Source organism: Pimephales promelas, chromosome 17 (genome assembly GCF_988280905.1).
Source record: "Pimephales promelas chromosome 17, fPimPro1.hap1.1, whole genome shotgun sequence".
NCBI lineage: Eukaryota > Metazoa > Chordata > Actinopteri > Cypriniformes > Leuciscidae > Pimephales > Pimephales promelas.
In genome coordinates this window covers 21,596,020-21,809,042 of record NC_142785.1, presented here as the reverse complement: position 1 = coordinate 21,809,042, position 213,023 = coordinate 21,596,020, and the positions used below count along the sequence as shown (strand labels likewise).

Below are 213,023 nucleotides of genomic sequence, written 5' to 3'. Positions count from 1 at the left end.
CATTCCCCTTAAATGCCAACTCCGCTGGCGCCATGGTGGATTCTTTAATTACATGATGGAATTTGATATTATTGCGTCTCCTGAGCGCAAACGGATCTGCTCGTGCGAGGTTAAGGCTACCTCCGCATTAATCAGAGCCCATCTTTGCACTTTAAACTTTCGTCATCGTTTTCAAATACTTCCAGCTTCACAGTCCACACTACAACGTAAAAATGGTGTTTTCAAATTTATCCGCTTTGGAGAGCGTCATCAATGCATCTGAACACACCTCTTTTTCAGACCAGCATGCCCATTGGTGCACAAATGCATTTTGCTACATCAACAACGTGGTGCAAGACGTGAAAATGATAACTGCGTCAGGCTGAAACAAGCAAAAAACACTTGTTGCATCCAGTGTATGATAGGGCCCAATGTCTGTCCAGCAGCACAGCAAGTAGTTAAGCTGTGTACATATTCTTCTTTAAAAGAGGTCTGATTTTCTGTTTGACATTGAGAAGAGTGACTGGAACTCTCACAACGTGGCTTACTGGGCATACTTTAAACTGCTGAAGTATAAACTGTAAATAATCTTGATTCCTTTTCAGGAGCAATATGTCTTCATTATGGAGGTCTGTCAACTGCTTCTCAAAGTAAGAACTACGAAAAAGACTTATATCAGAAGAATATCAACAAAACCACCTAATGTATAGAATAAAATAGTCTGTTTTTTAGCATTTACAGTAGATCCCATTAAAATAAACTGTGTAATTGATTTACATGTACTGATTAAGATGTAATTCATGGATACCCAATTTACACAATAAAATATTACAATATACAAAATGGTACTGGTAAGAGTAAACAATAGGTATAAAATGCTGCAAAGTTAGAGAAATATTGTAATCAGAAAAGGGAAAAACAACAAACGCACAATGTAGAACTATTGTGTTTAGTGAATCGTTTTGAATTAAGAATTTTGTGAAAGTCAAAGCTAGAAATGTGAGCCATTCAATATTCTGATCAATATTACTGTAGCAATACTCAGTTCCAAATATTCCTGTAAGAAATACAGAGGGTAAGTGACCAATGTAAATGACTGAAATAAGAAGTAGGACATAATCTTTTTACATGTCCTCCCTGAAAACATGCTCTTCATTGCTCTATATTTAGACCTGAAAGTGTCTGCAAGAAAAGTATCTCCTCACCATCAGCTCTGTCCCTGTACTGAACTAAACCCCCTCCCCACTCCCCAAAGACCTCCTGTCCCAAACACTACTATAGGATTTCACTCTCCCTGGGATGTAGAAGAGAGCAGTAGTTGGTGGAAGCCAACCCTAAGGATCTGGATTAACCGTAAAACAGCGCTCCTGGGAACCTTTGATTCAAACTGTGAATTGATTTGTTTTCTGAAACATTGAATCTTTGGTCTCAGGTAAGAGGAATCATTGTGATGTTTGATCGCAACAGTATTAATATCATATACTGAGGGGGTTAGAGTTTGCCGAGATGATTTATTATTGTTTGCAAATGGTAAAAATACATGTTGATCTTAGATAGATCTGCCTCCTGCTGCATTTCATAACTCAAATAGATCTAATAAACACTGACACGCTGGATCTTCTTAACAGATATGTACAAACAAGATTTTACATAAACACACAAATGAAAATAAATAACACTCCAACACTCTCCTATTTAAATATATATGTTATTGGTAATGATTAAACGGATTAAACTTTATGGTACTTACTGAATTATTATTATTATTAGTTTAAATGGAGAAATGTTTCTCACAGCTCCTCAGAAATGTGTTTAATAGGGCATTCAGACTACTCAGGCTTACCATCGCAACGCTTCAGTTGGACATTTGAGGAATTTGCTGACCAGTTACCCATGGTGGATTTATTTAGTGTGCTAAAACAAAAATACCCCTCTTTGCAACAAGAGAATGGTGTCAGTTATGGAATTGAAAGTTTTACTAATTGACCGTAACATAAATATACTTTATATTTATATGTTGCTAATATTAGTGTTAATCGGACACTTTAAATATTCATGCAAACAGTCATCAAAAACAGAAAGCCATATACAGATACAAAACTTACTGTTAATCTCACAAGATTTACTTAATGCATGTCAAAAACATTGGGGTTTGAAACTGTAAGATTTAATATGACTCTTGACCACATAATATCTAATATATTTAAAATAATTGTTTGTCTGCAAATAATATTGTTATTTTATGGGTATGCTACTTTATTTTGAAGTGAAGGGAGCATCAATAATCCCCTCAGAATTTGGGCCCTTTGTGGCATGTTGCAGAGATAGCTTTTGCTTTTATTTTATCTTTTTTTTTTCTTATAATATTATTTTGGGCATGCATGATCATGCTAAAATCATACCTAAATAAATACATTTCAATTCTTTTCTCATCTTCCCCTAAAAGTTTATTCAGATTTCATTCCCCCCTCAGATTGCAGCGATGCCTGTCTCTCGAACACCTGCTCCAAGCAACAAGACGAAGAATCCTTCGAAAATCATCACAGACTTCTCAAACATCTCACAATATGGTCAGTGGTGTTTGTTTGTGTCACATATACATATGTAGTAGAAACACACAGACTTTAATTCTGATTGAACACTCGTTTGTGATATCCTCTGATGACCGGATGAGTGTTGTAAATGTCTCACTTAATTACCAAACGCCCTCACCGGTGTCCTGTGTCAACGTGAAGAGACAGAGCCAGAAATGCCAAACAACCCCCAGGCTCTCTGTAAATTTCTCACTGTGTAAATCTCCACTGAGAACACTTAATTTATTGGTCCCGAGCCTCAAAAAGAGAGAACACTTGGCATAAACACACATATACATAGTATTGCGACCAACTTTAATGAGGGGCTTGTGACATTTTCTAATAATAGTAACAGTTTGAATTGTTTTTTAATGCATCATTAGATTCACCGAAATGTCACATTTGAACTAGAACAGCATGTTCTAATGTTCCTGTTTTTGCTGGAGTCATGGGCTATCAATTCCCACAGTTTGATGAGCTGTTGCGATGCAATTACTCATCCCAGCTTTGACATAAAAAAAATGCCTCCATCATACTATAAAGACCAGTGTAATGAGCGGTTAGCCTATGCAGTGTGTAGCAGGCCAATTATTCCTCTCAAGAGAGTTAATCTCAAAGACATTGTCAAACTGTGTGACTTCACAGCTCTCCTCTAATGAGCAGCTCAGTTATTAGATGCTTTGGGTTTGTGTGTGAGTGGAGGCCGTTTAGTGTACTAGATTCTCTCACTTCATCTGCTTGGCAGTGTGCTCATAATGGGCAGTTTGTTTACAGGACAACATTCTTGCGGCTAGCGTTTCAGAGCCAAATAAATTAACAGCAAAATGACTGCCAAAAAGAGGAGCTGTTCGGCAGAGATTTCAAGCCGCTTAACTTCAAATTATTTCACTTCAGTCTGTTTCAGCAGATTGTCATGCATACACACATTGGGACAAATATTGCATGTGTGATTCATGCTCTGTTTATACAAACAGTTTTATTCAAATGAATTTGATTTTTTTTTTTGTTCAAATGAATTTGATTTTTTTTTTGTTTTTAACACTGAGCATGTTTGTGCATTCTAGACAGGCATTTATTGTCTGTGAATCTGCACTCTTTTTGAAAATTACATTGGTATGCTAGTAGGTGCTGGTAAGAGTCATTGAATTTATTCAACCAATTCATTCAAAACATAGATTTATTCAGGATTGAAATACCGTATGTGACTCCCTGCATCCAAATAAGCCTACTATATAATAGAAAACAGTTTGCAAAAAATGCAGTATCTTCAAAGTCATAAGCTGCATTTGAATATGCATACTTCCCTAAAATAGGAATGATAATAGTAAACGAAAAGTACACAGAATCACACTACTTCCGGCTAAATTCTGAAGTGCGCATTCTGTAAAAGCATGTTGTTGGTTTAACTTAAAAAATTAAGTAACCTGGTTGCCTTAAAAATTTAAGTTGATTGAAATGGAAAAAGTGAGTTAATACAATGAAGGAGATTGATTTAATCATCAGAAACTCAAAATAGTATGTTATCTGAACTAAAGAAATTATTTAAGTTGATTTGACAAAAGAAAAAATGTTGTGATATCAAATCTTGAAAATATTTTTTTTTATAGTGAGGTTAGAGGAGTTGGGACGGAACTGACATTGTAAGTCACATGACAATGACAAAATGGCGAGTGTAGTTCGTCCAGATCACATTCACACACATATAAAGTAATTACTTCTTCGAAATAAGAACCTTTTCAGTGATGGAATTTCAGATGCAAACAGACTTTATGAGTCATTTGTTATAAAAAAAAACACTGATAAATTCAGGAACGAGACGCTAATATTGTGTGGCGATAATGTTATTGTTATTGCCTTTGGATGTGGCTTGACTCCAGGTTTAATGGCTAATGGCTATGATTTGAAAGTGGCATTCTGACTGAATTTACCTTTTTTCCTTCCCCACGTCACTGATCTTGACCAGACCAGCAAGATGAGAATGCTGAAGCCAATGAACTGGACTTGGGGACCAAAATCAAGGCCCCTAGAGATGTGATGTTGGAGGAGCTGTCTCTCATGAAAAACAAGGGCTCCAAAATGTTCAAGATGCGACAGAAAAGGGTGGAGAAATTCATCGTCAGTGACGAGAACCTGGTCAGCAAAACAGGCATGAGAAAAGCAATAGCTTTGATAGGAAATAGAGGTTTATAGTGTTATTGCATAGTATCGGGATCACAAAATAAACCCTGACAGCTGGATCAGGATCAAGTTGTCTTTCTATAACAAATATAACATTGGCATTATGATGGCTCATCATGTAAACAATTTAAAGGCTATTTTAACCATTGGAGACATGAATATGTAATAAAAGAGGGTCATATATGTGGTAAAATTATCATAAATTTCTAATTTGGGTCCGTCTTGGCCGATAAAAGGCAGAAAATGACTTTTTAGTGCTTGTGGATTGTAGACAACAATCCCCATAGTGCATTGCAATGCTCAGCTTCACAGGCCACACCCACTACTCCGCCCATCAATGTAGACTAGAGTTGAGGTCCACTCTACGCTACCGCCTGGAAATCATTTCACACAACGAAATCAGATAATGCGCACTAATATAATATGACGACGTAAGAGCGTCAAGGCGGCGCCCGCGTCATCGGCACACTTACTCTGATGCGTAATTTTACACGTGAAATGTAGCCAAATCTTGGAGTGTTTTGTCTTTGGCATCGTGTTTCGGTACCCAACCCTATCCATAATGCATCCATCTGCGTATTCAGTACCTTCGTCCATATTTCCAAAAAAGCTTCTGCCGGTGAAATCAAAGACACTGGCGCTGATCTGTGATAGGTCGGTTTGCGCATTAGGTCCAACCCCCTATGGGTGGGTTTAAAAGAGTGGGAACTAGTGCTTGTAGTCTTTACAGAAATCCCCCCCACACTTCCTCCTAAATAGATGTGAAATGATGATTTTTGCGTCATTGTAGGAGGAAGTGAAAAAGGTAAATAGCAGATTTCTCTTGTCTCAGGTTTTTTTTTTTTTTTTTTTTTTTTTTTTTTTAATTGTATATCCAAATTTGTATATGTCTGTATATATATATGCAGTGTCTTTTTGTATACTTCTAGTTTTATGACTGTTGTATTGCTGTAATTTTTAACTCTCTCTTTTTTTTATAGTTAAGAGCCTAATAACATCTGGCAAAGGGACTACCAATGAAAACTAGCCTTTGGGCTAATTTGGGTACATTTACATTTAAGAATGTTTATTAATGTACACTGTCCCTTTTCTAAATAAATAAATAAATAAATAAATAAATAAATAAGATGTGAGAGTGTTGCACGACCATTTAATAGTAGGCTATGACTGGATTTCTAACAATGGAAATCTTAATGGAAATGGGTGGAGTGTCCCTTTAAGAAATTAGTAATAAGACCACAGTGTAATTAAATTCACATTTACTCTGAACATTCTGGTGTTCACTTATCTCTACACACTATTTAAGTTAATGAAACTTTAAATGCACAGTATACAGCATAACAGGATGATCTTCTTTTTGTTCCTCATGCCTTTGTAGCGAAACCTCCAGAACTCGGTTCCTTCTCTGCAATGTGAGATGACCGCTCCACCTGAACCATCTCCCAAACCAGAGCCACCTCAAGGTTTAATCTCACCTTGTTACATTATTTATTTATTTTCCAACAGCAAACTTATAAGTCCGTGGAATTAATATTTAGATTTTTGTTTTTCTGTTCTACTAATGGCAGAAGAAGTAAATGCTGAGGCAGAGAAGGAAAAGAGACGTGTGGAACATGCTATGAAAGATGATGAGAAACTTAAAGAAACCATGAAGTGGAAAATGCCAGGGCCTCATGTTCACAAGGAACTTCCCAAGTACAAGAGTTTTAATAGGTACTATGCTATTTTATCATTTATAAAACAGACGCCATACCTTTTGATAGCGGTTATTCAACTGACACATCTACATGTTGTTCTTGTCCACAAGAGTGGCTCTGCCCTTTGGAGGATTTGACAAGGCCTCTCGTCTTGTCACCTTTGAAGCCCCTGAAATCAAGGCGAGCGACGAGGAGCCGCAGCCAGCGCCCGAGTTTAACCTTTCCTGCCGGCCTTCTTTCAACCGCACTCCGATCGGCTGGACATGCAATGAGGAGCACAGCCACATCCACATGGAGCTGGACAACATCCCCTTTGATGGAGAGACTGACGACCTCTAAGAAACCTGCCCATCTCATGTGAACACAGAGGTGTATATACACAGCAACATAACGTAACGGCCAAATACAGATGAGTACAGAGATACACAGACCAGCAAAGAGGGACCTTGTGCACTCACATCGGAAAACAACAACTGATACGTATTTGCATGAGAAAGGAATGATCCTTGCCTTTTCTCCCATTGTTTTGTGTGCTGTTTACAATGGAAACACGTCATTGCATGTTGTGATTTGCTGGTTCAGTTGGAAGACACATTATGCACTGCAATGATCCATGATAGACATATAAAGAACCTAAAATGATCTAGCATTAAAATAAACTTCTGTCCCTAAACGGAATATGGTCTGATTTCTTATTTAAAGAAGCAATCTGTCAGTGTACTGTATTAATAATGTTTTGATCTTGATTTTGATGTTTAGCAGGTTCACCTCCTGTTCAAAGTATGTCACATTTCTTTAAAATTAGATAAAGTAATACATAAAGAATTAATTATCTAAAAAAACACATGCACAAAACCAATCAAAGCATGAATAGTTGCTTGTTTAAAACTGATAACAGTAGGTATGCTATTCTGCACTGACCCTTTTAAATGGTGTGTGTGTTTTTTTGTCTGTGCCAACTTTTGGTATTTCTTGCTCATATAGCATTTAGAATCAACTTCATATTATTTTAAGCTGTTATCCAATTTGTAGTAGAAAAAAAAATGTTTTTTATCAACTTAAGTTAATTTTCAGCCCTGTCCCTCATTTTACATGCAAAATCTATAACACTTAGCCTCGTTTTTGCCCCTAAAGAAGTGATGATGGCTCTTATTACTTACTCCTCAGCATAATTTAGGCTAAATTCAATTAAATTACATCCACATGCATTTGTGTAGCGCTTTTTCACAAAACAGTCCACATTACAATTTAGAGTGATTTCTGAAATGTACATGCAAATCACAGTTAGATAAAAATGTAAATTTAAACAATTTGTGATTTAAGGCAGGAAAATAGCTTGTTGAAGTAATAAATACTCATTTGTTAACAAATGATTATGACATAGACTATAGAAAAATGTTGAATAGTACATGTTGATTCTTGCGTCATCTGAAGTTCTCTCAGGAGTTGGCAGTGTCCTCAGAATGGGCATCCCGAGATAAAACAGAGAAGCAAATAAAAAATAATTAGTGTAGCTGCTGTTCATAACGTTAAGCATGGATAATAATGTGCATTTGATCTGATTTGGTAAATGAGATGCATTATATTAATGTATGGCTAAAGAAATTGGTCTTTAATCTAGATTTAAACTGAGGTGAGTTTGAGCCCCGAACATTATCAGGACGGCTATTCCAGAGTTTAGGAGGCAAATGTGAAAACGCTCTCCCTCCTTTAGTGGAATTAGATAAAGCCCAGAGTTTGGTGAGCTTAAAGATCATGATGTATTGTAAGCCGATAGAAGATCAGTTAAATACACAGAAGCTAAATCATTTAGGGCCTTATATTATGGGTCAGTAGCAATACTTTGTAATTGATATGTAGCCTAACTTAATAGGTGATGCAATTGGTGTTATGATCATATCTTGTGTCGTAGGAACTCTAGCAGCTGCATTTTGCACTAACTGTAGCTTGTTTATTGAGGATGAAGGACAACCAGCTCGTAATGCATTACCTACTGTAATCTAGAGGTCATTACTTGTCATAAACTAACTTTTCTGCATCAGAAACGTCATGTTCCGTATAGCTTAACAATGTTTCTGAGGAGGAAGAAGGCTGTTTTTCGTGTACCATTTGAAATATGATTTTCGAAAGACAAGTTTCTGTCTAATATAACACCAAGGTCATTAGGATGAATGAAAATGTACATATTTTAGATGCAAATTGTATTCTAAGAGATTCTGTGTACAGGTTTCTAACAACCTGTAGCTTATAATCTGTTACCCATTATTGCTATAATTAACATTTATGGTATTTGATGTAATAAAATAGATTATATAATGTTTAATATGTCCTTCTGAAGTAGATAAATAGCATGTTCTGACAGTTAAGCACTTTCACTTATTTATAGCCTACTTTGTTGAAAATGCTATACAGGATTCAGGAATATGCACCTATTTGTCTTACTTATACTCAGTTCGTAGAAAGTGCAAGTTATAGACCATTAGCGACTATGTTGTTACTGTTACACAATGTTGCACTGCTAGGAACACGCTAAGAAGCTTTATTCAGAATTCACACCTCTCTCTCTTTGTCTACACAAAACCAAAATTGGTTACGTAATGGCATTCTGACGTACAATACCAACCAGCTCCAGCAGATGGTAGCAGATCGGTCCTCAATCCAAAGGGAAGCCTTTATCGCGAGAACTGAACATGTAAAGAACGTCGTTATCGCGAGATCTTCATGTATTGACTGCGGCGCTGGATGGCGCTGGTGGAAATTAGGGAATGCTGCGCGGTCAAGATTTCTCCCGGGTTGAGCTGAGCTCGGACAGGACGCTAGACTGACTGCATCTGTGTGCGAGCTGTAAGGTGAGTAAGCACTCTTTAAACTTAATTAACGGTGCTCTCCTCAAGCGAAATTGGATATATGTGTAAATCCGACCATGTAAACATCCATCATGCATAAGTGTAACTTGAATTCCAGCAAGCTTGCACTCCAGATGTGTAATGTGATGGGGAAATTGCTTAACATCAGCGCGTGCGGATGCGTCTCCCTGTCTGAAGTCAAGGATGCTCTGAGCTTGGAGTCTGGGACCACCCAAAAACATTGTCACCTTTTTAGGGACATATTTATCACGTTGCATCTGGCGTGCATGGCAGTGCACATGTAATACTTTATTTGACAGTTCTTATACATTTTTTATAGCTCATTATTGTCATTTAAGATTTTACTTTGTCTTCTTTAGTTATGTGTTGATAAATCTCAAATGATTTTATCATGCAGTTGCATTGACTCACTGAAGTGGACAGCACATGGTCGATATTAATTTAGTTTTGTGGTTGCGTTTAAGTGATTAAAGGGACAGTTAATCTAAAAATGAAAATTCTTTCATCATTTAGGCTACTTACCCTGATTTTGTATCAAACTCCTATGACTTTCTTTCTTCTGTGGAGCACAAAAGGAGATAACGACAACCTGTATGGACAAAGATTCAACAGGAGTGCAATTCTGCCTAACAAATTATTCTTCCAAGGAAGAAAAATAATCTTACAGTACATATCTAAAGTAGCCTAATACAGGCCTAAATAAATGATGAAACAATTCAAATTTATTGGGGTGAAATATTCATTTAAATAAATCTCATCCCTGCATAAGTGCAGTGGACCTATTAGACAGGCTTTTTGGCAATCATTTTGCATGTGCAGATTTCAAGAGCACAAATTCAGCTGACTCAGAACACACCTATGATGTCCAAAAATACTGCACGTGTCTGTGACTTTTGAGCCTCGGTGTCGGCCAGCACATGTTTACAAATGGTGCAGAAGAACAACTGCGCCAGGTTTTCTGTTCAGTTTGCAACATTAGTTTATTGTGTTATTTTTTCTCTTTCTTTTAATGCTGTCCTGGTTTAACTGCATAAATCCTGTGAGATGATGTCATTCTAGAGAATGTTATTCTGTAAATGATCATTATGATTAATTTAGTAAAGCCAATTTAGTAAAGCCCATCTCATCATAACATGCCCATTGCACTTTTGGGTTCAGTGTAGGGTTGATTTCCTGAGATTTAGATTAAATGCAGTAAAAATTGCGTGTTCTTTTTGTGTGAATTGCTGAAAAACATTGTGAAATACATTAGTTTGTTTTGTAATGTTCTAGTTAGATACATGTTGCATGCACCATTTAAATGTGTGTAAATTTGTCAATGATGGCCATCCATGAGAGGAGCTTCTCAGGTCCATTAAGGTCCATCCCTGTGCTTTTATGCTCCACATGAGTAGCCCTCATGGGGTCATCAGTCAACAGGCGCTCCACACTCCTTGAAGAGAAAAGCGTGTGCGGCGTGTTGGTAAAAGCCTGGGAAAATCAAATGAGGGACTCTCTGTGGCGGTGTAACCTTTCTGATTTCATCATGCGGCTCAGGTTGTAGTTCTTACACAACAAAGCTGTTTTAAACCCCCACTCTGAGAACGTCACTCCGTGCTTTTACAGCTGGGGGCGGGGGTTTGGAAAAGATTGGATTTTTATCAGCTTGTGCGATTATATTTCTTGTCTGAGGCTGAGTGGAAATGCTGGGTGGTGTTTGGCTTGGTTGTCAATGGGAGAAGTGTACAGGATGGTCATAGAGACACTTTGTGATTGTCCTCACGATTGTAATATGTAGAGAGCTGTAGTACTTCAACAAATCATTAAATGCTGGATAAAAGAGTATAAATATATATATATATATATATATATATTTATTGAAATGCTATATATATATATATATATATATATAAATATATTTATTTATTTATTTATTGAAATGCTGTCTTATGTACTAATGTACTTGTGCAAGATGTATGCTAGTTCAAGTTTTTTAAATCGGCTAAACTTTTTAAAGGAAACATTTAAAAAATAATCATAAAAAATAATAATAATAATATATAAATAAAATAACATTATGTAAATATATTTAGAATTTTTTTAAATTACTGAAGTAAACTGTCACACAATTTAAAAAACAGAAATTAATGTCAAGAATGTTGTCACCCCTGACATAACAGTTTGTAAATAAGGCTGTAGTGGATGTAATTAATTTCAGGAGATGCTCTTGAATGTGCATTCAAATTTCTCCTGGCTTGCTTTAAATGCATGCCATTCTCATTCCCTTCTTTCATATGGCATATACTCTGTGTCAAAGTGAGAAAACAGCACTAAATCTAGACAGGGAGATGAGATTGTGAAAGTGAGATGGTGACACAGCGTCTTGAGTGCTCTATCTTTCTGTTTATTTTTCCTCCGCTTGTCCTTGACACCTTGCATTCTCTCTACCTTTGTTTACTAATGACACATTTAGCTTGAAATGCTGTGATGCCAATGCATTTAATTGCCAAGTAGTGCTGTGTGGGTATAGGCCTGTCATTATAACTGCTTTTTGTTTGTGCAGTAGATTGTCCCAGAAATTACTGTGATTAAACAATATTGTCCCTTTAAGACCATTTAATTTTTGTAGGCATACACACTTTCAAGTGAAAATGAACTTCATTTTTAAGAATATTTATTAGATACTGGAATTGAAGTGTCAAACATTTAATATCCTTAGGGTTGAGCACTATTGCTGAAAAACACCAAACCCTAGTTAACAGTCAGATGTCCATATGAACAAAGGCTAGATGCCTGCTAAATCTATTTTTCTATAGGCATGATTTTTTTAAAAGTTGAACTTTCTTTTAACTTGAGCGTTTACATAGAAAATCAATTGAAAAACAGCGCAGTGGATTGCAAAAATGTGACAAACACTGCTAGTGTTGCGGAGCGGGCGTGTTACGGTTACGTGGTGTACATTTTTTAATAGCCTAATCAAAAAGCATGTCTAATTAATTGAAACCATGTTTTATGAATAATTAAAATTATACCACATAAAAATATTAAAAAACACTATGAAAAATAATGTCACTATTTCTGTGGGTTTTTTTTCTGGTAATAAAATGAAGACATAGAACACAAATTTTATAATTCATCATCAATTTTAATCATGAAATTAAATAAACTTTTTGTAAAATAAAGTGCTGCATGAGCTTTACTGTTAAAATTAAAACATGGAAGAAAAAAATATTATTCCTTAAATTAAGTTTTGATGATAATTTATTTGGTTTAGGGTTAGTATTATTACATTGGGACATATCTAAATTCTACTGTGCAACAGAAATATATTTCTGTCAAGTTAAACCAAACTTTTATTTTGACGGGTTGCTGTGAAAACCTTTTAGGATTTTGTGTGTTTGTCATGATAGTTTTTCCTCAAATAAAGTGGTTAAATGATCACGATGTGACTTTCTGAGTGGATCTAGAGTCTGGAGAGGAAGTTCATGCATTTGTGTCTTCATATAGGCCAAAATACAGTGCAAGGCGTCACTCATGCGTCAGTGTGTGGTAAATAAAAACTGTGCGTCGGCTGCACCATTCATACACAGAACATGCAGGATTAGTATTTTTATAGTCTTTGTAGTTTAATATTCACACACACACTAGTCTACATCGCGATTTGAAGTGTACTGAACTGCTTTCTATTTATTCCTCAAAAAATGTATAAATGTCGTGAAATTCCATGTTATCCAGTAAATTCCGTGTTTATGACTGGATATTATCGTCAGCATTTTATTATTATCGGGGAGTCGTTTTGGTGCCTGTTGCATGGCCTAAACGGGTTGTTCCTATTCTATTAAAGGGATGGTTCACTTTGAAATTAATTTTTGATATGTTTTAGTTTACCTCAAGGGCATCCAAGATGTAGGTGTCTTTGTTTCCACAGTATTTTCAATTTTGACATTTTTCGGTCAAACCGGTGTTGTCTGTCAGTCCTATAATGCAGTTTTAGGGGGTCCACCTCAAAGAGCATGCACAGCGAAGTCAAAATTAAACATGATTGAATGACTCTAGAGAGTCTGGAGAGGAAGAATGTATGTACACACTGATGGCCTAAGACACGAAACGAGCGGTTTGTGTGAGAAAACGAACAGCATTTATATAGTTTTTACCTTTTTGTTAACAGCCGTCGAACTGATCTGAATCAGATGTCCAACTGAACCAAACTGAACCGTCTCCAGACGTTACGCCGGAAGTGATCTCTCGCGCGTCTACGTCACGCATTGTTTACACGGAGATTTCGGAAGTTTTACCTTTCACTAAAAATATGTTGAATGGTACTATTCAAAAATTCATTAATTTAAATTCATTTTCAGTTAGTATGGCATTATAAAACTATTGGGTATGTCCTTATAGCACTATCACCATCATGTGCTCTGTGTGCAAATTTGACAAACAGACTAGAATCGTTTCTGGCCAAATGTGAGCTCGAAGCAGTTTCAGGGGAGAGTTTTAATGCATTGTCAGGAGGGGCCGTTTGAGAAACAATGGGAGCCACCTCTTCACAAGACATGTAATTGAACCAGTGTCTACGAGAGCTAAATTACTTTGGTTATATTCATGAAGTAATAATGGTGTTCTCATAGTTTGCCATGACATGCTTGCATTTCAGAGAAGTTTGAAGACAGCGGGGAGAATGAACTTAGGTCTTCCCCATTGTCGGCTATGTCTATTTGGAGCTACACATAACCCACTTACTGGGAAACCACATTCTGCCCCCTGCATTAGGTTTTGAAGGAGGGAGTGATATATATATATATATATATATATATATATGTGTGTGTGTGTGTGTGTGTGTGTGTGTGTAGAGAGAGAGAGAGAGAGAGAGAGAGAGAGAGAGAGAAAGGGACAAGATGAGTACTCTCACACACTGTGTTGTGTAAGATGTGTCCTCATCATCTCTCTTGTTGAGCCTGGGGTGGATCATGTTTTTACCACAGCATTCTGTCTTGTGCTTTGGCTTGTGGTTCACTACAGGACACCAGAGATGGTGTGACTTGACTGGATGTGGTTTGGATGCTAACCATAAGCCCCATGAGCTTTAGCTATTTATCTACTAGGGGACATACATGAATATCTGTTTAGCTTGGTGTTTATCTCCACACTTTTTCAGTTCCGAATTTTACAGACAGCTTTGTTAGTACCAAAATGTTTATTTATATATATATATATATATATTTTTTCCCATTTCAGAAAGTTTGTGTACATCTCATTGAATTGAATTATGTATGTATTGGTTATCAGCAAATGTTAAAGATTTTTTAGTAACACTTTACAATAAGATTTCATTTGTTTAACAATAGTTAATAACATTAGTTCTCATAACCAATAACAAATAATACTACCACAGAGTTTATTAATCTTAGTTAATGTTAATTTCAATTGGTAACATTTGGTAAGGAATTGTGAACTAACATGCATGGGCAAAGAATGAACAACCATTGCTTTTTTTTAGCTATCATTATCAAGGATTAGTAAATGCTGTAAAAAAATATTGCCCACTGTAAGTTTGACAATATTGCAAAGTGTTGCCGATTATTTTTTTATTTTTAATTCATGGTTACACTTTATTTCAAGGTGTCTTCGTTATACATTTAAGTAATAAGTAATATACATTTTTTTTAGTCTTCTCTCGTGAAATTTGGCCGCATATGTGAGTGATTTACTCGCATTGTAGAGGGTTGTTTTTTCAGGCTAGATTGAATATTTTATTCTTCAAGCTTATTTTATCTGTTTTTACACACATTTATCCCCCGTTTCACACAAGACTTAAGCTACTCCCAGACTAAAATGCATGTTTGAGCAGTTTTAACTGAAAGCAACTTGCACTGACATGTCTTAAAATTGGTCAGTGCGATTGTTTCGTCTCAAGATACACACCAGTAATGATTTTTCTGGGCATACCGAAACTGGGCCTTAGATATTTAGAAATAAGCCAAAAGTGCCTATTACCCAAATGTGCACAGTACACAAAATGACCAAAATAGCCATCCCTAGTACCCACTGCAGAGTCTCCATTTGTGTCTTCTTCTCACTGCAGCTGGAGTGATTTTCTGTGGAGCTGAGTAAAGATGCAGTGAGCTCAATGAGAGGTGATGTTGAATGTGTCATTCTGCTGAAGGTGTAGATGCCACCCGCTGAGACTGCCTTTCTAATGGCTCTCTCTCTCACAATCACTTGCGTTGACATGGTAACCTGTGTCACTTCAGGGGGTGCGACCTCCCCACTCAATCCATATTCTTTTCCTCATGGGCAGATGCTGCTGGCTTCAAGACACTGTTCACTGCAGATGAGGTATGGCCAAATTGGATGCCGTCATCATTTCACATCGCAATATATGATGTTGTATCGAAGTTCAGAGCAAGTCTCCTGTCTGATAGTGTGTGCGACCGCACAGAGCCGGCTCCCGCCTCTACAGGGATTTCGTTCGAAAATAAAGTGACAACTGACTTGATGATGTTGAGCCAATAAAAAGTTCATGTTTTTGTCCTTCGAAAGACTTTAATAGTTAAAAGTCATCGCTGACAGCGAGACTGTGTTTCATGCTGTATTCTGTTTGTTACAGATGTGTTAGCAGTTGAACGTTTACCCTCTTCAACTTAAAGGGATACTCCACTTTTTTTGGAAATAGGCTCATTTTAACACTCCCCCAGAGTTAAACAGTTTGGTTTTACCGTTTTTTAACTGTCTGGTTACTGATTCTTATAAATATCAGAAGATCGGCTGAATGGATTTGAAAACGGTAAAACTCAACTGTTTAATTCTGGGGGAGTGATAATATGAGCCAGTAATATGAAAAAGAGTATCCCTTTAATGCTGTTAAACTGAATATGAACTTGAAGCAAAGAAAACTTTTCTGAAATATCAACATTGCAGCAAATAAAAGCACATGGTTTATCTGTCGACGTCTGGCTCTGGAGGTGGCCTATGCTGTGTGAATTCACAGATCACGCAACCGCAATATCTAAATGAGCAATATTTGGGGCATATTTAAATAAATGCTTTGTTTATAATGAGCAGGACGTTTTAAGTAATGAAACTTGAATGATGTTTTAATGATTGTATGTCAAAAGATCATCAAGGCAACTTAGATTTCTCATAGCATGCCCATGATTGATAGCCAGGTGAATAGACTTCATATTGAGCATTTCTCGATTGACCAGTCATTTTTATATGGCCAAAAACAGATACATGTCAGAAATTAAAATTCAATACTAATGGGCTTCAATAAATTAAAAATAAAATACTAAAAAAACAAAACAAAATCTAATAATAAATCTAATAATCTTTTTAATTTTTTTCAAATTATTCTATAATAATATATAAAATACATTTAATTATATAATTCTATAAAATACATTTTAATATGTATATATTTAAATATATATTTAAAATGTATTATTAAGTTATTTGTTTCTGATTCATTGAATATTGAAAAGACCTTTTATATTCTGTACAGAATGAACTTATGCCTCCTTTTTGCCTGAGATGAACTGTAATTCCCTCATGATAAAGCTTTATTAACCACTCCGGTTTGTGAGAATGAGCTAACTCAGCGCATGACTCGTCAGTTTGATCAGGCATTCCTGAAGATGATGAAGTCATTGAAAACTGAAGGATCACACATTTTCCCTTCTGTGTGTCACTGATGGCATTATGTGTGAAGTTAATTGTCTTAATTTCTCTCCGTATGCAGTTATTAAGCTGAATCAGAGTGCAGTCAGCTATTCGCTGGTCTTCTTTCTGCTACAGTGAGCATTTTATTAAAAAGCGTCTCTTTCTTCCTTCATCTCCTTCGTATGCGCACTGGATGGTGGGCTCCCCAGTCCCCTGTGAAGTCAGTGAGGGTCAATGGTCATGTAACTGCAGTGCAGTGCAATCGCTTCGGTCGGGAACATCTCGCTAATGGGCAAAATGAAGGAAGAGAGGAAAATTACACAGTGGGAACATTTGCACTTTAATGAATTTCTTCTCATTCTGTGCATGGCATGGGTAGAGTATTGATTCAGTGCAGGTGGGATGTATGAACTCACAGAAACAGCAAACATATTGACTGGATCACTTTAGACAAAATCAATTTGTGTTAAATGACAAGAAAATGAGCAGTGTGTCAGACAGGCCACAAAGTGAACGCAAAATGTAGCCGACATGAGCTCCTTTTTAAATGTTATCAGCTACACAGTTGGATGCTTGGAAATGGTTCCAGTTGAAAAAAAAAATCCATTTATTCTTTAATATCAATGTGAAATAATTCCTTCCTGGAAAATTCCTGGTCTTTTGTTTTTGTAATATTTCATGAGAAATTTAGATTTTTATTTTAATCAATTTCAGTATTGATTGACAGTAGATATTTCATTGCACATTTGTTTCCCGTTTCTACCTTTAGATTGCCTTTACTATCTTTTAAAGGGTTAGTTCACCCAAAAATGAAAATTCTGTCTGTATTTACTCTCCCTCAAGTTGTTCCAAACCTCTTTGTGTTTATTTGTTCTGCTGAACACAAAGGAAGATATTTGGAAGAATGTTTTAATCAAACAGATCTCAATCCCCATTGACTTCCATAGTAGGATACTATGGTAGTCAATGGGGAATGAGATCTGTTTGATTAAAACATTCTTCCAAATATATTCCTTTGTGTTCAGTAATAAAAATAAATGCAGAGGTTTGGAACAACATGAGGGTGAGTAAATACTGACAGAATTTTCATTTTTGGGTGAACTAACCCTTCAAGTTATTTAATCTTTAAAAACGCCAATAATCTTTAGCGGATTTCATAATGAATATCCATTTTACATAATGTAAATGTAAATGCCATTTGTGGCATTTAAAAGAATTGATTTTAGTTTTTAATGTTAACATTGTTAATTCATAGTAAATTAATTAACAAAATAATAGGGATGCACCGATGTGAACATTTTGGCAGATACCGATAACCGATAATTCTTTATATTTGAAAGCCGATGACCGATATATCGGTCGATAAATCTAAATCCAATTTTTTATATAATTTTTGAGAGCCTGATTGCACAAAAGTCTCACAGTTAAAGTCCATTTCCCAATCACACAATTATAATGTTCTGATTATAATTTCATGTAGCCGATATGACCAACCCGGTCTCATCCCAAGACGTCATATAACTGACGTTTTGGGACGTCTTTTGACCATACGTCAATATTCACCTTTTTAGGGCCCCCTTAAACGTCGGTAGATGAGGTTATGGGATCCTAACTCTACCCCAGACCTAAACCTAACCCTAAACCTAACCCGTCACCTAACTGACGTTAAAGGTAAAGCGTCAGTTGTATGACGGCCCGGGATCGCCATCTACCGACGTTTAAGGGGGCCCTAAAAAGGCGGATATTGACGTATGGTCAAAAGACGTCCCAAAACGTCAGTTATATGACTTTTTGGGATGAGACTGTGTTGATATGACAGCACAGTTTGCACTTAACTATATTTTCCTTTTTGATTCCAATCATATTTCAAGCAATTAAGATCAATCGTGTTGAACAGTGCGCATCTCAAGTGTCAAGTGTTGAAGGAAATAATTAATTATTTATCAGATTTAATATATCAGCCAAATTTTATTATCGGGCCGATAACAATAACATAAAAAATGAACAAATATTGTCCGATACAATATGGTGACCGATATATCGTGCATCCCTACAAAATAAGATTTTTAATGTTAGCCATAACATGAAAACACAGCCCATTCTCACTCCCAAGGCGTCACCTAACTGACGCCTTGGGAAGCATTTGGACATGCTTCAATATCTGACGCTTTAGGCGCCCTTTAGCGTCAGTTAGATGACGCCCTAGGATCGCGTGTACCCTACCCCCACCCCACACCTAAACCTAACCGCGTCCTCTCACTGACGCTTTCCTTTAGCGTCAGTTAGATGACGCCGTAGGATCGCGTCATGTAAGTGACGCTAAAGGGCGCCTAAAACGTCAAATATTGAAGCATGGTCAAAGGTGACGCCTTGGGGTGAGAATGCGTTGGAAAACAATCAACTTATCCGTGTTGGACAGAATTATATTATCTCTGCATTCATAACTGTATGAATGCAGAGATAATATTATACTTGAAAGCACCATGCTCTGTGGTTTGATATAAATAAAAGTCAAATTTGCTTAATTAGAGATGCAGCCTACATGTTTTTCTTCCTTTCATCTGCCTCTTTCTTTTCATTCTGAAATATTTCACAATGCAGAAACAATATGTTGCGAAAAGCAATTTAGATAAAAACAAGCTCAAAGAAAATAAAACCGCCTGAATAATGTCTCATATTCACGTTGTTGTTTTTTTTTGTTGGTTTAGTTGAATTCTTGAGTCTCTGAGTCTTGAAACGACATGATAAGGCTGTGCCCTTGAGAACTTCACTTTTTTTTAAAAAGCAAAATCTTGCTGTTCAAGACCACTGATTCTATTGAACTCCCGATGGTGTTGCCTTTAGACACAAACATAATGTGTTTGTAATCAGAATCATAGCAACTGTGATGGTATGAATATTGTTGCAAGAGATTAGCGGAGGCTTACGAAAGACAACAGCTGAATAAACACACAATAGGATAGGGCCTGTCAAAATGACCAACAATATTAATGCTCATGTCACCTCTCTTCACCCCTGCTATGCTAACATGTGATATCAAGGAGATAACCCCTGCCCCCATGTGAATGTACAGAGGAATATTGAACCTTTCAATTTAAAAGGCACATCAAAGTGACAGATACAGATTTTGGGTGATTTGAAGTATAAATGTCAGGGGGAATGCTGAAATGAGTGACTGAATAATCTTTACTGATGCATGTTTGTTGTATGTCACCTTTTGCTTCACATTTTTTTGCAGTTTATTGAGCAAAATATACTAAAACACTTTTTTTAATGAAATACCCCAAATAAATCTATGCTAATAGATACCAGTACAGAAAACACTAGCTTGTGGAATGCATCACACATCTAAAGTGTGTGTACCGCCGTCTGTGGACCAATGTGAAATGGAGGCATGGAGTAGACAATAAATAAACATGATCTGTTGTGTTGCATGTGCTGGTTTTTCTGCAAAGCAAGCAATAGAAAGAGACGGCAAGAAGTTCAGAAAGTGCTGGCTGGCGCAGAGCTGTGGAAGGCTTGCATGAGGTGATGGCAGCGTGCCGGGCAGGAAGAGGAGATGAATTTGGCAAGCCAGAGGGTTTATTGGAGGGAGGTGTATATATGCAGAGAGGGGAGTTCTGCTAGTGTGGCAGGACAGTGAAAAATGAAGGATCATGTGAAGTAAAATTCATGCAACACATTTCGCAGCTTATAGGGTGTTTTTTGTAATAATAATAATAATAATATTTTATATATACACGCATATCTGTTCATTCTGGTTCTCAAATCTGATTGGCTGAGAGCTTTTTCCAGCCATGTCATGTGATATTCTACTAGTATCACTATCACCACCGTTTCACTATTTCTATCACTCTGCTTGCAGCATTTTGAGACAGGTATAGCAGCAGGCCAGTAATGGCCATGCCTAAACAAGGCGTTGCCAAATTGAAGTTGTATTGATACGTTTTACAAAAACAGAAACTACCCCCGTACCCTACCCCACACCATTCAGCACGCCCCAACCTTTCGTCATGCCCATTACTCTTCAACTTGCAGATACCCAAACTTGGAGATGGAGATTTCACACGTGTCGCTATAGAGGGGTCTGAATACTCGCTAAATATAGAGACAAAGCTAGAGTATTTATCTGTCATGTTATCATAAGAGTCCTATTCATTTTAGAAACACAAAAGAGGATTTTTAAAGACACTCCGTTGTTGTTTCTTATTTATGTACACACTTGTGTAGACTGCTAAAAATTCAACTAAAACTATTATTAATATTTACAATAATAATATTACAAATCTCTCTGTTACAAACCACAAATCACTCAATGATTTTAACTCGTTTTAAGTCGGATAAAACAGCCTTAAAATTCCCAACACTACCGATGAGGTAAATAGCAGAAACATGAACAAAGTTAGAAGACTATAAATCCCATAATCACCACCCTTACAAACATTTACCATGAATGTAATAATTTACCATGGTTTGGGCAGAAATGTGGAATATTTATATTATTGAATAGCCTACTATGTTATTGTGAAGACATGACCAGAGCAAAGGCAGGAGACACTGCTTGCAGTCAGGGAAATCTTTATTGACTTCCAAATAAAGAATAGCCTATCAAATAAAAAAAATAACTTAACATAACATAAACAAAACTCACTCAAGGTGACCCTCTTCACCAGAACTGCTTTCACAGACAAACATACATTCCTTTATACTGAAACTAAGGGTCATCCATTTTACAGTAATAGGGAAATTAAATAATGTTCACACATAATTCATAACTACACTTAAAATGAAATAATATTCAAAATACATCAACCTTACAAGGAAAATAATACAAATAATAAACAAATACATTTCTACATACAATGAATATAAACACAATGCAACATGAAACAATAACCCCCTGCTCCCATTGAGAAATGGACTATGCCTACACTACCCAGAATTCTTTGGACTATGCCTACACTACCCAGAATTCTTTGGGATGGTATAAAATGAGGAACAGGAAGGCCGCCCGTCCTCTTAACACCCACCTCTGGAAACCATGCTGCAGACATGAACCCAGAAGGTTAGTTTTGCAAATGTGGATAAAACTAAGGATTTATTTAAATACCAAAATAAAAGAAATAAAGAAATAAATCTCTTGGTGTTTTCAGTCTAATGTGCACCTCAGACTACAAAAAGTCACCAAATAATGAGAAACAAACGAATATAAAGCAAACAGACACAGGGCATACACTGCCATCAGGGGTAACTTAGGACTTTGTCACAGTTATAGTCATTTATATTGCATTAGATTTATTAGGGGGGTAGAATAATATATAATTCTTTGTGTGTTTTTACCTGTTTAGGCTTTTTTTTTTTTAAGGCATTTTTTATGGTTCAAGTCTCACTGTCAGGATATTTTAATTTAAGCCTATAATAATTATTAATAAAATGATTCCTACCAATAGCCATGATATTGTATAATTCATATATTTGGAGCTGTAAATAAGTTATTTATTATGGTCTGCATACTGTTGGGTACCACATTGCAAGTAAATGCAATACTTTTTTTGGTTTACTTTAGCTTATTGATACTGTTATGTTTAAATAAATAAGCTAAACCCACCGGCCCACCTCAACATTTCGATTTAATAAACTGGCCCTGAAATGAAACTAATTGAATAGCCCTGCAGCATTTGGATCCTCAACCTTCGTGTCTCAAAGCAGTTTGTGACAGTAATAATAGTATATTATTATTTAAAACAATTTTTTGTTTTGTTGTGTGTGTGTGTGTGTGTGTGTGTGTGTATGAAGCTGTATGTCTGTAAAGCTGTAAAGGCATTAGACAGGTCTTCATCTCATGGTTCTGTGATCCGGGTCATCTGCTAGACATGCTTCAGCAGTACCACAGGCCACCGCCACACTCCGATGCTCACAGCTCTGTAATGCTAGGCAGACTTGCGTGGCCTAGATATAAACTCATGGCTGAATTAGTGCTTTTGTTACATAAGGGAGGAGGAATTAAAAGCTAGTTGTTTCATCTTGGCCTAACCTTGGACTAAAGCGATACCAAGACCAATGTGTCCCATCAGGGAAATAAGAAGCACATGACGTGAAGGAACATTGTTTGTGTTATGTGTGTAATAATCCCTGTAATAGTGTGTTGAATTCACATTTAAATGTCTGAGTTGCACAGATTTTTGTGATTGCACATTTCACAGTAAAAACATCCTTGGAGCATGGCTATCTTAATAAGACTGGACATGATATTCTCATCCTTGGTGCTGTCAGCATAATATTTATGCTGTCTCTGTCTCTCTATTCCATCCTCTTTTCCTCTGTTTCTTTTGCTTTACTCTGACTGTGTCTCATTTCAGTCTTCCTTAGTTTTTTTATGATGTGAATCAGTATTTCATACACTGTTGCACTAATTTGGGAGCTAGCAAGGGTCTTAATCCACTAAACAATGGGACACTTATGACTCGATTATCTGTGACATGATGATTACAAGGTCAGGCTTTAAAACATAGAAGGTATTTATTAACAACATCGCTGTACATCACGTCGTCTTGTATCTTCGTTGTTGCTGTAGTGTAACTGCTGTAGAAATAGAGTGCCATTATGAAACGTGCTTGTCAGTGCATTTTTTTATATTAAGGAAAATATATATATTTGACATGTGAAGTTCAAAATACCTACAGTATTGTTATTAATATTAGTTTGGATTGTTTGCTTTTTTTGTGCACATTTGACATTAAAGGGGCCCTATATTTAACATTTTACTTTAAAATATACAAAAACAACTAGAACAAGGAACAATTATGTATTATAACCAGTTTTCCAGCAGTCACCATTGCGTCATGGTGGAATCACATACATCACATACTGTACCTCAGTGTTGGGAAAGTTCACTTTCTACATGAACTAGTTCATAGTTCTTTTTTTCCATATGTTGCGAGCTTATTATTTTTTTTATTATTGCCACAGCCCATATACAACCACAGACAACAATTATTTTATAGATGGGCAAAGTTTGCACAGAAATGTAAGATTTTTCCCATCTTCTCCCCATCATAAAACCCGTTTAAATGATAATATGATTCCGCCTCGCTCACTGCTTTGTCGACGGCGGCCGCAGTGCTATACAGTGGTGGCTGGTGTTGTCAGATTGGGTGTTTTTTCGCTACATATTAAGGCCTGTTTACGTGTGGTTTAGCCGTGTTTTCGCCTGGAGGGCTCTATAGAAATCTGGCACCCTATTGTACGAAGTTAAACCAGAGAATGTCTAATTGAAGAGAATTGGCTCTGGCTGGTTACTTCCGGGTTCTGGACTGACTGCAGTAACACATCTCTTTCCATGCGGGGGCGCTCGCGGTCGAGTGCAGAATGAATGTCAATGGGGTTTCACCCCCAGAAATCCACTTTTCTCAGGATGTAATTTTTTGTCAAGTAATTTGAACGTTGCATTCAAAAAAGGGAGGACTAAGATAATACACTCAGCTGAAAATTGCATTTTTAAGTTCACTTATCTGTTCTAAAAATCCGTTCAAAAATGTGATGACGTCACACAATAGCAGAATGCTAGCATGTTCCGGCCAACAACGGCCTAACCTGTAAGAAATCAAAAGGACATAAGTACTCGTTCATTCGACTTTTGGCCTATAATCTATATTGAACTTGCGGAATCAACAAAAAAATCTATGTTAATTTAACGACAAGCAGGTGAAAGACGCATTTAGCCGTTTAGCCCCATAGACTCCCATTCATTCTGCTCTCGCCCGCGATCACCTCCAGTGGAATTCTAATGGAACTGCAACCAAGATGATACACAACGGGGCTAATAGGAAGTGCCAAGGCTCTCCTGAGCGAGCGTGTGTTCACAGACACCAGAATGAACGAGTTCACAGTAACGTTCATCAGGCAGTAATACAATACGTTCAGTTCACATTCACCCAAAATACACTGCTGTACCTTTAACAATGTGATGACATTTCCATTAAATGGATATATTTAACAGATGTGGCAGATGTTTCAGTAGAGACGAGTGATTTTGACAGTGGGGGAAGTCCTGAAAATGTCACAATACACCTTCTGACCTCATTGATTATTTCTAAGTACTTCAGATCTAATATTTTTTGCATCACAAATTGTAGCTGTGTTTCACCATTACGCATTGCAGCACAAGCGGTTCTCTATCTTAGTGCTCTTTTTCTTGTCCAATCAGAGGCTCAGAGCTGAATGGCAGCTGACGGGTGACTGGCAACTACTGTGTGCTTGTATGAGCTGCGCTGCTGTCTGTGAAAATCATGTCAAGGGGGTTGCCACTGCGTCCAAATGCGTCAGCGATGACATGCTTGGCCATGTATGATGGGGCAGAGCGGATCATTGTGGTGTTGGGGCTGTGAGGGTTGGACTGGGTAGACGTTGTGGGGGACACGTTGTGGGGGAAGAGCGCGGTCAGAGAGACGTTCTCATCAGAGAATTACCAGTGTTCATTCTCACACCCCCGTCCCTACTCTGACCTTTCCCACTCTAATCCTGTCTGACATTTTGGGCACACGGCTGTGTGTAATTGAGGCAAAAAGGGAAAAGTGGGACATAAAATGCCAGCTGTTTTGAGTTTGACTGTGTCAGGCATATCCTGCTGATAAAACAGGTGTTTACTCGCTCATTTATCTGTTGGTATTTCATCGAATCTATGATGCCATGATGTCCAGGGCCTCAGGCAGAAAATTAGGCCCACAGCATTAAAGATACTGCAGAGTATTTCATTTTACACATGGCATACTTTTTATCCCTGTGTGCACCAAACCCATCTTGAGTGTTTGCTGCCAAAAAGCTTTTTTGTTTTAGTTTTGTTTCATCTGACCATATTTATAAAAATGTGAAGCACAAGAATGAACCTCATTGGTTTCCGCTGGTCAAGCGAACATTTTTGAGCTTCCGTTTACCACAACTGATAAGTGTGTGTTGGTGAAATTTTATATGAATAAAAGCCTAAATTCAATCTGTTCGTCATATAAAGCAATCATGTCTCTTCAGAACATTTTGAACTAAACCACTCAGTTCATATGGATTAGTTTTATGATGTACTTTTTGAAGCATCAAAGTTTCAGTTGCGTAACTGTCAGTTGAGGCACAGAAAGATTTCATCAAAAAGATCTTCATTTGTGTTCCAAAGATTAACAAAAGTCTTACGGGTTTGGAACGACATCAGGGTGAGTAAATTATGACAGAATTTAAATGTCTGGGTCAACAACCCCTTAAGTTTAATAAAATAAAAAGAAATAATACATTTGAACACGTTTTACAGCATTTTATTATAAATGCAATTTTAGATATAGTTTAACAACAATAATAAATCATTTGTTTTTTTAAGCATTGATTAACTAAATGTACATAGGGAGAATGAGCATAATTATTGAATATCTAATATTATACCAATATAAATGTACAGTGCATCCCCTTTTCCCTTTGTCATTAGATACAGGTTTGCCTTTTCACCTCATTCCATTTTTAACACACAGGTCATGTATTGAAACACATTATCTGCTGTCATGACCCTGGGAATTCCCAGAGTGCAGTTTTTTTTGTCTATTTCCCAAAGCTTGTACATATTTAACGGCTAATTGTTCATGTGGGTGCCCGGCAAAAGAGGAACATTGATGGATCAACCAACCAAAATGTTTTGGACATCGTTTGTCTCCGCTAATTTAGCCATTAAATTATTTGTGCATGCGTATCGCACATTAAGACCCTGAGTGCTGGAAGGAGGCCAGAAACCAGCCGAATGGAGACAGCAGGTTGGGAGGGACGGGTGTTTGTCAGAGACAGTGAGATAGAAATCAGGAGAGTGCTCCCAGAAGGGCATTCTGCAGTGCAGTGCTTAGTGATGGATGAAAGGAGCGTTTGGAGGGATAGATGGCCTCCTAAGATTTGGATCTGCTTCAAATGCTCTCAGAAGATGCATTTTTCTTGTGGTGCCTTACATTTTAACAGGAAATACAAATTGAATCTGTACATTCTTAAGGAGCTCAAAAGCATTGCAACTCAACTAAATCACTCGCTTATGCCAACAAATTTCACGCTAGGTGACTAAAAAAATGTCTGTACTTAGCCACTGGCTAGTAAATTGTTAGATTTCACTTGCCAGTGATTGAGATAAAGGCTAAGACTAAGTTTAGCACAGATATAATGTATTTTTACTTACCTACACTTGAACGCTTTTGACTGTTTGAGAGTTTCACTCATTCCTATTGATTTCAATTGAAGAGAGAGAGTCTTGTATACATTTTGAAGACTATATAAAGTTTAAAAAACCTCAAGCAGGTTATAACTGGTGTGTTTTATGTCATAGATCCAAACGTGAAAATATTTAGAGGCGTTAACCAGAGACCTTATTTCAGGCAAAAACCCATTGACCCATAGATTTTAGGGCGAGGGAACCGGAAGTGGTAAGATACTAACTCACTTCTTCGTTTTGGGCTACAAAGTGACGTCATATCTTCGGCACTTATTACCGTCCACGTTTTGATTTCATCAAATCAGTTTTAGAAACGTAATTAATATTCTGCAGCTTGTCAGACATTATCATGTTTTATATTTTATTGGTAGAATTATTGTTTTAGCAGTTTTATTGTACATTTTTTGAAGAAACGCTAAATAATGTGTCAATGTCAAGCATCACTACCAGCCCATAAGTTCTGTCATAAAAAATTCTTAATTTGACTGATTTTTTTTTGTGCGTTCAAATCATCTCACATATCTTTTGTAAAAATTACAAATTGTTAAATATTAAAATAAAAATGTAAAAAATAAATTCAAAAACATAAAAAGTCTTCCCAACTATATATTCTAGTAGGCAGTCAGAAATATATTTTTTATATTTACAGTACATAATATCAACGTAATACAACATGACAGGCTGTAAATCCCCTATTGAAACACGAAAAACTACAGTAATTTCTTTCTTTTTCTTTTCTTTTTTTTTTTTTTTAGTATCAACGTTGACATCCCTAAAAACTACCCACAAATTTGACTTGGCTGTCACAGACATTAAGCCAAGAGGCTTTAGTTGAAAGGTACCAGGAGACTGCAAATCTCCCTGAATTTGTTCTTTAATTTCTCACTGTCTGTCCTCATGTGGTCTGGCATGAAGTATTCATTCTATTGTGAGCAAGACCCAGTGTGGTCTTCAGGGAGATCTTTGTTTCTCATCACTTACTTGTTGTTTCACACCATGAATCACACATTGTGCTGGTCTCGGCGGTCTCACTGACCCGTACCAAACCGATTTATCGTCAGCCATTGTTTCTCTTTTTCCATCCTCCATCAGAAAACAGAGGAATTGGCTTGAGTAAACAGGATTGCATGACAAAGAGACTGATTTTGATGTTTAGAAGGGCCTTTGTGTTGTGCACAAAGCCGTAAAAGCACTTGAAAGAGTCCACGTGCACGGTCTGTCATATTTTCAGATGACGAGGGCCAATAACCTTGGCTTTGAGTGTTTCACTGGCTGTTCCATCTACAGTATATTTGTGAGGGATAGCCTGTTATCTTTTTCTCTTCCTCTCTGATGACTTGATAGTATGTGCCAACGCCTCTCGAGGAGTGTTTAGTTTAATTAGTACTGACTGTTAGATAAATGTTTGGATCAGAGACTGGTGCTTATGAAAAAAAAAAATGATCAAAGGGCCTTGCTAGTAATATGAGTCTCCTTTTATATTAGTTCCATAGATTTTTATTTTGATAATGCAGACATTTACATAAAGTGGAAATTGTGATCTAAGATCTTTTTGGTTCAAAGACCCGAGTTCAAATCAGGTCCCTTTGAGAAGATTATAAGTGGGAGGGATGGACCATTATCAACTAAAGTGAGCTTTTAATATGTCGTGTCATTTAGTCAGAGGAATCCATGCAGGGATGAGGGGTTTATTCTCTGATTGCTCAAGCCCAATCTTGCTGAGATCCCTTGCTCCGCTTTCTCATATCTCTCACAGTAAGCTAGTGCGATATGCTTAAATTTATGCAGCGTTGTTAAATAGTGATAGGCTCTTTACTCCTCCGCTTGTGATATTTTATTATTAGGCTGGAATTTCTTACCAATGATTTAGGGCATTTATATTAAAATTTATGGGGAAATGACTAGCTTTGTGGTGTAGATAAAAAAAATATTGAAAAATATATTTTACTAAAAGTAACTGTTTCACCTAGCCTGACTTCGTCATACTCATATTCAAGAGAGAATATGAGTCTAAAAACCGCTCTATTAGGCTTTGATTATGAGGCATGTCTTAACCGAACCAGGAAAATAAAAAAACTTCTGCACTCAATTGGATAGTCGGTAGACCTACAGCCAATCAGCGCAATGCAGTAAGTCAACTCCTTTGCATAGCGCAGTTTTCAAATACAGAACTAATAGCCTAACTTTTTTTATTTTAGAAGTTAAATAACGAGTGTTGCTTCTTTTACTTACTTCTCCATGAGTGCCACCAAAGGAGAAACCACAACGACCACAGGCTTTTCATTACGTCCCATCTTCTTAACGACCATCAGAGACAGCTGATAAGTTACACTTTTCCCGAATCATGTAGGAAGGACGCCAAAAATATCTTTCCGATCGACAAATGCCTTGATTTGCAGTTCTCTGTTTGTCTATTAAAATGAATGCGCTGTCGTTTTATTTACAACAGACAAGACAGCGGAATCTATACATCTCAATTCTCCAGCTGCAGTCATCTTTGACAAGCTTCTTTGATAACATGATAATTACGTCCCTGCAGATCATCTGTCCATCATCGTATAAAGCCCGCCCTGGCAATTTGATTTGCCCGTTCATTTTTTGCCTGATCATAATTACTCCTCAATGGATCGAGTCCAGACCGAACTTCCCGACCAAAAAATGTTGTTGGCGGAGTTCGGGCTGGCATCCAGGCTATGTTTCACCAGCCAAGCACATGGAAATAATTTTAGGAATAAACCAGTGAAAATCTAGTTTAATTAATCAAGAGAGGTAAATTATTTATATATATATATATATATATATATTTTTTTTTAAATATGCACTAGCAGTGTTGGGGAAAGCCAGGTATTTTTTTTATAAGTATATAATATTGCATTGCGCTATAAAAAAGTAGCTAATAGTTTTAGTTCCTTTTTATGGAAAGTAATGCATTACATTACTTTTGTTTTACTTTTTCTCCAAAGGCCTTTTCACTTTAAAAGATGCAATGACACTCTTCAGCAATAAAAACACAAAGGTGATGTTTAACTAAAGTCACTTTGCTGATTAGTATGGTAAAATTGGAACATTGAAGTTCAGCAGCAAAGTCATTATGCAGTAGTATGCAGTATTAAAACATATTTAAGTATATTTATGTATATATTTACCTACATATTTTTAATATTTGTAATATGTAGGTAAATATTGCCTTCTAAATGATAAATATTTTTATATTTCCTGTGGAATACTTTGGATATGCATTACACCATGTAGCTGTCGAAGGCTGTTCCATTATCAAGGCATTATTTGATTTGCCATATAGGGGTAGCCCTATACAGGCCACCTCATTCAGAGCTCTTTGCTGGATCTCTCCAAGGCTTTCATGAACCCAGCCCAGCAGTAAATCTTCCTTTGCCCAGCTCCGCCACACTCTCCCAATCAATAAAAGATTACTTCTCATCCTCTCGCAGTGAAAATGCATTAGCTGGTCCCTCTTAAAAATAATTCTTCTTACATTTCGCCACTGCCTTTATATCATTACCGAATCAAATTCAGAACTAATAGAGAATGTACTTAGATATTATGCGGATGGATATGTGAAATGATGAAAATAAGGGGCAGAGAATCAGAGTGTTATTATTATTTATTTATTTAGCCAATGTTGCTCCAGGCATATTAATTGTTTTCATTACGTATGTAGTAATGAATCCAAATTTATTATCTACAATCATCCATATTAGACCTCATTATTGGTGCCAGTGTCCCATATGTTAAATAAGAGAGAGAGTATTATGTTCTGCCTTGATGTCATTATCAGCTCTAATAATGAATGTGAAAGGGCCTTCTGTGTGTGTTCTTGGTGACGACACACTATTGGTCCATCTGAATTGTCAGTTTAATTTAAGCGCATGCTCTCTTTGTGAGTCATGGGCTGAGTCACTTTGGTCCTCCGGGACCTACAGTCATCAATATGCATTAGCAGCACCTTGGCGATCTGCTCCCTCTTCCATGCTGAATCTGCGAATTTAGCCCTCACAGCCTAGACACTGGCAGATAAACAGAACAATCCACAGTTTTCTTCATTACACAAGCAAACTGGATCCCATGTATAAGCAAGATCTTTAAGTCATGATCATGTAAATCTGGTAAAGCCAGAAAGTCTTGAATGATATCTGTGCAGGACATGAGAAGTAATTGTCCTTAAAGGGCTTTTTACATTGACATGCATGACCAGAAGTTCATTCTTTTTAAAAGTAACTCACTCACCTCATTGGGTGATTTAGGGTGCGTTCACACTTCAGTTCTCTTGGTTTTTTTGGACGGCGATTCCGACGCCTGTACTGAGGTGTAGTGTGCAACATATAGTGCCTGTGACGATAACCAGGTATCCTTGAGCATTCTGTCCTAAGGGTTTTATCTTGTGTTATCATGTTCCTTATTTGGTTTATTTAAATGTCGTTGGTCTGTGTTGCCAGTTGAACCGGACTTGAGTTCGTTTGGGAGCAGTGGGTCTCGGTTAGGACTGCGCGATTAATTGAAATAAAACCGAAATGGCGATTAGGCTTAGTGCGACAAAGACTGCATTTTTTTCCCCATCTAAATATGCACAGTTCACTCCAAACTTAATTCATACCATCAGTCGATTGTTTGAAATAACTTCCTTTGTAGTTTTTTTTTTCACAGTGGATGCATAAGAGGCTCATATTTCATATTAAATACATGGACTTCGTTTTTGATGCTGCATACCTCCTGACAAAAATTAAGTAATTATTATCACTGAATTTTTTAATCATAAATAATTATGATTATTATTTTTAGTCATATTAGTATATAAGCGAAACATTTTGGGACGAATTGTGCAACACTACTAAAAAGCACAACAAACCCTGGTGTCCTTTATCATTTTTAACCAGAAAAATCGCAATTCGATTTTTGCCCCAAATTATCCAGTCTCGGTCCATTCTACATGGAATTTACATGGAATTTACTGCAGAACAACTTAAAACTTAGTAAATTGATTCCTTTAAGTGTTTTTAAGTTGAGAATGTCATGTGAGGGAGTCCAACTCAAAACTTCTCAATGTTTTCATTGAGATTTCATTTGTAAGTGCATAATCGGCTTTTATTTGTGTGTCTTTGTACGTATGTAATGATGTGATGTAATTTTGCTGCCTATCTTGGCCAGGTCTCCCTTGCAAAAGAGATTTTTAATCTCAATGGGTTTTTACCTGGTTAAATAAAGGATAAATAAAATTTAAAAAAAATTGTATGGTGCACACTAAGGCTCAGATGGCAGTATTCACACTTATTCAAATGAACTGCACTACCAGAGCAATCACACTAGAGTTTGTTTTAATCAAACCAAAACAGCCAAGTGTGAACAGACCCTTAGACTTCTTTAGAGATCAAATACTAAACATTTTACTGAATTTAAGTTCTGTTTACATTGATTTTACCCAATTGACACCTGTTGTATATTTCCATTTATGCATTTGCTCGACGCTCGATGCAAAACAACAGCATTGCATTCATCAATACATTTTATAAGTTGATGCATTCTCTGGGATTCAAACTTGACATCGATCACAGAGCTGCTTTGAGTTACAGGAATTGCAGCTGCATTACTGTAAATTGCTTTTTTTGTGTACAAACGTACAGATGAATCGACAACTTTACCACAAATGAGACTCTCTTTGTGGAAAATAAGGATCTGGAACAATTTGGGTGCTCCTTATTGTCAAAAGCTCAGGTCTGTTGACACCATTTCGCTATTCAAAGGCTCAACATGTGGTGGTTGTTCAAGATGCTCTGGCTCTTTGTGGCATTGCATGCTTTATAGAGCTTCACTTGACTAAGGCAGAGGTTGTTTCATGTTGTTTTTAGTTGTGCGGAAGCCTCAAGAAACTTGTTTGGACAATTTTTTTTTCTGAACAGCTAAATCTCAGCTTTTCCATCCTCCACAATGACAGTCTTCTAGCTTCATTCACATACATGCTTAGCTCATTTGCAGTGCAACCTAACTACTGTATGTAGATGTACTGGATATCGACCACACTGTCAGATTTCATCACTTACTGACAGGCAGTCTAAAGATTTGGTTTGAATAAATGATGGGAACGTCGGGAATGTGAACAGAGCCTTGGTGTCTAAAGCTCAAATGCATGACTACGGTTTCTTTCATTCTCCTTTATTATCCTCATATTGCCATGTGAATAATTTCTTAAATAACATAGATGCCTTCCTCGTGATGACAAACCAGATCAAGCTACCGAGCAATACAGAATATTGTGCAGTGCCTGGTTGTGGAAGAAGACAGTCGCTGCATATGCTTCCTCTGGATTCCAATAGGACTGCATGGATAAACTTTATTTTTAATGACGTTTCAGCTGATGAGGTAAAACATCGTCCATCTGTTCGCTTCATTTCACTGAGGATTGTTTTGTAAACAAGACTGGATTTGCAGACTGATTAAGATTAAAGAGCGGTGATGTGCCGTCTATATTGGATCTGACAGGAATGGTGCAACACACAGACTCTGGGTCGAACATGTTTGGGCGAATCATTCCGGTTGCCATTTTACAACATTGGACGTTTTCAGAACCATTTCCCCCATGTGCACCGATGAGTGAGTTGAAACTCATTATAATATGAAAAACTGTTATCCAGTAACAGCAGTGGGCGTTTACTTCCAAATGTTCAGTGCGAGATGCCCATAAAAAACTAGCGTTTTTGGGCTAGGCTCAAAACTAGGGTAGAAAATAGCCTATTACTTATTCATTTTGATGTTTTTGAATGCAAAAACCAAGTGAACGTCATAAGTTGACCTTAGACAACAATATAAAAAAATTCATGACCCCTTTAAATTAATGCATCTGTGTTAAATAAAAGTATTTTTTCAATCAAATTTTTTTTTTTTTTTACTGCTTTTACTAACCCCAAACCTTTGAGTGGTGTGTGTTTGTACGGAATAGAAAAAAAAGGTGGGGGAAAAACAAAACAAAACATGTAATATAAAAATAGACATTTTGTGGATTTTTTTCTCTTCAGACAATTCTGATATTTTCATAACTATATTTGATTTGATTTCAAAGTCAACTGATCACGGTTATCTTGAATAATCAGATCGGGTGATTATGTAATAATAACAAGAGCCTATAGTGTGTCTGTTTGTGTAGGATTACTAAAGACTTTCTTGTGTGTGATGTAACTCTACTCTTTTGAAAAGCCCTTTTGAGATTCAGGACATCTCCTTCAAGAGAAAACTTTATGTGCAAAGGCATCAATTGAGGAGTTTTGTCATAATCGCTTGCTACAAATATAATTGTCATCAAAGAAGATAATGACTTGGATTAGCTCAGGCTTTTGTTTGGATAAGAATAATCATGGGCATTTATACACTAATGCCAACCATTACACTCCATCTGTCCTTTAAGAAAAAGATCAGATTTCCGAGTCCGTACTGCACTGGCATGAACTCGGAAAGCTTCGTATGTACCATCAGTGGAATCCACAGCATAAGACGTCATCACTTTGAATTTCGTGACTGCTTCATTGTGGCGTGTTCCTACTTAAACGTGGCTTTCTCCATCTCTCTGGCTCAGATTCAGGTCACTCCCTATAACACAGATGGTGCCGAGCCTCAGTGATGGATGCTGGTTCCGCAGAGCAGAGAGATGCATGTGGAAGTCTTTATCGTACCAGCCGATTGGCAGTTCATCAGAGCACTGCAGCCTCTTGCAGTTACATAGCCGGGCATTTCATCCTTATTCTCCTACAGCTGCTCTCTTGTCTGATACAGCTTTAAAGCAGACGCAATGTTCTCCAGTTTGCCTGTGGGGGTTAGGCCTACAGAGAGAGAGATGGTTCATGGGAAAATAATCTTTCCTGAGTGTGATAAATTCATGCTGCTTTTTTGTCTATTCAGTGATATTTTTGTTACTCAAAGTTTTTGCCAGATGGAGACCTTGAATTTCAAAACTTTTATTATTTTATAAATTAGAAATAAATCATTTGAAAATGTATTAACAGTAAGTGAATCTGTAAAATAAACTTTTATTCTCAGCATTACTTTGGATCAAAATCACAACTTTAACCAACACACACTCTAGGCATTTACAAGTGCTGTCAACAAAGACTGAGAGCTATCCATAAACTTAGACACTTGTCTGTTTGTCCTCATCTTCTCAAAAAATGTGCCTTCTGGCCATAGGTATAGGTTACCGATGTGTAGAAAGGCCAGTTATAGTAAGAGTTTTGTTCCTAACCGAGCTCTAAATACATAGGGAATCGGCCATTTAAATGGCTCTTATGTACGCATCTATGGTGGAAATAAATTTCCTCTGGAGGACCAATCAAAAAACGCCTGTTCACCCCAAGCACAATAACTATAAAATATAATTCTAAAAACCGTTCTCCATATTAAAGAATAACAGAGTTCACACCAAAACTATAACAATAAAGATATGAGGAACGATATCATTGGGATCACTTTCAGAACGTATGGTTGGAATGTTTGAGTGCACTAGAAATCATATTTTTTCAAATACAGCACACTGTAAAAATGACACAAGTATGACGCATTGGTTTTAACTTAATATAACACAGAATATATCGGAATTGGCGATATATGGGTTGACCAATAATTTGTACACCTTTATTATATGTACATTTAATCCTGATCAATTATTCAGTATCGGTGAAAAATAAAAAAACAAAGTTAGTAAGTAAATTTAAATTTGAAATATAATGCCATTATTGTTGTTTATAATAATATTAATAATAATAATAATTGCAAAATATTTCTACTTAATTTGAAATATCCCCAAAAATTTGTATTTTTCACCAATAATGAAGTATATCGGTAAAAAAGTTATATCGGTAATCGTAAATAAAATATTGGTAAAAAAATATATTATCCATGTATGTAATAACAAAATAAAGTAGGAAAATTAAACCTTTTTTTGGTATTTTTTATCGTTGTTTTTATTATTGTTATTATTAGAAGAATGTTCATATCAGTTGACACAGATGCATCAACATAGAATCAATTTTATTGATTGGAAAAAATAATGTTCTGCAAAATATCCTCTTCTAGACATGCATAAACTAGTACCACACACACACACACACACACTGTCATACAGATGTCGTTTGGATTTTTTACATTTTTAGCTTGATGCAATCAAACTGATGTTGTGCGCACTCCTGCTTTGAGCCAATGTCACCCTGGGTTTTTGTCACTGTTAGATAGTCGGAGAGCATGGCCAGAAAATCACACTCTCTGCTGCTCTGTGTGGACACAGCAACCAAAGTGTTTGGAAAATCATACACATACAGTCTCATGTTTTTATACAGTCATACACTAGGGTTGTTGACACTATTTGACATTCATATGATATTGATGGTGCTTTCATAAAATGAATTGATATTTTAATAGATAAAATGAATGAATGAAAATTGCTCTGGCATCACTTTCTCCCACCTTCAAAGCATCAGTTCCCTTGCCAAAAGTCTCCACTCCATTCTTAGCTTGAAAGTTGAAGAGTTTTCACCCTTATACACTTATATTTTGGTTGAATCAGTTAACCATTCTTCCCAGTGGCTAACATAATAGAATCCTGGCCCAATGTAGCCAAATGAAGAGGAAAAATGGATCACTCTGGATGATTATGTTTGTCTTTTGAGGGCAATCTCCATTTAGGATATTGGAAAGCTGGTTTAGAACCATCTGTTCTCCTGAGGGCATTTATTTGGTTTGTTAGTGTGTGACTATGAACATGTCTCTGAGTAGATCCTCTTCCACATTAAGCTCTTTGTGAGAGAATGGTTTTTGTCCTTGTATCCTGGAGCTCCTCTGGTGGGGAGTATAGTGTGCATCTACTGTTCAGTGTTTGCACAATTCTATCCAAATTTGGGCTGTTGGCACATTTTTTTGTGTGTATTGCCCTCTCTGGCTGTTCCGATAAATCGACTTAGTCCTCACTAGTCTCTTCAGCTTCCCTCCATCATCCCTTTTTTTTGGGTGTCCTCATTGAATTGAAGTGCCTGGTCCTGAGGCGAGCTCAGACGACATGGGGGCACTCCTTTATTTAATGTCTGCTTTCACGTGGTGTCTTTGAAGGAGACAAGAAGGAAAGTCTGTGCTAATTTTTCTTTTCCCTGGAGAAGCACAAAAGTAGTAGTAAGACTCGGATGGTAAGAGGTGACCGCAAGTTTAATATTGCCTCGCTGTTGTCACAGTGGGACAGTAGCTGAAATTGGATTTGCAACAAAAGCTGATGAGTACATAAAAATATTAACGGCATGCTAATACAATTAAACGCCCGGACTTTAAGGCCAGCAAGCAGATGTTTGTGCTATTTTTGGTTATGTTGCTGCCGTAATAAGTGAAAAGGAAGAATGCTTTATGATTAGTCAGAAAAACAGAAGAGGAACAGCTAAATTGTAATGAAAAAAAGCAGTCTAGAGCTTGTGTTTGCTCTTGGCATTGTGTCTATCCCCTGAAGCGCACTTTACCAACACAAAATTGAATTGAATGACTACAAAGCCTTTAAAAGGCCCCTTGAAATGAAACGGCTTCACTGGGATATAAACTTCAGTGCTGGCGGTGTTCACGCTGGCCTTGGTTTACCCGCTGGCCGATCTCGCCTACGCCTCTTCTGTGGAACAGTAATCCTTTTGGCTCCATAACAAGCGAAGGAGTGAGAGTCCCGCTTGTAAGCAGAAGAAAATGTCTTGGTTACGTATGTTACCCTCGTTCCCTTAGTAGGGAACGGAGATGTTACGTCGGATGACGACGAATGGGGTTTTGCTTAGAAAGCCTAACAACTTAGAGTCTTACAAAACGAGCCAATGGCAAAGAAATGCCATGGGTCGGCAAAATTGGCATGAGGTACCCTTGTGGGTGGGGGAGGGAGGGGGGGGTCGGCTGGTGGACTTAGAGAATACACAAATGACCCAGTGGGCTGCATATGGAGAACACTGGGGTGTCCAGCCGCAGGTCGAATGTTTCAACCCCAGGTGGCTTGCCAAGGGAAGTTTACAGTGGAAATATACTTGTGGGGGTCGCCCAAAGGGGGGACCATGCACCTAGCCAACACGCAGGGAATAGACACTGGCGTCAACGTCAGCAGTGCTGGAAGAACTCAGAGCGGAAATACCGCATGTATACAGTCCGTGGAGTGGAATGGTGAGCAAGCGAAGATAACTGAGCGGGTCCTGGTACCGGCTGGTTGAAGCGAGTACATGTGAGGACACTGGCTCCACTCGGAGATTGTAGAATCTGGCGAATGTATTGGGTGTTGCCCAGCCTGCAGCTATGCAGATATCTGTTAGCGAGGCGCTAGAGCCGAAGAGGATGCTAAACTCCAGGTGGAGTGGGCAGTCACACCAAGGGGGCATGGTCGACCTTGCTGCTAGTATTCCAAAGCAATGGCGTCCACTATCTAGTGAGACAGCCTTTGCTTAGAGCAGGGTTTCTCAAACTCGGTCCTGGAGGGCCACTGTCCTGCAGAGTTTCGCTCCAACCCTGATCAAACACACCTACCTGTGAGTTTCTAGTGATTCTGAAGACCTTTATTAGCTTGCTCAGGTATGTTTGATCAGGGTTGAAGCTAAACTCTGCATGACAGTGGCCCTCCAGGACCGAGTTTGAGAACCCCTGGCTTAGAGAGAGCCTCGCCGTTCAGCTTCCCACCATAACAGACAAAAAGCTGGTCTGAGGTCCGAAAAAAGGTGTTCTGTCTACATAGGCGTGGAGGGCACGTACTGGACAGAGCAGTGCCAAGGCTGGGTCTGCCTCCTCACTTGCAGGTTCACCACCTGGTCCTCGAACGGAGTGGTAGGAAACTTGGGCTCATATCCATGGCGGGGTCTCAGGATCACGTGAGAATAAGCCGGCCCGAATTCCAGGTACCCTCTTAATGAAGGCCAATGCAACCAGGATCACTGTCTTAATTGACAGGAACTTAAGCTCTACTGATTGCAGAGGCTCAAAGGGAGCACTCTGCAGGGCAGATAGAACCACTGAGAGGTCCAAAGAGGGCACGAGAGGAGGGCGAGGCAGCACAGCCGAATCATCATCTCCCGAAGACTGCCCACCTTGTGATGCTGCAATCGACATCGCATCCTCCTCTGAAGCGCCAAATGACACTCACGGTCCGGGTGCGCCATGTGACCGGGAAGACCGCGGGCCATCAAAACACTGGCTTGCGGGTTGAAACACTGGAGAGGGGGATGTTGTCCGAGGACGATCGTCATTTGGTTGTGCCACACCCTCAGGTCACCCTGGCCACCAGCCAAAGTACCAGCTCCTGTGGGAATGGTAGATCGGGGTGTGGATGAGGGGACTCTCCCTGTTGCAAGATCACTGAGTCTCGACCAAAGTATTGCGATGGCCATGTTTCTGCAATGAAAACATGAGTCATCCACAAGCACTGCTTTAGCATGCTCTAAGCCCATACACATAAAGCAACAATTGTGCCCATCAGAGTCGACCGCAACCAGAAGTGCACGGGCGATGCATCTTCAAAAAGACGCGTCACGCGCTGCTCTTTTAGAGAGGATTAAATCTCCGCAGAGTGTTGAAGTAACCAGGGAGAAAACATAGATATAATATAAATAAACATAAAAACAAAATGGAAAACATATCTGCATATTGCCGGCGTTCTCCTTTTATACCCACGAGGTGGGGCGGAGTTGCGCCAAGCAATTTCCGCAGACCCATCGCGTATTTCTTTGTAATTTGCTTGTTTTGTAAGACTCGAAGTTGATAGGCTTTCTAAGCGAAACCCCATTCATTGGTATCCGTTAGTGAAAACGAAAGGGAACCACTGTTTCTTCCAATACCCTATGTTTCTGTAACAGGGGTCAACAGTAACGTTGGACCAATGGCCCGGGGTCAGTATTTAAGGGTTGTGGGCCAATTGGCGGAAATGTCAACACCCCTATCAGACCAGTGCAGCAATGTCACCCATCTTTATTGATTATGTTGTACGTGTGTTTTTTACTTGCAACTTAACTGTTTGATTTTCTGTGGCATTTTGAATGTTATTGCTGCAAATATTTCAGATATAAACTTGATACATGCAAAGTGTAATGTTACACACGAGCCAGAAGATTCATTCAGAACATTTTGTGTGAAATATAAATATTATTTATTTCATTATTTTTTTTTCCAGAAATACAATTTTGTGGTGGAAATGAAATGCTAGCAGTGGAGGTATAGTGACTAAATTCTGACTCAATTGGGAAGCAGAAAATAAAATCGCTGTTGATCCCTGAGCAGTGAACGACACCGGATTACATTGTCCCGGATTCAGCCTGACAGTTCCACAGCGTATCTCTCCTGCTGGCGTACTGCAGTCACGCAAGCCCTATCAGTGGGAGGCGGAGAGAGGTGCAAGCTACATGCAGACAGATGTCAGTCTCCCTGCGAGCTCCAGGCATCAGAGCGCCCGCTTCCGGCTGCCGTGCGGCACCCAGGCTCAAGAAATATTCAAGCCCTTGGGCCAGTGATTCAGTTTCAACAATTGTACCCGTTCCCAAAAGAGAAACATTTTCTATCTCTCATTCTTCACCTTTACTTTAGTGCTAGCTAAAGAAAGGATTCCTCATGCCTGAGTTAATGACTTGTGCTCTTTTCCCCATTTAGTTCAGTCATGGATTGGTTGCCGAATGGGCTTCTATTTTCTCTGGAACGGAAAGAAAGAATCATTGACCATTTAACAGTTGGGTTCAAAGACACCTGTAGACTGTGAATTACATCTTCACACTGTAGAAATATGATATTGGTTGGGTTACACTTTAAAATAGTTTTCCATCATTAATGAATAGGTACACAGAAAACAAATGAGTAACACAATAGTAACTGTTAACTAAGAACTAAAAAACGTAAAATCAAAGACTCTTCACCAGTTTATAATGACTGAATTGGCAGCTCCATACAAAGTTGTTTCTGACAGGGGTGATGTTTAAGTCTGTCACTACTGTGACTGTGTAAATGGTAAGGTGCTCTTTAGGGCTCGTAAGAGTGTTCATGGATGAGTGAGTCTGGTCTCCAGTGGCAGCACTATAAAGTCTCTGTTAATGGCTGGAGCGTTAGTGAGAGGCTGCAGTGCTGCACTCCCACACGTGTGCTCTTGTACTTTTCATGTAGTGGCTCTTCTTTTGTTTTTATGGGTTATTCTAAACCCTGTTGTTTCGTGTTTCACAACTTTTACATTTTGCCCTTGCTTTTTTACACCTTTCGAACGCATTGAACCACGTACACTATTGTTCTTTATTTTTACATGCAAGTCATTAAGAACTAGTTCTTATTTACATTGGCGGTCTGACAAGTGGAATAACCACTTAGGGAAAAGAAAATAGGAATAAAATAACTATGAAAGCAATCCTCTCTAAGGCATTTTCATCTACTTCTGGAAGTTGTCAAAAATGGACAAGCTCAAAACCATTATTCAAACCTCGTTTGCACCTGTATTTAGAATCATCCATTTGTGATCGGATTGATGAAAATGCTTCTTAATACCAAGTCTAAACAGGCCAAATATGCAAGAAAATGCTAAATTCTTTTTCTTGGTAATATTTTTTAAATTATTATTAAAAATACAGTTTTATGGTCATTAATACATATTTACGACTGGTATATTTTCTCAGTTGGCAAGTGTGGAAATAAGTTTTGGAGCCTGACTATTCATGTGTGTTTTTTTTTTTTGTTAAACAGTTTCACATTTCAAATCCAAGACCAATTAAAGAGCTTGGTGTAATGAGTCACTAACACTCTTTCTGCCTGGGTTTTGCTGGTGTACAGTTGTGGCTGAATGATAATGGTTAAACTGATAATCATGATTTTGGTGAGTGCTTTGCAATTGGCCTTCACGTAAGATATTTTAAGAGAAGCAATTCAGTTGCAGATAAGACAAACCACAGATCTTGATTGTGCAGATCGCAAAAAAACAACAACAAAAAAACTAAAAAAAACATATTCCACCATTACCATTTTTTACCATCTTTGATACTGCCAAACTTCAAAAATATGGTGGCATAGTAGTTTTCTAAATTTATACTGGTGAACACTGGTAAAATCGTAAAAAGCGTTTCTCAAAAACTAAAACATTAAACATTTTTAACCTTGTGTTGTAGCACAGATTTTATTTACTAACCATGATCGCAAACAATATGATCTAGCTTCATGTTTGGATGTATTGCAGTTTATTACAGAGAAGGTTAATTGCAGTGCAAACAGCACACAATGAACACTGACTGTATTACACTTTCATTCAAACAGAATTTCACAATGAACATCGTTATACTCCAAAATACACGTTTGTTTGTGTTTTCAGATTATCCGTGCTTTTAGCTGAGCTGGTTGACAGGTTGGGAAGATATTTCCTTTTAAGATAGCAGGGGTCTTCAATGTTTTTCCCTTAGGCGATAGAGTTATAGAGCAGGGACCCCCGATACAAAATGTGTCAAACAGCTACATATTAAGCATATAGCCTTCGATATTAAATGAAACCAACCATATTATCATACAGTAGTTATATTAGTAAGTGTCGCTTGTGAAATTTTGCAGCATGTAATTGGCTGTCGGTCTTCTTAGTTTTATTCAATGGATTGTATACAGTATAGCCCTGAGAGAGCGCAAAGAAAGATGTCAATAATCTTAGTTCATCGCAAAGTTCCGTTATAATCAATTAAGCTTTCTACTCTGCACAATGAATTTCTTACTTAGTACTGACTAAATTAAACACTCCTGACCATCTGACCATGTATGTGATTGGCTAAATTTCTCACCACTGCGTTCTGTGCAAACATAAATACACACTGGAGTGTATGCCAAATCTTTTTCGCCAATATTATTATAGTATGAACAGCAAAGTGTTGTCTTGCCTTTGTTTTAGGGTGCATTTAAAAAAAGAAAATTGTAACAAAAACTATTTGTCATCAAATATTAATTGGCAGGCCTCCTTCAGTACCATGTGGTGGACCCCCTTGTTAAATTATATTGAAAAATCAAGTTTTTAGTGTTGTTTATATGTCTGTGTGGTGTTCTTTTTATGCTGCAAGACAAACCATGTGCAAATTCATCAGTCAACACTATTTCTTAGTATTTTATCCTTAAAACGACATTTTATCCTTTTATCCTTTATCCTACTCTATCCTTTAACAACAGTCTCAAAAACCTGTTTTGAAATCGTCCCTTTTCTGTACGTTATGAAAACGTAACCAATCCTGTCAACGTCTCGGTATATTTTTCTGTTGAAATGAAAAATCTCATACATTTAGCAATAAAGAATGTGAGTAATTTATATAATAAACTATATGCCTTTCTCCACTGAAGTTCTAAGTTGGTCAAAGTGTTTCTAAGGATACTGATTTTTAGAAGGCAGCTGTCTGACTCTGAGATGGAGAACATGGCTTGTGTAACATTAGCAACACATTATTAGCCATTTGATAAAGTTAAGCCAAATGCTAATCATATTAATTACTGTTATGTGTCTGATGTAGAGAGCAATACATACAGTAAAATGCATTACCATTCTGACACATTGACTCGAAGACAAACCTATTAGCTCTTCCTCTGAATCAGTTTCTGGTTCAAACGTGTATGAATTGAACCAGTATTTCCACTTGCCATTGTGTAATATTTAATGTAAAGTTGACTGAGTGGATCAGGTATTCTGAGCTTGTGTGATTGAGTGGAGGCGAGGTTGAGTGTTCTAGCTATTTTAATGCCTGAAGAAATCATTTTCACAGATCAAACATGAGTTTTAAGGGATACAATTATAGACGACAAGGGTACTTTAAGAGAAATCTCTGTTTTGCTGAACTGTTTTGGAAAAAAAAAAAACTCTCCTGTTTGCTTTGTGAAATAATAAAAATGGAATCCTGGAGATTTTTAAATGGAGGCCCAAGAGAGGTGAAGATCAGGGACAGGGATCATGAGAGGTTACAAGCTCATCCATCTCTCTCTTTGTAGAATCCCAGTGCCCTCTGTGTGGTTGCCAAGGTATCTCCACGGCTGTGGGTCCTGGCAATGTGGCACTGGAACTCTGCCATTTAACGGAATTAAAAGGGGATTTAGGGAGATGCGTGTGTGTGTTTGGGTGGATTGGTGGCCAGCAGAACAGTGAGGTATGGAGGCGGGGCTTTGCGGTTGCCACACAGTGCACCAGAGTGTTACGTAACATGTTTACTAACACACTAGCCAGGAGGCGATTACTTCCCATAATTCATCCTGACCTGGTCTGATTGATAGCAGCTTTCAATTGGTTCCCGGGCATCTGATTGTTGCTAAGTTAATGAAACGGTCCTATCCGCCCAGCTCCAGAGGACACAGCCTTTTCAGAGCTGTTGATCTTGTGCATGTTATTAGGAGCTGTATTGGGCTGAGCTTATTTGGATAATCAGAAAGGCCCTCTACTCTCTCTCCCGCTCTCGCTCTCTCATTAGTTCACTCTCTCTCTTTGTCCCTCTCTTCGTAATTGTTGGCTGTGTTGTGCTGTTCTCTGCAGTGCATTATATAAATGCATAAACCCTCTGGTGCAATGGTTGCACAGTGCCAGCTAGTGTATGACAGTAGGTCGGGGCATCGACCGGCACGTTGCTTGGGGGGCTGGACTGCGCTGTTGTCATGGCAGCCTGTGACTCACAATTGTACCCCGTGCTACTCAGATCACATAACTCCAAGTGTGAATAACTCCGCATTGCCACCACCTGAGAATGAGTGTTCACACCGGTTTTATGGAAATCAAGACACATCAAGAATTAAAATGAACAGTTAATTGATTAGCATTTAAGGGGTGATGAACTGAGAAATCATATTTTCCTTGAGCTTTTGACATCTAAGAGGTCATCATATTATAAGAATATCCTGTAAGTTTCAGATCTGAAAACAACCTTGTTAGTCCAATTAAAGCTTTTATTGACACCAGGATCAGCAAACGACTCGTTTTTTAAAGTGGGGAACTATGACGTCAAAGAGGATAAAACACCAGCCCCGCAGAAGAAGATCAAAGCCTACTTCAACACGGCCGGTTTAGCCCCGCCCACCAATTCGCGCATTACACGCATAGCTAAATAACATAGATGCATAACTCGTGATGACAAACCGGATCGAGCTACCGAGCAATACAAAATATTGTGCAGTGCCTGGTTGTGAAAGAAGACAGTCGCTGCATACGCATGGATAAATTTTATTTTTAATGATGTTCCAGCTGATGAGGGTAAAACATTGTCCTGTTTTCAAAACATTTTCACCCATGTGTACCGACTGGTGAGTCGAAACTCATTATAATGCAAAAATGTTATCCACTCAGAGCAGTGGGCATTTACTTCCAATTCTTCAGTGCGAGACGCCCATAAAAACCTAGTGTTTTTGAGTTCAAAACTAGGGTCGAAAATAGTGTGATGAATATTTATTCGTTTTAATGTTTTTTGAATGCAAAATCCAAGCGAACGTCATAAGTTGACTTCAGACAACAATATAATACAATTTAAAAAGCCAGTTCATGACCCCTTTAATACAATAAGATGCAAGATAGCCAACTTTATATTTATAAGTCATATCTATATTTTCAACACACATTATTATTTTAGAGTAATGCACTATGGCAAATTAAACTTGCTAAATAGCTTAGCTTAGGGGGGGGGGGGGGGGGTTAGTTGTCACAACAAATGAGAAAAGTTGTCATGGTGCCACTACTACAGTGTAAATAATTATCTATTGTGAAGAGTCATTTCATTACCATTGTATAAATAAATAGTTTAAATAATGAAAAAAAAGCATCATGCACATGGTATTTGGAGTTTGCCACATATTTTTTTAAAGGTACACGGTGTAATTTTTGGCCCTCTAGTGCATGCATTTTCAAACTGTATGCATTTTGCAAAAGAACATTTTTTTTTGGTTGTACTTCGGCTCTGCATGATGAGTATGATGAATATGGTTATCCTACTGCTCATAAAACATTTACTTCTAGGCTTAAAAAATACATAACTGGTTTAGATGGAATGGATCTCAAACTTACTAGCTGAAGATGTTACTGTAGCTAAACCCATTAATAGACATGGTAGGCTACTTCCTTGAAAATAAATTCCAGAACAACAGCTCTACATACAGACAGCTCTCTATTAATGAAATGACTCTTCACAATGGATGATACTGTAGTAGAACCATGACAACTTCTCTCATTTGTTGTGACAACTAACCAATCCCACACACGTCAAAGTAGCTGGAGCTACACTTAAAATAGGCTTACCATATGAATCAGGGTACAAAAAAAAAAGAAAAAAAAAACCTTTTGGAAGAAGGATTGATCAAGATTGACTCATTATTTAAATGTTGTTTTCTATTTTAATTGATTTAAGCTATTTAGCATGTTTAATTTGCCATTAATGCATTACTCTAAAATAATAATGTGAGTTGAAAATATAGATACGACTCTTTTTTTCATTACTTTTTGGATCATAAATATGTGCCAATATAATTGTAAAAATTAACTTTAAATAACTTATAACTTATATCAAATATTGATATTTTTCTCTTTTTAAATGTATTACAGTACAGCTGTAAAAAATTATGATGACATCATCAATATGGAAGTTATTTTAAATTCATTTGTTTCTAAATATTATTTTAAATATTTTAAAATATGAAATATATGACCAAAAAGTAATGTCCAATATTTTACTGTAAACTGATATTTTACTGAAGAGTAATATCTATATTGTCTATATACATTATTACTGCAATAATTGAAATATATTAACAGAAAATTAAACTAATTAAATTTAGAAAGAACATGTATTGCATTACAGTAAAAATAAGAGCGCTAAAAATAGTTAAAGTCTTGCTAAACATAAAAGAACACTTTATCAATCACTAAATATTTTGATATATTACTTTTTGATTACATAAAGGACACCGTTGAGATACTCTGAGCAAGAACATTATGGTCAGGTGGGATAATGCAGGGAGACAGATTTACCTGCTGTTAGACCCCCAATAAATAGCTTGACAGCCACGTTTTCTGTCCTGTGTTGACATTATTTCCTTGTGTTGTGTGTGTTTGCAGCAAACTATCACTGATTTGATATTGTTGAGCCTAATTTATTTTATGACCTGTAATTGAATCGATCAGTAGGTGATCATGAACATCCCTGACCTTGATTAAACAGAACGGGAACCTCACGTACAGTAACACCTGCCTCAGGTCTGTCACACACTGTCCTTCCACATCAGAACATCCCTCTCCATGCCTCCGCCTCAGGAGAACAGGACAAACTGCAGGGCTGGACAGAGTGTGTATTGTGGGTGTGTGTTTATGTACTAGTGGGAATAGGACATGCCACCAACCTAGCAGGAGAGCTCTGTGATGCAAACTGTGTCTCTGCAGTGCTGCTGTCTTTCCTCTACCATTTCCCTCCCTCTTTATCTTCCTCTCTCACTTGCTTTCTGCTGGTTGGAAAGGAGAGAGGATGAGGGTATGCAACATATGATGGTCCAAATTTGTGAGAGTGGTTGATATATTTGCATGGCAATCGGTGTGCAGGAACAATATCATATGAGAGCTTTACTGTGTGTACTGTACATATTATATGAGAGGGGTAAAAAGACATAAAGTGATGTGAAAATAGGTAGTTGACATATAACCTCTCCGTAAAAGATTTTAGGCTCAAATTCTCAATAAAATATAAAGAAAATTACAATTATAATAATTTTAGAATTATGCACTTGTTTTTACTGTATTTTTGATCAACTAAATGCATCCTTGGTCTACATAAGAGACTTCTTTCAAAAACATTTAAAAATAAATGTGTATTTGTATCTGATTATAGACAATTCTTTTTATTTTATGATCTTATATTTTGGACTGCATCCATCAAGTCACAAAAATAGAAGAAAATATTCAAATTGGAATAAATATTTTACAAATAAAAATGTTATTTTCTTGAATTATCCAAAATATTGTCAATCAATGGAGAGATAGATATAAACAGAGGGGGGTTCATATCTGAGACATAGAATCCAAAAAGTAATGTATCGTATTAATGTTCTTTTGTATAAAGTGTCAGGAAAGTAGAACCATTTTTAAAAAATCTGTTAAAGTTTAAAAATTTTTCAAATTGGTTTTCAAATAGGTTTCCGACTCCTACTCCCCCTTCTTTTCTATGCAGATTAAAATCAGAAAGAGTTTTTCTTATATATTTTAATAAAAGGAACGTTTTTGAGTGTGAATTATTATTTCTGTTTTTCAGACCAGCTGGGCTATGAGAGAACACATTGCAGAGGCTCAGAAGTGAAGATCAGTCAGCGGACAGAAAGTGGACACAGCTTCGTGAGGACAGTGTCTCGGACCACAGACATAGACACAAACACTTACCCTAACAAACACTGCAACAGTCACACAGCTGGTTTTAACCAGGCCAGTATTTGCGTTTGACCCCACTTTACCATCTCAGGTGCAGGAAGGCGTTTAGACAGACAGACATTAGTGAGATTCATCCCACCCCCCCATCACTATTATATTCACACCTGTTGGCAGATTCCTTCATTATAAAATTTGTTTTGTACTCGCTGACCAAACACCCATCTCTGACCCACATATTCCTCTCTCATGGGAGTAACATAGAAAACAGCCCAGCAAAGGCACTCTCTGCTCACTTTCTCTCACTCACTCACACACACACACACACACAGACTCATCTGCACCGTATTCAGGATGCCCTCCTCCTCCAGCGTGATTAGCTGGGGAAGGATGTGGCTCTTGTGGTGATTGGAGGGGGGAGTGAAGCGGAGCTGGACCCATGTCGTGGAAGCGGAACTACTTTGCGTCAGGCAGCAGTGGGCTGCAGGGGATGTTTACCCCACGCACCATGACCTCCATCGCACCCAGCAAAGGCCTGAGCAATGAGCCGGGTCAGAACAGCTGCTTCCTAAACAGTGCGCTACAGGTAGGATGGAAATTTGCCTTATGACTGTTGCATTAATTGGTTATACTTCACAGATGCTGTTCACACAGGGTCCACATTTTACATGCCAAGTGACAAATGCAAGTAAAAAATTGTCTTTGAAGAAACTGTTGGCTTTTGGTTTTCTATTAGGAAAACCTGGTAATATCAGTGATTTCCTGGTCTTAAAAAAGTTATGGAAACAAATAATATATATATATATATATATATATATATATATATATTTATAAACATGGAAAAAGCATACACATTTCTATTGTGAATATACATGTCAAAATCAAAATGTCAAAAATATATATTTTATTGGCTATATTGACATCTGTAAATATTTATTGAAAATGTGTCAATTAAAAAAAAATATTGCTGTACAATCAGCAATATTGTGAAATAATATTACAACTCAAAATAAAATATTATTTATATATTTTAGATTAATTGATGAATCATTTTATATTTCAATATATTTGTAAAATGTAATTTATTCCTGTGATTGGAAAGCTAAACTTTCAGCATCATTACTCCAGTCTTCAGAAATCATTCTAATATGCTGATTTGGTGCTTAAGAAAAATGTGTTATTATCAATGTTGAAAGCTGTTTCATATTTTTGTTGGAACCGTGATATATTGTTGTCAGGATTCTGTGAATAGAAAGTTCAGAATAGCAAAATTTGTATATTGTCGTTTGTATACGACGATGCATGTGACATAAAGGCGTTTGTTCTGTTTGTCTCAAAATTCAACGAAAACTGTACCTTTGTCAAAAGGACACTAAATACACTACATATTCCAATTTCTCAATTAACTCACTTTATGGCAGTTATTATGGAAAAAATAGTTAGCAAAAAGTTTCTTCTGGGGCTTGTGTGAACAGCGCTGAACAAAACGTGATTGCTCAAAGCAGTATTTAGTGTGCTGGGAGTTCATTCAGAGTATTCTGGATTTTTTCTCTTGTTTTTCTCTCTCCCATTTTATCCTTTTAATGCTACTGTATCTGATGTCACTGTTATGCCAGTTCATGCCGGTCCCAGTTTAGCAGAGCTTTATCTGGGTCTTCCTTGTAGGCTGTCCTCACTTACACCAATATGTCTGGCCAAACAGTCTGTCTGCTCATAAATTAAACATCCCTCTATGTTACCTACACTAACATAGCCTTGAAAAATGTCTCTGAAAGCCTTTTGGATATAGAGACGCACCGATTGATGGGCTGGTGACTGGAATCGGCTGATTTTCACGTGATCGGCCATGACCTGCGACCGGGTTTTGGGTTTCTACAGCCTTACAGTTTTTGGGTTCTACCAATTCGTGTGCAATACAATTGGGAGTCTGCACAGGGTGTTTATTTTGAAATTGATAGTGGTTTTTTTTTTACTTTTATTTTTTGTATTTACGGTGCGGCTTGGACGCGGCATCTGTTGAAAATAGATTTGGCGGTGGGGCCTATCTTTAGCGAAGCGGTGCGGAGAGTCACTTCTGGGACGCTTCTGAAATGCGCAGCGTCGCGGCTGGTGTATACACAAGCATTGACTAGAGAGCCCGAAATGCACACAATTTGCATGTCTAGTGTGTTTTAACAAGAACTGGAGTAGGCTATGTCAGGAAAGAAAATGAAGACTAGAAGATTTAGAAAATGTACCCATTTAAACTTGTTTTCATTATTCAGTTTCCCAATCATTTCCCTGCACTTGCTGGCTGGACATGTGGCAGGTGAGAGAAGAAACTACTATCTGATGACAAAGCAGAAATGCTTCTGTTTGCAAAGAAAAACTTGCCATTGATGTACGGTTGATTGCAATAGACCTGCCTGTGTGTTTTGTGAAATAGGCTTTATTTATTTTATTTGTTATTTATATATTATTTTATTGCCATTACCTGTTTTCAGACAGAAGCTTAATTTGCTAAATCCTTTTTTTTTGGATATTGGAAGAAATGGTTCTTCCATAACACTGCACTTTAGATTTTGAATTTCGCGGAATCTAAATTTCCCTGCTAAAATCGGTTTTGGGCAGGTCAAACTTAGTGAAAAATTGGAAATCGGAATCGGCCTAGAAAATTGTAATCGGTGCATCTCCATACATTTATAATAGTTTTATAATAGACTAGTCAGTAGACCTTTTTGTTTTTGTTACAAAGTACGTAGAAGTCGGTAATTTTTATCATAGTACTCTTCAACTGTGAGTGATGGAATCTAAAACAAAAATCCAGAAAATCACATTGTATGATTTTTAAGTAATTAATAAATGCATTATATTGACATAGGGTAAGTATTTGATTATTTACCAACCAGTAAGAATTAGGGCTCACAGAACTGTTAGTCCTGTTCTCCACTCATTACCTGTATTAACTGCACCAGTTTGAACCCGTTACCTGTATAAAAGGCACCAGTCTACAAACTCAATCAAACACACTCCAATCTCTCCACAATGGCCAAGACCAGAGAGCTGCGTAAGGACATCAGGGATAAAATTGTAGAACTGCACAAAGCTGGGATGGGCTACAGGACAGTAGGCAAGCAGCTTGGTTAGAAGGCAACAACAGTTGGCGCAATCATTAGAAAATGGTAGAAGTTCAAGATGACGGTCAATGACCCGAAGAGAGCTGGGACCACCGTCTCAAAGAAAACCATTAGTAACACACTACGCCGTCATGGATTAAAATCCTGCCTTGCACGCAAGGTCCCCCTGCTCAAGCCAGTGCATATCTAGGCCCATCTGAAGTTTTCCAATGACCATCTGAATGATCCAGAGGAGGAATGGGAGAAGGTCATGTGGTCTGATGAGACAAATATAGAGCTTTTTAGTCTAAACTCCACTCGCCGTGTTTGGAGGAAGAAGAAGGATAAGTACAACCCCAAGTACACCATCCCAACTGGGAAGCTTGGGGGTGGAAACATAATTTTTGGGGATGCTTTTCTGCAAAGTGGACAGGACTATTGCACCGTATTGAGGGAACGATGGATGGGGCCATATATAGAGATCTTGGCCAACAACCTCCTTCCATCAGTAAGAGCACTGAAGATGGGTCGTGGCCTGGGTCTTCCAGCATGACAATGACCCGAAACACACAGCCAGGGAAACTAATGAGTGGCTTCGTAAGAAATGTAGTTCCGCCATTTTGAAAAAATATATTAGCAAAGAGGTACAAAAAGTACTAGGCCAAGACATTTCCACAACGCTTTTTCGTTCAGAGCCAGTGTGACGTAACTGAAAGCAGCAGAAACGGAGGGGCAGAGCGGTGAGAGGCGCTTATCACTGGATCTTGTGAGCGAGACGATCAGAGTAAACGCTCTAGTGAGCTTGCACTGAACTGCCGTTTGGACTGTTTGAGCCGAGCGGATAAATGGTCCGTGTGGCGCGCGGTTCAAATGAGTTTCGTTCCACTTTTTTCCAGAATAAATATTATCGAACATTTATCGAACTCTTGATATCGTTTTATCGAGTAAAAATTATATAGCGATAATTATCGTTATCATTTTATCGCCCAGCCCTATTGCAAATCCTCGTCACCAGAAAAGTCCAAAATAGATCGTAAAAGGAAACGTGACCGGAGATTACAAAACACACGAGTTAATGTCGGGATAGCTTTTTCCAGGTGGATAGAGCTTATGCAGGAGAAAGATTTCAAAAGAGATGCTGAAGTCCTGCTTTCTTCTCGACAGGTAAGTCAATGCTACAGTCTTAATTACAAGCTTTTTTTTTCATTGTTTGGTTGTGTAATTTATTTTATAGACAGATGAACATTTATAGTTAAAAGTTGATGATGATATCTAACTAGGCACGTACTTCAGAAACTATAATGAATAAAGAATGCATAAGTACTTATTACAATTATAGTTCAAGTTTTTCACAATCAGTGAAAATTTATTCTGTAACATTCGTTTGTTCGTTGTGTCAAGTTGCAGTTTGACAAATAACAAACCTGTTCACCTGGAACACTCGACGAACTCCTATTAGAAGACATCCTGTCATAGCTTTTTGGGACATAATGGCTATCATAGATGCAACGCGCATTTGAAAAAGCAAGGCTTTGAATGCAAAATACATTTTCACCTCTAGATGGGAGAAATTCCTACACATTGTCCCTTTAATATTGCAGTAATATACCATATGAGAGGGTTCCCTGTACAGTTAGTATTAGTTTGGAGAGTTTGTTCCTTAAGAAACACTAAAATGTAAGCCTGTCTTAAATATTTACAAATGAATCAATATTTAATCAATTCTTTAGTGTATACTGTGGTATTTTCTGACACAATTATCAGCTTAAGCATTCAACGGTATAAGAAAATTAGATAGATAGATCAGACCATTCCAGAATCATCCCTCTCTTGTGCTGTGCATGCCCAAACAGAGGAAGTGAGAACTTGGGATGAGGAAAAAGTTATCAAATCATATACAAATTTTATCCTCCCTACTTTAGAGGAATCCTTGATAATCACTTTATAGCCGCTGTAAGTAACAGTACTGGACAGGGATGAGTTAGCAGAAGTACGCTCCAGGGTTTTTTCATGTTTCTTTTTTTGTTCAGTCGCAACATACTTAAAAGAGCTAAATCAAATCACGGATCCAATGAAGGCAAACTAACTTCTTATCAGCCGTTAGACAGGAATTCTGTTAGCGACTCCCCTCTAGATTAGCTCATCGTGTGTGAGAGACTGTAGCACCGCAGCTGATTCTCTAAAGGATTTAGCATTTTGCGTCCTGAGTGCGCTGTTGTAAATGGGGCGCTTCTTTCAACCCTCTAGGGTGCTTCATTCAAAAGCCAAGTCCAGCACTACAGATCTGTCTGAGCTTTTCCAAAATGGGCTCAGCAATGATGTGCTCATTTTCAGCTGGATCAGGCCAGCCAGGTGCGTGGGAGCGAAAGGTCCGGCCTTCATCTCGCCATAGAGACTTATTAATAGGTAATGAAAAATAAAAATGGGCTATTATACTAATCCTGTGATCGCAACACAATGCAGGATAGACGATTGGCTAAATGAGTTCTGTGTCAGTGGCATCTGACAAGGGAGCAATTTGCACTTTTCTCACTTAATATACAACAGTATTATTGATCTGACTGTACTGACGATACAGTATGACAACTGAACGATGAGAACATAATTTTTCTTTTGCAGAACTGATTTATAGATTAAATGAACTAATTCAATAATTGCTGATCTTGACAACAGAACTGAATCAACACTGAACTGACTTCAGTTGAACAACATGCATAATTGTCACTGTAAAGCCACTTTGTATAAAGCACTTGACTTCACTGTTTCCTTGAGAATTAAAGGGCGAGTTTGGACAAAAATTAAAAACGTTATTTTTGTGTTATTTACTCGCTATTCCTTTAAGTCTACCGTCCTGGAAGGCAGGTCGCTCCATGACCTCAGAGGCTCAAATTAATATCAGTTTGGAAAGGGTCTTGCAGACTCCTCCAGAGATTAGGTGTTTAATTTAAGCCTGGAAGTTGAGTTCTAAATTCCCCCCCTTCATGCACATTCTCATCCCACTGCGACTTAAGTAACACGAAAGGCTCTTAATTTAGCTATATATATATATTTATATATGTACTTTTTGCTCTGAAATTTGGAAGTGGTTCAGTTGTGAGCTCAGGGCTTACTTTACTGTATCCTGAGACAACCTTGCTGAAATAATTAATACACATTTTAATCATGTATTTATTTGTGAAGTGTCTAATCATATCTCACTTTTTTTTCTATTCATGAAGAGTCTAATCATATCTTATTTTATAAAATGTGCAGAATTATGTAAACCACTGCAGGGTCATGCTGTGCCTTGCTTTCTAAAAGTACTTTTCTGTAAGGTTTGATACAGTCTGTCAGATAGATAATGTTTTATATTTTAATAAATTGTATTCTGCCATCTCAAGCTAAATTAATACATTTTAATTAATGTTTTAATATAATTATCCTTTCACAAATGTAACAGGGTTGACAGTAACATGACAGTTTTACCATATACTGTACACTACTGTTTGGGGGGGGGGGGGGGGGGGGTGGGGGGTGGGGGGGGGGGGTGGATAGTTGCAATTTCACTTTTATCATTTTAAATAGTGTGTAGTGTTGCTGTTGGTGCATGAACAGTATCTGCAAAGTTGCAGCACTGAAAGTTCAATGTAAGCTGAGGTATCGTTTTTAAAAAATCAGGAAGTTTAATGCCTACAAAAACGACTCGAATGGGACTACAGCCGGGTATAGGAAAATTACCATTCAGAAACGTTTTGTGAGAGCCGTGTGTGGTGAGGTTCTGCTTGGCTCTCTTCATCGCCGCTTTCTAGGTCTGATTCTGGCTCATAAAAGAGACTCATACTGCAGTATCGATATGTACATTTGACAGGAACACACATGCAACTTTTGCCCGTAAAGGTAATGGCTGTTAAGTATCCCGACAACGTGCTCTACTCAGTTTAGCCAATCACAACATACCGGCCTAAACTAACCAATCGGAGCCCATTGCCTGTTTCCGAGGGAGTGGTTTCATAGAATCAGGATGTAAACCGGTCGTTCAAATGAGAGAGGAGAAAGCTCAAATGGTCGCCTTGCTCTGTTCTGTGATGCGCGTTCGTGACTCTCCTGTTCGAACTTGTTCATCAAAATGAACGAATCTTTTCCCGAATCAATTCGTTCATTTCGTTCGTTGAATGAACCAAATGACACGAAAAAAGATTTGTTCATTTTGATTAATGAGTCTGGAATCTGGAATCATTCATCATTTAAAGATAAGTCTGGAATCATTTAAAGCCCTTTGAACAGTTTGCAGTTTGCACTGAAACTGTCTTTTGGACCTTGAACCGTTTGGTTACCAGTAAAGTGCATTATATGGAGAAAAATCCTGGAATGTTTTCATCAAAAACCTTAATTTCTTTTCGACTGAAGAAAGAATGACATGGATATTTTGGATGACATGGGGGTGAGTAAATTATCAGCAAACATTTTTTTTTTTAAAGTGAAATACTCCTTTAAGTGAATAAAAATTGACTTTTACATTGCTACAAAATGCTTTTCATTTGAACTTTGTATTATTCAAAGATTCTTAAAAAAATGTTTCACGGTTTCCACAAAAATATAAAGCAACTGTTTTCAAATTTGATAATAATAAGAAATGTTTCTTGCGCATTAAATCAACATATTATAATTCATTCTGAAGGATCATGTGACACTGACGACTGGAAAATCAAAAAGATGTTGTAAACGCATGTGAAGACAGCAGGACTGTTTTGGCATCAGCTATTTGTTGTTGAAATCATTTTGTTACTCATGTAAATGAGAAACATTAATGGCACCTGTTTGGTGGAATCACCCTTCATTGTAGCTAACAATAGAGAAATTCTCTCTATGCATGATTGTTTGAGTTTTGAATGGATAGATGGGCTCATAATGAAGCATATGTTTAGCCTATAAACAGCATCCAGTGTCACCTGTCCTGTTAGCATACCATGACTTTTTTTTCTTCCTTTTTATCTCTTTTTTCCTTATTCAGCTGCCATTAGTGCTGTTTTACATAGCGCTGTCTGTGTTGCTTGTCTGCCGGAGCACCTGTTCTGAGAGTGTTGTGATTTTTCTCATTAGGACGAGAGCTATAAGCCGTTGTCCACATTAAGCCTTATCAGAGCTCATTTGAATAAACAGCCCGTGTCCTTGACTGAAGCTGGGCCAGAACTGCTGCCGGTAATTATCCATGCCATGCCACCTTTGTCTCCCCTCTGGCCCGGGTCACGTGGCTTCCCTTCCTTCATTCATTTATTTCCTCTGCCAGCCAACTTGATCAAATCCAGATTTTATGGTGATTGCGGCACTTAAAAAGCCATTTTTCAGCTGTCTTCCCTCATACCAGCTGTGAATGCAATCATTACTGATAGAAATACCTTCAGATAAAAAAGAATAAATGGGGAAGAAAAATAGAAAGGAACTAATGGGGCATGCCAATGTTTCTTTTACTTATTTGCATAATCAAAATATCTATTTTATTACTGAAACTGCAGAACAGTCCTTCCTTCCTTACTTCGTTACTTCCTTCCTTCCTTACTTACTTATTGTTCCTCTTTTTTATTCATCTTTCTTTTTTCAATTCTTCTTACCTTCCATTTCCTGTCCTTTTTCTTCTTTTCTTTCCTCCTGTTATTATTTTCGCTTTTTCATATTTCAACCTTCTTCTTTAATTTCCATTCCCTCCAAGACCTTCCTTCCTTCCGTTCGTCCGTCCTTCCTTCCGTCCTTCCTTCCCTCCCTCCCTCCCTCCCTCCCTTCCTTCCCTCCCTCCCTCCCTCCCTCCCTTCCTTCCTTCCTTCCTTCCTTCCTTCCTTCCTTCCTTCCTTCCTTCCTTCCTTCCTTCCTTCCTTCCTTCCTTCCTTCCTTCCTTCCTTCCTTCCTTCTAATTGTTCCTCTTTTTTATTCATCTTTCTTTTTTTCCATTTTTTTAACCTTCCATTTCCTGTCCTTTTTCTTCTTTTCTTTCCTCCTGTTATTATTTTCGCTTTTTCATATTTCAACCTTCTTCTTTAATTTCCATTCCCTCCAAGACCTACCTACCTTCCTTCCTTCCTTCCTTCCTTCCGTCCGTCCGTCCGTCCGTCCGTCCGTCCGTCCTTTCTTCCGTCCTTCCGTCCTTCCTTCCTTCCCTCCCTCCCTCCCTCCCTCCCTCCCTCCCTCCCTCCCTCCTTCCCTCCTTCCCTCCCTCCCTTCCTTCCTTCTTTCCTTCCTTCCTTAATTGTTCCTCTTTTTTATTCATCTTTCTTTTTTTCCATTTTTTAACCTTCCATTTCCTGTCCTTTTTCTTCTTTTCTTTCCTCCTGTTATCATTTTCGCTTTTTCATATTTCAACCTTCTTCTTTAATTTCCATTCCCTCCAAGCCCTTCCATCCATCCATCCATCCATCCATCCATCCATCCATCCATCCATCCTTCCTTCCTTCTAATTATTCCTCCTTTTTATTCATCTTTCTTTTTTTCATTTCTTGTCATGTTCATGTAGTAGTCAATTAGTATTCTAAGATAAATAATTACCAACAAAACATTGAGTCTTGACGAGCTTTAACTGAGAAAGACAACCGTTACATTATTTGTGGAAACCGATTGGGGAATTCTGGCTCAAGGATAAATATGTTTCCATATTCATTAATGGTAATTTATGCACTTTAAGACACCAAACTGTGTCTGTTCACTTCTGTGCACATTAATCTAAGAGCATTACCTTGAGTAACCCCAAAATTAACTACAGTGTGTTTGATATGCAATATTACCATACTGCTTACTTTGCAGTAGTATACAGTATGCAGCAGTATGATAAACATTGTTATAAAAAATAGCCTAGAGCATGAAGTGCAATATATGCATGCTTCATACTTCAAAAATAGAGTGTAATATGGACCTTTGTTGTTCTGAATGGTTGTGTAATGCTTGAAATTAGATCAGTAACAACTATTAAACTTAAATAACCATTATCATTTGTGTGCCTGTGATGTTGCAGCACTTTCACTCTATGCTGGAAGAGACCAAAACAGCACCGTAATTCTAGTCTGGTGTGCATCCGCGTGATGAAATTGCAGCTACGCCGTCATCTCACAATCTAAAATGTCAGGGGAAACAAAATGCAACAACATAAATAAACCTTAATAGTTAACCTGCACTGGCATATATCTGAAGCATGTTTGTTAAAGGTCTACCATATTTAGCATTTAATATATGTCTGGAGCAGGACAAATATGTTCTAGAATGAAGCTGTAGTGTTTTTTTGTAACCTGACAATCCAGGTGGGCTGTAATTTCCTGGTCACTGAGTGGCTGCTGCGTACAAAGTGTTGGAGGAAACGCAAACATCTGCAGGAACTGGCTTGTTTACAGTAGGGATTAATGGATTGGATTGGAACTAGAAGCTGTATGGTAGAGTCCCAGTGGGCCATTAAAGCCCGGCTGTTCCTGTCACACAACTGTGTGGATGCAGATGTAGACGTATATGTTGACGTAAGGATAAATTCCTCATGTTTTATTCAATTAAAGCGATAGTTCATCCAAAAATGAAAATTCTGTCTGTATTCTGTCACCTTAAGTTTATCAAACTACGAGAATACTTTTTGTGCGCAAAAAACCCCCAAAACAACGACTTTATTTCAACTTTCCATTTCCTTCTCTCTGGGCCTCGAGTCAGGTTACTAGTTTAACAGCGTATGGTCTGTTGTTGTAGGTCACACGCATCACACACATGTCCAGCGTCGGCCTATAGTGAGCCTACGTGTGACATAGCTCTACGCTATAGTTTAACTGACTAGAGGCCCAAAGAGAAGGAAATGAATAGCTGAAATAAAGTCGTTATTTATGTTTGTTTTTGCGTTCAAAAAGTGTTCTCGTCGCTTGATAAATTTAGGATTGAGCCACTGAAGACACTTGGACTATTTTAATAATGTCTTTAATAACTTTTCGAGGCCGCCAAGTTTCAATCCCTGAAGAAGCCTATGGACTAGTATGGACGAGTGATCCAGCTCTCGGATTTCATTAAAAGTATCTTAATTTGTATTCTGAAGATGAACGAATGTCTTACGGGGTTGGAACAACATGAGGGTGAGTAAATACTGACAGAATTTTCATTTTTGGGTGAACTATCCCTTTAAGTTGCATTTAAGATTCTTGTGATTGTGGACTTAAATGTAATAGATCACGGCAAACATTCTTTTGAGTTCTGACAACTTATTTGGTTTACAGTGTGGGACGCCTTGATCCCTGTTTTTGAAAGGGCACGTAAACACTCAAACCACTCACAAGCTCTTGGCTGGAACATTCCCATGACATCCTTCATTCAACTGACCATCATTCACCCTTTCTCTCAGTGCCATCTGCTTGACTGAATATCTAAGCCACCCTGACAGTATTACCTCCCCATAACCCTATAGAGGGATATACAACCTGTCTCTTCTCCTCTCACACCTGTCATAATCTGCAGACGTTCAGTGACCCAGATTATAAGACACGTTCACTGTCAGTCACCCCTTGCCCTCGCGTGCCTTATGGCCTGTGCTGTTCTGCTGGTGGTAGAGGGACACTTCTCTCTGGAAGATGGGAGGTGTATGCTAGTCACCATCGTGTAACCTCCCGGACTCATAATAAAGGAATTATTTATTTAAATTTAGGGTCAGGTGTTATCAAAGTTAAACATGTCTTTACTCTTTTGCGGAAAGTAACGTTTTTATGGACATCTGAAAAAAGTCTAGTTGTAACGCACAACATGTATTAGTAATGGTCTTTGGTGCTAATTTCTGGTCCATATTGTGTCCTTATTTTAGTCTCTTAACAAGTAGTATAAAAGGAGTGCTTCCATTTTTTATTTCGTATAAAAGGAGTGCTTTCATTTTCATTTCGTTTTTTTTTGTTGCATGCACTACAAAATATGTTCCACTAGACCACTACAAATCATCATTATCGGTCGCTTTTTCGCTCTGGGTTGTAAAATTTACATACATTTTGGGGTTTTATCTGCTTTATTTGTTTAAAGTTACTTTTTCTGCAGAGGTCTGGTCAATACTTTTTCTGGAATAGATATAAACAGTAGTTGTAATTTGTAAAAACAAGACATTTTGCAAATGTAAATCTGAGAAGAACATTTTTGTACCTTGCTGCATTCTAATTTTCTAGTCAAGTCAAGTATATTTATATAGTGCTTTTTACAATATAGATTGCATCACAGTATCAATCAAAACAAAGATAATAACAATGTTACAGTGCTACAGTGTTTTAATGAGAATATCAGTCTCTTTTGCTGCTCACCACCATGCCTTCCTTACTTTTGTTAAATGAACTGCATCATCTTACTGAAGCTCTTTTTTGAATCAGTAATGCGCCCACTTTATGCAGAAACCATTCATTACCATTTACGTCCCTGTGTGCTGGTGATGTTCTGCACTTAAACTATATACTGCATAAACAAACTATATACCATATAAACGGCAAAATAGTGCACGTGATGTCCGCTAATTGGTGACCTCTGGTATGTTCATCTCAATATACATTTTTTTTTGTGAGTTTCTCTCTAATGAGTTCCTGCCCTCTCTATTCTGGCTGGTGATTATTCTTAAACATAAGGCTCAAATCTAAAAGAGACTTAAAAAGAAGAGAACAGACTGGTTTCAAAGCATTTGGAGACTGAGGCTTTGTAAAACTTTCTTCTTGTGTTCATGAATGGACAGAATTGAATATAACATCTCACCTTTATAAATATTGAATCTCCCACCATTTTTGTCGTATTCGAAAGAACCCTTAACATGCCTGTAATATTTTCCTTGGCTTGTTTCCATAGTTGTGAGGCATTAGTATAGTACAGTATGAAACGATGGGAGAGAGGGTAAGAGAACTCTATATGACTTTACAAAGAGAAAAGGGTTCATTAGGACCACTTCTTTTAGAACTCCCACAAAATTAATCACACTCACAACGACCTAACAGAATGTCTGTCGTATTAATTACTGCCCCTAAGGGATGAGGAGAGTGAGAGTATCAGAGACATTAAAATGTGGCTAGCAGGCCGGATCAGGTAACAGATGCTTGGAGATCCTTCAGTGGCAAAAAGACCCTCTCTGTCATTTTTGTCCTTGTGTTGGCCCATTTCTTATTGCTTTGTTCAGTTTTTAGAGCCTGTTTCAAACATTTACAAATTGTCTTCTGGAAGCTGTCCACTCCACAGCCTTTAATGATGACTGATTGTCTGGACTTGCCCCCCCCTGTTCTAATAGATATTAATGAATGAATAGATGACATAGCCAATCATATGAAAATGTTACCTACCTTTTTTTTTAAATAATAACCAAAAGGTTAATATTGAGCTCTTACATTTGAGACTCCATGTTTCCAGTTAATGTCAAAACAGAATAAACCATCAACCCCACAACAGCTGTGTTGAATTCCTGAGTGAATAAGCATTTTTGAAAGAATCGATTCAGTTTAGTGTGTGATTCATTGATCCACTCTTGAAGAAAGCCATTTGGTTTGTTACAAAAAAAACAACAAAAAAAAAACGAAGATCTTAAATGAATATTTTGAGTGAATGATACGGTGACTCTGACAGTATTTTTCAGACTGATTCAAACCATACAAAAACATTTATCCAAGGGTGGCAGTGGCTCAGTGGTTCATGTAGGTTGTCTACAAACCGGAAGGTTGATGGTTCAATCCCCGGTTCCACCTGACCAAATGTCGAGGTGTCCATGAGCAAGACACCTAACCCCAGCTGCTCCTGACGAGCTGGATGGTGCCTTGTATGTGAGGTAAAGCGCTATATAAATGCAGTCCATTTACCATTTACTAAAAAGAACTGGTTTTAGAGGCCATTCACTCAAAATGCTATTGTACGTCCAACTGCACTGCTTGCTTTTGTATCGTTTTCTTTATAAACGTGCTCCAGGGGTGCTCAACCCTGATCAAACACAACTGTACCCTCAAATTAAGATTTTTAAGAGCACTTCATAATTACAAATTGTGTTGGATCAGAACTCTACAGGTAGGTAGATCTCTAGGCACAGGACTGGGCAACCCTGCACTAGACAGAAATGTTTGACCATTGCGTTGGCGTCTCTCAATCTTTTGTTGTGGCGTTGAAGATTCAGCAGTGCAGGAGATTTGCATTCCATCCGTGCCACTGCCGTCACAGAGTTTAAATATATGTATGTTTCAATTAACCTCTGACTGAAGACCTTTGCTGTTTTTCTTCCTCTGCATAGTGCCGCAAACTCGCCTTCCTCTCAGGAGTTAGGGATGATCGATTGGTCACTGACGTTTAACGGGAGGGGTATGGTGGTGCGTGTGCATCTGTCACTCTGAGTCATCCCAGCCTGCCCACATGGGATTCACACACAAAAACACACACGCTTATTGCTCGACGCAGCCTTTCTCTCAAGACTGTATAGCATCAGAGCTCTTTCCGCAAGATTGCTGACAGAGAGTGTAATTTATCACTGTGCTTAAAGTTGTCTCTGTTTCCATGAGATCCTCGCCATATTTTCACCATGTAAAACGCAGAGTGAGTGCTCGGGCCCACACTGCAGAATGCTGCCTGTTTAGACTCATGTGGCATAACAAATAATTTCTCAATATCTTTTTTTTTTAAGGTTTTTGATTAAGTATCTTGATATTTATGCATTTGTTCTGTTTTTTGCTTTTTTTAAAGATTTTTTGTTGGCAATTACATTGAAAATATTTAATGCAAGAAATGAAATACAGAATTTTTTTGTTTATTTAAATCAAATACACTATGACTACCAAGTAAATATTTCTACCAACCAGATTTTAAGAATTAATCTTTTTTAAATCTTTTGATATAATTAAATATTTTAGATATTTTTTTTCAAATAAGCATATATATAAACAGTATTTAAATCAAATACGCTATGACTAGGACTAGTATGAGTAAATATTGCAGATATTTTTTTCAAATGTGCTTCAATAGTATCCAGAATTATCATGAATTAACAAATATTATTTATTTGATCAAATACACTATGTCCTTTCAATGGGGAGTGAATTGCGAAAATCGTTATTATCATAATTGTGTTGTAAAAAGTTAATGGTGAATAGCTTGGCAAAACCATACTTTGCCATTTGACGAGTGTTAATTTTGGATAGGAAATAATAATAAATAATATGGAAATTAATTTATAGAATTCTGTGAAAATTTGTGTTTATGCAACGTGAATCATTAAATCAGATTTAAATCAATTAAACAGTTTGAACTGATTTAAGCAAATGATTCAAACTTAAATTTCAGCAGTAGCAAAAACTTCATTAGTTAAGTCAAATACGCTGTTAAAATGTCTCTCGCATAAGAAATTTCATATATCGCCCTGCTCTATCCTTCCTTCCTTTCTCTTTCTTTTGTTTCTTTTTTCCTTTCACTCTTTCTCTATCTCTCTCTCTATGCCCCCTCTGCAACTGCGGCACTGACTGCCGGTCCTCACCCATATCCACTCAGCTCATTGTTCAGCAGGTAGCCGATTCATCACTACTAAATAAAATAAGGAAGGGAAGAGAAAAACGCATACGCCAGCACCAGAATGCAGTCTGTCATCCTCCAGCGTCTCTCCTCTCACTCTTTCAGCTCTGCTAAGCTAACCTCTTTCAGCTGTGTTGCTAAAGGCCGCAAATTTCCATACGGTGGTGTTTGGGAGTCCTGAACTGATCTGTCTGTACTGTAGGCCCATTTAATAGTGGATTGGAATGGAACAGTGTCTGTGCTTAATCTGCTCAAGCCTAGTCTCATCTTCCTGCGCTATTAGGCACAAAACTTACATCATCGCTTATGTGCCTTTTTCAGCCTTTCCTGGGTGTATATTTGTGATTTAGTGACCTTGGATTTGAGCTCTTCACCTTCATTATCTTCATCTTTACCACCCACCCTCGCCCCCTGCATTAACCCCTAGATTACAGAAAGTTTTGAACTATAGCTCTGAGAGCAGGAACCGACCGACAAGTTTTACTTAATAAATCTGTAAGTTCGAAGGAAATTTCATTAATCAATTTATTCCAAAGAATAAAAAAATGCTTTAACTCATTTAAATTACTTAAAAATTACATTAGTATTTATTTGATTATTTATATTTATTTTAAAATGAATTTCTTTACTCAAGCTACTTTATTAAAGAAATTCAATTATTACATTTTCTCCTACATTACAGTCTACCAGAGACTCGTTGCACTTAAAGGGACACTACCCAGAAATGAAAATTCTGTCATAATTTACTCACCCGCAAGTGTTTGCAAACCTGCATGAGTTTTTTTCCTCTGCTGAACATAAAGCAAGATATTTTGAAGAACGATTGGAACCAAACAGTTGTTTGGCACCATTGACTTCCATAGTATTATGGCTTCCACCTGTAGTATTTTCAAATTACCAGTTTAGTTTTTTAGGTTAGTTTTTGTCTGGAAAAAATCTTCGATGACGCAAAAATCGTAAAAATCGTTTGCGTCATCAGAGGATTCTTTTGGCCAGAGGCTAAGACTACAGTCAGTAGTAGGGGCTGTCCTGCATGTACACATAGTGTCAGCCATCTTTTTTTGGAAGCTAAGCTAGCAGGCCCTTGTTCTGTGGATAAAGCTGAGTAGTAGGGGTTACCGTCCTCTTTTTTCCTGGACACGTCCGGCTTTCGATGTCCGGGATTCCGCTTTTGCTTTCTGCAGTCGCCATTCATTGTTTACATGCACACCTTTTGTTTCACTCTAATTGAATTCATTCTGATTGGTGAGTCTAAATGTAGTGTTTAAATTAACGCTAAACAAGTGATCGGTTGATGTGCATTTTAACAATGCTAAGAAAATCGCTGCTCCTCTGTGAGAGATACGAGACTGGTGCGTCTCACAGGTGTCACTCATCGGTAATCATGCCACCGGCCTCGAGTCATTCTCCAGACGGCCCTAGCCTCGCCCTGCTCGCCACCGTAAACGGCGACTGTAGAACGCAAGAGCCGAATCCCGGACATTTTGGGTGATCTTGAAACACGTTTTCGGGCAGACTCATCACGGAGACTCACTTGTAGCTAGACTTGACCGTTAGGCGTGGCCTCCTAGGGCAGTGAAACAAGTGCATTCTGGGAGTTGTTGTCTTTCTTCCACGTAAGCCAAAAAATACATTTTCTGGCTTTTCTCAGTCTAGAAAGCTCCAAATTCAAAAATAATTTCACATTTCTTCTACAGAAATGACCATTTTAAATACACATTCATCTTTCCTGAGGTGAAGTATCCCTTTAAATGAAAGGTTAGGTTTTGGGGATTTTTATTTTTTAATGAAAGATCAGGATAATCATTTGCAGATGTATTTTTTTAAAGCCATCTTTAATCATATTTACTAGGGGTAGCAATAATTCTGACCACATCTGTATATAAATTGCTTTCTGTCCAAGTTAATTTGCTTCTTGACTAGTGGACGGACACTTTTATATGCATTTTATTACCCCGTCTGTCTCATTTCCACAGATCGGGTTTGTTGAGTCAAATGACACTTAGAGATGAATGTTGCTCTTTGTGTTGTTTACTGTCACGCTTGTTTTGTTACCGCTGACATTCACAGGAAGACGACATTCATTAACTATCATGGCTTAAGAACTACTGCAAACTACGGTGACTCAAATCAATAATGTCATTGAAAGAAATGGTTTTTGATTGTGAATAAAAAATTAATTAATGATTTGAGTAATACTATTTGTGCTTTATTTTTGCTTTATTTTTTAATGCTTGCAATGCTTTCATTCACTTTTCTTTCTGATACGATCTCCAGTCTTAGTTCAGATTAATTGCAGTTGTTTAAATGAAGGAATATTGCCAGTTTATTATTTAAAAAAAAAAAAAGTGGGTAGATCATGTTAAACGAGTCTTATCCGGGATTAAATGCAAAGATTATAGCGTGCAATTAATATATTGTTGACAGAAATTGGAAATTAAAATGTATTTAATAATAATAATAAAAAATAAAAATAATAATTTATTACATTTATATAGCACTTTTCTCTGAACTGTTAGTGCATTACATTGAAGGGGAACTCTCCTCAACCACCAGCAATGTCCAGCATCCACCTGGATCATGCGCCAGAACTTTTATTGTATATAGTAACAAAGAACTTGTGAACTAATACAGCACCATGTCAAATTTTACATTTTATTTTAGAGAGAGAGAGAGAGTTGAAATGAGCAAAAAGCAAGGGCATGCAGGTCGGAGTACATGAGCGCAGAGCTTTTTGAGGATGTGCTGCTGAGAGCAAACCAGGCCAGGCTTAAGAGCTGCAGAAACTAGCAGCAAATCTGCCCTGAGACTGAACTGACAATCATGTAGTGCTGCCACGGGGCTTTCGGGAACAGAGAAGAGAGCTGATACTCCAGAGCTTTGCTTTGGTGTGCATGTTTAAATATGCTTGTGTGTGTGTGTGTGTGTTAGCATTTGAATTGACATGAGAAAGCCATTTGATGTGTTAAGGATAGGGGTGTAATGTTTTATGTAGTAACAGCATGGCTATCTATCTACATCCTGACTCTAGGTAAACACCCAAAGGACCATTTCATAATACTTAGACATAAAGTGGGTGCTTGAAAAAAAAAAAAAAGTGGGAGTGTTAGAAGGAGAGGGAGATATAGAAGAAAAAAGCATTATATAATCCCATTCCACATATTTAGCCCAATCAAAGAGGCTTTAGCGTTCTTTGTTCCTCGGACCTAATGCAGATGCTTTGTACATTAGTTACGAAACGCATCTATTTATTTTCCACCAGTCTCAGGAGAGCCCTTTACTCAACGATTTGTTTGTGATTATTTCCCTGTTTGTTTGTCTCTGCCTTATTTCAGAGGAGAATAGCTTTGGAGAGTTGCACGCACAGGTTAATGCGATGGCTTTCTGAAGTATAGAGGGCAGCAAATGTGTCACCACATGAAGAATCACAGCAGGATGCTATAGATTTCTGTCATCACACGCCCTGTGTCCAAAATTATGTGTACTTCCCTGCTAGAGAATATGCATTAAGGAGTATGTCAAGTAGAACTTTAGAATGCTCAGTATTCATGATATAGTTGGTGAACAATGTATCTGGAAACTGGAAGGATTCTCAAGTGTGCCACCAGTTGACACTTTGCTATCCCATAAAGCCATAGAAGCTGAGGAACAGCAAAATTCAAAAATAAATTGTTAGAAAAAATATGCATGCACAGTTTAAAGGACTATTTTTTTTAATAATCTACCATCGTTTTGGAAAACATATTGTTCCAAATATAATACTGTATTTTTTTTCTCTTTTCATCAGAAAATGTGTTTGTTAGACGATGCCGAACCCAACTGTCTTAAAAATGCCAAAGAAAAGCTTACCTTCAAAGAAATGACAAGCAAGTGCTGAACATACCCACTAGCGAGACCCCTTATTTCTTATTTTGGCTACATGCTGACACACTTGTCTGTCAATTTCTTCTAAGCGACTGCTTTAAATCTGCGTGAAAATGATGCCGCGTAAACCAGTCTTGCCCCAGTGCTTGCCCTCCAACATCAGGGAGAAACTGCTGTCTTTTCAGCGCTATGTGATAGGCCTAAGGAAAAAAAAACATTAATATTCCTTGGAACAGATAGGTAATGCGGATCAACACCTGTGATTTTTGACATATCTGTCACTGTAAATAAAAAATGTGAGAAATCAGTTATTGTGAAAGCTATTGGAAATGAGAACTACAGTTTTTTTTTTATGGTATGCTGTTAGTGTTTAATTTTAAATGTGATTTTCGGTACATTTTGCCAGTATTTGACATCATTTGAATATAAAAATTAATTAAAATATGAAAGACTTTCAAATAAAATCATTTTCTTTATAAAATATTTGATATAAGATTTGGTCATCAAAAAAAAAAAAAAAAAAAAAAACTTTTTCCAAAAGCTACATCTTGAAAAATCAAGATGTCATCTTATATTCAGAATAATATGGTAAATATTAATCCTTTTAAATAATTGAAAAAAAAAAAAACTGCTTTAACATGTTGTTCGGCATTACTATTTAGTAAGTTTTACTAAAGTTTTATTTTGCTTGGCATCTGCTTCAACAATTGCTATGTTTGACCCTATATTTAGGACTAAATGTGCTACTACGTACATGGTGTTGGTGCCTTAGTTTATTATTATCAGTAAGGTATGGTACAGGCTATTGTACAATCACAAGCCCATCTTCCCAAGCTGAGCATGGTATTCCTGCATTGTTAGCAGATAAAACTGATTTTCACACAAAGTGAGATTTTGCTGCTTTTTTGCATTGTTGTACTTTTTTTGTTGCTTTCCTGAAGAACAATGCTGATCTGTTATGTGTGTGGTCTGTTTGTGTTTAAGCCCAGTTTTGGATGATGATGATATTATGGGTTTGTGTTCGGGCCCAGTTGGCAGTGCTAGATACATTAGGAATGGATAAAGCTTTGATCAACCGTGTGTGTGTGTGTGTGTGTGTGTGTGTGCAGGTCCAGATGGTTGCTTGCGGGTAAAGGTGCAGTCTCGCTGTTTGTTCCACTTTTATTTTTGCAGGATCTCTACGTCTCGCTCTATATGATGAGTGAGAGTTGTGCCCGGGGCAGGTGAACTCCAAACAACTCTGATCCGCAGCGTGTACCGCATGTCTCGGTTATTCATAGCTTCATATCTCTGCAGCAATCTCCCCCTCTGCGTTCCACACGCATTCTTATTCTTACGCACTTCACCATATCTCTCTCTCTCTCTCTCGCTCTATCTTTCCCCCCTCCCCTTCCTTCGTTCCCTCTTCGTCTCTCTTCCTCATGTGCGATCGCACCTCTCTCTCCCAGACAGTTTGTGTTCCCACATCTCTATTTCTCACTGTCTTCCGCTCCATCCTTTCTCCTCCCTGTCTTCCCATTCTACCGGGATTCGGGTCTGAACCTCTGCCAGAGCCGGGACGGCTACTGGAAGTGCTGGATTCCTGGTCTGCCGAGAGGATTAAGTGGAGTGGACAGCTGGCAGATGATCAGAGTGAGGGCAACAGCCAAGACTGGCTCATATTTATTGACAGGATTGGAGAATTGTGCAGATATTGGCCGATCGCTGTGGGACGGGGCCAGGAAGCCTCTGGGCTGTTTTTTGTAATGTGAAAACCTGCCCGAGGGTGAGTGAGAGTGTTGTTTTTTTGTATGTTAAATTACTTTTTGCTGTCCCAGTGTCCTGTGCAGAGGCAACAAAGAAGGGAAGCCATCTGTTGGTATGTTGCTTTTACCAAAAAAGTAAAGACTGTGGCTATGTGGAACTTTCAATGTTGTTTAATTTGCATGGATATCCTGAAAAGCCTGACTAATGGAGTTTGTGATAGGTTGGAACCTGCTTGTTTTTGGCCTGAACAATGGAAGCAGACAAAGTGTGTTGGAAAATTTTTGCAATGCTGTTTGTGTGGTGCTATGAAAATGTGAAATTGCATGTATGATATTGAAAATACGTATAGGGGGTTTGCTAGCTGTGCTGGTTGGTGGTCATCCATGTTGGTTTTGTGCTGGTCTAGCAGGTGAGCCATACGCGTGCCCAAAACATACAATATATTGCTCAATATATAATATAATATATAATAATATATGACAACCAAAAATACTGGTCAACCAGCATGGTCTTTCTGGTGAAGTTGCCAAGAAATTCTTACTAGTAGCTAGTTAAAAAAAACTGTATTCCAAGGTGGGAAATGGTGGTTTCTCTATAAAATGTGGGTCATTGATGAGATGTTTTTGTTGATGGGCACTTCAGTGGTTGACTTAACCCTTCTGTTCTCTTGACCACAGGTCCTTTGGCATCTTGACATCTTCCGCAGAAGCTTCCGTCAACTGAACACCCACAAGTGCATGGAGGACTCGTGCATCTTCTGCGCTCTGAAGGTGAGTGTTACCAGGTCCTCCCAAAAAGCACCCTGTTGTGCATTGCAAATCAAAAGGTACTTCCTGTTGGTATTGCCTTCTCAGAAAAGTAGCTTGAGGCTACAGGAGTCTCTTAGAGTGCCCAGGCTGCTCTTCTAATGATCCAGCAAGGTAAGGGTAGAGGCTGCTCGGACTAATTGACTTCCTTGCTGACCTTACTGTAGCACAGGAATAGAATGGAAATGAGATTCTCAACATCAAGAGCACTGTCTCTCTTTTCGAGGAAGTCTTTTTAATTTCCTGCCTGGCAGCTGATAGAGATGGGAGGTGGAGGAGGAGAGGGAGATATACAGTACAGTATGCTAGGAAAAGCAACTTGGGTCTGTTTTTAAATAACAAGCAAAGGCCTCTCACTCAAACAATATCCTGTTCTCTAGTCACCCTCAGGCTAAAAGTAGCTGTGCTATTTAAAGGTGTCACATACCAGTAAGAAGTCACAAAACTGACATATTTCTTTCTTTAAAAGGCTTGTTTTGTGTTAAAAGCAATCTTTGCCGTCAGAAATGTACTTGGCCATTTGTTTCCAAAAATACCAATGTTTCTTGTTGGCTGTGTTTATGCTTGAGAGAAAAGGAGAAGTACAAATAGGCTGATGGATCGGGAGGTCTTTTTCTTTCTTTACTTTGTGTCTGATCTAATCTTGTTTTGGTGTTGGGTGATTTTCCACTTTATTTCATGTCCAGGGATCTTGCCCTCTCTGTGATGAACACTTGGTTCCTCTACAGATGCAAACAAATAAATAGGAATAGGAATTTATTAAAAGTCAACGTTTCGACCTGGAAGACCCAAGGGTGGAAACATTGCCTTTTAATAAATTCCTTTGGAGCAGTCATTTTCTGTGTGTGGACTTCACACTTCTTTATTTGTTTTTATCACTTAGTTGTTCTCCACCTGAGTGTTTGGGATGTGAACACCATTTTTGTATCTTTTCCTCTACAGATGTAAGCTTGGGTTCTGCTCCATTGTTTCCAAGGCTACCTGTTACCTTGGCTACTCTGTTCTCTGATAGCTTAGTGTCACGCCCACATGATGTCATAAATACAGTCTGTGCCTTTTGGTCTTGGTTTCCTTGGAGTTGGTTGGCTTTACTTGTGAGATTCGACATAATCTCTCAACTAAAGCGATTTGTTGACTATGTTGAATTGGGTGTTGCAGACATCAAACTGACATTATTTCATAGGGCTGCATCTATGATGATAGAGAAACTCTATGGTCTATAAAAGTCTTTAATTTTTATGTATTTGGTTCTGGTTGATGGATGGTTGGATGGATCAATAGATAGATGGATAGATGTAACTAGCTTATTATATAATATCCTTATTACATGGCTAAATAAAATAATAAAATACCATAAAATATTGTTTTGTTGAATTATTTTGCAAGGAGAATGAGTGATGTGTATGCAGTAAGACTTAAAATGGTGTATAGTGATTATTGCGGCGTATTAAAATCACTAAACCAACCAAACGCCACAGCAGATTCATTCATTTTGATGAAAGAGTTCGAACAGGACCATTTGAGCTTATTAAACTTAGACTTTGTTATTTATTTATTAAATGAGCGATCGTTTCGCTTGATAAGACCCTTATTCATCGTCTGGAATCGTTTAAAGCCCTTTGAACAATTTGCAGTTTGCACTGAAACTGTCTTTTGGATCTTGAACCATTTGGTTACCAGTAAAGTGCATTATATGGAGAAAAATCCTGCATTGTTTTCATCAAAAACCTTCATTTCTTTTCGACTGAAGATAGAAAGACATGGACATGTTGGATCACATGGGGGTGAGTAAATTATCAGCAAAAGTTTTTTTTTTAAAGTGAACTACTAATTTAATCCAGACACCACACCTCTAGTCCCGACCACAGTAACCGATGACGTTGCGATGCGTGTGCACATACACAACAGTACAAAGAAAAGAGGAAATATCATAGAAACCAAGTTAAACCCAGTGTCTGGCTACAGTGATCTATAGTTTTGTAAGCATAAATGGATAAACAGTAATGGCACATTCACTAGGGATGAAACATCAATATGCTTTACATTGACTAGGGCCTGCCCATATTTTGACTACAAACTTGGTCCTCAACTCATTACGTATTTTGCAATACATGTAATGTAACTTTATAACATTGCACCCTTTCTATAGGTTATAAATAGATAGTAAGATAATATAACGGTGTATGCAAGTAATTATTCTAGCGATATGTAGGCCTAATGCTAGGTAAGGTTTGCTAGTACATTTGTAACCGGGTTCAGTTGCAATAGGAAGAAGCAGGCGGGATCCGGCGAACGTTCAACAAGTTTAATAATTATTAATAAATAAACAAATACCAAATGAAAGTATAAGCCAGCAGCCCCTCACGAACGACTGCTGGCACACAAAACGGAACATAAAATCATAACGTAAAATCAGGCCTGTTCCTCTCTCGATCTCCACTCTCGTTGCGTTATGCTTCCGCTCCTTCGTGAGAGATAAGAGACCAGTGCGTCTCACAGGTGTTGCTCATTATCTCTCAAATCCCTCTGCCACGTCCTGCTCACCACAACATTATTTCAGCAACATGACAAGATAGTGAATTAGCCTACCCTATCTCACGACCAATTCGTACGAATTCGTACGAGCGATTAAAAAGTGGCTAATTCGTACTAATTCGTACAACCTCACTCGTACGAATTCATACGATTTGTCTAAACCCACGTGATGGTTAAGTTTAGGGGCGGGGTCAGGGGTAGGTCATTTGTACGAATTCATACGAATTGGCCAATTCATAAAATATGTACGATTTTGCAAAATGGTACTAATTTGTACGAGTGAGGTCGTGTGAATTGTTACGAATTAGCCACCTCGTAAAATTCGTATGAATTCCCGTGAGATCGGGTTGAATTAGCAGGTTTCAATAGTTGCTTTGCACAGTGCGTGACATTTTATCTACATGTTACGCGGCTAGAGTTTTGACACCGAGTCAATGGGCTCTGTGTCTAATTCTTTCTTTTTTGCTTGTTTATCTATATCGGTCTTTTTCCTTTTACCCGTCTTTGTTTTATGAGCTGGTGCCACTTGAGAAATTGGCAATTTAGGTTGTTTCTCCACCATTAGCACAGCTGCGTCACACCGGCAATCTTGAGTTTGAACGACTGTTATCTTTAGATAGATACATAGATATTTTCTCTGGGCTAGTTTGTTGATATGAAACACAAATGAGCCTGTGTGAAATCCATCACAGTGATTGAAATGGGCTCTCTCTCTAAATGAAGTGTGTGAAGTGCTGAGGCATCAGAAATCACTCTGCTTGGGTGACACAAAGCCGTATCATGAGAACGCTTTCACATATTTGCCAGGATTTATGACCGTTTACCAGGATCTGTACTGCCTGTCCTTCTGGTCTTTCATTCTTTCTTCGTCACTCACACTCTTGCTGTTTCTCTCTTGCTTATGTTTTATCGCTGTATTAAACCTGTTGCTAAATTTAGCTCCATTTCTGTTCACCGTTAAACCATTCGGGGACTAAAAGCAATTGGTATTGTCCAGGTGATTAAGAACAAAATTGCAGACTTAGAAAGATACTTTTAATTTTAATTGTGTCCAAGCAAACAAGCTTTAAGCATCCATTATGTTTTGAATGGAAAAAGGAATGACTGTGGTTCTCAAAATAGTTTGTCTTGTACCTGAAATGATATATATCATTGAGTTGACTGTATCATTTTTCAACAGTGTTAAGGCAGCATTATGTTTTTCTCTCAATAATATGATGGCATGCTTCTGTTTAGGCCTTGTGCTAAAAGTTTACTCTGTGGTAAAACTAAATGCCTTACTCTGAGGGTCATTCCAGTCCCCAGTCCCTGAGGGTCATTCCTGCCAAACCCTCTGTGGACTGGTGGCATGTGATCTCAAGTGGGCTCTGGCTGTCCCATGCCATAGCCTTGAATGGAATGCGCTGTCACCTCTCTAATTTCTAATAGAGGAACGTTAGTTTCGGCCGATTGGTTATGAGAGTTCCTCTCGCATGTCGCCCGCCAGCCGCCTGCTTGCCAGCCATGTTATTGAAATTTAATGATCTTATGCTACTAATGAGTGCTGAAATATGCCCTCACCACATCGCTCCTTTCTACAAACCGTGGAATTCTACAAATGTATTTATTTGAATCATTCTGACTGTGGGGAATATCATTTCATTTACTGAGATGTAAATGAGCTGAGGTAGCCTGGATGCCAGCCCGCCCACAACATTTTTTTTTTGATCGGGAAGTTCGGTCTAGACTCGATCCATTGTGGAGTAATTATGATCGGTTCAGAAATCAAGCCAATCGAGCCAATCGAGTTGTCAAGGCGAGCTTTAAACGATGATGGACGGATCATCTGCAGTTACGTAATCATCACGTTATCAAAACATGCTTGGGTGAACTGGTTTCCTTCAAAGATGACTGCAGCTGGAGAATTGAGATGTATAGATTCTGCTATCACGTCTGTTGTAAAAGAAATCAACAGCGCATTATTTTAAAAGAAGAACAGAGAACTGCAATCAAGGCATTTGTCGATCTGAAAGATGTGTTGGCAACGGTTGAATTTATCAGCTGGCTCCAATGGTTGCTAAGAAGATGGGATGCAATGAAAGACCTGTGGTCGTTGTGGTTTTTCTTCTGGTCACGCTCATGGAGGACCAAGTAAAAGCAAAACTCTTTATTTTACTACTTCTTCAGCGTGCCTGCAGTTGAGTTCTGTTGACAACTATGTGTATCTCAACATACGTCACTTACGGCATTGCTCTGATTGGTTGTTATCCAATCGAGTGCAGAGTTTTTATTCCTGGTTTGGTTAAGACACACCTCATAATCAAAGCCTTATAGAGCAGTATCAGACTTGCATTCTGACTACAATATGAGTATGACGAAGTCAGGCTAGAGCTGAGGGTTATGGAGATGAAAAATCTTATATTGATTGTTTGCACAAGAATGCAACATTTGGCCAATATTATTTACGGATTCACTTTGATTTCAATGCATTTGCAATGCATTTTCAACTTATCAACTACTTTACGTTTATTTATTACTAGTTTTTATGAGAGGGTGGCATTTCACAAGTTTGGGGTTGGTAAGATTGTATTACAACCCCAAATCTGAAAAAGTTGGGACATTTTGTAAATTGCAATAAAATCAAGAATCTGTGATTTGTTCATTTCTATTTAACTTTTTATTAGCTCACAAAAGTAGAAGGAAATATTTTCCAATGTTTTCACTTACCAACATAATTATATTTTGTAAATATGAACAAATTTTGATTTTGATGGTTGCAAGACACCCCAACAAAGTTGGGACAGAGACCAAATAAAAGTGAAAAGATTTTCCAAATTAAATTACCCAACTATATTGAAACAGTTCACAATGAGCAGGAGAATTTGTAATAGTTGAGGGTACGTATATCATGTATGGGTGTAAAAGTGCTTCTCAGTCATTTTAAGCAAAGATGGGTCGTGGCTCATCACTTTGTTCCAAATGTCTTGAGAGAATTGTCAAACAATTAAAAAAATCACATTTCTCAATGCAAGATTGCAAAGCATTTAGGCCTTTCATCATCTTCCATACATAATATTGTCACAAGATTCAGGGAATCCAGAGAAATCTCAGTCTGTGTTGGTTAAGGCAGTAGTTGAATGTGCTTGACCTTTGAGCCCTCAGACGGCATTGCACAAGATACCATCATGCTACTCTGTCAAATACAGCCACATGCGCTCAAGAGTAATTTGAAAAACCATTTTCACTGAACACAATCTGACGCTGCATCAAGAAATGCCACTTGAATCTCTGTTATGCAAGGAGATTCTTTGATAAATAGAAAGATTCAGAAAATCTCACTGTTGTCATTAATATTAGATGTCATTGAATTTAGCATTCTTGTGCTAAATAAATAAACCTGAATGGTCTGATCGCATTTATAATGTTTGTCACCAGAGAGGCTGCATGTCACAGAGTCTGAATTGTGACATTGGGTGGCAAGGGCCCACATTACTGTCACTTCACGGGGTGTGATAGTGCCTTAAGGTTGGTGACCTCTACTGACCATCGGCCCCGCTGAGGAACTGCAGCCCCGGAGGCAGGAAACACACATGCATACACAAACTAAATAAATGCGAAGTCACAGTCACTCACACAAGCCGCCACCATTATTACGATGATGTTTCCTATTATAGAAGTTCCAGTGACACCTCTATGTTTGTGCCATTTTATGTAGCACGAATCAGCGATTGAGTTAAACCCAATTACAAACTCATAATCAGCATGAGATTCAATCCCTCAGCAATTTGAAAACTGAGCCCAGGGAGTGTTTAATATTAAAATATTTACGTGCGTCACAAGATTGCTGTTCCTGTCAGGGTGTGTGTGCATGTCTACATTTTCTCATTGCCTTTGTGAGTTTTGAGCAGTGCAGATGATATGTGTCTAGTGTCTTTGAGTGGAGGTTAATGTCTTATTTCACAGGCTACGCCCGAGAGGGCTCACAGCTGCAACACAATTTCTGGTGGTTTGTGTGTGTATGTATTCAGTATAAATGCATATGACTGGACTTGCATGGTTTGAGTAGAGCCTGTCCAGTTGGGTTCCATGTCCTTGTTAGAGATGAGAAGGACTTTACACACACACTGACACACTTTACATTACCTGCTATTACACAAAGGGGCGACTCAACCCTCAAATGGGATTCCCAGTTCTACACACTCTATAATGTAATATAAAAACTCAAGGCAGCTTGAAACTTGAAGTTTGTATGAATGTCCTTTTTGGGAAGGTCACGACTGGTTCTGACTGGTTTATATGTGTTAGTATTTGTTGGCTAGCTCTTTGAACAGAATAAAAACTGGGGAAGATGGTGGAATTTGGCTTCTTAAGTTAGCCTCGGAGTTAACTAGTCTCTGGATTTGTGTACATTTTTGCTTAGTTGGATCAAGTCTTTAAAAGATAATCAAGAGGTTTTTTGAGGCAAGTAGTAAGTGAAAGGATTACTTACTTAGTCCAGAATTAAAATTTCCTAATAATTTATTCACCCCCCATGTCCACGACTTCACGCCTTACGTAATCACATTGGAAAGGCCACACGTGACAGAAGTACCAACCCAGTGTTAACAAAGTGAATGTGCAAAGACTAAGTCAAATGCCCTTTACAAAAAAAAAACAAAAAAAAAAAGCGTAAAACAACTATGTTGGATGATTTTGAACTTGGAGGATAAAATTAGATGAGAGTTTTTCGTACTTCCACCTACATCACTCGTGGACGCGCATCGCAGAGGTAATGCAAGATGAGTTGTGGTTAATGTATTTATTTTTAGATAATTTAGTGTTCAGTAGAGTATACTTTGTATAGGCTTGTGTGCTCTTCTGTGCTCCAGACGGAGAATAACATGAAACACTAAGTATACTCGTGCCTTTAAAGCTGCAGTCAGTACCTTTTTTTTGCATTAAAAAGTATCCAAAATACATATTTGATAAAATACATAACCAGCTAGCGTTTCTTTAGCTAATTCGGCAGCCTGAACCCCTGCAGGAAATCCACCCTTACAAGTCAGAAAGACTTTGCTTGTCTAAGAACACAAAACTTGTGTTCAACAGTTGTTGTTTTTTTTCTTCTTCTTCTTTTCTCTTACATCAGCTCTGAGCTCAGAGTTTGTCGCAACTTGTGAGCATGTGAGGGCGTGTGCTGCTGTCCCACTCTCGCTGAGGAGAGCGGAACAGAGCTGCAGTTTGGTTGAGCACTGATTGCCCGAGTGATATATATTTGCTGCGTACACACACCAGACTTCCAATTGGCCCTTATCTGTCCTGAGTGGTTCATCAGCTCCAAGAGAGAGATGGGGAAGGAGGAGGACATTAAAATATGTCCATAGGCGAAAATCACTTCAGGCTCTGAGCTGGGCAGAGCAGTGTGTGATTAGAGCTGCATGGGGAAATGATGCAGTGGCTGAATTTCCCTCTCATCGAGTTTCCTCAGTGGGGTACATAACCCTCTACGTCTGTCCCTCCCACACTTTCTCTCATTTTCTTCCACCCTCCCTCCATTCTCTTTCTTTCTCTCCTTGGCGCAGTGCAGTCATCACACTGCATTACCTGTTCCAGAGCCACCGGCCTGTCCCGCTCAGGGAGAAACCCCCATCCCACCTTCAAATAGGGGGCTGCCTTGGGCACTGTGCCCACCGCATATATGAGGGTATTAAAACTGCAGTATGCGTGTGTCTTTGCAGCCGCAGCGAATATTTGCCTTTGCACTTTTGCCCGAGTCCATTTGTTCAGCTTATCAGGATGTCCTCTGGTGAGAGAGCATTGTGTTGCAGTCATTGTTCATTGAGTTCAATAACAGTGCCAATGCTGATGGACAGAAGAATAGATTCCACCGCAGGCATTTAGGACTCTGCATTTGTTTGAGCGTTCACTGTTAATGAGCTCAGTATCTTAGTTAGATGTTTTCCAAACGGTGCTACAGGGATGAGCTTGTCCAATCGAATGAGTGGTGTGAGACTCCACACAATTTTATGTTTGGCATAAATCTGTTTGAATGTATGGTTTAAAACTAATCTCTCTGTTTAAAAACGAATGAGCTTCTACTTGCGCTACCTTTTAAAAGTTTGGGATAGGGACGATTTTATTTGATTGTAAAGTAGGTAGTACTTTTATTCAGCAACGATGCATTAAACTGATCAAAAGTGACAGTTAAGAAATTTATAATGTTTTAAAAGATTTTTTTTTTTTGGGGGGGGGATAAATGTTCTCTTGGACCTTTCTATTAATCACAGAATACTGAATGGTTTCTACAAAATTACTAAACAGCACAACTGTTTTTAACATTGATAATAATGATAAATGTGTCTTGAGCACCATATTAGAATGATTTCTGAAGTATCATGTGACACCGTAGAATGGAGTAAAGACTGCTGGAAATTCAGCTTTGCCATCCCATGAAAAAATTACACTTTGAAATATATTACAATATAAAACAGTTATTTTAAATTGTAAATACTTTAGAGTATTTTTGATTAAAAAAAAATGCAGCCGTGGTGAGACTTTAGTAAAAATCTTACTAAAACATCAAAATCTTACTAAACTTAATTGGTAATTTTGTATTTTGGACGTTATTGGAAATGTCATACATTAGCTACTTTAAAGTCTAATGAACTGCTCACCTAGACAACATTTTTCAGAATTATTAGAAATGTTCCAATATTTCTGCTTAAAAATCTAGTGAACTGCCTACTTTTGAACATTTGCTATGTTTCAAAAGGTACCGAGCTGCCCATTTAGAATTGGTGGGTAAACTACTGTAGAACATTATCTTTGCCATTTTTGGACATTCAAATCTGTTAAAACACTTTTACCATTTTGAATGACTATTTTGTTTAAAATTGGGTATATAAATGAACTAGTATTGGGCAAGTTTTAGCAATTTTGCTTCAGAACATAGTGAGCTGCCGATTCGGACTGCATTGTTGTACAAACATGCTTTATAAGGACTAAGTAGGCAAGTCACAAGGTTTTGAAACAGTGTTTGTTTATTGTTTTGTCCTAAAAGAGTCTGTGATTGGTTGAATTGCAGTGTACTGTTTTTTTTTTTACAGTACAGTACTGTATGTCAGCCCTCCTCTCTTGATGTGTATTTTCTCTCCACAGTGAGTGGGCAGGCTGGCGAAAGCTGTTGTGTGCGATAGCATTTCTTAGTTGCATGATTGCATCAGTTTCTCTTTCTTACTTTGAGGTGCTGTTTCCCTTTGTGGTTTCAGAGCATCTTCGCCCAGTTCCAGTTCAGCAGTGAAAAGGTGCTCCCATCGGACGCTCTGCGCAGCGCTCTGGCCAAAACCTTCCAAGACGAGCAGCGCTTCCAGCTGGGCATCATGGACGACGCGGCTGAGTGTTTCGTAAGACTTTTGTTTTTATCCCCATCTCACCGCTTTATTCACACTTTGTCCTAACAAGTTACTTTTCTCTTTTTGCTGACACAGTGATCAGCTATACCAGTCGTACCTCCTCTGTTCTCATCCCATTGTCTCTCTCTCTCTCTCAGGCATTTCCTCTTCTCACCTCTCCTCAACCTTACTTTCGTCTCTCCTCGCGTCACCTCTCACAGTTCTGTCTATTTCTGTTCCTGTCTTGGATTTTGTCAACCTTGATCTTAGATTCCAGAGATGTTAGGGGTTGAATTTCAAACACTGCTGCTTGTGCACATCCTTGTGTGTTTTAAGAGTGGTATAAATGGAAACGTGGAGTCTGAGCAGCATAGGGAAAATAACTCCGGAGAAATACAGACATCTGAAGTTGGACAACTTTTTGTAATATTCATATATTACTGAAAAAGACGTGTTTTGGCAACGTGTCCTTCTTGGATGAGGTAATTTTAGAATGCGTTGTGACAAGCTCAATAAAATGGTCCAATTAATATAATTTATTCAGCACTTCAGAGTAATTTGATCCAATTAAAAGTGACTATTTGATGCAGTATGTGTGCTATATGTATTTTATTTGCTCGTTAAGCATGAAGATGTTAGCTTAGCCACATGCCAGTCGCAGACTAATTTGTTATATTCTCTGAGTGGTAATGGAAGAGCCGCACTTGTCTTCCTTGGATTTTTCTTGTCTTCCAATTTCTTTCTATTAATAATTTTTTTTAAATTTCAATTCATCTTAATTTAGTTTAGTTTTGTTGCCTTTATCATTCTTAGTTTTAGTTTAGTTTCTTAGGTTTCAATGAGTTGTATAAAGTACCATGTATCAAAAACATTTTATGTTCTCTGTGTATATACTGTGTAATATCTAACGCTAGGGGAAAACCTCTTTTCTACGAGATATTGAAGCCAAATTTATCCTTAATTTTGAATTAATGTAAAATGCGTTGCGGCAGCATGCAGACATGAGCAAAACCTATCGAGAGAGTCCCTTGGTGACATCAGATCCAATGGGATCTACGTCATGTAGTCGTACCAGCTACGCTTTCCGGTGTTTATATCCTTTTACTCTGCCATGTGTGTGTTCGCCGTAAAAAACGTCTTACTCAGCAGGTCCCGGAGCCTTTTCCAGCCGCGTCTGTGTTTTCTGGCTGGTGCAAAGCCCGAGGCTTTTCACCCCTAGACTGTGGGGTTACGGAAGTTCTTTCCTTCCTTTAAGAGCTACTGGATAAGGGCAGAACCCCATCCATGCTCAAGGTTTATGTGGCAGCCATTCGCCTTATTCACTTGGCGGCCATTTTGAAAATGGAACGCCGCTGAGGGGTACACTCACCCGGAAGGATGCATGCGACGCAGCAGCACCAGCAATGAAAACTCGCAGTGCGGACCACCAAACATTCCTGTCTGCCCGAATTAACGATGCAAAATGTGAAGCAAAGTGCCAGTGACTGAAACATCCCCCGGGCTGTGTTAATTAAGGGATACAGTACCTGTATCGGAGGTTTTATCCACGACATTGAACGTAAGAATGGACGCCAATTTACCTCAGTTTCTGCAAGCTTGTAGGAAGTTGACTGTGTACTATTAGAATCTATACAAATCCATTACCATCATTATTTTTATTCTTTATGAATCTATACATATATGTAAACTTGTATTGTCACAATAGCAGCTAATCATTGTCAGTGTGTAACAGGATCAGTCCCTGTCAGACCTTAAAATCACTTCTCCTCTTTCCTTTTACATACATGTGAGTGATTTGATTGTTTTACATGCATGTGTGTGTATGTAAGCTACTGGATGTGTATCTATCTAAACAATAAAGTACAATTGTATCTAACATAGTAACTTACACAGTCAACAACTCCATATTACAGCTTAGCTTACTAACGTTAATTACCTCTGGCTGCTGCAAGCTCGCAGAAACTGGCAAGGCGTCCATTCTTACGTTCAATGTCGTGGATAAAACCTCCGATACAGGTACTGTATCCCTTAATTAACACAGCCCGGGGGATGTTTCAGTCACTGGCACTTTGCTTCACATTTTGCATCGTTAATTCGGGCAGACAGGAATGATTGGTGGTCCGCATTGCGAGTTTTCATTGCTGGTGCTGCTGCGTCGCATGCATCCTTCCGGGTGAGTGTACCCCTCAGCGGCGTTCCATTTTCAAAATGGCCGCCAAGTGAATAAGGCGAATAGCAGTGTTTGCTAAACCAGCGACTGGCCAGTCAATGGAGAAGAACTTTCTGGTCATCTGCTTCCTTAAGGGACCTTTCTACGCTTTTGGAAGCCATGAAAGGTGCCCCATTCAAGCCAATCCATTTATCAGATATGAAACATTTGTCGTTCAAGACAGTGTTTCTTATGGCTCTTGCTTCAGTGAAGCGCGTAGGGGATTTACAAGCGCTCTCAATAAGCGCGACGTCTATGGCATTTGGGCCAATTGACTCGAAAGTCATACTCAAACCAAGACACGGATACATGCCTAAATCCCTCAACACACCGTTCTGGGCTCAGGTTATTTCCCTGTCTGCCCTGCCGGTTTACAACGAGAAAAACGACGCGAGCTTCCTTTGCCCAGTCAGGGCATTAAGAGCTTATGTGTCTCGCTCGTCTGTTTTCAGACAGACTGAGCAGCTCTTCGTTTCGTTCAGCGGACGTTCTAAGTAACCGTCTGACGTCACCAAGGGCCTTTCTCGATAGGCTGACGCAGGACAGCCAATAGGCACATGAGCCGTCTTGCCTATGTCTGCTTGATGCCGCAACACGTTTTACGTTAAAGGTTCTCTAAGCGATGTGGGGCCAAAACATTTTTTGTCACATACATCAAACGTCTCCTCACTATCGGCTAGCTGCCTGTCCCCTAAACACACTGTAAAAAACCGCGGTCTCTGTAGACACCACAGGCCCACGAAAGGCCGTCTCACCCGGACCACGAAACCTAACAAACAGTGTTCCAGCCAATCACTGGCAAGAAGTATTTGAGGGTGGGTCTGGGGGGTTAGTGCGCGTGCACATGAAGGGGGTGTGTGTGTGTGAAGGAGATAGAAGCATCAGAGGGAAGTTTGAAAAATGGCCGACACGACCAAAGAGACGTCGTTCTGAAGAACAAATTAAAAAGAAGAAGGAGTCGGATAAAGAACGTGCAAAGTTCCGAATTTACATCGGTAGCAAAGTTTTTGAACGACGGCGAGAACTCCGGCGGCAGAAGGGCTTCCAGTCCGACATTCAGGTTGCTCTGTTTTTGCTGGACAGGTGAGTAACGTTAACGTTAAATTGTTTTTTTCTTCTAAATTGATGCTTATGTTCGCCAAACCCACACAAGGATATAATTAGCTAGAAATGCACGTTCACAATTATTTCAGGAAGCACGGAAGGGAGGGGGAGGAGAGGAGATGAGATGCGGAGGAGGGAGGGTCTAGCTAGCCTCCGATTTGTTTGAAAATATTCCGAACGTCAACACCCAGGATCGCGTCAACACCCAGGATCGCTTAGAGAACCTTTAATTCCAAATTAAGGATAATTTTTGGCTTCAATATCTCTTGGAAAAGAGGTTTTCCTTTAGCGTAAGATATTACGCAGTACTCGTTCTCTCTTCTAGAGATAACCGAGGTGGCGTTAGTAACCGAGTACGTTTTTCCCAGTTATGATAGTTGCTATGTTTATTCAAGGTAGCAAAAATGTTTTCATTTAGTTTTTATTGTAGTTGTTTTAACAATAATAACACTACTTCAAGCTAGATGTTTTCTTGCATTCAAAAACAGTTAGATGGTTTACAATACCATAATACCTTAGAAAAGTTTCACGTGTATGTAAGATTGGCCTTTTGCAACAGAGCTGTTTTTTAAGTAGACATTTAGATTTCTGTCTGTGAACGTCATGGGCTTTACAGGCATAAGACAGCAGGAGTTGCCAGGCATATGAATAGGCCCTGCTGTTGCTTTAGATGAGCTCGGATGGGATCATTAAGGATGTGGAAGCTTTCTATAAGGTCTTCCTGTACTCCCCAACCCACTCCTCTATAATCCCCAGACCTGATTATTTGGCCGCACCTGATTAAGGACCATAGATTGTGTTTATCTCACATTTATGTCCTTAAAGGACATACCGCATGAGCATCAATACAGATAATTGCTTTTAAGCAAATAAGCAATTGAACGATCATTCACGGGCGAGTGGCTGAGCTGTCCAATCAAGATAGCTCGCCGAGAGACCCTGTGATTGGCTCCATCTTAAATACCCATTTATATGCAGTCAGTAATGTCTATGTCAGGTTCCCCCCCTCCATAGATATGTGAATGCAGCTGTGCTTACTCATAAGGTCACAAAGACAGCATCATCAAAGTGTTATTTAGCTCAATTAGCACCTCGTCTGCAGTTCGGTAACAAAGGTCTGTTTCTGTTGCGGGCTCGTTATATTTAGCCGAGGATCTGTTGAATGGGGCTGCCATGATTTCTCCCATTTGTTTGACTGGCGCATTTGCGAAGCAGATGCAGGCACGAGGCCATAGCGCTCTTTGTGCCATCCGTCTCCACTTTTAGACGCCAACCCTACTCCTCACGTGCGCCAGACGACAGGCAGTACATTAGCGAAATGCCAACTCTTCATTTCTGCCTCGCTCCTCTGCACATCTGCACCCCTGCATAAATAGCTGCGTTATTATCTGAGCCGGAAATGAAACGCTCCATACACTAATGATTTGTTGTGTGATACTCAATGAGAAGTGTCTGGCGGCGGGCATGACGTGATATTTTTCAGAGTGAAAAATTAGTTTGAATGCAATGTGTGAAGAGTCTTTATTTCCGAGCTCGGTGAACTCAGAGTTATTAGTGTTGAGATGTAGACGTAACTAGTAGCAAAAGTACTCACTTGAATGCATTTTTTTAAATGTGAGACATTGCTTGACTGTTTCAAAACCATGTAGATTTCTGCTAGAGTAGTATGACATAATGCTACTTTGCTGATTTTTTATATGATATAGTGAATAAAGCTTTGTAGTGAAAATGAGAATTTGATGACCAATAGCCTATACTGTATATTTCAAACCTAAAAAGTTTTTTTTTTTTCATGAAATGTTTTACCAGCTTGTGCTTTATTTATTTTATTCACAATAAATTTCCCTTGGTTTTGATATTTTGCTATGTATGGCAAATTCCAAAGAGATTCATATTCTTAAGAGTGACTGCAGTGTCTGAAAACCTTTTGGAACCGAATAGCAAAACTTATAATAAAAACAAAAGTAAAAACATTTTATTCAATAGCAGTGTTGTTATTGTTATCTAAAACTAAACTATTATTATTATTATTTTGCTGTAAAGCTAAAATAAAATAAAATTGGAAATGTTGCCCTCAACTAGCTGAAGTACTGAAATGGCTAAAATTAACTGAAATAAAAATAAAGCTAAATAGAAATATTTTGGAAAAAAAATTGAATAAAAAATAACGAAAGCACTTTTAATGAAAACTGAAAATATTAAAATAAAAGCTAATTCAATATATATATATATATATATATATATATATATATTATTAGGTATAACTCTTATATATGTATTATATATAAGAATAAAGTTGCTAGCACTCAAAATATTTAATTAAATGGTGCTATTAGAATGTTATGTTGATATTACATAAACTAGTTTTCAAATCATATTAGTTATATTTAGTGTTCATAATTTTGTACATTTCATTTTATTATGTATAAAACAAATTGTTGATAAAACAGATTCATTGAATTTTGTTTTCCTTAGTAACTTATAGTGTAACTAAATACTTTCAGATTAGCAGCTTGAATGTAGGTGGAATGTTTAGAGGAAAATGGAGTAGTACTGTAGCTTCTCCAGCACTGGGGGTTATACGGGTCTTGCAGGCGTGGTCCGTGCTGTTAGTGAGATGAAAGGAAGGGAATGAGAGATTTGATGTATGGTCTTATTCACCTCTCTCACTTTCTCTCCCACTCCCTCGTTCACCCTGTATTCCTTTGTCCTTTGTCGGGAACTTGCAGTGTGATCGATTGATTTTAAATTTGTTCAGCCAGGGAATCAGAAGGACTCTTATGAAAAGTAGATGTGTGGTTCTCACTTGATCGGATTAACGTGAAGTGAGTGCTGACAGAGAAAAATTAATGTAAGAGCTGGACCACACAACTCACTGTCTCAGATACACACACAAACACCAGTTCAAAAATGACTCACTGTTTAAATGCAGCAAGAATAGCCAATATTATACTGCACTGGCACTAAACATCTTGTTCCAGAATTGTTTATCAAAGCAGGATCACGCATACACACACACACTCACAGTTTCTAGAAATTATCCAACCGCTCAGTGTTTGTCTTCTCTAGGAGAATCTCCTGATGCGGATCCACTTCCACATCTCGGATGAGACCAAGGAGGACATCTGCACGGCAAAGCACTGCATCCCACATCAGAAGTTTGCCATGACACTTTTCGAACAGGTTGTTGAGGAACATTATGTGTTTCATTATTATCCGTTTTTTGTGGTTCCTAACATTTGTTCTATGTATGTGTTTCTTGTCTCTTCTAGTGTGTTTGTAATAATTGTGGCGCCACGTCAGATCCTCTCCCTTTCATTCAGATGGTGCACTACATCTCCACCACCTCTCTCTGGTAAGTGGAAGACCATGGACCAAAAAATTAAATAAAATAAATTATATATATATATATATTATTTATTTATTTATCTTATCATATCTATTATATATCACCATTTGCTGAAGAATATTAAGCAACACAATAATGCTTATAATAAGAAATCTTTCTCTGGCTCTAAATCATCATATTATAATGATTTATGATGAAGTATGGACATATTTGATATTTATTCCGTATCAAGACTGCTGAGATTTCAGCCTTGCTATCATGGGAATGAATTACATTTTAAAATTGTAAAACAGAAAATGGTTATTTTAAATTGTAATAATATTTTTCAATCTTCCTGAAAAAGAAAAGATCTGTGGCCATTTTACCGCCAACTGTCCTGCACTTCAATGCGTTTTGATTCAGTTTGTCTTGTGCTGCACAAATGATGGATACCCTTGCGGTTGAGGGTGATCTATTGAGACTTAGTGGGGTGTGTGTACGCCATTTAGTGCTGGAAACGGACAATTGTGGCTCTTTTGTCACTTTGATGTTGAGTGAGTGTTTCGATTTACACATCAGACTGGAAACTGAAGGTAAGGGAGCAATCCACAGTGTTTATCGGGTAAGTGAGCCACCAGCTCCAGCTGAATGGTAAAGCCAACCTGCTAGGCTGGAATGAGCCTCTATATCACAGGTTATTAGCTGTCATAGTACATATCAGACCCGTGAGAGCCATCTGCTAGAGCTATGTACAGGAAACGTGCCCTCCGCAAACCCCTCCCTCATGACTTATTCTCCCACTCTAGTGTATGTGTTGTTACACAGACATGCAACCTTCATCTGCCATGTTTTACGTCTTTTCCTCTCTCTATCCATCCCCATTCCCCTATTTTCCCACATATAAAACCCACATATATGTTCACACACCTACACTTAACTCTTCCTGAAACGTTCTTGTCTGCTGTACAGTATTTCATTCTGAGAGCTTCGCAACACATCTGATGTTTAGACCTCGATAAGACCATTTCTCCAATAAGAAAGTGGACCGCTGAGGACAAAGATAGGACATTACCCATCAATCCCTGTGGAATCTTGTCTCCAGCACACTCTCTTGGACATCAGAAAGAATCACTATTATGCCATCTGAGCTTTACAACACGATTCAGAATTTCACTTTCTTGTTTTGATATGCATTGCCAAATGATGGAATAGCCACTAAGGACTTGTTTATTAAGACACCTTTCAAAGGCGTGGCCAGGCCACGAAGGTTGAAGGTAGAACCGACCGAATGTTGAAGAGTGGCAGTTGCGTTTGTACTTGGCTTTTTTGAAAGTTACATTCAACTGTTTAAAAACAAAACATGGTTCGGCAACAAAACGGCAATTTCTCTCAAGAAAATCTTGTTGTCACTGGCGCGCAATGAATTCTGGGGTAGGGTAGGTCGCAAAAGGTCCATCTGTTGTATCCTTCATTGCCCGGGAAACGAAGGATGCATTTCGAGGACGCATTTGAAGGAGCCTTCGAATTGGGACACAGCTAATATCACTGAGCATGTAGGTCAGGGTCTTCAACGATACAAGAAGCACTTTTATTAACACAAATCGTGCAAAGTTGGATTTTAAAATCCCATGAAAGACACTCAAGGATCTGTTGCAACCAGAGCAAAGCTGTAATATTTCGTCTGGAGCTGAAAGCGCTTTTCTGAAGATTCTGCTCCACTCGCTTAGTTCGCTCAGGGCCGTTAACTCAACCCAGAATGCCCTTTGTGAAATGCTGGTTTGAGAATATGTATAAATAAGCAATAGGTCTAAGGTTATGGAGGTTATATAGTTTTAAAGAAGTTGCAAATCTTATAAATAAATGCACAGCAAACATCAAGGTTGAGTTCATTTTGTGATACACTCACAGTAAAGTTATTTTTTGTTCTTTGCTTCTGTTCTTTGCTTAGGGTTAAAAAGAAGTTTAAAAAAACCTACCTTTGCAGTGAGAAACTGTTAAAGGACATCCCGCTCCACTTTACTCACATGCCCTGGTTGTGACAGGCTGGGGAAAAATAAACAGATCTTAAAGGGATAGTTCACCCAAAAACGAAAATTCTGTCAGTAATTACCCTCATGTTGTTCCAACCCTGTAATTCGATCATCTTCGGAATACAAATTAATATATTTTCGATTAAATCTGAGAGCTGGATCACTTCTTCACACTAGTCCATAGGCTTCTTCAGGGATCGAAACTTACCAGCCCCAAAAAGTTATTAAAGACGTCGTTAAAATAGTCCAAGACTACAGTGGCTCAATCTTAAGTTTATCAAGCGACGAGAATACTTTTTGTGCGCAAAAACAAACAAAAATAACAACTTTACTTCAACTATTTACTTCTTTCTCTTTGGGCCTCTAGTCAGTTAAACTAGTGTGATAACGTAGAGCTACATCACACATAGGCTCACTATTGGCTGACGCTGGTCATGTGTGTGATGCGTGTGACGTACAACAACAGAAACTTACGCTGTTAAACTAGTGAACTGACTAGAGGCCCACAGAGAAGGAAATGAATAGTTGTAATAACTTTTTTTCCTTTTTTTTTGCGCACAAAAAGTATTCTCGTCGCTTGATAAAGTTAAGATTGAGCCACTGTAGTCACTTGGACTATTTTAACAATGTATTTAATAACTTTTTGGGGCAGGCAAGTTTCAATCCCTGAAGAAGCCTATGGACTAGTATGGAGGAGTGATCAAAAATATCTTAATTCGTGTTCCGAAGATGAACGAAGGTCTTACGGGGTTGGAACAACATGAGGGTGAGTGAATACTGACAGAATTTTAATTTTTGGGTGAACTATCCCTTTAAACATTCATCAATGATTTCCGTATCAGATATCAAAGAATCAATTCTCCAGGGTAGGGTTGCACCATTCGTATGTTTGTACTGAAATTAGAATGTAAAGTCCACACTAGAGGCTTAGTAACTAGCTAGTTTGTAACGCTGAACTTTATTCAGACGCACCATTAGTTCTTATTGCAGAATGCAGCTAGTTGGTTGTAACCTCTCCGTAAACACATAATATGATGTTTACCCTCAATGATCCAAAAGCAGCTTTCAAAGATGAATTTCAGTTTATCATTGATTCTAACTTCTTTTGCCTTTTAAAGTTTCCATTAAAATGTGACACTACTTAATCATGAATAACACAACAGGTATTTGATGTGTAAATAACAGTCAGAAAATGTATTTGTATTAGAAGGATCATTAAATAAATTCTGATGCAAATAACTTATGACTGGCTGCTAACAAAATAATTCATTCACATAATGTTCTCTCTCTTAAAATGTAAGCTAGTGTAAATGTCAGCATAATCATATGTCTGAAGTATTGAAGTCTTTTGGTTAAAACAACAGATTATTAATGCTTATTATTCCTACCATTATTCCTGGTCGGTGGTTTCCGTAAATATTTAGTTTATGCGTATATTTGCGCTTCAGCTAAGTTTAATGGTGCAATGCAAAACTAAATAGTATTGCATAAGATGTAGTGCCCATTTACATCAAAACTAGGCTAAGTTGTAACTCACACAGCTGGTGCAACCGGCCAAAGGTCTAAATGTACATGCAGAGTTAATGGCTAAATACCCATCATCCTTTACCATTTCACACACAGTTTTCTGGCTTTGCATTGCACACATGCGTAAACAAGCAGTCTCTGTCCTCTCTTGGGTTTGCACAAGTTACTCCACAGTAAATCGTGTGTTTTGCCTCGTGGCCGAACGGCAAAAAAAAATATAATACAATGTGTTCCATCACTTCTAGATGCTGGTACCCCTGTACAGCTTTGAATTCTCACACAACGGCTTTAATATGAACACACGCTCTCTCAGTGGGAAGCCACGTCCACCTGCATACACAAACACACACTAGAAAACAAAGACTACGCAATATGCTCAAAATCCTAACTCAAGCATTTTTCATCCAGAACCAAAGCTGTTAAACCAGGCTCTCACATATCACGGAAAACAGTAGAACCCGTAGGATTTATTCATTTCTCTCTTTTCTGAAACAGATTGGACAGGTTTATCTGTATTGAGAGGCTCAAATGTATCATTCTAAAAGAACTGATGTACAGTTTCTACACTATAAACCTAGCATCTTCCCATGTTTGGGTTTCCTCTTCCAAATGAAATGCATATTAAACTTATTATGTACATAATTTTATTCACGGTTTGTTTTTATTTTCAGTCAGGTCGCATTTACATAGAATTGTACTGGTGTTATTGGCACTGCATGCTTTTTAATTAAGCATAAATAGAAAACTAAATGGAAACCTGAGGAAAACACACACACAGACAGTGGTGGTGGTTTAGCCACCAGAATGAATCATAAAATTTCTGTAACATCAGTCTCTAAATCCACCATAAATTGTGCAAATTGTCTATATTACCATCCCGAGTCTCCCTGCAAATGGTCATATTTTTAAGATTTATGCTTAGCTTATATATAGATGGATGGATATGCAGAAAACATTCGAGGAAAGATAAAAGATGATGCCATCCACCCTCTTAACAGCATTATTAATGTGTTGAATATGATGAGCGGTAATCTGAGATCATTAACGCTGCATGCTAAACAATGTGAAGAGCGATTCAAGGTCAAAGTGGCTATTTTTAAACCTTAAGAATTTAATTGCAAAGAGAGGAGTACGTTTACTGTGGAAAAACTACGTATTAAATGTAATTCTCAGTATGACCGTCATTTCCAAGTAAAGCACTGAATAATCCTGAAAGTAAGACAGTGAGAGAAAGGGTAGACCTGTCTGTCTGATCTAAATTAGTGTCTGCGTATAGGTTGTATTTAGCCCTTAAGGGGCTGTCTTGGCACATTTCCTCCATGCGGACATGCTGACAGACGGTTCATGTGTGCAGATATGCTGCATGTCAAATGGATGCTATCACGCTTAGCTTAAGGAAACATTAGCCAGTAAACTGCACTGATTTCTCTGCAGGCCTGCGGCTCTTGTCCTGATGGAGACCATGTGGATATGGAGCAGAGATCGAGTGCTGCTACATTAGTTTCTGATGTCTTCCAGGGAATAGTGATCTACTGACGATATATAACATCTGTGTACTGTAGACTTTGTAAGGTTTTGAGCGGCTGAAATAATGGTGTACGTGTAACACCGAGTATCATTATTCTTTCCGTTATAGTTCAACATTAATGTGTGTAAAATTGTGTGTGCATTTCCCATCAGTGGTGTTAACACTGGTGCTTGAGGACACATCTGTCTCTTATTCCCTCTGCTGCAGTAACCAAGCTGTGCGAATGCTGGAATGTAAGGAGAAGCCCACACCCGACATGTTTGGAGAGCTTCTCCGCAACGCCAGCACCATGGGCGATCTGCGGAACTGTCCGGTGAGAACACGCATACACACCTATCTATCTACCTACTAATTACTAGGGGTGGGTATTGACACAAATTTCACAATTCGATTCGATTTCGATTCACAAGCTTGCAATTCGATTCGATTCAATATTGATTATTTTGGATATCAGTTACAATAAATGGCAAATTTTCTCAAGGAAATCAAATCTCTTAACTAATGTGCTGTAAACTATGGGAGTCTATTTGTAGCCTACTAGGCTTCATTAGCCTAATATAAAAGTAATAATGAACTGTTTTGTAGCTATACAAACACTTAAATTACACTTTTATTTATTTTTATAGTAAGAAGATTATATGAAATATAAACATTTAAATGGTGGCTGTCATAAAAACTTGCCAGATTTATTCAAATATGCATTAAATATTGAAGAACATTAAGATTATAATGCACATGTAATATGGTGTATATATTTAGCAAAATGCTCCTCTCTAGAGTTTTTTTCTAGCTGACTAACGAGTTTATGTGGGTTTTCTGAGGTAAATATGACGATACATGACATTGATTACAAGCTGTTTAACTGACGTCTTTCCACGGTTGAAACGCTGATTGAGCGAATCAATGTGACATGATACGGATTTCGATAAGCTGTACTCTGTCTTTTAACACACTTTCAGATGCTCATTCATGTTTATTTCGCGCTGTAACTGGTATTATTAAGCCGGAAGAGAGATCAGCGCTGCTGCTTCTCTTGAGCTGCGCCAGAGCGATCTCACGCCACAGCGCCAAAACCTTATTTATGTTTTTGAATTTCTAAAGAAAATGGACGTAATTTGAAATTTGAGACTTTGTTTCATATCAATAGTAACAAAGAACAAAGATTATTGCGATTTTTTTTAGATGCGCGCACCCGCGATACAATGTTCCATTCATTCAAATGAAACAGGACGACTAATCGATTCTTGAGAATTAAGAATCGATATCGGTTCGAAAAAATGAGAATCGATTAATATCTAGAAATCAATATTTATTACCCAGCCCTACTAATTACAGTCTATCTCAGCTTTTACCAATTGTTTTTCTAATAGTTTAATGGTGTTCCATTTGAAGAATTTGTGTAATCATTGATAGGACTTCTACAAATCAGTGTTCGACACTTGAGAATGTGAATGTGCCAAAGTGTAAACGTTTTTCAAGCCACCCAGACACACTCATTTATGCTCTGCTGTTCACATGGAACCATACAGGCCATCTGTTTTTCACCCAAGAGGGTCTTTTGCTCACTACTCCTATGTTCTCAACAGACGAAGACCCCCAACGCCCAACCACACACACACACAGTCCTGCCCTACTACACACCAGCTGCTGATCAGCTCTTACCACACACTGTGCACCCTCACACCGCCACAGGAGGCGAGGCAGCTGATTTCATCATCCCAAACACACTCCAGCATCATTCAGCATGCTTTCCGAGAAACCCATGTCAGTACACCATACCAAATCAATGAAATGAGTCCAAATGAATTTGAGCTGAAATCCACGCCTTCATTTCCAGCGATTTTCCGTTTGTCGATTCCCTGAAATGACTTTATTGTAATGCAACTAAGATCACGATAGTGTGTTACATCACTGCTCTTTAGAAGCTCAGTCTTCTGGCCCTGAAAGCATTTGTTTGTCTGGATTCCCAGCACTTGGCAGGACTGACTGTGGAGCCAAGGCTAACAATGATCTCTAATGGGACACCGTGTGTCTGTCCCAAAGCTCAGCAGTGCTGCTGCTGGTTGTTCATTGGCTGTCTTGCTTCTGTGTTTGTCTGTGATGGAGCGACTGAAGCGGAGAGAAAGAGAAAGGACGGTTCTGAGAACTGGGCTCTTTGTCTAATCCCTTCCTGCCCAGGTCTGGTGCCAGCCTGGTGCCGCCCCGCTGACGGCTCCACAAAGCCAGTGCTCGGATAGGTTTTTTGTACGTTAAAGGAAGAGGTCAGGCTGGCAGTGGTGCTCGTCGCCAGAGCCCTTCTCCATGCCTGTTTCCGTATACTGCTGCCAAAGCGCTCGGCAGAGGGCAGTGACTCAAAGAGCACAGCGAGAACATTGGGTGCTGAACATAAGGCCCTGTTGGACCATGTTGCGCTGTTTGAAGCGCTCTTTCATCTCTCCTTCACCATTTCTCTCGCACACACAAGCACATTCAATAATTCATATGGAATTGGTCAAAGCATTTTGAATGTGGCCTATCAGAATTTTTTTTTTCTCTTCACTTTTTGGTTGGAGGTGGTTCTTGTAAAGTGTAACCCCAAGTATGAACACCAACATTTTTCAAGGGTTTTTTGGTAACACTTTACAATAAGGTTTATTAGTTAACATTAGTAAATGCATTAACTAACATTAACTAATGATGAGCAATGCATTAGTTACAGTGTTTATTAATCTTTGTTAATGTTAGTTAATACAAATCCAGCTGTTCATTGTGCGTTCATGTTAGTTCACTGTCCATTAACTGATGTTAACTAATACAACCTTTGATTTTAATAACGTATTAGTAAATGTTGGAATTAATATTAACTAAGATTAATAAATGCTGAAGAAGTATTGTTCACATATTGTACATGTTAACTAATGTAGTTAACTAATGTTAACTAATGAACCTTATTGTAAAGTGTTAGCGTTTTTTTTTTTTTTTTCAAAATTGTTAAGCCGTAAAAGGGTTTCACATTTAAAGTCTTCATTGTAAAAAGTATTTTTCTGCTCTTTTTTAATTATTGCTTTTTTTAATGCCAATCATTCTAGAATGAGACTATTCAAGTAATCTGGTGAAACTATGTATTCATATCACAATAAATCACTGGAAAAAAAAAATCGCTCAGCCCTAATCAAGATGCCTTCTTTTTTGTCTCATCATTTCAGAGTAACTGTGGCGAAATGTTGCGGATTCGGCGGGTTCTGATGAACTGCCCGGAGATCATCAGCATCGGCCTGGTGTGGGACTCAGACCACTCTGATCTAGCCGAAGACGTCATCCACAGCCTGGGCACGTGCCTGCGGTTGGGTGATGTAAGACTCATGGATGCACGGACAACACACTATTGCTGTTCCTTTTTGTCGTCACCTTAACGCAGTAACCTTGAGCTTTCAGCTCGCCTTCTCTTATGCACAGTCCAGGACAAAAGGAGGAAACACAGTGTACTCTTTGTCACATTCAATATATCCATAGCCCCACTAGTGTTGCAGTGTTCTCACGTACTTCATAGTCAAAATTATATTATGTAGCGCACAGGAAGCAGAATTTGAATTTAAATGAATAAAGAGTAAATGGAGTAATGTATATGGAGTAATGGCTGGCTAAAATTCTGGTTTTCCATTTCAGGAATAAATTACCTTTTAAAATATATCTAAATAGAAAACAATTGTAATCATATTTCACATTTGTTTAGAACAAATAAATGCAGCCTTGGTGAGCATAAGAGGCTTCTTTCAAAAACTTTAAAATTACTGATTATTCTGTATATGTATATATAAAATTATTATGTTTTTTATTATTATATTTAACAAATTAACAATAATGTATGCATACATTTCACATGTATAATATCCTTTTTATAGATGTTATTATTGATATTATATTTAATAAAGTGCTATCATTATTATGAATAGGAACTTTCCCTTAAGGAATTTCCCTTAATTTCCCAAAATGTTATTCACTGATTATATTAGGCAATTGTTAGGTTATTTTTATTGCAATTCAATTATTTTTTTTCTTTTCATTGCAATCCAAATTACATCAGTTACTTCCAATTTAACATCATGTACTGTATGTGTGTGACCAGTTCCATACAAATTCACATTTATGAATTGAAAGGGAGCAAATTCTTAAATATATAGATGCTGTTTTTCATTGAACCTTGTTTAGCGATGCCTTGATGCCACTGAAATTATTCACATCATTAAGTCACACTCTAAATATAATTTCATTTTGAATATATTCATTTAACTGTTCATTTTATTGCCTTATGATTCAAAACATGCTCTGCCAAAGCTGACGAGTTAATAATGATTTTATGCCTCACTGCAGTTATGGCAAACTCTAAATCTGATTGTTCCTCACGGTCAACTCTCTCTTTATGTGCCTGCCCTCCAGCTGTTCTACCGTGTGACGGATGAGCGGGCCAAGCATTCAGAACTCTACCTTGTGGGCATGGTTTGCTACTACGGCAAGCATTACTCCACCTTCTTCTTCCAGACCAAGATACGCAAGTGGATGTACTTCGATGACGCACATGTGAAGGAGGTAATGACACGTCTGTCTCGAGCAGCTGATTTTAGTGTTTCTAATTGTGAATGGAGTCTGTGGTTAACTCAGGATGTACTAAACTGTCCTAGATTGGACCCAAATGGAAGGATGTGGTGTCGAGATGTATAAAAGGCCACTACCAGCCACTCCTGCTGCTATATGCTGACCCCCGAGGAACGCCCGTGTCATCGCAGGACATGCTGGCAGCGCAGTTAGACCTGCATCACAGCAGCAAGGCTGGCTATGACAGCGAAGACTCTGGTGAGGCTAAAACGAAGTGAGAGGCGGGACGGAGAGGTCGAGGGTTAAACAAAAGAAACAATACTATTTGTAATTCTCAGAATCAAACAAAGCAATATACAGAAAAAAAATTTACTTCATTCCTTCCAAACCCTTATGACTTTATTCTGTGGAACACAAAAGTGCACATTTTAAAGAATTCGGTCATTTATTTTCATGCAATTGCAATGAATGGCTTCTTAGCTTTTAAAGGAGTCAAAAGTGGCCCATATGCTCTATTTTCAAATTCTTCTGACCGCTTTATCAACTTAAATTACTGTAACTGTTTTAACTGTCCTTGGAACATTCATGAGAGATGTAGTGATGCCTTTTTAGATCTTTTTATTGAATCAGGTTCACAAAAATTGATCTGAATGATTCATTCATGCATTGGCCCGACAGCCTGCACAGCCTGCATGCATTGGCCTTTTTCTTGAGTTACAGCTCAGTGGAGGGGATGATTTACAATTTTGTTCCATTTCTCACGCAAATGTAAAGTATGGCTTTAGAACAGTGGTTTTCAGCCACTTTGACTGCAAAGTAACATTCAAAACAATATTCAGTGACCCCAAGACTCCCCGATCCATTATTTTACTTCTGTTTTATGACTTTTCCTGGACTAGACTTGGGCTTACTCATATTTATAAGTGTTATAAGTTTATAACCCTGATTCCTCATGGAGAAAAACTGTTGTTTAGGGGGTGAATTGAATCTTGTTTTGAATCTTTGCCATATTTTATTACTTGTTTTGTCTTATTTTAAAACATTTTAAGCCATTGAGGCCACCTCTCCGGACCCCTGGCTGAGAACCACTGCTTTAGAAGACTTGGATTATAGTGCACAAATCATATAGTGCACAAGTCTGAAAGCTTCAGTGTGTATTTGTTGCCATTTGCATTGAAAAGTACAATCATACTTTTAATTTTCTTCTTTTGTGGAAGGTTTAAAATGAGTTGAGGATGAGTAAATGATTAAAGTGAACTATCCCTTTAAGATCTGGCCTTTGCGCAGTTGCATAGCTGAAGCTAACTTTCTCTGTTTCTAAATACCCTCTCTGCTGTTGTTGTTGTTGTTATTGTCGTCAGGGAGGGAGCCCTCAATTTCAAGTGACACCCGCACAGACTCTTCCACAGACAGCTGCAGCTACAAGCACTCTCGATCACACCATGAGTCCATGGCCTCCTATTTCTCTTCTGACTCTCAGGGAACTGTGGTGTGTAATCAGGACAGCAGCGGTTCCCAAAACAGCGTGGACACTGCAGGTACTTTTACACAAACATGCTCTCAGCAAATTGTCATGCTAAATCTAACTGAGAAGGCACTTTCCTCATCAAATTTGAATGCAACTTTCAAATATATTTATATCTATATATTCTCACTTTAATAATCTGTTTTTTTTTAGGGGAGGTTCTTAAAGATCGGGCTACTCCCCTTTGTACGCCAAGAACCTCTTCTACTGGTCATCTGCAGGATTATAAAGAGACTGTGAATATGATCCACAGCAGACCCCTCTCATCGTCCTCTAGTTCAGGGGTGGGCGGCTCGGAGGCTGGGGCTCGGTCGAGGGACTGGGAAGACGAGAGCACCAGCAGTGAGTCTAAGTCTAGCTCCAGTGGAGGGTGCTATCGGCCCACTTGGAGACCAAGGAGAGAGGCTCTGAACATTGACAGCATCTTCAGCCAGGAAAGGCTTCGGCCGCCTGGGTACGCCACGCTCGTGCCCTCCCCGCTGCCGGAAGACCCGATGTCACCGGTGCACAGCGAGCTGGTCTCAGGGGCTGCGGCGGGGGGGTCAAATATTGTAGCAGAAGAGACTGGAGCCATGACCGATGGTTCAAGGTGCATGTCAGAGACAGGAGTGGAACATCTACCGATCCCACCACCTTTAAGAGGCATAGAACAGCAGCCTCGGCTAATCCAGAGGATGGAGAGTGGCTACGAAAGCAGTGAGAGGAACAGTAATAGCCCCATCAGCATGGACATGCCCCTCAGTGACAACCAGAGCACCAGTGCTCACAGGTATATATATTAAATATAACTACTGAAAAGAAAAAAAATACATATATATACAGTATTATATTCAAATAAACATTTCTATTCATCAAAGAATCCTGAAAAACAATGTATGAAGGTTTCCACAGTGTCGATACATCAAATTTACATGATAGACATAGATTTATGTGATGATATTATTTCAATATTCACACAATGTTGGTTTATTGTGTATTGGCAACAAAATATCAAATAAGCCAAATATTAACCATAAGCCTTGATGTTGTAGTACAGGCCTACACAAACTGATTTACTACATTGACGCTGAGACTGACTTTCATGATGTCTGAGTATCAAGACATCTGCTCCACTCTGTCTTAGGGACAGTGGCAGTAAGAGGCCAGTAACTTCTGGGCCCTCCTGGCGCACTGTGCCCAAGTCCAAAAGCAGCAGTGCCATCCTGCAAGACCTCAAATCACCTACCTGGAGCAGCACTCCACTGAGTTTGGGTAAGTCACCGGCTCACCGCCAGTCTTTGTGTATTATTAACCCACTATTGCTACAAGGTGTTCATGCCAACTTTGGACATGAATATTACTGTTATTTATTTATGTGTTTGTTTTTGTGTATAGGAGAGGGGCGCAGTGAGCTGGATGAATTACAAGAGGAAGTTGCTCGCAGGGCCAGGCAGCAGGAGCTCCAGAGAAAGAAGGAGAAAGAGAGAGAAGCAGCACAGGGCTTCAACCCCAGACCCAGCAAGTTCATGGACTTGGATGAACTTCAGCACCAGGGTAAATGCCACTCTGGGTCAAACAGCCAGAAAACAAATGAAAAGAGATAGAATTTGTGTTTATAAAGAGAGCTGACAGAGCCACAGCTTTGCATTATGAGCAATCCCTTTGCAAAAAACAGCTTAAACCAGCCTAAACTGGTTAGCTGGTCTCCCAGCCTGGCTAAGCGGGTTAGACTGATGTGTTTGGATGGTTTTCTAGGGATGCACAATAAATTGGTACCATAATGGTCATGCTTTGATCTTAAAGATTTTTTAGTTTATATTTCCGATGGCTGAATAAGTTTTTAAAGCTGACTGACCAGCTAATCCAAATTAACACCAGATTTGCCATGCAGGAAGACCACTGGGAGATCATATAAACCAGATAAAATTAGCAAACCACTCTTGGCTGGTTTCTAGGGATGCACAATATATTGATTATCGGATGATATTAAAGATTTGTTAATTGATTTGTTTAATTGATCTAAGATTAGCAAATTACTTCAGGCTGGTTTCTAAGGATGTGCAATACATTGGTACCATATTGATAATTTTGACAGCCAGCTAACAACCAGTTCAAGCTTTTTTACTCAGCAGAACAGATATATTTTAGAAGTAAAAGTTTACCCTTCACTCTCTTCTAATTACATCTAATCCAATGTCTTTCTATCTCTAAATAATGCAATCACTGTAATATCATGTACCATGCTATAAATATTGTAGATAAGAGCCATAGCATCATAAAAATTCACCAATACACCCTGCATTTTGTTTTAATCAATTAAAATGCTATTTTTTTGTGTGTGCATTGTGTGTGTACTTACTGCACATTTCCACTTGTGTTTATGCGTTGTGCTGGTGGTGGTCATTATACTGTGTGCACTTGTGTCAGTTGACATCTCCATTGCCGGTAAGCCGTGCAAATTTTGTGAGTGGCGTGTTCCCGGGAACACACTGGGGCTCATGTGAGCAGTGTTTGTGCGTGTATGAGCGTGTTCTCAGAGGCCTGGCCTTGGTGTGTTAATTGCAGGGAAGGGGGGCAGTTTTGAGCACTGCCTGGCGGAGGCTGACTCTCTCTTAGAGCAGTCGCTGCGTCTGGAGCAAGCTGGGGACACAGCTACAGCCCTGGCGCTCTCCCACCATGCTGTGTGTAAGTAATTCTAACCTGCCTCTGCTTGCTACGCCCAAATCCTACGCTATCTGCTCGGGTAACCATCACCCAATATATGCACTTTCTAGGTCCATTTAGTAAGAAAGCAGCTCCAAAAAACATTCATGTCCTTGCAACACGAAACACAAACCCACCATTTTTACACTGCCTTTCCTTCCTGCAGCACTCTGTGTGTGTTTGCTTCTGTTTGTCTGTCTGTGTACTGGTCTACTCGCTTATGTTCGTGGCATATCCAATCCTTCTTTTTTGGTCTCTAGGGATGCATCATATTGGTACTCTATCAGTTGATATTTGAGAATTTTGAATTGATATTTTTGGTAAAATTGTACATGGTTAAATTAAATTAATAGAAAATAGTATATAATTTATTTACTGAGTTATTGATAACATAAAAATAAAATTCACCTTATCAGTATTGAAAACAAATTTGTTTACTTATAATTACTTGTTTTTTTTAAATAATTTTATTTTAAAATACAATCTATTTATATTTATTGTATTGTATTTATTTTATAATTTTACATTTTTAAATTGTTACTCTTTGTATTTTGTTATTTTAATTTGATATTTGGTGCATCCCTATGTTTGTTTTCTTAGTGCTCTGATCTAGCCCAGATTTTAACAATCTGGATTGGATGACTGAGAATGTGGCTCTGCCTGTTGATTGTTAATACCGCTAATAGTAGTGTGCTATTGATTTTACCATTTGAGAGCCCCTGATCTGTGGCAGACATGCGCTCGGCTTTTGCCATTTGAGAGCCCCGATCTGTGCCAGACAGAGGCTGGAACAATTTTAATCCTTTTTTTTTTTTTTTTTTTTTACATTTTATTCTGTGCGTGAGCCCTTCATTTGGATCACCATTTGAATGGGCCTCACCCACAGCCACACGCTAACAGAGCTTAAATCCGTTCTGGATTCACCATCATAACATTCCCGACCCCTATAAATCCCCTTTGCTGGAAGGATTGGATTGTGATTCTGCTGAGCCTTTGTGTGTGGATACTGCCACACAATCCTGTCTAAATCTCTTAGCACTCTTCAAATTAAAAAAAAAAGGCTGTGTGTATCTCTCGCTTACCTGGAACAACAACGGTTTTGTTCAAGGTGCTGGCATACCTGCTTGAATGATTAATGAACAGAGAACAATTTCAGCCATGCAAAACTCTCCACAAATCTATTTATACTGCTCGCAAACCACTATCTAGGTCTGCAAACCCTCCATCTCTGTCTCACTTTGCTCACGGTGTGTGCGTGCATGTCTGTATGTGTGCAGCAAAACACTAATATATGTAAAGGGAAGACAGCCTTTGTAAATATTTCCACTCTCCAGATCCCCACAGCACTTTCACCGTCTCATCTAGACAGATCGGATTTGGCCCAAAGCAAATAGAGGCCTCTAAGATTCAGTGGCAGCCTATAAGGTCATGTCTTCACCATGTAAAACGTCTCGGTTACGTAGGTAACCCTTGTTCTCTGAGTAGGGACCGGAGATGTTATGTCGAATGGCGACGGAATGGGGGTTTCGCTTAAAAGCCTATCAACTTCGAGTGTAAAAAAAGGAGCCAATGGCAAAGAAATGCCATGGGTCTGAGGAATTTGCATTGCGTAACTCCACCCCACCTAGGTCCCTGTGTTCGCAAACCTGTTCTCGAGATTGAGCTAGGATTAGCCAGTCGTTGAGATAGTTCAGGACGCAAGGAGACAAAGGCTAGCCTGAAGGGGAGAACTGCTTACTGATATGCGTTCCCTTCGAAAGCAAACTGAAGAAACGGTCTGTGTCGAGGAAGAATGCAAACAGGAAAGTAGGCGTTCTTCAGGTCGATTGCTATAAACCAATCCTGTGGCTGAACACATTCGAAAATGCGTTTGGCCATGAGTATTTTGGACGGAAGCCTGTGAAGGGATCGGTACAAATGAGCAGGTCCAGTATTGGCCGGATTTCTTCGGTACTCTCTTCAAGTAGGGGCTGTAGAACCCAGACTTAATTTTGGTTGGAAGCACATCGACTGCACCTTTCGCCAACAAGGCTGCGACTTCCACACGCATGACAGGGGCATACCATAGTGTAGCGGACTTCCTGGAAAAGGGGATTGTTCAAACTGAATCTCATATGGTGATCTCAGATGGTGACGGACTGGGGAGGCATAGCGTCCTTGTGTGCGAGCACAGTCATAGACATGCGTTACACTCACATGAGGTCTCATCTGACAGGGGTTTGGCGATAGAGGGGGACATGAGTGGCGAGGCTCGTAAGCGACGCATACTGTCATCCGAGAACTCTCTGTGAGAGGGGAGCGAGAGTATTGAGGCTCATAAGCGCCACGCACTGTCGTCCGCACACTCTGGGGGAGTCAGTTCTGTCATTAACCACATTGGGGTGCAAATAACAAAAGATTCTCCCCTGGCCCTCCACCGGGGGAAGGAGTGGCCTTTCTACCACCTCCTCGACAACACTTTAGCCCATCTCTGAGCTGTCCGCATCAGGAGCACCGCTTGGCCTGGCATTTAGCGGGCAGCGGGGCTTGAGTAGACTGGGACGCCTTCCTGTGGGAGAGTGTCCTCTGCGGCGAACAGACTGAGTGGACTGAGCCGGCGGCAGGGTGGAGGCAGCAGCTGGCCGAGGGGCCAGCATATGCTTGATAGCCTCAGTCTGTTTCTAGGCAGCTTAGGACATTTAGGCAAAGTCCTCAACTACACCACCGAATAGGCCTGCCTGGGATATAGGAGATTTGAGCAGACGGGTCTGCTCAGCATCCCGCATATCGGCCAGGTTAAGCCACAGATGCCATTCCTGGACTACAGCTGTGGACATCACTTAACCAAGGGAGCGTGCAGTCACCTTCGGTGGCCTTTGGTGGTGGCACGCATCTCATCAAAGAGCCCTTGGTCAGCTCTACCCTCCTGCATGTCCGTTAGCATTCTGCCCTGGCAGATCTGGAGGATGGTCATGGCATGCAGCGAGGTGGTGGCATTTCCCGCAGCTCTGTATTACTTTGCCACCAAGGTAGACGAGAACCAAGAGGCTTTGGAGGGGTCATTTGGGTCACCACACCATGTCAAAGCACTCTGAGGACACAACTGCATCGCAACAGAGTGCTCAACAGGGGGAACCCCAGTGTAGCCTTTCACCGTGACCTCATCAAGGGAAGAGAAGGCGGAGAAGGCAGCCAAACGATCGTGGGAAGACAACAAGGCTTTCCAGGATCTTGTGACCTCATGCACCTACGGGAAGAATGGAACTGGGGGGGTGCGCTGATGAGAACCAGCGCGTGCAGCCCCCAAGAACCAATCATCCAACCGCGAGAGCTCAGGGCAGGTTGGAGGGTTCCACGCTAACCCAATGCTCATGGCGGCCCGGGAGAGGGGACTCTAGTAAGGTCTCGATCTCAACATTGAGTTCCCACAGTGAGAACATGACTCATCCATGAAAGCTGAAAGTTTCTAAGCCCAAACACGCAAGGCAGCGATCATTCCCATCACAGGAAGAAATGGAACGACCGCACAGAAATACACAGGTGAGACATCTTGAAAAAGACATGCCCGTGCAAGCTGTTTTTTTGAGAGGACGCTCAGCAGCCTGCGCTGTAGCGGCCAGAGAGAAACACACATGCTGGATTCAGACCACTGCACAGATCAGCAGGCAGGAATGTGAATCTCGCTGGAAAATCGCCTTTGCATTAAAACAGACTGGAGAGCTGCTCGTCTCGAAGACACTCGATGAAAGTTAGAGAAATCAGGCTTGCAGGAGTGAAGAGGACCTCTTGGGTCCGAAGCAGAAACATGTCTGCATTCTGCCAGTGTTCTTACTTATATACCCACGAGGTGGGGCGGAGTTACACTATGCAAATTCCACAGGCCCGTGGAATTTCTTTGCCATTGGCTCATTTTTTAACACTCGAAGGTGATAGGCTTCTAAGAGAAAACCCCATTTCGTCGTCATTCGGTGTTACTTGAAGTGACTACGAAAGGGAAGAATAGTTTCCTATTCCACTGTCCAAATGAAAGCAACACCTGCCACAACCATGAAATTCATTATTGGTTTTGTGTGTCCACGTTCATATTTCTGTCCTGGCTGTCGCTCCTGCTTCCCATGTCTTCAGTTGTGTGCCGTCCTAAAACTTTGCTGCCCCTTTTCATCTCCCAGAATGCCGTCAGCTCCTTTTCAATCCATTGAAAGCAATGCATGTCATCGGCAGTTAAAGCTAGCTCAGGAGCAACTGGTGTTGACAGCAGTAAATGTTCTGATAATAGCATTTTTTATGATAGGCAGAATTAATGCTAAACCAGGCTTAAACGCAACAGGTTCAAAGGAACCATGGCAACACTAACCTTCCTTGCGGTTTTCCATATAACAGTCCCAGACGGGAGAGCAACCAAATCAACTGTTTCCTAATGCATACTCATTTTGGGAAGGCAATTAACATTTAATCGGTGTGATGAATCTCAACATGTTGTTTAGTACACATTGTGAACAAGGGCTTAAAAGCTCATCCACAGTTGTTGGTTTCTCTCTTGTCGTTCAGCAGAGCAGCCCAGTGCTTCTCCCTATTATGGTCTTTCTTAACTCTGTTTGTGTCACTCATTATGGACAGGTATGTTCAGTAAGCAAAATGCTGCATAAACAACAGGAAATGTGCTTTAAAAATGGAAATGATGAAACTCAGGAGTGTCATGCACCTATTTTTTTTCTTTTTTCTAGCAATTCTGGAGCTTTTGTGTAATGTCTGGGACCTGGGTTGAAATCCCAACATAATACAAAATTTTTGTTTTAATAAATGAAGTAAAAGTTCAATTGAACTCGGCAGATAGCAATCACAATGCATTTTTGTGTGCATGAAAAAGAGTTTTGACATAATGATAACTCCTTTGTATCCTATGGAAAATTATTAGTATCATTATTATTTTTTTATTATTGTCGTTGTTGTAAATGTAATATCAAAATATAAATATCAATATATACTATACAGTAAAATAATATATAAAAATACATGTAAAATAATATAGAATATTTTAGGGGAGGGGAGGGGGGGGGGGGGGGTGGGGGGGAAGAATCCAAAAAGAAAAATTAAAATTGTGAAAATAATAAAATTTATATAATTTATATAATATATTTATATTATATTATATTATATAAATAAAATAATAAAAAAAATAAAAATGTTAAATTAATTTGAGAACATGACTTCTGCCACAACAACTTTTTTTTATCAAACTTTATTGTAATTCTAAAATGTTTTTTTTTATTTTTTATTTCAAAGTTACTTTTAAAATGGGCATGACACTTCTGTTGAAAGCTACTGTTATCAACGATGATAAATATGAACTAGCATGCAAAGCTTTGCCTATTGAACACTGCCTAGACCTCACTCTGGGGTGAAAGGTGGAATATATATCCCACCATCACCCTGTCCTATTTCTTTCAATTTCACTACGTTGTCTTTTCTATAACAAATAAATGGTCCGCATGCCGGCCCCTCATAACTCACCTATTTCTTTTCTGCATTTTCTTTTCTTCTGCTCTTCTTTCCTTTCCCTTTTTGTTGTTCTTTTGCATTATAGCTAAACTAAGATTTTCCATGCATGAGGGCAGTGCTAACACTCATAGCAGGACTATGGCTGCTGACGCCAAGCTGCAAAAATGCATGAGGAGAGCGCGGGGCCTACAGCAGCGCATGCAGCAAGAGCAAGAGCAGCAGCAGGAGCCCAGCCACCCACAGGGGCCCACCAGGTACCTGTACTGTCACCCTGTGTGTCCAGCTTATCCCTGTGTTCAGATCAGTACTCTCCCCGACCTCTGGGGCTATTAGGGTTGTGCGGTATAACGGTATAAAATTAGCGCTGCGGTACGGACATTTAAAAAAAAAATTACAATACCAGCAAACATAATTTATGTGACTTGAAACGTGAAAGCAGAGTTGCTGTATAAGGGTGTAAAAAAAGCATTGGTGCATGATTTGAGAATCAAAATTAAATGCATTGATTTTGAAATGTATATTATAATATATAATAATATCGTTGGTATAATAATACCCACTGTGTTGCCGAGATCATCTTAATATTCATGGAAGACTGCGGGGAAATGGGTGCACTTTAAATTAAGAAACTTAACGTGGATTCCTTGATCTGGAATATTTAATATTTATGTACTGGAATATTTTATTTTAATAAGAATAAATTTAAAAGAGTAATAAATCATTTGGATACTATATGCTGAGATGCACCTTGTGATGATCATTGTTTTTCACAAGTTATGAAATATGTTAATTAGTTGTTAATTAATATCATGACAAATGGGCCTTATCCACCAGATTTCATGTATATTTTAGTTATTAGTAAATGTTCCAGTTACATGCAAATCTGTCACACAAAACACAATAGTCTACCTTTGTATGGTAGAATTAATAATGAGATGCTAAAGCTAGGTATCATTCTGAAGTAAAATATTTTAGTCTGAAAACCAAATCCTTGCGTCTATGCTTTTTTAAAAATTTGGATAAATTACAAATACAGTGTGTTGGACTTTTTTAAAGTGGTGATGAGGAAAGGCTGCGTGTTATCTCGTTTTATGTCTGTCATTGTGCTGCAGTGTTATCTTTAAACATCTAACTTGTGTAGACATTATCAAACTGATCAGTTAGTCTGAATGCCAGTTGATATTTCACTCTCACAAATAGCTGGAGCTTTTAGAGGTTATTTTTTTTATTCAAAATCACACAGACATATACAGTTCAAATCTTCAGTGCTAAAGATTCCTGATAAGCCCAAGTATTAGAATTGGCAAACACAAGTTAGTGAATAAATGACCACCAATAAAACATGCACATAGCATGCCACTTTACTAATAACATAGCCTTCCAGAACAATGCTGCAGTGTGTCCTATGGAATGCGGTTGTTTTACTCTATTTGTTTTTTTTTTTGTTCCCTGCTTTCACTTTCCCCTCCATTGATTAAAGCCGTTGATGTGATATATGGCCTGACCTGGTCAAAGCCCCTTGGGTAATTACCCAATGTAGTGCTTGAGGAAGTATTTACAGTAAATGAGCCCACTAGCACATTAATCAGGGATGTTTACTTCTGTACCGAACTTCTCCCAGTTCAGTTGGCTCTATAACCACTCTAGGTCATGCAGTAGCCGCCAGGAACCACCTACAGTAGTACCGCTTTTCTCAATGTCTAAACAAGTGATTCCCAACCAGGTATACCAGGGGTACTTGCTGTTAGCAGGTTCCAAGTAGCACTGTTGTCTTATTTTATATTTGCTATATATGTATTACAGTGTTTATTACAATATTACATACAGTGCACTTTACTCATATTGTTTCTCCACAGCAATAAACAATTTTTGCTTTTTCTGTCCCGTCTTGCATAATCAAACCAACCTTAAACAATGTAATATTGTTTTAAAATAAGATTCTATAGTTTCTCCCATGGTATTGATATTTTTAGGTTACATCTGAGTAATTATAATAATGGTCCATTTATAAATATAAATAATTAAGTTAAAATCACATTTCTGGTTTAATGCTGATGAGGGGGTATTTGGCTTATTAATGGAGCCTTGGGATTAAGTAAGAAAAAAAAAAAGAAACAACCAATCTTAAGGATAAAGGAGTTGTCTTGGCTTGTCATACCCAGCTTCAAAAGCAGGCTTGTCTTACTAATATATTAGACTGTGAGACACCATGAATGTTGACAGTGTCAGATTCAGGGATCCCTGTACATCTGTATTAAAGGCAATGCACAACAGATTAAAAACACTGAGAATTGTGTGTTTAGATATTTCAAAGGCGTTTTACTGGTATTAGAAAATGAATCCATCACACGGGTCATCAGTGAGTCGCTGAGCGCCAGTGGAGATGAAGGAGGATTGATGGTATTCTGATGGATGCTCTGCTCTGCTTTATTAGAGGTGAATGGGGAAAGCGAACAGGCTTCCCTTCTGGAGCAAAGCCAACTCTCATTCTCACGCTCTCCACTTCTGGGGATCTTTTTGGGCGTATTTATGGCTGTTGTAACTCTGGTTTATACGATGACTATGAAAATGATGTCAAGGTCGCGTAGTGCGTCAGCTGTGAAAAGCACATGGGGACTATGTATTCTATGAGAAGTGGTTCATGAATGCTGGTGTGAAGGACACAGGTCTCCTTGAATTTGGTCCTTGGCAGCATTATGGGTTTTTTTTTTTGTTAGAAAATGTATTAAAATAGGGTTTCATGCAACAAAGCCATTTTCAGGTAGGAATGAAAATGGACAAAAAAGTATTTTGATATGAATGAATGAATGAATGAATGAATGAATGAGTATTGTTTTGTATTTCCCTTTGATGTTCAATTTTACAAATATTCCTAACACCAATTGTTCTTATAGAAGACCAGTTAGAACTCTGTGTTTCTTATTTCATGTTCTGTTTGCCTCTGTGAATGAATACATGGTGCATACTCTAAGTAGTATAAAATATATATATATATCAGATGTGTATGTGAATTTTATGTGTGACTGTATCTAAAACCTTTAAGCACATGCACAGTGCACATATGCACAAGGAAATCAGGGGGTACAAAGTTATGTCCTTGTCCAACATAATGTAGAGTGATTTACTGACAAACACAAGCATTTCATCTCACATAATACAAAAGTATATACATATTTTCAGTAGTTTTTGTCTTTTTAAAATATTTTTATTTCAGTTTTAGTAATTTATAATTGCTAACTCTAACTTAAAAAAAATGTGTTCATGAATTTATTAGCTTTATTTCAACTAAGAAAACCATTTTAAACAGTTTTAGTAAACAATGAAAAAGTACAAAATACATTGTTTTAAGTACAAAAATATAGCTGCAAGCAGCCATTACCGGGGCCAAGCGCAAGAAGCGGCAACATATGCCAAAATGGCAAGGAGTGGCAGACCAACTGCAGCAAGGAGCAATTAAGGCCATTTTGAGAGAACTTTGGGCAAATGGCTAAGAAAATCACATAAACATTAACTTATAAGATGATTTAATGGGTTATCACTTTCGAACAATAGGTGGCGCAGTTACGAAATAGATGTGATGTGGTCAGAGGGAGGTGACAATGACACATGCAAAGTTTGGTGTCAAAATGTGAAGGCATTGCAGAGATAAAGCCTAAATAGTAATTTTGGCAGCATGCCTAAACTTTGATGCTGTGGTATACGAAAACGGTTTTGTCTATCATCGTGCAATTCTTAACTTTTAGTCGGCACGGTCTGGAGATGATGCGATTAAATTTTCGTGAAAATCGGACAAACGGTCTAGGAGGAGTTCGAAAAAGAAGGCTTTTCAAAGAAATAAAGATGGCGGACAGGAAGTTTGGCTGATTATGCAAAACCTGATATCTATGTTTTCGGCATAACCCAAGGAATCTATTAAGATCAGTTTCATTGCAATAGGCAAATTTATTCAAAAGTTATTAGCGTTCTCAGAAATTAATTATAACTTTTGACCAACAGGTGGCGCTGTCTCAAAATCTTTTGAGTACCTTCAGGGCATGCTGCTTATGGCACACACTGAGTTTCGTAATGTTAGACCAAAGCATTTGTTTAGTATAGCATTGTATTTCACAAAACTGTATTGAAGTCAATGGGAATTTCACGTTTTGTTCTATTATAGCGCCACCAAGAGGCTCAGTCCCACAATTTTTTTTATGTGTCCTCAGAGTGACCCCATACATATGTGTGTCAATTTTGGTGCAAATATCTCAATTTACTTCCGAGTTATAAACATTTATATGAAAAAACACGTAAAAAATGACTGACACATGACTTTGTTTGAATTTTACTACCCCTTACTATCAATATTTACGCATTTGGGCATTAGTGTTTAGTTAACAAGCTATGATTCCGTGTTTCTGGCGGTGGTTTCGTCTCGATCGGAACAGCGGTTTTGAAGATATCGCCAAGTGTTTTTTTCGCGCTAAATCGCTACGCTACGCCATCCGTGAGACGAAACCCGACATATTTGGTATCGTTGGACTCGGCAACGATTCAGGACCTCAAAAATATGACTCCCGTGAAAATAAGTGTACCACACCCAAAGTTATAAGCGTTTGAATAAAACAATTCACCACTAGGTGGCGCTGTTTCGAAACTTCTCAGGCTCCTTCAGGGCATCGTACTGATGACCCATAACGAGTTTCGTAACAATTCGTTCATGCGTTCAAAAAATACAGCATTTTAGCACATAATTCAAAATGGCCGACAGCCAAAATGGCCGATCTGGGAAAATTGGATATCGGTCGACTCGGCATGACGCCCTGAATCTAACGAGACCAAGTTTTTGATTTTTGGAGAAACCGTTCAGAAGTTACGAGCAAAAATAGCCATTTTTCATATCTCCGGACCACTAGGTGGCGCTGCGCCGAAACGCAGCACGTAGCCTCAGGTCATGCTTGTGATAACACGTACCAAGTTTGGTGTGAAAACGAGTAAGCGTTGCGGAGATACAACCTCACGTCTGTTTTCGCAAGCGCTACGTAAATTTTGTTTACGCGTTTATCGAAAACGGTTATTCGAATCATCTTGAATTCCATAACTTTTTGTCAGCACTGCCTGGAGATGATCCGGTGCGATTTTGGTGAAAATCGGACAAACCGTCTAGGACGAGTTCGCAAAAGTAGGTTTTTTGGAAAATTCAAAATGGCGGCCGTTTTTTTATGACGGAAAATGACGTCATAGGGTGCGATCGAATCGGCATGAGCTCAGGAACAAGAGGAAAAAAGAATTTTGTTGATAGGCCTTACGGTTCAAAAGTTATTAGCATAATAAAAGTGAAACTTTGGACAGTTGGTGGCGCTAGAGGGAATGAGTTAGAGACACCAAAATTGGTGTATTTAAAGTTGGGACTGTCCTCTATCAGAATGTCAAACCAAAACAACTTTCCCGCAAACCGGTCTATGGGCTGCCATAGACGCCCAGTCGGAAGAAGAATAATAATAATAATAAATATAGCTGCAAGCAGCCATTACCGGGGCCAAGCGCAAGAAGCGGCAACATATGCCAAAATGGCAAGGAGTGGCAGACCAACTGCAGCAAGGAGCAATTAAGGGCATTTTGAGAGAACTTTGGGCAAATGGCTAAAAAAATCACATAAACATTAACTTATAAGATGATTTAATGGGTTATCACTTTCGAACAATAGGTGGCGCAGTTACGAAATAGATGTGATGTGGTCAGAGGGAGGTGACAATGACACATGCAAAGTTTGGTGTCAAAATGTGAAGGCATTGCAGAGATAAAGCCTAAATAGTAATTTTGGCAGCATGCCTAAACTTTGATGCTGTGGTATACGAAAACGGTTTTGTCTATCATCGTGCAATTCATAACTTTTAGTCGGCACGGTCTGGAGATGATGCGATTAAATTTTCGTGACAAACGGTCTAGGAGGAGTTCGAAAAAGAAGGCTTTTCAAAGAAATAAAGATGGCGGACAGGAAGTTTGGCTGATTATGCAAAACCTGATATCTATGTTTTCAGCATAACCGAAGGAATCTATTAAGATCAGTTTCATTGCAATAGGCAAATTTATTCAAAAGTTATTAGCGTTCTCAGAAATTAATTATAACTTTTGACCAACAGGTGGCGCTGTCTCAAAATCTTTTGAGTACCTTCAGGGCATGCTGCTTATGGCACACACTGAGTTTCGTAATGTTAGACCAAAGCATTTGTTTAGTATAGCATTTTATTTCACAAAACTCTATTGAAGTCAATGGGAATTTCACGTTTTGTTCTATTATAGCGCCACCAAGAGGCTCAGTCCCACAATTTTTTTTATGTGTCCTCAGAGTGACCCCATACATATGTGTGTCAATTTTGGTGCAAATATCTCAATTTACTTCCGAGTTATAAACATTTATATGAAAAAACACGTAAAAAATGACTGACACATGACTTTGTTTGAATTTTACTACCCCTTACTATCAATATTTTCGCATTTGGGCATTAGCATGTAGTTAACAAGCTATGATTCCGTGTTTCTGGCGGTGGTTTCGTCTCGATCGGAACAGCGGTTTTGAAGATATCGCCAAGTGTTTTTTTCGCGCTAAATCGCTACGCTACGCCATCCGTGAGACGAAACCCGACATATTTGGTATCGTTGGACTCGGCAACGATTCAGGACCTCAAAAATATGACTCCCGTGAAAATAAGTGTACCACACCCAAAGTTATAAGCGTTTGAATAAAACAATTCACCACTAGGTGGCGCTGTTTCGAAACTTCTCAGGCTCCTTCAGGGCATCGTACTGATGACCCATACCGAGTTTCGTAACAATTCGTTCATGCGTTCAAAAAATACAGCATTTTAGCACATAATTCAAAATGGCCGACAGCCAAAATGGCCGATCTGGGAAAATTGGATATCGGTCGACTCAGCATGATGCCCTGAATCTAACGAGACCAAGTTTTTGATTTTTGGACAAACCGTTCAGAAGTTACGAGCAAAAATAGCCATTTTTCATATCTCCGGACCACTAGGTGGCGCTGCGCCGAAACGCAGCACGTAGCCTCAGGTCATGCTTGTGATAACACGTACCAAGTTTGGTGTGAAAACGAGTAAGCGTTGCGGAGATACAACCTCACGTCTGTTTTCGCAAGCGCTACGTAAATTTTGTTTACGCGTTTATCGAAAACGGTTATTCGAATCATCTTGAATTCCATAACTTTTTGTCAGCACTGCCTGGAGATGATCCGGTGCGATTTTGGTGAAAATCGGACAAACCGTCTAGGACGAGTTCGCAAAAGTAGGTTTTTTGGAAAATTCAAAATGGCGGCCGTTTTTTTATGACGGAAAATGACGTCATAGGGTGCGATCGAATCGGCATGAGCTCATGAACAAGAGGAAAAAAGAATTTTGTTGATAGGCCTTACGGTTCAAAAGTTATTAGCATAATAAAAGTGAAACTTTGGACAGTTGGTGGCGCTAGAGGGAATGAGTTAGAGACACCAAAATTGGTGTATTTAAAGTTGGGACTGTCCTCTATCAGAATGTCAAACCAAAACAACTTTCCCGCAAACCGGTCTATGGGCTGCCATAGACGCCCAGTCGGAAGAAGAATAATAATAATAATAATAATAATAATAAGAACCGGCACAGATACAATAGGTGCCTCCGCACCTTCGGTGCTTGGCCCCTAATAATAATAATAATAAGAACCGGCACAGATACAATAGGTGCCTCCGCACCTTCGGTGCTTGGCCCCTAATTAACATTAAACATGGTTCATTTAAATAAATGCCTTTAAATGTAATTAAATTAATTATTGTATTTTAATTATGCCATTAATTCAATTAATTGTGACATTAATTGAGTGATAATGTTGAACATGACTACTGATTTCACAAGGATAGCCATGCTAATTTTTATTTTTCAGCCAGTGTCTAACCAATATCCTTCTCCCACTCTTCTTTCCTCTGCAGTGAACACCCTGGCCCGGACCAAGTATTGTTGACAGACAATCAGGAAGAGGTCTGGGAGACCAATCAGTTTTCTGTGCTTGGCCCACCCTCTCCTCAACACATGAAATCACCCTCCTCTTGTACAAACTCTCCATCTCAGTCCTCTAGCCACCCATCGCTCAAACCTCGGCCTGCCTCTTCTCAGGCGCAACCCCAAGAGCCAGATGAACGTATCAAAACGCAGAATAAGGAGGAATGGGGTGGCATCAGGTTATCAGATGTACTCCAAGCATCAGGCATTCGGATCATGCCCATACGCAAGCACCTGGCCATATCTCTACCTTCTTTGCCCCTTGACTTCTGGGGTGTTTTGGGAGAGGACGAAGAGATCTCCAGCTGTCAGCGCTCTCAAGCTTCGTTCTCTCAATCTCTAAATCCTCCTTTGTGGCAGGGCACTGCAGATTGTCTTGACCGGATACCCCAATCCAGCAGGGCCACAAGTCCACCACCTGTCCCTGTTGATGAGAAGGGGGCGAAGCCCCGACGAGCCCCCATATGGCAGCCTCTGTCTGCATCTTCCCAACCATGCTCCAAACTGAACCCTCCTGTTGCTGCCTGCCATTGGTCCTCTTGGAGCCTAGACCGCCCTGATGCTGTCGTCACCCCCTACGACACACCACCTGACCAGAACCAGCGGACTGGAACCGCTCTCTATCAACACACATCTGGAAGACACCTTGCTCCTCACAGTCCCGTTAGCACCAGGAAGAAGAATATCTCTAAGCACTCAAACTTCCAAAGCATGGAGCTGGAACCCACAGCGGCAGAGGACCAGGAACTCTCTGAACTGGACTCACTCTACCAGGCTAGTCTCCAGGCTGGCCCGGGTCCTGGCCGAGCCCTGTGTGGTACCAGCTCACCTGCTGTTGGGAGACAAGGTAAATTAAAGTCTTAGATTGTCTTGGTGTTTGTTTGTTTTTTGTTTTTTTTGGTGGGCGAAGTCCAGTTCTTTTAATGATGTTTTATTAACAAAGTTCAGGAGGAAATCTTCTACCATACTGATCTAATCAGGGGTGCGTTTCCCAAAAGCATCGTTAGCCAACTATGGTCGCAAGTTCCGTCGTTATCAGCAGACAGATAGTTCAACGAGTCGGTGTTTCCCGAAACCATCGTTCCAACGAACATTCGCAAACAGCATCGAAAAGTTGTGTGGTTTGAACGACAGCTCTCGACTAACTCATCTAACTGACGCTAAAGGGCGCCTAAAGCGTCAGATATTGAAGCATGTCCAAATGCTTCCCAAGGCGTCAGTTAAGTGACGCCTTGGGGGTGAGAATGGGCTGGGGTTTCGGGAAACAGTCGTGACTAGCTAGTTGATTTCTCCAACGATGCATCGTACTATGTAGTGAAGCAGTGAACTACGTCATTGTACGGGAAACACACCCCAGTACAGTAGGAGGCCTATATATATATACACAGCCAACTCACTTATGTTTCTTTCAGTTTTCTGCATCCCTCCACCACCCCATCTTCTCACATCTCTCTAAGTGTCTCTAAATCCCTCCTTTCCACGAACCTGCTCTGCTCTGATTGGCCAGATGCCCCTTTCTGTTCGATGGTCTACTGCTTTTAGAGTGTCAGAAATGAAACGCCCATTACCGTAACTGAACTTTAGCTCTTGTGGCTTTCTAAAGCTCAGCGATTGTATACACTGTATAATGATGGTGTCGATTTTAGCATATCAATCCGAGCACAAGACCGATGATTAAACATTGGAAGAGCTAGTTATTCAGCTAGGACGACTTGAATAGGACGTCTCTCAGTGATCCGTTACTCAGTTTGATGTACTTTATGAGATGTTGCAAGTGTAATTCCTCACCATCAGCATTAACAAGTGTATGATCCATCAACAAACCGAAGTGTATATTTCTAATTTATTGCAGTGCACATGTGGGAACTTTATCAATAACAGCACATATGTTAGTTGACCACTAAAGTGAATGACTGATGTAAGATTCAAATTTGTAAAAACAAATCTTGCTCCATCCTTTATCATTACTCAAAGTAACAACAGACAATCTTGATTAATGGACACAATTTTAGGTACTGTAATAGTTGGTTCAAATCTTATTAGCAGAACTATTTCAATAAGAAAGTAATAATGTGAGTAAGCCGGAGACCTGCACACTATAAAACAGAAAAATAGGTATTTTGAACATATATATATATATATATATATACACCGGTATATACAATTAATCGTACTTACAGGTTGTGATCCTGAGGAGCAAGTTGGTCCAAATAAAGTGGGCACTGTCCCATCTTTAATAGATATTAAATCCCCTTTAGAAATTGGACTTCACAGAGATTTTAGAAGCAATCATTAAACGGTTGCACTGGTAATTTTATCCACTGACTCTTCCTTGATTTTCTCGCACAGTACCTCCTGCTGCACGTAAGTTGCTCACTGGAGTTGGACGTTCCCGAACCCCCACGGCTGAGCTTGAGAGAACCGCTTATGGACCACCAGGTTGTAGCAGCCCTACTGGATACACAAACATGGTAAGAAATGAGGTGCTGCACTCCTGTCTGAAGGTCTAATTGTGAAACTGACCTAGAATCATTTTTCAAATTATTCAAATTTTCTTTCTCTGCATTCATTTATCGTGGAGTCTCATGTCTCTAATTACTCCTGTCGTCCATACACTATATGATTTTTTTGAAATTGCACCTCTTTTTTAATTACTACTTATCTCTGGTCACTGATGTCAATTCAAATCAAAACACTGCAGGACATAGATCGCCGGCAGGTCGGATTACACCGGATCATTTCCCCATTTGCTTTAGATTTCAGGTTTTTGTGTCTTTTCCATTAACAAGTGCAAAATTAAGGGCTAAAATCGTGCAGAATGTGGGCAGCAGCAGATGCTACCCAACAGTAGTATAAATAATCTAGGTTTTATTTACTTATTTTGTTAGTTTATTATTTGCTGAGGGATTGCTGTCTCTTTGCTTTGTTTTTGTTATGTCTGGTTTCTCTCCACATCAGAGTCTGTTTTTTATACAGCACACAATCTGTTAGCACGTGTTGATTTTGTTTGGGTGTTGTGTCTGGTTTCATCCAGACTTTCTTTTTTGCTGCATTAACTCTTTGTTGTCTGTAGTCCCTGTCAGTGGCCCATCAAGAGCTGCAGTCAGGAGAGGAAGACCAGTATGATGCAGATCACCTGCGCCGTATTGCTCGCAGCCTGAGTGGAACTGTGATAGGAAGACGGCAAAACCGACTTGCTGTCTCCCGAAGCTTCGTAAGTACCCCACGCATGAATAAGACTAAATGGAGCTCTGACTGGCTAACTAATGGCTAAATATGAGGAAAATAGTTGGGCTAGTGACTGGCAAGAGTTTGGTAGAGGGCCAAAGGAGAGTGAGGGATCAGATATCTGCCCTAGAAACCTGATAAGAGCGATGTCACCTATACAGGAGTTTGCTAACATGCACTTTAGCCTGATAAATGTGTGCTGTCTGACCCTTGCCGATCACTGCTGAGCTTCAGGTTACACTTCATATTCATTTACATGCTTTCCACACTTCTTGGTGTACATTGTGTGTTGTTTTGACATTCATTCATTTCTAATATGTATTGTATGCTGGAAATTATGAATGCATAACTGGATTGTCACATGACATTCATGTGCACCAACACATTGAAGGCAATCACAAACATGCAAAACTTCTCGTTGTCTTACTGAGTCATACTGCCATCCTGTGTCCATATCCTGTAACTTCACTGCATTGGAAAGGAAGGCTGGTGTCCCATTTATAAAGACATGTATGTAATCATCTTCCCAAATATTAATACATTTGTAAATACTATTATCCATTATTAATGATTAATGTTCTATTAACCATTTTTCAATTTTATTTACATGAATGAGCACATATGAAAGAAGTAATTAATCAAATATGGTGTATTAGGTCCACCTTATTACTGTACATCCAATATTTTAGCCCATACTGTGTATGGCATCTACATTTTCAGTTAATTATCCTGTCAGTGATACATTTTTATTATTAATTTTAGATTGATTAATTCATCATGTTTACATGGACATTATTTTTAAGGCCATGTTCTAATTGAACCTTCATTCTGAAAAGAGTTGAAAAGAGCTCCCGAAGAGAGTGTACAGCTATTAAAGAATTTATGTTTTTCATTCTTAATAATTTAATTAAATAATTCCTTGTCATTCAAACCCTCAGCATTACCTTTTAATGTAGAATTATTGCATTTATTGATTTTATATATGCTATATTATTTTTTTTAGGTTTGTAAAAAAACAAAAGATATAAAATACAATTTTAATGAGATATCTGAAATATATACAGTGTGTATTGTGCGTAGATAGCATACACAAGTGGTTACTCATTTCATTCATTTATTCACTCATTGCACTTGCATCATTGAAAGTCATTATTAAATCATGTCTGCATGTACTGGCTGGCATACCAGTGCATGAGCACCAAAATAGCTTGTACAGCTTGCTGTTCATGTAAGAACATTTTCACATCAGTTTCTGCTTTTAAAAGTATTGTTCACCGGAAAATGGAAATTCAGACATCATTTACTCACCCTCTCGTCATTCCAAACCGTCTGTGGAACACAAGTGAAGATATTTTGAAGAAGGAACTGTTGTTGTCCCTAAAATAAAAGTCAGTGACAAAACATTGTATGGACAAATATATAATAATAATAAAAAAACATTTTCCAAAATGTCTTCTTTGGTTTCATAGAAGGAAGAAAGAAAGTCAAAGGGTTGACACCACAAGAGAGTGAATAAATGACGTCAGAGTTTTCATTTTTGGGTGAACCATCCCTTTAGTAAATCTCAATTTGTTCCTCATTTGGGATCAGATCTGATCTTATGTGCATTTTATAAATGAGGCCCCTGATTCTTTTCATGCCTTACTTTTGTGCTCCCCATCTTTTCCTCTCTCCCCTCTCTTTTCCTCTCTTTTGACTGAATGCACTTGTGTGATTTCTCGGCCTTGTGCATATCAATGTCTGTATGTTTTGTGTGTGTACCTAGCTGGGGGACTCCGGGGTTTCGCCATATCACAGCTCCATGTACTCACCTAGTTGCCTTCAGTTTCAATTGTCTCATTCAGACCTCCATCTGCTCCAGCCCAGCTATCTTCATCTCCTTCCATCATCTTCACCTCTGTCTCAGCAGCCTGGGCCTTGCAGAGAGGTCCCAGGTAAAGCTAACTCTCGTTTTCCATTTCCATGACCACCTCCTCCATCCAAATGGCCATTTCCCGCTTGTTTTCCGCATTCATGTTCCTGCCATTGCATTGCATTTGAGTCCAGGCTCCAGTGGCCACCCTGCTAAACATTCTGCATTTGCTTCATTTTCCTTACTGCTGTTTGAAGGAGCTCCTCTTTTGTTGTTGCTTTTTTTTTCTTTTCTTTGATTGGTCTGGATCCTGTCCTTCACACTCCATCCTACCCCACTGCAGGACGTCTCCAGAGGTTCTCCAAGCTTCTGGCTGTGTTTGACGGGCGTCAAACTGTCTCCAGTGGGAAGCACTACGGTCCAGCACTGAGGTGTCCCAACCAATTGGCTTTGGATGCAACCATGTCCTCCAGCCCTGGAAGGTTTCCACCGATGCATTTCTTCTTCTGGACGACCTTTCTGCTCACCAATCCCATTCTCTTCACAGTTTCTTGGAGAACTGGAAGGAGCACTTCCCAGACCTGATGCCATCCTCAGTCACCATGCGCTCTGTATTGGTCCTTGGGTGATGTTCTTTCATTACCCTGCCCTAGTCGCTAATTCTTTCCACGCAAAAGCCCCCAAAACTCGATCCACAGCATGCTGGAAAGAGCCACAGAAACCAACTTTTTTTTCTTCTTCCCACAAGCACTGGTATGGTGTGATGCTTTGGGGCTCAGGTGTGTGTGTGTGTGTGTGTGTGTGTGTGTGTGTATGACTAACCTATGGTCGGACCTGCAGCATGCAATGTTAGGAGCGTTGGGTCCAGACCCGGATCCCGCGCAGTGAGCCATCCAACCCAGAGCACTTAACTTAATTAACTAAAATGTTTAATTAACTGCAGAGGAGAATCATACTGTACCTCCATGCTGCACTAAACAGTAAATGTGTGTTTGTGTGTATGCGTGCGTGCATGTGTTGGGTAGTAAAAGGGGAGGGGCTTATTGCAACTCTGCCCTCTTTAACTTTTACAGTACTGGTAAAAAGTTTGGAATAATTTGGATTTTTTTTTATGTTTGAAAGACATCTCTTATGCTCAATAAAGCCATATCTATTTGTATACAGTAAAAAAAAAAATGGTAAATATAAAACGGTAATATATGTGAATATTATTACAATTCAAAATAACTTTTTTTTTCCATTGATGACCAAGTTGAATTTTCAGCATCATTACTCCAGTCTTCAGTGTCACATGATCCTTCATAAATCATTATAATATGCTGATTTGCTGCTCCAGATACATTTTCTTGTCAATATTAAAAACGGTTGTGCTACTTTGTTTCTCGAGTACCAATGTGACAATGAAGACTGAAATTATGGTTGCTGAAAATTCAGCAACCATAATTCAAAATGTATTTTCAAAAACAGTACAACAGAAGAAAACAGTAAATATTTCACAATTATTACTGATTTTACTAGGTTTTATCAAATAAACACATCCTGAGTATAAGAGACTTCTTTGAAAAACATTAAAAAAAGAAAACTTTTGACCAGTAGTGTTTGAAAAAACCCACTTTTCCCTTCCTCCCTCGCCTGTCCCACAGATGCAAATCCTCTGCAAACCAATGTCCCGGAAATCGTTGTCGCTTTGCGGAATTATTTTTCCCAACTTTTTTTTTTTTTTGGTAGTGGGTGGGTTAATGTCATGTAGATGCTAAGTACTTTATCCTGTACTAAGTGAATAGAGATGTTTTGTACGGTGTCATCTCTCAGCTCTGGTGATTTTTGTCGGAGCAGGCATGTAAATCTGCGGCCCTGGCGTGGAGAACGGAACGAGACTGTCTCTTCTAACCTTTTTCCTCCTACTTCTCTGATATGGGCATTCCCTGTAGCACACAACTGTTTTGTGTCTCGTGTTACAGGCAAAGACTGTGTACATGTTTGACTGAACATACACTAATAAATAAATTTATTGTTAATAAAAAAAACTATGACATCCTAAGAAATATACAGAGGAATGGAGAAACTACGTAATGACGTTATGGAATGTTAATCAATTCTAGTGGTAATAATTATTATCTGCATTAAGACAAGTATAGTACACTTCAGAAGTGTAAAGCTGGAGAAATTCTGCTTTTTTAATTCCATTGACAGTTCTCCCGTTTATACAGGGAGATATGCCAAGTTAAGCTTTCTTTTCATTGTTTGTTTTACTTGATTCGATTTTATTTTAACTTGCAGTGACACTGAAACCACAGTCGTGAGTCTGGCATGGATCTTCAGGCCTGTAATAGTTGAGGGTTTCGATTTCTACATTGTTTCTAGATTTTCCTTTTAAAGCAACACAGCTGAAGAATGTTTTGGCCCTGATAGTGTACATGAAGCTTAAATGCAGAGCGTTACTAGACTGAAATTTGGACAGTATATAAGTGGCCTTGTGCAAGGAATGCTTTCATACTGTTATTCAAATAAACATAAGATTTATGGGATATATTAACGAAAACCTAATACTGACCAACAGATGTCGGATCACAATATAATATAAATGATGCAGTATTTAACTTTTAATTCCAATCATATTGTACTTTTTTCCATTAAAAGCCTTTGAGTGCTAAAATAAAATTGATTATAAAATATATAACTTCAAGAGAAATAGATCTTATTTAACTTTATCTTAACCAAAGATTGGCTCTAACACAAAGATATGTTGTTGTTTTTTTGATCATTTAGCCTATTCATCTTTCCTTTTGTTTAAAGGATGTTATAGAGAATGTAGCAACGATGGTGTATGAGTATGCTATGCAAAAATGCTCTCTCCTGATCTACCAGCAAAGAGTCAGACTGGGACAAAATCAAATATTTTTTCTTCTTTTCTTTTCCTATATACTGAGGAAGAAAATGATTTTCTGCTGAATTGTTGAATCTTTACTTATTAATGTCTGTACAGTTAACAGCCTTTGAATGCGAGTTGTAGCCAGTGAGAGGTGGATTTCTCGAAGATGAAATGGCATTTCAAGGGTTTTCCATTTCGGGACTCATTTGTAAATGCTTGAGGTTGAGTGAACTTGTATTTTTGCAATAAAGTTATTACCAATGCACTCCAGCAGGGGCGCTGCACAAACGCCTACACTCTGTGTCTGAGTGTATCTTTTTTCATAAGAAACATACCGTTATTAAAACTCTCGCAATGGGAGTGATGAATGAATGTTATGCCAATTTCATAACACATGATCTGCAAATTTAACTTTCATTTTCACAATATAGATTATACTTTATAAACAGGGAAGTACAGACGAGCTGTGTCATAGATTGAGAAAGTATTGTCCTCCCAGTCAGCTTACTTTAATCTGCAAGGAAAACCTCTGCTTAAAAGACTGAAGTGGCAAAGACTGAAATGTCCAAAACGTGTTTTTCATGATTCATTCTTTAGTGTATTTCATTTCTGCGAGATAAAATATCTTACTTTTCTTATGCTCAAATCACTTGCAGTAATTTTCAGGTTGGTCCAGCTAATGTGTATACATTTTAGAGGAAACAAATTATCAGAAAGTCGGGACATACATTTTGAACCATTTTGGGCCTCCCAAAGAAATTTTCAGTTATCAGTTCTTAAAAGAACCATTTTTATTTTTATTATTATTATTGGTGTAAGGAACATTAATAATCGAAAAAATTTTCAAACAATCTTTTGTGCACGGAAACAGTTCAATGGTTTCTTTGTGGAAGTAGAACTGTAAATGGCAATACCATTTTTAGCAGTGTACAGCCATCATATTGAACATTATGTATAACAGTATATATAATGTGTGTGTGTGTGTGTGTGTGTAGGCTATAGCCTATATATATTAGTAGGTAGGCAGGCCCAATTCACACACACATCTCTCTCTCTCTAGATTCATTCTTATGTGCGTGTGTATACAAATATAGCCCATTTAGAACAGTGGTTCTTTGACTTCACAACCTTTGTCCAATATTTTCAATATTTATTTTGTATTTATGACCCTTTTTTTTAAAGGGATCATTTGATTTCCTTGTTTTCCATGCAAATGCAAACTTACTGGCCTCTCTGCCTCGATTCAGGATACTAGTTTAATAGCGTAAGCTTCTGTTATGTACGTTACACACATCACACACATGACCAGCGTTGGTCAATAGTGAGCCTACATGTGACATAGCTCTACGCCATCACTCACTAGAGGCCCATAGAGAAGGAAGTGAATATTTGAAATAAAGTCGTTATTTTTGTTTGTTTTGCGCACAAAAAGTATTCTCGTCGCTTGATAAACTTAAGATTGAGCCACTGTAGTCAGTCGCACTATAAGAATGTCTTTCATAACTTTTTGAGGCCGGCAAGTTTCAATTCCTCAAGAAGCCTATGGAGGAGTGATCCAGCTCTCAGATTTAATCAAAAATATATTAATGAAGATGAACGAAGGTCTTACGGGGTTGGAACAACATGAGGGTGAGTAAATACTGACAGAATTTTCATTTTTGAGTGAACTAACCCTTTTAATATAATTATATTCGTCTGGTTTTATAGCAGTTCTTGAATAATGTTATTTTCCAGCTAAAGTTAGTTTTGATTGATTAACTTTCGGTAAAATGATCATTTGTTATTAAATCAGGGGACGCTTTGACACCGTTCTCTCTAAACAGACTTTAATCGCGAACCTGTGATAAATGCTGATTCACATGCGCATTAAGTATTGATTGTAAGTGCGTTTGAATTAGTGCTGGGCAATGATTAATCGCGATTAATCGCATGCAAAATAAAAGTTTGTGTGTACCTAATACATGTGTGTGTAGTGCGTATAATTATTTTGTATATATAAATACACACACATGCATTAAGAAAAATGTGCAAGATATTGTATGTATATTTATACTATATTAATATTTTATATATAAATTATACATATATAACACATTTTCCTAAATATATACATGCATGTGTGTATTTATAAATACGCACATAAAAACGCAGTACACACACATGTATTATGTAAACACAAACTTTTATTTTGGATGCGATTAATCGCGATTAATCGTTGTCCAGCATTAGTTTGAATATATGTGCCCAGGTTTGTAATTCCCACAAACCATGACAAAACAAACTACTTGTCTTGCCTATAAATTTTGATACAGAACTTTATTTTATTTGTCACTTCCTGGTTAGTATGTGAACTCTAATTTCCACAACCCTTTAATCTGTATAGTGAAATAAGGATCAGGGAGAAGCTAGCAACTACTGTAGCATCAACAATAATGTGCTGTGTGTAAAATAATGACCTTGTTTAACCTAAAACAGCGTAAAAACATTGCATCCGTTAAAGAACCATCATATGATCCCTTTATTGAAACAGAGATGCTATAGTCATATTAAATTAATCACAGTTAATTTTGTTAGTCCAGAGCTGTGTGTTTTCAATAAAAACAGTAGTAGCCTAAGTCTTGATTTTACAGTCAATTTCTGTATACATTACATTATTTTAACAGGTCTAAATGCTTTTAGAACGGAAGCATCCTTACAGAAGTATTTTTGGGACTGTATTATCGGTTTTCTCCACAAGGTGTCAGTATAGATCGTCTTCTAAATATTTATTTATTTACCCTCCTTTCAGTGTTTGTCATACATTCAGTGCAGTGAAGGACACGCCTGCAGTGAGTCTGTGTTGAAATAGATCAGTTGTGTTAAAATTGTCTTCATACAGAACAAAGATGTCTTAGGAAGAATTGTGTTCCAGCATTGCTTTCTATTTTGCCAAGAAGTGCTTAATGGATTTTACCCCTAAGAATGGTAAAGTTCACATTTTACTTTAGTTCAACCGATAGTGATAGAAAATGAAACATTTGCAGATCCTCAAACGAACTCTGTTTCACACACCGCAGCATTTTTGGATGTGACTCAGGGAAACAAAGCTCTTCATTATTGTGCATGCGCTGCTGTTTTGAGATGCCCTTTCCAAAGTTGCCAGAGGGAAACAGATGAACCCAAATGTACTCATATTATTTAGTTTTTCAGTGAAAAGTTAATCCTGATTGCCGAAGAAAACAGAAATGTGAATTACTGTCCGTTTTTTTAGTAACAATTACAGAGTCAGATAAGGACCTGAACTAAATCAGCTCCAAAGTCGAGCAAGGCCCGAACACAGACCTTGGAATGACATTTAAAGGCCAGATGAGAACATGTATATCAATATGACATGCACACACACACAAAATGAGGCTTATTGGTATAATAATTGCCACTTTTGATCAGTAGACCAAGACATTAGTGATAGGCTGAACTAATCAACGACTTAAAAGGTGAATCATAATTTCTCGTAATTTGGCTGGTTTTATCGTGATTTTCTAATTTGGTATTTGATCGTGAGTAGACATGGAGGGAATTTGGCTTTTGGAAAAAAAAAAATTAGGCTTCTAAATTAACACTTAAATGGCTAAAATGACTTGAATAAGGATTTGTTATTTTTGCTGAGGTAGATTCAAAGACCTAGGTCAGGAAATTGCTGAAATTTTAATTAGACTAAGCATTTGACCTATACTGCTGTTGTGTCAATGTAAATCAATGTTATAACACTAACGATCATATATATTCGACCATGAAGTGTTTGTACTGTTTTCTTGTGAATGACGGATGTGTAAAGCAGTTGGAGTTGTTTAAAGCAAAGTGATGCTGTAGGTTCTGGTGATTCAGCTCTGGATGCGCACTTGATCCGCCTCCCCTCCTCTCTTTTCCTCATCCCTGCATGTGCCACAGCCTCACGTGCGCCCAGCCACAGACGAGTGGGTCTGCCGCCTCAATGAAACACGTCTTGAGTTGCTAAAAATACCCCTCACACAGGAGGAAGGCGAGAAATAGAAACCGGAGGTCTATTTTTTACTCTTTGACTGACTATGAATCGTGACTTATTTGGCCTACTGGTTCTTTGAGCTTTTCATTATTTATCTATTTGTTTGTATCTCACAGCAGGTTTATTTGGAGGAAATTATACCGTAAAGGATGAGTGAGGGCGGGGGGTTGTGTGCAAAGACGCCTACATTCTTCCCCTGCGCGCTTTCTCCGAAAATCCCATAGGCTTCTTCACCTTTGGTCAATTGAAGAATTTCAATTGAGTCTCAGCTGAGTCACAGTTGGGTTCTGTGGTTTGTCGAGTCGAGAATGAATCATGCAGTAAAACTAAAGTGAAACCGGATGAGATAAGTTTTACTTAAGCTTCTTTTCTAGATAGGCTTCTGAATATGTAGACATAACGGTCTACAGTGGTACATAAAATACATTTTGACAAATGAAAGTTTTAGCCAATTGTAGCCAAAACTGTTTGGTTACAAGTAAATAAACACGTTTTTTGACTTACCTATAATGTTCTCCCTTGTACCTGTGGTAAGAAACTTTCATCCATGTTATTCCTCTTTTGCCAATTGAAAGAGCAAGTCCACTTGCTGTCATGGTGACTTATGACAAATGCGACTTTGCAGTTTTGGATTTTTTGGTATCTAGAGTATTAGATCACTTTGAATGTAATAACGATTGCTTGTTCAGTGCCATGGCCGCTGACTTTAGCATTACTAATTTGCCATCATCTCTCTGACCAAAATTTGTTTGATATAACAAGACAGTTCATTCCCAATGTTATTATTATAAAAAATGGGAGAAAGAAAGTACGCACAGTATGTGCAAAGTGCAACGGTATGGCGGAATAAGTCCCATCTTATAAAAGAGTCATTGTGTCAAAATGCACTCCACAACTCATGCAACTCCAAAGTACTTCACAATCATAATGGGAATACAAATTCACACAATGTTAATACAGTACAAAGATATTTGAAAACAACTAAAAGGTTCACAATGTAAAATTAATAATTTGGCAATATATTTTTACATCAAAATAGATAAAAGATAATCAGAATCAGAAAAGAGAATCAGAAGGTAAAATGGAAACAACACTGACACAATGTCACACCATATTGTTATACAGTACTTATAAGCAACTTTAAAAAGGTACGTCTTAAAGGAGTAGTTCACTTTAAAAAAAAAAAAAAAAAACTTTTGCTGATAATTTCGTCACCCCCACGTCATCCAACACGTCCATGTCTTTCTTTCTTCAGTCGAAAAGAAATTAAGGTTTTTGATGAAACATTCCAGGATTTTTCTCCATGTAATGCACTTTACTGGTAACCAAACGGTTCCAAGGTCCAAAACACAGTTTCAGTGCAAAATGCAAACTGTTCATAAACTTAATTGAATTGCCTAAAGTGAAAAATTATAATATAATTTTTTGTCTAAAGACTACATATAAAATAGCTGCCAAAATTAAAGTCGGTAACTGAAGTTTGACTAAAAGTTGACTAAACTAGTTTACTAAAATGTGACTTAGACCAATAAGCATTCATCTGAAGACTAAAACTAAAACAAAAATGGCTGCCAAGATTAACACTGTCAGGTCGTGCTGAACATTTTCCTGTTTTTTTTTTTTTTTTTTTTTTGTGGTAATGTCTTAAATTTGCCTTTCAGAGGACTTAAGAATGGTCTTAAAAGTAATTAAATTTGCTGTTAAAAAAACGTGCAGATACCCTGCGTGTACAGTATATGCGGATTATGAAATGTATGTCATGCGCACTTTACACATATGCAAAAGAGTGTATGTGTAACAAAATGAGTACACTTCATTCTCAGTGCTGCCACAAGGGGCCCTATAGCACACATTAAAATATCAGTTTTCTCATTTAGTTAAACTGTTGAGCACATAGCAAAACAAGTATGCGTGCTTGTGTAAAATAAAAGCATTTTCTTTGGTGGGTCTCAGACATTTGAACTACAACGTACATGAAATCTATTACAACAGCTAAATGATTCGATCATTCAAATTGTAATCTATCTCTTAAGCAACTCACAGGTCACCCAGGGAAAGTAGTAGCTCAAACAACTGAATGCGGTCCGTACTGTTCGTTTATGTTAATGATTTTCCAGAGACAAGCCGAGGCTTCCATGGAAATTCATTAATTTGCTGCATTTGGCATGCCTGTCACTCAGGACACATTCATTGGTTCAGAAAACATGAAAACGCCACATCATGCTCTAATTGTCAGCTGGCTATTAAGATATTAGTCTAGCGTTGGCATTGAAGTGAATGCCTATTGCCCGACACAGCAACATGCTTTACTCTATAGCCAGACAGGACAGAAAGATTCCCTCATGACTGCAGAAGCAATCGTGTTGCTTAGCAACAGCTATACTGACACTGGTTTGTGAAATGTCAAGAAAAAAGAAGTGCCATCAGTTTTTTATTTATTTATTATTTCATAAAAACTTAGTACACAAGTACAGGGCTCAATTCCATCACTCCTTTGTGTTTTGTTGGAAATGTGGGAAATTGGAGACTCCCATGGGTCTAACCCAACGAGGTCAGATCCATGTTTATGCTTTAGAAAGTGTTCAATCACAGTAATCTTGTTCTCAATTAGCATATGCCATGCCTCCATCAGGTGGTGCTGTAGTAATAGCCACATGTGAGAGTTCCCTCAGCAGTAATGTCATGCTTTTTCAAGTAGCCTACTTAGTCAAAATGCTCTTGCTCATTTCATCTGACTCGAAGGAATTATGTTTCTCTGAAATCTTTCCTGGTATGGCTAATACAATCTCTGCCTTCACACCCAGAACTCCAAAAGCCTATAGCCCTGTAGCAGCATTTGCAAGAGTGTGCTCTCTCCGGACCAGAGTGAATCTGAGGCAGTGTGCATTCAAGAGACAATTATTCCCATGTGCAAACGGCACAAGAGGTGACAGATCTATAGATAGCCACAAAGCTCTAGGATAAATGCAGCACTGAAAATTATTCTATTCAGAAAGACATCTGCCAAAATAATACACAAAAGACTCTGACTGGAGAGTAAATAATAACATGCAAGCCTGTTTATTTCTAAAATGTGATCGTCTCTCACAATTGCAACTTTATATGTTACAACAGTAGTACTTAAAATTTCTCACAATTACCTCTTTTATTATTATTATTCTGAGACAGAAACATATTTCCACTTAATTTAATAAAACGTTTTAGAGTTGATGGAAGGAAAGAACCATCAGAACCCTTTGGGATATTTGGTTTATCTGATTACGGAGGCTTTTGTTTTTTATTGAAGTTTTTCATTTTGATGTTTATTGGACTACTACAATATGAAGAAAAGCCATTTAAAACTATTTTTTTTTAAACAATTTTTGCATGGCTTCTGTGATTTCTTGCTTTTGTTACAGTAAAAGTATGTTTAATTTAAAGGTTTTTACTTCGCTTTTTCTGTGTACAGACGACAACATTGTAAAAACAATTCCCATTCACACGGATCTGTGAAAATGACTAAAAAGGCTGTATTCTGCTGCCAGGCCTGTTGATGTCACTTTGTAAAGAAAGTACTTGACTGAAAACGTAATGCATGACCGTTTTCACAAATTCACGTTTTTTGGAGTTTACATGGAGACGATAATAAATATCGATATTAATCGATTCTCATTTTTACGAACCGATATACTGATACCGATTCTTAAATCTCAAGAATCGATTAGTCATCCTGTTTCATTTGAATGAATGGAACATTGTATCGCAGCTGCGCGCATCCAAAAAAAAAAACAAAAAAAAAAAAACAACGCAATAATTTTTTACTATTGATATGAAACAAAGTCTCAATTTTCAAATTACGTCCATTTTCTTTAGAAATTCAAAAACATAAATAGCATTTTGGCGCTGTGGCGTGAGATCGCTCTGGCGCAGCTCAAGAGAAGCAGCAGCGCTGATCTCTCTTCCGGCTTAATAATACCAGTTACAGCGCGAAATAAACATGAATGAGCATCTGAAAGTGTATTAAAAGATAGAGTACAACTTATCGAAATCCATATCATGTCACATTGATTCGCTCAATCAGCGTTTCAACAGTGGAAATACGTCAGTTAAACAGCTTGTAATCAATGTCATGTATTGTCAGAAAACCCACATAAACTCATTAATCAGCTAGAAAAATTACTCTAGAGAGTTATTGTTAAATTTATACACCATTACATATGCATTATAATCTTAATGTTCTTCAATATTTAATGCATATTTGAATAAATCTGCCAAGTTTTTATGACAGCCACCATTTAAATGTTTATATTTCATATAATCTTCTTATTATAAAAATAAGTAAACATGTAATTTAAGTGTTTGTATAGCTACAAAACAGTTCATTATTACTTTCATATTAGGCTAATGAAGCTAGTAGGATACAACTAGACTCCCATTTTACAGCATTAGTTAAGAGATTTGATTTCCTTGAAAAAATTTGCCATTTATTGTAACTGATATCTAAAATAATCAATATCGAATCGAATTGTGAAATTTGTGTCAATACCCAGCCCTAGAGACGATAATTGTATCGATTTCAAAAACTTGCCTTCTTTAGGCCCCCCAAAATTGCATGTTGTCATGCAAATGAACAGCCAAAAAAAAAAAAAAAAACAAGCAGCATAAAACATTTTTAGGTTTTTTTGTTTTAAACAGTGTAGAGTAAATGGCCCCTAAATATTAAAATGCATACCATGCTTAATTCATTTGCATTATGCACAGTGCTTTATTAATGTTTCATGCAGTTTTACAATAAAACACAAGTTTCACAAGTTTGAGAAATAAATAACTTTTTTTGGTCTTCTTCTCATGGTTTAATTGTTAAAGGTTCAATGTTTTCACCAATAAAGAAGAATTAAAGAAGTGTTTTGTTAAAAATACCTCAGCTGAGTGAGGTCACATTGACCTTACAAAGTGGTATATTCCTAATTTTCCAGTGACCCTGATTGTTAGTTAATTAAGTTGAGCATGACAGTGTGTATGTGAGCCTGTGGGCTATGAGTTCATCGCTGATCACAGTGATTGGGGATTGGAAAGGGAAGGGTGGTCTGAATATTGACTGCATCTACTAGAGAACTGTCAATATCCTGCCTGGTAATGCTCATGATTCCTGGGGTTTGAGAATCTTATAGAGCCTTCTGACAGTTCATTTAAGGTCAATAAGCCCCCATCCTGAGATTTCTATATGTTGCCTTTCTACATTCTGTTAATGCAATTCCTCAATCACCTGTGAGAACCTTTTGTCTAAAAATCTAAGAATCACTCCTCCTGACAATAGTGAAAGATGGATGATCCCTATACCCACTTGCTTTATACTTTCATTCTGTTTCTGAAGGTCTCTTTTTTTAAAATCTATCACTCAGTTGAACATGAAACAACCTATATATCATATTAACCTGTACCGTCATGGTGTGTGGTAAGGCCCGGAGAACATTTTATCACTGTTTAGATATCATCTCTTTGCCCTGTGTAGATTTGTATCTGATCACCGGAGGGGGTTGAAGAGAACGAAAAAAACAACATTATATCAAAGTGAAATTCAATATATCCTCAGCGTATAGACATTGATACTCTCTCATATTAAAGCCTATTAAGCTTTGGAGTCTTAGGAATCTTCATTCATTTATAAAAGGAAATCATATTTTATTTAACTGTATTTTTTCCCTAGATTATTATAATTAATCATTTTTAAATGAGGATATTAAAATCCTTAATGAAGAAGTTCACTTTATCTATAATGTTATCCTCGCTGTGATTTTCTTATTAATTTCTAGTAAAACATTGGAACAGTAATTAACAAGAAATATCTAACAAGAGGGACATTTTCATGTTAATTCTATAATAATCACAAACCTTTTTCCCCTCTCAGTCTGTTCCTGTATACCACACAGAAGATAATAAAAATATTGAGTAATACTCATCTAACAGTAAAAGTGTTAACTTTTATTTACCACAGCCTTTGACATGCAGTATAAGCATCATTTTAATTCTATTTTACACCTGTCCATATCTGCAATTTATTCAGTGTCTTATAAATAGGTGAAACATTTAGTGAATTTGCTTAACTCATTGTATCTTTGTTTTTTGTGTTTTTCTGTAAGACTGGAAAACTAGAAACTGGTTTAAGAGATAGACATTTACATTTCATTTATAGACCGCTGGTAAGGACCTCTCGAAAGACCTTGACCACTCGAAGGACCCTGGCAAATTAACATTTGAACTCTCTCTCTCACACACACACACTTCTTCCCCACATCCCCCACTCTTGCAGAGATCACCCAAACTCACATAAGAATCTATATGGTTTTAATTTGAACAACTATCATACAGTTTTATACACACGTTTAGTATTATTTGAAATGTCTACAAGTGCGACTGGTACAAGTGTCCTATTTCCAAATAGGTAAAACAAAAGGTAATAAGGTTTTTAAGAAATTACATACACACAAATGAGGGCGGATGGGTAACCCCATCATTTTTTCATAATTTTTGGCATTTAAATGGTTTTGCTTGTTTTAAATAGGTATGTTTAGCAGTTTGTATATTTCATGCACATGTATTGCATTATGTTACAACAAGGTTACACAAGGCTTTATTGTTGATGCTGAGGAACCGTAAATCCTAAAAGCTGTTTAGTTTGAGGCTAAAACCGATGATGGATACGATCTGGCTCCTGTGTTTGAAGGTCATGCGGTCAATTCTTTTGATGCGAGAGTGTATGATCACAGAGGCTTTTTAGACATGGTGAATGACCTACCATTACCTGCGAGATGCACTATGGAAACCTCTCAGTGCTCTCATTAAATCCTTGACGCTTAAACCATTGTGTCCTAACTCAAAGGTGATTAAGTGAAGTAACTCACATTCTTCCATTTATCCATCAGTCTGCTCTTTCCTGTCAGATGTGTGGTAAATATCTGTCCTCTAACATGCTGTTAAATGGAAAAACTTGAGGTTGTGTTGTTGTGACTCTGCTTCACAAGTTGTTGATAAAAATCGATAGCTTTTTCCTGAAAATGGTTTCAAATTTCCCAGAATTATCAGCCTGTCCACTGACTAGAGTGCAAATTGACTCAATCATTAGTTTCATTCAAGTCTACTGAGAAATGTTTTACTTACAGTCTATCATCTGTGTGTCACGGGTTGATTCAGAGAAGACAGACGAAGAACGTTGTAAACACCCTCTTTAATCATAGTGACTCAGGATACACGGGAACAGGTGAGACAGCGTGACAAACACGAGCAATACCAGACAATGAACTGAATGTAGACAGAAACTTTAAATACACAGTGATGATTATTAAATAAAAGACAGGCAGCTGTGAAGAAGGTGATTAGTGTCCATGGAAACAGATTTTGGCAGGAAACACTGACATGGAAACACACATAAGAAATCAAAACAAACTGAAAGTCAAAAGAGCCTAATGGTGACACTGTGTTACTTCTGTTTTTAATCTTTTGCTCTTAAAAATAAAGGGGGGTTTCACTGATGCCATAGAATAAACATTTTACTGTAGGTTCAGAAATAACCATTTTCCCCCAAAAAACATTTTGTGGAATGGAAATGTTCCAGAGATGTTACAGGGATAGTTCATTTAAAAAACTTAAATTCTATCATTAATTTACTGACCCTCATGTCGTTCCATAAGACTTTTGTTCATCTTCGGAAAACAAATTAAGATCTTTTTAAGAAATCTTAGAGCTTTCTGTCCCCCCATTGACAGTTAGGCTACGCAACTACAAATTTGACGCTTCAAAAAGTAATAGTAAATCTATTCCATAAGAATTGAGCAGTTTAGTTAAAATTTTCTGAAGGACAATCGCTTTATATGATGAACACATTATTCTAATGTGACTGTGCCTTAAGACCTATACTTTAATAGATATACATATACCAAAAATTGATTTAAATTTGAACAGTAGGACAGGCAATTCTGGAGAGGCTAGCAATAGCAAGCTAGCTTTGAAAGCATATAAGATACCACCCTCCCTCAGAGCATCTCCAACGCCAACGCACTCTGCAGAATCTGCAAAGCTTCATGAGACGAGAGTCAGCGTTTAATGACCTCGTCTCAAAGCACATAACGTTACAATAATAATGAATGTAAACAACTTGCATACCTCAGACTTGTGACTAAACAAAGACTAAACTGACTGCTGCAGATTCATTTCGGCGTTGATAGTGTTCACAAAGAAACGCTTAAATCCGAGTCTGAGGACATGAATCAATGCTAGTAGAAAGTCATGTTGTATCTTGTAATTATGGTTAAAATATGGCATAAACGCAACATAAGCTTGTTGTTTTGGTTCAGGAGGAACTCTAAAAGGTGGCTTCTGCTTGTTTTTGGCACTGAATGCAATGATTGGACAAACATTTTTTGGTCCCAAGACTTCCACAGAAGATAAATGTACATTTTTAATATTCAGACCTGTGTGCTATCAGGACGTGTGGAGAGAACCAGTACAACAAAAAGTACAATTAAATGACCAATTACCCTTTTTTAACACAATGAATGTGAGATTCATTTGTTTTTGGTATTGGATTCATGTGGTCAGATGTCATGTCTTGTATCAGTGAGTAGTCTTAGGCAATGATACATGTCACTATGGTTACATCCCCTGCACATTGGAATAGATTGGAGTGTGAAGGACTCTCTTCAATCACCACCAAGAACACATAAGAAAAATAAGTCTATTTTGTCACTCCAAGACCTCTCACCTCTTTTGCAGTGCAATGATAATCTCATCTTGTCTGGTTCTCTCAGGGCACGAATACTGGAATGTAACGTCCTGATCAATAGTTTCCCATGCATTGATTTGTCACATGCAAAGTGGCAGTCAGAGAGTTATTAACAAGCAGTGTGGTGTGTTCTGTATCCCACGTGTCCGCTATGTTATTGTTTGTGGTAATGATTCATACTGTAACAAGCAGCATTGTTATGATCTGGATATACCCTTAGATGAGTCAAGTTTCCCATAAACCACTGCTGCCTGCTTGATGATTACTTACTGTACGTACACATATATATATATATATATATATATACACACTCACCTAAAGGATTATTAACACCATACTAATACTGTTTGACCCCCTTTCGCCTTCAGAACTGCCTTAATTCTACGTGGCCTTGATTCAACAAGGTGCTGAAAGCATTCTTTAGAAATGTTGGCCCATATTAATAGGATAGCATCTTGCAGTTAATGGAGATTTGTGGAATGCACATCCAGGGCATAAAGCTCCCGTTACACTACATCCCAAGGATGCTCTATTGGGTTGAGATCTGGTGAGTGTAGGGGCCATTTTAGTACAGTGAACTCGTCATGTTCGGGAAACCAATTTGAAATGATTCAAGCTTTGTGACATGGTGCATTATCCTGCTGGAAGTAGCCATCAGAGGATGGGTACATGGTGGCCATACTGTAACTGTACGTTCACACTGCCGCCGACTTGAGATTCCAAAGAGTTCGTTTTCAATGGAAGCTGACTTTTCTCAGCTACAAGGAGCATTAAATTCATCGGCGTCGCATTTTGGGCGTCAATCAGATAGTTGACAGAAGCTCAACTTTATGGTAATGAGCTGTGACATGGTTCAGCGGCAAGCAGTGGCAAAACGCCAGCAACCAATCGGAATATAGACGTCCTTGGTGCTGGCTGATTCCGGAGAAAAATACAATGTACACTTTCGTTCCTACCAAAACATTAGTTCTGAGAAAATGGAAGAGAAGCTAATCATCACCGTTGCTGTGATTTCTACTGGTTTCCTATCATTAATGACATGACGTTGTTTGCTTATAGCGACTGTATGAGCGCAACTTTTATTTGAAATATTTATGAACAGGAATGCAATTAATTTGCTCATGATGACACCGATTTGACCGATCCAGACCAAATGTGACCAAAACGGTTATAAAAATGCTGTCATTATAAATGGGTTCTTCGATTTATTGCTTGAATTTTTTCAGTTTATTACATTTCATGTTGTGACACTTCTATTCTCCCTGCAATGTCAGAGCGTTCAAGGCATCCAAAAGCCTCAGCAAGCTATTTGACAAGCGTCCTTGACAGAGCGGCCGACGTTTCTTTGATGCTCTAGTCGGCTGCGGTGTAAACGTACAGTCAAGGGATGGACATTGTCCGAAAAAATGCCCAGGTAGGCTGTATCAGTCGGCCCATTCTGACCTCTAGCATCAACAAGGCATTTTCGCCCACAGGACTGCCGCATACGGGATGTTTCACCCTTTTTACACCATTCTTTGTAAACCCTAGAAATGGTTGTGCGTGAAAATCCCAGTAACTGAGCAGATTGAGAAATACTCTGACCGGCCCGTCTGGCACCAACAACCATGCCACGCTCAAAATTGCTTAAATCCCCTTTCTTTCCCATTCTGACATTCAGTTTGGAGTTCAGGAGATTAGGCTTGTTTGAGATGCGCCTCAGTGAGAAGAGGGGTGAAAAAAAGCGCAGTCAAGCCGGACAGATCTTGGTTCTCGCAGTGGATCAGACACCTGTGAGATCAAAGTCTGATATCGCGGGATTAACGGGATTCATGCTTGTGCACGTGTTGCTAATAAACTGGATGTGATTTAAGTTATTTTGCTTTTATATGAAAATAAATATAATGAACAAGACACCCAAAGTACTTGTTATTTAATTAGATTCCAAATATGTGTTTATCAATCATTTTTTCTTTAATACAGACATGTGTTTTTATATATTGTTTTAATAAAAATGACATCTCATAATAAACCATATGGCACTGTCAGAGAGTTTATTCACCCATATGTATATACATAAAACATGATATCAGTTTTAAAATCAAACATTTTAAATGAGAACAAAACATCACGGTTGTTTAAACCATTGAGAATTAAGCTGTGTCGTCAGCAAGTCGTTTCCCATCGTGCTTTTGATAAGCGCAGTCAGTGGAGAGCAACTGCACTCGACTGCAGAATCCGACAGGTGCGCCTTGCGACTTCCATGTGATTGGTTGATTAGATAATTGCATTAATGAGAAACTGAACAGGTGTTCCTAATAATCCTTTAGGTGAATAATCTCTAATAATCATTTATATTGCCCAGCCCTAGTTGCTGACCTTGTTTTGTAACTTTATTTCTGTGAACTAAAAAATAGTAGTCCCTTTTAATTGATTTATAATGTGCATTTATATTTATAACTTCATTTTCATGCTACAAACGTCTGTGGTATGGGTTTTTTTTCTTCTTTTTTTTCAGAATAGCTTTCCGTTCGGTTTACTTTTTTCCCTTTGCTGTCTCACTTGGTTCCTCCTCTGACACCTGTGACTGATTCTCTGGGCCTCCTCTTGCAGTTTTTTATTCTCCCTCACCCCCTATTTACTCCATGTCTCCACACATTATCTCACCCAGTGCTGTTTGCTCATGCAACCCCTGTTTATGAAAGGGACGTGAGGCTGTACCTGCGTGTGTTTTGACGTGGGAGGGAATGCTGTGGGATGGGATTATTGTGGGATTTATGTTCTTTAAAAAAATCCCATCTCCCTGTTTTCATCGTAATCCTTCCATCAGTGTAAATCCAGACGATTCAGAGCAGGCTTCTAATCACAGCAGACCTCCACTCTGATGCTCTCTGGCTGACATGACTTAACTCCACATTTGTCTTTTATGTCTTCAGGATATCCACCATCCATGCGGCAGTGAAGTCAACCGAAAACACAATTTTGAGGCATAATTCTTTGACCACATGCCAATTACTGTTTTTATTTTCAAGTATGACTTGATGACACTAGATAAATGCAATACAGTGGTGAGTCATTGAGCGAAAACGTATCTGTTACCTAACGTTACCTAGCGAAAAGAGGTTTTCTCGTATTGCGCAAGTTAGCTTACGCTACAGGAAAGATTCGTCGTTTCAAAATATTGAAGCCAAAAAATTTTCCTTAATTTTTTTATTCATTGTCCATGCAGTGCAGCAGCTAGTAGACCTAGAGCAGTCTGTCTAGTATGCTCATTGGCTGCAAAGTGGCGCCGCCGGTCTGTATAAGCATATAGCATATTAACCTAATATAGTGCAGCTCAACCAGGAGAGCTAAGTCACGTGAGAGTAGCCTGCGCACGATCAGATCTGGACAGAACGTACATCTCACTTATACTGACAGAAGTTTAACCTGTAGGGCGGGAACTTCCAGGTTATAGAACCTAACAGAGGTGGACGGGGAGGCCCAACCCGCCGCAGGAAGTGAAATTCCACTTTACCATGCCCACGACAAGGCCATGCCTTGTGTGGAATGAGCCCTGACACCCAAAGGGCATTGCAGACCTTTTGACAGATAGGCAGCTGCGATAGCATCCACTATCCATCTGGACAGGCTTTGTTTCGAGGCGGCAAGACCTTTGGTGCGCCTACCAAATGAATCTAAAAGCTGCTCTGAGCGCCTGAAAGGGGCGGAGCATGTAATGTAAGCCCTCAGCGCCCTGACCGGGCAGAGGAGATTAACATCGCTCATACTATCGGATGCTGCATGACTTAAGGTTCAAAGGGATAACCTTTCAGGGCCCCGAGGACCAAAGAAAGATCCCATATAGGAGCTGACACGAGGCGCAGGGAATTCATCCTCCTGGCTCCTCTAAGGAAGCAGATGACAAGCTTGTTCCTTCCTAGTGATCGGCTGCACATCTACTCTACGAACGCTGCAACGCCCGCCACATAACCTTTAAGTGTGGAGGGGGACCTCCCCATATCCCACAGCTCTTTAAGGAAAACTAAGCAACTGCGAGTCCAGATTTTTGTTGGTACACCATTTGGAAAACAGACCATTTAGACGCGTAAAACTTTCTAGTAGAGGGAGCTCTAGACTGCTTAATCATGTTCAACACTCCTTCTGGCAGGATATCCGGGTATCCATTGATCAACCATGCGTGCAGAGACCAGTGCTCTGGACAGGGATGCTAGCTCGAGCTGCAAGCTTGAGAGAGGAGATCTGTCCTCACTAGAATCGGCCATGGGGCTGTTTGTGACAGCCGCATCAGCTCCGGGAACCAAGTTTGGTTCTTCCATCGCAGGGCTATAAGGAGCACCGAGTGGCGCGTTTCCCTGATTCTCTTGATTACCTCTGGCAACAGTGAGACAGGAGGTAAAGCATACAGCGGGCAGCTGGGACAGATTTGGGCTAGTGCGTCCTCGTTCTTTGAAGAGAACAGTGGGTAGTGAACATTGCCTCTGGACGCAAAGAGGTCGACTTCTGCTTTGCTAAAAAGGCGCCATAGTGACTGGACTGTTTGGGGGTGCAGGAACCATTCCCCTGGGGGAATAATGTCGCTGGACAGTTTGTCTGGGCCGCAGTTCAGGTGGCCTGGCATATGTGCAGCTCTCAGTGAGCGCAGATGGTGCTGAGACCAAACAAGGAGGCGTTCTGTTAGATCGCAGAGGTTCCTGGATTGGACACCGCCTTGACGGTTCACGTAGGACACCACAGACATGTTGCACCCTTGCACCCTTGTTGCTTGAATATGTTGGTTCGCTGACAGCGGTGGCAGGCTGTTTCATATGTGACGTCCCGATTGCAATGAATGGAGAATGTTTTGTGATCACTTTGTGATGAGCAAGCAGCGCCTTGGGCAAAGTGTTTATTAGTAAGCGTGAACACTCGTGAGCGGGCATGGGACTTACATTCATATATGATGCCCCAATCGTTTTGGATGGGGAACGTTTTGTGACAACTCCGAGATGTGTGAGCAGTGCCTGGGGCGGGGTGTTTGTTAGTATGCGTGAGCGCTGGTAAGTGGGCACGCGATTTACATTCATATGTGACGTCCCGATCGCTTTGGACGGGGAGTGTTTTGTGAGAACCTTGTGATGCGAGAGCGGGCATGGGACTTACATTCATGACCTGACCGATATGAGGTTGTTTTGATAGAGCGGGCAGAGAGTAGGCATGGGCACGGACTCGTGGGCACATTTCCTACTTTTAACACTCGAGCAGCATATGAGTAAGTGTTGTGCTGGTGTGTAGGGGTGAACACTGAGATGTGGGCACTTTTTCTACACTTAAAACACCATCGGTGTGAGCCAGATAACCAGACATTGTACTCTTTATGCGATTTCTCTGGGTCGCTGTAAAAACAGCGATTGTGTGCAGGCGAGTCATATTAGCGGCTGTTGGCTCCTGAACGTACCACTGCGATAGCTTGTTCGAAGGGGACAGACAGGGAGTGGAGATTTGACGGTGATCCGGCCACGGCGAGATTAAGCTGTCTTTTCCCTCTTGCTGCCGCTAGGAGGGCTTAGCGAGCTCGGGCTTCAACGCGGTATTCAGCAGAGTTCCCCATAGGGGAGGCGGCCTGTGACGGCTGGCCAAGTGCAACCTATGCCAGCCACCCTGTCATTAATTTTTGCTAGGGTCTGGCTAGGCTGTGCTGGGTGCTGTGTAGTGATTTGTGCAGGCGACTGGTCATGTGTGCGACCTGCAGAGGAACTAGAGCGTTGGAGATCGGATTCTTCAGGTGCTGTCCTAATCTGTTTTTTCTCGGCCGAGTCTTCTCTCGGAAAAAACAGCCACTGCTGACCAAAGTGCTGTACGGTTAATTAAAAAAATATAAAATACATAAATATAAAAAAATATAGCAATATGTAAATATAGCAAAAGATTTATGTAATGTTTGATGTAATCATTGAACTAGTCATATCAAGTTATCTAGTTACTTAAATAAACATATATGTAGTGCACTAATATATGTATATTTTATTTTTATAAAGAATCATATAATTATCATAAATGTTGTCATACAATTTCCTACTGATGATCCATATACACGCACACACACAAAATAATCAAAAATGCATCCTCATTTATAAATCAAATACATTTTTTGGGGAAATCACAATTAATTCGTTTCAGTGACAAAATGATTAAAAAGCAGTTGCTCATATAATAAAATGAATGCATATTGTGATTGTTTATTTAGCTTTAAGTTTTAGAAAATGATGTTAGATTATTTATCTCTCTCTCTTTTTCTCTCTCTCTCTGTCTCTTTCTTTTACACCAAATTCAAAGATTAATGATAGTGATCTTTGCACTTCATCTACACAATCCCACTTCATCCCTGTATGAGCTTTGCGCAATGCAGTGTCACTTGAGCGTCTGAAGCACAGCACCATATGTTCACTCTGATAACGTTTTTTTTCATCCCATATTTACCATGTCACCTTTTGTATCTCGTGCATTGTGTGTTGCAATCTATGTGCAATGTGTTTTTAAAAGGAACGGCATTGCCGATGTGTGGTGTGTGAGGTCATATGTGAACCCTGTGACGTTAATTTGATCCTAAATGATTAATGGGGCTGCTCAGAATGGCATCTCTGTTCCCACGATGTTGGATGGTGCTAATGATCCTATTCGATACACGTCCTTCATGTCTGTGCATGGACTGTTCCTAGAAATCTCATCCTCTGCATGTATAGTATAACAAAGTTTTCAAAATGTATGTCAGTGTGTAACAGATAAAAATGCTCACACAAGATAAGTACATATAGGATCTGCATGTCCTCTGCCAGAATATTGATTTCTTCACTTGCTTCCAGGTATCCTTAAGAAGCATGTAACGTCAATATCAGCAAAACACATTTGAGGTCACACACTGCTTGAAATTTTTACACTTTTTGAGCGATACATGAAAGCTTAAGCTCACCTGGTAGACTACAAAAGTACATGGACAACCCATTAATGGGTTTGGCAAGGTACCTTCCAATTTAATTCATGGTGTTCATAAATAAATAAATAACCACAGTCTGTTTATGTACAATATTTTATATATATATTTAAGATATAGAATTTTAGTATACAGAATGCAAAAAAATTACATACACTACATATTCTTTGTGAAATAAATTATTACTTTTATTCAGCAAGGATGCATTAACTTGATCAAAAGTGAAAGTAAAGACATTCATGTTACAAAAGGTTTGTGTTTTAAATAAACGCTTTTCTTTACTTTCTACCCATTTTAGAGAATCATGAATTTTTTCATCATCTTTTGTATGACAAAAAAAATAAGCAGCACAACTGTTATAATAATAATACTAAATGTTACTTGAGCACCAAATCAGCATATTAGAATTAATTCTGAAGGATCATGTGACACTGAAGACCTCAAGTAATTACTGTTGAAAATTCAGCTTTGATAAAAATGTTTTTTAAAACCAATGATATTTAAAAAAAAAAATTATCATATGTGGCTGCATCTGAAAACTTAGGCAGCTGACTTGTTGCCTTGCTGCCTTATGGCAATGACTCGGCAGGCAGCATTGGCGCACAAATGTACGTCACGAAACGGACAGATTCTGAGGCAGTGTAATAATTTAATGATCTACAGCAAAATAGAGCAAGCTTTGGTGAGAACTAAACACATTTCACACAACCGCATCTTTCAGATGCCATCTTTGTTTTACTAGCTCAACTGTCACCGAATGGAATGCATAGGATTGTGGGAAATCAAAGGTGGCGAGGGATACATCTATGCTCTATCTAAAAGATTTTCTGAGGGAAGCTCAATGGGGTGGCGTGTGGGGTGGATTTTTTCTCTGGTCGCCCCGGAGCGGATGTAGATGCTGCAGGGGGACGCCCTCGATGACGAGCAGACTGGGGGACAGCTGCGGTGGTCTGGTGGCACAAGTGCACCGCAATTGCACGCTTTGCCTGGGGAATGTCCACATCCCCCTTTCTAAAATTCAGTGGTGATTGGCTCTCCCAAGTGAGACCCTATTTGTCAGTTGACAACATTGTAGTGATTGACATATGGGGAACAGCTTATCAATCATACTAAATTATGTTTTTTGAAAATGTAAAAAATGTTTTATGAGGGTTGTGTTTAGGGGTAGGGGACTGAGGGGAGTTTGTACAATATAAAAATCATTGTCTATGAAAAGACTGGATCTACTGGGATTTGTCCATGCCTGTGTGTGCACGTAAATGTGCAAAATAAAAATGATGCGATAGCTCTTCAAATGTAAAAAAAACAAGATAAAAATAAAGAAGGATTATTGGAACAAGGTGAACATAGAGGAAATATAAGTCACAGTCTATGTTGGATATGATTATGAAAAGATGGATTAAACTGCAGAATTTAAATAGGGAATTTGGAACACGCATCCTCCTGAGACAAAAGAAGAGATTGGTCATATTACTCTCCTCTCAGACTCCAACAGGCTGGTGAGGTCATTTTACCACTTCAAATCACCAAATATCCCTGTCCAACTGGAACTACTTGCAGACGTATTAATATTTGGCATAAAGCAGGAGGGGGAGGCTTGGCAATCCCTCAGTGCTTTCCTTCAGTTGTTAAGTGCTTATCCTTTAGACTTCCAGACAGATTTATTTTCTGATTATGTACAGTACAAGTATATGGAGGCCATTGTTGCACCTGCCATTCCTATGAGTCTGGACAAGTTATTGTTGTTGACGGCTATCATCACTTAGAGAAAATATCCCAAAAACGTCTCAGGTTACGCATGTAACCCTGGTTCCATGAGAGGGAACGAGGGCTGCGTTAAAATGCAGTGGGAACACTCTGCGTGATTACGTCGTGAAGCACATGTAAATCAGTCCAATAGAAGCCCGAAACGTCAAGGCGGGTGACGTCATAGACCAGGAAACTATAAAGGACCCCTGAAGTCAGACCACGTCAGCTTCTGAAAAAACCTGAAGCAAGTCGATCAGGGCAGGCAGGAAGTATGGCAGGTGAACGCAGCTCTTGTTCCCTCTCAGGGAACCAGGGTTACATACGTAACCTGAGGCGTTCCCTTTCAAGGGAACCTCGAGCTGCGTTATAACGCGGTGGGAACCCCATACCCACTGAGAAATGCTGAGAAATGCCCACACTAAGAAGCAAGCAACCTATAGCCCCTGGAGTGGAAAATCTAAAATCATAAAATCTAACAAATGTACGCAGAGAGGACCATCCTGCTGCATTACAAATGTCAAGAAGGGAAACTCCCGAAATTAAGCCCGTTAGAGGCCGCCATACTCCCAGTAGAATGGGTCCGAATAGCCATAGGTGAAGGCTGTCCGGCCACTTCATAAGCCAATGATATGGCCTCGACTATCCATTTGCTCATAACCTGTTTAGATGCAGGGGACCCAATTCTTGAGTGACCCAAAGTAGACAAATAATTGTTCAGACTTACGCCACAGGGCAGCTCTGTGAACGTAGGCATCTAATGCCCGAACTGGACATAACAGGTTCTGTGGTTCCTGATCTGGGGTATTAAAAGGTGGAGGATAAAATGCCTGCAGCACTATATGGCCCCCAACCAGTACAGGTCTAAACCTCAGTGTACCACGGAGAAAACGAGCAATAAGAGGATCTCTACTAAAAGAACCCGAGGAAAAACGATTTCTCAAAACCTTCCCTACCCCGGAGGAGCCTTCAGAAGCCTGATAGCCTCGTTTTTTTTTTTTTTTTTTTTTTTTGTGACAGGACTTCTTGTCTAAGCTTTATTAGAGATGACGACAGTACTCAGATCTTACCTCTAACTTCCAACGAGGATCGTTGGAAAAAGCAGGCACCTCAGCACCCTGAAACGGCGAACCGGCAGGGAAACCGAACTGACTGCTCTTCTTATTTCTTATTTGAAGGCTCGTTTGGGGACACTGACACCTTGGTGCCCTGAAACGGCGAACCGGCAGGGAAACCGAACTGGCAGTGCTGCGACCCTCCTCAGAGTCGCACCCCAAAGGCCGCTGTGGAGAAACGATTTCTCAAAACCGTCCCTACCCCAGAGGGGACCACCCTTAAAAGCCTGACCGCCTCTGTTTTGCACTTTGTGCTGCGAGGAGCTTAATAGACCGAGACTGCTCCCGCCCAGCAGTCTCAGGAACATTAGATTAGTGAGGAAGAAACCTCTGGAACGCCGCTGAATGGCTTACTTCTTAGTCTTCCTGAAAGTAGAGCGTCCAGAAGAACAGACATATTTATACCTTTATTTTCCTTTATTTTTATATCAGAAAAAAAACATACAAATATATAGTTCTGTGGCCACCAGCAGGAAACAACCAAAACTGGCAGTGCTGTGACCTTCCTCAGAGAGTCGCCCCTCACATTCATCCATGTCCTTATACACTACCCATAGGGCAGGGTAATAAATATCGATTTCTTGATATTAATCGATTCTCATTTTTACGAACCGATATCGATTCTTAAATCTCAAGAATCGATTAGTCGTCCTGTTTCATTTGAATGAATGGAACATTGTATCACGGCTGAAAAATCGCAATAATCTTTGTCATTTGTTACACATTGATTCGCTCAATCAGCGTTTCAACCGTGGAAAGATGTCAACCGTGTAATCAATATCAGGTATCGTCATATTTAGGCTACCTCAGAAAACCCACATAAACTCGTTAGTCAGCTAGAAAAAAATAACTCTAGAGAGGAGCATTTTGCTAAATATATACACCATACATATGCATTATAATCTTAATTTTCTTCAATAGTTAATGCATATTTGAATAAATCTGGCAAGTTTTTATGACAGCCACCATTTAAATGTTTATATTTCATATAATATTCTTATTATAAAAATAAATAAACGTGTAATTTAAGTGTTTGTATATAGCTACAAAACAGTTCATTATTACCTTCATATTATGAAGCCTATAGGCTACAACTAGACTCACAGCATTAGTTAAGAGATTTGATTTCCTTGAGAAAATTTGCCATTTATTGTAACTGATATGCAAAATAGTCAATATTGATTGAATCGAATTCGAATCGAATTGCAAGCTTGTGAATCAAAATCAAATCGAATTGTGAAATTTGTGTCAATACCCAGCCCTATTTACCCACCAGGGCTGCCTAATAAAAAGGTATTCCTTATTTATGATGGCTGGTGGGTAACGTTGGGTTAACAACGATGACACCGACTCGGGAGAGAGAAAGCTCGCAAGCGTAGGTACCCAAGGCACCGTCATACTATGATACCCAAACATTACTATAGTTATACATCTGGGGATTAAACACATGAAATACAAACCGGTTTATTCCACAATCTCGACACCTCAGTGTGGAGATAAGAAAAAAAAAAAAAAAAACACAGTCCCCGACAAGGAGGCTGAGATAAAAAGTTTTTCTTTTTTTAAGATATTTCATCTAAAAAAAACCTCTTCTTTATTTCCAATCTCATAATGTTCAGCTGGACAATAAATATTTAACTGGCAACAGCACAGAAAAGACCTCATTTTTAAAAAAGCTCCTCTTTATTAAGCAGAGATAGGCTATGAGCTGACTTATTTATTCATTCATTAAAATCTCAAACATCTGTCTTTCTCTTAATATTCTTATTTGTTTTGTACTCTTTTCTTTTTAAAACAAAATACTAACGATACCAATTCATCAGAACTGGAAATCGCTGGCATGTGAAAACTGAGAAAGGGCAGAGTCCGTCCCAACCCCCGCTGTCAGATCCGTTTGCGAACCCCGAAATGCGAGTCACCTCCGCGCCTCGGCAACAGAGAGACCCGCGCGGGGAACGCGAACCGAACCGTCCTCCTCAAAGAACGCCCGGCGGGAGCGCAGCGTCCTCGCGGAAAGCTTCTCGCAATGCTCACAGTCAGCTCTCTCGAGAACTGACTGCTGGCATGCTCCACTCCCAAACAGCCACATTATAGCTGATGTGTGTCCCCACCCGTGAAGTAACGAGGGCAGGGAACAACACAACGTCTATAATCTTGCTTGCTAGCCATAAAGAAAGATAATGACATATACTTTTATATGCTTGACAAACAACAATAAATAGACAAGGACAGATTTCACAGAGAGCGCTTTCTGAGGGTACAGAAGCTGACGCGGTCTGACTTCAGGGGTGCTTTATAGTTTCCTGGTCTATGACGTCACCTGCCTTGACGTTTCGGGCTTCCATTGGACTGATTTTAAATGTGCTTCACGACGTAATCACGCAGAGCGTTCCCACCGCGGTTTTTTTTATTTTTATTTTATCGCAGATCGAGGTTCCCGTGAAAGGGAACAGATCTTTCGTTTAAAAGGTGAAGCAAACAGAAATAAATTAAACCAATAAATTAAAAATGTATACAATAAATAAAAGATACATATAGGCCTAAATGATTATATTACAAATGATATATTATAAATATATAAATGATGTGATGTTATTTCCTTCAAGAAGTGCATCAATTACAGTAGCACTCTGTAAAGTCTCCTCCAGCACACCCCAAAGACTTTAATGATGAATTTAAGTTCTGGACTCAGAGGTGCTAATTCATGTGTGAAAATGACTCTTTATCCTTCCACCCAACCATTCTTTTACAAGTTAAGCCTGATGAATCTTGACATTGTAATCCTGCAATATGGCCATGATGTGTCTTCCTAAACGGTTGTTTAAGAAATCAAAAGCTACACACTCCATCAATTAGTGTTAGAAGAACCGTTGCCATACATGCATATAACATGCTAACATAATAATCACTCCAATAATTATCCAATTTTGAACTCTTAAGCATTTGCCTATTTAAATCTGAACAGCAGAGTTTTGTATTTGCAACCAGGATCCAAAAATACTTTTGAAGTTGGGGAACTTTCGAAAAGTTTTAACAGCAGTACTATTAAAAAAAGTAATAATCAGCTAATAACTTTAAAATGTGTATGCCTAAAGTCATGTACTTGGCCTCAACTTCATGTGTCTTTGACAATTAGCATAACTGTGCATTTCCCAAAAGCATCGTTAGCCAACTATGATCGTAAGTTCCATCGTTATCAGCATAGTTCAACCAGTCGGTGTTTCCCGAAACCATCGTTCCAACGAACATTCGCAAACAGCATCGCAAAGTTGTGTGGTTTGAATGACAGCTCTCGATCTGTGCTTAGAGGCATCGTTTCTATATTGCAACACATTTGGACGTAATAAATCCTTATCTTGAGCAAAATAAGCGAGCTGACATTCAGTACTACCAGTGCCTTTAATTTTACATACACATGGAATTTACGTCTTTTAGTTTTTCAAAAGATTTGAAGTAACGTGTTTGAAGAGTGTGCATGTGCGAACGTGCTCTACTATCTAAGAACGAGCCAAATATTGAGTCTGGTAATAAAGCAAAACAACTGAGAACAATTCGAAATTGTCCTCAGATGTGTGTAATTTATATAAAACAAATCTAGTGTTAATTGGATCTCAAACAGTTTCATTAAAAGTAGTTATTACTCCACCACGTGCAAAACCAACGTGGTTGAACGATACATTGTGACAGTGGGTTTCGGGAAACGGTCATGACTAGCTAGTTAATTTCTCCAACGATGCATCGTACTATGGTAGTGAAGCAGTGAACTATACGTCGTTGTACGGGAAACGCACCCCTGGTGTGTTATTAACAAATGTTGTGTGTTCAAACCACACTTCGGCTATTCTTGAATGCAACATTGTCACTGAACTCTTTGTAATAGGCTTTGAATATTATTGATATTTATTTATTCATTTATGTTTTTTATTGTATGTTTCTTTGTTATTTACATAGTGTCTCAAGTGATAGTATTAGATTTCAAAACATGACTCAGTTGACCACCACATTGATCAGACTGTTATAGTCGGTCATAGTCTATGCTGGCTTAAAGCTTAACAGTTATTTATGGCATTTTTTTCCTGTGGGAATCTCTTGTGAGGTTTCTTTTTATACACAATGCCAAAAGTAATAGGGGATTTAGGAGTCGAAAGGCCATGTGTCTTTAGATGGCCATCTGTGTGTTACCTGACCTCTTAATTCAAGCAAAAGAGTAAAAAATAATAATAACACTTCAATGGTTGAAAAGTCCATTATGACAGATTCCATTCAATGCACTTTTAACTGAAGAATGGAATACCTCCTTCATACGACTGACTAATGCTAGTCAACAGGAAACAATTAAAATCACACAAAGAGCGCAGATTGCAAGGTCAGTTTGTGTGGTCTGTATTGGAGTGCAGCTTCCCTTAAATGGATAGTCATTATTAACTCACCCTGTTATCCCAAACCTATATGCACACAAAAATGATATGTTGGCTTTAATGAACTTTTTTTTATGTCAACAGGTTCCACGTAACCTGGTTACGTTAAACGAACATCATTTGTTCATGTAACTTCAACATAATGGAATTAAATAGTTTTAAGCGACGAACACCGAAGCAGTGTTAAAGTTAATGAGTGAATAATTGAGGGATGATTGATCATTATTGAAGACACCTGTTGGAATTTGCAAGTCACCATTATGGTGATCAATGTGTGTTTTAGTTGGGCTCTTAATCAATTTTAACACTGCTTCAGATAGTGTTCATTTAACACTCTGCTCAGTGCTTAATTGGGTGGCTTAAAATGAATTATTTCTTGATGTTGAAGTTACATGAACAAATTATGTTTGTTTAACGTAACCCAATTATGTGGAACCTGTTGACATAAAAAAGTTAATTTATGGATTCTGTTAAAATAAAAAAGTTAATTAAAGCCAACATAACATTTTTGATCATAAAAAATATATATATATTCACTGAGAATCAGCACTGTATCAATCATTCTTTTCAATTAGATTTGTTCAATAAATTGGTGGATCTAGTTCACAAAACTATATTGAATGTGTTATTGAATGACTCACTGACTCATTGATTGGGTCTCAGCAGTTATAAGCTCATGGAGGTGAAGTTTATCATCCAATAGAGATCCATAGAGACTTTTACCTCCATTGGTTAAAACTCAAACGTTTTGACTTTCATCGGTTAGAGTGTTGGAAAAAAAGTACATTGCAGAGGGGGCATGCCTCCCTTTATTTAGAACCAATCATCTTAGAGATTTATGTGATAATTTGAATTTCCCACTGATAATCTAGCAACTACTTTAACTATTGAGGGTAGATGAATTGAATAGTTTAACAGTCCTCCTTGAACAGCCACCTTAACCTGGTGGAAGGGTTTGAGTACCCGAATGAGCCTAGGAGCTATGTTGTCTGGGGCTATATGCCCCTAGGGTCTCCCAAGAAAAACAGGTTCTAGGCGACGGGTCAGACTAAGAGCGGGTTAAACCCCCTTATGAAAGATAAATTCAAGGACTGTGATGTCGCCTGGTATGGTGCAGCCATGGCCCCACCCTGGAGCCAGGCCCGGGGTTGGGGCTCGAATGTGAGCGCCTGGTGGCCGGGCCACTCCCCACGGGGTGAAGAGAGTGTTTATATCATATATATATATATATGTGTGTTTATATCATTATATATTATATTTATATCGTCTTGCATATGTGTGTTATGTCATTTTCTTAAAATTTCTGCCTAAAAGTGACAAAAACAACAAAAACATTTTTAACAATTTTAAACCAGACAAACAATCCTCAGACCTCTAACATTTAGTGTGCCACCACTAATCAGATTATTGTTAGATACCTTGAATCTTATCGCACGGGTTTTATGATTCCTTTATGTTTCTGAAAATCCTCATCCATTATAATTTCATGGAAAAGCATAACCAGTACACTTTTCAGAATGTCCTTTTTCTGTGTTCCAGAGAACAAATAAAGTCATATAGATTTGGGAATGACTTTGAAAGAATTTTTATTTCTGGGTGAACTATCCCTTTAACTAACCCTCATCAATACTCGAAAGTGTCCAGAAAAAGAAAAAAACATTGTTCCTCATAGTCAGCAAGTCTACATGTGATTGTTGAGAATCTTATGACTTGACGGTCTTCATCTTTGCTCTTTGGTGCCCTACTTTCTCAAACAAGAAATATTACATAAAATAATCCTTTTGATGAAAAACATTGATAACAATGAATGTGGGGCTAATTATGTGCATTTCTATCAAGGCCAGGCTTTAGGGATGTCTTTAACTTAACTGAATGTTCCAGGTTAATTGTCCTCGTGATTCCGAGAATCAGAGGTCAGGGGTGAGAGTTGCATCACCTGAAATATTTACCATAATTACCTCTTACTCTTCCTTCAATTCTCTCTCTCCTATCTAATTAAATATGAAAACACACTAGCTAGCATTCCTACCAGTAAAATGAAGATGTTTTACCTCACCATGGCACTATATAACCATTTTCTACACAATGCATTCCAACTAGATCTGCTGGGATTTGTCCATGCTTTGGGCAATGTGTCTCATGACACTGTAAAGCCAATAAAATAGCAGGAGCTGAGTAAGAGGATAAGTCTTGTGGAAGCAGCGACAAGCACCTTATACACAAAAAGCTTTGTATAACAGTAGATTTTACACAAATTAACTCCATAAATCTTTATTTTTCTCCCCTTAAATAACAGTGCTGCTCTTTGTTAGGAATTCATGACCCATATTCATGTACTTCCTCCTAAAATACCTCCAGTGGTCAAAATACACAAATTACCACCTAAACCAATACAGTAAATATATTCAGATGGTCATACTTGCACACAATATAATAAATAAAAGAATAAATAAATAATGTATTATATAATGTTTAATTATATATTTTTTTTTCCTGGAAATTTCTTAACGTGTAAATGAACATAAAAATATTTAACATCTGGGACAATCTGACCAAATTTCACTGAAATTTCATGAACAATATTTCGTGCCACAATATTTCACAATACAAAAATGCAACAATACGTATCGTGGATAGTGACAATATGTACCGTCGATAGTTCACCCAAAATCAAAATACTGTGTGAGAATGAAAGTTTTCAGAGTTATAAGTGCTATTAAGTGCTATTAAACTACAATATAAAATGTTGATTATAATGTATAATAATGCAATGGGGGAATATTAGGTCCTGATAATGCCAAATGTCTGACGTTACCAGTAAAAAGTGGCCGACATTATTTTAAATATATCTGGTCAGTGAAAGCGTGCAAACATATTCATCTACAATAACTCAGTATTTTCAGCTTCAGAATCATGAATATTGTTATTCTGGTGTCTCTATTGTACTTATTCGTTTATACCTACAGTGTAATATCAAATTTAGCATTTTTATCAACAGTGCATTTTTTTGTTAAGCTTTCAACATGTCTTTGAGTATCGCAATATCGTATCGTGAGTTCAGTATAGTGATATGTATTGAATCGTAACATGAGGGTATCATTACACCCCTTGATTGTTTGATTGATTTTATTTGACCACTTAAATATAAAAATATGAAAACATTATGAAACTGTTTCATACATTAAAATCAAATACAAAAGTAGCCAGGGATAACACAATAAAGCCCTAATGACTTATTTCCATTGTGGTCCCTTATAAAGGCAACAAACCTAACAGAAACGGAAAAAAGAGTCCTTGAACAAAGGGGGGTTGGAATTAAGCAGTCAGTATCTTGACCCCAGCTGCTTTAAGCAGTGCATCTCGTCCTCAAGGAATGCAGCAGATTTGTCTATTCATGAGATGTTACTCCACTTTTCCCCCAAGGCATTTGCAACAAGTTAGCAAAGACATTTAGGGAGACACATGGTTACATGGGGTTTGGCACTGAAAATACAATCAGCTGTCCTTCCTGTCTTGCTGTTTAGGCATCTTACATATGAACATTGCAGTTTATTGCTCTGGCCACATCTGCAGTCATGCCTCTCTGCAGCAGGTTTATGACATGGTAATGAAGGTGAGTAGGGCTCTGGACATCTTTCTCCTGGTGTTTTTGCAGAGTAGAAACGGATCATTAGTGTCCTAATTTAGCCTATGAACTGTGACCTTAATTGTCTCCCACCTTTAAACTGTTAGTGTCTTAAGGATTGTTCCACAGGTGCAAATATTGTTTATGGTTCATTGAAGTATTATGTAAACTCCTTAATAAAGATCTGTAAAGCTTATTTGGATTTTACAAAAAATATCTTTAAAATACAGTATTGTAAAAAAAGGGATGCTTATGTGGTAACAAGATAATTTATATAAAAAAATGTATTTTAGGAAACGTAATGCATCGTCAGTGTGCAGCTTGTGTGTGTAAATGCATTTGTTGTTCTTAACATTTTAATTGCTAGCTCTGGGATTCACACTGAATCTGTATTTTAAAAGTAGCCTATGACTTTGCTGATGAAGCGGACCACCTGTTAATTAAAGTTGGATAGTTGGATAATTGGATAGTTGGTTTGAGAGAGGGGGTGGGTGATGATGTGCATGTTCTTGGCTATATTGATAGGAACGTCACATATATTCACATGGGCAAACAGGCAGACAAGGCTACGCTTGGTGTGATTATGAAGGGCTTAGCACAGGGCTGTTGTTGTGTTGTATGTGGGATGCTTGAGTTTGCTTAACTGAGCATTCCTCCTCATGCATACTCGAATCGGCACATGGTTACTGGCATTGACAAACTCATCACACACACGCACACATGTTGGGCGCTGTTGGCAGCTTTGTTCTAGTTTGCTGACAGATAGGCAGAGGAAGACATCCAACACATTCTCATAATGCTGTTTCTCAGGTTTAAGCTAACTCTCTTTGCGTACCAACTCTGAGCTCCTCTCTCTGCGCCCGACGTGTCCATTGCGATGAACGCTTCGCGCTCGATCAGCATGGGAATCCCCACTCAAGTCCCTAACAGCACGGCGGTGAGTGCGGACACTCTGGCCCCGTTGAATTACAGCGCAGTGAGCGCGCACAAGCTGATGGAGCTGCCCGCGCGAACCACTACGGTAAGATGATGGAGTTTGTGTTGAACCATGTGTTTAGTGGTAGGGTGCGCGCGGATTCTGATTCTTCTGTGAGCGTACACTAGTCTGTTGGAACATAACATATATGATCACGTTTGTTGGATTTTAAGACAGTTGTATATTATTATATTATTAACGCGCACTAAAAATGGAAATAAAATATTGAAAGCTAACGTTTAGAGCGCGTGCGTAATCGGAGGAGCGTTGGGAAAGTTCATCCGTTTCAGCTTGTTTCAGGTGAAAGGGTGCGAATTGGGATGACTCCCTCCAAAAAGGTAGTCAAAACAAAGTACATGGAAGTATATTTTTACATGCAATGTTATGTTGTAAACGCGCTTTACTTTTCAGTATCCACAAAAGTTAGAAGAAGTTGCGTGTTGCGTCGACGATCATTCACTTTTTTTTTAAATGTCCCTTTCTTAATTACAAATTCAGTTACCAAAATGTTTTATATACAGGAGAGGAACCTCGGATATTCAGTTTGCCTCTCGAAATGGACGTGCAAGGATTTGCCTTATAAATGTTTTAGCTACTTAATCACGCCTCATTGTTACAGCCTTTGGAGAGTTATTTGCGTGGCATGGTTATGCATAGTTAATTCCAACACAATAATAATGAAGCATTGAAATAGGCTATTGCTCAAGATACAATTGAGACATAGGCTACTGTCTTAAAACACCAAACAAAAGGATAAACCAAGGAACTTCATGCTCGCTTTAATTAGGAACATGGCCTAAAATTACTGCATGAAATTATGTTCAAAAGATCGTTAGTTGGAGTTTTTCGAAAAATTCGAAATAAAGATAGGCTACTATCCATTCTGTGAAATTATGTAGAGGACTGGAGTTATTGCAGAAATATGTTTCATAGGTATTCGGTAATGTATTTAATACAATTTAGTCTAAAGAGTAATCCTAATATAATGGCATTTTGTCTTTTTATTCCGTTTTTCTCCCCACAAGTAGCTACAAAGTGCAAACGTCATGTGATCGAATCAATGACTGAATGCACGTGCTTTTTTAAATAAAAGTGTGCCAGTGAGAGAGATTGCTTGTTGTGAAACAATTCTTCGTGTGTTGTCCTTGTAGCCTACTCTGCTAGGCATATTCGTTTATTTTCAGAAATTTTATGCAGGTTAGACACTCTAGTTTTTAAGAATAATTGAAGTGGTACTGATTTCTCATGGTGATAATGGACTCTGGAGACATATTTAGATCACATAGGCTATGTCTAATCTGTGGTGTGCTGGTGTCTTCGTGATACGCAGCTGGATTGCAGCTCGCTATTACCCGCACACATTAGACCAGATGTGTTTCAACTCTGGAAATGAGCTTTACCAGACCAAGACAAAGCAGACTGAGTAAGAATCGGCCATATTTAAATATCAGTTATAAAAGTAGTCCTATAGGATCATGTGGGGATCTCGCACATGGGATTAATTTCTTAATACGCTATTCCTGGATATTTCATGTTCTCCGATTAAAATGAGTTCTTGAACATACAGAAAATGAATTCGGGAAGAAACAAAATAAATAAGCTATACCAAACATGCATAATAGTGTATGAGAACAAAATTTGCATATTATGTCATCACATGAAAATGATATTGAAATAGCATAGGCCTAATAATGAAGAAGAGCTTTATCCCATTTGAGGGCTTTAAAACGTATTTCTAAAAGATAATACTATCCAGAAAAACAAACAAACAAACAAAAAAAAAAACTATTTGCTGATGCTTTACTGACAGTTCCACTCAAGTGTTAGGGGAATGCGTAGTGCCATATGAGTGTTATGGCATTTTTTAAACAGACGGGGGCCCTGTTCCTCTCATGAATCAAGACTTTTTTTCTTTTTTTTTTTAATATCAGAGCTGCATTAATATGCTGAGGTAATGTGAATACAAAGCTTATCCTCTATCTTCCATTTGATATTCTTCGATCCACATATTATTTTTTCAAACATCAACATTTTTTCAGCAGTCATTGATGTGGATCTAACTAGTTATTTTCACCCATGGAGAATTAGAGTATGGAATAATGAACCTTGTGTGAACCTTTAATGAACCTTCTCATCTGAACCTTGTGTCATTGTGTGTTGTTATCCCTGCTGATACTATTCTGTGTTACTGTGTTCTCACATATCCATAAAATAGACTGATCCAGGTGTGGGGAGAATCAGTGTGTGGGAGATAAACATTGACATTGATAAACATCAAGGAGCTTGAATGGAAAAAGGACAGTTCATTGTAGTACTGGGAATGCAGAAATTTAGGATGTTTAAAATTGTGCCAAATACATTTGTAATTGTCATTGAAATGCTCTCACAGTTTGCCCACGGCTATTATTTGATCATCTATCAGTCAAACAGTTTGTGATGACTGCTTGACAATTAGCCTTTTTTTTATTATTTGGTTGCATAAATTCCCTAATCCAAAGGCCTGAAATAAAAATTGAGAGATGCCCATGTGGTCTGAAAACAACGGGTGGAATCAGCTACTTTAAAACTTAAATAAAAAGGGCAAAATACATTTACCCAACAATAAAAAAACAGTGAAAATATCAATTGTTCCTGTGTTTGTCTTCGACAATAAATGCTGTTTTACTCTGAAATTTACTTTGAAAAGACAATAGTTCAGTTTTTTCTTTCTTTCTGGTTAATGCATAAGGCCAACATCCTGTGCTGCTTTAATGTTCTTCTGGACCATTGACTGTTATATGATTTCAGCCTAGCTTGGTATTCTGTTGGGACGCACTGCTACAAAATGATTTATTACTGTAGCATTTTAATGTTTTTTATAGGTAGACATCTCCTGCATTATTTGATAGAAGCCTATACAATTTCTGAACCCTGATTCCCTAATGTCAATGAATTTGACATTAAATGTCCGAGCACTGGCTATTATATATGGATGTTGTCATACTTTTGGCATATAGATGTATATTTTAAACATCAGACAGACTAAGACAATGAAAATAAGAGGGAGATAGATTTAAACAGAACATCTGTTCAAGCTCCAGTGACTTTGCCGTGTCCTTCAAGGCTTCCTGACATTAGCATTCTCCTCAACATCTTAATTGATAATTCTCATGGTGGGTGTTCTTTATGTGTCCTGCTGTTTCTGTCCGATTGTGCAAAGCTATTGACCATTCACAAAAGCCACGCCCCCCTAGTTATTGTGTTACTACGACTGCCGTCAAACAGATGGTCAAACACGACCAGCGCGACTGCGCGAGATTGCCATGACGGGAAGAGGTATGACCTTGTGTGTCAGTGACCTTTTTTGGAGCAATACCTCCACGATATCCCCAGATCGAGGCACAAGAGGTTACAGTATGCAGTGGAGGGATATATTCAAAATATAAAAATACGCAATGAAGGAGACACGACTAGGCCTACTATATCGAGGTGTAATCTGAGAAATCCCATGACCTGTAACGTTACATCAAATGCAACCAGCTCAGCCTTGAAGAAGATTTTATAAGCTGGTTCAGTGGCTAACTTGTTTGGAGTTAGAAATATATAATTCGCGCTGCATATTTAGTAATTTTGCCTCTGATACAGGATTATAACTTACATTCGCTTTAACAAACAGGTTGTTCATTACCACGGCCATGTTTCCATGTTTCTTTGACTAACTCAATCTCAGTGTCTCAGTCTCATAAGTTAACCATATTCGACACATTTAACTGGGAGTGGGGCCGTCCACACTGTTGTTTATCCATTGTAGGCACTGCTCACGTTGTGTTTTCGGCTTTGGGAATGGAAAGAACACAACTCCTTCGGACTATCTATCCGGATACATATGGCACTTTACCAGCTCGACTCGACTCTGCTCGCCTTTGTTTGGTTTTCCACTGTATAAAAGTTGTACCTGTACCTGCTTTTGGGTACTTATTTTTGTATCACCTCCGGCGAGGTTCTGAGTGAGCTAAGGCAGGCGAGCTGAGGCAAAACTAAAATGTGACGTGAAAACAATGACGTATAATAATTTAATTATAAAAGGAACAATTATCATTTTACTTCAAAACAAGAATCTTATCCTTCTCGATCTAATTCCACCAATTGCAATAAAGTATACTATTAGATATTCCAGAAGTGCTTGGTGCATCAGAAATGTAGAATTTATCGAAGGCTGAATATTCCAGAGGTGCTTGGGGCATCATTTTGTCATAAACTGAAAAAGACATAGTGACATATAAAGAGGGTAGTCATATAGAATTAGTGTAAGGCTGTGTGTCCACCAAAGTGTTTTTTCTAAAGCCAGTGTTTGTTTCGTCAGTTGCTTTCAATGGAAGCCTAGGCCAAAACTAGCCCAATCACATTCCAGGGGGTAAAAATCCATCTTTGGGGGGTGTGTTTGGGTGGTCACTTCAACCCATGGACTACACAAACTGCCTGTGACAACAGTCTAAATTAGCCCAGTATCACTGTTATGAACTGCTCCGAGACAAAGGCTGAGGATCCAAATGCTGTATTTATTTTGAAAGGGTAATCCAAAGACGTAATCTAGATAACAGGCAAGGGACGAACAATTCAAACAATAACAAATCAGGGCTGAGGCAAAGAGAGAAATCCGAGGGAACAGGCAGAGAATTAAGATAAGCAGGACACGGGAGAAACAGAACACTAAACAAGACTTTGCAGGGAATGCCAGAATGAACCAGGCTTATATAGTGTGAGTAAACAAGATGATATGAGACAGGTGAAAACAATGAATGCTTTTGAGTCTGGCCAGAGAATCATGGGAAATGTAGTTTATGAGGGAATGACAATAGTCTGATGAGGAGTGCCCTCTGGTGGCTCTCAAGGCCACTCCAGTTGCTGACCCTAACAATCACATCCTGCTTGCTCAATGACAAATCATTTAAAACAAGGGCCAGAGCAAGTTCTTCACATTGTGGCGCCATTTTAATAAAGAAACCAAATACCTGTGAAATCAGATAACATTTCCACTGATATTTTGTATCATAGCCTCTCAACTGAAAGAAGCGCACTCACACGCCTGTGGCTAGATGTTTTTTTAGAAGAACATCTGCCATTTTCAGCTAGCTAAAGATGCTTTGTTGGACACACACCCTATGGGTCAAAGGTAACATCAGCATCACATGTAGCATCACATCTGGAATGGCTAAAAATGGCTTTCAAAGATCTGTCCACTGTAGTGAAGACATGTACGTATCTGAGGGTTAAATAATGATACACTACAGTAAGAACTACCAATGAGAAGCCAAGAAAAATGGGTCATTGGTATTAGTTAAAGCATGCATAGACTGAAACCATTAGCATCTCCGAGCTGCACTTGTCAGAGTGCTTTTTGAAAATTGTCTCTCAATATCTCGGTATAATGTTTTTCCCTTGTAATGAAGACATCAATCAACTGGAATTGTGCAGTTTGAAAACTTTAGTTTGAATTCAACTTCACCTTCCCTCAGGAAAGTTCTTTCAGGAAATACACCCCTGCTTTTTCTTTTTTTTTTTTTTTTGGAAAGTTCTCAGCTTTTGTTGGACTGGCGGAGTAGATAATCTCCCCAATTTTTTATTTATTTTTTTAAATCAGTGGATCAGCCATCCTTTATCACAGTTTCTGCTTGAGAAGTTTGGGTAACGTGGGCTTCAGAGATGTCCCTTACTGATCAGGAAACTCAGCTGACGGATTTGTAATTGATTGTGTGTGCTTTGCTCTTATCCAGAATTATTCTACTAGCCACAAGCTATGATAATAATTGGGGCACAGACAAACAATTCATTAATTAATTCATCACAATCTGTTGAGTCTTGTAAATAATGCAAACATAGAAGTTAAATGGGTAAATGGTTTGGTTTATTTAAATGTAATTAAATTATTTTGGATCTTTGTTATGCATTGGTGTTATACTAAACATTTGCGGCTCTAAAATGAAAAACAATGACATCAATCTCACTCAACTAATGGTACAAATAAGCTCCTTGTGCTGTGGTGAAGCGATTTCCACTGTTTCATCCATTTCTGGCTTTCTCTCTTTTTCCCCTTCTCCCTGTATATCACTCACTGAATGTCTAAGTGATAGTGACATTTTAAGAGCACTTCTCATCTATTTGTGTCGCAGAATCCTCCGTCCAAGTAGCAGCACATGCTCTCGTTCAAATCCCTCATCGATAGTCCTTACAGAGAAGCACTGACATATGAGGATTAGAGTAAATATCAGTTCTGTCTCTTCAGATTAGGTGAAATGACAGTCGATGCCATGTGCATTGGATAAACTGCTTTCTGACTTGCTTTCTGGAGTCCTCAGAAATTGTGTTGTTGGATTTTGGGTGGTTATTTCATTTGAATAGTTACTGCCTACATATTACTACCATTCAAAAGCTTGGGATCAGTACGATCAGTATTTGATTTATTAAAAAAGTAATATTGTGAAATATTTGTACAATTTAAAATATAGTTTTTCTATTTAAATATAATTTATTCCTTATTATCAAAACAGTTGTGCTGCTTAATTGTTTTTTTGTAAACCATGATAACAAGTTTTTTCCCCACTTTTTATCACTTGATGTGTCCTTGCTGAATAAAATGATCAATTTCCAAGAGTTAAATTTGTCAAATACTGATTTTTTTGTTTTTTTTGTTTGTTACACAGTATTAGTAATGCAACATGGGCATACAAATGGCACTGTTTGCTGTGAATAAATCTACTCTGAGTTCCCTTAACATGATGGAAAAGACAAGGTAACAGTGAGGCTGTATTTACATTTTCGATTTCAGTTTTGATTTTGAGTTCCTGTGAATAACACTTGATTCCAGTTATAAATTATCACATTGTAGGAGAGCATCTGTGCCACAAACCATGACTTCTGAAAACCTCTCACTATGTAAAGAAAAAGCCCAGTAAATGAGAGGCACCAAAATGAAAATGAAAAACACTGCTTTTTTACATAGCTTGCCTACCTGAATGGATTTACAGGAACAGTGAGCGACTTTTTGAATCACGTTTTACAGGGTGTGAAATAATTGGAAGCAATTTTAATCTGTTGTTCATTTGGGTATAGGTTTGTCAATAGATTGATCAACCGATTGTTGAGTGGTAAATGAATACCATATTATTTATACCAATTATTACATATTATTTATTACTTATTATTTATACCAATCACATACAATTCATTTGAAATTTCCTTTACATTTCCATGATCAGAAAGGAGCAGATGGAATAATAATATTCATGATTGACCAAAGGTAAATACAAGGTTCTTCACAAGCTTTACTTAAAGGGTCATGAAACCCACCTTTTTCAACTCAAGTCTAGCTCACAATCTTTTTGAAAAATGCAACTTAAATTGGCGTGGATTATAGCTGTGAGAAGAAGGGAGGGAGTGGGTGTGGTATGGCCATCACTGTCATCGCCAATGTCCCATATCGACCAGGCTTGTGCACAATTCAGAATTGAATTGCGAGTGACTACTGAATTCCAATTCAGTTCTTGAATTTGAATTGATGTTAAAGGAGAACTCTGGCGCAAAATAAACCTTTGGTCTAATAAAACATTGGTACCTAGTCAATCGTTCTCTGAGATTTGTTTTCATGATAATTGAAAAGAGTTTTATCTCTAAAAACTGTTTAGCGTATAATGCTAGTAATGGGGGCATTTAAAAAGGAAAAAGAAATCACTAGTTTATACCACTCAAAATAGCCCCACACTAACGTAAAAAAAAAAAAAGTCGGTACATTTTTTATTTTTTATTTTTAAATCTGTAAAAAAAAAAAAAATCTAGCATTTCGAGATTAAAGTCGAAATATTTCGAGAGACGAGAGTTCGAAAATACAGTCTTCCGTAGAAGCTGCATGTGTGCTTGCCATTGTGTTTTTGCAGAAAACAAAGTTTTCAGCATTCTTCTTCCTTTAGTAGTGGAGGGGGATCTACTTCAATGAGATGCTAAACTCATTGAAGGACCCATTTATTTTTCCTCTCCTCTGTTACAGTATATCATGAGCAAAGTTGTCCACATACACACACAGTGCATTAATATGCCGCTGATCTGTGGCAGATTATAAACTCATTAGTTCTAAAATGTCCTCTCACTTTCTATTCGAGATACTGAGCAGTCTTGCAATATCCATCTACTATCTGTACCATCTTCACATCCCCTTCTTCAAAGCCATAAACTTTATGTTCCAGTCATTGTACAGCAGAGTGTTTTATTTATGATAAATGTCAATGATTGCCTTTATTTACTAGTTTGTATTACTAATCCATTATGCTCTAACTATAAAAAGTGATAGTGTCAATTTATTATGCCCCAAATCTTGGGGAAATCGGAAAACCTTTAAGAGGCGTAATAAATAATATTGGGTTGTGGTATGGAATCCCAGCAACAAATCACTTCGGTCGATAATTACAGAAGCCCTGAATTTTTTCTATTAAAGTCGAAAAAATAAGAGATTAAAGTCGAAACATTTCAAGATTAAAGTTGAAACATTTCGAGATTAAAGTCGAAACATTTCGAAATTAAAGTCGAAACATTTCGAGATTAAAGTTGAAACATTTCGAGATTAAAGTCGAAGCATTTCGAGATTAAAGATGAAATTTCAAAATTATAGCTCAAACATTTCGAGATTCAAGTTGAAATTTTGACATTATAGTCGAAACATTTCGAGATTAAAGTCGAAACATTTTGAGATTAAAGTTGAAATTTCGAGATTATAGTCGAAACATTTCGAGATTAAAGTTGAAATTTTGAGATTATAGTCGAAACATTTCGAGATTAAAGTCGAAACATTTCGAGATTAAAGTCGAAACATTTCAAGATTAAAGCTGAAATTTCGAGATTATAGTCGAAACATTTCGAGATCAAAGTCGAAACATTTCGAAATTAAAGTCTAAATATTTTGAGAGACGAGAGTTCGAGAATACAGTCTTCCATTGAAGCTGCGTGTGTGTGTGTGTGTGTGTGTGTGTCTGCATTGCCATTGTCTCACATTGCCACACACTGGCATTCATAATGGTGCATCATAGCGAGTGTTTCACACTGTGTGTGTATGTTTTGTTTAAAAAAAAGGAAATTCGACAGGTGCCAATCTACCAGCAAAGGCTTCCATTATAAAATACGTTATAAAATATACTGGGCCGGAATAGACTTTAGCCCATAGGAAAAACAACCCGGAAAACACTTTTCAGACTGGATAGAGATATCCAGCTTTATAAATGAATGAATGAATGAATGAATGAATGAATGAATGGGGCATTTATATAGCACTTCCAAATGTCTACTAGGCCTACAATCAAAGCGCTTTACAATCATATCAGAGAATCTCTCCTCAACCACTAGTCTAGAGGAAATCACAGGTTCCGGCCAAATGATTGGATACAGAGTGATGTACTTAAAATGTATCCAAAATGTATTTACGCTGAAAGGGGTTACAAAACGGTTACTGTTGTGTTCTCGACCCAGACAAGCACAACACCTCAAAAACACTGCCACTAGCACCTGTGTAGAATTTTGTTGAAAGCCCAGATAAAAGTAAAAAGCTAGGCTACTATTTTGTGTTGATCCATGGCAGTTCAACTTCTGCCATGGATCATGAAGTGCATTTCTTTACACACACACACGCGCGCACGCTCTGAGCCAGTGGACACGCACTGTTATGAATGCACACACTGCTATGGAAGACATGTTATCGTAATGTTTTGACTTTATTCTCGAAATGTTTCGACTTTAATCTATAAAATTTTCGACTTAAATCTCAACATTTTTCGACTTTAATTTCGAAATGTTTAGACTTCAATCTTTTTAATTTTTATGTTGCGGTTTAGGGCTTCCATATAATCAAACAAATGACTCAAAATTAAGTAGAAAAGATAATACAGTTATTTAAGAAATAACAAGTTTAATAAAGAGCATTCCTTCAAGGTGTCCCAAAATAACAAACAGAACAAATATAAAAAGAAAAGAGGGGAGAATAAGTAACCTAAACCAATAAGAAAAGAAAATACATTTAGCTTACCTAACTCCCTACCAAAGAAACAGATCTCAAACTAGTTTCAATATAAGCAAGGCAGGACACCCCTAAGCTCTAAACACTTTAAAAGAATGTGTTGTTAGACAAACGGAAGATATGTTCAGATGTTACACCCTGGATGCACTTAAAGTTAACATTAATCATCGTCCAGAGGAGGGATTCTGGAGCTTTCAACCCGTGTACGACCGAACCAACAATATGCTCCTTGACGAGTGCCAGCAGCGTCCTTATAAAGACCACAACCAATGGCGTTCGTACATCCCATCATTGGGCAACCTAATAGAAATCAGACAAACAAAACAAAAAGAGAGAAAAGGAACACAGAGCAATAAAGAAAACGATAATATACAGCACTACGTAAACACAGGTCGTAACACAATTTCACTTTTTTTGCTCTGGCTGGCTTCAGCCATTCGAGTCAATAGACTGGTTCAGTGATTGATGGAAGTATAAATGGACACATTGAAGAAAAAAGTGTCCGACTAAGACGTTGACACTGGTGAATCGAACTGTTTGATGTACTAATTGCCTCTCAAGGACTGAGCCTGACACAAGGGCAAAAAAACAAAAGCAGGCACCACTTGTCATTCTAAAAGCTTTTGTATTCTCTGTACCACACACTAATAAGTGAATGCAACAACACAATACACTGCGTCTTCAAAAACACTAAATATGTCTGCTTAATTCCATCTCAGCTGGCTATTAATGTGTATTAAATGGGTGTTATAAAGGTGTCAGGATCTAGGGGATTTCTAACTAATTATATCTTGGTGAATTAAGATATGAATAACTTTATAAGTAATGCAAAACTCAATTATTAAGTTTCAATGTCCTTTAGTACATTGTCCTGATCTGAAAGCATCTCCTGGCATTCTTTTTTTTTTTTCTCTTTCTCTGCCCACAGGTGGCAATGGTGCAGAATGTTCGATATCTTTTCCCTACTGTGGATGTCCCAGACCACGCTCACTACACCATCGGCTCTGTCATTCTGGCAGTGGGCATCACCGGCATGGTGGGAAACTTCTTGGTCATGTATGCCTTCTGCAAGTGAGTCCAGTTAGGCTATATCTTGTGTGATAGCCATTGAAATTATTGTTAGATCTGGAGTAACTGCAAACTAACTGCATATTAGATTTAATGACCGGGTTTTGACGCAGTCAATTTAGACTGGGTTTTCCCAAACTGAGCATAATAAATTGATGAAAAGCTAATAGTTAATTAAATTAAAGTTAGAATAAATTAATAATAATAAAAAATCAAAGTAAAACACTTACTAAAAAACTGCAGATGTCCACATATGAACATGCTGTTATATTGTTGAAATATTAACTTAAAATCTCAGGGTAAAATGTAATATAAATATTACAAATGTAAAAAAATGCCCAAAGTTTGGGAATCTCACATTAAAGGCCTGTTCTCACCAAGAGTAGTGGATTTATCTATATAATGATAATGATATTATATCTAGCACTTTAAATGCTTGAGCTCTTTAAGCAGGAAGGATTCTGATTGGCTGATTCATCAGTAGTTTGTATTGTTACAATTTTTAGAACTACAGTATATCTTTATCATTATAGTTTTTGTCCTTTCTAAATGAGAGAAATCAGGGAACAGAAAATATGATGTTATTGTATAAAACCTAATTAATTAGTATATATGATGTGTATATAATTTCAGATCCATTCATACAATAATACTATTTAACATTATTGTATATAAATAACACAACATAAAACACCACTGCCATTGATGAGCTTCTTTTTTCTTTGACAGTTTTTGACAGTTCTTTTGTGCGTCTTTTCAGGAGTAGGAGTCTGAGGACACCTGCCAACATGTTCATCATTAATTTGGCTGTCACTGACTTTCTGATGTGTGTCACTCAGACGCCAATCTTCTTCACCACCAGTTTGCACAAGCGATGGATCTTTGGGGAAAAAGGTAATCCAGCTGTCAGAAAATCATGGGCACTTGATCAAATCCATGGTTCATTTCCCGGCATTTATAGCATGCTTGCACAGATGCTAAGAAAGAGTGAGATGTCAAGACAACTTTGCAGGGTTTCTTTTAACATCAGATTATCTTCGCGAGACTGATTCCAGTGCAGATGAGAAGAAAAGAATAACAGATAATGATAAAGGATCTCAGCTGGAGAGGGATTATACATTGATGCATAACTGTATTCTGGTCAAGGAGAAGAAACGCCTTAGTTTTCAGGGAGGTTAAAGCAGATCTAGAAATGAATCAGTGTTCGGTTAGCTTGAACATGTTGCCAAATCTGCTGGCACTGGAAAAATGTTTTAGGCTTACCAGACAGAGAGTCTGATGAGTCAGTGCTCAGAAAAATAATTAGCGCTGTTTTATCAAGCTTTGTTCCATTGGGAAAACAGTGATTATATTTTCATCATCATTGGAAATATAAAATCAATCACATTAAAGCTGCAGTCAGCAGTTTTTCCTCTTTGTTGCCATCTCTGTTCGAAATCTGCTATTGCATTTATTAGTGGAACTATCAATGTGAGTTGTGCTTCGACAGCGCACAGCGCGGGTGAACACAATGTTTGAGGAGAATGTGCAGCTGTCAATCACCGCACCGATGTCGATACTGGCATTTGGATTCACAGATTATTCTTTTTGGAAGTATGACCAACATAAGAGTGTTCACCGGAAAATGTAATCTGAACTAGGAAGAAACCTCCACTTTTGTTCACGCAATATAGTCTACTAGCCGAGACTTTTTATTTTTATACGAACCCTACTATTGATATGCTTGTTAAAGGGTTGGGTAACCAACTAAAGACTCGAAATGCAAGATATAACCTTTTAACGATTTATGTATCATTTTCACTATAGACCATTTCACAAGATGTGAACAACACTGGTCCAGAAGCACTTCCTGTTTCATTTTTTTAACACTACATAAAAGCTGGGATAAAATACAACCAACAGAACATTTAAAACTGAATCAAAAAGTTAAACAAACATCTTTAAGATGTTTTCTTTACATCTGAATCTGAAACTGAAACAGGAAGTGTTTCTGGACCATGTTGTTTACATCTTGTGAAATGGTCTATAGTTTCTTGTAGTTTTTAAAATCAGAGTTTTGCTTTCCTGATCAGACAAAACTGAAAAAAGTCAGAGGGGAACTGAATGACTGCTAACAGATTTTTTTTCAATTGCTAACAAGCATATGTCAATACTGAAGCCACATTTTCAAAACTCTTCACACATTCAGCGAAACAGAAGTCTAAGCGGAACAAACTGTGAATGGTTTTTCATTTCTTGCACACAAAATGCATTCAATGAACACCTTTTCCAAAATCTATAAACACTTTTGTCATTCATACTTTACAATCTGCAAAACACTGTATTTACATGACACTTTTCGAATGCTAACACACTATGAAAGCATATGGGTAGCAATATTCAATTTGAAATTTAATGTGCAAAATGACAATGCAATATGTAAAAATGGTATTGCATACTGTATTTAAATTTACATTTTACAATACCATTCTAGCATAAAAGATTTGTGCGGCTGATTCACCTTTGGTTATGAACCGCTCGTACAAGCGTGCGTGTGGTCCATGGGCATGCACACCTCTGGTTGCAGTTTCGCTTATTGCCAGAGGGGGCATAGTTCTGCAAAATCTCAGAGACTTGCGCAATACACCTTAATGTAATGTTCCCTGTTGTTTGTGTTTTTTAGGTCAGTGTGTTATGAATGAAATGGAGGCTGTCTGAATGAGAATTGTTGCCAGTGTTATGGTGGAACGAGTTTATGTTGAGAAAATATATGAAGTGTTTTGTTGGTGTGATTGAGTTTTGGAGGTGAGTTTAACTGTTTGGCCAAGAATCAGGAAATGCAGACTGTATGAAGAGTTTTGAAAAAGCGGCTTCATTATTGACCGATGCTTGATAAAACTGTAACACCATATAGCCAATATCTCCAAAGTATATTGACAGCATTAGTGATTTGTATTGTTTAAAAGTTTATTTCACATTTGTTCAGTTTGTAATCCTAAAACCCAGAGAGATTTAGGATATTCCATATTCTGGGTCAATGGGTTTTCAGAATAGCAGTGTGTCATGACTGAACCGCTGCATACAAACGCATTATATTATAAATGTGATCTCTCATCATATAAAGCTCTCAAATTGATTATTTCAGTTAGAATTATAATATAGGATATGTGGAGTTTATGTGATTCTGTAATGCTAGGCTTTCAAATAATGGCACTGATAAAACGTCGGGTCATCCGTGGATCCCTTGATCACTGATGGTCTTGTTTAAATTCCAAACCTTTTAAGCACTTAAAGTGTGTTCTTTGAAGTGAAGTAACTGCTGTATGATTGGTGAACTGGAATGAGCTCACCTAAACTCTCCCGAGGTCTCTCTTCAACTTGAGGTATCTGTGAGAGTTCTGCCATGCTTCTTCTGAATGATGTTCAGCAATATTTAAATTAGTAGCCAATAAACATGGGCTTTTATATGATAGGTTCAATTTATTACTCATACGGTATGTAACAGACTTGCTTTATTAATGCATGCTGTGCATTATGAAATGCAATCATGTTGCTTTAAACAGTATTTCTTGGCATTTCTCTTTCTCCACAGGCTGTGAGTTGTATGCATTCTGCGGCGCTCTGTTTGGTATCTGCTCAATGATCACGCTCATGGTTATTGCAGTAGATCGATACTTTGTGATCACTCGTCCTTTGGCCTCGATTGGTGTTTTGTCACGAAAACGAGCCCTGTTGATACTCTTCGCTGCTTGGGTGTACTCTATGGGCTGGAGCCTGCCCCCATTCTTTGGATGGAGTAAGTGCTTACAAACACTCACTTACCAGGGGCATTTTGTCTGAGGAGACAAGAGAGGCATTTCATTTTAAAATTGTATATAAGAAAAAATGTGTTTTTATTCACAGGTGCGTATGTTCCTGAAGGTTTGCTAACATCCTGTTCGTGGGACTACATGACCTTCAGTCCTTCAGTACGTGCCTACACGATGCTGCTCTTTACATTTGTATTCTTCATCCCCCTCTTTGTCATCATGTATTGCTACTTCTTCATCTTCAGGGCTATCCGTGATACCAACAGGTAAGCATTTGAACCATTTCTATGAGCATGTTTGACCACAGGTCTGAACTAGAAAGAGGAAATAGACCTTGTCAATGGCAATTGCATTATTTATCAAAAAGAGATCAATTTTAGATTAGTGCTGTGTTATGGTGTTCTTTACAAAAGACAAAGATGATCAAATCTGTTTGTACACATTGATGCATGATCTGTCTGTGTGTACTGAATCTATCTGTTTGTTTACATGTCTATATGATGGGAATTACAGAGCTGTGGGAAAAATCAATGGAGAAGGAGGACTCAGAGACTCTATCAAGAAGATACACCGAATGAAAAATGAATGGAAGATGGCGAAGATAGCGCTTATAGTGATCCTGCTCTATGTCATCTCTTGGTCTCCATACTCCTGTGTAGCTCTTACTGCTTTTGCTGGGTAAGAATTGTTCTTACTTCTTGATTGTCTTTTAATTAGCATTGGCTTTAGTCAATTAGTCAATTTAGTCAATTTTGACAGATAAACACACACTTCAGTTGTCACTGCACTTATACATGAAATTCGCCATTAGAGACTTCAGTTATTTGTTCAGACATTACAAAGACTGTCTAGACCTTCAAGGCAGAAATTAGCTCTATAAAAAAGAGCAGAGATAGTTTTAAATTAAATCTAATACAATCATTCATTATCTGAATCATATATGAATATTAATCAAAAGTTCATAATCTTTATAATAATATAATATAAAAGACTCTTAGACTCTTTTAGTCTAATGATTTCTTCCATTAACGTTTTCTTCCATCAACTCCTCAGAGAAAATGTGTCACAGATTGTGGGAGAAAAAAAAAAATACACTGCTTTGTTTTCATCAGACTTCCTTTGACAGATTAAGGATCAAATGCACCTGATGCTACATTTCCTATAAGGACTGCATGGTTTTACTCATTAACCACCTCTTTGTAATCTAATATATCTGTGTGGAGCTGTGATGTGATGTCATGAGGGTTTAAAAAAAAATGCATTATAATGTGTAATGCTATGTCCCTTTTACTCTTTCCACAGATACGCTGACATTCTCACACCATACATGAACTCTGTGCCTGCTGTAATTGCCAAAGCATCCGCCATTCACAACCCAATCATCTACGCCATCACTCACCCCAAGTACAGGTATGATGATGCTGATGAGAGTAGGCCTGAATATAGATAGTTATCTATTCTGCTGCATTTATGAAGAATTTGCAGTATATTCATGGATACTAGTTGCTGCACATTATCATTTATTTGATCAATTTACAATTATATGCTGATTTATATACTGCAACTACACAGTGCACAGCAGCACAAAATAACTGTGGTATAGCAGCATAGTGCTTTTGTTTCAATAAATTGTTGTATTGTACGGAGCCCCCCTAGTCCCACTTTGGCAAAAAAAAAAATAATTATAACTATCTCGTGACCTCAAGATAGTAACTTGTGGCCTCAAGATATTAACCTGTGGCCTCAAGATACTATCTCGTGGCCTCAAGATACTAACTCGTGGCCTCAAGATACTATCTCGTGGCCTCAAGATGCTAACTCGTGGCCTCAAGATGCTAACTCGTGGCCTCAAGGTAGTAACTCGTGGCCTCAAGATGCTAACTCGTGGCCTCAAGATGCTAACTCGTGGCCTCAAGATAGTAATTCGTGGCCTCAAGATACTAACTCGTGGCCTCAAGATAGTAACTCGTGGCCTCAAGATAGTAACTCGTGGCCTCAAGATAGTAACTCGTGGCCTCAAGATGCTAACTCGTGGCCTCAAGATGCTAACTCGTGGCCTCAAGATACTAACTCATGGCCTCAAGATACTAACTCATGGCCTCAAGATACTATCTCGTGGCCTCAAGATAGTAATTTGTCACATGATCACATGATCTTTTAGAAATCATTATATGTTGATTTGCTGCTCTGTTTTATGTGTTTTTTTATGAATATAAAGTTAAAAAGTTAGTTTAAAAAGAGCAGCATATATAAGAAATAAAAGTATTTCTTTTGATAAATTTAACACATCCTTGATGGATAAAAGTATTCATTTCTTTTTTTTTTTCTTTTTTTTTTTTAAAAAATCTTACAGACCCCAATATTTAAAATATATATTTTTGTATTTTATTGTGAAATAAGTTCCTGTTAAATAATGTAAAATCCTGGCAATATTTGAGACTGTATAGAAGTGCCCAAAAATTGAAAGACCTTGGCAGCATATTGAGGCACTGGAGCACACCGATTCAGTTTTCAGTACAAAGAGATCTGTCCAGTGAAATGAAACATTGTTCCACAAACATGCACGCTGCATTCTTCAAGGTAGACCCAAATTGATCAGCAGCTTTGTGTACAGCTAATAGAAATACCTTGGCTTGAGACGACAGAGGTAGACTAATTCTGACCTTTAAAAGTCAGATTTACTTCAGATTGATCTGCTCTGAATGCATTGGACCATGTGTTGCTCATAACAGATCTGTGGTGAGCTGGCAAGATTGATGCCTCATGATTATGCAACTAAATGATGAGGTCATCATTTGCCCATACCTATTGCCTCAATATGCGATCCCTGTAAAGGATTGACCCGAATTAAGTCTGGTTCTGACATAAGACACAACAAACACAAAATCCCCTCACCCCAATGAACCTTAACAGGTGTCTTTTTTTAAAGGTCACTATTTCATTGAAGGCTATGGAAATTTGATGTGAATTGCAGTTTGACATTTCCTCTTTTCATTTTCCCGCCCATTTTTTTTTTACAAATCACCCCTTTGTCTCTTTCTCTCTCCCAGGTCTGCCATTGCAAAGTACATACCATGTCTGGGAGTGCTGCTGTGTGTACCTCGTAGAGACCGGTTTATGAGCAGTAGCTTTATGTCCACACGACGCTCCACCGTAACTAGCCAGTCCTCTGAGACCAGCAGCAACATGCACCGTGCCGGGAAAGCACGCTTGTCCTCGGTGTCTGACAGCGAGTCGGTAAGAAAACACCTTTAGGCAACAAACTCTGTACAAGAATCATCCTTATCTTACACGTGGAAGAAAGGAATTTTCTGTGAATTTGCAAGACTTCATTAGCCTCTATAGGTAAATAACTACAAGAATAACAAAGTGGTTTGAGAAAGAAATTTGAGCCCTGGAAATTAAGGGTATACCTTTTTTGGTAGCATATTTTTTATCATACAGTAGCCTATATAACAAACAGCATTTGTTTAATATTCTGAAATAACAGAAGAATTCACTGTGGAGATATCTATGTAAATATCTGGGGCATTTTTATCACTTTTGTTATTATTTTTATGGTTAATTTCTGAACCCTGCAGTAACTAATGTTGACCAGGTACACATTGTATTAGGGAGGTCACCAAGTGAACTGAACTGCTTTAAAGGGATAGTCCATGTCAAAATGAAAATGATATAATCAATTGCTCACCCTCGTTCCAATCCTTTTTGAGTTTTAAAACCAAAAAAAAAGAAGATATTTTTAATGTTGGTAACAAAACAGTTTTGGTTTCCATTGTATGGACAAAAACATACAATGAAAGTAAATGAGAACTGAAACCAGAATTCTTCAAAATGTGTTCTGCAGTTTTGAACACCATTATAGGGTGCATAAATTATGATAGAATTTAGATTTTTGGATTAACTATCCCTCATGTAATATGTTTGCCAAACATTCTGTTGGCCAAACATTATGTATGCCATTGGGTAAAGTACGTTTCTGGCCTTCCTCACCCTGTAGCCCGAGACTGGTTGCCCACTGAAGCTAAGCAGGGTTGAGCCTGGTTAGTACCTGGATGTGAGACCTTCTGTTAAAACCAGGTTGCTGCTGGAAGAGGTGTTAGTGAGGCCAGCAGGGGGTGCTCACCCTGTTTTCTGTGTGGCTCCCAATGCCCCAGTATAGTGATGGGGACACTATACTGTCAAAGAGCATCGTCCTTCGTATAAGACATTAAACCGAGGCCCTGACTCTCTGTAGTCATAAAAAAATCTTAGGATGTCTTTCGAAAGAGTAGGGGTGTAACCCTAGCATCCTGGCCAAATTTTCCCAGTGGCATCTGTCCGTCGTGGGCGTGGCCTCCTAATTATCCATATACATGGATTGCTGGTGGATGCTGCACATTTGTGTTGGTTGAGGAGATTCTCTCCTCTACTGTATTCAAAGTGCTTTGAATGCTAAGAAAGAGCTATCTAAATGTAATTAATGTTTATTATTCAATAGTGCACCTCTCCTTATTGGATCAGCATTGAGTGTTTGTTGTGTATGGACAGGGCTGGACGGACACAGAGGCAGATCTCTCCAGCATGAGTTCACGGCCTGCTAGCCGTCAGGTGTCATCTGACATCCGGAAAGATTTGTCAGATGTCAAACACACCAGCTCTCTGAGGCTGAATGTCAAGAGCAGAGACTCTGGTATCTTCGACAGAACCTCAGCTCAGAGTCTAACTGAGCCGATCGTGAACTGGACCAGTGCATATATCAGTGTAAGTGAGAGTCTTCAATAAGTGTCATATCTCACCTCATTAATCAGAAGCTTCTCAGCTCACTCGTCGCTACTTGATTTATGAAATTAGGAAGCCCACATTCATTTTTAGAGAGGAAACGACTCCATCAGATTTAAAATTCATTTGGAAATTTAATTCCATCCATCATATCTTCATACTGCCCTGGATTCAGTCAGCGATTTTCTGTGAAAAAGTGTGCATGGTTGTATGTGCTAATGATATTTCATTTGACTGTACATAAAGTTTGAGAGAGAGATTTGTACTTTTTTACTGGCTTTTCTCTTAGATGTAGTGGTGCCGAGATATCACTTTCTAAAATCTACACACAGTTGTTCTTGCTCTGCAGATAAAGATTTTTTTTTATTCAGCCTCTTGGTACTGCTTAAAGGTACAATATGCAAGATTTTTTCGCCACCAGGGGTCGCTAACCTCTTACAATAACAAAGGTGTATATTGATGACGTATATTCTGCATACAGCAGAATTATGGATCTTGTCTTGGATCTTGACAGAGTGAATACAGGGATGTTTTTAACATGACTGTGAAATGAAGCAGTGCGCGATTGCTAGACGTATACCAGCGCCAGACGCAACGCTACTCCCGCGGATATAAAAGAATAAGGACATTTCATTCTACTGAACTACACGCAAGTGCTGAATTACTCACACAGGTCAGTTTATTAGAGGAATTATACTTGAGGTGACGCAGTGCTGCTTCACTTGCTCTAACTAACAGTTACACTATCACACTTAACGGGATTTGAGTGTGTTGAATGCTGTTTGTTGGCTTTATGAGACTAAGCTAGATTAACATTAGAGAATAACATACAGATCATATTCTAACATTTCATCATGTTGAACTACATAACATTGATTAGTTTAATGTACATTTGCTCAACTGTCTAATAAAGTAACATTCAACATTCGCGTCTCTGTCAAGTCGAAGTTAGTCGCGGACGTGGAGCTCTTGGCCTCTCGAAAGATGTTGATCCTTGTTTTAGTCCTCTGTTTGTCTCAAAGTCTCCTTGCCATGGTCCAAAATGTTTGAACAAAACAACAACAGCGTGAGCATCCTTCTAGGCACAACCGACCCAGTTTTCAACGTCTGTCGCCCTGGTTATCGTATGAGGTCAAACCTGGCGGAAACCGGCGGATATGACGCCATCGACTGGCGACTCCTCACCCCTGCTCACACGCCCCGTTTCCTTGGTTATAATCACAATTTTCTCACGATTTACAAATAGTTGATAATATTTGGGATATTGTAAGTAATCAACTAAACAAAATATATAACATTGGCCTAGTGGTTTTGGGATATTTTACTGCAAAAATCTTGCATATTGTACCTTTAATAATGATACATTTTCTTTTCCACTTGAGTGAGATAAATCATGAGGGAACCTTATCATAAATAACAGTAAATATCATAAATAAGTACCCTGACAGTTTCATGCACTGCTTATTCAGTGGCGTCACTTCTGAATTTTCAGGTTGACCATTGCTGTTAGGAAAGAAATGACTCTTGAGAAACTTCTTTTTAGTGAATCAGAAACATAGAGTGCAACCAGTGTAGCGTGATTCTCAGACAATTGACTCCTATTAAAAAGGTGCCATTAGTGAATTAAACACAACGAGAATTGCGCAGTCCAATTTTTAGGGAAAACCGACTCCTACAAGCCAGTTATAATTTTGCATTTAGAATTTTTATTTGTCTGAATAGAACTGTGACCCATTTTTGGATGGCGACTCACCATTTGAGAACCATTGATCTACTTAAAGGGTTAGTTCACCCAAAAATGAAAATTAAGTCATTAATTACTCACCCCCATGCTGTACCAACCCCGTAAGACCTTCGTTCGTCTTCGGAACACAAAGGAAGATATTTTTGATTAAATTTGAGAGCTGTATAACTACCACATTGGCTCCTAAGGGACTGCCTCTTGACGGCCCAAAAAGTCAATGAAGAAAATGTTTAAATATCCCAAGTGACTACCGTGGCTCAACTATATGTTTATCAAGCGACGCGAATACTTTTTGTGCGAAAAAACAAACAAAAATAACGAGTTTATTCGACTATTTTTTTCTTCCTTGTAGGCCAGAACGAGACTTCCTTATAGATTTCCACGACGCATGCGCGAGATTTGCGATCTGCGTACACAGCTTACACTACTTCAGATCGCAATTCTCGCGCATGCGTCGTGGAAATCTATAAGGAAGTCTCGTTCTGGCCTACAAGGAAGAAAAAAATAGTCGAATAAACTCGTTATTTTTGTTTGTTTTTTCGCACAAAAAGTATTCGCGTCGCTTGGTAAACATATAGTTGAGCCACGGTAGTCACTTGGGATATTTAAACATTTTCTTCATTGACTTTTTGGGCCGTCAAGAGGCAGTCCCTTAGGAGCCAATGTGGTAGTTATACAGATCTCAAATTTAATCAAAAATATCTTCATTTGTGTTCCGAAGACGAACGAAGGTCTTACGGGGTTGGTACAGCATGGGGGTGAGTAATTAATGACTTAATTTTCATTTTTGGGTGAACTAACCCTTTAACTGAAGGGATTGTACAACATAAAGTAATATCAGACAATAACTCTCTCATGTTAATGGACTTTAAAAAATCCTGCTTTTCTGCCTATCACCAGTCAAAAGGATATACAAAAAAATATTTTTTAGTTTCCAGTCAGACACTTGATTCTAATAAAAGATCTGCTAACACTTTACCATTTTTTAAATGTAAAGAACTCTAATCAAATTGAATCCGCTCCTAAAGGTTCCTTTTGTTAATATGTTAATGCACGCAGGTCTTGAGCCAGTAGAGCATGTGAAAGATGTACGGTGTGGATTAGTGCGCATAACGTTTCTTTAAAGCGCAGGCTTGAATGAGGGTCCATTACATTGAGATTAAGCCTGCTTTAATTCTCCTGCCCTAATCTGCTGGTTTTAGAGAGATAATCCCCATAAACAGAAGCTCATCCCATGTCATAAAGATGAACAGCATCAGTGTGTCCACTGGGTGGCACCTTCTGCTCTGCCCTTCCACCTTTTTCTTTTGACTGGTCACAGTCCATTTAAACACTGTGCGAACTTAAAGGCTTAGTTCACCCAAAAATGTTATGACTCATATTCTCATAACTGAAATTGACTCACCCTTGTGTCGTTCCAACTTCGTTCCAACGCTCCATCTTCGGAACACAGTTTAAGATATTTTAGATTTAGTCCGAGAGTTTTCTGTCCCTCATTTGAAAATGTTTGTACGGTATACTGTCCTTGTCCAGAAAGGAAATAGACATCATCAAAGTAGTCTATGTGACACCAGTGGGTTAGTTAGAATTTGTTGAAGCATCAAATATATTTTGGTCCAAAAATAACAAAAACTTTATTCATCTAAGATAATACACTCAGCTGAAAATTGCATTTTTAAGTTCACTATCTTTTCTAAAAATCCGTTCAAAAATGTGATGACGTCACATAACAGCAGAATGCTAGTATGTTCTGGCCAACAACGACCTACCCTTACGAAAAAGAAGTATATTTCAAGTTCATTTTATGTAGTATACTTAAGTAATGTTCAAGTATATTTTTAAGTATACATTATGTAGTAAGTATACTAATGTCGCTATGTACTAGTAGTAAACTTGTAAGTGTACTATTTTAATACCGCTTGGGACTAAATTGGCCCACTTTTAGTACATAAAAGTATATGTTTAAGTGTACTATAAGTGTAACAGTAAGTGCACAACTAGTTCATAATTATGTATCTCATGTGTACTGCAAGTGAATTTATGGGTATACTAATAGTTTACTTTTTTACTTATACAAGTATACTTTGAATACTCAATTATACTTTTAAGTATTTCTGGATCAAAAGATTGAGTACAAGAACAGGACAAATATACTTGCTTTTCTCTCAGTATAAGTCAAGTACACTTAAGTGTAATTTGAATTATATTTCTGAGAAGTACATATAGTATACTTCTGAGAAGTACAGGAAAAATAAACTGAAAGTATACTTTCTTTATTTTTAGTTTAAAAGAAGTATACTAATGGCACACTTGAATAAACGTATTTTTCGTAAGGGTAACCTGAAAGAAATCGAAATGTAAGTTCTCGTTCATTTGACTTTTGGACTATAATCTATATTGAACTTGCGAAATGGACAATAAAATCTATGTTGATTCAACGACAAGTTAGAAAGGGATACATTTAGAAAGGGATAGATTTAGCCATCTAGCTTCATAGACTCCCATTCATTCTGCTCTCTCCCGCGATCACCTCCAGTGGAATTCTAATGGAACTGCAACCAAGATGATACAATGGGGCAAATAGGTAGTGCCAAGGCTCTCCGATAGACAGGCTCTGGGGAAACGTACGCTGTAAACAAAATCTTCGCAAACATGTCTAAGGATTTCAACACAGAGGAAGACTTGCATTTTTTTTGCCCAGCTATATTCATTTGAACGCGAAAACACCTCTTTTACTGTCTGTGGAATACACGGACGCACCAGATACACATCAGCATCGTCTTGAACGCGGATTGACAACAGAACCGGAAGACAATACAATGCTGAATAAAGTCGTAGTTTTTGTTATTTTAGGACCAAAATGTATTTTCGATGCTTCAAAAATTCTAACTAATCCACTGGTGTCACATGGACTACTTTGATGATGTCTTTATTTCCTTTCTGGACAAGGACAGTATACCGTACATACATTTTCAATAGAGGGACAGAAAACTCTCGAACTAAATCTAAAATACCTTAAACTGTGTTCCGAAGATGAAGATAAGGTCTTACGGGCTTGGAGCGACATGAGTCATTAATGACATAATTTTCATTTTTGGGTGAGCTAAACCTTGAATTAGTGATTAAATATCTGAACATTAAGAATGAGAAAGAGAAGTGCTGAACGCATCTATGGCAAACCCTCAAAATCGTCAATTTCATTTGTATCTCTCCTCTCCCTCTTTCAGGTGGCAGGCGACAAAGAAGAGATCTCCATGGCTGAGGTCAGTCCGTCCAGTTGTATCTCGTCCTCTGTAAGTGCTCTTTTCGGACTGGGTTAAGTTCTAAATGATGTTTGAATTACAATTATTACATACGATCCCAGTCACTTCATGTACTAATTCAAATGGGATTGAGTGTATCGCTGTAGTCATATGCATCACAAAACCCACTGAAATGGACTTCTGTGTAATTGAAGGAATTTATTTAAAGCAAAAAACACTTTGTTCAATAAATGTCAAAAATAGGAGAAATGTGGTGACAATATAGTACACAACAGGCAGATATTCCTGTCAGGATGCTGAAAAACAATAGGTAATTTGCTCTGTTATCTTTTATTGAGGTTGTACACAGACACGTTCGATTCAAATGGGATTAAAATCACAAAATCCATCTGTGAAACACAATGCTATCTAACCTCCTCAGGTAGCACTATTCCTATCCAAATAGGTCTAAAATTGACATTACTGTCATGCAGGTCAATTAGTGGTATATTTTGCTATATTATTCTATTTTGTTGTGCGCTTGGTGTAAATCTTGCAATTCTTAATGTATTAATGAAGATAAAGGATTTTATAACACAGAAGCAGTATTTTAGATGCAGTTGTGTGGATCACAGGCCTAGCTGCACTGTCACAAACTCACTCCAGTGTGTCATTATTAAAGCTGCAATCCGTAGCTTTTTTTAGGTTAAAAATGATCCAAATTAGAGAATGATGCCAGTATCGACACCCGTGCGGTGATTGACAGCTGCAAACATTGTGTTCATCCGCGCTGTGCAGTGTTGAACTACAACTCGCATAAAGTTGATAATTTCACAAATGACTGCAATGGCAGATTTTGAACAGAGATGGCGACAAAGAGGGAAAAACTGCGAACTGCAGTTTAAATAGCAGTTGACTAGAACCCGGCAATGGCAGGAAGAAAAGTCAGCAAATGCAAACACATAGTCCAGAAAGTTCTGAAATGTTGCTGAGCATTAACATGACTATGGCAACTTGGCAAGATTTGTTTTCAGTGCACTGTGGGAGTTTTCATTAATCCCACTGCAACAAGCAAGTCCTATACCTGCTTATACACTCACAGCCTAATCTCATTAGAATTAATTTTTGTATGTTGGCATATAATGAAAATGATTTACATATAGATAGATTTTGTATACATGTAAATTTAGATCATACGTCACTGAAATAAATTCAGCTTAACCGTCACAGGAATTACTTTTTTTTAAAAAAAAATTAAAATATAACTGTGGTTCCCATGCAACCCTGGTCCTGGATTACACTCAAAACTACAGTTTTGATGTCTCTCTTATGACACACGCATCTGAGGTCTTGTGCTATGCCTGAAATCGAATACTTCCTTACTATAGTATGCGAAAAATAGTACTGCAAAAGAGTAGTATGTCCGAATACAATACATAGTAGCTATTGGAAAAAAGAGTAGGCGAAAAGTACAGAAGACTTACTACTTCTGCTGAGATTATGAAGTGCTTATTCACACTTTACTATCCCATAAGGCCATATATACGGTATTTAAAAATGTACTGACTCACTGTCTTTTCCCTGTCTCACATTTAGCCGTATTCAGACAAAGTTGATGAGAAAAGACTGTTGGTTCGGATCCCTTCCATCATTGTAACGTCAGAGTCCAGTCCAGCCCTCAACTCAGTAGGGCACAGCAGTGGCTCCTCCAGACAGCTCCCAGGTGCTTCGGTGGAGGAAGCTTCTTTCTCTGTGGACCCTGCTAGCATTGACTGAATACGGGCTACACTACCACAGACTTATACTGAAGGACACAAACTCTTTGTTATCTGACTTGTTCCTTCCACCATTTTGTCTCCTTTACACAGGGCTCAAAATTGAACCTGCATGCTGTTACAACTGACATCTGAAATTTGGCAGTGCTGTTATTGTTGTAAACTTTTGCCTGTTTCGAGATGGAAACTGGGTGACCACAGCCTACAAGGTGAACAAGGTCTGTATCTCTATAAGAAAGTAGGCTCAGGACAGCCTTTCAGGCTTCTTTCAGTGGTGTGGAGATGATCCTCTCCTCTCAGGGAAGAATTCGACAGTTCCGAAAAGCAAACGGTTGTGGATTGACACTGCTCTATGTATTCAGATACTTCTATCCCTTTAGTGAGATGCTTCATCCATTGAAGGTTGTGATTTAGGCCATTGGAATAAACGGTTCCCAGTGCCTGCACAAGATCAAAAACAACACATGATCTGTGACTTGAAGATTCATATGCCTAGTTTTGACCCAGCCAGAGATTTAGGTATCACTATGAAATGTAGAGCCCTGTATACAGGTGTAAAAGTGGATATTTTGATGTTTCTTTAAAGGTGAAGTGTGTAATTTCATGTCAAAATATTTTCATTGTTACGGCTGAGAATCGATAAATGGCCGATACTTACATTCCACGCTATTCTGTCTATATTATAAAAAAATAAAATAAAAAAATAATTACTTTTTAAATGAAACTAGTGAATTTAGACATCACAGAATTATGTACAGTGGCAACTGTACATAATGCACAATTAAATGCCCAATGACTAAAAACTTAAATCTCTACATTAACAGATATATTGTGCACCCTTAATTTTAAAATTGATAAATAATTTAATTAAACACTTCAGCTTCAAACTATCAGGTATTCCTATCAACATTCATAATGAAATAAGCACTTTAAGAATCAATTCTTGCTGCTGATCAAAAATAAAACTTTCGTCTTGATTAGTTTATATATTCTTTTCAGAACTGCCAATACGTATATATTTGTCTATTGAATGTTCATACGAAAGTGTGCTCAACAAATGATCTTGACTGAATGATTTTTCATGCTTTGTTGTTGTGCCATGTTTCTCTATCCACGTGTGAAAATCCCCATGTTTGTGATCACCTGCATGCTTTCTTAATGTAAAATAGGCTTTTTTTTTGATAGAAATATTTGTTTTTTAAATGTTTTTAATTCTTTGTGCAGGCTACAATAACATCAAAATCCCTATAAATGTGAAAATGGTCTTTTAAATGCAAATGACTGGTCTCAGAGCTCGTGGCTGTAATGAACTGTACCTTTCAGATGCAGATTTGACTTTCTGCTGGATTTTAGAGATGCTTTAGTGGGATTAATATGCCAGTTTCTGGGAGTCCTTAGGGATTAGAGGGGAAACGCTTTTAACAAGATTAGTTTTGGGGAAGTAGTCAGCCAGAACGCTCCATTGCTTTTAAGGCTGCTGTGTTCTCAAAGTTACATATACACTTTCGCATTTACTGGTCTCTGAAACAGATCAAATTCACTGTCAGTCTCTCCTAAAGAGATGTTTACCTTTTCATTTAGAGGTAAAATATGCTTCGTAGATGTTTTATGATTTTCTATGGGGTACCTGACCTGCATATTTACTGATGTTGCCAGAATGTTCACCTGATTAGCAACTCTTGAATTAGCATTGATACACATTTAGCAGTGAACACCTACTGTATATCCAGTCACTCACAGTTATCAAGTAGGTCAATAGTGTGTCCTGCTGACTTGCATGTGATTTGTTGCCTGGACGCCGTCGGAGTGACATAATCAAGTGCTATATAAATGATAAATGAGCTTATCAGCAAAAGCCGCAGGTCATACATTATATTTGTGATAACTTTGTCACGTCTTCATTGCCCTTCCCTATGTTGTCCTGACTCCAGTTCTGAAGCTGCTGTCATATTATATTTATATGTGCATGGTAAAATTCATACAGTAATTAAATTAAAACTTAAAATGCCCCTAAAAAATAAGTACATAAGTACATTGATCAAACATGGACCTGTAATGTTTGAGTGACAGTTTGTCCTGCCCTTGCGCCAACAAACATGTCATTAATAAAGAGATTTGACTGCAAGTGTGAGGGGAAGGTATTTTGATGAAAGATTAAAAGAAAAAATAATGATGTGCACGGATAAATAATTTATAATAAGTACTACAATATTTCCATAAAAACACCTAAGAATTGTTCATTTTGATTTCATGACTTTAAGACCTACAGCAGCTTCGATTGGGCAAACCACAGTTCAGATCCAGACAGTCCACAGAGACAAAGAAATATAAATCGTTATGTAAGCTTGAACATATTTGCTAGTCAAGTAGTGCAGATTAGATGGTACACTGTAAAAATGAATATGCTTCATCTAATCAATAGAATTGTGGCAACAGATTACAAGCAATATTGTTATTTAAATTTAACAAATTAGAATTGAGTAATAATTAATCAAATTATTCCTTAAAAGTTAACCATTTAAAATGAGTAAAGTTTACACCAAAAAATGTAACAAAAATATCTCACTAACAGACAGACGTCAAAGATTAATTAAGAACTCTTTATTTTATTTTGCCAACATTGAAGATACCTGATGTTAACAAGCAGAATAACTGAAGGAGAAAACCGCCATTTTAAAACAAACCTAAAATAAACACTGATCACCATAATGGTGACTTCAGTTTATGTTTTTTTTTTTTTTTTTTTGTAAGTTTTACTCATTTTAAATGGTTAACTTTTAAGGAATTAATTTGATTAATTATTACTCAATTCTAATTTGTTAAATTTAATCAATAAAATTGCTTGTAATCTGTTGCCACTATTTTTTTTATTAGATAAAGCACATTCATTTTTACAGTGTAATAATGAGTGACTGTTATGCAGAGGTATTGCTGCTCTCTGTTGTTCTTCATCTCTGTAATAAAGACCTCATTCACCAGCCCAGACTAATATCACAAACTTCTTTTATAAAGAATTCTATTGTATTCAAAAAAGCATTAAAATTTTAGTCCATCTTGCAATGAGTGTGTGATTTCACTTTAATTTATTGAATTGAATGTGTAATTGAATTAGTAATTTAATGATGTATTTGGGTGATTGATAATGTTAATAAATATTATATTCTAATCAGTATTATGAATTATGCTTGCATGTAAAAAAAAATATATTTATGCTTTCGGGTTTCAGAATTATGTCAAATGTGCAATGTAGTTCAAATACAGCTTTATTTTACATGGGTTTTGATGTTGAACAGTAAAGAACAAAATACATAGATATGTTTGACAATACTGTACTGCCAACTGTCAGATTAAACCTTTTTTTGTTCATAGTACATAGTTGTTGTGTAACCGTACCTTTAATTGTAAAAAGTACTGCATGAACTGAAGTGTTTGTAGTATTATGCACATCATCCATTCAAGGCAATGCTTTTCATAAATGTGATTTTGAATGATAGCTTCCCCATGTCCCATGTCACAGTGGACCAAGAGAGGAAAGTTATTTTATGGCTGAGGGTGAGCTTTACTTTTCCATAGAGCACCATTGTTTGTAATAATAGCTATTGAGTGTGAGTCTTTCTATACTTGCCAGTCTTAAGAATAAGAGTGAAAGGATTCAATCACAATGACATGGCTAAATTATACCTCTGGTCTTTCACAGAAAAGCATGAATGGCAGGTGTGTGTCCTGTCAGAGTGTATTGACCGAGTCAGTCGTCTTCTTTGGTATGTGTGATCCTTTTTAAACCCACCTGACAACAGCATGGGATGACGTGAAAAGAGACTTTCAGTTTTCTTTCAAAAGTCTTTTTTAATTCTCCTTAATCTACTGGAGCAAAGATGGAAGAATACAAATCACAAACTCTTAGGGGTCCCGCACCAGCTGAGCAATTCAATCGATGTCTTACGCCAGCCAGGTATTATGAAACCAAAGATGGTCTTATTATTGTGAGGTACCAAGGTCTCTTCCATTGGAGAAAGCATTAAGGTCAATTTGGATCACATGTGCACATTACATCACATTAGGGCCTTGGCATCATTGAGTTGTAAAACAGCCAGTCAGTATTGGCATATTACCATAGTGATCAATGAGAATTGCTATCAACTGAATCATACCTGTTGCAAAATTGTTCAAGACTTGTCTCATAAAACTGCATTTTTCTCGAAAACTCTAAAAATAAATCCAAAATTAACGTTTAATGGCAAACATGTTGAAGATTAGCCGTTAGGCTGTCAATTTATTAAAGGATAAGCTATTTTCCCACAAAAGCAGTTTATTCAGCTCTCTCCTCCATTGACATCCATTCAAAAAACAGCCTCTGGTCTGCTGTTTTTTGTTTTGTTGTTGTTGTTATTTTTTTTGCTAACCTTGAAGGCTTGCCTTAAAGTGGCTTTGATGAAAGTCCTTGATTTTGTAAAACCTAGCAACCTAAACCTCCATTATGAAGTTAGAAAGAAGAGACGAGGCTCTTGATGAAAGTTGCAATCAGTCCCATCACCTCAAACAAATCTTACAGCCATCTATTTGGATTTACACCCTGACACAGCTTTAAAGTGACATTACGTCAGACTTAGCCACTATGGCTCCTTGTTGTTTATTAGTCGCTTCCCACTAGCTCAATATCCATGGTGCTCTATGAGTGGACGTCCACAGGGTGGAAAAATGTGTTACCCTAAGAAGAGGCTATATTCGCCATGTGAATCATGGGGGGTTGGCATCCGGGGGTGTCCCCTTACACGCCATTTAGGGGGCTGAGGGCTTGAGTATTATTGCTTTCTGCAGAGAGGATCTATTCTTAGGCTGTCTGTCAAGGCCATCCGAGCAGGCAAGAACTCTCCTCCTTCTGCTTTTAAGACTTTTTTGACTTATTTTGTCAGTGTAAACAGGGGTGGGATTGAACTATTTGTTATTTTTTTTTAAAAGTCTGATTCCTTCTGTGGTATGTTTTTGAGGTGTATTGATAGTGCAGATATATTTTCTCACGTGCGATGGTCGTATACTGGCATAAGGTAATACAGCTTTTTTTCACTCTATTGCATTTCCTGTCTGTTGTTGTTGTGTTTCAGAGGCTCCTCGGTGCCTGCCCGTACCCGGGTGTTTGGTCATCCCGACTACAGGGAGAAGAATTGAAAGGAAAGAAAGGACTTTACTGATCTGTGAAGAAGCTTTTCGCTTTAAATTCTCTACGAAATGAGCAATTACACAGTAACCCTGTCAGGACCTGCACCATGGGGCTTCAGGCTGCAGGGAGGCAAAGACTTCAATATGTCCCTGACCATATCCCGGGTGAGACAACAGTTGTAGAAAAAAAAAACTGTTATGCTTTATTTAAACAAATTCCTGCTTTGACAAACAAAAAAGCTCAAATCAGAGATAATTTAAATTCGCTAAAACAATGAAAATTGCATTAATGTTGGCATTATGTAACAACTGGTTATCGTCCAAGCCAAAGCTGGCATTCTCTAACCAGCAATTTTGGCCCTTTGGCTTGAGAGCAGAGAGTGGTGTGGAAAAACAGTTAACAGTGGAAAAAACTATGAATAGCGTTAGATGAGGCAAGCCTTGATAAAATAAATCTGTGCATGAGAGGTTAAAAGTGAAAGTTGAGAAGCCTGGATGTACAGTACGCTACTTGTCTAGTTGAATCATATACACAACCGCTAATGCTAATTCGCCTAAAAAACATGCTGGCTATCTGTTTATAACATTGATTTTACATGTGATTAGATCAATGTTTATAACCATGTATAGCCCCAGAAGAAAAGTATAATTAAAGGGGTAGTTGACCAAAATATATATATTTTTACTCACCCTATGTCTTTCCAAACCTCTGTGGTTTTCTACATTTTTTTGGAACACAAAAGAAGATATTTTGCAAAATATTAGGTGTTGTTTTGGACCCCATTGTCATTCATTGTATGGGTGATAGGCCATGGTATTTCAAATTATCTCATGATGGGTTTTTCAAAATATCTGCCTTTATATTCTGCAGATGAAAGGATTGATATGAGGGTGAATAATGACAGAATTTTCCTATTTGGGTAAAATATCCTTTTAAGTGTAAAATAATTTGCTTTTTGAGTGTCCCTCTGTACCATCTGTCATTTATACTAAGCAGGAGTTGACGTCATGTTTCGTGGAAAGACGCGCAGGTTAATTCTCATTTTAGCTCCTTAGATTTTAAAGAAACAACACTGTTTTCCTAGAAGTCATTTCTTGATGGTAAGTTGTTTTCCATCTATCATTTCCTGCAACACGACTTCTATGAAAAGAACAATTGACGGCACTAAACAAAGAAGCAAAGGGATCGTCCCACCCTTCCAAATTGATCGATGAGGTTTGCTATTGAAAAAATAGCAACACTTAACATTAAAATTAAACTAAGCAAAACACTGAATTGTTAATACAACACAACGAACATTCTTCTGTCTATTTACCAAGAGTGCCCATCCCTAGAAGTTGCCGTGCCTTGTCCAAAGGTTTAGAGAGATTATTTTGTCCTAACAGAGGATGAGGTGATTTTATTTCAGCCCATTCTCACTCCCAAGGCGTCACCTAACTGACTAGAATTTGGACATGCTTCAATATCTGACGCTTTAGGCGCCCTTTAGCGTCAGTTAGATGACGCCCTAGGATCGCGTGTACCCTACCCCCACCCCATACCTAAACCTAACCGCGTCCTCTAACACAGGGGTTCTCAACTCCAGTCCTCGCGACCCACTGCTCTGCATATTGTGTATGTCTCCCTTACTTAACACACCTGATTCAGATCCTCAGCTCGTTAAGATAGACTCTACGGCTATCCTAACAAGCTGAGGATCTGAATCAGGTGTGTTAAATAAGGGAGACATACACAATATGCAGAGCAGTGGGTCGCGAGGACTGGAGTTGAGAACCCCTGCTCTAACAGACGCTTTCCTTTAGCGTCAGTTAGATGACGCCGTAGGATCGCGTCATGTAAGTGACGCTAAAGGGCGCCTAAAACGTCAAATATTGAAGCATGGTCAAAGGTGACGCCTTGGGGTGATAATGCGTTGTTTATTTCTGGCAAGAAATAGCTTTCTCTGTTTTAGCAGGGTTGGGAGTAATGAACAGTGGAAAAGCGGCTGGTTGAAGCTGGCATGAAGAAGACTCGCATTCGCAAGATAGATGTAGGCCTATGCGCATTAGGCTATTCATTCTGTGTTTTCTTTCTAAACAGTTAGGCTATGTTTAGGTGGTATTTTTCTTGTTTTCATCACGCAATCATGTTTTTGATGTGGTGACGCATTCATATAACGTAGGCTAAAGGCTGATCTATACTTCTGCATCGGACCTACGGCGGAACCTCTTCGGTATAGACTTCACACGGCCTACGGCGTAGCTACATCAGAAGTAAAAATTGGGCTTAAGGATGGCGGCGGCGCTGACAGTAATTAAAGCACCTAAAAGCTGTCACAAAGAACCGGCAAAAGCAATGATTATGAATATGTCAAGGAGACATTTTAATTGTTTATTAATAAAGATGAAGTTGACGATGCTGACTCGCGATTTTCGCAGTAGGCTACTGTGCCAGAGAGAAATGCACATTTCATTTCATAAGCAGAGAGCAGTCTGTTATCTTTCGTTTTGAATTGTTCTGTTTACGAGTAGAAATTTCAATATAGATATATTTTTCAGGTCTGTGGAGTAGGCTATATTTGCTGAGTTTTGGTAAATATGAAGAGTTCAGATGCAAAAGCCTCTAAGTGCCATTTTTTCTTCTAGAATGATAATTTTTATCAAGCTTGTATATTTAAGTTCAGTAATTTCACTTAAATTACAAGTGAAAAATTAAGATAAAAGTAATTAAAATTAAGATAAAATTAATACAAAACTAAATTATTTAAAGAAAGGATTTGTGTCTTCTGTCTGAGGTCTCTGTAAAAGTTTTAAAGCAGTCTTTTAGTGCCGCTTCAGAGCGGTCGCGTCCGTAATGGAGAAATCTCACATCAAGATTGTTTTTTACTCATAAATGCGCAGTGTAATTTACAGAATTACAAAAAAATATATTTTGCCTCTAAAAGTTAAAGATTTTTTTGTTATGCATGAATGCGTGTCTATTTCCTTAATATTAAATATAAAACGCATTTGTAGACTGATATTTTCTAATGTCTGGACTCCTTTAAGGGAGTAGCCTATATGGATAAACAGACGTTTCAATATAGCTAACTGGTATTAAATGCATTTTCTGAGAATTTATATTTCAAGTTTTGACTGCAAATGTCATGTCCATAACGCTGGAATTCCCCAATTTGAAATAATTTATCCTCATCTAGTTTTGTGGTGTAGGTCTACCTATTTTATATGTTAAGTTCAAATAATACTATTAGTAATTTAAAGGTGTGGTAGCATTGGATCTGGATGGTAAAGATAACGCTGGGAGTTGGAAGGGGTTTGTCCCGATTCTGCAGGTTTGTGGGTCTGGGTGTCGCGAATCGCGATTTCGGTTTCATGTCACATATCGTTACAGCCCGAATGTTAAGTTCTACTTCTGTATAGTTATTTTGGTGAACGTAACTCAAAAGTAATACAGGAGTAATGTAACGCATTACAATTCTGAGACAGTAATATTGTAAGGTAATGAATTACTTTTAAATAGCAGTACTAACAAGTAATGTATAATGTATTACAGTTTGGATAACTTGCACAACACTGACAATCAGTCACAGGGGGTTCGGCCCAGTTTGTTTGTTTCACTCCCTTCTTGACACTTGATTGGCCTTCACTTCAATAAGAGGAGATTCATTACCTCTGTTTGTCAAGGTTGTGGTAGGTCTGACTCCTCATACATTGGCCCCGTCTGCAAGTAATTACAGACAGGACCATAATACCAAGTAAACATTGTTCAGATTTCATTACTTTTCTAATCAGCATTGTCGGTGGCTCGCGTTTTGATGGTGTATTCAGTGTCAAGTCGTCCATCTGGAAATGATTGTCTCTCCTGACCCAGCTGTCACTGAACATGGCAGTTAATTGAAATGTGGAAAGTATATGTGTTTGGATCAGGTCTCAGATGATTGATGGACATTTAACTGCCAGAGGTGTTTATGCATTTCACAATCAAATCTTCCCACATTGTAATAAGAGATTAGCCTCTATCTATCCTAAAGCACGGTAGACAATCTATTACATTGAATCTTTATCCTGGTCCCAAGGCTCATAGAGCTGCTGTCTTCCACAAAGCAACCCAGTAATTGCTTTTACTGCTTTTGTAATACTTGTTGATTTTCTGTAGTCTTTTTAGACAACGTGTAAAGAGACGTTATATGAAGCTGTGACATTTATAGACATTGAAGTAGTTGATGATCTAATTTAATACTTTGATTCAGTAAATTATTGCAATCTCATATTTTGTCCTCATACTTGAAAAAAAAAAAAATCCCCAGGATGTGTGATATTGTCAACAAAGGAGCCGACAAACCGCTCATGCTGTACGGGAGAGTCATTTACAGCAGCTGTTGACAAATGGATTTAGTTCTGAGATGCAACCTTTTGAAATATCAAATCACAGACATTCTTCAATTGTCACTTTTTGCTTTTCATGCAAGCATTGATCCAACTTTAATTAAGGTATCCTGCCCTTAGTGTTACAGACATGGATAAACGACAACACTAATATGAAGACCATGCTAAGTGAGTGACAGTAAAATATGAGGTTGTTAATATGGGCGTATTTGTCTATGTGTGGGGGTTGATTTTAATGTGTGGATAGGTGGGTAGAGCTGCCTTATCATTTTCTAATGAAACATTTTAGGCTGATTTTTAATAAAAAAAAAATATTATAAATAATAATAATTCACTTACATCACCGTCTATTTGGTATTTACCATTTATCTACTTTTCCTACTTTGTAACAGTATATAAAAAGCTCTGTGGCAACTAATGATAGCACTGACGACCTGCGGGTTTAATGTCTGACTTATGGTCACTGATTTTAGCTTAGCACTGAAGGTCAGACCAGCAGAAATACATGTGAGGGCTATAAATGTGAAAAGCACAGAGACAATAGACACATGAGGTCATCATGAATTTAAATATTGATTGGGGAGAGTTGCATGAAGAAACTTAACCAGATGTGAGCCAGTTCCCTTTAAAACTGTTGCAAATATATGGGAGACTGGGGCTAGCTGTCACATTTATTACTTCGTTGACTTTTTATTATGGTAAGTTTATTGTACAAATTTAAATGGCTTATTTAGTATCAATTGAATAATACTATTATGAGGTACATAGAAAATACATATTCCGATTCAGAAGATTTCCAAAAGAAATTCTAACCAATAAATTTCATAAAATTACAATATTTGAAACGTGACTACATGCCCTGACTGATATCTATGAAAAGGTTTTCCTAAGAACAGAGTTCAAATCCTTTCATTATAGTTTTTCTGAATTAGAAATATTTTCATTTTAATTATTCTTGTCAACCAAAGCACTGCATAAAAAAATGCAAAGCTGAAACAAGGAACCACAATTGCAGCAACACGCTCATAGCTTTAACTTTAGTCAATTCTGATTAGAGCACACACAAAGTCAACTTGATAATGATGGATTTAAAATGGAGAGATTATGTCAGTGGCTTTGTAAGTGCTCAACAGCTTTGTGAAGCGGCACTGCTGAATTTCCATCATTGTTGCGCATGATGTGGAAGTCCAGCTTTACAAAGTGCCAATATTAAATTCTGTGAAGCACTTCATAAAGTCCATGACAAAGACAGTCTATGGAGTCATTTAAGATGTAAAATATAAAGTAATTTGACTGCAGATGAATCCTAAAGATGCTATCATCCTTAGTGATGTAGGCCTACCCAATGTATTTCTCTTCATTCTGTTGTCCTTTCATTCTCACATTATGTCTCCTTTGTATTGCAAACGTATAGAACTCATAATAAGTCTATTCAATTTCACTTTGGCAATTGCTTTGTTAGCTCTTTAAGGTCTCTGACCCTGACTGTTCAGTGCTGTATGACGTCAGGCTACATTATGCTGAGGTCAAGGCCTTCTCGACATAAAGGTGGACAGGGTCAGGGCCTGTCCACCTTTATATATATATATATATATATATATATATATATATATATATATATATATGTGTGTGTGTGTGCGTGTGTGTGTATGTATGCATGTGTGCTGGAACTTAGCAACAAAAATGGAAAAGAATATTCTCAGCAGCCTTCAGAGCCTTGCAAATACCCACAGGTATCACAGATAGTACAGATCATCACCCCAACCTTTGCTTTTAGTCAGAACAGTCCAGGAAGTGGAAAAAGACCATTAAATTTGGCATTTACCAAGGGCTGCCTCATAAATCACAATGCCAACAACGGCAGGCCTCCCTTTCAAAACTAAACAGGTTCTTCTGGCAGACTTCTACTATCACAGATTAAACAGATGTTATCACCTATACATACTGAAATACCATTATAGAGTTGCCATCTGGACTAGATTTTTAGATCCAATGTTATCATATGGATTTTAGGGGGTCATTGGATTTACTGTCTGTTGTGGTTAGAGTGGCTTAACATCTTAAATTAAACGAACAGCTTTATTTTTGTATTTCTTTTGTGTCTGTTAATTATGCAGACAAAATTGACCTGTGAGTGGACAGTGATTTTTGTTATTCTTGAAGTGGTTTAAAACGCCCTAAATAAGCTGAATATGGAGTTATGACTAATGAAATTTTTGTTTCTAAGAAGTGTTTTTTTTAGAGTAATTCATTAAAAGTTTCAGTAGGGCTCTGTCAAGACCGGTGGCTTTAGTTAAAGCATGGCGATAGAGATGCAAGAGAAACACGCAGGAGATCACGATCACAAAGGGAAAGATAATAACACAGCCACATAATACGACACAGAACAATGAAAGGGCTTAAGTACACAGGGAGTAATCAACGTAACAGCAAACTGTTGTGGAATTCAAATCAGCAACCAAGGTAACTAACAATGAGGGGGGAACACTGGCAAAACAGGAACAGGGAAAACGAAACCAAAACACACAGACAGGGCTTAGATTAAGATTTTACTTGAGTTTAATTAGGATGTTTAAGTAGATTTTATAAACCTGCCTTAGATATATTGATATGTCAATGCAATGCGCTTTCAGTTAAGACCGCTCAAACATGTATTTTAGTCTATGACTATAGGCTTAAGCCTTGCCTGTAATCAAGACACTAAACTGATTAAAGTACAATCCTGAAAAGTTTTTCAAATGATTAGTTGTATTCAGTATTTGCAGTTTCTCACTGTTCAACCCTGAAAATGAATTATTATGGATTTCAAAGGTTATATTTGTTTTAAAAAAAATGTAATATGCTAAAACATCTTTTCCTGGCTCTCAGAAACTCTGATTCTTTGTCAAATCAGCCCCCTCTGTATGCATGTTTTTTTCAAGTCTTTCACCACACAATTACATGATTGAAGTGTCGGTCAAGCAGCAGTCTGTTGGGCAAAGTAAAATGTGAATTTAAAGAAGGGGGATGATTTTTTTTTGTTATTTTATTTTTTTTATCTAGCAGCTCTATGATTGAAGTGTTGGTCAAGAATCAGTCTTCACCCAAAAATGTAAATGTTGTCATTAATTACTCTCCCTCATGTTGTTCCAAACCCGTCAGACTTTCGTTCATCTTCAGAACACATGAAGATTTTTTTGGGTGGAATCTGAGAGCTTTCTGCCCCTCCATTGGCAGTGACGCTTTGATGCTTCAAAAAGTTCATAAAGAGATTGTAAAAAACAAAAAAAATGTTAAACATATTGAATTTAGGCTTTTATTCACATATAGCCTAAACATTAGTCAATGCACACATCAGTTGTGGTAAATGGGAGCTCAATGTTATGCAGCATGTTTGAGCTTCTGTACACACGCATCAAGCAGGTACGGTTGAGCTTCTGTTTATGTTCACTGATCAATGTATATATTGAATAAAAGCCTAAAATCAATCCGTTCATCATATAAAGCGATTGTGTCTCTTTAGAGAATTATACTAAACCACTCAATTCATATGGATTAGTTTTACAATCTCTCTTTTTTTTTTTAACTTTGTGTCAATTGAGGGACAGAAAGCCCTCAGATTTCATCAAAAAGATCTTCATTTGTGATCCGAAGATGAACGGATGTCTGACGGGTTTGGAACAACATGAAGGTGAGTAATTGATGACAGAATTTTCACGAAGGGGGATGGAGAGTTTTTTTTTTTTTTTTAATCTAGCTTGTAGCATCCTGACCAGTGATGCATGCAGTGGGATTTAATGACATAATAGTCAAGGAGAAATATGTCTCTCAACAGTAAAGTCAGGGAAATACAAGCAATCAAATACAAGCGTAAAAATGCAGTGTGTGAACGCCAAATGAATGTGAACTTTTTCCCATTTATTATTAAATTATATACTAGCCTAATATTTCTCATTTCCTTGCCCATTCTGAGTTAAGAGCAAAATTATGTCCCAGACCTTTTCTAACTAACCTATAAATAAATAAAAAATGTTTATTACAGATTCCAGTTATTTTAATCACATGATCAAGTGCTCCTCGTGCACCTTCAGAAATTTTAAGTTGCTTGGCTGGTTGGTATTTACTACATTACATAAAGGAGAGCTCTCTCAAAAACATGTACATGTGTGCGAGTTGAGTAATGGCAGCAGGTGGGACAGAAGGGTTGGTGGCAGGGCCCCAGAATACAGGGTCAAATTGAGGGAGGCAGGGGTGTCAACAACAACCTTTATTTTTAACATTTTAATGAGGTACCTGAAAGAATAGCCACTGACTTCTTTCAAATATGGGATTTCAATCTTCTCCCCCTTGGTTTCTGTTCCAGTGCACTGCTTTTTAAATGTTTTTCCTCCTTTTTTTAAACTGCAGTTAAATCCAGTTTAGTTTGATTGACGAGCAGTGTTCCAATAGTGCCTATTTATACTTAGTCTTTCTGCTATGTTAAATTTACATTTATTCATTTAGCTAACGCTTTTATCCAAAGCGACTTACAATTGTTATATATGTCAGAGGTTGCACCCCTCTGCAGCAACTAGGTGTTAAGTGTCTTGCTCAGGGACACATTGGTGTCTCACAGTGGATTCGAACCCGGGTATCTCACACCAAAGGCATGTGTCTTATCCACTGCACCATAACCACCCTGTGTTGGGCCATTGTTATGATGACAGATCACTGATTCAATCAAAACAATGAATCATTCAGAAACTAAACATTATGAGTAAGTAATATCAGTCTATATCCAATATAATCACAATACATTTCTTTTAAGTTTGAAGGCAGATTTTTGCTACTAAGTAAAAGTTGTAAACTAGACAGTTTAAGTGCTTTTATCATCAGAACATGACAAACACTTGCCAAAGAGGTGAACATTTCGCAAATTAATATGACATGTTTTGTCTCTTTGAAATGTATCTTGAGTTGAATGGCAGTAGTTTGAGTTGGGATGCAGACTGAAATTTATGTTCCTTAACAAACACAGTAACATCTGTAAAACTGTACAAGCACGTTTTTATAGGATAACATTTAAAGTGTACAATTTGGTCTTCCATAGTATTCAGATCATGTTTAATGTTATTTCTATTTGTTGTGAAACAAAACGATATCTTAACTTTTAGTATAATGCACAAAAGCGACTGACATTGCGATATTGAGAGAAGCGAGTAAATCAGCTCACTCTAGTTCACTCTGCGGTGCATTTATAGCCATGCTGATGTTAACTGTTCACTCTGGTGCGTGGTTTAAACAAGCATATCTGTTTCATTCCACCTTGGGCGTGCTTGCTGTTTTTATTGTTTCTTATACGCAACAGTCAGAAATGCCGTTTATCAGTGCAATAGTGTGAAACATTCATGATAAGGATTATTAGTTTAGCCTATAAATATTATAGTGAACACTTATCGAACTTCTGTCATAATTTTTTGAGGAAAAGAGCACGATAATAATCATTATTGTTTGTAATAATCATCATTGCCCATTCCTGCACTTGAGTGCCACTTTTTAGGACCCATACTAAAATCAAAACTTAGCCGACTTAACATGTTTAGAACTGTCTACCACGCAAGATAAACTGGAAATTAAGTGTAAAAGAGAATTTTCCAAATCCATTTGTCTGAAGGAGCAAGGAGTTATTGTAATTATTTAGTGCATATAGCGTGTGTCAGCTTTATCGCAAAAGGGATCATTACTCATATCAAAGCTTTTTAGTATGGAGAATGGTGTGGCCATGGCCAAAATGCTGAAACAGTCATGTGGTTTTCAGGTAAACAAATCCTGATTTGTGGCTTAAAAATTAATCAAGCTACGTATCAATGTTTTTATGTGAAATTTCTTGTTTTTGTTTTGTTTAGAATTTTTTTTTTTTTTTTTTTTACAAATATTCTGAGCTTTGGTGTCGAACACAACATCATATAACTTCTATGGCCCATGACGTTTATTAAGATGTATGTAGATACAAAAGCTAAGCTGCAAATGGATTCTCTATAAGGAGACATTGTTTGTGTCACCATGCACTTTCTGCTCAGAATCAGCTGATGCACTTGACAGTGACAAATTATTAATTAAATGCGATCGATGTACCATGCAAATGGACATGCTGTAGCAAGCAAAATGTGTGAGAATGAATTTGATGGTAATTGTGATTAAAGAAAAAAGATTTCTATAGTCATGAGAATTTTACATTGGATTTTTGTATGTGTATAAAGTTCAATCTGTGGATTAATTTGTAATTATTTAATTAATGTCTGGTGTCTTTCCACAGATTACACCAGGGAGCAAGGCAGCAAACGGAAACCTCAATCAGGGTGACATCATTACTGCAATAGATGGAGTTAGCACTGAAGGCATGACCCATCTGGATGCCCAAAACAAGATAAAGGCAGCCACCACAAAACTCACCCTCACCATGCAGAGGTAAACCTCAACAGTGATGTGTTCAGAGGACAACTTAAACACCTTTTGATTCTTTTCATGTTCCTGAACTTATTTTATTTCCTCCAAACTAAACATCTCGTGTTAGTTGACTTTTACCCTGTTCCCTGAAAAAGCGTGAACGAGATGCTGCGTGATCACTGCTATGGGGAAGAACGTCTTTGTTGTGAACACGTGCGGGAAAAACGCCAAAGATTTTGACTTAAATAACCTCTGATGATGATGTTATGCTTCTCAAACTGTATTCTTTCTTTATGGTTCTCAAGACCCAAAGAGTTATGTTTGGCAGTAGCTTCCAGGCTGCCAACTTCTCTGAAAAAGGTTTTAATTTTGATGCAACGTCGAGTGACACAATGTCTTGTTGATGGGGGAATGTAAAATCTTTAATGTCATGGAAAACAGCACGAGTCAACTGAACATTTAACATTTCATTGGAAACTGCCTTTGCCCCCTGAAACACCGAAGGTGGCAGGGGTGGAACAGTGGTTTGAGGGTGTCGGGAAGAAACTCGTTTTTGCCACGTCCTGGGCGCAAAGGCCAGGACGTGCAAAGGATCTCAGGTCCAGCTTTATTTTTGATGGTGGAGCATGGCGAGCCGCTACTCGCCATACTGTTTCTGAGCTTCTCGTATCTGAGGAGCTGGACCTGGTTGGGTCTGGGTGGCTAAAAAAAAAGCCCTGACCCTTGGGCATGGCGAGGGAGGTACTTATCAAAAGCGTCCTTGTGCATTTTAGCCTCCCGGAATCTACTGATGACAGTATTGACTGAGTTCATAAATAGACTACAAGGCGACCCGGGGTCATCAAGGAGAAAAATGTTATCTCTCGCCTCGATGCCATTGAGGTTCAGCCACAGATGTCTCCCCTTAGCAACCTTAGCACTCATAGAAATGTAATGATACCCTGTTAGGGGAGAGATAGCCCGCGAGCTTATGTTCATCCTGCATCATCGGACCATGTGCCTTTGCACCAGTGACGACGTTGCAGGCAAAAAGACGTGGGAAGAATAGGGCTTATTCCAAAATGTAGTTAGCTCATCATGTAAATCTGAAAAGAAGACGGAGGAATCGCCTCTCTGATGCCTCCTCCTGGCGCCCAAACCGAAATCTGTCGCCTCGCATTCCGATGACGTCATCGTCAGAGGTTATCTAAGCCAAATTCTATGGCGTGTTTGGCACACGTGTTCACGACCAGTCGAATGAAGATGTTCTTCCCCATAGTGCTGTTTGCACAGCATTGAGTGTAGCTTTTGAAAGGGAACTCCCTCTTAAAGTCCCCCTGCATGTAGTCAATCATTTTAGCACTTAAAATCATCTTTAATCCCCAAAATGACATATTTAAATATTTGTTTCCTTCTTGCCTTAAAACAGCTTGAATGTAACTCCAAACCTTTGCTTCATTTAGTATATGCGGTTCTAGAAAATTAGCCCTGCCTCCACTCACTTTAAGTTTTAGGAAGAAAATACTCAGCAATGATGTTGACATGACTTTGCACATGGTTTGTCTTAAAGCATATTAAAAACACCACATAGACATATAAACAACATTAACAACTTGATTCCACCACAGGGGGTCTTTGAGGCCTGTTCGCACCACTATATTAGCAACCACACTGATGCACAATTACATGCTGTTTATAATAATACCGTGATTCAGTTTTGTCGTCAAGCTCTTTAAAGCAGAATGTTTTCTGATTGGCTGCCCATGTTTTTATCATTAATCAGTTGGAAAAATATTGTATAAGTGATTTCAATGATATGTTCCTCTCTGCCGTTATTATAGTGAAGACAATATCGTTGCTATTATAGTAATTGTCCTTGGAATGAACAGGCCTTTAGTCTTTCCATCTGACGAATTCCCATTACGGTATGTTTGTTGGTGAATGGGTTTTCTCAAGAGGGCATCAACAATGCATCACATTTACTTTGGGATCAGTCAACTCTGGCAAATAAACGTCCCCTGCAAACATCTCGTTCATAATGAATATAATCAGTTGAGCTGACACAAACTACAAGTGTAGCTTACCATACAAATATACAGACAGGACAATAGAATTAAAAAATGTGCTTGTGATAAATCACCTGGGTCTTATGGAGCCCTTCAGGTTGCCAGAATGCATAAATTAAAGGCATTGCTGTTTAAGAGGTAGGGGATTTATACATTTGGAAGGCTTTCCATCTTTTTAATAAAATTTATTAATTTAGTACAGAGTACCCCAAAGCCTATATCTGAAAGAAGATTGAGTCCTTTCATGCGGTCGCCTACACTACAGCAATGTGAGGAAATGTTACTTACAAAGATACCTTGGCTACCCTGTGACATTTCTTAATGCTATAGCTCTAGTGTTCACTTTTTCTCCATCTTTCAGCTGTGAGATCTTCAGAAACTCGATTCTCCTTATTTGTTGACAGCCTATACATTTATTTGGTTAGGGGAGGTTGAAAGTTGCTTTCAAATGCATTGAGATATTAGATATTAGTATTGTATACAGATTTATGTAATTTTGCACCATATGTCCTTGCTCCTTTCTAATTAAAAATATCTCAGGAAGAATGACAGGGTGCACATGTTATGTTCCCTGGACGTCAAACATTCTCATGCATAGTGATTTGTGAAAATCTGGAACGTGACATGATTTCTGTTCCTGACCACATTGATTATAGCCCTCGTGTCTCTGATTTAAGGATTTAAGGTCTTTGAGAGATAGTTGTGAAGTGATGTGCTGCTCAATGTGATTTATGATCAAATAAGAGTGTTGTTTTTTTTCTTTTACATTTCTGCTCGAAATTGGGAAATCATTCTAATGCTAAAGAAACAGCAGTGCTCAAGAATCATCTGTTTCTATATAATCAATGTTGAAACAGCTCCTTAATTCTTTTTTAATTCTTTGTTAATTCTTAAAACCCTTTTTTTCAGTATTCTTTTATGAACTAAGTTTAAAATAACAGTAGGCCTATATGTTTGTAACAATGTACCCCAAATTCAGGTAAGAGACATAATAGCTTTTATAGGAGTAAAATATTAAATCGGTGTTTAAATCTTTTGTCCAAATCTTCTTAAATATAGTTCTGACTCCCTAAAGTATAAGTAAAATGACAATGAAAGGCTGATGTTTTGTATTATTGACCTTTGCTTTTGAATTCTGTTCTCTTCCAGGTCGAGACGTCCTGCTCCTGTACCCACAGCCACTCCAAGAATGGACTCACCCATGCCAGTTATCCCTCACCAGAAGGTAAAGTCTAGTTCTATCCGCCTGAAATGTCCCTCTTTACTGATTAGTTTGTGTCTGATAAGTGTACCAGTTCGGTGTAAAATACAACCTTTTTTTGGAGGGGGCAACAACATTATTTTAGGGAACTCAATGATCGTTTTTGGTTATAAGCGAGCCATTTTTTATAATCCTCATAGTCATGGGAGTTTCCATGCCATATTTACATTTTATATTTAGCCTACTTTTATTTATTTAGCAGACACTTTTATCCAAACCCAAATTCATCTAAAAAAAAAAAAATTATATAAGAGAATGTGTTGTATTACTGGATCAAGCGATACTCTCTCTCTCTCTCTCTCTCTCTCTCTCTCTCTCTCTCTCTCTATATATATATATATATATATATATATATATATATATGTACATTTACTGTGTAAGATTAAACTGAGAAGGGTCATAGCACTTGGATATTGTCGTCCTAGCCATATCATAGAGAGGGGGGAAAAGAGGAGGGACAAACATTCTCTGTTGAGCTGACACTTAACTCCCTCTACAGGCATTTGTTGGTCAAGCAAGAATAACCACATCATATGAAATCCTCATTAGTTTCCCCACTGGTCCAATTTTCATTTGCATTATTGTCGCTAGATGAATTTTGTTTGATGTTTTTGTGAGCTTCTTCATGCTTCATTTGCCTCTTTCCTAAACATCTCTTTTTTCAATACCTTGCCATTCTGGGCTAATGGTTCATTTGTTGGTCTGATCTAATGGTTTATTTTATGCTAAGGAAACCACGGACACTGATGAAGGAGAAGACGATGGGAAATTTGTCAAAAAATATGGCATCCTCTTGGCCAAAAAACCTTCCAAAAAGTCTCTCATCCCAAACACTGAGAAGCAACCTCAGGAGAATGTAATTCATTCTCCTGCTAAAAGCCCTGTCCCTACTTATTTGTCGTTCGGCCAAGGGGCAAAAAGCACCCCAAACCGAAGGGGACAGTATAATTCTCCCATAGGCCTGTATTCAGCAGAAACTTTAAGGGAAATGGTCATGCAACAAGACAGAAAAAATGACCTACAGTTGTTGGGGTAGGTAACATAATAGCTAACCCACAAATCTGTATCTACTTGAGCAATTCCACCAAATCTGCTTTAACAAACTAGATGCTACTCACTTATCACTGACGGGTCACAGAGGCTAGCCTCACCTGTATCCCGGCAGTATTTTAACAAAACTGTGGCAAAGAGTACTCAGAACATTCCGTCCTTATCTTTGCACATTCTGCTCTGCATGCAGTGGATCAGCTGGGAATGTGCTTGGCAGCAGAGGGACCAGTGGTCCATCAGGCACACCTGATTCCCGGCCTGCAACACGAGCAGGGCCTGGCCGAGTCGAATCTGTATCCAAGAAAGTTAGCTGTTTCCAAATGACAAGATACAACGGTTATTTTAGTCGTGTCAGAACTACATCTCCTGCGATTATTGACTAGGTTGGCTTATAAATGATGCCAACATTATTAAAAATGGGCCTTTCACCTTCTTTTATTATGTTGGCGTCATTTATTAGCTTCCCAAGTCTCCTATATCTTCTCTGTCCAATGTGAGCAAATTCCCACAGGCCCCAAGAAATGAGCCGAAATTCAACATGGGTGCAAATGTGTTTGGCTCTTTTAATATGCTAAATGTCACACCTCCTGTAACAGTATATCCCAAATGAAGTCCTATACCGAAATGATGCCGTCACGCATCGTCTATTTGCAGCTCATAGGAACAGAATTCCCGCTATGCAACATCACGTGCGCAGCTGAGCAGAGCATGTGTGTCCATTGACTGTTCATTTGGTTACTCGAGTGGTCTGATACTGTACGCTACACTCTAAACATTCATTCTTTCAAAACATTCAGTTTTGACTTGACTTTTATTTGAATATTTTCAGTAGTAATTTAAAAGTTTCCGGAACTTTGTGCTTTTGTCTTAATATTTCTATTAAACTTTGATTTTTTTTTTTTTAGTTTTATAGTAATTTTTTTGTTAGTTGCCAAGGCAATTATTTCAATTTTTCATGTAGCCTACATTTTTTTAAGCTTAAAGGGGCTATTTGTAAGAATTCTCATGTATTAAACGCTTTTTTATGGGCAATGTGTGAACACTAGCCTAGAAATCTAGACGCACCCTAGCGGCAGCAAAAATTATTTTGCAGCAAAGTTAACATCTTGATGTAGGTCTGGCATGCCAGGCTATGTGAACACAGCTTTTGGTGTAAAATAAAACACGAGACCTTCCCTGACTTCCTAGGTTGTCTTTAATTTTTATGTGAAGGACTTAGGTCTTTTTTGCCGGGGAAATCAAAAGGATGATGTTTATCTTCCATATGATGATACATGTAATGAAAGCTTATACAATGTGAAAGGATAATGCCGAAAAGAGCTATCCTGTTATGTGTGGTATAGAAATTAATTCAAAACACATAGCCAGATCTATAGGTACAGTCTATAGTCTCAAATAAACTTTATAATTAAACTATCATAATATATCATCATTTATTTGAATAAGCTATTCTACATAATGCCAGTGAATTGCAGAGCTGGTGCAAATCAACATCGCTATGATCAGATGCTTTCTTAACTGCGGCTTTCTCACCGCTGTCGTTTTTGATGTATGTTTACATATTTATCTAAACGTTGTTCTCAGCACTGTGGACGGCATAGGGATGTTTTTTTTTTCTTTTTCTTTTTAAAGTATATCGCTGCAAATGTATTTTCCAATTTCTTTTTATTTCTGAGGAACTAACAAAAAAGAACTATGACGTGATTGGGGTTCAGTCTCTTCTACGTTATGTGTGCGCGAGTGCGAGCACGAGCAATAAGTTGCTGGCTGCAGTTCACTTAACGGCCACTGGTGTCGCTAATAACAAGGGTTTGAATTCTACATATGACCCCTTTAAGTTTTTCATCTAATATTTCAGCCCGTTCTCATCCCAATGCGTCATAACGCTTTTGCCAATGCGTAGACATCCAACGCACATGGTACCCTTTAGAATCAATATGAGATGCAGATATATATGGGGCAGAAGGCGCCTCCTAGTGGTCTAACCCTAACCCTACCCCAGTGCGTTGGATGTCTTTGCATTGGCAAAAGATTCGTATATGACGCCTTGGGATGAGAATGCATTGAATATTTATAATTTATTTTATTTAAACTTTAATTCAATGAATAAAAGCTACTTTTAATAGTTTTATAACAACTCTGGATGGGTTATTTTGTTGAATGAGAGGATGAGATTTGTTTAGCTTTAGTGTTCTGTGTTTGCCCTGCTGCTGCCAAACTCCTGTTGCAGTCAATCAATCTGTTAAACCAGAATGTCATCGTTATGGGAAATGTGACCAGTAATAACTATCATCTACATCATAGCAAAACATTTTACAAGAAATCTGAATATGACTGTTATCATTTACTTACCCACAGGTCATTCCAAACCTGTATGCTTTTCTTTCTTCTGCAGAACACAAAAGAAGATATTTTAAAGAATGTTGAAGAACTTTTTTTTGTCCAAACAATGAATGTCAGGGATATTTGGACCTGTTCATTATTAGTTTAACTTTCATGGACTTTTAGTTTGTATTCACTGTGTTCGTTTCCCACCACGCATTTGTTTCCATGGACACTAACCATTCATCATATTTAACTTTGTCCTTGTTCACTCTTCAATGGTCAGTTATTATTTGTGTTAGTGCACACTGTTATGCCCATTGCCTTCTAGTTTAATAAAACCTTGTTTATGTTTTATAATCCTGTCATCCATCTTCCCTTTCTTCAGACCATCTGGTGACAGTGAAAGTCTTTATTATTTTTAGTTATTTCATTTTTAACTATCACCAATATATTCAAATATATTCAGATGTAAGGTGCAAGTTTTTTAGGCAAAGTGAAGCAGTTTGCATTCTCAATTTACATGTACGTAGATCCATTATCATGCAACACACTGCAAATCAAGGCTAACACTGCCTCTTTTGTCTTTCTTTATTCTTTTCTTTTTTTTGTCTATATTCCTCTATGTCATCCCAGGTCATTGCCAACACAGCTGCCAAGTCAGTAACAGAGTTTGAATACAAAATCCCAAGAGTTGTGTGTGAATCTGTGTGCCCTAAAGCATGGCCACATACTATGGCTGTGGTTTGCATGCTTATCAACTCCTGAATGTTCAAAAGCTATTTTGAACAATTTGACATTTCAGACATGATGAAATGTGAAATACTTTTGAGTGAAATATTTAAACTTGATAGATCAATAGTTGGGGTTTGGTTAAAGTTGTATTGGTCAATGCATCTTTGCATGATGTTTTAAAATATCCTAATGGGAACTATTGCATGCCATGTCTTTTATATTTTGTTTTGAAAGCCCAGATACATTTATTATACAGGATATGGTATTTTATAAAACATGAAATTAACAGCTGGTGTAAACAATTCAAACTAGGTTGAAAACTGTATTGTAAAACTCAATGCTGATTAATGATACAGATGTGTTAAGTGAGGTAAGTCAAGCATAAATTGTTCTCACTGTCTCTCTCTGTTTTCACTCATATTTCTGGCTCCTCATAATGATCCACTCTCCTCTGCATGATCGCACCCTGGGCACTCCCTCACCTGAACTCTTACAGCCAAGAATATGTTCCCAGCTTCAACCCCATTGCACTGAAAGACTCAGCTTTGTCTACTCACAAGCCTATTGAGGTGAAGGGTCCTGGTGGGAAGGCTACTATCATCCATGCCCAGTACAACACTCCTATTAGTATGTACTCTCAGGATGCTATCATGGATGCCATTGCTGGTCAGGCCCAAGCCAGAGGAAATGAAATGAGGTAGGTCTCTTGTCATATATAGCAACTTTACATTTTACTACATTGATGCTTAACCCTAAAACCGTATTCTGGACAAATGTGGGAAAAATAGTTTTGGTTTATTTTTAAAAAAAATACTTCCCTTGATCTGAGCGGTACAAGACTTGGCTACTTTTCCTAAGTTTGCCTCCTGAACACAGACAATTTTTTTGACTCAATTCTACAATGTTAAGTAGGTGAAAAAAAGTCCTTAATCTTGTATTTGGGTCAAAAATGGGCACCCATAGAAATGAATGGTTAAAACTGTCATTTAGAGCATTCTAAAATGAGACACCAGGTGACAGCAAAGTCACTTCATCTTTAGGTTTTAGCTCTAAGAACTTATTGGAATGACATTTTAATGTAGTTAAAAATTAAAAAAAAAAAAAATAAAACCTAAAAATAAGCATAATTTACATAGAAAATATGGTACTTTTTGAAGTAAATAAATTCAAAATTACCCCCCAAATTACAAAAAAACACCATAAATGGATAGAAAAAACTTTATCGAAGACAGTGATAGAACATTTATAATAAATAAAAATTAGGATCACACCTGAGTCCTCTGTGCCCACATTTGTCCACAATTACAGGATTAAGGGCTACAGTTTAAAGTGAATACTGTTTGAGGGCTACGAAAGTGATACAGAGGTGCCTAAATGAACATTTAAGCCACACTATATGAATTTCATTGCATTAGAAACGATAAAAAAAACTGTGAAGCAATTGTATTTTTAAAGGAATAGTTCACATATAATGGAAATTCTGTTATTTGCTAACTTTTGGACACAATTTTCAACAATGAAAGTGAATGACAACTTGATAGTTTTTATATATTTAGCAATGTTCTGTTCAGTATCAAATCGATCTTTTCCATGAATTGGTCAATCCAGTACACAAAAATTGGTCTAGGATGCGTTTTTCCCCAAAGTGCCATGAGCCTAAATATATCATTTGATCATTGGTGGTTTTTACGTCCTACTAAGTGCACAATGCTTTTGAGGAATGCTCATCTAAGCGATTTATTCATGGTCCGGTTCCCAAAGTTGAATGGCCCATTTTTTAATGGCCCACTCCTTAATGAGAGGTGTGGTATAATATTCAAGAACTTAAACTTAAAGGACGCCTCCATAGAGGGCTACTATGGTAACAATATTGTAGCCCATCATTTTTGTAGTTAGCATCACCCTAGATCCCTCAACAAAAACTCAGTTGAATTTTTCCATTGGCTTTTGGATTATTGCCAAACATAAGCTCTGTGACCTACACTCATGCTAGCTTCGAAATCACTACCATCAAGCTACCGACAAATCTTTCAACCTAAAATTTTGGGTTAGAAGAGTTTGCAATAGTGGGATTATAAACGCAAGGATAAGCACAGACATGGGGACTTGTGACTTGGTGACTTGGACTCGAGTCGACTCGAGTCGCTATTTTTATGACTTGTGACTTGACTTGACAAAAAATAAAATACTTGAGACTTGACTCGGACTTGGGAGTTAAAGACTCGGGACTTGACTTGACTTGAGACACGATGACTTGAATGACTTGAGTGTTAATCACATCATGTTTTCAGTTTGAATATAAAATATATAAATTATGTAAAAAAAAATAAAGTTGATCCAGCTGGAGCGCAGGCTGAGAATAGCGCTGTCATGACTGGATCACGAGATCATTAGTCATGCCCTCTCATACCTACCTTACGCACACCACGCCCACTTACATCAGATCACATCAACATGTCAGCCGGAGGGATACCGAGGGTCGTTGCTTTCGCTTCAAGAATTTCTCAAAACAAGATGGCAAAAGAATAGCGCTTTGCAAGACATGCAACGTTAAGATCGCGGACAGCCAGACGACAACCTCCAATTTCGTCCGTCATTTGAAGAGCCATTCTGCCCAGTAAGTGCTTGTCAATTTGTTAATGTTATCTGGTTAGCTCGTTCGTAGTTAGCTAGCTAATGTAAGTTAAAGGAGAACTCCGGCGCAAAATTACACATTTCCTAGTCAACCATTATCTGAGATTTGTTTTCATGATTGCCGAATGTAAATAGTTTTATCTATAAAAACAGTTTAGCCTATAACGCTAGTATATAAGTTAGGGCATAGAGTAATGACAAATAAAAATCGCTTGTTATTACCACAAGGCTCAAAATAGCCCCACACTAACATAATAAGTGTCCCTACATTCAAAACGAAGCATTGAGAACTTTGTCAGTGTCCATACAGTTTAATAAGAAGATATTTTATACACACAGTCAACTTCGCGAATACAGGAAGAAGCTCAGGGAGTTCAGTTTTCCTGTAGGAACCCCTAGCAATACTGCCCTACAAAGGCAAAGCGCAGTAACTACACATTTGGTCAAAAATGAGTTAAGACTTGTAATGGGCTTTATGACATGTGTTCTGTCTTGTGAAAAAATATCTGGGTTAAATTATGTCCCATTTCGGAGAGGCATTACCACATAATCTACCCATAACATGTTTTACTGGCTGGTATAAAAACTTTAAAGACCTTTTTCTCTCTGTTTCTTTGTTTGTGTAGTTAGTTACTGCACTTTGTCTTTGTAGCAACCAATAACGTTCCGGAGGGAGGATTTCTACAACTTGCTTGAACAGTTCCATTTTATTCTGAACACAAATTTTAAACACACACCAGTCAACAATAAATCAGGTTTATATTAATATATTTTCTTAAATGCATTTTAAATAATAAAAATAAACTAAAAATTTATTTTTATCAAACTTGACTGGGTGTAATTACTGGGAGTACGTGAGTAATGTCTAATGCTTTTTGAAAACTTAAGGCTTTTTTCATAAAACAAGTCAGGACATCATCTAATTTTTGTATACATTTTTATTTCTTTAAATTAGTAAGCTAGTAAATTAATGCGTCATTGTACCCAAATGCACTTCCGAATGCGCCTCTGTCCATTTCAAACCAAACTGATGCCCATAGATGCACGTTTAGAAGAGTTTCAATTGCATGGGAGGGAGTAGCCAGCTAGCTCTCTGTTTTTTTTGAACATCAACATAAGTGATGTTACCCCGCCATTGCTGATACATTTAAAACATTTAAAACATTTCAAATTGCTGAAAATTTAAAACATTTCAAACACACTATTGGCAGAAGTGAAAAATAAATAATTGTATTAAGTTACAATTTTGTTTGATTCCATGATGTATTTTACTGAACATGAGTATTTACAATGCAAATCCAAATTATTGTAATTTACTGGCAAATACTTATCTTGTCTTTTCACTTTATTAAGATCAGATTCTGCATGTAAAATTACAATAATAAGGTGACTTGACTTGCACTTGACTTGACCTACTACAAGACTTGACTTGACTTGACTTGACATAGCCTGTGACTTGACTTGACTTGACTTGCCCCCCCAAAAAATACTTGGGACTTACTTGAGACTTGACGGTTAAGACTTGAGACTTACTTGAGACTTGCACATGTGTGACTTGGTCCCATCTCTGGATAAGCAGACTAGCGTGTAGATAAGTTTACCTGTCTGCCGCAATGATGTTTAATGTCCCAGACCATAGTCCCATTTAGCCACAAGAAAGCTAAAACCATCGGGAAAAAAATCACAAGAGGGTATTACTGATTTATTTTATTGCAGAATGTGAAAAAATCTTGATGTTTAACCAAAAACCCATTCAAAAACCCAATTGATTCAGGACGATGGAACACGAAGTTTTAAAATTCTAATTCATTTTATGGTTTTGTTTTGGCTTACAAAGTATGTCATCCCTGCTGCACGCTTAAAATAAGAAAGAATATTCTTGCAATTTGTTATGAGATGTTAGTAAAAGTTAATGTATTTCCCTTTATTTCGCATCTTTAATTTGATTAGCGTCTATAAAACTTGCTTTAGTCTGCAGTGTTTATAAGAGCTCAGTACTGGTCATCTGGGCTGATTTCAGACTTCCACAAGGTCATGTATATCAACCTCATCTGTACTTTTCCTTCCTCTTCTGCTTGTAATTATGTCACTCCATCCACAACCAATCACCCGACCATACCTCATCACTTATCCTCGCTTCACCCCTCCACCATTCCCCTCCCTCCATGTGACACGACTCTGTCTCGCTCCCTCCCATCCCGGTTCATCATGTGATTGACAGTGGTGATGACGCCGCTGGATCTCCCCTGGCGTAAGTAGCCAACAGTCTATTCAGATCCATCACAGCTGCATTGACTCATCTCACATTATATTCTCTGTTAAAGGCCGATTGCATAAACACTGAAGTGGACTTTTTTGGTAATTTTTCAATTACCATGTTACACTGTTGGGAATATGTAAGTAAAGTAAATGGAGCTCAATAAAGAAAAATCAATAATCTTGTATTAAAAACGAATTAAGACAAAACCTAAAAGCAATGTTCTGAGTATATCTGCCGTAACATCAAGAATTGCATAACATCTAACATTTTAATTTACCTTCTCCTAATATGGGAACTCTGCATAGGTTTTATCCCAACTCATTCTTGAGTCACTTCCTCCATCACAGATCTCGCACGGAGATGGAACTGTAGTTAAAATGCACATCTTGACAAGAAGCATAATGTAAAAAAGTTTGCCAGCAAATACTGCCCTTTTATTATGATTATTGGATCTGCAATTATGTATTTATTTGATGTTTCCAAATTCAGAGAACACAGATGAACAACTGATCTTGTTGTTTTCCTCTTTTTCTCTCTGTTTGGGAGTAGCACACTTCCTATTAAAGACCCTCTGGTGGACAGTGCTTCTCCAGTCTACCAGGCCGTGATCAAACCTGACGATAAGGATCCGGAGATGTCTGAGTGGGCCCGTCGTGCCGCCAACCTGCAGTCCAAGTCCTTCCGAATGCTTGCTCATATCACAGGGACAGAGTATTGTGAGTACAGCCTTTTATAATCACATCACTGTGTGGACTGGAAATTGGTTTGAACTGAAAGGGCTGGCGTGCTTTAGAGATGCACTGACATAAGATGACAGCTAGTGTTTATGTGATAAAAATCTGTAAAGGATGTCTCAATTTTTATTTTTTTATGTCACAGTGCAAGATCCAGATGAAGAGGCTCTTAGAAAATCAAGGTAATTCATAATTACCGTAATTTTGTCTTCTTTTTTGTTGTTGTTGTTGCGGTAGCTCTGTATTTCTATGAAGAGTAATTAGCTGGTGAAGACGTGGATTTGCTTGTTGTGGAAAAGGTTATCATGAGCTTTGTAATGTTTAAAAACATGTCATACCAAATGTCAGTAGACAGGGATGATTTTAAAATAGCGGTTCATTAATTAATCCTTACGATCTTATTAAGGAAATAGGCTACTTAAAGAATATACTTAAAGGGATAGTTCACTTTGAAATGAATTTTTGGTATATTTTAGCTTACCTCAAGGGCATCCAAGATGTAGGTGTCTTTGTTTCCGTCAATTTTGATATTTTTAGGTTTAACCGTTCTCGTCTATCAGTCATATAATGCAGGTCTATGGTAACCACCTCAAAGAGCATGCACAGGGAAGTCCAAATTAAACATGTTTTAATGACTCGTAAATGTAAGTACACATTGATGGACACGAAGCGAGCGGTTTGTGTGAGAGAACGAACAGTATTTATATCGTTTTTACCTCTTGTTACCACAGCCACAAAGTGCCCACTCTCTCAGATCACTTGGACGTGGCTGTGGTAACAAGAGGTAAAAACGATATAAATACTGTTCGTTCTCTCACACAAACCGCTAGTTTCGTGTCGTAGGCCATTAATGTGTACTTACATTTACGAGTCACTTCTCTATGCATGCTCTTTGAGGTGGTGACCATAGACCTGCATTATATGACTGATAGACAATAACGGTTTGACCTAAAAATATCAAAATTGAACGCCTACATCTTGGATGTCCTTGAGGTAAGATAAAACATATCAAAAATTAATTTTAAAGTGAACTCCCTTTAAGTGTTAAGTAAATGTAATGTTTTCGGACACTTCATTTCTTATGATATTTACAAATAAATGAAAATATATTATACTTCAAATTTACATTGTGTTACAAATATTTATGTCATAATTAGTATTTCAGTACAATAAACATTTAGATTTTAGTTTTTCAAAGAAAGTGTTTTATTTCTCATATCTTTTCTCAGATAACTGGTATGAATCTCAGACAGCTTGGTGAAATAGTTTGCCAGGTCTTCTTAGGTAAATGGAAAAACTACTTAAAGAAGTTGTTCTCACGCAATACATGGGGATGAAGAAAGATCTTTCTGAAGATGAAAGGCACGAAATTGTGCAATGTCTTGCAAAAGACATAAAAATAACTAATATTCTGTGAAAACTGAATGGAGATTTTGGAGTGAGCACAGGAGAACTTGGTCAGGGAAAGTTTATGTCAGGCAAATTAATTATATTAAAAGGGCAGTATAAAATATAAATATTTTTTACACTGTTGATCAGCAAGCAGGTATTTTTAAAGTGTCTCTGCTTGTGTCTCTGGAGTCCCAATAATCTCTCCATGCAGACTGGCAGTTGTGCATAAAGTTGCATTCAGCCATCCCTTCCCAAAGCTCACAAAGAGAAACGTGAGCTTTTTATAAAGATATACTTTTTTTAAAGCTTTACTTTTAATGCAATTCATTTGAAAATATATCAAATATTAGTTAGTTTTCATGCATTTTGCAAGACATTGCACAATTTCATGCTTTTCATCTTCAGAAAGATTTTTCTTCCTCCCTGTATTGCGAGAGAACTGCGACTTGCTTAATAATGTAATTTATTTAGGTTTTCCATTGACTTAAGTAGGCAAACTATTTCACAAACCTGTCTGAGATTAATACCTAAAAAGACATGAGAAATAAAACAAGCAAACTTTGAAAAACTAAAATCTGAATGTTTAAGATTTACTGAAATCCTACTAATATGCCACTTGCGTAATAATTTTGAACACTGTCCAGATGCAATTTCATCACCTTGAAAGTGCTTTTTAACACACATAGGACTTACATACAAACTTCTATGTTATTTCATAATTATTTCTGTAGTCTTTCTGTTGAAAAGGGTACTGCCAAATGTGCTGACAAGCATTTCTGCTAACTAAAAATATACTTTAATGTAATTTCTTTTGAAATCTGTATGTCATGTTAAAATATATTTAAAAATATAAGATAAAATAAAAGTTTCAGTTTAGCTTATTTAAAATATATTAAATGTAAACCCAATAATAAATAACAAATTAAAGTTAAACTAATAGTCAAGTACTTTACATGTATACATTGACACAAATTTTATGGTTGGACCATATAAAGCCGTTTTGTCGAGGTATAATTTTTTTTTACAGGGAGAAATTTGAATCAGAGGTAAAAGGCCCACGATTTGCCAAACTGAAAAACTGGCACCACGGCCTATCTGCACAGATCCTTAACATCCAGGGGTAAACGCCTCCTGATGTTGCTGGATAGAAGTTGAAGCAACAATCAACAAAGAAACCAGAAGACTTTGTAAAGTGAGGGTGCAATAGATATAGAATTGTAGTCTAGTGACTGGAATGTGAGTTAGAGTTATAAACTAGCCTATAAGGGAACACACAAAGCTCTTGTGTTGTGTTTGATGTTCATGTTTGTGTGTTTCATGTAACTTTCAGTAACTGAAACATATGCAAATCAGTTGTCATTTTCTTTTTCATTTATGTTTCTCTTTTTTCTCTTTTGGCTGCTCTGTTTATCCTAAATTATTGCTGAATAACGAATTGCTGATGTAAAAAGACTAACCCTGAGAGAAATTATAAAATAATGTAGGCCTACCACATCCACTGCAATACTCCACAGCACATATTGTAATGCAAACCAAAATGTACTATTGTTAATGTGAATAAACCATTATTACTTTGAAAACAAATAAACAAAGGTTACAGTGTGACATGTCGTTTACAGTCTTCTAATGATTGGATTAACTATTTTTGGTGTTCTAAATTCTTTGTAAGGTAAATCGTAATAAATTACCACACATAAATATAATTATAGAAATTATAAAACCATATGTAGCCTACTGTGATTGATTGAGGTTGATTGTGCAAAGAAGGTAAGGGTCCATAACATAGTCTTATTTTTTTAAATAAATTAATAGAAGAATGCATTAAATGATCAAAAGTGACAGTATATTTCAAATAAATGGTACTCTTTTGAACTCTCAAGGAATCCTGAAAATATAAATAGAACGGTTACACAATATTAGGCAACATTACTGTCAACATTGATAATAGGAAAAGACTGGAGTAATGGAAAATTCAGTTTGCCATCACAGAAATAAATCATATTTTAAAATATATTCAAATAGGGGGGGAAAAGTTATTTTAATTGTAACAAAATTATTATGTAAAGAATTATGTAAAGAATTAACAGAATGCAGCCTTGGCGAGTATAAGATAATTATTTCAAAAACATTTTAAAAAATCTTACCGGCTCTAAAACTTTAAACTTATGAATATCTACTATAAGAGTCTGGCAATATCCATCCAGTCAGTTTCTGCAACACCAATACTGGCCTGGAGATGGTACTATAATTCCGAATGAATTCACTCTTACCTCCTCTGAAGTAAGAGGTAAGTTCGTACTCCTC

General features: G+C 38.1%; 4 protein-coding genes across 13 annotated transcripts; all 4 read left to right on the top strand.

The window, feature by feature from the left end:
- Window positions 1-1,234: 1,234 nt before the first annotated feature.
- On the top strand, window positions 1,235-7,053 carry myoz1b (myozenin 1b). Its single transcript, XM_039664814.2, has 6 exons — window positions 1,235-1,411; window positions 2,453-2,549; window positions 4,516-4,685; window positions 6,109-6,193; window positions 6,299-6,443; window positions 6,538-7,053. Exons 2-6 carry the CDS (start codon window positions 2,462-2,464, stop codon window positions 6,764-6,766), a joined length of 717 nt encoding a protein of 238 aa, XP_039520748.2. The 5' UTR covers window positions 1,235-1,411; window positions 2,453-2,461; the 3' UTR covers window positions 6,767-7,053.
- A 2,116-nt stretch (window positions 7,054-9,169) lies between these two features.
- On the top strand, window positions 9,170-122,636 carry usp54b (ubiquitin specific peptidase 54b). 7 transcript variants are annotated; one of them, XM_089122146.1, is made up of 20 exons: window positions 9,170-9,276; window positions 48,397-49,092; window positions 70,366-70,458; window positions 80,256-80,390; window positions 86,761-86,874; window positions 86,964-87,046; window positions 92,306-92,417; window positions 95,290-95,436; window positions 96,521-96,670; window positions 96,763-96,934; window positions 98,038-98,214; window positions 98,355-98,970; window positions 99,325-99,452; window positions 99,576-99,734; window positions 100,746-100,865; window positions 106,447-106,615; window positions 114,319-115,235; window positions 116,738-116,859; window positions 117,462-117,602; window positions 119,812-122,636. In XM_089122146.1, the coding sequence occupies exons 2-20, from the start codon at window positions 48,946-48,948 to the stop codon at window positions 119,896-119,898; spliced, it is 3,789 nt and encodes a 1,262-aa protein (XP_088978272.1). In that variant the 5' UTR covers window positions 9,170-9,276; window positions 48,397-48,945; the 3' UTR covers window positions 119,899-122,636. The 7 variants fall into 7 exon arrangements, with proteins under 7 accessions (XP_088978272.1, XP_039520740.2, XP_039520736.2 ...); XM_039664806.2 differs by lacking the exon at window positions 119,812-122,636 and adding an exon at window positions 119,382-119,805 and having other exon boundaries at window positions 92,312-92,417; XM_039664802.2 differs by lacking the exon at window positions 119,812-122,636 and adding an exon at window positions 119,382-119,805 and having other exon boundaries at window positions 92,309-92,417.
- A 30,858-nt stretch (window positions 122,637-153,494) lies between these two features.
- opn4b (opsin 4b) lies at window positions 153,495-183,082 on the top strand. 2 transcript variants are annotated; one of them, XM_089122150.1, is made up of 12 exons: window positions 153,495-153,993; window positions 164,910-165,052; window positions 165,810-165,943; window positions 168,621-168,824; window positions 168,932-169,103; window positions 169,351-169,515; window positions 170,140-170,247; window positions 171,888-172,074; window positions 173,368-173,580; window positions 178,570-178,635; window positions 180,181-180,307; window positions 180,453-183,082. In XM_089122150.1, the coding sequence occupies exons 1-12, from the start codon at window positions 153,850-153,852 to the stop codon at window positions 180,485-180,487; spliced, it is 1,698 nt and encodes a 565-aa protein (XP_088978276.1). In that variant the 5' UTR covers window positions 153,495-153,849; the 3' UTR covers window positions 180,488-183,082. The 2 variants fall into 2 exon arrangements, with proteins under 2 accessions (XP_088978276.1, XP_039520742.1); XM_039664808.2 differs by having other exon boundaries at window positions 180,181-183,082.
- A 2,184-nt stretch (window positions 183,083-185,266) lies between these two features.
- Window positions 185,267-212,307, top strand: ldb3b (LIM domain binding 3b). 3 transcript variants are annotated; one of them, XM_039664813.2, is made up of 9 exons: window positions 185,428-185,681; window positions 196,156-196,307; window positions 199,481-199,556; window positions 203,601-203,623; window positions 204,196-204,396; window positions 208,555-208,584; window positions 209,143-209,309; window positions 209,473-209,509; window positions 211,747-212,307. In XM_039664813.2, exons 1-9 carry the CDS (start codon window positions 185,586-185,588, stop codon window positions 211,841-211,843), a joined length of 879 nt encoding a protein of 292 aa, XP_039520747.1. In that variant the 5' UTR covers window positions 185,428-185,585; the 3' UTR covers window positions 211,844-212,307. The 3 variants fall into 3 exon arrangements, with proteins under 3 accessions (XP_088978278.1, XP_039520747.1, XP_088978277.1); XM_089122151.1 differs by lacking the exon at window positions 208,555-208,584; XM_089122152.1 differs by lacking the exons at window positions 203,601-203,623; window positions 204,196-204,396; window positions 208,555-208,584 and adding an exon at window positions 200,323-200,624 and having other exon boundaries at window positions 185,267-185,681.
- Window positions 212,308-213,023: the final 716 nt, after the last annotated feature.

Coding starts and splice junctions, on each gene's coding strand:
- myoz1b (XM_039664814.2), top strand. CDS start 2,462: ATGCCTGTCTCTCGAACACCTGCTCCAAGCAACAAGACGAAGAATCCT. Junction 4,686..6,108: donor TCGTCAGTGACGAGAACCTG/GTCAGCAAAACA, acceptor ATGCCTTTGTAG/CGAAACCTCCAGAACTCGGT. Junction 6,194..6,298: donor CAAACCAGAGCCACCTCAAG/GTTTAATCTCAC, acceptor TACTAATGGCAG/AAGAAGTAAATGCTGAGGCA.
- usp54b (XM_089122145.1), top strand. CDS start 48,946: ATGTCGTGGAAGCGGAACTACTTTGCGTCAGGCAGCAGTGGGCTGCAG. Junction 80,391..86,760: donor ACGACGCGGCTGAGTGTTTC/GTAAGACTTTTG, acceptor TGTCTTCTCTAG/GAGAATCTCCTGATGCGGAT. Junction 98,971..99,324: donor CAGAGCACCAGTGCTCACAG/GTATATATATTA, acceptor ACTCTGTCTTAG/GGACAGTGGCAGTAAGAGGC.
- opn4b (XM_039664808.2), top strand. CDS start 153,850: ATGAACGCTTCGCGCTCGATCAGCATGGGAATCCCCACTCAAGTCCCT. Junction 168,825..168,931: donor GCCCCCATTCTTTGGATGGA/GTAAGTGCTTAC, acceptor TTTTATTCACAG/GTGCGTATGTTCCTGAAGGT. Junction 178,636..180,180: donor CCAGTTGTATCTCGTCCTCT/GTAAGTGCTCTT, acceptor TCTCACATTTAG/CCGTATTCAGACAAAGTTGA.
- ldb3b (XM_089122152.1), top strand. CDS start 185,586: ATGAGCAATTACACAGTAACCCTGTCAGGACCTGCACCATGGGGCTTC. Junction 185,682..196,155: donor TGTCCCTGACCATATCCCGG/GTGAGACAACAG, acceptor GTCTTTCCACAG/ATTACACCAGGGAGCAAGGC. Junction 209,310..209,472: donor TATCACAGGGACAGAGTATT/GTGAGTACAGCC, acceptor TTTATGTCACAG/TGCAAGATCCAGATGAAGAG.